This window comes from Phocoena phocoena, chromosome 10, assembly GCF_963924675.1.
Source record: "Phocoena phocoena chromosome 10, mPhoPho1.1, whole genome shotgun sequence".
Classification (NCBI taxonomy): domain Eukaryota; kingdom Metazoa; phylum Chordata; class Mammalia; order Artiodactyla; family Phocoenidae; genus Phocoena; species Phocoena phocoena.
The window spans coordinates 3,810,694-4,097,075 of NC_089228.1; the positions used below are offsets into that span (position 1 = coordinate 3,810,694).

At 47.9% G+C, this 286,382-nt stretch overlaps 5 protein-coding genes and 1 non-coding gene across 9 annotated transcripts in view; 3 read left to right on the top strand and 3 right to left on the bottom strand.

Annotated features, from left to right (window-relative positions):
- Positions 1 to 7,984, top strand: part of C10H3orf20 (chromosome 10 C3orf20 homolog) — an 85,008-nt gene extending 77,024 nt beyond the window's left edge. Inside the window, 5 exon segments of the mRNA XM_065885089.1 lie at positions 3,759 to 3,773; positions 4,107 to 4,243; positions 7,262 to 7,475; positions 7,619 to 7,774; positions 7,876 to 7,984. Of these exon segments, the coding sequence (XP_065741161.1) occupies positions 3,759 to 3,773; positions 4,107 to 4,243; positions 7,262 to 7,475; positions 7,619 to 7,774; positions 7,876 to 7,984 (631 nt within the window).
- A 7,775-nt stretch (positions 7,985 to 15,759) lies between these two features.
- On the top strand, positions 15,760 to 121,908 carry FGD5 (FYVE, RhoGEF and PH domain containing 5). Of its 2 annotated transcripts, XM_065885439.1 has the most exons (20): positions 15,760 to 18,329; positions 56,579 to 56,711; positions 72,394 to 72,452; positions 72,565 to 72,595; positions 90,842 to 91,002; positions 91,274 to 91,430; positions 92,049 to 92,136; positions 93,798 to 93,848; positions 94,433 to 94,491; positions 101,624 to 101,695; positions 103,179 to 103,247; positions 106,990 to 107,073; positions 108,563 to 108,642; positions 110,867 to 110,966; positions 111,283 to 111,420; positions 112,444 to 112,573; positions 113,311 to 113,441; positions 115,975 to 116,103; positions 120,874 to 121,028; positions 121,872 to 121,908. In XM_065885439.1, exons 1-20 carry the CDS (start codon positions 15,760 to 15,762, stop codon positions 121,906 to 121,908), a joined length of 4,434 nt encoding a protein of 1,477 aa, XP_065741511.1. The 2 variants fall into 2 exon arrangements, with proteins under 2 accessions (XP_065741511.1, XP_065741512.1); XM_065885440.1 differs by lacking the exon at positions 115,975 to 116,103.
- On the bottom strand, positions 119,951 to 120,056 carry LOC136130130 (U6 spliceosomal RNA). The gene has a single exon (XR_010656322.1). It is a non-coding gene; the product is annotated as a U6 spliceosomal RNA (small nuclear RNA).
- Positions 121,909 to 149,245: 27,337 nt separating the features above from the next.
- On the top strand, positions 149,246 to 212,255 carry NR2C2 (nuclear receptor subfamily 2 group C member 2). 3 transcript variants are annotated; one of them, XM_065885067.1, is made up of 14 exons: positions 149,246 to 149,305; positions 185,765 to 185,875; positions 193,334 to 193,534; positions 195,607 to 195,709; positions 197,965 to 198,144; positions 199,027 to 199,174; positions 199,926 to 200,019; positions 202,973 to 203,106; positions 204,018 to 204,195; positions 205,289 to 205,410; positions 206,101 to 206,240; positions 207,501 to 207,638; positions 209,017 to 209,122; positions 212,081 to 212,255. In XM_065885067.1, exons 1-14 carry the CDS (start codon positions 149,246 to 149,248, stop codon positions 212,253 to 212,255), a joined length of 1,890 nt encoding a protein of 629 aa, XP_065741139.1. The 3 variants fall into 3 exon arrangements, with proteins under 3 accessions (XP_065741139.1, XP_065741140.1, XP_065741141.1); XM_065885068.1 differs by lacking the exon at positions 149,246 to 149,305 and adding an exon at positions 186,454 to 186,498 and having other exon boundaries at positions 185,804 to 185,875; XM_065885069.1 differs by lacking the exon at positions 149,246 to 149,305 and adding an exon at positions 186,454 to 186,492 and having other exon boundaries at positions 185,804 to 185,875.
- Positions 212,256 to 220,307: 8,052 nt separating this feature from the next.
- MRPS25 (mitochondrial ribosomal protein S25) lies at positions 220,308 to 234,525 on the bottom strand. Its single transcript, XM_065886212.1, has 4 exons — positions 234,259 to 234,525; positions 229,217 to 229,323; positions 221,347 to 221,434; positions 220,308 to 220,682 (listed from the first exon to the last, which is right to left on the bottom strand). The coding sequence occupies exons 1-4, from the start codon at positions 234,390 to 234,392 to the stop codon at positions 220,490 to 220,492; spliced, it is 522 nt and encodes a 173-aa protein (XP_065742284.1). The 5' UTR covers positions 234,393 to 234,525; the 3' UTR covers positions 220,308 to 220,489.
- Positions 234,526 to 241,576: 7,051 nt separating this feature from the next.
- RBSN (rabenosyn, RAB effector) lies at positions 241,577 to 261,950 on the bottom strand. Its single transcript, XM_065885581.1, has 11 exons — positions 261,634 to 261,950; positions 257,826 to 257,966; positions 254,649 to 254,749; positions 253,691 to 253,736; positions 253,411 to 253,572; positions 250,881 to 251,122; positions 248,782 to 248,852; positions 246,044 to 246,130; positions 244,905 to 245,007; positions 243,418 to 243,522; positions 241,577 to 242,725 (listed from the first exon to the last, which is right to left on the bottom strand). Exons 1-11 carry the CDS (start codon positions 261,779 to 261,781, stop codon positions 241,577 to 241,579), a joined length of 2,355 nt encoding a protein of 784 aa, XP_065741653.1. The 5' UTR covers positions 261,782 to 261,950.
- Positions 261,951 to 286,382: the final 24,432 nt, after the last annotated feature.

A 286,382-nucleotide genomic window follows, 5' to 3' on the forward strand; every position in this document is an offset into this window, starting at 1 on the left:
AAGCGAGTACGCGCTGGACGAGCAGTGAACTCAGCGGACGCTCACAACAGCCCCGCGCTGTTTCCTCTTACACAGGTAGCGAAACTGAGGCTGGAAGGTTCAGTCACCTGCCCCAGGTACACCGCCAGCACAGCCAAGATTTCAGCAGAGACAGCTGACCTCAGACCCCACCGTGTGCTCGCGGTGTGGCCACGCCTTTGCCCTCGGAGTTGAACTCCACGTTGACATCCATCCCGATGGGTATGAAGTCCCCGCCCTGCCCTGCCCTCAGAATGGTGGTGAGACTTGGAGGATGTCACCTGTACAGTGCCACACCCACGAGGGGCTGGTAAGAAAGGGCCTCAGCCAGGCCTGACCTCAGAAGGGTTAACATGGCCTCTTTGTCCCATGGTTGCCATGGGGACAGTTCCTGTCCTTCAGGAAGCAGGGAGAGCAGTTTCCTGTTTTGAAGAAGGCCCGAGGGCTGTTTTCCTCCAATCAGCCTGCCCAAAGAGGGACAGGAAGCCTAGCGCCGGGCCACCCCTAATGCTGGGTGTGTGGTGGAGCCATGCCCACGCCCAGCCAGCCAGGAGGGGCCGTTGTGGAAATGCGGCCTCAGGAAAAAGCCAAACGGCCAGCAGAAGGAAAAAAAATGGCTGGCCGGAAGAGGGCGGTCACTTCCTCCACAGACCCTGGATCCCACCCAGTGGTGATAAAAACTCAGAGTGGCCCTGCCCAGCCTCAGACTCCCCTCCCCCAGAGCTCAGCCCTTCCTTGGGGAGTCAAAGGCCTGCTGCACAAAGGCTTTTGAGGCCCCTGCCTGTCCCTCTCACCCATCCCTGCACACTGGACACATCAGCCTAACTGGGCTACTGACCCCCAGTTCCCACTCCCACCCGCTGTGTGGCAGGCCCTTTCCTGCTCCCCTCTGCTTGTGTGATTTTTTTCCAGGGTGCAGAGCAAAGCTTGCCTCCTCCTGGAAGCCTTCCTAGCATGCGTTTGAGCCCTGCGATCGTGGGTCAGGAACATTCATAAATTTAGGCCTAATCTCTCTTGGGGTCCCTGCCCCAGCCTCCTTGGGCCATCCTACCTCCGGACTTGTCCCTCTGGCTCCCCTCCCACTCCGGCTACAACACGGGTCTGGCCATGTCACTCCCTCCCCCAGAAACACTCTAAGGCTCCCCATCACCATCAGGGTAAAGTCCAAACTCTTTGGCCAGCCATTGGAGAGCTTGTCCAGAGCACACTTCTCACCTTGCCCCAATCCTGCCCTCCTCTTCCATCCCCACGGGCTGTACCCTCACCTGGAACGGCAACCCTACCCCTCCACCTGTAAATGACACTTTAAAGCCCAGCCCAATGAGCCCGTTCAATTTTCTGCCTTCACCCCTAGCTCTACTGTGTCACTGTTAGCTGACCCAGGCCCGTTTCTCAGACCAAGCCATGAGCTCTTCAAGGACAGGAAAGGGAAGAGAGAGGGGAAATAACATCCCTTCATCCTCACCATGACCCCGAGAGAAAGGTCTCATTGTTCCCATTTTACAGAGGACAGAATTGAGGTGCACAGTGGCAAAGTGTCCCTGCCCCCAAGGCCACAGAGCCGGTGACTGGTGAAACACCCCCAGCAAGGCCACAGAGCCAGTGACTGGTGAAACCAGGGGCCTTCAGGACCCCCACTTCTCCCTCTGCTCGTGCCTGGCCCGGTGTGTGCAGTGGGGTGGGGGTGAGGGCCCGGTCTTCGGGGCACAGGAAGGGAGGGGCGGCCTTGCTAAGCCGAGTCCACCCCGGCAGGTGTCTGGCTCAGATCTGCCCACCCCTGGAGCCAGGAAGGCAACTCAATTACTTTCCAGGGGGAGATAAGCCCTGAAGCTGATGATGTCGCAGCCGTGGCGTTGTGGGGTGAGCAGTCCAAAAGCACAAAGAGGCTGCAGAGCTGGGGTCATTTCCGTTTTCATAACATGCATTTTATCCCCGGAGACAAAAGGCATAGAGCTGCTCCTCGTGGAAACCGGGAAACCAGGGGGACTCTGCTACAGAGAGGGATGCGAAGGTAGCTGGCCTTGGGCCCCAGCTTTATGGAAGCGCCCCCATCTCAGCGGTAAACAAAACCCCGATCGTTCCCCCACCCCGGGGCCAGGAAGCAGGGTCCAGGCTGCCTCCCCGTGCTCCCGAGGGGCTCCCCTGTTGCCCCCTCTCACCCATCCCAGTATACAGAGGCTGCTCAGTAAATGCTCTCTCCCATCCCTCTCCTGCTCTGATCGTGGGGTGTGCGTGGCCCAGTTCCCGGTGTACTTTGTTTGTAAGCATTTATTGAACACCAACTCTGTACTAGATGTTTAAACGATAATGATCATTTCTTGAGCACCTCCCGTCTTCCCCTCTCCCCTCCTGGATGCTTTAGATAATTCATTTCATTTAATGAGCAGACACTATTATCATATCCTTGGCAGGGCGGCAGCGTGTTGAGGTGGGTAAGAAAGCCAGCCCCAGAGCCAGGGTGGAATCCCCACTGTTCACTAGCTGTGTATCCCTGGGTGAATGCCTCAGCCTCTCTGTGCCTTGGTAGCCTTGTCTGTAACACAGGGGTAATAACATTGCCTACTTCAGGGGCAGGAGGAGTTTGTTTGTTGGGAGGAGTAAATGAGCTAAAATATGCAAAAGACTTACTGAATGCACCAAATAAGCGCTCAGCAAATACTAGCTACCAATGGGGAAGCTGAGGCTGGGACCTGCCCTCCCGCCCAGGTCACACCCAGGTCAGTGTGGCTCCTGACCACTGCACTCTACCGTCTGTCTGGGAGGCTTGGCCGTGGAGCTCACAGAGCCTGGGCGCTCTCTGTTTCTGGAGATCACATCCAGCTTCGGTGCTGGCTCTGCACTTTGCCGAGGCTTCAGGCAGGCGGGAACAGGGAGCTGAATTTCAGTGGTTTTGATCTGAGGTGACTTAAGTTGTATGCAGAGCTCCACATCATTCCGACTTGGGCCTGGATGTCAGGGGGTGTGGATCCCAGCGCTGGAATCCCCTGACTTACCATAGGATCCCAGGCCAGTTATTTTTCCCTCTGGACCTCAGTTTCCGTGTCTGTCAAGTGGGCATAACACCTACCCTGGGTGGCTCACGTCTGCTGAGAGGAGCAAGTAAGATGGTGAGTGATTTGGAAAGCATGAAATCTAGGCAGACTTTGTGCCCATCACAGAGAAATCAGTGTAGCCTGGTAGTTAGGAACATGTTCTCAGAGTGAAGGGGGGGTGAGTCCTGGCTGGGCTGGAAGGGCAAGTCACTTCCCCAGTCTGGGCCTCAGTTTTCCCAAGTGTGAAATGGGAAGATAAGAAACACTTTATAGGGTTCTTGGGAAGAGTATGTGTGTGAAAGGCTCAAAACCAGAGAGATGATGGGTCATCACCCCCCACATGGTTATTGACCGCATCCCTGAGCTCAGTGAGTGGTTATAGCTCAGTTCCACAAGGACTAAGCAAGTCCAGCCACCAGTATCAGCTCCGGATGTTTGGAAAGCCCTCTGGTCTTTCCCATCCATTTTCTCGTATTAGGAAAAGCAAACAAAGGAATAAGCGTTTCAGCTTCATGGCCCATCACTCCACACCACCGTGTGGTTTCAGCTAAACAAGTTCAGACCTGGGTTTTTTTTCCCCAACTGCCCTTGGTGCTATGATCTTTTAAAGTAGACTTTGCTTAGCCTCAAATCCCAAATTCAACAGTCATGGCAAGGTCTTAGCCAAGCACTGAGGTCCCTTCCTGCCCTCCCTGCTTCTTTCCACAGGCCCTACAGCAAAGGGTAAGCTGGCCGTTGATTGAATTATCTGAGCCTCCCTCTCCTGCTCCTGCCTTGGGGGTCCTAGGTTCTTTGGGTTTTATTGCTAATTCCCGGAAATGATCTCAACTCTTACAACATATTTTCTTCTTGCATCAAATATTGAAGTGATTGATCCACTCACTCATTTGTACCCATATTCAAACGGACACCTCCCACCCTCTGTACCTCCACCTCCGTCACCTCCTCCAAGGCCACCATCTCCAGCACATCCATCAAATCCATAACCTGCATCCACCTCGTCCTCCACCACCTCCGACTACATCACGCCTTCCACCCTAACCGTGATGTTCACAGCTACTTCTATCCTGTCACCATCTCCCCCTCCCCCTCGTCCTTCGCCTCCAACACGACCTTTCCTACCTCCTCCATCCCCTCCATCATCTTCTCCACCGCTTCCACGCAGGGATCCATAAAGTTTATGAAGGGCCTAAGTAACACAAATTCTGCCATTGATTTCCTATTTCAGAGGCAAAAGGTTTTCCCCACAAAAGGCTGGACGCTTAAGGTTTTCCCCACAAAAGGCTGGACCTGTAGCGGTTCAGAGACGAATAAGTCCTTTGAAAGGATCAAATTCATTTCTGAATTTGGAGAAACTGAGGTACACCCTAGGCCCTTGCCTGAAATGCACATAATCTGATTCTATACTGTGGGCATTAGAAGATAAAAACAAGACAAAACCTACAAACTTGGTTAGGTATATGGAAGTGCTTGGTGAGTGTGAAAACATAAGATTTTTCATAATGACGGGAAACAAGAGTTTCACCTCCCCAGAGCCTTTCCACATTATCTAACTGAAATGTATTGATTCCTGTCTTCAGTATGTGTGCATTAAACATCCTCTGTGTCAGGCACCAACTGGCTCATGAAACAATTCAAATCAGACCTTCATAAAAGTTTTATAGTTTTAGTGAGCACCTCATATGCACCAGGAGTTCTGCTGGGTGCAGGCCCCCAGATATCCAGAAACCTACCCACCTTCCAATAATGTATTAATAAGGAGACAGAGGTCAGAGGATTAAGTTCTCACCCCAGTGAGAACCTGGGGAAGTCTCTTCTCTACTTCTGTGGACTTTGGCAGCACAGCTGGCCAAAAAGTAATGCGGTGAGTTATCCAGGGCAGTGTTTCCAGATGTATAAACAGATCACCTGGAGGTCTCGTTAAAATGCAGGTTCTAGTTCAGTAGGGCTGGGGTGGGGCCTGGGATTCTGCATTCTTAAGAAGCCTCTGAGTGCTGCTGTTGCTGGGCTCCACAGACGATGCTCAGAGAAGTGTTTCATCCGTGCAATGAAAACATATGGTTGTCTGGGACTGCCTGGACCAAACGCTGGACCGAAGGCATCTAGGTTCAGGGAGGACAGCCAAGGCTGCAAAATGCCTCGTGGCCATTTGGAATTCTGCCTCCTCACAAGCTCCTGGCACATCTGGTCAAAGTCACAAAAATTCTAGCCCCTGCCACCTTCAGTCCCAGAAAACCAAAGTGATCCCAAACAATAGTCTGAACCTCTGTCCCAGGCCTTTATTTTTGTGGACAACACATATTTTTTGAAGACCTACTAAGTGCTGGGTTCTTTATTAGATGCCAGGGCTACAGGGGTAAGCAGAGCAGACATAGCCCCTGCCCTGCAGTCATCACCCTGGCATGGGGCCATTTCTGGGCCTTTCGTCCCCAAATGAGGGACAGGAAGGGATGGTGGTGGTGCGGGGGGATATGTTCCATGTCCCCCCCCACCTACTCCCATGTAGTAGATACATTGGCTGAATCGCCTGAATGAATTGAGATGCCCCAGCCCCACACCCTCCCACAGAGTGCTGGGGTTGCTGCGAGCCTATACCCTGGCACGTAGTGGGCTCACAACCAAACTACTAAATGACCAAGCCACACCTTGAGCTGGGTCCTGGAGATGCAGACATGGGACAGCCAGGGCAAGAACAGTCAGGAAAGCTCATGTGAACTCTTAGTTTACTCGGTTTCCTCAAATGTAAAATGGGAAGAATTTTGATACCAGCTTCATAAAGTCGTGGTGAGGCTTAAACGAGTAAATATGCAGGTACAGAGCTTAACACCTTGCCAGGCACACAGTAGGTGCTCTATAAGTATTGGCTGCCAGTTATAGATGAGAGACATGACCCTTGCCCTCAGCTTTCAATGGCTGATGGAAGGAAGCCCTTGGTATGGCTTTCAAAGCACGCCTCACCCCAAACTTCTGTGCCTCTTATCAGATGTTGCCACCCGCTATCTCCCTGCCTTGCCAAACCCCTCACGGCTCTTCCATCAGGCCATGCCTTTTCACACATCTAAGTCTCTGCCCAAGCTACTCCCTCCATCTGAAAGGCCTTTTTTTTTTTTTTTTTTTTTTTTTGCTGGAACCCTCCCCACTCAGGGGCCACCTCTTGAGTTCCCACAAGCTCCTGTCCCCATCCCAGCACTTGTCCGGGGAAGCAGAACTGCCTATGTTTGAGTGGCCAATCCAACGGGTGCTCAAGGGTGAAGGCTTGAGTCATCCATGTCACCCAGCACCAGGCCTGGTCCCAGCGAGGTGCTGGCTGGTGAGCGATGAGTGGACAAAGGCTCCTCATCTACCAGGTCTCCCTTTCAATGTCACCTCCTCAGGGAGACCTTCCTTGATCACCTGTTCTCTACTCCAGAGGTTCTCAAACTAGCTTGCATCGGAAGGACCCGAAGGATTTGTTAAACACGGGATTTCTGATTCAGTTAAGTCTGGGGCGGGCCCTGAGAATTTGCATTTTTAAAAATTACTCTGCCCCACGACCCTGGTTTATCTCCCTCAAGGCACCCATCACTCTCTGAAACGATGTTTATTGCTTATTTGTCTTGTGTCTCCACTGACATCCCATTTAAGCTCCACCAGGGCAAGAATTTGGGGCTGTCTTGTTCTGCGCTCAGCACGGTGCTGGGCCCAGGACTGAATGAACGCCCGAGGTTGAAAATAAAGTGATAGACGGTCCACTGGGCGAAGGGACCAGGAAGTCCCCAGAAGCCCAACTCGCCAGCTTCACCCCGCCCCTCCCACCCTCGTGCCTTGAACCTCGCGCAGCTCCCCGAGTCCCCACGGCCATGGCCCCTTTAAATGTGCGCAGGGACGCCTCGCCCCTCGGCTCCCTCGATCCCTGACAGAGCAGAAAGGGGAGAGAAAAAAAAAAAAGGCTTCCTCTCCGGGAGCGGGAGGAAACGTCTAGGAGGGGGCGGAGGGGCAGCGGCGGCAGCGGCGGCACGGGCAGCGGCGCGGCGGCCAGAGCGCAGCGCGCGCGGAGCTGGGAGCCAGGAGCGGACGCAACACCGCGCGCTGTCCCGGCCGCTGCCCCCGGCCCCGCCCCCGGAGGCTCGCGCCCTGCGCCCCCCTGGCCCTGCGCGCCGCGCGGAGTCCTGAGTGAACGCGACGCCGCGCGCCCTGCGTTCGCGCCCCTTCCCCTCCCTGCCCCCGCCCAGCCCCGCCCAGCCCCGGAGGCTCGCACCCCCCAAGCCCCCACTTGCCCTGCGCGCTGCGAGAAGTCCGGCGCGCGCCGGGGGCGGGGCAGGCGCCACGGGGTGCGGGCCCCGCGGGGCGGCCATGGAGTGAGGCGGCGCGCGGACTCGTGCTCGGAAGGACGGACGCACCGACGGGCGGCCCCTGGCTCCGCGCGCTGGAAGATGAACAGAGCAGGTAGGAGGCTCCGCGCGACCTCAGGCGCCGAGGGACGCGCGCGAGGGGCCCCCGCCAGGCGCTCCAAGTTGTAGCCCGCGGGGCGCCGGGAGCGAGCTGCCGAGAAACCCCCGACCTTCCCACTCTGCTCTGCCTCGGCCGAGGTATGGGCGGGTTACGAGTGCCCTCGCCGAGGAGGACGAGAACATCGGGGGCCGCTGCCCCTGTCCGAGGCGCCCAGCCTCGGGGACGCACCCTCGGTCTCGGCGAGGCCGCACCCTGGCCACGTACGGCCGTATCGCGCTCCCACCGCAGTCCCGGTATTGAGGGTCCCCTCGCAGCGGGGAATGACGCTCCCTTCGCAAAGGCGACTTGGTCGCGACCCTAAATCCTCACTCCTGCTCCTCGGGGTCCCCGCCAGGCCCTCGCTGCCCCCTCAGAGGCCCTTCCTGGCCCACGGGAACCGTCTGAGGTCTTCCCCACTGCGGGGTCTGTTCCTGGTCCCTCGCTACTCCGAGGCGCGCCCTTAGCGGATTCTTGCTCCCTTCTCTCTTCTAGACGCCCAGACTTGGAGCTCGCTCTCCGAAGGAACTAAAAAGCCCTAGATTATCACACACACACACACACACACACACACCCGCAGCGCACCCCAACCTCCTGCAGTGCCGTGGCCCGGGGCCTTCTTTGTGCCTCCCCCAGGGGACCGAACGCCTAGGGGACGCCAAGGCTGAGCCGCACTCCAGGCGTTCCCTCCCAAGCCCTTGCTTCTCTGCTCTCCAAATCTGCCTTTGCTAGGCCAGGGATTCCGTGAAATCCAGAACGCGTTTGACAGTAGATAATGATCCCTCCAGAGGAGTGCCATTTAACAGGTTTATTAACTGAGAGTCAGAGATGGGCGGTGCCTGGAACCCAGTTCTCGGGTTCCTGACTCCTCCGCGGGGAGGGCAGAAAGTTTCCTCCTAGAGGCGAGTTTGCAAGGCAGCAGCCCCAGCTAACTTCATTTGCCTGACGAGCGATTACTGCTCTTTTAATATTTTTCTCTTAGAATTTAGCAGAAGGCAGCTCTCTCTCCGACCAACACCCTCGTCCGAATCCGTATTCCAAAACACACATCCCTGAAGAAACAGGAAGCCACCATTTTGGCTGTCTTAGAACCATATCCTGCTGCCCTGAGTATGTGTAAAAAGTCTGTGTTTGTGTGTGTGTTGTGGGCTTTTTCTCTGTATAATCTTTTTGATGAAAAAAGTCATTGTCTTAGGAGTGAGGTGCAGATGGGAGACGTTTGGCTGGATTGATCTGACAAAGGAGAGACTTGGGGGCCTGGGAGTGTGGTAGCCGCCTCCCTGTGTCCAGGCCCTGTTTTGCTGGGGGTGTATGCACCTGGACAGTGAATGAGTGTTGGTCTCAGGGTAGGAGGTGGGAGTGGGAGCAGGGATTCCCCTTTTGAGTAGTGGAAAAGGCTGGGGCAGGGTCTCAGCGCCCAGCAAGCCACTCCTTGGAGGAAGGAGGTGGACTGCTGCCTGATCTGGCGCAGCCTGGACAGAGCCAGGCTAGCGCTTTCCTACACTCCTAATAAAACTCGCTTAAAACAATGGTGAGAGCCGATCCGGTATTCCCACGTTTCCCTGCATGAGGCTTGGGCAAGCCCTCCCTTCTCTGAGAATCTGGGGGATGGAGTGAGCCGGAATACACGTAAAGGCAGGTTTGGTCCCAGGAAATCTGCCATCCAGTCATTTGCCTCCAGCATAAACCTGGTTACTTTTGCAGTGTGACGGCAGTCCTAGACCTCACATAATGATTTCTGTGTGCCAGGCTCTGAAGTTCCCGATCATGCAGCGTAGTGGTTCATAGACTCCATGGGACTGAATCTCGTAACCACCATCCTCTTAGTCATTGTGACACAGCCAGTGTGTGGCAGAGCTGGGGTTGGAGTCCAGGTCTGTCTGAGCGGGGGACCCATGCTCTTCCCGCTCGGTCGTGCATCACTGGACTAGCCTAACAGCAGCCTAATTAGAAATCATCAGGCTTCGCTGGGACATTCCAGCAGGCACCCAGCAATGAAAGTTAAATTAAGATGCAATTGGAAGGTGAAATTGGAAGATAATTACTCTTGGAACATACGGTTATGAGAGTTCCAGGGGGAGTATGGTGAACTGCAGTTGAAACAGACAGGGGCTGAAGATGGGAATGTCAGGGGACGTCATCAGAAAAGCCATGAGTTTAAAAGGCTGTCGTCGGCCAGAGCAAGCAGAAGGCACTTACTGACTGGTTGGTGCAGTCCCCTCACTCTGCACATGTGGAAACTGAGGCTCAAAGAGGGGAGGGGACTTGCCCAAGGTCTCCCCTTCAGTTAAAGGCAGAGCCAGGAGTGGAGATCAGAGCTCCGACTCCCAGTCCAGTGCCCCTCTCGGTACCTCTTCTGATTTAAACTCTGCAGAGCCGGCAAGGGAACAGCAACATGGATGTGTGAGTGGCAGATATTTAATTAAAATAGAGAGAGCAAATATAAACTGGTACCAGGGAGCTGGCTGGGGATGATTTCTATCACCAGAAGCTCTTAAAAATCTCTTCCTCCTGTCACTGTGACTCCCCACCCCCAGTTAACTCTTGGCCTCTTGGCTCAAAGGGTATTCTGCATTCGAGTCATCCTCAGGTGTAGCAAATTGCCAGGAGGTTTTGGGAGTTGGTACCTCAGGGTGGGGAGGCTGTGCCCCCCCAGGCTCTGTGTTACAGAGAGAGAGAAGGTTCATGCAGCAGCCAGAGGGTCCAGCAGTTCCGTCCATGCTGGGTTCTGGACAGTCAGAAAGTTAAGCTCAGCCCAGAGGAGGAAAGCCCTGCTCTGCTTTATCCTGTAATTGCCCCGTCCCTGCCATTCTCTAAAGCTCAGCCAAACTGGACTCTTTACTCCCAAAGGGCTTGCATCTAACTGCCTCTGGGCCTCTGCACATTCTGTTCCTTCTGCCTGGAACACCCAACCTCTTGTTTTAAAATGGTTTTAATTTAATTTTTATTTTACATTGGAGTATAGTTGATTTACAGTGTTGTGTTAGTTTCAGGTGTACAGCAAGGCAGTTCAGTTATACAATATATATGTATCGATTCTTTTTCAGATTCTTTTCCCATATAGGTTATTGCAGAATGTTGAGTAGAGTTTCCTGTGCTATACAGTAGGTCCTTGTTGATTATATATTTTATATATAGTAGTGTGTATATGCTAATCCCAAACTCCTAATTTATTTTTTCCCCCACCTTTCCCCTTTAGTAACCTTAAGTTTGTTTTCTGTGAGTCTGTTTCTGTTTTGTAAATAAGTTCATTTGTATCATTTTTTTTGGATTCCACATATAGATGATATCATACAATATTTGTCTTCCCCTGTCCTACTTACTTCACTTGGTATGATCATGTCTAGGTCCATCCATCTTGCTGCAAATGGCATTATTTCATTCTTTTTCGTGGCTGAGTAATAGTCCATTGTATACGTGTACCACATCTTCTTTATCCACTCCTCTGTCGATGGACATTTTGGTTGCTTCCATGTCTTGGCTATTGTAAATAGTGCTGCAGTGAACGTTGGGGTGCATGTATCTTTTCGAATTAGGTTTTCTCTGGATATATGCTGAGGAAGTGGGATTGCTGGATCATATCCAACCTCTTTTTTGATTATTAAAATCCTCCCTGTCCTTCAGCATGCACCCTGGTGTTATCTGTCCCCTGGGTCTTCTCTGGGCAGCACTGGTCTGAGACCCTTGTACTGAGGGCAGGGGCTCTATGTGGTTCCTCTTTGTGAGGGAAGCAGGGAGGGAGCAGACCTGGAAGCTCTCACTCTCTTCATTTTCTCTCCTCCCTCTTCTGTCTCTCTTGCTGGCTCCTTCTCATAACCTTTGGGCCACTGGGGCTCCCTCCTGGGCCCTGCTCTTGTCTCTGCCCCCACTCAGTCACTTGGTGGGCTCACCCGGCTCATGCCTTAATCCTGTCTCTGTGATGGCTGCCTCCAGGCCTCTCCCGGGAACCCAGGCTGGTCCATCCGAGAGCCCACTGACAGTTCCTCCCGGGGCTGTGATAGGCAACTCAGATGTTAACACGTGCCAATCGAAATTCTGGTTTCCTCCCCTGGCACCTGCAGCCTTCCCCAGTTCAGTTGGTAACAAATTCACTTTTCTGGTTGCTGTGACTCAAAACCTTCGTGTTGTCCTTTATTATTCTTTCTCTTACACCCCAAATCCAAACTGTCTGTAAATCCCACCAGCTGTACCTTCATATTTGGAATCTGACCTTTTCTTTCTTTCTTTCTTTTTTTTTTTTTTTTTTTACCACTTCCACTGCTACAGCCTGGTCCAGGCCTCCATCTTCTCTGGCCTGGATTATTGCAGGCGCCTCCTCCCTGCTCTCCCTCCTTCCATCCTCACCACTTCTAGTTTGTTCATCACACTAGCTGGAGTGTGCATGGCCTTCTGCTCAAGACTAAGCAGCATCTACGTGGTGTTTTGTTTATTGATGTATCTAAAGAGTCTAGATGAGTGTCTGGCAAATAGTAGGTGCTCGATAAATACCTATTTAATGGAATTGGATTAAAGAAAAGTGGATAGGAGCAAAGGAAAGCCAGTCATTCACTTTATGGTCACAGTTAGTCCTTCTAACTCAGCCTTATGTGAATTTCTCACCTGGTTAGTGGTCCCTGGTCTCCCTGGCCTCAGTTTTCCTGCGTTTTGCCCTTCTCTGCTGGGAGCCCTGAGTCTGTACTGTAGAAGAAATGCTCAGTGGCAGAAAGGTAAAGGCAGAGGTTCAAGGGAGTGGACCAGGAAGCAAGAAATCCCCAGTTCTGGGACTTGCCTGGCGGTCCAGTGGTTAGGACTCCACGCTCCCAGTGCAGGGGGCCTGGCTTCGACCCCGGGTCGGGAACTAGATCCCACATGCCGCAACTAAAGATCCCACATGCCACAAGGAAGATCTTGCGTGCTGCAACTAAGACCCGGCACAGCCAAATAAATAAGTATATATTTTAAAAATCCTATTATTAAAAAAATAAATAAATAAATCTATTCTACTGGGTCCCTGCTCTGGACTCACTGAGTATTCCAGGCCAGTCACCCGCCCTTTCTGTGCCTCAGTTTCCTCATCTTTCAATGAGGTGTCAGACGAGGCCTTTCTGACTCTGGCATCCTTTGATCTGAGAGGGGGTGTGGATGAAACGCCCTGAGCTCTAGAGCTGGGAGCAGGGCATGGACACTGTGTACCTGTCACTCCTTAGGGGCTCCTGTGGGGAAGGCATTTTCCTTCAGGATCACGCCTCAGACACCCACTGTAGTCTTTTCCGAGGAGATGGTGCCCACAGATCAATAGCTTGATTGGATGAAGGATCGGGGGCGGTGGGAGCGATGCAGCCTAGGTGACGGTCATTTTCCATGACCTCTGTCAGGTCTCGTGGTGCCCATGTGAAATACCACCTGTTAAGGATGAGAAGTGAGAGTCCCCACCCCCAAAGAATAATTTCATGCCAATGCCTGACACCTGATGTTGAGAGCGTGAAGCTCGTATTACATCATATATCTGTGTAGAGCAAGACTTATACCAGGGGAAGATGTGGGGTAGGGAAGGACTGACTTTATTAGAACAATAATAGCTACTGCTTATTGAGAGCACCTGTCTATGCAAAGTCCTGCTAATATATATCTTTTAATCTTCATAACAACCTCTTCATAATAGGTGTTACTGTTGAACCCATTTTACAGATGAGGAATCTGAGAGTCAGTTTCATAGCTTATACGTGGCAACGGCGGAATTTGAACCCAGACCACCAGGCTCCAAAGGCTTATTATTACCCTGTTACTCCACATTGACAGGTAGCTCTTTAAGCTCCAAATATTCGAGTTTGTTTTAAACTAAATTGGACAGAAATTTTTCTGAATTAGGATATATTTGATTGCGTATGGGAACAAAAAGTTGAGAAGTCACTTCTTTTATCTTGAAGACTCCGGGTTATCATCCGGATGCCAGTGGCTGGCCTGGGCGTTGGTGCGGATGAATGTAGGTGTGGGTTAGGGCGTTGATGCAGTGGTTGCTTTAGCCTTTAAAGTCTTGACAGCTGTGCCTCTTCTCTCCGTTTCTTGCTGTTCGCTACCACATCTTACAACTGGCAGTGTTGCTGCTCTCCCTGCACCCCCCCCCCGCCCCCCGCTAATTAGCTGTGTCCTGGGAAACCATACAACTAAGTTCATTAGATTTATGAGGAATGTACAGAGGCTCTGGAATCAGGCCCTTCCAGGACCAGAGTGCATGGGCTTTATAACCCTATATTATTGCTGTCCTGGGCCTTTTTTATTTCCTTCGGGACTCCTCAGCTGAATTTTGCATAGCTGTGCCAGTTTGGGGGGGATGATACTGACTTTGGCCTCAGATATACTGAAGTTGAGGGGCCCGTGGGACAGTCCCCTGGAGATGGGTTAAAATCGGTTAGAGCTGTGCTAGCCGGCCCCATAGCCACCACCCTCGCGTGGCTACTGAGCACCTGCAGTGTGGCTGGTCTGAATCGTGATGTGCTGCAAGTGTGGAATACACCTTAGATTTCGAGGACTTAGGACAGACAAGAGTGTCAGATATCTTGTTAATGACTTTTGTGTATTGATTACATGTTGATCCAAACAGATTCATTGATCACATGATAATGTCCAAAATGATAATATTTGGGATATATTGAGTTGAAAAATGTACTGTTAAAATTAATTTCACCTGTTTCTTTTTGACTCTTTAATGTGGCTCTGAGAAAATTAAAAATTACGTGTGTGATGATAAATGGGGCTCCCATTTATATTTGTCAGACAGCCCTGGATTAGAGATGAGCAGGGTTAGATGCTGCAGGGATTGAGCTGGGAGTCAAATGTGTGGGGAGGAGGAGAGTTTGCTGACAAACCTCCAGGCCCTGTGCTCAGTCTTCCTTCTGTCACAAGCCGGGCTGGCATGCTGAGGCTGCTTTGTATCACACCCAAGGCTTAGTGGGGATGGAACTGGGAGTTGAGACTGGACTGAAGGGGGGACCTGTACATCCTAAACCTGGGCAGTGGACAACCAGGCGGTGCTTTTGAAGCGAAGTTGGCAGGATGGAGTTGCATTTCATGAAAATCTGCATTCCTCACCCTGCCTGCAGTGTGGACAGGGGCTCGGAGGCACGGCAGGAGGTGTGAAGGCATGGGCTGGCTGTGGCAGGAGAGATGCTGAACTTGGAAGTGGGCGACTCCTCCCTCGCTCCTTCCGCTTGGCCAGGTCCCTCCAGTCCTGCAAAAGTGAGCTGAAATTTCACCTTCTCCGAGGGGTCTTCCCTAGCCGTGGCGACTCTTGCTTCCCTAACTCCTGTCACATGTGCATGTTGTGCGACATCTTTTACTCTGCCGTGGCTGATAGATCCTCAGCATCCACAGGGGATAAGGCCTTTTGCAAATATCCCATGTTGGAAAGTACCATATAATTTCTCCTGTGAAATTTGGAGGCAGGGCAGTTAGCTGGAAACCAGGCTTGAAGCATGTAGAATTCAGAGGTGACCCTCAGAAGAATCATATGCCACCATCCCAAGCCTGTGGTGTATCATTCTGGAGGGAGGGAGATATTCAGTCATCATGTTCCAAGGGCCTGTGGCTCAGTCCTCCAATTGTTCTGTTAGTCTTGTCTCCCTAACTCCATTGTGAGTCTTCAGCAGAGGTGTTCTTCTCTTCTTGGTCCTAGAAGCCTCTGCCATCTACCGTGCTGCGTATATAGGTAGAAGAATGAATGAATGGTGGAATGACTGTGGGCTCCACGAGGGCAGCAGGGATCTGACTGTTGGGACCAGCAGTGTCTCATGGGCCGGTGCACATCGAAAGCATTTACTGCGTCGTTGTTGAGTGGATGAGTGCAACGACCTGGACACCTTTATTTGAGGAGCACAGGGTGTCATTCAGTTGGGTTCTGTTAGCTGGCCTGTGCATAGAAGAAAGATCTCTTCACCTTGTTTACAGAATGAATCTTTATTGGAAGGTCGAGGGATTTTAAAGATGTTGGTGGAGGGTGTAAACCTGACAGAACATGGTAGATTGGGTTCATGTGGGTTGGGAAACCATCTGCGGTGTTCTCTTGTGAATGGTAAGTAGGAGACTCTGAGTGGAAGGAAATAATGGTAACTGTACCTTCTCTCTCTCCTTTTCTTATTCTCATCCTTTAGATTCACCCAAACCACCAGTTGCTCCCAAGCCGAAGGCTGCCAGTCCCCTCACGCCAGTGACGGCACCCAAATTCCCCTCGTCACCCCGGCCCGAGTGTCTTCACAGTCCCAACTCCATGTCCAGGGGGCCGAAACCCCCCATCGCCCCGAAGCCCAGGCTGGCTACCCCCAGTGAGTGGAGGGCCAGCATCTACATGATCAACAGCTTGAACAAATGCAGCAATGGGAAGCTGCCCTGCGTAGACAGGGGGCTCTACGACGAGCACCGGTCCACCCCGGAATGCTCCGAGCCCGAGGCACACGAGGATTACATCGTGGCCCCCGGGGCTCCGGCAGCAGAGGACGGACCCAGGGATGGGGGCTCCGTGGAGAATGCAGTCACGGTGCCTCCGGAGGCCAGCGGTGGGGAGGAGTGCCAAGAGAGAGGCAAGGAGTGTGAGCAGGAAGGGGCAGCAGCTGCAGAGGACTGGGCAGCCCCGGCTGAAGCGGTGCTGGGTGGAGAGGACGATGGAGGCGTCACCCCCACTCCTGAGAACATGGAGGTGGAGGACTGTGCCTGTGCCCCGGGGGCGGAGGAGCAGAAGCTCACAAGTGAGGACGAGGAGAAGCAGGTGGAAGAGAACAGCGTGTACAGCCTGGAGGACGGGGGTGCTGGGGATGGAGAGGTGGTCCTTCCAAGCGATATCATTCTAACTCACCTCGATGCAGAGGACCCAGCAGCTCGTGGTGAGGAGCCCGGGCCGCCTGTGACACCCGGGGAGTCAGAGGAGGATGGTGAGGAAGGCCACACCAACACAGAACTGGGGGCATCAGACGAGTGTGTGGGCTCTGACGGGCCCCCTGAGCGGGACGCTGCCGATGGCGGCGAGGAGCCCCCAGAGAATGAGGGGTTGGCCCCCGGTGTCCCGGAGGCGGAGGCGGCCACAGACAGCCCTGACATCTCCCAGGAGGCGTGTGAAGATGCCCCAGGAGGTGGTGGCCAGGATGGTCAGGATGAGCCAGCTGATCAGAAAGAGAAACCTGACCGAGAAGCAACAGCAGTGGGCACCCAGGAGGCGGGATGGGACCCTCAAGAAGGTGAGGACCCTGTGCAGGATGAAGGAGCTGAGGAGAGCTGCCAGATCATTCCTTTCGAGAGGGACTGTGTGGACGACTTTGTGGCTCCACTCTCAGGACGTCCCTACGAGTTCTTCCCAAGCGAGAGCACCTCCTTCTGTAGTGAGAGCTGCTCTCCTTATTCCGAGTCAGCACAAAGCTTAGAGTCCGAGCAGGAGCCGCGGTCAGGGGAGCGCACGCAGCAGGACCCCGCGGCTGGGCCTGGATGCGGCCGGCGTGGCTCCCTGCAGGGTGGCGCCGGGGAGGGACCCTCTGTCCCTGATGTGGTGGTCATGCCAGAGGAGGAGGGTGCCGTGGACGATGCGCTCGCCAACCCCTATGAGATGGGAGTTGGCCTGGCGTGCGGGGTGGACCTTGGGGAGGGGGAGAAGCCTGAGGCACAGGCTGCCTTGGGCACCGCGAATGGCTGTGGATTGAAGGAAGAGGGGAGCTCTGATGCGGAGGGCGGCCTGGTCCCCATTGACAGGAAGAATGTCACCACGAGGGCCAGGCCCCACTCCGGGAAGATGGCTGGCTACGTCCCAGAAACTGTCCCGGAAGAAACGGGACCGGAAGCTGGCTCATCAGCCATTGGCATTGGGGGTGCCACCAAGGAGGCGAGGAAGGCGGTCCTGTCGTTGGAGGGGAAGCCGCTGGATGTCGGCAGGGCCTTGCCAGCAAAGCCCAGAGCCTTCACTCTGTACCCGCGATCGTTCTCCGTGGAAGGCCGAGAGATCCCCATGTCCCTGTGCCGGGAGCCCGAGGCGTGTGGCCTCGACGGCCACGGGATCAAGAGGAAGGACGACAACCTCTCTCTGCCCTGCGTGATTGGCTCCTCTGGCAGCTTCTCTCAGAGGGGCCACCTCCCATCCAGCGGCACCTCCACCCCGTCTTCTGTGGTTGACATCCCGCCCCCTTTTGACCTGGCCTGCATCACCAAAAAGCCCATCACAAAGAGCTCCCCCTCGCTCCTGGTGGAGAGTGAGCCCCCGGACAAGCACACCAAGAAGAAGAAGCCGTCCTTTAAGCGGTTCCTGGCGCTGACGTTTAAGAAGAAGACAGAGAGCAAGGTGCACGTAGACGTCAACGTGTCTTCGTCCAGGTCCTCCTCGGAGTCCAGCTACCATGGGCCGGCCCGGCTCCTGGAGATGGACCGGAGGAGCCTCAGCAACTCCCCGCAGCTCAGAGCGAGGACCGGCAAGCTCCGGGCTTGCGACTCGCCCTCCTCCCTCATCTTCTACAGGGACGGCAAGAGGAAGGGCGTCCCCTTCAGCAGGACGGTGTCCAGGGTGGAGTCCTTCGAGGACCGCTCCCGGCCTCCTTTTCTGCCCCTGCCCCTGACCAAGCCGCGCTCCATCTCGTTCCCCAACGCTGACACTTCGGACTATGAGAACATCCCGGCCATGAACTCGGACTATGAAAATATCCAGATTCCACCTCGGAGGCCCCCAAGGGCCGGGACGTTTACGAAGCTGTTTGAAGATCAGAGCAGAGCCCTGTGCACAGCAAACGAGAATGACGGCTACGTGGACATGAGCAGCTTCAACGCCTTCGAGAGCAAACAGCAGAGTGCAGACCAGGAGGCAGAAAGGTACCGTGAAATGACCTTTCCTTTGCTCTTCGGCAGGTATAACTATCCGAGAGGCAAGCTTAGGCGTAGGGGACAGAACGGACTTGCTTTTTAGCCCCAGGCTCTGTTTCTCTCTAGCTTTGTGACTTGGGGTGAGTGGCTTCAGTTACTTCATCTGGGAAATGGATTTGTGCTACCTCTAGGCAGAGTGTTTGAAAAGATGAGAGTACCTAGTCTGTCTGAAAGTATTTGGCTAAGATGCCAAATATAGTGCCCATGTGAGTGTATGTATTTCTGTTATATGGGGTACATTTCTTATCTCCTAGGTAGATGGCTTTACTAGTCCCTTCTGGGAAAGTCACCAAAAGAGAAGGTTCTGGAATCTTGTCAAACTAAACATCTTTCACCATCAGGAAAATACCCTAAATTGAGATTGAGACCTTTTTATTGTGTCAGTATATACTCTGTTCAAAGGAACTAGAAAAGACAATTTATTTAAATTGTTTAAAGAGCTAAGGGTGCCCTGAGCTAAATTTCTGAATAGAGGTCTTTAAGAGGTAGGTCCAAGCTGATTTTTTTTTTTTTTTTTGGACTCAGTCACCTTGGAAGTGAGCGTGAAACACTGCAATTATTGACAACAGTGGCGGTTTTCTGACCCCACCTTCCCGAGACTGACTGAATGTCCTGTTGACCATCCCAGGTGGATAATTGCCAAATCTTGCTGTTTTTTATGCACCATGGATGCAACTTAAAGGCACTGCGATTCAGCCTCAACCATTTACACGCTTGGGGGCACCTGATCTGAATTAATGGAAAGTCAGAATGGTGGTGATTTTAAAGGAAACCCTGATTCTTTCGCCTCGTGTGCAGTAACTCGTCGCAGCTCGGCACAGCTGTTGCTGCTCGGAATTCCCAGGGGACCTGCAGTAATGAATAGATAAGAATGATTTGCAATTAGCATTAGCTCTCTCTGGAGTGTAGACACTAGAAGTGTTTGTGTGGTTTATTCTCCTGAATTTTTCGCGTGGTTCCCCACACTGTTTCCATCTTCTCCCTGCCCCAAGTCTGGGTAAGGCTATGACTTGGTTCTTCCTAGGTTTGTTTGCCAGAGCAAAGGTAGACATCAGTGCCACCGGAGGGATCGAGTTTAATTTGGAGAATGTGGATGTGTGCGAGCTTTAAGAGGGTGGGAGCGGGAGAGCAGACAAGTTCATTGCGTTAATAGTTATCAGCGGGGTTTGACAAGACCCAACCCTAGCTGAATGCCTCCAGCACTAATGAAAATAGAACCAGGCTTTGAAACCATGAAATCTCCATGCTGGGAAGGACCTCAAAGAGTGTACGGTCAAACCTCCCATGTCTGATAGGTCCCTCTCTTAACTGGGTCTGTGCTTGAATTCCTCAAGCCACAGGGAACTCACCACCTCCCAGAGGTGCCTCGTCTGTTGCTAGGTACTCTGATTAAGTTTTTCTTTCTGCCTGAGGCAAAAGCTATCTCTCCCTCATGTCCCTATCCCACTGAGGCAGAAGCTCTCCTCTCTCTAATATCCCTACACCACTCATGCTGGCTCTTTCCCCTCAAGCCAGGCAGCTGAGCTCATTTCCTCTTTTGTATGACTGTCCTTCAGAAATTGAAACCTGCTTTTGTTGAATCACAGAATTTCATAGCTGGAAGGGAACTTCAGCCAACATTTGGTCCTGTTACAGAGAAGGAAACTGAGGCACAGAGAGGGAAAGAGACTTGCCTAAAATCTCTTAGGCAATTTAGTGGAGAAATCAGTGTCAGGACTCAGATTTCCTGACTCTTGGTTCAGGAATTTGTAGTGCATTATGCCGAAGGATGCCAGGTCTGGTTGTTCAGGCTGCCCACTGCACAACCCCAGGGTCCCACTCACCTTTTAGTCTAATATGCTGCCCCTGGGGTTGTGCAGTGCACAGGCTACTTGGCCATATGCAAAGGCCTTGTTGCCTTGATCTGTACTTAGTCCAAAAAACAAAAAAGCTCCCTTCATCCAAACTATAATGACATTAAGGGAATAAAATACCCAAGAAACTGCTAATACTTACCGTATCCTGACTGCTTACTGTGCCAGGCACCGTGCTAGGTGCTTTCCCTGTATTATCTCACATTTGGTGCTACAGCCTAGGGCCTTGGCCTAGGGTCTGACTCAACCGTCAGACTCTGAATTTCAAAAGCACTGTTGCCCCTCTCTGAATTTCTTTCCCTGAAGGCCAGACTGACTGGGATGAATCTCCCGTGCAGGAACCACATCCTCTTGGACATCAATCAGTGAGCAAAGCTTTCTTCCGCTTCCCTGCATGAAACAGATGGAAGCAGAGGGAGAGAGACATCCCCACCCTGGGCGGGAACACGTCTGGGCAAGGACAGCTTCAGATACACAAAATTGAGAGGCAGGGGGAACTGCCACGGGGTGAGGAGCCACTGTTTCTTCGCCTGAATAAGGGCTTTGAGAACCGAGCGGAGGGGTGCCGCTGACCTGAGACACGTGCCCAGGGGTGCTTGGGGTTGGACAGGACAGGACGAGAGGGTGGGAGACAGTTCCTTCCTCCTTCCGCTGCCTGTCCTGCCCCAGACCTTGCTTCAGTGTGAAGATCAGAGGCAGAAGCCAAAATAAATACTGACAGTCCTGAAAGAGCGCAGGACAGTGCTGCAGGACGTGCGGGTTCAGAGCCCACCCCGTCACTGACTTGCTGTGGGATCCTGGAGGAGGCTGGGCCTGGGTCGCTCCTCTGTAAAACGGTAGGATTGGAGCCCATCTGTACTTCTCAACCACCTGTGCTGTCACTCACTGCTTTTCTTTAAATCAGTCCATGTTTTTTACTTTAAAAATATTTTAAAAGGAAATTTTATGCCACTGTTGGGAAATGGAAAAGCAGTATTAGGTGTCATAAATAGAAGAAGGCAATTGTAAAAGTAGGATACAAAGAGAAATTAAAATAGCACGGTTAAAGTCTAGCTTGAGGTTATTAGTTGCCAAGGCTGTGAGCGGGAGGTTAGTCCCTTTGTTAAACAGGGAGAGGTGTTAAAGGCATCCTGGCACCACACGGAGACTTTCTGCTTGGCATAATCAGAAGGATTCAGGCGGATTGAGAAGGGAATAACTCTCTCGTGGTGTGATTCAATGTTATTTAAATCCAAGTCCTTTTTCCACTGACAGTGCCTCCCTTCAAGAAATGTTTTGAGTATGTAATAGAATTCCGAGAGCCCTTAGAGATCCCTAAATCTGAGCAGCAGCTCCGGGTCTGATGGATGATTATAAAGTTTCTTCTACACAGTTACTTCCTTTGAGATTTGTATACACAGATAATAGCATTTTCGAAGCTACAACAATATTCTTATTAACCGTTTTCTATCTCATAAAATAAAAGTGTATACATTGTTACCTATGTGTAGTCCTCACTCCCCCACCCCCATATGTAAAAGAGGTTTCGTTATCCTTCGGTTTAAAGAGTATCCCCGAAGCATTCTTTTTTTTCCTGAATTGACTCTCATACGCACAAAAAACGTTTTCAGTCCAACACTCATCCTTTTCAAATAGGGTGTTCTATGTCCTCAGTCAGGACTCTTGGTTGGGGAACCCGGTCTTTACTTCGGAATATCCAGCAGGACCTCAGTATGTTGGTTTTGCACCAGGAGCTTAATAAATGCATGTCGGTGAGTTGGTGATTTTGAGCTTCACTGGGGGAAAGAACGATCATTTATTAAGGATACTCTGAAACACAGTTTGGGGTGCTTTGTGTACGCTTATTCAATATCCATTTGATGCAAAACACCACACACTGGTTTGTCCTGAGCGTCTCATTTAAATCCCCATAATTGTAAGTTTGCTTTTTGCGTGATGATGAGTCTCCTTTAATCGCTCAGTGTTGTACCTCAACACAGGTCCCTGAGGCCCCTTTTCCCCATTTCACCATGAAAACTTTCGGACTTACGGGAAAGTAGAAAGAGTTTAACAGTGAATGTCCATACGCCCACCTCCTAGATTTTACATTAACGTACTGCTGCGCTGGCTTTTTCTCATCCCTTTCCAGCTCCCTCTCCAACTCTTGATGCATATTGTTGCTGATGCATTTCTGGTGGCCTTTTATGTTTACAGATGGGGACACGGCAGCCCAGGGAGAGCCTGTGAGAGCACGGTGGCTAAGCGTGCAGGCTCCTGCCAGGCTGCGTGGCTTTCAGTCTGCCCTCCACCACTTACTGCGACTTACCTCTCTGTGCCGCAGTTTCTTTACCTGTGAAAGGCGATGATAGTAGTACTGGCCTCACAATGCCATTAAGACGAAATGAATTAATGCAGCACAGAGTGGAGTGTTCACTAGGCACTAGCTGTTACCGAGTGACATGATCAAGGTCACACAGCAGTGGATGCCCGTGGGGAATCGGGTCCCTTTCACTGAGGGAGGATCTCTCTGTCTCTCTCTCATACGACTGTGCTGCGTGTGTTTGACTCAATGTTCAGGACCTCCCATCCGTAAACCAGGACCAGGCGTGAACTCGTGAGCTTCGGTGGTGGCGTGTGGTGTCAGCGCTGCCTCTGCCTTCTGCGTGAGATGGAGTTGGGGCTGCAGGCAACAGCCTAAGCAGCCCTGATTTGGACCCAGGACCAGGGCTTTGTGATTCCGTAATCTCGCTAGCAGAGGTGCCTACTCTGTGACTCTGACCGTAGCTATTATTTCACTTGTAACTCACGATTAGTTAGGCACCTTAGGAATTTCCAGTTCCTATTTTTCCAGATGAGAAAACTGAGGCCCAGGGAAGTGGTATAAACCATCCTCTGTCACACAGGTAGTAAGTAGCCAAACCAAGGTTCAAACCCCAGTCTTTCTGCCTCTCGACCCAGTGCTCTTTCCACGTCCTATTTTCTTTGGTTGAAAAATGCCACGTTAGCTGGTGGTCTCCATCCAACCGCTGTGAAGTGTCTTTGCTTGCGGGAGTTAGGCTGGGGTAGCCTTGCTTGTTGGTCCAGAGGAGAAGCAGAAGAACACTCTCTTTTCTCGAGGCTGGTGGGTTTACTTCTCTCTTGGCAACTCATCAAGAAGACTGACAGCCTCTCCTGGGACTGGCTAATGCAGTGCTCAGATGTCTTTCCCTCCCTCAGGGCCTCGGGGGGACCCTGGACCTCCTGTGGCCCCTTGTGCCCGAGGAGCAGCCAGGAGGAGCTCTGGGTTAGAGCAGCTGTCTGTACTGCTCATAAGGGGAGCTTCAGACGATTCAGCCCCGAGCAGCAGTGCCTTCCAGAGAGAGCTGTGGATGGGCCGAGGCCCAGCATTTCAGGCTCTCCTCCAGAGCTGTTCCCTGTTGGAATGCAGCTCGAATTACATGCTTTGTGGAGTTTGTGGATTGGCCACGTGGTACAGCGCGAGATGAGGACCCGCAGTGGGTGCATCCAGGGGATTGAATATTTTGGCTTGCCCATGACGACCATTCGAGAAATGAGCAGTTCTGAATAGGAACTGTGCTAAGTGATGTGTGGGAGGAGGTGGAGAGGGGAGCCCAGTACCGTCACCGGCCTCAGCGCAGGTACAGTTGGGTGGTTGGAAGAGGACTTAGACCCAAGTCCCTGAAATGCAAGATGGGAGATGCTCAGAACCCAAAGAGTAGGAGTCTAGACGAGGGTGGGATAGCTTTGTGGAAAAGGGGACATTTGAACAGGCACTGAAGGAAAAGTAGGTTTTCCACATATGGAGGTAGAAGAAGGTATGAGCACAGACAGACACACGCAGGACTGTGGTTTTTAGCAGGTGAAGCTGCAGTGAAAATAACCTAACCTTAGTTCAGCATGTCCTTCGATATCTTTATTCTGGAAAACAGTTCCCATCATCTGCAGACACGGAGACTGCATCGGGGAGACTGGGTTGAAAGCCTCAAGTACTAAACTTGCACCATCTTTTTCTCGTCCCCAGTTGGTGGTAGAAGGTTGCACTGGCTCAGCCGATTCCCTCACCGGCCAACCACTAAACATCGGCTGCTGTTCTTAGCACTGGAGGGTGACGGTTCCTGCCCTCAGGGTGTTTCCGTCTGGCTGGGGAGAAAGGCAGACCAAGGTCCTTAGAACCTAGCGTAATAAAGGTCCTGTTAGAGGTCCATCCAGACAGCTCTGAGGAGGGGCAGCGGGGAGCCCTCACTGTCTGGGCTATCCGCGGTATTGCCAGAGGCACAGCGAGGTGTTCATGATGGAGACACACAGTCGGGGAGGAGCACAAGCCTGGGCAGGAGTCGGGGGTAAGAAAAGACCATGAAGTGTTGAGGTGGAGCTCAGTGTCCACGCCTGCGAGGTGAACTTGGGAAGGCAGCCTGGGGCCCAGCCGGGAAGTGCCTCACATTTCGGCTCCATGAGCCTGTCCGATATCCCAGGGCAGCGGGGAGACCCTGGCTGGTTTTCAGCAGGGCAGGGCCGTGGTGGGGATGCTGCATTGCACTGGACGCCTTGTTGGCAGGATAGAGAGTGGAGGGGATGAAGCAACGGGAAGCAGGGACATTAGCCAGGAGGCCATTGCGCCGGCCCCTGCAGAGGAAACGAAGACCCCGTGGGGCTGTGGCAGGGAGTGGGACGTGTGGTGTTCCGTCTCTAGAATGCTCACAGCAGCCCAGTCCTCCAGTGTCAGTTCACTCCAGGGCTAGCTGTATCTGCCTTTGCCTTTCTCTTCTTAATCTGTTGTTTATCTTTTACCGTCTGTCTGGTCCCAAATAGATGAAAGGCTGGCGCTGGTTTCCAGTCAAAGACACAGCAAGAAATAATAAGAATTTAGTCCCTAAAATAAAAGTTAAAGGATACAAGCCGAGTAACAAAGGTGGGGGAGGTAATGGTACGGACAATCCAGACCAAGGACAGCGGCTGCAATTAAAATTCTGAAATCCAGCACAGACTCGAGCATGAGGGCCCCTCCTTCTTACCTCCCTGGCCCCCAGCATCTTTAGAATGCAGTAGATGTTTCGGTGAAGTGATTCCCTGAGACAGCAAAAGCTGACTTATTTTTTTACAACCGTAGACAGTGCTGCAGCAACAAAAATATGCATCCTTGTAAAACAAAGGTGATTTACGGCCTTAGCTACACATCCCTGAGTGGGTATATGGCAGAGTTGCAACCAGGCCTCCTGCTGGCTGATTGCATTGGTGCTGAGAGCTGCGTCGCTGGGCTTTGGGCACAGCCCAGCAGTGGTGTTCCTTGGTATCTTTCTATTGGTCTGCAAGCCGGGAGCTTTCCTGTTATTATTACGTTTTTGACAAATGAACTCATGCAGAGCTTTCATTAAGTTTCATTGAAAGGACCTGGAAATGCCATAAAAATTATTATAATCTCAAAACCATCACATTCCTATTGCGTGCGGCTGTGCTTCTTGTTGAAGTTGACTGATGAGAATATTCAGTTTTTAATTTTCTGACTTAAAATAAGGCCATCTGCAGCTGTTTCTTTTAGCAATAATTTTTAATTAAACGCAATAAAATTTACATGGAAGGACCCTAATAAGAAAATTGTGTCAGGAACACACTGATTGGAACATTTATTAGCGTGAGATTAAAGCCCCAGCTATTTTTTTTCTCCTCACAGAGCTATAATGCAGATGACATCCTGATTAAGTGTTAATCACAATGTGGTTTTACCTTCATAAAGTCAGGGTTTCCCTCTGTGGGAGGTGTGAGAATAATTCTCACTAATAGCAGACAGCCTTATTGCATGGGTTCTTTGGTGAAATGTCAGCAGCTGGTCTCCTTGACCAGCTGAGCCCCAGAGGAGGCGTGGAGTCTTTGTTCCAGCCTGAGTGTAGATGGTGCTGACATCCGGGGCCTCAGTCTTCCGGCCCGTGGACTGGGGATAAGCGTACCATGCAGAGGATGCAGCCAGAGAGCAAAAGTCATCTCTGTAGTTTGTGCATTTCTTCACTGAATTCACATCAAGTGAGGTTATTCTTTTGTGAAAAAGAAGAAAAAAGAGCAGAGTGATAGAAAGTGACTGGTGGAAGGTACGGTTTAGATAGGGTGGTCAGGGAGGGCTTCTCTGAGGAGGTGACATGGAGTGAAACCTGAATGGTGATCAGGCCTCATCAGGGGGAAGGGTGTTCCAGGCAGAGGAACAGCAGGGACAAAGGCCCTCAGGCTGGAGGCCCTTGGGGGTTTGTGGAGAGGCCAGGAGTCCAGCGTGGCTGGAGAGCAGAACGCAGTGGGGAGAGTGACCAGGGATGGGTGGGCAGGGGCCTTTGTAAAAGATTTGGATTTTACTTTAATAAGACGCCATTGGAAGGAAGTGTTAGGATCCAAAATGTTGGAGTTATCTGAACCCTTTAAGACTTGTATGTTTACAGTCATCAGCAAATAATTTGAAAATGCAGCAAAGAATATTTGCTATTGAGAATGGTTCTGGGAGTATAAGGAGGTTTGAATTTGGGCCCCAGCTCTACCCCTGGCTATGTGATTTTTGAGCATCTGGGTCTTGTCTCTCTCCCACCTGTGATTGCTCTGGACTGGCTTGGAGCCAGTGGTTCTGAGTCCACACCTGAGTGCTCTTTGCAGAAAATGGTGGTGGTCCAGGGAGCCGAGAAGACACGCGCCCAGCAGAGGGAGGCCGAGAGGTGATAAGGCTGGGAAGATTCCTGAAAACGAATGTGCTACATTTGGACCTGTGCTCCCTGCATAAACTGATTTGATCTGTGAGCCATAGGGAGCTATTGAAGGTTTTAGCGTAAGGGAGTGTCATCAGCTAGTTCTCTAGCACAGTTACTGTCAGCCGTGAGGGGTCGAATGGGGGAAGAGAAGCCCCACCAGTAAGGTGTCTAAATATCAAGGGATCGAGGCATGATGACAGGCCTCGCTCTGCAGCCTCTGTAATGTGATGGCCCCCAGTCACGGCGGCTGCACAGTCACTCAGAGCACAGTGACCCAGGGCTCTGGCTGCCTGCATCTCCCCAGCGTGGGGGTGCCAGGGTGCCTGACGGTGTGTAGGCAACACAGCTGACAGGACCAGAGAGGCAGCAGTAGGGCTGGAAGAGAATGAGGTCGAGTCCGGCTCTGCCCCTGTCCCATCTGAGCCTCAGTCTTCTCACCGGTTCCAGAGGTATGATGGTCCCTTCATCACTGAGCTGACCTGAGGAGTCAGAGATAATACTCGCACAAGGGCTTTCTCAGGTATTAAAAAATAATACCACCAGCCTTGGCCTTTGCTGCTGGGAGCTGTGTGCACCACGGCTGATGAGGCTCTGCTGTGTGTTCACTAGATGCCAGACACTGTCTCAGACTCTTTACATGTGTTAACTCAGTTAATCCGGAACACCCACTTGCCACATAGGTACTTTTTAAACAAAAATCTACACTCAGCAGATGAGGAAACTAAGGTACAAAGAAGTTCACTAAGGGGCCCAAGGTCATACAGCTGGTCAGCAGCAAAGCCAGCATTTTAACCCAGGCAGTTTCCAGCAACTGTGCTTTCAACTATGCTGTGAGGTTCCCTCTCACTTTGTGTGCATCACTACATTTAATTTGTTAGATGTCCCTTTGGGAGTAGTTATCCAATTTCACTTTTTTTAATAGAAGAGGAAACTGAGGTTCAGAGTGGTAACATGACTTGTAAGCCAGTAAGTGATGGAGCCAGGACGGGAAGGAAGGTATCTTAGGTATAAATTCTTCCCTTTTTCTGATTCACCCCCTTTGAGAACTTCCCAACTGGAATCGACCCCCCTCCAGATGTCAAAGGTGAGGACACACAATGGGGTATGAATCTTTAGAACGGAAATGTCCTTAGTGTAGGCATTTGGAATGGACAGTATAATGACTGTCCCCTTGCTTAGATCCACATGTCCAGGGGATGATGTAAAAACTATATATAGAGAGTAGCGCACACTGTCGCGTTAGTAGTCAAAGGGATGATATTGTACAGAAGGTTAACACTTCCTTAGATTGCCTAGCTGGGCTCAGGAAGGGCCATTGGGGAATTTATCATCCGTGCTCACAGTACTCCAGGTGAACAGGACAAAAAACTGATAATAATTTCTGAGTGATGAATTGATGTTTCAGCCGGCTCCTTGACAATGTCCCAAGACTGTCCGGCCTCCCAGATATGAAGGCAGCCACTCAGCTGTGTGCAGGGACTTCTGAGCTTGCAGCTGAGAGTTGCAATGTTTCCCTCTCTTGGAGAGGCCTCTGTCTTTGGCTGTTTTCCTGTAAAACGAATGTCTTAGGGTTGAGATTGTTTTGGGGGATGATGTGGCTGGTCTCTATGTAAACAGACCCATTCTCTACGTGCGTGGGGTTGATCTGGAGCCCTGAATAGGGCCCAAGAGAAGTTTCTCTAGGTCATGGCACGATCTGAGAACTTGACATTTCAGGCTTGCTTGCATGATTCTAATAAAGAAGACAAGATACACACATATACGCACCTCCCCCCCCAAAAAACCCAACCAAACAAAAGCAGAATCTGCTCAGAGACCTTAAGGCCTGCTGTACTGTTAGGATGAGAGTTTCCTACACTTAAAGAGGTGTCCAGCAGGGTTGTCCTGTGGGGTCGTGAGCCTTCATCATGGTCAGTAATTAAGCATCAGTGGAAAGGATACAGGAATTGATCATGACTTACACAGGCCAGGAAATCTGAACTCTGGGGGTCATTTTTGGCTGGGCAGGTTGAGTCCCAAGGAAGCAGCTGCTAAAAGGTGTCCAGGCCCCGGGGCTGGAGAGGCCCCAGAAGACTATGGGAAGACTCAGTAGCAGCTCTGAGCCTGGTTCCAGAAGGCACCTCCTGTTACGGAGAAACATGTTTTTCATACCCCCTGCCCACTGCATCCGAACCCTCTGAAATGCTGAAGAGGCAGTACCTGGGGGGTGGTAGCCCTTGGGGTATGGCCTGCCTCAGGGGAAGGCAAAAGGCCCCCTCTTGGAGCCCAGGGCCCAGCTGCATTGAAGCAGATGGGAAGGTTGGTTATTTGGTGCCCCTTGGGGGGCTCCCTCACACACTTCATCTCAGTGGTTTTCAAACTTTCTGTTGCAGCAGGATCCTTTTGTGAATGAAATCTTACTCGGAACCCCAGCATAGAAGGCAAAGCTTTAGTATTATAATTCTCTTTCACAAGTTCAAAATTTTTAATACTTCGTAGGAAGTTAATTTAACAAGATTGTCGTAATGAATAGAAATCTTGGAAATTGGGAATTATGGATTACAGTGCTGCTCTTATGGCCTAACGAGGGGTGTTGTTTGTGCAAAGTGGTGGGTGTGTCATGGGTGTAGAATGTGTTCTCTAGGGCAGATGGCTGGGTTCACATCCCTAATCGACGAGCTACTAGCTGTGTATCCTCGGGCAAATTACTTAGCCTCTCTGTGCTTTAGCAGCCTCATCTGTAAAAGCAGGGAAGGTGGTACTGCCAACCTCAAGTGATTGTCTCAAGGTTTGAGTAAGTTAACACTTGCAAAGACTTCAGCTGGAGTCTGGTCCTTGGAAGTCCTCAGTGCACTCTAGCTGTTGATACTCCAGCAGTGTCTGTACCCATGAAATTCCAAGCAGGTATTTGTGAATCCTTGCCAAAAAGGGCTTAGGGTTTCTGAGCAATGCAGTTTGAAAACCGCACCTCATCCCGGATACTCTGGGCAGGCTTCTTTTAGTAAGTGCTATCTGTTGAATATACATAGTTATAAGTCATATTCACTGAGAATTTGATCAGTGGTTTACAGACCCCTGTGCAGGGGAGGTGGAGAAATGGTGGTTTCTGCCCACCTTTCAAAAGCAGGGCTTTTGTTTTGTTGAAGGGAAGGTGTAGCAGTTTGAGAAGCAGTTTAGGGGTAAATAACTGTTGGATCATAAACTCCTGGATTATAATAACCCCCTCACCATCTGGTTTACAAGAGTGGAAATGAAATTAATGACATGAGTGGGGAAAGGAGGCAACCCCCAGTGGGTTCCACTGTCTGCCAATACTTCACATACCTCTGTGCACCCCACTGCTTTATGCACATTATCTCATTGATTACTGGCCCCATTTTACAGGTAAGAAAACTGAGGTGCCCAGACATCATGTGGCAGAGGAGGCAAACAGACAGGGTCTGAGAATGCAGAGCGCAGAGCTAGGACCCACAGGGTGGGCACACGGAGGGGTCCCAGCTCCACTGAGCAGTGCTTGCTCCTGGCAAGAGTTGCGCCCACGTTAGGAGACTGATTCGCCCTCACTGTGGGTGTGTGCAGAGGGGCTGGCTGAGCCCCTGCCAGAGAGGCTGTCCTGCGGATTCCTTTTGTAGGTCAGAAAGCTGGAGGTTCAGAAAGTCATGAAACCTCCATGTGGCAGCCACATACGTGTGCACTGCGCTTTACAGTTTACAAAGCTTTTCCATGCCTGTTAGCTCCATCGATTCTTCCAACAACCTCTGTCTAGAGTAGGCAAGACACCAATTAAAAGCAAAATTTAAGCAAAGACCTGAAAGAGGACAGAAGGTAGTCAGGCAGAGTTGTTTTCTTTGTGGGACTTGCGGTTAGCCATTTTCCTGGAATGTTTTCCCAGTGTCCTCGACTGAAAACTGGGGACAGTGGAGTGACAGGTATCTGATGGTTAAGAGTAACCCACACCAAGTGCTTGTTGCAGGGCCTGGCATGAAGTTGGTTCTCAGTGAATGTAATTATGGTTATTATTATGATTGTACTGAATATGAAGAAGGGATCTGAGGAGAGGCAGGAGGAGAAGGTCCCTGTAAGACCGAGGGTTTGGAAAATGCCAGGGAAGAGCAGAAAAGGAGCTGGAGGCTGGAAGAGTATTGTACAAGGTCACGTAGCTGGCAAGTGGCAGAGCCCAGCCATAGGGCTCAGGGGTACCTGCTGCGAAGCAGCTGGCCGCGTGTTCCGTGATGAATTGAGCTGAGCAAGGCTGGTCCCGGCACGGACCCAGGACAGGCAGTGTCAGGTCCTGGGCGCACTTGGAGCTGCTCTGGGTGATGACAGGAGGAAGGAGGTGGTGTCACAGGCTAGGGATTGTTCTGGGCCCGCACTCCCCTCCTGGGAAGCTCCTTGCAGACACTACATCTGGTTTCCAGGGAGGTCCCTAGTCCAAACCCAAGTTTCCTTGCCGGCCTGAGGCCAGAGGTCAAGAGCCATGGAGTGAGTCAGTGGCTTAGCAGAGACCAGAATTTAGACAGCTACTCAGCCTCTGGGATAAGGAGCCCCTTCCTCTCCAAACCCAGTCTCAGACCCCAGGAGGTCCTGAGGTCTCATCCAAGGCCGACCAGCAGCACCGTGCTGAAGAGACATTTGTGTGTTGCAGCCTTTGCCCCAATTTCTGGTCTTTCGTTTACCCTCCCCTGTTCCCAGTGTTGGGGAGGGAGGTCTGGGATACCACCTGGCTTTACAGAGGGGGAAGCCGAGGCCCAGAGAGGGGGCTCGGGTCCTCCATTCCTCCTTCCACTGGATCAGCTGCCACCCGCGTAAATGCATAAGGTAGTGATGGAAAGGAGGACGGTGAGGGCGTGCAGGAGGGGCATGACACTCTGATGAGGGAATTTCAGACACTGTATTACGTGCTTGGATAAGATTCTGGAACAGAAAGCCTTCTTGGTGTTCCCCAAACCCCAGCAGGTAAGCACTGCCCTCCGTCTCTCCCCTCCCCAGGGCTGGTCACTTTCTCTGCTGTGCCTCTTTGTAGAGTCTGCCCACCTGTGTTGACTATGGAACTGTCTCCTTTACTAGACTGTGGGCCCCTCCAGGGCATCACCACAGCAGCTCATCCCTGTGTCCCTGGCACTTGGCATAGAGCTTGGTACCCAGATGATGCTCAATAAGTATGTTAAATAAAGGGATGTCTTCTGGAGGTTGCAGGACACTGTTATCTCCGAGGGACACCCCCAGATCCGGCTTCCCGCAGATTCTTCCTGAGCCCCATCAGTGCCCTGGGTGCTGGGGCAGCAGGAGAGACAAGGCCGGCTGACAGTCAGCTTGGGGACTCAGACAGGAAATGCCTGACTGCGCAGTTAATTACTTAAATTCAACTGTTCTGAGTGCTCCAAAGAAGTGCAGGCAATTCTGAGAACTTCTGACAGGTGCCCTGATCTATTTGTGGCTGGAGAAGACCTCTGAGAAAATGAGACTGGGGCTTATGAGTCCTGAACTCTGATGAGGAATTAACTTGATAGAGGGAGAGGGTCGGGGAGGATCCTGTGAGGAAGGTCATCTTGCCCGTTGTACAGATGAGACAACTGTGACTCAGAGCAGGAACCTTACTTGCCTAAGGCCACATGGGTATCAAGAGGAGAAGCTGGGGTTTGCATGCAGGTCCGTCTAACTCCAGAGCCCTTACCCTTTCTCCTGCTGGCCCTGCTCTGAATGAGGATGCTCCAGCTGGCCGTGGTGACGTCACAGTGTGCTGGGCCAAAGCCCTCACTTCCCACGGGAAGGCTGGCCTGTGCGCGCTCACTGCTCTCCTCCCTTCCCGCACCTGGGAACTCACCACCCCGCCCCCCGGCCTCGCCGCTGGATCCTTCCTTTTCTCATTTGTTCTGCATCTCATCTGTCTTGGCATCACCTGTGTGATCCGGGTCTCTATTCCCTCCATTGTACAACGAGAGGATCAGGTAACCAACTTTCTCAGTCTCCTGAGTCTGGGATTTTACTACATATAATTTTAAAAATTAATTAATTAATTTATTTATTTTTGGCTGCATTGGGTCTTCGTTGCTGCGCATGGGCTTTCTCTAGTTGCGGCGAGTGGGGGCTACTCTTCGTTGCGGTGCGTGGGCTTCTCATTGCGGTGGCTTCTTTTGTTGCGGAGCACGGGCTGTAGACGTGCGGTCTTAAGTAGTTGTGGCACGCAGGCTCAGTAGTTGTGGCTGACGGGCTCTAGAGCACAGGCTCAGTAGTTTTGGCGCACGGGCTTAGTTGCTCCGCGGCATGTGGGATCTTTCCCAACCAGGGCATGACCCTGTGTCCCCTGCATTGGAAGGCGGATTCTTAACCACCGCGCCACCAGGGAAGCCCCTAGTACATGTTATTCTGACCTTAGGAACCATTTGTGAGCCTCTCGTCTGGAGAGGAATATTCATCAATTTAAGGAGCATCCACTGGTCATCTACTACGTGCAGCCCCTGCAGGATTGGGAGCTGGGGGTCACAGGTGCAGCTTTGATTGTGGTCTCAGGGTGAGGGGGGGAGCGGGATGCAGATGCATAAACAGCTGGCTGAATGCGATTATAAGTGCAGTGGGAAAATGAACAATGTTCTGGCAGCACAGAAGGAGCAGCCAAGTGCATTGAAGAAAAGGCTTCCCTGAGGAGTTTGCAGGGTTCAAATTGGGCATTTGAGCTGGGCTTGAAGAGTAAGCGTTTGCAAGGTGAGGAAGTGTGGGAAGGGCTTTCCAAAGAAGGCATGGCATGTGCAAAGGCACACAGTCAGAAAGGGCCTGGAGTGTCCAAAGACAGGACACGGGCACGGTGGCCAGACTGTCTGCTCAGGGAGTGACGGAAAGCTTGAGGTTCTGAAGGGCAGCAGGTAGACGCAGAGGCTGAGTGCAGGTTGGGGGTCGGTGGGTCTCCCAGCCTGGGCTCTCCCTGCCCTGACTGCCTTTTCCAGCCTCCATTGAAACCACCTGGGATTATATGAGACTCTCTTCCCCCTGCAGTTGGAGCAGGGAAGGGGATAGACGTAACAATGTCTTTTTGAGGCTGGGTCTGCCTCCCAGTTATGGGCCACTACTCGGCTCACAGGGGCTTCATTCTCAAGTTGCTTCCAATCCATGGTGCCCTGGTGACAGGCATGAGTTAGTGTCCTTTGAATAGGCCACTTAGAGCTAATCACTGTGGGAAAAATATATTTAGGAGGCTTTCCCCTGAGGACTAGCCTTCTCTGGATTGTGGCTTTTCAGAATCCTGGTCTCTGAGTCGACCTCTGCCCTGTCCCATCCCTGTCTCTTTGGCCTGAGGAGCAGGTGGGTCTTGTATAAATGACATCCAGCCTGGGTGGACTCGCCTCCCACAGAGATGGAGGCAGGCTGGGACTACCTGTGGGCTGTCTGTGAATCATCCTGTCAGAAGTGGTTGATCATGGTTATTCACAAAGCTGTTCACATGGTCCACAGTTTGGTTTGGGGCGTGGAGTCCTGCATCTCTCCCTCTGAGAACCAGAGCCAGCCCAGGATATCTGGGCTCTTGGGCTCTCTGCCTCTTGCTGTGTAACCATTTGTTGCTTTCTGCTCTCTGGACCTCACTGTCCCTATTTGCAAAAATGAAGGTAATGGTGAAGTGCCTTCTGAGATGACATATATAGTTTTCTATTTCTAACTGCCATCACAATTTACCACACATCTATTGGCTTAAAACAATGCCCATTTTTTAAATCTCACAGTTCTGTAGGTCAGAAGTCTAGTAGACTGGGCTGGGTACTCCCCTTAGGGTCTCACTAGGCCAAAACCAAGGTGTCAGCTGCCCTGGGCTTTTATTTGGAGGCTGTGGGAGAGAATTTACTTCCAAGGACACTCAGGTTGTTGGCTGACCTCAGATCCACATAGGACCGAGGTCCCTACTCCCTGCTGGCTGTGGGCCAGGGCTTGTTGTTGCTCCTGGAGGTGGTCTGCATTCTTTCTCATGCTTTCCATGGAGCCCCCTCCAGCAGCACTGGGTTGACCCTTTCTCATACTTTGGATCTCTGACTCCAGCACAGAAAGTTTTCTGCTTTAAGGACTGCTGTGATTAGATTGGGCCAGCCAGGTAACCCAGGATAATTTCCTTATGAAAATGTCTGTACTCTTAAATACATCTGCAAAGTCTCTTTTGCCATGTAATGCAAAATATCCGTAGGTCCCAGGATTAGGAGTTGGACATTTTCTTGAGGGCCATTATTCTGCCTATGACAGTCCACCCTCTGACCCCCAAAGATTTGTGTCCATCCCAAATGCAAAGTTCACTCCATCCCAAGGCCCCCAAAGATCTCATCCCATGACAGCATCAGCTCAGCAAATCTCATCTGAATCTCGTCAGCTCAGAAATCCCAGACCTCATCATCTAAATCCTCTCATTGGGTGTGGGTGAGGCTCTGGGTATCATCCATCCTGGGGAATAATTCCTCTCCATTTGTGAACTTAGGAAACTAAAGAAGTTATCTGCTCCCCTAAAACAATGATGGGACCAGTTATAGATATTCCCGTTCAAACAGGGAGAGAATGGAAAATGGAATCATATGACATTCCAGGGAACCGCATATCCGTCTCCGAAAACTATGGGGAAAAACACAACAGCACCAGCCCCCCAGACCCACACCCTCACCTCTGCAGTGGCTGACTATATTTTGGCCCTGTCTTCGGGATGTTGGGAGAATACATTTGCACAGCTTTGTGTCAGTTGGTTAGAAGCAATAGGGAATTTAGTTGAAATACAGCAAAAAGGATTTAGGTAGGACTTGAGTGATGTTTGATATGAGAAGGGTTTGTTAACGTGTTTCCAGCACTCCCCCTTCCCTTCCCTCAACACCAGGAAGTGGGAAACGTACAGATTCTCACGTTAGATCTGCCACCTTCTAGCTGAATAGAATGAGGACATTCATTTCACCTCTGTGCGCCTTAGTTTCCTCCGCTGTGAAGTGGAGCTATTACCATGTACCCCATAGACTTGTTGTGAAGGTCCAGTGGGAATAGTGTGTGAAAAGTGTTTTGTAGACTTGGAACTGTTTGCAAATAGTAGCCGGATTTGTGGTCTGGGCCCTGCTGTGCCCTGGGACCCCTGCCCCAGGGAGGTTAGACTGCCACGGACCTTCTCCTCATTTGGAATACCCCTTCCCCACCACCTGCCAGTCTGATTAATTGACCGGTGGTTAGAGGACAAGAGGTGCAGGATCCCACCTTGGGTGGCTCAGCACAGGGTCACAGAGGTCACTACAATGGCCAGAATTCTGGCCACAAGGAGGAAATTGTGCTCTTGGGGTAGTCCAGTGGGAGAGGAATTTGACCAGTTCATTTTGGTTCAAAAACCATTTTTAAAATGTTTTGTAGAAGGTGACACGCACTTAAAAAAATCAGATCTGCAGCAAAAAATCAAATCTCACACCACTGAACCTGTTCTCCAGCCCCTCCCTAGATGCTTTATGGTGTGCGTTCAGGGGCACGCACACACACACTCCCCCGGTCCTCTTCCCGACCCTGCTTTGTTACTTTAGACATTGTTCCCTATCCAGGCACATACGTCTGCCCCCGTTCTTTTTAATGACTGCAGGGAGCTCCAGTATCTGGTCACCTGTTGGTGGATAGCTAGGTTGTTTCCAGTCTTATACGCCTCTGAAAATACTACAGTTAATAACTTTACATACACATGTGCACACTTTTACAAACATACGTGAAGGTTTAAAAAAAAATTTAAAAAAGACAGTCCCACGGTACTGACATAATCACTCCTAGCATCGGGTTGTACTTTGTCCTTGTCTTACGCGAATATATCTAGCGTTCAGCGAGGATGTGCTCATGAAAATATGCAATAACTGCATATTGTGAGTATTTGCCTACACGATTAAATAACTTACTGACTTACTAAAACTGGCAAGGAGACAGTCTGTTGGGCTTTGCGGATACAGTAGTACCAAGTGATTGCACACATGCCCCATTTGGAGCTCCATTTAGGGCCTTGGTGATATCTTGCTGCGTTGTACCGCACGCTCAGGTGAACGTATTTGTAATGAAAGCTTTTTTGGCGTTTGGGGTCATTTCCATAGGAGAGATGGTCGGGGAACGGGTGTGCTGTGTTGCCTAGGTGCTGTCCAGAGGGCTGGGCCTGCCCCGCTGGTCCCATCTAAGACGGGAACTGAGGGATGATTGTGATGATTGTTAATAAAAGCGAGACAGTGCGAGCTGGGTGGGAGGTGCCGCGTGTGCAGGAGGGGTGGCGGCCTCTGGTACTGAGCGCCCGGGCGGCTGGGTTAAACGCTGCTCTGCCCTGGCTGGGATCAAATTACGGTCGGTGTGAATCGTTCAGGATTCTGAGACTCAGAAGGGGCTGCTGGAGGGAGGAAGGAGATGAACAGGCTTAGTTAAGGAGAAGACGTATTTTTTTAAGATAAGATTTCAGAAAAGATAGAGGAAAAGTCAGGCACCAAAGAGCATGGTTATAACCCACAACTGTCCTTTCTCCCTTATCCAGAGGACAAGGGGCAGGGGGATGGGGGCCCCCAAGTCATCTCCCATGGATCTGGGTGTGAAAGGAAACACTGTCACCAGGCACCAGACAGTGTTGACCTCATGGGTAAGATTAAGGGGTACCTGCCCCCCAAACAGCGGTCTCCTGCCGGCTTCCCACAGTTCTCAGTCACCTGAGTGTGCTTTTCCTGGGGCTTTAGAACCCCTCCCTCACCTACCCCTGCAGTGTGCCAGGGTCCCAGCCATCCCCCCCGCCTACCCCCGCAGTCTGTTAGGGTCCCAGACCCTGGCTTTGCAGTCCTTTTCCCCAAAGAGGACTCTCAGGCGGTTGCTAAACTCTGGGCGTTTGGCTTCCATCTCTGCTTGGCACAGCTCAGCCTGACAAAGTCGGGTGAGCTTTTTTCCTGGAGAGGCATCTGGCTCGGGCAGCTGCAGCTTTCCGAGATCCAGAGAAATATCTCCACATTGTAAACCCACGTTGTCCTCAACCCTGGAGCAGTGTTCGCAGCAGCCCCGCTGCCAGTTTCCCCACAGGGAGCCCCAGGGAGCTTCTCCTTTGACCTCCGGCCTCAGCATCGCAGGCAGCCCTCACCTGTCAGCTGGAGACCTGCTGCTCCCTGGGGCTGGGAAGTGCTTTCCTGGAGGGCCAGGCGTTTCTAGGAGTGGCGTCCTCCCCGTCGCCAGAGCGCGGGTATGGCGGTCACAGAGGCTGGCCACGTGCACCGACCGTGAGGCTTGGGAGGCCCGCCTCTCTTTCTTCGATCCGGCTCTTCCCAGCGGCCCCAGAGCCCCCTCAAGGCCCTGCACACTTGTCAGGACCCATTCCTCCCAACATCTCTCTGCTCCATCCCTCAATCGGAATTCCGTCTTGTCCCATTACATATCCTGAGCCCTTGCCCACGCTGTTGCTTTCTGCCCAGCTGCTCTGTCACTCTTTCTGCAGGTTCACATCCTTCCCAAGGGCACGGTTCAACCTGTTTTAAGTACCACCCTCTGCTTGAAGCCTTCGTTGTATCTTTTGGCAATTAGTGGTATCTCTGATGTCATCTGAATTTTCCCAGTAGCTTCTCCCTCCTTCTCTTATGGCTCCTAGAACTTTCTGCCGCCTTCCCTGTTTTGGAGCTGTGTGCCTGTTACTGGCTGTAGCTCCCCTACAGCACAAACTCCTGGTGAGCAGGCGCTTCTCCTCCTCGTCCCGTGTCTGTCAGGAATCTGGCGTGTGCAGTACCGTGTGTGGACGTGAAGATGGGTGGCTGCTGGGTGGGCAGACAGATGGGTGGGTACTTGGTAGGAGGCTGGGTGTCAAACACTGGTCCCATTGTGCGTGGTGTCACCTTGTCCAAGACAGATTGCCCCCAAGACCTCTGTGCTGTCCTTTCTCCCCACCGTCTTCCTCCCCACTATTAAAATTTTTAAGAAAGCATTCTCTTTTTAAGAGTTAGTTATATTTATCAAATGCAGTCTTGTGTTTCTTATTCTTAATTTAAAAATCCTGAGAATTGAATACTTGATATTTCTTCAAGAAAACAAGAATCTAAACCAAGTTGCCTTTTTCTCATGTTTGACGTTTTGCTTGATTTATTTATTTTCTTTTTAGACTCTGGCTCTCTATGAAAGAGAGGGTCCCTGTCCAGAGCTTAGCACAGCACCTGGCACACAGCAGGGCCTCTGTAAATGTGAACTGCAGAAAAACGAACTGAGTTGTACTATGCTCAACAACCAAGGAACTCTTGGGGTCTCTGCAGCTTAGAGACCGTCCCCTGCATGTGCTACAAGGGAGTTTGAGCTGGGAGGAGAGTGAGGCTGATGTGCTGTGCCAGAATTCCTCCCTGCTGTGGTCTTTTCCTCTTGGCCTTGAAAGCTGGGACTGGGCTCCCCCTTCCCTTTGTAGACGCTCTCTTGAGGGCTGAGTCAGACCTGGCTGCAGACAGCCCTCCACCCCAGGGCTCTGCAGCAGGCATTGCCTGCAGAGCGCCATGTGGATGCCAAGCGGCTTGCCCGCCCTGACTGGGGATGTGCCTGGTCCACCCTGCCACCCCCAGCCTCCCCATTGATGAGGTCACAGCCAGCCCCTCCCCATCAGGACAAAGTACCAGTCGGGTGGCTGGAAGGAGCACAGGTCTCTTGGGGTCCACAGCTGTGCGTACCCAGAAAACTCTTCTAACGTCCTTTGATCCTCACAGCAACCCTGTGGGTTGGAAGGAAGGGATTCCCACCTGACAGATGGAGAAACTGAGGCTCAGGAAACAGAAGTGGCTTGTCCAGGGTCGCACAGCTAAGGGAGCTGGGATTTGAACCAGAGTCTCCTGACCCTTTTAGCTATAGCATGTCTCAACTCTTACTGTGACTTTGAAAAAATAAAAAATAAAAAATGCAGGTTTTCAGGACCTGCACCCTGAGATTCTGATCCACAGGGTATGGGGTGTGGCCAAGGGATCTGCATTTATAAGAGACCCTCCCCCAGGTACCCCAGTGCACCTTAGAGAAACACTCCCCTAACCATCTGACTTCTCCTTAACTAGCTGCACGAAGAAGTCTCCTCTCCCTCCGTTAGGTCCACTCCTGAGGGCGGGCAGGCTTGGGACCTGGCTGACACTCCTGTACTTATGTAAAGGAAGGGACAGGGGAAGGGTCCCTTCGGGAGGGCCGGCCTGGACAGGTAGATACAGGTCGCAGTGCTTGAGCATCTTGCCTTTCCATGAGACAGACTTGGTTTAAAACTCTGGCTACACAGTTTCATAGCCGTGTGGTCTGAGGTTAGTGGTTTCATGTCTCTGTGCCCCAGAGCTGAGAGCCCTGCTGCACTGACTTGCTGAGGGAACTAAGTGACTGTCTCTGAAGGGCTAGCACAGTGTTATGCTTGAACACAAAATCTCCTAAATAGGCCACATGCCTGTCTCCGTGCCTTTGTTTGTGCTGTTTTTCCTTCCTGGAAAGTCCTTCCCTCATCTGTCCTCTTAACTGGATAGTGCTGGTCTGGTCAGATGCAATAGCCCGTGACTGGTGTTTCATTACCTCCTAAGGTGTGCAAGGAAGTCCCTACGCCTGAGTTTTGGAGTAGCTAGGAAAAGACAGGTGTCTGCCTCAGCCCAGGTTCCAACAGAAATTCTGCCTTAGCTCAGAAGATGCCTAGAACTTTTTGTGTGTGTGCGGGGGGGGGGGGGGGTGTTCCTTTTTTGTCACTTGTACATGTCAACAAACCCCTCCTGATTCCCCTCATCCCACCCCAGGTCCTTTCCATGGTAAGTGTTCTGAAGGCAGACATCAACTCTCCTCCTCCACCCTGTGGATTGGGGTGGACTGCAGGAAAGGTTTCATCCAGCTGCGTTCTGAAGTCATCCTCAACTTGCCAGCCACATCAACCCATAACTTATTTTACTCTGGGAAGTTTGAATTGAAACTAATGAAGTTAGTCAGTTTGGGGCTGGAAAGGACTTTCAAGATGCGGACGCCCTGCTGCTCACTGGACACTTCTGTTCTCAACAAGCTGGTGTTTGAGTACCTCCAGGAACAGGGTTCTCATCCCCCACACAAGGCTGTGGCAACATTGCACTTTTATCTGTTAGTTCTCTTCCTGCTCTCAGAGGTTCGGGAAGTTTCTCGGAACCAGGGAGTCTGGGAACAAGCGATGCAGGTGGGATGAAGGTAGCAGGACTCCTGAGGCTGGGATGTGAGAGGGTTTATCACAGTGGGTTCCCAGACCCTGGAGTGGGGTTACAAGGTGGGCTTCGTATCAGAAACAGCATGGTTGAGGAAGACCGTGGAGTGGCGATCACCCAGCCTGCTCTTACAGACTCTACGGTAGGAACACTGCCTTGATGCGCTTTATGTTCAGATCCTGTGGAGCTGAATGAAGTTCCCCAGCGCCTCCCTGACTAGTGGCGGAATGAATCCAGAATCTGGAGAGAGGCTAAGACTGAAGTTGGCAGCCAGGTGGTCCAGCAGGTAGAGAGGAAGGGTGAGGGGATGAGGAGTTGGGCTGCTCGGAGGTTGGGTTTGGGGCTGGGATAGATGCCGAGGACTGTCTATCGAGAACTCAGCCCCCAGGCCCTGTGGTTTCTTTAGGCAAAGGCGACCGACTGTCTTTGGAAAACTCTTCCCTGGTCGATGGTACTTCTAGCTCATTTCACATAAGACTTTTCACCTGGATCACTAACTAGGGGCAAACTCATCATTGAACCTGGGTGTGCAGTTTGACCTTCATGTGGAAGAATATGTTTCAGCTGGCCTGGGAGCTCAGGGCCCCTCACAGAGGACTGAAAGACCGATTCGTGAGGATGGGGCTGAGGGACGAGGGCGCCATGCCATGCCATCCTCAAGGGTTCTGTTTTCCAGTTCATTGCCTCTTTTCCAGCCCTTTCTTTCATCCCGAGCCAGAATGGCCTGTGTGATGGTGGTTTTCCCAGCGTTCCACTGTCGTAGTCTCTGTCCTTGGCGTGTGAGGGCAAGGCTGTGCCAGCTGGCGTCGTAGCACAAATCTCAGAACCCATATTTCAGAGCAGTTACACACACACACACACACACACACACACACACACACACACACACACAGAGCAAGCTTAGCTGCGTGGTTCATAAATACTTCCAGACACCAGGCCACAGGCCTCTAAAACTGCTTACACGGTACCCGGGGTCTATGGGGCTGGTTCAGTGTCAGGAACCACCACTGCCATCTGAGGAACAGGCGTTGTCATGCATGGGGGAGACCTTTCTCAGCCTGGGCCAGGCACACATTCTAGTCTCCATTTCTCCTCTCTACTGTGGGACCCTGGGCAGGTCACTGGGCCTCTCTGGTCCTCATTTTCTCCTCTCTTAGTTGGAGGTGATGATGCCTACCTTACAGGTTTGTGGGGAGAGTCCACTGAGATGAAAGATGCGGAGGTGTTTGTAGACTGTAAAGTGCTATGTGGATCTTAGCTGGGCTGTGAGCGAGTCCTATGCAGCCCATTTTTAGGCATAGGGTGTTAGGTTGAAGCCTCAGTCTTGTCATCTGTGACATGGCATGGTAACACCCACTCAGAGGCCCGTCTTTGGGAGTCAGTGGGAGGTCACGCAGGGTAGGTGCTCGGCCTGGTGCGCAGGAAGCTCTCGCTGTAGCCATTAACGTTAACTCTGCCCCGAAGGAGTTTTCAGAGTTTATCATCAAAGATGAGATTTGGGAGCGATTTGCTTGGGAATGCCGGCTTCTGTCTTATACACCGAACACATGTCAGTTTGGTTTCCTGCCCACTGTCTCATTTGACCTCCCAGCAATCCAGGAGGTGGGCAGAGCAGGGATTTTTAATTTTTAGAGGTGAGAAAACGAAAGCGCAGTGGAGGGAAGTGGCTTTCCCTAGGGTCACAGAGTGAGTTTCTGGCAGAACAAGTGTCTCCTGACTCCCAGAATCGCCCTTCTAACTTCGAACTGTGTTGAAGTTGGAAATCCAACCCCAAAATGCGTCCGTGGTGGGCTGTAGCCTGGAGACGTGGGTCTGCCCTGGATGGAATGTTCAGTAAACACTTAAAAACAGCAACAGTAACATAGCTACTACGTCCCAGGCGCTGTCTTGGGTGCTTTTTATATATATGTCAACTCACTAAATCCTCTTAAAAACTCAATGACATTGGCACTGTTATTCTCCCCCATTTCACAGATGAGAAAACTGAGGCACAGAAAACTTGCTTGAGGTTGCAAGGCTGGTAAGTGGCAGAGAACCAGGTTTTGGAAACCCAGATGGGCTGGCTCCAGAGTCTGTGCTCCTAACCAGCTTCCTCAGTTCTAGAACTGAACACGTGGCAGTGAGGGTAGAAGGTGCTGGTATAGAGATGAGCGAGGTACCCCTGCATTGCCCTGCAGACTTGCTGTGCGGCCAGGGGCAACCACCACCCCTAGCTTTCCTCTGCCCGCCAGTGGCAAGGGAGCGTTGGACTGTCCAGCTCTAGCCATGGATGGCATTTCTCCGGGTCCCAGGGAAGGCCTGGGGTGTGGAGTGGCCAGCCAGAGCCCCGGGCCAGCCATTGTGTGCAGGGGCTGGCAGGCCACCGGGCGTGGCCCCAGCACTGCCAGCACCCCCACCCACCCACCCACCCACCCCCACCCCCCGCCCGCCAGAGGAAGTGCCCGTGTTTACAGGAAATGCAGGACAAGGCCTGGGAGGTGGGTGGAGGAGGAGTGGAAGATGTGTCTTGGCCTGGCAGTGGGGCTGAGGGCGGGTGCCCCTCTTCCCGCCCCAAGGATGAGGCCTTTCGTTGCTGTTGAAGGGAAAGGTCCCACTTCCCAGGCAGTCCTGCCCCTCCCCTGCCTTTTTCCTCCAGGACGCCACACCCTGCAAGCCTCCAAATCCCTGGCCAGCCGACCCCTCCTCCCAAGGGAGGCTCCTGGGAGCCTGAAAAGAGCACTGAGCTGGGCGACTAGGAGATCTGCCCCTAGTCCTTCTGCTCTGGACTCAGTCTCCCCACCTGTTAAATGGGTGACTTGCTGCAGCGTTAACAAAGGCACAGCAACACTCACTGCCCTGGTGTAGCCCGCAGCCCAGCTGTGAGAGGAAGGAAGGGCAGGCCAGCCCCGCTCAGCCCTGTGACCCAAGAAGTGCAGGGTGGCCTCACTTTTGCCACAGAAATGTGCCTGAGAAGTGTGTGTGAAATGAAATTTTGTGAAAATGGGCCCTGGGTTGATTATACTGGAAGCACGGATTATTATTATTATTTTGTGGCTGCGTTGGGTCTTCGTTGCTGTGCACAGGCTTTCTCTGGTTGCGGCGAGCGGGGGCTACTCTTCATTGCGGTGCGTGGGCTTCTCATTGCGGTGGCTTCTCTTGTTGCGGAGCATGGGCTTTAGGCGCGTGGGCTTCAGTAGTTGTGGCTCACGGGCTCAGCAGTTGTGGCTCGCGGGCTTAGTTGCTCTGTGGCATCTTCCTGGACCAGGAATGGAACCTGTGTCCCCTGCGTTGGCAGACGGATTCTTTTTTTTTTTTTGCGGTACGTGGGCCTCTCACTGTTGTGGCCTCTCCCGTTGTGGAGCACAGGCTCTGGAAGCACAGGCTCAGTAGCCATGGCTCACGGGCCCATCCGCCCCGCGGCACGTGGGATCTTCCCGGACCGGGGCACGAACCCGTGTCCCCTGCATCGGCAGGCGGACTCTCAACCACTGCGCCACCAGGGAATCCCCATACGGATTCTTAACCACTGTGCCACCAGAGAAGTCCCACACGGGTTATGTTTAAAAGCCTGAATAAGAACTGGAAAGGAGAGTAGCATTCACTGAGTCCGTGCCAGGTTTCAGGCTCTGTTTTTGTTGCTTTTACATCCCCGATTTCACCCTTTGAGAGACAGGGGTTGAATTTGGGGCAGGAAGACCTGAATTGAAGTCTTGGGACTGCCTCTTGCTCGCTGCGTCACCCTGAGCAAATCCCCCAGCATCTCAGAGCCTCAGTTTTCTCATCTGTGAAATGAGGATAATAGTTTATTGTTTCCCACACCTCCCTGTCGGGCCCACGGACTTGCCCGAGCCCACGCCTCGCCCTCCCCCCGCCCCCAGAGTGTCTCCTCCCGCCGCTCCTCCCAGGTGGCCAGGGTGAACTCTCCAGGGAGCACAACTGCTCGGGTCCTTCCCCTGGCTAGAACCTTCGCTGGCCCCCATCCCGCCCAGGATACACAGTCCAGGGGCATTTGAGAGCCCGCTCCCTGGCCAGCCCCTTGTCCCAGCCCTCCTCACCCCACAGCACGCAGACCCCAACGTCTCTCCCTTCTGTGCCTTTGCACAAACTTTCCCGAGATCTCTCCCCTAACGCTCTTTTTCCTGTCTGTCTCGTGTTCAACCTTCAGACTGTCTCAGGTCTCCCCTGGCCTGGAACCGCCCCCCTACCCCCACACACACACCCACACGCACAAGTTTAGGGCCCCTCTCCTGTGCTCGCAGCCCTCACCACCCTTCTTGTCCGCTGCTTGTCCGTCTGCATTCCCGCTGGGCTGTGGGTGCCTCAGGGGCAGAGAAGGGGTATCTCCTCCCTCTCTGTGTCCCCCGCTCAGGCGTGGGGTGGACGGTCAGCACGTGTGAGGTGTGTCGGGCAAGAGAGTGCAGGCAGCAGGTGCTCCATCTGCAGGAAATTGCTGTGTCTGCGCTTGGGGGCAGCTCTGACCGGGGGATGCCCCACATCCGTGTCTGCTCACAGAAGCACACACAGATGCACGCACGGATCTGGCTGGAGGTGCTTCCCCTGGAGTCCGTTGAAACCAGCAGGTTAGTTGAGCATCTGCTGTGTGCAGAGTTCAGCCCTGGGGGCTGGTGAGGTAGAGGAAACCTGTGCAGAGCTAAGACCACAACCAGGTGAGGGGAGCCCCTGGGTACAGGGCCGTGTAGAGGGGAGCAGGCCCTCTGCAGGGAGGCGTGTCCAAGCAGGGGCAGATTCTGAAGCTTATGTAATCTGGGGAGTCTCTTTAAGATGAAGAATGTACAACGAAGGATAGAGAATAATCTGCAGAGCCTTGAGAGAGACCTATGCAGGTGTGGGGCCTGAAGCTTAAGCCTCACTAGTTGGTGGTAGACCTGCCTCAGTGGTCAGGGAAGGCTTCCTGGAGTAGGAGGTGAGGTCGGAGCTGGGTCTGGGGCGAATCCATCGGCCTGGAGACACTGGGCGTCTCCCAGGCCTCTGTTCTCGGCCGGCAGCCCTGCCCTCGAGAAGCCGGATGGATTCATAGGCTCTTACAGGCCTTTGGCAAAGGATGGCGTTTCTCTGGAAATGTTTCTTCCCTGTTTGGGGGAAAGGAGGCTGGTGGAGTGGGCACGACCACAGATGAGCCATGTGACAAGAGTATGTGTGATGTTGGATGTCTGGGTCCAGGCCTGTTGCCCTTGCCTGTGTCACCTTCCCTTCTGGGTCTCAGCCTTGGGGTGTCCGTCTCTGTCTGGACTCCGTGTCCCCCATCCAGGCGTCCCACTTTGTTCCCATGTGACTCGCTTGGTCACGTGTCAGGAAGGCCCCGCCTCCTACCCGCCTTGTGCCGACTGCACTGCAGACCCCCAGTGTGTCTGGGCACGTCTCGCACGTTTTCACGTCTGTCTCCCCAGCACAGAGGGGGCAACGGTGAACCAGATGAGTGAACATGTCTCGTGAGTGGGCCCAGGTGCGGATCAGCTGTTTGTGGTTCTGTGTGGGAGAAGCTGAGCGAGGGGCAGAGCAGAGTGGGCTTGGGCGACTCCTTCAGCCTCGCAGAGCCTCCGTTTCCCCAGATGCAGGATGGGGATGGCAGTGGGGCTTGTCCCACTAAGCGGCTGAGAGGGTCACAAGGGATGATCCCTGAGGCATGTGCAGCTCCTTGCCTGACACACGTTAGCTGCTCCTGCTGGTGGAAGCAGTGTAGGTGAGCGGTTACAAGGACAGGCTCTGAAGCCGAGGTCCCTGTGTTCGGATCAGATCCCAGCTCTGCACATATCGTGTCCCTGCTTATTTCTTCATCTATAAAATGGGCACCTTAATACCTACAGGATGCAGTGATTGAGAAGCATTTCTCAAGTGCCCGTCACGTCCTCAGCACTCAAGATCACTGGCTTCTGCCTCTCCTCCTGTTGCTGCTGCTGCTGTTGTTATTGGCTGGCTGTGTCCATGTGGCAGGGAAGGGTGGGAGAAGGGGCTTGTTTGTTTCTCAGACCACCACGCACACAAGCCGCAGACACCCTCTCTCATAGCTCCTGGCAGCTTCAGATGTGGTGTGCCATTCTAGAACTATAGCGCCCCTCATGAATCTCCAGCTGCTGGGGGTGCAGCCGTGGTTCTCCTGCCCTTCTCACCTCCCCTGTGCTCTGGCTTCTGAATCTGGAGCAGAGATGACAGGAGAAAGATGTGTCCGAGTTTGCTCTTGCTTTGGGCTGTTGCTCAGGAGTGAGGGCTGTGGAGCCCATCTTACAGATGAGGAAACTGAACGCATAGAATCCGTTGAACCTGTGGGTGAACCACATCCAGCTCATGGGGGTGCCTCTCCCAGCCCCCCTCCTTCAGCCGTATTTGAAGCAATATAAAGTTACGGCCTAACTAGCAAGAAAGCTCATCTATGCATTAAGACTCCACGCCACAGCATCCTCGGTGGTCGCAGTGCCTGCCAGTGCCATTTCCACCAGAGGTGTGAGCACCTGCTGTGCGCCAGGCTCCTGCCGGATGTGCGGAAATGGAGGAGGCCTCACTGACAGGCTGATGGAAGTCAGAAGAATAGCTGCATAGGACGGTCACTCAACACGTGCTCGTCATGTACCTACTATATGCCATTCATGGAATGCACAGAAACGCATAGCAAGCCCACGATTCCTGCCCTCAGAACTGGTGGCTGACAGGGTAGCCGATACAGGGACACAGATTTCTGCAGCCTCAACATGTAAGTGGTGAGGGGAGCCCCATCCGGCTGGAGCTTTGGAAGAGGCACAGAGATGGGCAGGTACAAAGGTGTGTGAGGGTCAGGCAGGTGGTGGTTTGGCCGCATGTGATGGCTGACGGCAGCAGATATGTGGCGGGAATCACTGGGACAGAACTCCTCAGGTTTGCAGGGGACCCCTATGGACACAGACTCACAGAACATCATGGTGGAAGGGGCCTTCAGAAGTCCTCCAACTCCCTGATTTTACAGATGAGGAAACTGAGGCCCACAGAGAGGAGAGGGCCCACACAGGGTCAACGGCAAGCTGGTGGCAGAGGTGGGATTAGAACCCAGCTCTGTGAGACCTCGAGGATCTCTGGCTGATTAATTCGTCTCTGGCCTGTAGCTCACCCTGATTGTAGTAAATCCACCTGCCAGACACTGTGCTAAGCAGTCCACCCGCCTCATTCATGCACACCGTCTTACAAGCGCTGGGCCGGTAAGTGCTGTATCATCTCCATTTGACAGATGGGGAAACTGAGGCAGGTTAAGCAGCTGACCTCGGGTCGTTGGGCTGATGAGCGGAAGAGCTGGGTCCTGACCTTGGGAGGTGGAATTCTGACACTGTGCCCTTTAACATTATCCTCTCCTGTGGCCCCAGAGAGGGCCACAGTTCTGGGGGCAGTGGTCAGAGCAGGGCCAGGGCCGTGTGCCAACAGCATGGCTGCTGCTAAGGGCCAGAAGCTCAGGACTCTTCCTCTGCTGTCCTCGCTGGTGGCCCGAGTTGCATGAGGCAGATACTGTTACTGAAGCCGGGGTCAGAGAGACCATTATACTGGGGAGACTGGGACTGTGGCTTATGGTTTTTCTCTCGTGTGTTACCTCTTTATATTAGTCTGTCATTTCATGAGGCTTCTGCAGATCTCCCAAAAGTATTAATTTTTTCTCCCTGGACCTCCGAACCTCAATTGATTTTCTGAAAAGAAAGCCTTCATAGTCACAGTTATGTTTCTCTCTGAATAGGAAACAGGTAGTGTTTGTTTGGGGCGGGAGGAGGCTGAATTGTAATCAAGGAGAACAAAATTCCTCGATAATCCCTATGGAACCACTTCAGACCCACTAGGAAGGCTAAAATAACAAAGACAGACAATAGCAAGTGTTGGTGAGGATATGGAGAAATCAGAACCCTCAACGCTGCCAGTGGGAATGCAAAATGGTGTGGCTGAAAATGGTCTGGCAGTTCTTCAAAATGTTAAACGTAGAGTTACCACATGGCGCAGCCATTCCACGCCTGGGTATACCAAGAGAAATGAAGATGTATGTCCCCCCAAACACTTCTACATGAATACCCCTAGGAGCACTGTTCATACAAGCCAAAAAGTGGAAACAGTCCAACTGTCCGTCAAGAGATGGATAAACAAAATGTGGCACAGCCATGCAATGCAATATTATTTGGCCGTTAAATGGAATGAAGTACTGATACATGCTAGAACACGGATGGACCTTGAAAACATTGTACTGAGTGAAAGAAGCCAGACACAAAAGGACAAATGGTGTATGATTCCATTAATATGAAATGTCTAGAGTAGGCAAATCCATAGAGATAGAAAGTAATTTAGTGGTTGCCAGGGATTGGGGAGAGGGAGGAATGTGATTGATGGCTAAATGGTACATGGTTTCATTTGGGGGTGACGAAAATGTTCTAAATTAGATAGTGGTGATGGTTGCACAGCTCTGTGACTATACTAGAAAGCTCTGGATTGTACTCTTTGAAAGGGTAAATTTTATGGCATATGAATTGTATATCAGTAAAGCTATTATAACAAAAAAACAAATCCCTGTAAAAAACCATTGAGGCTGTGCTTTAAGCAGAGGGGTGTGGATGTGACAGGACAGAGAGCAGGGATGCACTTCTGTTTTTACTTAGTGAAAAATGGAAATTGAATTTTTTAAAAAGCCTCTCCTTCAGTCATGTTTCTGGGAAGCATTACAAGCACTATCCCTTGGCTGACCCTGGGTGTAAGATGCATTCTCTCCAAGAAGGAATGAAACAGAGAGGAGAAGACTCCAGGCAGCAGCTGCTCTCAGAGCCTGGCCCCCAGGCCGTCGGATGCATGTGGTCCGGTCTCAACGCGCCGTTTCACGTCTGTGGGTGTCTTTTTCTCCATCTCCACTTTACAGGTGTGGAGGCCCACCAGGAGGATCATGCAGTGGGTTAGCAGTGAATGCAGGACTCCCCCGTCTCTGACCCCCGTCTTCTTGGGCAGTTTCCACTGTCTGAGATTGAAAGTTCCCAGTTACAGTGCGGGTGGTATCCAAGAAAATCTCATGTGCCTTTGAAGGAGGGGGACCTGTGAGGGGTCAGTTTTGAGTGACCAGGAAATATCAGGGCAGAAGATGCCACCTGGGGAAGGTCTGGAGGGACGTTTGAGTGACCTCTGCAGGTGCTGAGGGATGGGGGAGGAGACACAGGACAAGATGAAATGTCTGAGGATTTGGAAATCCCTGATTTCGCGCCCAGCCCTCTCCTCCATCCACTTCCATGCTCTTCCAGCTGCCCTGCTAATTAATTAGGATAGTCATATTGACCAAGTCCGTCCTCCTGTCTCCTCCATCTCAAACTTTCCAGCTCCTGGAGATCACAGCCCCGAGGCCCCCCTGCCCCTCCCGCCAAGCTGGCGAGCTCTGGGAAGGCCCCAGCCTATCTCAGAGGAGCCAGAGGACGTTACATCTGCAATCTGGCCTCCTCCATGCGTATGTCACTGCACCGGCAAGGGTGGAGCGAGGGGCCAGAGCACCCACTGAAAGGCTCCCAGTGAGGAAAGCGTTCACTTTTTATGAGTTATGAGGCCATTTTGGCTGTGCTCAGGGTTATGGCTCCCAGTGAGTGTCACATGGGACGGCATTTAATGGGCAGAGCCGGACAGCCCTGGACCAGGTTACAAAGTTCTCTTCCCCCCATGTGGGTGCACATGTCCTTTTATGACTCTAGGCTGCTGGAAAGGACTGTGCTCATTTGGAGGGTCGTTTAAGGTCACGAGCTCTGGGCAGCTGTAATTTATGTTCCCTTTAAAGCACAAGTCAACCCAGAGGGAGGGAGACCGGCTCTGTGAAGACTAGTCTGGGGGTTTAGAACTTGGCCCCTCTGCAGGCTGGCCAAAAAGGACCTACTGTGTTCTAGGCAACGGCTACTTTTACTATCATGTTCTTATTAAAGCCCACAATGAACCTATACAGCCATCCCCACTTGACAGATAAGAAACAGATGGTGGGTGACTTGCCTAAGGTCACCGAGTGACTCTCCTTGATCTGATGCCAAAGTTTTATACCACTTGATCTCTAAACCTACAGTGCTGACCACGTGGCATTTTGTCTGTTTTCCCAGCATGTGTCATTACCCTTGATTTACAGATTAAAAAAAAAAACAACGGAGCCATGGAAAGTTGAAGTAACTTGCTTGAAGTGGTAGAGCTGGGATTCAAACCAAGTGTTCTGACTTCTGAGCTCATCCTCTTAACTAATACTTTGCACTGTGCTTTCTGTGAGGCCAGGAGAGTGCTTTAGTCATCTTTGAGGCCTCCATGTGTTTGCACTTTGAAGTAGGTGCTAATTTGTGTTTGTTGAATGAGTGAGGGAGTGGATGGATGGAAGGAAGGATGATTGCGTAGCTGGATAGTTGAGTGGGTGGGTAGAAGGCTGGCCACATAGGTGCGTGGATGAATGGATGCAGCAATGGATGGCTAAGTAGATGGGTAATTGGATAGATGATGGGTAGAGGAGTGGATGGAGAGGAGGGCGGTAGGGAGGAGTGGCTAAATGGGTGAGTGGATGGACAAGTGTATAGATGGGTGAGTGAGTAGATGGGTAGGTTTTGGGTCAGAGGGCTTTCTCATATGTAATCTATTGGTATATTCAAAGAAGGTGTCTAGACACACCGATGTAGAGAATGGACTTGAGGACACGGGGAGGGTGAATGGTAAGCTGGGATGAAGTGAGAGAGTAGCATGGACATATATACACTACCAAATATAAAATAGATAGCTAGTGGGAAGCAGCCGCATAGCACAGGGAGATCAGCTCGGTGCTTTGTGACCACAGGGAGGGTGGGAGGGTGGGAGGGAGACCCAAGAGGGAGGGGATGTGGGGATATATGTATACATATAGCTGATTCACTTTGTTGTAGAGCAGAAACTAACACACCATTGTAAAGCAATTATACTCCAATAAAGATGTTAAAAAAGAAAAAAAATGTGTCTAGAGACAACACCTCACCTAGTTATGATTATAATGGGCATTTTGACTGGAGAGACCATAGAACAGAAAATGTGTTTGTTCACCACTGTATTACCAGTACCTACAGTACAGAGTCTGAATGACCAAAAAGCAAGCAGATAGGAACCAGATAGCTGAAAATACAGACCTTGCAGCCTTCCTTAGGGCCTACTGTGTAGAGGACCCACCTCACAGGTTTATGTTGACAGACTAGGGCAATGGGTGGGCTATGTGAGGGTTCCCAGTCTGTCCTCCGAGGGAGGAAGTGGTTACTCACCCAGGACACGAGTTCTCCAGGGCCTGTCAGAGCATTTGGGCAGAAGTTATTAAGAAAACATTTGGAGGTGTTTATCTTCCCCTGTATTTGAAGATCAGCCTGGTAGCAAATATCAGGGGTCTGTAGAGGCAGTTCTGTCTTGATTTGCTTATTTAACAAATGACTTTGGTCCAATATAAGGTCTGTCACTACAGCTTCCACTGAATCTGTTAAGGCCTCGGATTATACTTGCTCTTTTATGTTGTGAAAGCATGTTTTTTGTTTGTTTGTTTGTTTTGTGGTACGTGGGCCTCTCACTGTTGTGGCCTCTCCCTTTGTGGAGCACAGGCTCCGGACGCGCAGGCTCAGCGGCCATGGCTCACGGGCCCAGCCGCTCCGCGGCATGTGGGATCTTCCCGGACCGGGGCACGAACCCGTGTCCCCTGCATCGGCAGGCGGACTCCCAACCACGGCGCCACCAGGGAAGCCCTGAAAGCATGTTTTTAATGGCAGTTTGTCCCCGTCTGCTGTGCTCACAATCCCTCAATAGGACAGTGAAATAAATGAGCCAGAATATCATCAGAGAACCCAAACCCTTGTCTCCTGACTTCCCTTTTAGATCTTTCTAGAAAACAGAAGTGAGAGGAAGAAGGAGAATAAAAAGAGCCTGAGCCACATTTCTAGCCAGAAGCTAAGGTTGGATTGAGGACAGATGGTTGGTGGGTCAGCAGTAACCACGTTTGTCTCTAAGGTCTGTGCATCTTCAGTGGAGGGCAAGATCATTTTAGTCAAACGTGTTATAGGTTAATTATTGTATGGTTTATCTTAAAGTGTTAGAAGACTACGTACTGTGACTTCATGGGTATTATCACTCAGGATGAGGTCAGAATAGTTCAGATGTTAAAAATGAGCTGACATTAGACGACAGTCGGTCGATAATGGAACAGCCGTGCACAGCCAGGCCAAGCTGGTAAGGAGGAGAGCTCACATTTATTGAGTTATTAAGTGCTGGGAACTGTTCTGAGTGTCTTGCATTATTTAATTCATTGAATCCTCCCAGCAGCTCAGTGAATTGGGCACTGATGAGGCTTAGGGAGGTTAAACATGGCCATTAAGTGGCCGAGCCAGGGTTTGAACCCAGGCAGTCCCACCCAAGAGTGAGCTCTAATCGCTGCACTCTGCTGCTTCTCAGAAAGGAAATAAAAGAAGAGCACAGACAACAAAAGCAAAGCCTCTTTTGCCCTTGCAACCTGAGACCCAACCCCGCACGTCAGTGCACTGAGGGAACCCGACTGGGCCTCTGTTTTCATGTCTGTAAAGTGGGATCAAGCATAGGCAGAGGCATCTTCAGAAGCGATGGGTGTTGGTCCAGATTTGCCCCGTGACGTTGAGCCAGGCTCTCCGCCTCTCTGGAGGTTTGGTGTCTGTGAGCTCTCTCCCCAGTGTCACCCATGGCTCTGCTCCGAGGAATCCAGCCCTTGCCTGGTTTGAGGCAGAGCCCCCGGATGCCTGGTGGAGTCTGATGCTGGGCAGACTTCATGGCAGCATCAGGGCCCAAGGATGCCCACCTTCCCCAGCCCCAGGTTGAGTGGAGCCTTGCCTGGCAGGCTGGGCTGTTGGTGCCAAATCCCAACAGCACTGGAATATCCCTGAGCAATTTGAGCAAGACGGTGACAAGATCAGATTGGATTTGAGAGGGTCCCTCTGGCCGCTGGGTGAGCAGATCAGAGGGCAGTCGGGGGGAATGGGAACCAATAGGAAGCAAGTGTTACAGACATCCAGGCAAGAGGTGGCTTGGACCACAAGGCTGTCATAGAGATGCCAGTGGAGTCGGGGAAGATTTGAAGGTGAATTTGGGAGAGGTTTAATGTTCAAGCAGCGGCTGGCTGTGCGGAAGATGCTCGGGTTTCCAGCTTGCTGCCTGGGAGGATGGAGACACCCTTTACCCGGCGGGAGGCTTGGCTGGGAATCCTTTCCGCCTTCACAGCACGTTCTAGGAAAGGCCTGCCGTATACTTGCTTTTCCTTGATAAGGAGGAGGAATGGTCCGGGGCACAGTTAACTGCTCCCTGCCTCACCATTCCTGGCCATCCTTCACATGCCTAATGGGCTCCTGCTGGGGCCTAATGTGGCCATTCCTCATGGAGGGAGAGCAGGGCTCGGCTCCCTGTCTGAGGACATGCACAGCTCTGGAGGGAGGGGAGCTGTAGCTCAGTGAGACTGTCCACGCCATCCCTTTCTTGAGCATGGTTCTGAGCTCCCTCAGCAGCTGCAGTGTTCCTGACCTCTGGGCCAGGGGACGGCTCCTTAGAGGAGGGAACTGGTGGCCCCAGCAGGAGGGGAGGCTCTCGCATGCCTTTGTACACCTCCATGGTATATGGCTTGTTGCAGAGTACTTGTTTGCTCTCGTAGTTTGAAAGAAAAGAACAAAGTAAATCTTGAAAAAGAGGACGAAAGAGGAGTGGCCAGAGGGGTGTGCAGTTGGATGGCAGAGCGGGTTGTGGCGCAGCCTGGATCAGGGCTGTGCCTCTGCAGACAAGTGCACAGCTCCAAGCCCTCACCACTCTCATACACACACACACACTCGCACTCACACACACACTCGCACTCTCACACACACACACACTCGTACTCTCACACACTCACACACACACACACTCGCACACACGCAGCAAGAGACCAGGCAGGGACAGGCTGCTGATCTTTCTAGCCTCTTCGCCAGTGTGTGGACCAGGGGACGCCCGTCCTGCTCCAGGCAGACCCTTGTTTCCTGGGCTCCAGGTGTTCTGGAGAGAGGTGTCCATGGTCTGGCTCCTATCATAGTCAGGAAGGAGCTCCAAGAAGGGCCTCTACTTGCACTGCAGCCCAAGGCTCAGTTTCTCCTCTCCTGATGTACCCACCCCGGCCATGCTTCCCCCTGCCCGAACCAGACCTGAGGCAAGGGCCCTGCACCTGCCCGCCAAAGGCCTGGGCTAGAGTTGGCAGGGCCACTCCAGAGGATGGAGGCTCTCTCCTTGCCGCCCCTCCTCCGTCTGTCCATCCATCCATCTATCATTCCCAGAGGGCAGGAATCAGTATTTGATAAGATGCCTTAATTTTTAGCATGAGGAGAAGTTTTGTGAGAAGTTGTCTGGGACCACATTGCCAAAGACAGGAGGGAGCCATTGAAGGTTCTTGAGTAGGAAGGGGATGTGGCCCAATTTCTGTTGTAGAACAATCACTGCTGTGTGGAGAGGGAGGCTGGGAGCAAGGAGCAGAGCAAGGAGGCTGTTGTGATGGGGCCGGAGCATCCTCTGTGAGGAAGGTTTAGAAGGCAGAGAAAGGAGGGTTCCTGTGCTCCAGGTCGGCTTACGTCCCATGCCAGGCTCTCTGCTGCCTCGGTGCCTTTACACATGCTGCTTCCGGCCTGGAACACTTCCCCTCCTATCACAAGGCTCCTTCTCCTCCTTCTGGTCTCAGCCTCAGAGGTGCCTTCCCTGACCTATCTCAACAGCCCCCCTCCTGTTACTGTCTATAAGAGCACATCCTTCTCCTTCACGTGTCACCATGTATGATCATATATTAGCTTTTCCCTTTTTGAGGACAGGGACCATATCTGCTTTATTCACCGGTGTTTTACCCACTGCCTAGCTGTGTGCCGGGCATAAAGCGGGCAATCAATGAATACTTAATCAGTTAATGCCATTGGCTACATAATAGTCATAGTTATGTAGATAGGAGATTATCACACCTCAGTAAGCTTTCTACATATTGATCCTCACAGCATCTGCCAAGAAAATGAGACTAGCAGTCATTATTCCAGAGTAGCCTAGGTGGAAACTGATACCCTGAGCTGTGTCTTGTCCATGATCTGGCTGGCAGCAGGGCTTGGGCAAGGGGCTCGAATGCACATCCCAGACTCTGTCTGCCACATCATTGCATCCCTTCTTCAGGCCCAGAGGACACGGCCACCTTGAAGACTGACCCTGCTGCCCAACCAGGCCAGTCCAGACTGCCAGACTGATCAAAATGAACGTCTCTTGCCCTCATAGTAATTATTTGTACCTTCCTTCAGCATCACAGCCTACCTCGTGTCTAAGGGAGACAAGTCTGTCTTGAACAGCATGTGTAAAGGTAATAAGGCAGCAAAGAGCTTGGAATGTTCAAGGAACTAGTAGGAGAACAGACTGGCTGGAGTGAGGGCAGGAAGGAGGTTCTTATTCACTTCTGGGTCCTCATGGAAGCACAGAGCACTCATTAATGGCTCATGGCATTAGTAGGGCCCCTGGCCTGTTCGCTTTCCCTTTGTTGGACAGGGAGCTCTAACCCTCTCTCTCCTCTGCTCTGACCCCAGCGCCTACACAGAGCCCTATAAGGTCTGTCCCATCTCGGCAGTGGCCCCCAAGGAGGACCTCACGTCGGATGAAGAGCGGGGAAGCTCGGAGGAGGAGGACGGTGCTCCAAGAGACCCCAGCCTCACCCACAAGGTAGGGCTCCCCACCCCAGGCCGGGGGCCGGTGGGAGGTGGGCGTCAGAGATGTGAAGGTGGAGAGAGGGTCCACTCCTTCCCTCCTCCGTGCGGAGGGAGCTGTTTTCAAACAGCTGACGCCAAGGTGGATGCAGAGGCTGAGTCACAGGGCGGCTGGGGCTGCGGCCTGAAGGCACGTGGCAGACACGGGGGCGCTGATGCTGCGGGGGTGACTGCTGACATCCTCCTGGGTCCCAGGAAGCCTGGGGATGAAGCGGAATAGAGCCTCCTGATTTGAATCCGAACAGGGCTGGATTCCAATGACCTTGGTCCCCTGGGCAGCCTCAGTTACCTCATCTGTGACGTGGGAATTGTGAGGGTAAGATGAGTTAAAAGGGTTATGAGCAAGTTTCGTGAAGTGAAAACTTCAGAATGAGAGCTGGTGTCCCCGTTCCCTGCAGTGATGCTGAGGGGGCAGGGCTCAGAGAAGGGCTGTTACTTCTCTGGAGGCAGATGGCGAGTTGGGGCCCAAGTCACAGTGGAGGCCCGGACCTTCGCACTGGGTGTCGGGCATTGCGTGTGACGTGGTTACCTCTGCTCGGCCGATCTCGTCCTTCCCTACCCCTTCCAGGAGGCACGGGCTGTCTCCCGTGTTTCCCGTTTGCAGAAACTGTCAGAGTGGAAGAACTTGCCCAGTGCCACATGGCTGTTACTAGTGTCACCCAGGAGACAACACAAGGTGCTGGGGGCCAGGAATTCAGACCAGGGGGACACCCCAGCTGCACGGAAGGTTGAGGCCAGCCTGAAGTTCTCCCCCTCCCCCATCTCGCCGGCCCGCTCCCGTCTGCCATCTGCCAGGGAGGGGCCGGGGCGGTAGAGGAAGTGCCCTTGGGCCCCTGTTCCTGGCTGTCTCCCACTCTGGGCATCTTCCCCTCCCAGCTTAGGTGAGGCGGGCCCCTCTGATTACAGACTCTTCCTGTGGGAGCACTTGGTACAGGTGCCTGGCCCCTACCAAGCATTTTATAAATGGGTGTGTCTTTGATTTCCTTTCGTACACTCGATTTCTTTTAAAAATTCACTCTCCTGTCTGCCCATGTACCCAGTGCTGTGGGAGCGGTGAAAGGGGCTTTCCCACCGGCTCATCTGCACCCGCTTCCCCTTCCCTCTCTAGATGGCGAGCTGTCTGCTGGGCACTCCCAGCTTCCTCATCTGCTGTTTCACTCCTTACAAACACTTTGAAGCCGGTACCGTTGTCTTGTTTTGCAGTCGAGGACACAGAGGTTCAGAGAGGTTAAGTAACTTGCCCAAGGCCACAGTGCTAGTGGTTGAAGGGGTTGGACTTGAAAACGGGTCTGACTCAAAACCCAGTCTTGTTTGTTTTTCCGCTGCAGTCCGGTAGCCTCCTCTTATCTCTCCACTTCTTCCCTTCACCCAAGAAGAAGCTATTGGCTCCTGGAGTGGGGAGAGGGTGACAAGGGAGGCAAGCTTTGAGTGAGTGGTGCCCGTTTAGAGATGATTTTGGCTTTTCTGGGCATCCCTGGGGTCATGGAGCCTGGGAGCAGAAAGACATAGCTGTCATCGGGGATTTGGTCCTTTCTCTGAAGCTGGGAGCTGGGGCTGGATCCCAGGCCCAGAAGAGTTGAAGAGCTGAGAGGGCAGTGGGGCCCGTGTGCACCTTTCTGTACCTCGTGATGATTTCCGACCAGTCACTGATTTCTCTGTTAAACCTTCCTCTGGGACCACCTGCATCTCCGCCTCCTGCTGGTCACTTCCCATCCTGAGAAGGACGGTCCTGTCATCCTGAGAGCACAGAGGGAGGAGTGTGGGTCCAGACTCCCCACGGCAGGTCAGTCCAGTCTCGGGAGCCCAGCCTCTTCAGCTGCCGAGCGGACTGACTGCCACCCCCCACCCCCCGCCATGCTCTCTTCCTCCTTATGAGGCCTTCGTGATGTAGCAGAGGTAAAATGGTCTTTAGCAATCAGGTTCTCTTTGCCCGAGGCGTGCTGTGCTAGATGGTCCTCATAATGTAAGAAGTCATCACGGGGGAGGGTTACGTGCCCTGGGACACTCATTCCTGGTCCTTGTGCCCTTATGGACGTAACCGGTATGCAGTTTGGTGTGTATCCTTCTAGAACTTTTTCCCTGTATTCACCTACGTATATCATCATTATGCGTGAGAAATGGATGGTATTGTTTGTGGAGTTGTGATTTTTTTTTTTCCATAAACCACATCAAACTATAAGAAACGGGAGTGGAGGGGTAACTCGGCTGGTAGTATCTTAGAGATCTTCCCACATCGGTACAGGGAGCTCTAACTTAATATTTTCCTGCCCTATAGTATTCCAGTGTCTGGATGTGCTGTCATTTACTTTGCTCTCCCCCTGCTGAGGGACATTTACAATGTCTCTTTTTTCTGCTCAGTGGACAGCACTGCAGGGCACCTGTTCATACCCCTCCTTACACACACGTTTTTGCCGAGGGGATCGGAGAGCACTTGCAGTTTCAATCAGTCTTCATACCTGCTGCTAAATCCCCTGCCCCCAGTCTGTTACAGACACTCCCTGGCAGCCCTCAGGGTGGAAGGGCTCCCAGATCGCTGGGAGCTTTCCGGACTGAGCAATCTTTCCTGGCTCCTTTCTGCTGCAGACGGTTTGGTGGGGCAGGGGTGGGGAGGAGGGGCATTTGCTTCTTATTCTTTTGCCTTCCATTCTCTGTGAAAATTCTGTTTCTCAAAAGGCAGACCTCGCCTCCGTCTTGTCCTGGGGGAAGTGGGACCCAGATTACCATCTTGAACCGTCTCAAAGGGGCAGACCTGGACCAAGTGTGCGTGCTCATAGAATTGCCTCCCCGGGGCCTTGGGAGGCGTGTTTGGGGGTGTAGTGGTGAGCCCCACCCTTCTTACAGTGTGATATGGTTTATGTAACAATACATAAAAAGAGCTGAGCCCCACCCTTCCCAGATGTTTTGGGGTGACCGAGTCAGGAGGGGAGAGGATTTTGGAGCAGCACAGGATGCTGGGCCCAGCTGGTCCACCCACCTGTCTGACCTCTCTCTCTCCCACTCGCAGACGTACAAAGGGTGTGGGTTGAAGGAAAGAGGGGGCAAAAAAGGAGAATCAAGAGGGACCTAAAAATAGATCTAGCAATGAAAGGAGACATTCAAAGGCGGGCTGGCGAGTTGCCCCTCCCTGACAATGCGCCCGGTTTTCAGGCTGATGGCGACTTTTCAGGCGAGATACCAGCTCCCCTGAGACCAGCCCAGGAGTTGGCAGCCCCTCCCGGCTACCTCCTCCCTGGCCGGGCTCCCGCTGTCACCATGGACGTTGTTTCCTGGCCGGGTCCACCCCTGAGCCCAGCCCTGTCCCCTGGAGCAGACCCATCCTGCCTTCACGCCCTCCCTGGTCCCCGCCCACTCAGGACATCCCCTCCCTGGCTGCACCCAAGGTCCTGGCGGCCTGGCCCAGGCCTCCTTGCTGACCTCGTGACCCTAGCCTTGCACCTGTGGCCTTGCCTGACCATCTGCCTGGGTTAAAGGATCTGCGTGGGGAATTCCCTGGCGGTCCACTGGTTAGGACTCTGTGCTTTCACTGCCGAGGGTGAAAGTTCAGTCCCTGGTCAGGGAACTGAGATTCCACCAGCTGCGTGGCACAGCCAAAAACCAAACCAAACCAAAAACAAGAATCCACTTGAACCCTGGTCATTTCCACTGGGTGAGTCTCCAGCCTGTGTTAAATGTCACACTGTGCCTTCTCCATGCTGGAGACCCTGAACCCCCGTTCCGGCTGCGCGTTGGCTCCACTGCAGACACGCGCTCCTCCGGGCCCCGGGGAGGCCATTCCAAACCTGCTGCAGCTTCCTCTCCTGCAGCCTGTTCTCCTTCCCAGAAAACACTCTCCTGTCGATGTGAACTCCCCCCCATCTGCACCTCTTCTCTCTGTGTCCTCACCCAGTTTCACCCGTCCCTCCTCTTCTTCAACAGAATTTTATTTATTTACTGAGTACTTACTGAGCACCTACTATGTGCCAGGCACCCTTCTAAGGGCTGAAGATACAGCAGCCACAAGTCAAAAGACTCTGCTAGAGTCTACATTCTAGAAGGGGATGAACAATCATCCAGAAAACTCCCAAGGTGGGTTTAGGTGGTGAAAGTGCTATAAACAACGAACAAACAAAGCAGACCACGGTGGCAGAAGACAGAGCACTGGGGGTGAGGAGAGGGAGGAAACTTAGACAGGGAGGCTGGAGAAGGCTGGGGTTTTTTTTTTTTTCCATTTTTAAAAATTTTGTGAAAATACACATAACATAAAATCTTCCATCTTGACCTTTTTTTTTTTTTTTTTTTTTGGCAATACGGAGGCCTCTCATTGTTGTGGCCTCTTCCATTGCGGAGCCAGGCTCCGGACACGCAGGCTCAGCAGCCATGGCTCATGGGCCCAGCCGCTCCGCGGCATGTGGGGTCTTCCCGGACCGGGGCATGAACCTGTGTCCCCTGCATTGGCAGGCGGACTCTCAACCACTGCGCCACTAGGGAAGCCCCAGCTTGACCATTTTTAAGTATGTGGCCTTAAGAACATTCACGTTGGGACTTCCCTGGTAGTGCAGTGGTTAAGAATCTGCCTGCCAATGCAGGGGATGTGGGTTCGATCCCTGGTCCAGGAAGATCTCACATGCCATGGAGCAACTAAGCCCATGTCCCACAGGTACTGAGCCCGCGTGCCACAACTGCTGAAGCCCTTGCGCCTAGAGCCCGTGCTCCACAACAAGAGAAGCCACCGCAATGAGAAGCCCGCGCGCTACAAAGGAGAGTAGCCCCCGCTCGCCGCAACTAGAGAAAGCCCGTGCGCAGCAACGAAGACCCAACAGATCCAAATAAATAAATAAATAGAAAAAAATGGGAAAGAGAGAGAACAGTAAACTTACATTAAAAAAAAGAAAAACAAAACGTTCACCTTATTGTGCAACCATCCTCACCACCCATCTCCAGAACTTTTTCATCTTCCCAAACTGAAGCTCAGTATCCCTTAGACAGCAACTCCCCACCACAGTCCTCCTGGCACCCACCGCTCTGCTCTCTGCTTCTGTGATTTTGACTACTCTCATGCGTGGAATCATACAGTATTTGTCTTTTTGTGTCTGGCTTATTTCACTTAGCAGCACGTCCTCAAGGTTCATCCATGTTGTTCCAGGTGTCAGGATTTCCTTCCTTTTTAAAGCTGAATAATATTCCATTATGTGTACGTATCACGTGTTGTTTGTCAGTTCATCCATCGATGGATGCTTGGGTTGCCTCCACTTTTCCACTGTTATGAATCAGGCTGCTGTGAACATGGGTGTACAGATATCTCTTTAAGACATTGCTTTCAATTCTTTTGTCTATGTACCCAGTAGTAGAATTGCTAGATCACATAGTCAATCCATTTTTAATTTGGGGGGGAACTGCCATACTATTTTACAGCTGCCCCATTTGACTTTCCCTCCAGAGATGCAGGCGGGTTCCAGTTTCCCAGAGAAGGCCTTTGTGATAAGGAGGCACCCTTCGAGCAGGGAGCTGAACGTTGTGAGGGAGGAGGAAACGGGAAGGTCTAGGGACAGAGCATTCCGGGCCAGGAGCAGCAGCGCAGAGGCAGGGCGGGAGGTGGGAATGAGCCTATACAGCCGAGGTCAGCGTTGGGGCAGCAGAGAAGGGGGTGGGCTGGACGGGTTCTGCAGGACTTGGCTCCACCCACAGACGTGTTCCTCCCTGCTGTCCTGCCCCCCTTGCTGCAGTCATTTGCCCTGCACACTGTCCACCTCAGATCCCAAGCCCCCGCTCTGGTGGTCTCCCTTCCCGAGGAGCTGCCTCGGCTTCTCTGGCTCCGTTCTCTCCTTGTTCTCTCCCTACTCCCCTGACCATCCTCTCTGCCCACGCCTCCATGTGAGGCGTTGACGTCCCAGGGCCTGGGTTCCTCCAACCCCGCTGTCCTCCTGTGTCCTCTGCTTAGGCAGCCCCTTCCGGGCCAGCGGCCAGCCCTTCTCAGGTGTGTTCCCAGAGCCGACCTTCTGCCCCACCGCTCCCTGCGACCCTGCACTCCATCTGCGGACTGCTTTTTGGGGCCCTTCTTGGAAGCCCTGCAGACACCTCAAACCCAACAGATCCCAAGCTGAACTCGCCATTTTCCCATGCCCCCCACCACCCGCCCGCCTGCTTCTCCACTTGAGTTTGCTATTCTGGCGGTTGGCACCAGATTTGAAAGATTTTAAACCCCTGGCATTTCATCTTCTGTTGCCATGTCCTAATTATGGATCAAATGAAATTCAGCCTCGAAGGCTACAGAACGAGTCAGTCTGTTCTGTAAACCCACCCCAGGGCCTTTGCACTTGCACTTGCTTCCACTCTAGATGCTCTTCCTACCCTTTGCACTGCTGGCTGCAGGTCGCAGATGAGATGTCACCTCCTCAAAGAGGCCTCCCCTGCCCACCCTGCTCGTTCCTGTCATTTCCTTCCTCATGCTTATCCCGAGCTGTGATTGTGTTCTTTATTTTTCTGCTTACTTGCATATTGTTTGCCTTCCCCTTTCAGAGTAGCTCCAGGAAGGCAGAGACCATGATTGTCCTATTCACAGTTACGTCCCTGCTGCCTGGCACATAAAATAGTATTGAGTAAATATCCTCCAAAAAACGAATAAGTACGTGAATGCATTAGACTCAGTTCCTGCGTTTAAGTAAGGAAAACAAACTTCGATGAACAACAGTTTAATAAACAAAAACACTCGTTTGGTCCTGTACAATTTACAGTGCACAGCGAGGGACGGAGTGGGGAACCAAGCCTGCCTGTCACCAGCCCCACAGCAGCCATGCAGAGGGCACAGCAGTTCAGCAGAGTAGCGCAGAGACATTTTCAGGCAGTGTTGAGTGGAGGAGGACGAGGGTGCAGACTCTCGGAACCCAAAGGGGAAGGGAGAGAACAGGAGCTCAGAGGTCCGGGAGGCATCCTGGGTACCCGCCTGTCTCACACCCCTTTTTCAGGGCCCTGGAGGGCTTGAGGCTGTCAGGAGCCAAGAAGCTGGGGATGGGGGCCGTTGGGATACCCTGGTCCCGTGAGAGCTTATTCTGTGGCTGGTTTTCCTCTCTGCCAAGTCTCAGATGTGCCCCCCCCTTTTAAAAAATTAATTACTTTATTTATTTTTGGCTGTGTTGGGTCTTCATTTCTGTGCTAGGGCTCTCTCTAGTTGCGGCAAGCGGGGGCCACTCTTCATCGCGGTGCGCGGGCCTCCCACTATCGCGGCCTCTCTTGTTGCGGAGCACAGGCTCCAGACGCGCAGGCTTCAGTAATTGTGGCGCACGGGCCTAGTTGCTCCGCGGCATATGGGATCTTTCCGGACCAGGGCTCAAACCCGTGTCCCCTGCATCGGCAGGCAGATTCTCAACCACTGCGCCACCAGGGAAGCCCTCAAACGTGCCCCTTTGACCAGTTTAGAATTCGGGCCACAGGGTCACACTCGCCCTCACTTTCTCCTTCCCAGCTTCGTGATAGTCGCTCTCTGTGCCTGGTCTACAGCCCTGCTGCTGGGAGTTGGACATGTGGACCAGCAGCACCCCAGGCCCCCCTACATTTGTCCAATCAGGATCTGCATGTTTACAAGATTCCCCCCGCGGTGGCTCCTATGCTCACTCAGGTTTGAACTCTGGTCTGTGGGTCAGCCGTCCAGTCTGTATGGAGCACCCACGGTGCCCCCAGCTCTCTGGGGTGCCTGACCGTGGGGACTTACTGTCAGGCTGGAGACTGAGAAAGCTCCTTATGTGATAATCTCTAAACTTTACATTTTATACACTTTTATGAGGGTTACGTCTGACAGATTTTTACAAGACAAAGGCTGCTCGTGAGATGGAACAATTATGGGGCAGCCATGGCGGCCTCAGCTTTGTGACCTAAACCCTGAGCAGTGTGACTATCCCAAGTCTTAAAAGTCAGGACACAATCAGGGAGGCTTCCAGGAGGAGGTGAGACATAAGTGCTCTGTGAAGGAGAGTAGGATGCGGCTAAGTAGAAAGGAGAGAGAGGGTACATGGGAGGCCAAAGCAGGCAGCACGAAGGCATGCAGCCGAGTCACTGACTGGCTTCTTGACTTGTGGCTGGTCCTCTCCCGAACTGAAGTGAGATGCTGAGGACAGGAAGGCTGTGTCTCGTACGAGCCGTGTGCTGGCCTGTTCAGTGAGAGCTGGCCCAGTCACAGTTACCGCCACACTCAGGCTCCTATAAGCTGAGAGAGCTGACAGAGGCATTTAGAGGTCACTTCATTTTATTTTTTTATTGTGGTAAGAACACTTAACATGAAATCTACCCTCTCAATGTCCATCGAGGGATGGATGGATAAACAAAGTGTGGTCTCCACATACAATGGAATGTTATTCAGCCTTTAAAAGGGAGGAAATCCTGTCACATGGTACAACATGGACAAACCTGGAGGACATGGTGCTCAGTGAAGCAAGGGAGTCACAGAAAGCCAAATACTGCCTGATGCCACTTACAGGAGAGATCTAAGACAGTCAGAGTCATAGAAGCAGAGAGTAGCATGGTGGTTGCCAGGGGCCAGGGGCAGAGGGAATTGGGTGTGGAGTCTGTGATGCACGAGATCCCTTCGTCTCACGGGAGGGAAGACTGCAGCTCCTGGAGAGGCCGCTGCTCGCTCGTGGCTGTTTGGCACGTTGGCGGCAGAGTCAGGAGTAGGCGCCAGGTCTCCTGATGCCTCATGCGGGGTGTTCCAAGATAGCGTGCTGTCCTCTGTTACAAACTGCATCCGGAACCAAAGATTCTTTGCAACTGAAAGTTTTCTAGAGTATCTGGGCCAAGCCCAGACTCACACCAGCCTGTGCTCAGGAACTAGAATAAGGCTGGATGTCAGCAGGAAGCGAAGCCTACCACTTGGTCCTGGGGGAGGAGGGGAGGAGGGGCTGTGTTTGGTCCCTCCTTCTTCCCCCCTTGTCCTGCAGGTGTTGCCTCTCCTTTGCCCTCCTCATCCCTCCTCTGCCACCTGTGGGAACAGAGGCAACAGCTGGGATGAAAGATGAGCCGTCTCTCCCTGAGCACCTGTCTGAATTTTCGAGTGGCCGCTGAAGGCTGTGCTGGGAGCCCCGGTCTGCATTCCAAGGGGGAGGTGGCCACTGTCCGTGCAGGTGGTGCCCCGAGGGGCCTTGGAGACAAGCGTTCTCCTGGGGTCCCTGCCACCCCGTGAGTGTGGCTCCCTGAGCACGTTCCCGGCTCCAGCTGTGGCCTCGGGAGATCCCAGCAAGGCCCCTCGCTGGGACCCTCAAAGTAACAAGAGCTCATTAGGAATATTTCCCCAGACGGCAGCCCCTTCCCTCTTTGCGGATGTGCCCCTCCGCCCCGCCCACGGGATGTGCGGGTGGCAGACGTGGAGCATCGGGGGCCTGCCTTGGTGCTCTGCCTCACTGGGGTGAAGCGTGTAACCTAGAAACACTTACTCGATCACAGAGAAGTTCTGGACACAGGCATCTGTGTGAGCCAAAAAGCCCCGAGGAATGCAGGTACGGTGCCTGGAAAGGGTCTTTAGGTGGAGTCACAGGTGCAGGGTAGGACTTATTTGTGCCTCAGTTTCCCCATCTGTGAAATGGAGGTAATAATAATAGTTCCTCATAGTTTTGGGGGAAGATTCAGTGAGGTAATTCATGTAAAAAGCTCAGAGCCATATTTAGCACATGCTAAGTGGTCAAGGAACACTAGCTGTTATATTATTAAGTACGTATTGTTATTATCCCTCTTTGACCGATGGGGCCCAGAGAAGAGAAGTAACTTGTCCAAGGGCATAGGTTTAGGAAGCGCTGAAGCCCAGGACTTGAACCCAGGTCTTCTGACCCCAGAGCGCAGGTCTCAGCATCAAGCTGGACGACAAGTTCTTTCTGTAAGTCCTGGGGAGCCACTTGGGACTGCAAGTGACAGCAGAAGGCAGTTCCCACGACCTTGTGTGGATTGCAGTAGGTTCAAGGCTGCAGCTCTCGTGAGCTAAGAGGGGAGTTCAGCTGAGGGTGGAGGGGAGCTCGGGAGCTTAGGTCCCCACCACCTCAGAGCAGGGCAGTTCTGAGTGGGGACAAGGCCCAGGTGGGTGGAGCAGACGTAGAAGTAGGTGAAAGTCGTCTGAGAGGGAAGGGAGCCTCAAGGAGGTGAGAGGCTGAGGGTTACGGCGTGGAGGGTGGAGTTCCCAGGTGACCACAGGCCGGGGTACAGGTGTGAACTAGGGAGGGGGCACTGAGCCAGGCACCAAGATGTCAGGACATGGGGCTTGGCCCGGAGCTGGCAGAGATGAGGGTGAAAGGAAAGAGGCAGCTGTTTAAAGGCAGAGCAGGTATCAACCCAGGAGGCCTGCAAGCAGGGAGAGAGGTGACAAAACAGGAGCTTTGGAGGTGGTTTCTTCCTCTTCTACAGGACAGGACGCTGTGGAGAGATGGTGTGACCCCTGGGAGCACATAGGGCCATGCTGAGGGCCAGGCCATACAGCCTGGGGCTCATCACCCTACTTCTCACAGTAACCGTAACGGTGATTGTTATTACGATACAGTGGCAGTGATGCCTCCTCTTCGGATCTTCACTGAGAATGAAGAGCTTTTCCGTCCACAATCCTACGTAATCAGGGTGACAGCCTCTAAAACAGTGGTTCTCAAAACCTTTTGGTCTGAGACCCCTCTAACCTCATAAAAATGATTGAAGACCCCTAAGAATTTTTATTTCTATAAGTTATATCTATCCATAGTTACCACGTGAGAAGGTAACGCTGAGAAAAACTTAAAACATCTATCTTTTAATTCATTTAAAAATAACAATAGACCATTATATGTTAACATAGATAGCACTTATTATGAAAAATAGTTGTCTTGCAAAATATTTAGCGACAAGAGTGACCAGGTTTCACATTTTTGCAAACAGTGTTAACTTCCGGCTTCATAGGGGACGCCTGGATTCTTCTCGGGTTCCGTCTGTTGAAAATGCTGTTTTGGTCAAGTTTAGTGAAAATCCAGGCTCACACAGATAACGTAGTTGGGAAGGGGAGGCAGAACCCTGGGGCTTCTCAGAGCAGACTTGGGGAACCGCTGTTCTAGAAGGGGCCTAGGAACCCCCGTCTTATAGCTGGAGAAACTGAGTCCCAGGCAGAGGACCAGGACTCCCAACTCTTTCTGGGGTCTGTTCAGCCAGGGGGGTCCCTAAGGGAAGACTGTTCCTCCCGCCCTGCGCTGCTCCCAGAATAGCCAGCACTGAGCCGGCAGGTTTGCCTGGGGCCTGGGGAGGAAGTGCGGCTGGGCGGCCCAGGGGAACAGGGGAGATAAGCCGCTTGGGCTTGGACCTCGGACAGAAGGGCGGCTACCTGATGTAACCCTCACAGCGCCAGCCTGAGAAACGCGATAGCGTGGGCCCAGCCCCCACACGCCGGGGAGGAACCCTGTTCCCAGAAGTCTGTCCCTGGACACTGCCGTCAACCGCGGAGTTCATTTCCTGGTTAAACAAACATCTATATTAAATGGCCCGGCTGGGCAACGCCCAGGAGCAGCTTCTGAGGAGAGCCCCAGGCACATGGCCCGCCAGGCCTTCTTCTCTGGCTGGCGAAGACACATCCATCATCAGCAGAGTCACTAAAGCGGGACGGCCTGTGCATCCTGCCCAGAGTCTGCCCGTCTGGCTGGAGGGCCTGGGAGGGACGTGCAGAGTGGCCCGTGCACAGAAGTCCCTCCCGACAGCTTCAAGATTGTGACAGTGGTAATGAGGACAACTCCAGAAGTTCGGAGGGGTGGGGCGGGGACACTCCATCCATCATCTCATCATCTGGTCCTTGCAGTGGGGGAACACTGACCCCATCTTCCCGATGAGAAGACAGGCGTCGGAGGAGGGCTTGCACTCGGTCAGATAGGTGCTCGTGGCCTGGCTGGGGTGTGGATCCGGGCGTCCTTGCTTCCGGCACCGCTCCCGTTGCAGTGTGCCGTGGCGGGTGCTGCTCTGCGGGCTGGGAATCAGAAAGGGCTGTGGCGGGAGGACTAGCCTGGGCGCCCTGGAGTGCTGGACTCCTGCTGCCTCCTTCACAGTGAAGGTGAAGAGCAGTAGGTGTCTCCCAGCTTGAAAGCCCACCTCCTCCAATGAGCAGAGACACGATTTACTGAGCACTTGCCGAGTGCCAGGCACGCTGCCAGGTGCTTCAAGGTTGGAGCTGACGACGTGGCTTTGAATCTTGGCTCTGCCACTTACTAGCAGTGACTCTGGGCCAAGGGTAGAACTTACTTGTTGCTCAGTTTCCTCGTCTGTAAAATGGAGATCATAATAATAGCATCTACCTCCTAGGTTGTTGGGAAGATTCAGTGAGATAATACATGTGAAAATCCTAGAGCCATACTTAGCACAAACTAAGTGTTCAATAAATGCTAGCTTGTATATTATTAGGTAGGTATTATTGTTATTATCATCATCATCCATGTTTTACAGAGGGAGCTCAGAAGAGAAGTAACTTGTCCAAGGGCATAAGCGTAGGAAGGGGTGGAGCCCAGGACTTGAACCCAGGCCTTCCGACCCCAGAGCACAGGTCTCAGCATCAAGCTGGATGACAAACGAGAGTTGACTCACAGGCTCCGGAAGATTGGACGTCATCTTGATTCTCGTCTTCATCTTACAGGGCCAATCTCCTGACCCCAGTCCTTTCTCTACAAAGTAATTCTCTTTACGGGAGCTTGACCACAGGGTTTTCTTAACTGTTGAGGCCTGTCCTGGCAGAATACGTTTCCGTTGTGAGGGTTTTGTTTACGAAGTCTTTTTGCGTGTGGGACTCTGCAGGAGCCCCTGCTTGGGAAGTGAGCTGCTCTTGCCTACAGAGCCCCACGCTAGCCCTGTGGATGCACAAGGCAGACCGGGAGTCGGGATGCGGTACCCATGGGAGGGCGAGAGGCCAGGTGAGGCTGGAGGCCTCTGCAGGCCTCACAAGTTTCCTTCCTGCTCTGTGGATGGTGTAACAGCATCACCCACCATAGAGGTGGCAGTGAGAGGCAGGAGGAAGACTGACCGTAGGCCCAAGTTTTGCTGAATTTGGGTGGCCTTGGAGAGACTGAAATCTCCAAAATACTGTGCTCTTAGCCAAGAAGCTATTAGGGACACACCAGCTAGGGAAGGGAACTCGTTTATTGAGCACCTACTATGTGCTGGGCACTGTATCTCAATTCCATCCGTTTATTCAAACGTCTCTTGAACATCTCCCGTGTACAAGGGTAACATTAGGTCGTGTGACTGCTATAAAGAAAAGCACAGCAAGAAACAGGGTTCGAGCAGAGGTTCTCACTCGAGGTGAGCTCTTGCCCCCCAGGGGACATTTGGCAATGTCTGGAGACACATTCAGTTGTCACAACTTGGAGTGGGTCTAGAGCTGTCATCCAGCAGGTAGAGGCCATAGATGCTGTTAACAGTCGTGCAGCACGTGGGACAGCCCTTGCAGCGAAAGCTGTGTGGCCCAAAATGTCAGTGGTGCCAAGGCTGAGAACCCCGGAGTAAGACTGACTCTGGGAGTTCTCTGGGTCGGGTGGTCATGGATGGCCACATTGAGGATGTGACTTTTGAGCAGAGACCTGAAAAAGTCAGAAAGTAAGAATGAGAAGAAGGGGCTTCCCTGCTGGCGCAGGGGTTGAGAGTCCGCCTGCGGATGCAGGGGACGTGGGTTCGTGCCCTGGTCCGGGAAGATCCCACATGCCACGGAGCGGCTGGGCCCGTGAGCCATGGCTGCTGAGCCTGTGAGTCCGGAGCCTGTGCTCCGCAACGGGAGAGGCCACGGCAGTGAGAGCCCCGCGTACCGCAAAAAAAAAAAAAAAAAAAAAAAAAGAATGAGAAGAAGATCTGGGCAAGGGCATCACAGGCAGAGGGAACAGCAAATGCAAAGCCCGAGTTGAGTGCATCATCCCAAACAGCGGTGTGTGAGACCGGGTTGGTCATTCTCCATGTATTTCAGGTGAAAAAGCTGAGGCTCAGAGGTCATGGTTTGCCAGCCGTGCCACAATTACACGATGCTGGAGCCAGGATTGGTACTTAGGTGTGCTTGATTCCACGGTCCATTTGCTTTCCTCTGCCTCAACTGCTATCAGAGGAGTGGCTCAGCCTCTACTCTGCAGTTGAGGCCTTTCCCTGCTTGAGCCTGTAGATTATTTGTTCTTATTCCATCCCTGGGCACCTGGTTCTGTTCCTCAGGGTACAAAAAGCACAAGCATAATGATAGCGGTTAGCTGGTAGTGTTTACTGTGTGCCAGACACTGTTCCAAGTGTGAGATGCAGATATGGATACAGATACAGAGAGGTCTCTATCTGTATATATACACACTCATTTAATCTTCACAATATGCGTGTGTGTGAGATACCATTATACTGCTGTGCCCATTTTACAGGTAAGGAGATTGAGGTACAGAAAGGTTGAGTGACTTGTTTAACTAGTACAAGGGAGAAGCAGGATTTGAGCCCAGACTGCCTGGTTCCGGAGTCCGTGCTCTTAGCCACAGCCCCGTGCAGCTGCTCCCTCGACAGGCAGTGCGTTTCTGGCCACTGGAGTAGATCATTGCATCTCAAGTTTAATAACACACAGGTTCAGCAGAGAACGGCCTTCAGAGGTCACTCTACTCACACCTGGGAAGCTAAGGCCCGACCTCGGAAAGTGACTTCTGCAGGGTTGCACGGGAAGGTGGCAGGAGACCAGAAACCAGGAGCCATGCGTCCCGTCAGTGCCCTCTTCTCCGCGGCGGCCACCCCGTCCAGCCTCACCTGCACAGGCCCAGTGTCTTTCCCCATCTGTCCTGTCACTGCCCCATAGTGTCTCTGCTCTTCCGGATACACCGCGGTGTGTCTGATATCCGGCAGGTTTGGGGCCACAAGGGTTGCTCGTGGCAGAAGGCCCGGGCCTCTGCCTCGGCCCCCACTCATCCTTCCTGTTTATAGACAAAATCTCAGTTATTGTCGAATCTCACAGGTGCGGAGGCTGGGGTTCAGGTGGGTTAAATGGCTCACCTTCTGAGGTTAGCCAGGAGAGTCAGTGCTTCCCAAGTGGTATGAACATTCGTTCATTCATTCATTCACTCATTCATTCTTTCAGTAACAAAAGAGGACCAACCCCAGGCTGGGCACTGTCCTGCAGAGGTGCACTTCCCGGTGCCTGCCTGCAGGGGGAGATGTAATCGGTGTCCTGAGAGGGGGCTGCCCAGAAAGGACACCTAATCCAGCTGTTCAGGGAGGGGATCAGGAGTGCTCCTCGGAGGAAGTGATGGACATCATGGCTAAGTCTCCAAGGATAACTGGGAGGTGGCCAGGCAGAGAAAGGAAGAGTACACTGAGGTGACAGCATGTAAAAAAGCAAGAAGAGAGAGCTCGCTTGGCACAGAGAACCGCAGGTTGTTCAAAACCTGCCGGGCTGTGGGCAGAGTCTGCGTGGGTGTGAGGGCGGCCGAGCATGCAGGCCGCAGCAGGCACTGGCCTGAGCACTCGATGCTGTTAATGTCCACATTACAGATGAGGCAGCCGGGGTGCGGCGAGGCTGAAGATCACACAGGTAGTGAGTGCCGGGGTGGCCTGAGAAGCCTGTGGAATTCACCTCCGGCAGTGTGACGGTCCTTCTATAAACCTGACTGATGCTTGTGGAGCTGGGATTCCCCTTCTGCTGCCCCCATGGGTACCGTCCCTCCTGATGGCTCTGTTTCCTCCCACAGGTGGATGGACAGTCCAGAGCCCACGTCATAGCACAGGAACTGCTGTCTTCAGAGAAAGCGTGAGTCCCCAAGCAGCTGCCTGTGGCCTTGAGCTTGTTAACAGAACATCACCCCTCCCCGGCTTCTACAGAATGAGAATTAATGCACACTCAAACCTCTTTCCCCCTGCAGATACGTGGAGATGCTCCAGCACCTACATCTGGTGAGTTAATCACTTTAATTGTCCAAAACGAATCGCCCTTTTACAAGGCTGTGATATAAGGGGCAGAAAAGCAATGAGGAGACAGAGGTGCTTTCCACAAGCAGAGGCACCTGTTCACCGAAACTTTTCAGGGAAGTCTGTCTCCTGCTTCGTGTGCTTCAGGGGGCGAAGAGCACACTCTTTCCTTGGAGCTACCCTCTGCCTCGGTGGAGGGTACATAGGGGATGTGCTGAGGTTTCTGGAAGGATGTTTGCGGTCTCCTCGACCCTCTCATTGAAGAAGACAGAAGGAGGACAGGTGTAGTTCTGGGTCGTAGCTGTGTGTGTGCAAGTTCAGGTGTGTGGGGTGGGGACATGCATGTGCGTGTGTGTGTGTACAGGTGTGTGCGCTCATTGTATGTTTAGGTCTATGTGGAGAAGGTGATGTGTTTGCACAAGGACCAGGCAGCTGGGGTATCAAGAGGCTTTCTAAGTCACCTTGGTATTGGGACAGTAACACCTGAGCCGGTGGGGTCAGGGGAATCCTCTGGATTTTCAGAGGAAAAGAGGCCAGACTGGGGACTGCCTGGATTTCTGGCACTGCCACCCTTCACAACCTGCCAGACTGCCTGGAAGGTCTCCCTGTGCAGTCAGTTCAATTCAGTTCAGTGAATGTCTTTTGGACACTTGCTGTGTGACAAGAGCTGGGGATGTAAAGTCGGATCAGACAGGTCCCTTCTGCAGGGGCAATCTGGCCAGCGAAGGAGACAGATTGGTGAATGAGTAATTATCCAGAGCAAAAGGGAGTGACTGACAACCTCAGGGAATCTAGGCAGGCTTCCCGGAGGGGGTGACTTTGGGGCTGAGTCATAAGGAAGGGCAAGGGAAGAGGGTGCAGCAAAGATGTGGGAAGTGAGGGCATCTGTCCCATAAAGGCCCTCGTGACCGCTCCCTGCTCGGCTGGGCTCTCTAAGCCATCTGCAGTCTCCTCGTAGGCTGGCACCTGGTCCCGTGCTGCTTTGATTCGTCTTTGTGTCTTTCCAAGAATGTCAGAGCTGGGAATGTCCATCCTGAGCGTTTTGTCGGTGGTGATGCAAAGGCCAGTGCCCCTCCGTGGCTGAGCCAGGAGGAAGCCCCAGGTCTCCTGACTCCTGCTGCGCTGCCGTCCTGTGTTAGTCACGTGTCCCCTCCGCCTTTGGAGCTCTTCGGGGCAGGGGCCTTCCTGCCGGCAGCGGAGCACCAGCACCAAGCCAGGTCCCTCTCGGTGACATCACCCTGGTGTCGTGTTGCCATGTGAACAGAGGCACCCAGGTCCCCGGGAGGGGGGGGATAGATCACTGCTCTGGCCCTGCACTCCCAGCCCCTCGTTTTTGCCCTTCAGGCTGAGAACTTTGTGTGGGTGATTAAACCCAAAAGCCCTCAGGTGTGAAGCGCGGCGGCCCCAGCACGGCAGGAAGCATCACTCTCCCTTTTGTAATGCTTCTCCCTTGCTTCTGAGCTGGCAGCTTGACAGAGGGGCTGCGCCTTTTTGTTTTATGACTTTGTTAAGAGGGTTCTAACTGGGAAACTTCCATCTCTGTTTGCACTGCTTCCTGCCAGTTGGAAAGATGCTGAAGCCGCTGGTAATCCATAATAATATCCTGAGGAGGGGAAAAAAAGAGCACATAAAAAAAATCACAATTCAGAAGCTAGTTGTGGGAAATTGTGGCCTGGAGCTACATTGTGATGTTAGTGCTTATGGGGATAGAAGTGGCAGAAATGCCCCAATGTGACTCCAAGTCCTAGCCAGGGACACTAGTCCAAAGGAGAGCACAGACTGTGGGACGTTCTCCACCACTCCCCTCCCTGGGTCTGTGTCTGATTGCTAAGGTTGGCAGGTACTCTCAGAATTTCTCTGTGGAGATCCGCTGCTTTTGAAATTCCAAGGCTGCCCGGTGGTGGGAAGGGCCCAACTGTGCATTTCCCACCTCCCCAGCTAGAACAGTCCTCGACTCCATCGTGCTTTTGTTGAGAGGGCGACAGGGATAGCCTCTGGCCTTCTGTGTTAGGGATTCAACTTCGTGTTTGTCGAATGATAGATAGCGCTACCTCAGGGATTCATAAAATTTCTGGTCATCCAGAAGTGCATTCTCATGGCCAAGATCTTGTTTTTCTACAGCCTATTAACTAAGAATGGATTTTACATATTTTAAACACTTGTGAAAAAACAGGCAAAGAAGAGTATATGACTGAGACCATATGTGGCTCACAAAGCCTGAAATACTTATCATGTCTTTACAGGAAATTTTGCTGACTTCTGGTTTAAAGACTTGCTCTATCCTTCCTTGAACCCAGTCATAAATGTATTCATCCACCTGCCCACCTGTGTGTATGATCAATCTCTCATCCACTCATCTAGCCAGGCTTTCACCCACTCATCTGTCCTTCCATCTGTCCATGCACCTAATGATATGTCCAGCCAGCCAACCAGTCATTCATCAGACTCCCTGTCCACCCATTCATCCATTTGTCCGTTCATCCATCCATCCATCCATCCATCCATCCATCCATCCATCTATCTGACTTACCTGTTCCTTCTGGACAGAACATCACAGGATGTTTACAACACCGTAGACACTGAGATAGGCCTTGGATCCCCAAAGAGGGAAAAGGCCCCCAACCTGCCCTTGAGTAGGTCTCCTTTTTCTGTTGAGGGAGAGGTTGGAGGTGGGGAGGAGAACTATATATGTGAACAGTTGTGCTACTCTGTGGTAAGTATAATTTGTGCAAAAGTCTGCATGAGCATGGGGGGCAGAGAGGCTTATTCCCCTTTGGGGTATCCAGGAAAGTTGGCAGAAGAGGTGCCACTGACATGGACTTTGAGGGAGCCACCAGGCCAAGATGGTAGAGGAGGGCAGGTCATCAGCATAAGAACACTCACAGGCCTGAAGGAACGTGATATGTGTGGAGAACAGGGCACCATCACACGTCGTTAGAACATGGATACGTTTGGAAAGGCAGGTTTCCAAGTGGGTCAAGTGATGGGTCCAAAACCAAGGTTAGGACCAAACTGAGATGTACCTAAAATGCCAAGCTAGAAGGCTCCTGCTTTTCCTTGCATATAATGAGTCATTGGAGATTTTAAACTGGTGTGGCCCCTAGACACCTTTAATTCTCTTGTCTTGTCATCTAAAACAAATCCCTCTCCTAGTGTAACCAAAAGTGCGGTCTGGCTGCTCGCCACTCAAAAGCCAATAAAGAGGCCGCGTTGGTGGAAAGTTTGCTTTATTTTGGATGGTGGCAACTGGGGTGGGCAGTGGCACAGTGCGGACGCCTATCCAAAGGCCGACTCCCCACCACTGACAGTCGTGGGCAAGAGCTTTTATAGACACAGGGAGGGGGCTACACGCAGAAACAGCGCAGTCAGCTCTGACAGTCATCTTGAAATTGGGCTTCAGTGGTCTGACCAGCAGCATCTTGATTGTATTAGGTACAGTTAATCTTCAGTTCCAGGTTCGGTTTGTTTCCATCTCTTTGAGGCCAGTTTTTGGAATTGTGGCAGCTTATGTCATGGCTACAGCCTGGTCATGATGTAGTTCACTTCTTCCACCTGGTGGGCGTTTTAGTATCTATAAGACAGCTCACAGGATATGGCTCAGGATATTATCTATAGCCCTTAAGGAACTAAAGGTCCTTGACTATGTTTAATGACTAAACTATTATTATTTGGTCTCCTTTGACTGTTTTCATTTGTTTCTGCATTTTCTCATTTCTCTGATTAAACTTATTCTTTGGCCAAAATTTTTCCACAGACAAAAGGCAGACTGAGGACGTGGGGTAGGGGGTGGGCAAGGACCATAGGGTCCTGCTCCGTGTCACTAGCAGTTGCAGAAAATTCCTACCATGGGTCCCTCCTTTGGGCCGAAGCATTGTAGGCCTGTGCATAAGCCAGTCTGCTGACTGGGAGAGGTGACTGTGGAAGCTGTCACCATCTGAGACCCCAGGAGGAGGTTCCTCACCCAAGAGGCCCTATGTGATCTGATCCTCATCCACGTCTGCGCCCTTTCCTCTGACCACTTTCTCCTTCCTGCACCCCAGCCTCACTGGCCTTCTTGTTGTCCTTCAGGTGCTACAAACGCAGTCACATTGCATGGGTTTTGCACTTGTCCTTCCCTCCACTGGCATGTCCTGCCCCTGCCCTTCTCACAGCCAAGTTCTTCCTTCTCATTCTGGTCTCAGTTCAAGTGTCACCTTCTCAAAGGTGGTGCCCAAAACTTAGTGGCATAAAACAACCATGTTATGATGTTCACAGATTTTCCGGGCCAGGAATTCGGACAGGGCAAGGTGGGGAGAGTGTGTCTGTCCTCCATGATGTCTGGAGAAGACTAAAATCAAGGAGTGACTTGATGACCAGGGGCTGGAATCAACCAGAGGTGCCTTCACACCAGCAGCTGCTGCTCGGTGCTGGCTATTGTCTGGGACCCCAGCTGGGCTGGCGGCCAGAACACTTACTGGTAGTCTCTCTGCCTGGGCAGGTTTTGGCTTCCTCACAGCATGGTGGTTAGATTCCAAGAATGAGTGTCCCAAGAGGGAGCCAGGAGGAAGTACGTGACATTTCTATGATGTAGCCTTCGACAAAGCCAGGTCATAAAAGTAGCACCACTACTACCACACTCTGTTAGTTGAGACGGTCACAAAAGTCCACCTTCGCTCAAGGGGAGGGAACATAGTCTTCACCATTCAGTGGGAGGAGTATCATGAATACAGGATGGCTGCTGTATTCTAGCCATCACATCTGTGTCCCAGGCAGGAAGAAGGAAATGGGGGGAATCAAAAGGTTATGCTCCTGGCTGAGTTAGTCTACTTGAGACCAATTTCCTGAAAGCCTCGCTGGACAACTTCTGCTTTCATCTCATTTGGCACTCCTAGTTGCAAGGGAAACTGGGTCAACTGGGAGTCATTTGGTCAAAGTTGGGTTCAAGTCAGCAGCTGTATTTCTTGTGTGTTTATTCTGGGGCCCAGTCTGAAGGTACAGCAGGTTCCTCGGGGGAGGCTATTCCCAGGGTGATGGTAGGAGAGCAAGTAGAAACACCAGAGGGCTCCTAAAATTCACGCTCACAACTGGCGCATCGTCGCTTTTTCCCACGTGGCTTTGGACAGAGCAAGTGTCATGGCCAGGCCCAGAGGCAAGGGACAGGGATGTGCTCTCCCCTGCGATGAGGCCGTGACAAGGGTGGGGATGCAGAGAGGGCAAGGAACCGCAGCTCTCCTGTCTTCCGTGCTCCCTCCTGCTTCATTTTCTTTTCTTTACTGCACCCTTTACTATCTGAAATGATCGAATTTATCTGTTTGTTTACTTGGTATGTTGTGTTTTTATTTTCATTCAGTTTCACGTACTTTCTAATTCCCTTTGTGCTTTCTTCTTTGACCCATGGGTTATTTAAAATTATTTAGTGTCCACATATTTGTGAATTTCCCCCGTTTCCTTCTGCTTCTGATTTCTAATTCCGTTGTGGTTGGAGAATGTGCTTTGTGTGGTTTCAGCCCTTTTAAATTTATTGAGACTTGTTTTATGGCCTGACATATAGTATATCCTGGAGAATGTTCCGTGTGTACTTGAAAAGGATGTGTGTGGGGGTGTTCTGTAGATGTCACTGAGGTCAGGGTGATGGTGGTGTTCTTCAAGTCTGCTGCCCCCTGTGATTCTCTGTCTCGTCTTCCATCCGTCCCGGAGAGTGGGACGTTGAAGTCTCCACCTGTGGGTGTTGAGTCCTCCATGTCTCCCTTCAGTTCTGTCTGCTTCGCTTCGTGCATTTCAGGGCTTTTAGGTGCTTGCTTATTGTCTGCCTCTCTCACTAGACTTGGAGCTGCTTGAGGGCAAAGGGCTTGTCAGATCTCATCCCCAGTGGTTTGTGATGCCTGGGATGCTGTCGGTGCGCAGTAAATGCCTGATGAATAAATGATGGCGGGGTCAGTTCTTCCAACAGTCTTACCATTTCTTCAATCAAAATTATTTCCGGAGCAACCTCCTGTGGGGTGGGTACGGGGGACTTATGGAGGAATGACAAGCGGGAGGGCCCTGCCCTCCAGAAACTGACAGTCCAGGAGGGAAGTGGGCATGAAGGAAACAGTATTAATACAGTGGTGGGGGGCACCCAAAGGCTGCAGGGGCTCAGGGGAGGTACCCGCCCCAGGCCTCTGGGGGTCCAAGAAGGATTCCCAGAGGAAACGTGTCTAAGCTGAGACTTGAAGGATGGGGATGAGTTAGCTGGGTGGGGAGCAGTGAGGAAGGCTTGCACCTGGCAAAGGGATCAGCATGTGCAAAGGCCCAGAGGCCAGCTGGAGAATGGTGTGATTGGGAACGGAAAGAAGTTCAGCCTGGCTGTAGCGTTGTGAGTAAGAGAGCGGTGAGCGCTGAGGCCAGCACAGCCGGGGCAGAGCCCGGAGAGCCCGCGAGGCATGCTTGGGGTTTGGGTTTGATCCGCTGAAGGTCCGTGGGAGGCCGTTGGGTGATTCTAGCAAGAGTGAGAGTGGGCTGCGGTGCTGCAGGCAGATTTGAGGACTGTGTGCCTGGGACTGATGGGCCGTCGAGTGTGGGAGGGGGAGGGCAGGCTCCAGGCTGACCCCAGATTTCTGGCTTGCTGACTTGCCGACTCGCTAAGACAGCAAGTGCTGGAGGGGGTCAGGTTAGGCTTGGAGGCAGATGATGGGTTAAGTCGAGGGAGGGGGTCTTGGGGAAGGACGTGCTAGTGGTCAGCTGGGTGCGGGATGTGCACCAGAAGTGGTCAAGTGTAGAGAAGTTAACTGAAGCTCTAGGAGAGGCTCAGATTTCCCCAAGGGAGGGTGCAGTGTCAGGAGAGGGCTCTCAGGGACCCTAGGAGGAAGGAGGTGCCCTGGAGTGGGGGAGCCTGCCGACTGGCAGGCTTTTATGAAGGGGCGAAAGGACTTTGGGAGGGGTATTAGGCAGACACGGTACAGAAGGGCAGGGAGAGGCTCATGGATCCTTCCTGTGCCCCTCCCACTGACAGCACCGCCTGCTCTTCTCAGCGGTGGTAACCACTGGAAAGGGTGTCAGGGGCGTAAGGAGCACCCCAGGACACAGCCCGACTTCTCAGACTGCTCGGAGAAAGAGAGTCATTCAGAAGCCCTTCCTTATCAGCACGTAGGAGTTTAATTTGGCTGCGGCCTCGGTGCTGACATGACTGGGGCAAACAGAGGATCTAGAGGGACTTTTCGGCGACTTTCTGAGTTTATTTACCTAAATTGGTGTGCTGTCAGTTTGGCCCCCCTAGTCCCCTCTTTTCTCACCCAGCCATAGAGCATTTGTTGAGCTCCTATGTGTGCTTAGCAATTTACATACGTTAGCTCATTTAGTTGCATATAGTTTGTGCTCAGTAAATATTTCTCACATGGTTGGATGGGTCCAGAACTGAGTCCCAGAGAAGGTGAGTGACTTACCCAAAGTCACACAGCCAGTGAGAAGTGGAGCCGGGGCTGTTTGACTCCAGAGCCCTGAGAAGGGGGAGGAGACAAATGAAATGTGGAACAGTCCAGTAAGATGGCAAGGAGCCCGAGGAGGGAGGAGTCAGTGTGAGCGGGAGGAATGAAGTCAAGGAAGGCTTCCTGGAAGAGGAGGTGTTGAGATGGACATGGATGGACAGGAAGTAGAAACAGGCCTTTTGGCAGGTAGGAGCCACAGAAACAAGTGCACAGATGGGAGGGCTTGGGGAGTGTAGGGTGTACAGGAAGAGTCTGGAGAGCTGGTCTTCAGGCAGGGCCTGAATGCCAGGATGTGTCGTGTTTCAAAAAGGGGACATAGGAATTTGGGAGCCCTGAGGACTCGAGCAGGGCAGATGTAGTGAGGGAGTTGTAGGGAAGGTTGATCTGGTGGGTTTGGTGGGAGGGGGCGATGCTGGAGGACCACAAGTTTAACCCAGACTAAGCCCCCAGATGGCCTCATGCTGGGGAAGTTGATGTATAGCCAGGAAGATTTTCTGTTTTTCAGGGGCAGGAACGAGGCTGTCTCTTACTTATTTTTGCAGCCCCTGCCCACTAAGAAATAATTTTTAATCAAGTTGGCGGGGGTTGGGGGGGTTCTGTTTCTCAGTCTTTGCTGGCAGAGAGCACATTGATCTTTGGGAGAAGCAGAGAGAAGCAGATTTTAGTTGCGTGTGAGAAAATGTGCTCGCTTTCCCCCTGAAGTGCCAGGGGGGTTGGTGAGCTCCCCATTTTGGGAGGTACGAATTTGGTAGCTGTTGGGGGCATCTCTGTAGAGGAGTTTCCTGTGCTAGGCGTGTGGCTCTTCCCTCTGTATTTTCATTCAGTTCAGGAAAAGAAATTGCTGTGTGACCTTGGAAAGTCTCTTTCTCCTTGATGCCTCACCCTGAGATGGCTGATGGAACTCAGACACTTTTAGCCATGGAAGCTTGTTTTCAAAGGAATTTCACTCAGAATGCCAGTATGAAGAGTGGATGAAAGTGGAGGCACCTTTGTTCAGAGGCAGGTGGAGGCCAAAGTCGGCTCTGACTCCACCTTCCTTGGCCCTGGGTCTCCACGGAGTACAGTGTGAGAAAGACTCATCTACATCAGTGGTTCTCAAAGTGTGGTCCCCGAACCAGCAGCATCAGCATCACCTGGGAACTTGTGGGAAATTCATAGTCTTAGATCCCACCTCAGAACCTCAGATCTGCTAAGTCAGAAACTCTGGGGGTGGGGCCTGGCCATCTGTGTTTTCAGAACCCTCCAGGCAGTACTAACATTTGAGACACACAGATAGGTGATCCTGTAAGTTCCCTCAGCACAGGCCCGGCAGCTTTAGAAAAATATGGATGCTTGGGTTCCACCCTTAGAGATTTGTGTTTAATTGGTCTGGAGTGCAGCCTGGTCATGGAAACCAGTGGAAACGCTCCCCAGGTTATTGCAATTTGCACCTGAAATGGAGAACCTAGTGGGAAAGTAGCAAACATTTTGCTTTGTTCAGCACAGTTGTGAACAAAGCCGGGTCAATCCAAGGGTGAAACAAAAATGGGTAGACACAACCTGCTCTCTGCTTAATTGGAGGGAAGATAATAGAAACATGCAGAGCAGGTAAATAGCCTGACAATACAAAACCTTGTAAAGCCATTACTTTTCAGGCTGGGATACAGGTTACACCGCCCTAGGTATGCAGCAGGTGCCTGGGGCATAGTCGAGGCCACGGGATAAACACGGCACATTTATTAAGAGCCTCCGCTTTGCTCTAGATGGGAAATTTTAAAGTAATTAAATTGGGTATATTTTGGAGAATAATGTAAAATATGCATTCATTTTTAAGCTAAAATATGAGACTTCAGAGACATTCTGAGATCGGGGTGACTCCCTTCAGGCTGTGACCCCGGGTTTCTGGAGGCCCTAGGACACTTGAGAGTCCCTTAGACTGATTGCTGAAGTAACCCAGGAAGGCCTCATGATGGAGGTGGCGTTTGAAAGCAGCTTTGTATAACCGAAACTAACACAGTATTGTGAAGGAATTATACTCCAATAAAGGTCTATTAAAGAAAGAAAGAAAGATGAGCAAGATATGGATCAGATGCTGGAGGCACAGAATAAACACACAGAGGCTGGGAAAGAGGATTCTTATAAAGCAGCAGTTCTCAAAGTGTGGCCCCGGGACCAGCAGCAGCAGCGACATCAGGGAACGTGGAAGAAATGTTAAACTATCCAACCCCTCACCCGACCTGCTGAATGGAAACTGGGGCTGGGGTCCAGCAAGCTGGGTTTGAATAAGCCGGGCAGGAGATTTGGATGCACACTCCGCTTGGAGCCCCACTGGTGTAAAGGAATGAGCGTCAGCTGCGAGGACCAGTGCGGCCAGCTCCTGAAGGGCCGTCAGCGACCGGCCAAGCAGACTAACTTGGCTGTGAGGGCAGGAGAGGCCGCGAGGGGTTTGGAGGAGCGTGAAAGCAGTGGGGAGCTCTTGAGTGTCCTCACTCCCCCAGGGGCCTCAGAGAACTGTTCTGCTTTTTAAAAAAATGTCTTGTAACTTACCTACAGGTAAATGCACACATCTCAAGGGTGGGGGTCAAATTTTTAATACATGCCTGTGTGCGCACTTGTAACCACCACCCAGGTAGACCATCCCCATCATCCCAGAAGGTTCCTTGTGCCCTGCCCTAGTCGACGTCATCCCCCCAGAGGGTACCACGATTTTACTTTCCATCACATTCAGTTGGTTTAGCCTGTTCCTGAACCTCATCTGAATGGAATCATAAATTGTGTATTCCTTTTGTCTCTGGCTTTTTTTAGCTCAACGTAATGTGAGATACATGCCAATTTTCCGTGTATCAGTGTTCTTTCGTATGGATCTCCCACAGTTGGTCTATCTATCCTCCTGTTAAAGATCGTTTGGGTTGTTTCCAGTTGAGGCTATTACGAAGCTGCTCTGAATGTTCTAGGGAACTCATTTCTCCTCAGTATTTACCTAGGAGTAAATAGGGTCATAGGGTGAGCATAGATTTGGCTTTATTAGAAGCTGCCAAATAGGTTTACAGCGTGGTCGAAGCAATATATACCCCGACTCCCGATGTGTAGGACTAGCGCTTTCTCGACGCACTGGCCGCCATACCCGCACTGTCTGTCCTTTCACTCATGGCCATTCTGCTGATCATGTAGTGGTTTCTCATGCGATTTCAATTTGCATTTCCCTGATGATTAATGAAATTGAGTATCTTTCCTCTGTTTACTAGCCAGTTGGAAATCCTCTTTTGAAAAATGTCCTAGGCTTATTTTTTTAATTGGGTTGTCTGTCTTTTTCTTTTTGATTTGTAGGAGTTATTTAAGTATCCTGGACACAAGTCCATTTTCAGATATGTGTACTGTGAATAGTCTCCTGGTCTGTGGCTTCCCTATTCAATTTTTTCAACAGCTTAATTCAGATATAAATCTCATAACCATATAATTCATCTGTTTAAAGCGTAAAATTCAATACTTTTCAATATATTCAGAGTTATACAGTCATCACCGCAGTCAATTTTAGCACATTCTCATCACCCCAAAGAAACTCCATACCCCTGAGTTATCACCCCCCTCAGCCCTAGGCACCCACCAGTCCAGTTCTGTCTCTATAGATTTGCCTATTCTGGACATCTTATATAGACGGAATCATACAATTTTTGGTCTTTTTTTTTTTTTTTTTTTTTTTTGTGGTACGTGGGCCTCTCACTATTGTGGCCTCTCCCGTTGTGGAGCACAGGCTCCGGACGCACAGGCTCAGCGGCCATGGCTCACAGGCCCAGCCGCTCCGCAGCATGTGGGATCCTCCCAGACCGGGGCACAAACCCGTGTCTCCTGCATCGGCAGGCGGACTCTCAACCACTGCGCCACCAGGGAAGCCCCAATTTTTGGTCTTTTGACACTGGCTTCTGTCATCTACCATAATGTTTTCAAGGTTCATCCATGTTGTAGTGTGTATCGTTGACTCATTCCTTTTCATGGCTAAGTAAAATTTCATTGAGTGGATATACCATATTTTTGTTTATCCATTCGTCAGTTGATGGACATTTGGGTTCTTTCCACTTTTTGACTGTTATGAAAATGCTGCTGTGAACATCCATGTGCAAACTCCTGCATGAACACGTTTTCCATTCTCTTGGGTATATACTTCGGAGTGTATGCTGGATCATATGGTAACCTTTCTTGAACCTTTTGAGGAACTGCCAGACTGTTTCCCAAAGTTAGCTGCACCATTTTACATTCCCACCATTGTAGTATGACGGTTCCAATTTCTCCCCTTCCTTGCAGCACTTGTTGCTACGTGTCTCTTTAATTATAACCATCCTGGTGGGTGCAAAATGGTATCTCATTGTGGCTTTGATTTTGCATTTCCCTGACGACTAATGATGTTAGGCATCCTTTCATGTGCTTTTTGGTCATTTGTGTATATTGTTCGGAGAAATGTCTTTTCAAATCCTTTGCCCATCTTTCAGTAGGTTGTCTTTTTATTGTAATTCTGTATACAAGTCCCTTATCAGATACATGATTTGCAGATATATCCTCCTATTCTGTAGGTTGTCTTTTCACTCTCTTGATAGTATCCTTTGAAGCGTAAAAGTTTTAAATTTTGATGAACTCTAATTGATCTATTTTTTCTTTCCTTGCTTGTGCTTTTGGTGTCATAGGTAAGAAAGTTTTGCCTAGCCCCAAATCACAAAGATTTACTCTCATGTTTTAAAGAGTTTTATAGTATTATCTCTCTTTTTAAAAGATTTTTTTGATGTGGACCATTTTTAAAGTCTTTATTGAATTTGTTACAGTACTGCTTGTTTTATGTTTTTTGGTTTTTTGGCCACAAGGCATGTGGGATCTTAGCTCCCCGACCAGGGATCGAACCCACCCCCCTTGTACTGGACGGTGAAGTCTTAACAGCTGGACCTCCAGGGAAGTCCCGTATAGTATTAGCTCTTACCTTTAATCTTTGATTTTCAGTTAATTTTTGTGTATGATCTAAAGAAGGAATCCAAATTCATTCTTTTGCATATGGATATTCAAATATCTCAGCACCATTTGTTGAAAAGATTATTTTTCCATGGAATTTTCTTGGCACCCTTGTCAAAAATCAATTGACCGTAAATGTGAGGGTTTATTTCTATTCCTTTAATATAAATGTCTGTCCTTCCATCATTACCACACAGTCTTGATTCTTGTAGGAAGTTTTGAAATCAGGAAGTGTGAGTCTTCCAACTTTGTTCTTTTTTTAAGGTTGTTTGGGCTATTGCATCTCCATATGAATTTTAGGGTCAGCTTGTCAATTTCTGTAAAAAAGGCAACTTGGGTCTTGATAGGGGTTGATGTGAATCTGTCTTTCAACTCGGGAGTGCTGACCTGTTAACAATATTAAGTTGTGAACATGCGACATCTTTCCATTTACTTAGGTCTTCTTTAGTTTCTTTCAGTGATGTTTTGTTGTTTTCAGAGTACATGTTCTATGCCTCTTTTGTTAAATTTATTCCTAAGCATTTTATTCTTTCTCATCTTATTTACTTTTAAAATTATTCTTAGCCTTTTATTTTAAAATAATTCAAGGGACTTCCCTGGCGATCCGGTGATTAAGGTTCTGTGTCTTTCCACTGCCAGGGGCACAGGTCCGATCCCTGGTTGGGGAACTAAGATCCCGCATGCCTCATAGTATGGCAAAAAATAAAATGAAATGAAAAGTAAAATTTATAGAAAAGTAACAAGATTAGGAGTAGTACACAGAACAACCAAATTCCTTTTTTCCATATTCATCTTCTAACGTGAAGTCCAATTTAACAGTTTTTTTCTGTATGGTTAGTACTTTTTGTATATGGTTTAAAAAGTCTTTGCGTGCCCCACAGAAACATTTTCAGGGTTCCAAAGTATCCTCCGGTGATTGGCCAGGTCAAATGAAGTCATGTGCCCTGGACAGCTCACGGCTTCTGCCAGGGCGCAGTTATAACGTAGGTGGGTCAAGGTTGATGTTGGTGTACGTTTGGACTCATGGGATTCCAGTGCGTCCACTTGACTTCTGGCAGCACCATCAGTGGTTTGACCACTTGCAAGGAGTGGGAAATTCTGGCCACCCACTAACTGTTTAGCCCAGAGAATGGAGATGCCATGTCACCCAGAAAATGCAATGAGTGGTTTGGAGAAGGGGAAAGGAGCCAGGGGACCAGGCCCCTGAATGTGAGGTCCCTGCATCCACTGCAGGCATGTCCAGAGCAGGGTCCTGGGAACCCCGTGAGCTCCCAGGAGACTCGTCTGGGCTCCAGAGGCATAGGCTGTCCTTGCCTCTCTCCCAGGCTGCCCCAGGGTCTCTGAGGTTGGGCAGAGCCCTGGCCAGGATTCTGGAGATCTGGGCTCCAGTCTCCCTCCTTGACCTGAGCAAGTCACTTACCTGTCTGGCTGGGCCAGTCATAAGAGGAGGAATTGGCATGAAGCAGCTGGAAGAGCCAGGGTTCTGAAGTCAGGCTGACGTGGGCTCAAATCTCGCCATCTGGTGGCCTTGGGAGAGTTACTTAATCCTTCTGGGCCTAATTCCCTTATTGGTAAAATAGAAGTAATAATAATGCAAGCGTTCAGTAACCATCAGCGTTGCTGTTTGTTGAGCACCTGCCCTGGGCTGGGTGCTCGGGGCACAGAGATAAGTACCACTCAGTCTAGTAGGGGAGAAGCAAGGCCCAGAAACGAATCTTCCTAAAACATGACAGAAGGAGGTCTGCACAAACCCTGTGCAGAGGTACATGTGTCCGCATTTAGCAGAGGGGGAGATTGAGGTCCATGGTGATGAAGTGACTTGCCCCAGGTCACATGGAGGCAACCGTCTAGATAGACAAGGACTCGTTCTCGTTCTCTAGAGCCCTCGAGGGTTGGGACAGGAACTCCACACAGAGCGGAGGAGGCACGTATGTGAGAGGGTAGACCGAGTCAGGAAGGCCTCCGGTGCCCCAGGGGGTTGGACTGGACCCTGCAGGCACGGGGTCCAGTCACTTCATACTCCTTACCGACTCTGGTCCATGCACTCTCTCCCACAATGGCACCATTGGGTCCTGGCCTCTCCCCTGTCCTGGACGACTGGAACGGCCTTCTCACTGGTCTCCCACTCCAGCCATCTCCAGTTTGTTCTCCCAACAAAGTGAACTTTTAAAGACAGGTAACCTGGTCACTTTGCTCCCCTGCTTAGCACCTTCAGTGATTCTCCACCACCCCAGGAGGAAACCCAAGTCCCTTAAGCCTGCTGCAGGGCCCTGTGGGGTGGGTCCTGTCTGACCCTCCAGCTTCATCATGCTCCAATCCTGCATGCGGCCTGGCCTGCGTGCACACACCCACGGCACGCAAACCACACCCAACTCGGTTCCTCCTCCACCTCAGGGCCTTTGCATGTGCTGTCCCCACACCTGGAACGCTCCCCCTCTTGTCTCAGTGTAAGCGTTACCTCCCTGGTGCTAAGCCGGGTCTCCTTCCCGTGGTCTGCACAGCCCCTGTTTTTCCCGTCACAGCAGTTACACCCCTGTGTTGACGTCATTGTTTTGCTCACTGCGTTTCCCCTAGATTGCAAACTCTTTGACGGCAGAACAGCGTCTCTCCTGTTCCCGCTGTCCCCTCAGGGCTTGGGGCAGAGCAGGCGCTCAGGATATTTGTTGAGTGATAAGGAGATGAGGACCACGGATCTTCTACCCCCTTCCTCCCTCTGTGGTGGCTGCCAGGCCCCGAGGTGCGGTGATGGCAGAAACCGTTCAGGGAGCAATGGATGGGGCAGTGGGCCCTCGCGCTTCCAGCCGATGCGAGTTTGCAGAACGGATGTCTGTACGGTTCCGATTGTGCTCCAGTTCAAGGAATGAGTCATGCTGTTGGTGGCCGTCCTGCCCATTGGGACTGAGTCAATTGAGTGAGAATTGATTACAGATGAGAAGCCAGCTTGCAAAGCCGTTAATATTTAAGCTCCCTGGAGTGTGATGCAGATGGAGCCATCAGCCTTGTCTTTGCTTGTCCTTCGTGTTCCCACTCCCTCTCCCTCTCCACCCCCTTCTGTGTACTGTGGTCTGCGTATCAGGGTGACCCTATTCGGGTCTTGGCTCCCCCGTGACTCACTCTCCTTTTCTGGTAAATAAGGGCGCTGCAGTGCATCCATCAGCAAGTGTTATAAGACACCTCTGTGTCGCATGCTTTGCTGGACTTCAGAAGCATGGGAGGAAACCAGCAGATGTGGCCCTGCTCTGAAGATGTCGTATCTAAAATGGAACCATTGCTGCCGCAGGAATAGCACTTTATAGTTTACAAAGCAGTTTCGAACATCAGGATGAGCCTCTCAGGAGCCTCACTTTGTAGATACCTGGTGGTACTGTTATCCCCATTTTCCAGCTGAGGAAACTGGGGCTCAGATAGGTTGACGGCTTGCCCGTGATTGCTTCTGGGGTAGCTGGGCTGGAACCTGGCACTGAGCCGATAAGGGGGTGTGTTAAAGTCCTCTGTCCACCAGCTGCCAGGCAGGAGGGGTTATCAGCCTCATCAAGCACGTTTTCTCTCTTTCTGTGGGATGCCGCGGCTGACAAGACCCTGCAGGGCTGGAGACTGGGTCCCAGTGAACACAGAGACGCCGAAGGGAGGAGTGGGCGGGCCCTCCCGTGGGCCCTCCCATGCCAGGTCAAGGTCAACAGAGAAACCTCCCCTCCAGGTTCAGGATGACCCCAAGTGTCCCAGAGCCAGCTGTGGGCAGAAATAAGAATTCAGTAGCACCACCTGCTGGCTGCCGTCCCCACCTAGCTGCCGTCTCATTGTCATTCATACTTTCTCCATCCTCCTAAATTTGCTTTCAGGAAAGGCTCTGGTAGCTCAGGTACAATGCGATTCGGTTTCTAATTATGGCTCAAGCATGTGGCCTCCACCTAAGGACACACGTTCTCTCCACCCAGTTTCCGACCTGAGTGTTGGGGCTGGTGAGGGCCGACCTCAGACAGGACCAACTCATCCCCCCTCCTTGGGAGTGCAAGCCAGGGTGGCCGCCCTCCCCGTGTCCCCTCTGCCGTTCCCGGACGCAGGACGGGGTGAGGTGTTGAGGAAGTGGGGACCTTTGCAACCTCCACATCTGCTGCCCTTCCTGGAGCACAGTGGCCTCTTTACAGATGTTCCGGGGCAGCCAGAGAGTCTCCCCGGGTCTCTGCCCCTCCCGTTCTATGTCTCGCTCTCTCCATCAGCACCCCTCCCTCTCCTCCTCCCTGCCTCTCAGGCACTTTCCCTTTTCAGATCTCTATGTAAAGAAACTTTTCTAACGGTAAAAACCGTTCAGCAATGGGATTAACTGTCTTGCCCGTAATGAGTTCCCCATCAGGGAGGCAGTTGAACGAGGCAGGGTGGTGGTCCTTCCTGAATGTTGACAGGGTGACGTCACCTTCTGGATTTGGGCCGGACCATGGCTGCTGATGCTGAGATTCACCTGATGTGCATTGCTTCAGGATTCAGGGTGGTTTCAGGATAGTCCATGTATTTAGAACCGTAGTGCTGGGCCTCATGTAAGAGCATGCGTATTTGAAGATCAGACTTTTTTTTTTTTGCGGGCCTCTCACTGTTGTGGCCTCTCCCGTTGTGGAGCACAGGCTCCCGATGCGCAGGCTCAGCGGCCATGGCTCATGGGCCCAGCCGCTCCGCGGCATGTGGGATCTTCCCAGACCGGGGCACAAACCCGTGTCTCCTGCATCGGCAGGCGGACTCTCAACCACTGCGCCACCAGGGAAGCCCAAGATCAGACATTTTTGTTGTGAGAAAGAAGTCGTACATTCTTTATAATCTTAATGTTTATTAAATTTACTTTAATTTTTAAAAAATATTTATTTGGTTGCACTGCGTCTTAGTTGTGGCAGGCAGGCTCCTTAACTGCAGCTCTTGGGCTCCCTAGTTGTGGCTCACCAGCTCCTTAGTTATAACATGTGACGTCCTGAGTTGTGGTAGGCGGGCTTCTTAGTTGCAGCTTGCAGCCTCCTTAGTTGCAGCACATGGGCTCCTTAGTTGTGGCATGCAAATTCTTAATTGCGGCATGCATGTGGGATCTAGTTCCCTGACCAGGGGTCGAACCCAGGCCCCCTGCATTGGGAACGCAGAGTCTTATCCACTGCGCCATCAGGGAACTCCCTAAATTTACTTTAATTGTTAAAGTATGTAATCATGATACAGAAATTTTAGAAAACAGAGGCAACAAGGGAAAATAATCATTCCTAATTCTATACCCCTGACGCTGTAACTGTTTACATTTCATTCCCTTTCAGCTTTTTCCTTTATTCATTTTTTACACAGCTGTGTTAGGGTAGGAAGACAGCTTTGTACCCCTTCCTGATTTCTTAGCACTACACATGAATGTTTTCACAGTCATCATCTTCACCATTTTTACACCAGGGAGCAGATGCCTATAGTTTCTTTAGACTTTGTTTTGAAAGAACAGCCCATGAACCTCTTCAGAGGTGGATAATTGTAAAGCAGGAGCTGTATATTTCTTCAGAGAAGGAATTACCCAACTTCTTATCCATCTTGTAAAAGAGTGTGCACCCAAGGTCCCACAGGGAAGGCGGGAAATGAGCATGCTTTAAACCTACTCCATACTGGGAGCCGTGGGGGGCTCTTTGGGCATCAGTTACCTGTGATCACCAGGTGCGTGTTGTCACCCCCATTTCACAGGGTCTGAGACACAGGTGTGAGGTCCCGTGCCATCAGTATGTACCCAGGGCTCCAAAGCCGCGGAGGAGCTGCCTGGGGGACTGTGCTCAGTCCAGTCGACTCGTGCGTAACAGGCCTCTCGGGGTTTCAGGATTTCCACGGAGTTGTCATGGGGGCCTTGGACGAGATGGACCAAGAGGGCAAGGACACGTTGGCCAGGGAGGAGCTGCGACGTGGCCTGAGTGAGCTCCCACCCATCCGCGACCTTCACCAGGGGATCCTGGAGGAGCTGGAGGAGAGGCTGTCACACTGGTGAGTGGCCCCGGACCCCCGGTCCCCACCTCGTTGCCTTGGGGAATGCAGGAGGTGGGGTAAAAACCCCACCATGTGAAATGGTGTCTCCGTTTGACTGGTGGGGAAGCTGAGACACGGAGGGGTTAGGTCGTTCACCCAAAGTAAAGCAACCGTGGGAGAGTCGACCTGGGATCCCCACCAGAGATGCAATGCCAGCCTTCACCGTCCAACACCGTGTGGTCACAAGGCTGAGTTCTTGCTGTCCTCTCCGCCCCCTCCTTGGCTGCAGGGAGAGCCAGCAGAAGGTGGCTGATGTCTTCCTGGCCCGGGAGCAGGAGTTTGAGCACCATGCCGCTCACATCCAGCAGTTTGATAGGTACCTGAGTCTGCTGGGTGAGAACTGCCTCCATGCCCCCCGGCTAGCAGCTGCTGTCCGAGAATTTGAGGTGGGTTGTCGGTAGTCAAAGAACCCGCTCTAAGGATGCAGGGGTGGGGGTGGGCATGGAAGGGCTTAATGCAAATCAGTGGGGCTTCTTAGTGGGGCAGACGGGCAGACCTGGGGGTAGGGAGGAGAGGGTGACCCAGCAGGAGGGGAAACCCAGAACATCCCCTATTGGGCCATCGATGACAACTCCATGAGCACCAGCCATGGGGAGAGTTTTAGTAGCTGTTTCTCTGTCCAGGAGAGAAGCACAAAGCAAGCTGAGGCCCTAAGCCACTGGAGTGCCCAACGAATGACCACCAACTGGGGATCCAGTTACTGGGCAGCAAAATCAGGGACTTTGTCCTACCACTAACATTAGATGCAAAGCAGGGTCTGGGAGCGATGTATAACTGAGTGTAGCACAGTCTGGGAGCCTGAAAGAATGAACTGTCAGAGTGGGGCGGTGCTAATCTGGGAGGACACCCTGGAGGAGGGGAACCTGGTTTTGGAGATGCTCAGCCTGGCCAGGAGAAGGCATGGAGGGAACATGTGTGGATGGGCTCATGTGGGATGCCGTAAGCCCGGAGACCTCAGGCAGGGGTCTCTGATGGAGTTTTGTTCTCCTGTCTCTTGGGAGCAGCAGAGTCAGCAAGGAGGTGGCCAGAGCGTGAAGCACCGGCTGCTGAGGGTGGTTCAGCGCCTGTTCCAGTACCAAGTGCTCCTCACAGGTGGGCCCCACAGGAGGTCAAGGTGTACCAAGCTGGTGTGGGGAGGGGAAGCACCTACAGAGGGGTGGGGGAGGCCTGGCAAGGTATGCGATGAGACCTCCCCTCCCACTGTAGCAGGAAGGGGTGGGAGGAAGGATGCCGTCACCCCCTGCAGAGGTGCCAGGCCCAGCCACCACCTTCCCTCCGGCTGAGCTTTGGATCCCCTGCTGCCACGTGGAAACTTGCCCGAGTGGCCACCTGCTACGTCTCCCTTAAGCCTCTCCCGTCCTAACACACAGGAACTCACACCTTCCCCTGGGCTGCATTTCCTCCCTGGCTCAGTGGGTCTCATTTCCCTAAAGCTGTCTTATCGCCAGAGCCCTCTTGAATCAGCGGATGTTTTCCCCCTTGGACCTGCTGGCCCTCTCTGTGGCTTTGCCGCTGACCACTTCCTGCTTCTCGAAGCCCTTTCCTCCCGGGGCTTCTGTGGTATACTCTCTCCCTGCCTCCCTCTGACCCCTCTGACCGCTCCCTCTCCATCTCTACTGGCCACTCTCCACGGCCCCGTAAATGTCAGTGATTCCTGGGGCTCTGCCCCAGGTCCTTGTTTCTTCCTTCTGTACAAACTTCCCTCAGGAGTGTCATCCCCTCCCCTACCTCTGCCTGCCAGAAACACCCTTACCTCTGTCCTGAGCAACTGCCTTCTAAATGGACAGAGACCCCTGGCTCAGGAGCTGGTGCTCTGGTGGGGAAGATGGAACTACACACATAGAGATAGGCATGTAACTCCAGGGACCAACCAGGCTGTAAGAAAAGACATTAGGGCCAGGAGATGGAGGATTTTTTTCATCTAATTCAACCAGTATTTATTAATCACCTACTGTGTACCAGGCTCTGTGCTAGATGCTGGAAAGGTAGAAGTGAATTAAACAGTCAAACTCTGTGATGCTATGGAGCTTATACTCGAACAAACAAATAAGGAAATAAAAGTATAATATGTCCGTGATAAGAGCTTTACAGAAAAATGAAACAGGTTAAGGACATTCAGGGGAACAGGGATGCTGTATTAGATCCATCCCTCAGGGAAGACCTGTCTGAGGAGGTAACATTGAACAGAGATATCAGTGAAGTGAGGACATGAGCGATATGAAGATCTGGAAGAAGAGAGTACCAGGTGGAGGAAATAGTAAGTGCAAAGGCCCTGGGGTCTGAGCAAGCTTGGCATGTTCAAGAAGTAGCAAGAATGCCTACATTGCCCCACTAAACGAGAGGCATGGAGAGGTAGCTGGAGCAAGACCAGCCCGTGTCGAGCCTTACGGGTGTAAATATGTTAAGGGTCTGACACATCCCGCTCTACCATGTTGGTGGCCACATCTGTCTCCCCCGGCTGACTGTGTGCCTCTTTGGCATAGCACAGTGCCAGCCACACAGCAGGTGCTGAATAGATATTTGGGGAATGAGTGAACGAATGAGTAGCGGTGGTGGGCATGATGCTGGTGGTGATGCTGGGGGCCCAGTTTTGTGCCAGTGTGTTCTTGTGATGGGCTAACAGAAGAGAGGGTGGGCACCTCATGCTTCTGGAAGTCTCATTCCGTCTCTGGAGGCAGAGGGGCTCCTGTTGTGGACACGAGGGGCTGGCCTCCCCAGGGCAAACTGACTCCTGGCTCTTGTTCTGTCTGCAGACTATTTAAATAACCTTTGCCCGGACTCGGCTGAGTACGATAACACGCAGGGTAAGTCCGGTGTGAACCCAGAGGAAGGGGATACATTCCTGTTTTGGTCCCTCTCCCCAACTCTGGACTCTACACCAGATCCCAGGCACACAACACAGCACCCTCCCCCCAGCTGGGTGTGCAGGGGACGTGAGGCCTCCGGGGCTGCCAAGTGACTCCCCTTCACCTCAACCATGGGGACTCCCTGGGATGGGCTGACGTCCAGTCAGAGGAGGAGAAGGAGGTGATCAGAATTCAGTGATAGGAGGTAGTGCCAGGTCTAAAAATCTCACCCAGACTCCCTGTTTCCTCCCAGTTCTGTGTGGCTGTCCCTGCATACGACCTGCCGGGGCAGTCCCTATTTTAACATATTCTAGTTACAGCCGAGGAAACTGAGGCATGGGGTGGTCACGTGACTGTCAAGGTCACTTAGGCGGTAGTGGCCAAGCTGGGATTGGGCCAGTGACCTGACCCGGCCATGGGAAGAATTGGTGCCACCCATACACAAGGCCCTGCAGGGGTCCTGCCTGGGGAGAGGCGAGGAGGTGGCAGCTAGCCCGGCCCGCCCCAGGAGGCCCAGCCCTCGGCTCTGCTTCTTTCTGTAGGTTCGCTGACCCTCATCTCCAAGGTCACAGACCGCGCCAATGACAGCATGGAGCAAGGGGTAAGTCCAGCCCTGGGCAGCTTCCGTTGGCTGCAGGTTCCAGGAGCCCCTCCACCCTGCACAGGTCTGCCTTGTGATACCCCACTTCTTGGTGAGGGGCACAGGCAACCATTTATCTCATGGGATCTTGCAACGAGCCATGGGTTCTGGCGCTGACATGTGCTGTGTGACCTCAGGTACTGTGTGTCCCTCTCTGGGTCTGCAGTTCACCATTTATTTGAATAGTGAGGGAGGCTGCAGACTTGCACAGACCTGATAAGTAGTGCCCAGACTGTAGTTTGAGAACATTTGCGTTAGCACCTGGAGTGGTCTGTAAACTACAGATTCCTAGGCACGCCTTAGCTCTTCCCAGTTGGAACTTCTGGGATAGGGTCCAGAGATAGGCATTTTTAACAAACACCCCAAATAAATGGCCCACAAAAGTTTGAGAGCCGTTCATCCACGAGAACATGTGAGCTCTAAAGCATGCCTGGTTCTGACAGTGTATAACTCTGCATTCGGGAGATACTGATCAGATGCTTACTGCGTTTCTGTCCAAGATGGCCAGTTTTATCCCACCTCCCAACTCTGTTCCAGTGGTTGCCACAGTTACTTGTGTCCACATATTTTCTGCTCCTCTAAGCAGTAAATATGCTAGAGCTGTGTGTTAAGAACGATTCTGAGGCCGAGTCCTAGACCATTGGGAAAGAGTTCAGTGATCGGTTAGTGATGTCTTCCACAGGCAGAGGTGGGAGTGATGGTGGTGTGTATGCCGAGCTGTTGCTCAGCTTTGCTGTGGCAGGTATGTAGAGCATCCATATAGTCAGTCATCAGCAGATAGAAATAGGGGAAAGGAAATAACGTCTCTTGGACCCCTGCTGCATGTCACGTCTTGTATTGGGGTCTGGAGATGCAGAGCTAAGACGTGAATCCCAGCCCTTGAGAAAATCACAGCTTAGTGGAGCAGTAAATACGTGGACATGAAGAACCATGATAAACATCGTGAGGGAGAGAGAGAAAGTGCTACAAGGTTCAGGGAAGGTATTCATCTCTCCAGCAGGGAGATCACTGAGAAGCAATGATACAGGAGGAGCCCACACAGGGAGGAATGTGCGTGTGCCATGAAGGCAGAGGGAGCAAGGGTGGTCCAGGAAGAGGGCCTGGCCTGGGCACAGGCGTGGAGATGGGAAAGTGCCGGACATGTCAGAGTTCAGAGGGTCACCCAGCGTGGCTGGAAGATGGGAACAGCGTAGGTGCGGTCGGAAAAGAGTCTGAGGGGAGAAGTCAAGGTGGCTGGTGGAGACGTGTACAAGTGTGGAGGCTGAAGACAGCTGGGTGCGAAATCCAGGGGGTCAGACACGCTGTTGTCATCAGCACCGCCCCCCCCCCGGTGTCCGTGGGCTCCCTGCTCTTTGGCATTTTGTACATACAGTGAGATTTCCCTCACTGTAGCCAGAAAACAGAGGTGCTTTGGAGTCGGCGCCCTGTCGTGACGTAGCAGCAGATGGGCTGGGCTGCCTACACTTCCCTTTAGGAGGGATATGCCTCTGCTTCCAAAAGGGAAAATCTAGGTCAGGAAGGGCTGTGTCTTCCCTCCTGTGGTGAGCTCCTGCACATGGCCCCTGCCTGGAGGAGCAACTGGAGGAGCCCACGGCCAAATGCCCTCCTGGCTTTCTCCAAGGGCCAGGCTTGATGCTACGCCAAGATGCAGGCTGGCTGTTGTCTCTCCAGCTGCCTGTGGACACTGCACCAGGCCTGCTCTGGACTAGTGGCCTCCACCTCACGCCTGCTGGGACCGGGCTAGGACTCTGCCTGAGCCATGGACAGGCAGGTCCAGATAACCCAACCCCGACGCAGAGCTCGGTGGCTGTGAGTGTTCCTGAAAGATGGACTGGGGCTCTGCCTCTCCCTCCCCCCTGGTCCCCCTCCAGCTCAGGCCTCATCACCTCCCAGCTCTGCCGTTCCATTCTCCATCTGGCAGCCAGAGTGATCCTATTAAAATATGTTTGATGGTGCCAGAACCCCTTTTTGCAAAGTCTTCCATGAATCTAGGTGGCCTTCAGTAGAATCTGGAAAGTACTTATTGGTTGTGAGGACCAGCAAAGGCTACTTGGAGGAGGGCAGTCCCATGTAATTAATTTCTTTTTCATTCTTGATCTTTTGTTAGCACTTTTATGAATTCATCAGTTTTCCATTAGAGTTCGTTTGGGGTTTATGCTCACATCAAACCATTACCACAGTTCCTCACACAGGTCATAGCTGGAGGTACGGTTTCCAGGAAAAGCCAGATCCCACCACCCCGCCAATCCAAAATGGGACCCACATACCATCCAACACACAGTGTGAAACACCACCATCCCCACCTCTCCCCAGCCCCTGGCTACCACCGTTCTGCTTTCTGAATAGAGCTTTTTCGGGAACAGTTTTAAATGTATAGAAAACATTGAGAAAATTATACAGAAAGTTCGCACGCACGCCACAGTTTCCCCTGTTACGAACATCTTATATTAGCGTGGTATGTTGGTTACAGTAAAGAACCAATATTGATGTAGTATTATTAACTAAAGACCATAGTCCATTCAGATTTGCTTAATTTTTGCCTAATGTTTTCTCCAGGTTGTCATCCAGGATATCGCATCACTTTTATTTTTTTTTGTTTGTTTGTTTCGTTTTTTTTTTTCACACACACACACACACACACTGTATTTTATTTTTACAAGAGATAAATAAACTGACACCAAGTATTGTAAATGGGTGACCACAACAAAAGCAACAATGATTGCAATTACCGAACATGAAACCCACTCACACTGTGTCATAATAGTGACGTTCAGTCCAGGAATCCTCCACTGTAACAGCTCCTTTACTTTGCAGTGAAAATTGATTGGTATATTTTTTGCCTCTGATTGGTATATTTTTTGCCGCCTTTGCGGGATTTTTTTTTAATTCAAACAAAGTCACAAAAATTATAATCATCCTCATCAGTTCACTCAGTCCCATGTAATTAATTTCTTTTTCATTCTTGATCTTTTGTTAGCCCTTTTATGAATTCATCAGTTTTCCATTAGAGTTCTGAAAATGCTTATTCATTCAGTTCAGCAGTACGGTCAGTTACCAGAAACCTGTACTTGTCAGAGTCTTTTCCATGAATTCCTTGAAGATGAAACCCTTTTATAGGAACATTTTTGCAAAAGCATCAGAGTATACCCAGAACTGTCTGTAAATGACAAAAGACTTAAAAATGACCACGGTTAAAGATTTGATGAAAGTTCGTAATAATGCAATTGACAAGGAAATTTAGTTGTTTCTGAGATATACACTTTAAAGTAATAACTAGAATTATGACTTAAACATTATACCAGAACATATAAGATTTTTAGATATTTATCACATCACTTTTAGATGTCATGTTTCCTTAGGCTCCTTTGACTGTGACAGTTTCTCAGGCTTCCTTTGTTTTTGATAACTTTGACAGTTTTGAAGAATACCGATCAGTTATAGTGTAGGATGCCCTCTGTTGGGATTTGTCTGATGTTTTTCTCACGATTGGACTTGGTTTGTAGTTTAGGCGGAAGATCACAGAAAGTACTATTCTCATCATAGCATATGAAGGGTACATACTGGCAACCTGTTGTATGACTGTTGATGTTGACCGTGATCACCTGGCCAAGGTTGTGTTTGTCGGATCTCTCCGTGTAAAGTTCCACCCCCACCTGCCCTGTCCGTATTCTTCGGAGGAAAGTCACTTATGCACAGCCCACATTTAAGGAGTGAGGAATAATGCTCCCTCTCCTTGAGAGCAGAGTATCTACCTAAATTATTTGGAATTCTTCTGCAAGGGAGATTTGTCTCTTCTCTCTCATTTATTAGTGTATTCACTAATTCTAAATAAATTATTTATATCAGTAAGAATTCACGTATATTTATTTTATGTTTGAGTTCTAATCCCATCTACTTTATTTTATTTCTCAAATTGTTCCATCTTTGGCCATTGAGAACCTGGCCAGTTGGTTCCTGTGCCTCTTTCACATACCCCCGTTGGTGTGGGATTGGGTGGGGATTTTTATTTTGTTTATTTATTTTTTGAGCACTTCCTTACTTTCTGGCACTACAGGATGCTCCAGGTTCATGTTGTATATTTCCTGCTCCAGTCCTAGAATCAGCTCTTTCTCCAAGGAGGCTTGGTTCCTTTAATTGGTTAATGGTATTAGAAACCAAGATCTGGGCACCAGGTTTGCTCACTGCTATTGGGGTATCATTTCTTCTAGATTCTCTTAGCTATAGAGCAAAGTAATAAATGTGTATATACCAACCTGTGTATATACTCGTATCTATAGCTATTTCTATATATAACCACCTGTATTAAGCTAGATATGAGTTCTTACTGATGTCTTCAACTCTGATTCTTACCAAATGGATCATTCCAGCCTCCTTCCCTGGCTTATCTGTAAATTTCCACTCCAACAGGGAGAAACCTGGCTCCTGCCATCCAACATCCATTTATTTAATTGATCAGTTTACCTTCCTTCTTGAAAAATATTTTTCCTGGGTATAGAAATATGGGTTGACCAATATTTTCTTTCAGTACTTTAAAGATGCCATGCCACTGTCTTATGGCCTGCCTAGTTTCTGATAAGAAATCTGCTGCAATGTTTATATTTATCCTCTTTATGTAGTGTCCCTTTTTTACTAGCTGCCTTCAAGATCTTCCCTTTACATTTGACTTTCAGAAGTTTGACTATGATATCTAAGTATGTGTGTTTTGGAGGGGTGTGGCATTTATCCTGTTGTGATTCTTAAATTTCCTGGACCTGTGGTTTGTTGTTCATTAATTTTGGAAAATTCTCTTGGATGCCCTGTTCTTCCTCCCCACCCCCACACTCTATTTTCTCTTTGTGTTTCAGTTTGGTGAATCTCAACTTGCCTATCTCCAAGTTCATTCATTCTTTCCTCAGCTGTGTTCAGTTTGCTGTTAATCCTGTCAAAGGAATTCTTCATTTCTGATACCACATTTCTTATTTTTCACATTTCCGTCTGTTCATGCATGCTGTCTACCTTTTCCACTAGCTCCTTTAACATATGAATCATAGTCATTCTAATGTCCCTGTTTGATGGCTCCAACATCTGTGTCACCTCACATTCTGGTTTTCTTGAATGCTTTATCTCTTGAAAATGAGTTGGGGTTTGTTCTTGTTTTTTTGTGTTTCCCATAATGTTTAATCAAATGCCAGACGTTATGTGTAGAAGAACTGTAGAGACTGGGGGAAATAGTGTCTACCTCCAGAAGTGGACATGCTTCTTTTGTACTCATGCCATTCATGTCGAGGGTGGGAGTTGCATCAATCCAGTCAGTAGTTGAGCTGGGTTTAGGTTTTGTTGTCACCATCCTCGCCTTCAGAGCCCCACAGACTTCATGCTCCTCCAGGAGGGGGCTGCCGTTACCTGATGCTGTGTGTTGCGCCTGAGGTGCTGGAGAGTTCTTCTCATGTTCCTGCTCATCTTTGGAGATCTCTTTGTTCTTGCCCCTTCCCCTTCTCAGGGGTAGACCACTGTTTCCTGTTACTCAGTGCTAGGCTCATAGGTCACAGCTCTCCTGGACAAGCCTCAGTCTTGAGTAGGGCCTGTGAGCCAGGCTCTCTCAGCATTCCTGCCCCTCCTCTGCATGGTGGCAAAACTCAGCTGTGTGTCTGTGGCGGGTCTTTGACAGGTTTCTGCTTTGTGTTGGTGCACAATCCTGGGCCTGAGAGGTTACCCACCTCTTCTTGGAACAGGTATCTTTTGCTTCTGCCCTTTCCCCAGAAGCAGTGGGCGGCTCTTTGCCTGGGCTCTGGGAGTGGGAGGGTTGCCCCACCTCCCCCAGTGGCTGAAGGGTTTTGTACCAGAGAGGGGCCTGTGGAAGTGGGCAGGGTTTTATTCCAGCCCCCAGTGGTAGCCTGCTTGCCTTCACCACCAAGAGGGGGTTCTCTCTGGCCCCAGTCTTCCTAGTAAGTACCTGGCAGAAACTCCTGGAAAAGAGCTTGCAAGTGACTGCAGATGCCCCTTGTGTCTGGGGCTCCCTCTTATTCTGAGCTGTTCCACCAGCCCACACCTGACCTTTAAGAATCTATCAACATTTTAGCTGCTTTCTTCTCACCTTTTTTATGCCGACCACCTCCTCCCCATGTGTTGCCAAAGGCAGAATAGCTCATTCCTCTTGTGTTTGCATGGTGGGGCTGTGGTCCGTCTTTGGGACTCAGTTCACCCAGTGGCCTTGGGACCCCGCCTCTCGCATAGGCATAAGAAGAGTTATGCTTTTGCAGACGATATGGCTTTTTCTCCCTGTTAGGTTGGGGACATGGTTTCCTTGCAGCTCCTACATGATAAGCAGAAGTGGAACAACTTATATATATTTCTAATGGGTAGGATTTTATGCCCTAAACTGGGGACAGTGTCAAGGCCTGAAATTCAAGACAGTTTCTCTACACACAATTTTCACCTTGTTCATTGGCTTTAGAAACAACCCTGCAAAAGTTTAAGGGGCATGTGCCCCATGGGTTAGGTGCTTGTCATTTCTAATTTTACGGGATGCTGTGCATAGGCCTGGGGGCATGTCACCTTACATATTGTGGATTCCCAGTGAGGGACCGACAGGGAGCTCCCGGCACACTTGTTTTTCTTGAGGGAGTACAGAGCATTTCCTCCACAGGTGCTACGGTTTTTCGGTTATTCTCTCTCAGGCCCTGCCCAGCCCCCGCCCCACCAAAGGGCGCAAGCCCACAGAGCCAGTCCGGCCTTGGGCATCTGGCACCTCTGGGTATTGAGGTCTGGATGCTCCAGGCGTTACGGGGGACACAGGCTAGAGTAGGAGCAGAGGCCGGGAGACAAACAGGTATCGGATGGCACAGCGAGGCCACGTGACCATCTCCATGGCGTGCAGAAAGACGGCAGTGTCAGACCCCAGGCCCAGAGAGACTAGCCTGCTTGTAGGCAGTCCACACAGGTGGCATCCTGCAGACCCAGTCTCAACTCCTGGTCCTGCCACCGACAGGAGGTCAGATTGGGATCAAGTCCCTTCTGGGCTGCATTTCCTCCTTTGAAGTGGAAACAATGCCACTCCTTACAGAGGAGATGAGGCGTCCTGACCATCTCCCCCTCGCCCTGCTCCCGCCCGCAGGAAAACCTACAGAAGCTGGTCCACATTGAGCACAGCGTTCGGGGCCAAGGGGATCTCCTCCAGCCAGGAAGGGTGAGTGCCACCACTGCTGCCAAGGGCAAGGGCAAGGGCAGCCAGGCAGGCAGGCGAGGCCTTGATAAGCCCCATTGTTCAGCTGGGCTGGCCCCGGGCAGGCCTGGCTGGAGGTGCCTTTCACCCAGGAGGGTGGGGGGGGAGGGCAAGGGCTCTGCTGGGCTCCCCAGGCCCCCCAGCCGCCTCCCCTGGGGTTTTCCGCTTTCAGGGCCTTTAAAGAAACAGTGCCATTTGGGTTCCGTGTCCCTCTGAGAAAAAGAGACACCAGTATTCTTAGTTTAGTCCAGTTGCTGGGAAATCAGGGAGACCATCTCTCAGGAACCCCAACAAAGCATTTTAAAAGTAACATTTTTGGGGATTCCCCTGGTGGCGCAGTGGTTAAGAATCCGCCTGCCAATGCAGGGGACACGGGTTCAAACGCGGGTCTGGGAAGATGCCACGTGCCACGGAGCAACTAAGCCTGTGCGCCACAACTACTGAGCCTGCGTGCTGCAACTACTGAAGCCCGTGCACCTAGAGCCCATGCTCTGCAACAACAGAAGCCACTGCAGTGAGAAGCCCGTGCACCACAACAAAGAGTAGCCCCCGCTCGCCGCAACTAGAGAAAGCCCGTGCACAGCAGAGAAGACCCAGTGCAGATAAATATAAATAAATAAATTTAGAAATAACATTTTTTAAGAGACAAATTTACCCACTTTTAAGCTTCCAAATGGAAAACGTAAAACTCAGCTCAAGGGTTTCCCTGGTGGCGCAGTGATTGAGAGTCTGCCTGCCGATGCAGGGGAGGCGGGTTCGTGCCCCGGTCCGGGAAGATCCCACATGCCGCGGAGCGGCTGGGCCCGTGAGCCATGGCCGCTGAGCCTGCGCGTCCGGAGCCTGTGCTCCGCAAGGAGAGGCCACAACAGTGAGAGGCCCGCGTACCGCAAAAAAAAAAAAAAAAATCCTCAGCTAAAGAATAGTCAAAAATGTGTTTATTACCTATTCCAGTCCATGAAGGACAAGGAACAAAGGAATGAGAGATTGCACTTAGGTGTAAAATCACACCTAATGTTTTGGCCCGAGTCATCAGTTCAGTGAATATTTATTAAACATCTATTTGTATCCTCCAGAATTGAGGGGGCTGTAGCAACTGTTCACAGGTCTTCAGCCATTTTATCAAACTTTCAAAGGCTCTGTTCCAACTGGACCCCTTGTGGTAGCGAACCAGCAAGCGAGTCATTGTCTGGACCACTCTGTGGCCAGAACGGTGTCTGGGGTTGGTGTAATTCAAGGTGGATGCTCCCGAAAGGCCAGGTGCCTGTCCCCAGAGCTGCTCCACCAAACACGGAGCATGTCTCCTAAGCTGGGAATTCTCCCACGAGTTGCTCTCTGGTACTCTGGGAGGCACCGTAATTTGTTTCCCACTAAAGGGCCTCCCCTCACCCTTCTCCAGGACATAGGGGGGTGTCAGCCTGACCACGGAGGTCTGCTTCTCTCCCCACAGGAGTTTCTGAAAGAAGGGACACTGATGAAAGTAACAGGGAAAAACAGACGCCCCCGACACCTGTTTCTGGTAAGTACCTGGCCCCCATCCAGGCCCCAGGACTGTCAAGTTCTGTAAAGTGTTCTGGGGCAGTACTCAAGGACAGCTGCAAGCAAAGGGGAGACTAGACCAGAGCCTACTCCTTAGGGTGTGGATCATTCTGAATAGCCAAGCTTTCCAGAACGCTGAGGGCTTTACAACCCATCCCTAATGTATTACTTGAACGATTTTGAGGGGAATGTTGCCAAAATTTAATTACCCAGGTGCCCATCCTAAAACCAAGAAGTTCTTAAACTGGGAATAGCTGTTCAACTGCCTTATCTAACAAGCGAGAAAACTGAGATCCAGAAAGGAGGGTTGACTTGGCCGGATCTACCCGCAGGTCGGTGGCAGAGGTCCAGAAGGGAACCAGGGTTCTGACCCAAGCCCAGCCCTTTCTCCACTGTGCACAGGATGGGATATACGTAACGTTTTTGATGATTTACCGCCACAGTCTGGAACACCAGGGAATGTCCAGGCCTGGGGTATAGTAACATCAACCTCAGTGGCTACTGAGCTACAAGCAGCTCTTTGCCCCAGTCCTGAGACCCGGCCCACGCCCCCCCGCCCCGCAAGTAGTTTTGCCTTTTAAGTTCTTCTCTCTGCTGGATGTAATTTTTCTCTCTGCTCCTTCGCCGTTAGCTGTCATCTCGTTACTGTCAGTTGTGGCTGCCCTAACAGCCTCCTTACACTTTGTCACAGTCGTGTGCAGAGTAAAAGGAGAGAGGCTCTGAGTCAGTGTGTAGGAACAGGCTGGCAAAGAAAGGGCATTGGAGGAGTGGGAACAGCATGGGCAAACGTAGAGGCGGGAGGAGCGTGGTGTGTCTGGAGGACCTCTGTGAGTCTCGTGGAGTCATTGGCTGCAGATGGGGTCTTCCACTCATGAGCTGGGTCTACATCAGGCCTCAGATAGACCCTCTGCCACTTGGGGACTGAATTCCAGAGAGGGCTCACGGTCCGGAGCAGGGGAATCCTGAGCCTGACCGGAGCGGCACGTCTGCGGCTGCCCATCAGGGTTTTGGGAGCCTCTGTGGCACGTGTCCCGAGGCCCCAGCCCAACCTCAGTGGGTCACTCCACTCCTCATAGAGCACAAGGGGCGCCGAGCTTAGAGGCTCTTCTCCCTCTGTTCCCTACTCGCAGCCACCTGTCACCTCCCATGAGAACCCCTCCCTCTGGCTGGCCGGTGCTGCAGTGTAAGGCAGGCAGCGTGGTCCTGGACCACTCATAGAGCCCTGGGTGCTCGTGGCGTTGCCATGGCAGCAGGGGCTCCAGGGGCAGCCGCAGGAAGGCTGGAACTGCTGTGGTAGTGACACAGGAGGGTTCCCCAGGGTGGGCGGGGTGTGGCCACCACCAACACACTACCCTGCACACACTTGGAGGCACCCGCATTTACTCGTGACCCTGGCTCTGCCACTGATGAGCTTTGTGATCCTGGGAGGTTGTCTAGCCAGTGTGTGCCTCGGTTTCTCCCTCTGTGAAATGGGGATGATAGTAACAGCACCCGCCTGAGGGAATTGCTGGGGGATGAATTGAGATCATTCCGGGGGCTTAGCCCAGCACCTGGCCTGCCCAGGAGTGCATGTGGAATGGCCAGTAGTTCTTGTCAGTGTTAGAAGAACAGAGCCAGAAGGGGCTTTGAAGGTTCCTGTGACCCAGGGGTTGGCCTGCTGCCTGTTTTGTTCAGAAAGCTCTGTTGGAACGCAGCCTCACGCATTCTTTTATGATTGTCGGCGGCTGCTTTTAGGCTGTAGCAGCTGAGTTGAGCAGTTGCGACAGAGACCATCTGGCCCACAAAAACTGAAATATTTACTATCTGGCCTTTTACGAAAAAATTGCCAACCCTGGTCTATTCCAACTCTGTTTAGACAGTGAGGCCCAGAGAGGAAGGGTTTGCCTGAGGTCACACAGCAGCTCAGTGCCCAGGCCGGGTCTCCCGCACCACCCTGGCCAGAAGCGCCAGGAGAGCTGGTGGCAGGAAAACTTACCCTTTCTGTCCCCTCAGCAGACTGTCTGCAGGGAGAGGAGTGTAAATCCTGAGTTCTTGCTCCATTTCAGACCCTGAGATGCCTTGTCCTGTTCTATCCTCAGGACACCCCTAGTCTGCCTTGGCTCCCACGCATAGGGGCTCACTGGGGGCCACTCTCAATGTTTGTAGTGATGTGGGGGTGGGGATATCCTCCGCTTGGCAGGTGAGGAGGCTGAGGCTCAGAGAGGGCAACGGCTTGTCCAAGTTCACAGAGCTGCTGCAGAGCAGGGTCAGGACTGATGGCCCACAGCCCCACCCAGAGCGTGACATCGGCTCTTCAAGCTGTAAACTTTTAGCCAAACAGAAGCACTCTCTCCGGAGGAGAAGTGACTTTCCTTATGTTTCTTCATCTCTGCCCTTCTTCGGGGCAGGAAGCTTCAGTTGTTCATTCAACAGATATTAATTGAGCACCTACTACGTTGCTGGAGGTACGGCGGTGAATAGAACACACCAGCTCCCTGTCCCCAAGGAGCTTCCCCCTTCCCTCCCTTCCTTCCTTCACTTTGCTTGGTAGAGGCTTAATTAATTAATTTTAAATATTTATTTTTTTGGCTGTGTTGGGTCTTAGTTGCGACACGTGGGATCTTTGTTGCGGCATGCGTGATCTTCCATTGTGGCGTGCGGGCTTCTCTCTAGTTGTGCGGGCTTCTCTCTAGTTGAGGCGCGTGGGCTCAGTAGTTGTGGCGCACGGGCTTAGTTGCCCCACGGCATGTGGGATCTTAGTTCCCCGAACAGCGGTTGAACCTGTGTCCCCTGCGTTGGAAGGTGGATTCTTTACCACTGGACCACCAGGGAAGTCCCTGAGGCTTAATTTATATAGAGTTAAATGCATCCGTTTTAAGTGTACATGTTAGTATGTGTTGACAATTGTATATCATCGTGTGACCACCACCTGGGTCAAGGTACAGAACATATCCAGCCCCCAGAAAGTTGCCCTGTGCCCCTTGTCAGGCACCTTCCCCCACCCCCACCCCCACCCCAGGCAACCCCTGGCCTTGTTTCCATCAGTATAGATTAGTTTTGCCTGCTCTGGAGCTTCATATAAATGTTATGAAGCAGCGTGTACTCCAGAGACTGGCTTCTTTCCCTGGCATGTGTTGGAGGTTGAGCCCTGTCATCAGGCATGTATCTGTCTGCTCTGTGGTTACTGTGTGGCTGTGAGGTGTGGATGAATCACAGTTTCTGTGTCTAGTCACCTGCTGATGGACGTTTGGGTTGTTTTCCTTTGGGGCTGTTATGAATAAGCCTCTAGGAACATTCCCATACCTGACATTTTTTTTTTTTTTTTTTTTTGCTGTACACGGTCCTCTCACCGCCGCGGCCTCTCCCGCTGCGGAGCACAGGCTCCGGACGTGCAGGCTCAGCAGCCACGGCCCACGGGCCCAGCCGCTCCGCGGCATGTGGGATCCTCCTGGACCGGGGCACTTACCCGTGTCCCCTGCATCGGCAGGCGGACCCCCAACCGCTGCGCCACCAGGGAAGCCCCCCATACCTGACTTTTTGTGGGCATCTGCATTTGTTCTTCCTGGGTGTCTATGTCAACGTGGAATTGCGGGGAAGGGTGTCCCGTTTCAGCCCAGAGTGGTTTTGCTCTCCTGTGTGGGTGACGGGGAATGCAAGATGCCTCTGCTCAGTGATGCTCCAGGACACACCCAGCACAGCTTTCTGAGGCCAAGGCATGTCTGATGGGGTTCCCCTCCCCCCAGATGAGTGATGTGCTCCTGTACACGTATCCCCAGAAGGATGGGAAGTACCGGCTGAAGGACGCATTGGCGGTGGCCAGCATGAAGGTAGATACCTGGGGTGGGTGCCCTGGGGTGGGCGGGGGGACCCCAGGGGAGGCGGAGACACAGCCCTGCTTGTGGAGCTCACAGACCAGCGGAGGTGAGGGAGCCTGGGTTGTGAGTTACAGCAGGATTCTGTTGTAGGTAGTCCAGGGAGAGTGAGGGTGAGGGAGGCCTCCTGGGCGGGGGAGCTGAGTCCCTTAGAGTGGATAATATTTGGACAAATAGGGAAGGGAGAGAAGGAAGGGGTCCTAGGAGGAGGGAAATGCATAAGGAAAGGCTTGGAGGGAGGAAACAAGCAGGTGTTTTTTTTCAATTGTGGTAAAATATGCGTAATATAAATTCACCATTTTTAAGTGTACAATTTGACAGCATCAAGTACATCCACGTTGTTGTACTGCCACTGCCACCATCCACCCCAGAACTCTTTTCATCTTTCCAGTGTGAAGCTCTGTCCCCATTAAACACTAATTCCCCATCCCCCCTCCCCTAGGTGCTGGGAGCCACCATTCTACTCTCTTGTCTCTGTGAATTTAGCTACTCTGGGGACCTCATATAAGTGGAATCATATGCGATGTTTGTCCTTTTGTGACTGGCCTGCTTCTCTGAGCATAATGTCCTCAAGGCTCATCCATGTGGTAGCAAGTGTCAGAATCTCCTTCCTTTTTAAGGCTGAACAATACTCCATCGTATGTGTAGGCCACACTTTGTGTACCCATCATCCATCCATGGACACTTGGGTTGCCTGCACCTTTTGGCTGCTGTGAATAATGTACATGGGAGTGCAAATAACCTATTTGAGTGGCAGGTATTTCTTAAATGTGAGAGAGATGCCAGCCCAGCTGGACATTCTCATGGGTGAGCTTGGAGAGAAGGGAAGGTGACACAGCTGTGACCTCACTTGCTGTAACTTAGGTCCCGAATACGGGGCTGCTTGGGAGCTGATGGGGATTCTCAATGAGCAGGAAGTTTTAGGAAGTTAATTCCAGCCCAGCGTGGGGACAGGGTCAGAGAGGCGAGCACTCAAGTGGGGGAATTGGGTGTGGGCTGTCATTTGGGAGGGCGGAGGGACGGGAGGGAACGTGCTGTAGGGGCCCTGCAGGGGCTTTCCCGCTCCTGAGGCTCCTAACCTGGAGAAGGGGAAGGGAAGCACCTCGTTCAGCTGGGAGGCGGCTTCCCTTTTTGAACCAAAGCTTCTGCTCAGGCGTCTGTGACAGAGGCCGTGAGGGAGGGTGGCCACTGGACAGGTACTTGTCCAGAACGATGGGTTCTAAGAGGGATGCTCGTAGCCTTCCTGGGTGTGGGCTGGTGGCCACAGAGTTGGAGTCGGCAGCCGAGCCCTCAGTGCACGCGTGCGCGCACACACAAACACACACACACCCCATCTTCCACGTAAGAAAGGTTTGCCCTTTACAATGAGGAAACTCAGGCTCAGAGTGGGGCAGTGGCAGGACCCCTCCCGCCCCCATCCTGAGGGGCCGCTTTTGGTTTCCAGGTCAGCCGCCCTGTGATGGAGAAAGTGCCCTATGCCCTGAAGATCGAGACTTCCGAGTCCTGCCTGACCCTGTCTGCAAGGTAGGAGGAGGGGAGAGGAGGGACGGTCTGGGGCAGAAGGGGCAGGATTTTGCTGGTGGGAACATTTGGAATAACAGGTGCTGGAAGTGTTGTCATTTTTATTTCGGTATCCTTTTGGGTAAAGGACTTTTGTCTTTTCATTATTTCTTGTCCTTTTTGGGATCACAGATCTCTTGAAGAATCTGGTAAAACTATGGCTTCTCTCCCCAGAAAAAAAAATGAGCATACGCATAAAACTTTACATAGAATCTCAGAGCCCGTTGCTTAAATATAAAAATATCTCATCGTTGTAAAACCCTAAGGATTATTGGGTCTTTGCAGCAGTAAGAAAAGTTACAGCCAATGAAAAGTGCGTAGTGCACCTTAGCTCACAAAATGGTCTGCGTTTAGGCTTCCAGGTCTGGAGAGCAAGAGAAAAATAAGGAGTGAGCATTCATCATTTTACTTTCCCTGTTTGGGGGTAAGGCCTTTCTATCAGAGATGGCTGTTTTCTTTAGGCCCTCGAGCTCTGCCCCGGGGACCCCTCCTCACTGGCTTCTGGCAGAGAAAGGGCTCCCCCCTCCCTCTTTAGGGGCAACGCCAGGTCAAGCCAGGGTGCAGAGGGGGGGCTCAGAAACCGGGGAGCGGGGGCTCCTGCCAGGGGCCTCTCTGGGCAGAGTAGGGGTACAGAGTTCCCCAGGTTGGAGTGTCTTCCCTCCCAGCCAGCGTGTGACCCGGGCGGCAGCAGGTCCCTTTGTGGGCGTGGTTCTGGGTGTGGGATGGGACTTCCGGCCTGACGCGCACGCTCTGTCATAGATGCGCTTTCCCGTCCTCAGTGCCCGGTCCTGTGCTGAGGATACAAACTGTCTAAGCCTTGATTTGCTCAGAAGAGCCCACTTTACGAGTTGGAAAGTTATGACCTAGCAGAGCATAACTGCTGTAATAGTAGTGATGACAAAGGTGACATACACTGGGCACCTGCCAGGTGTCAGGCGCTTCCTTGGATCCTCAGCACCACCCTTGGAGGTGGGGCCTGCAGCTCCTCCCATGTGCAGGGAGTTGAGGCCTAGAGAGGGGTTCCACATCCATGTGAGGCAGAACTGGTGTTCAAACGCAGGACTGTGTGAGCCAGAGCACTTCTCCACTACTATCTACTGCCTGAGGGGGAAAAAGTAGCCTTGGAAATTCTAAGGAGTGACCCCTCCATCTGGGGAAGTGAGGGAAGGCTTCCTGGAGGAGGTGATGCCTGGGTGGGTTTCCATGGCCTCTTCTCTCCTTATCTCTAGGTAAAATCAGGGGCATGAGGAGGCCCAGGGTGTGGTTTCATTTTGCCCAACCGTGAAGTGAGGGTAGTGACAGGCCACGCTTAAGCCCTTCAGGTGGGGCTGCCTGTCTCTCCTAGGCAGAGGCACTGCCCTTTGGCCAGTGGCCTCAAGGAGCCACTGTCACTGTCAGGCCGGTCACCTTCCTGCTAGCCCCAGATACTTCATGCTGAAGCTTCCAGGGGACTCATGCATCTCCTTTTAGGGATGTGGCATCTGGCTGCCCACCACCCTCCCTCCCAGGCCAAACTGGTCCCTTCTTCTAGTTTGAGTCCGCACACTTAGTACGGGGTGGGAATAACGTCTAGGGGGCTCTGTGAGAATTTCCACCCTGAAGCTGCTCTGGGGCAGCTCAGGCCAGGTGTGGCTCTCACCACTCAGGAGACCCCGCCAGGCTCGGAGCGGGGATGGGAAGTCTTCGTTTTGGATGAGTGAGTGGGAAGTTATGTGGGAAACTGAGGAGGAAGATGGAGAGAGTGGGACGGTGACCGTTGCCAGCATTTATCCACCCACCCTCGCGGTGGTACCCGGCCCTCAGCCCCCAGCCAGCCTGCCCCCCTAAAGTGTGGGACCCCTTGCTTTTGCACGGTGCTGTGTCCTCGACAGAGTCCTCCACTCCACACGTGTCATTTGGTCCCTACAACAGCCCTGGGAGTTAGAGGAGCAGTGTTGGATGTTCCCTTGTTACGGGCAGAGCCCGAATACAAGTAACGTTTGGGGCCGCCTGCTCGGAAGCAGAGGTGCCGCGGTGCAAGCCTTGGCCCGTCTGGCAGGCGGCTGGGCTGGCCAGTGGGGTTTCAGGCATGGCGGAGAGAGGCTCTGGTGTGGGGGAGGGGCGGGGGCCACCAGGACGTGGTCCACCCCCAGAGGGCGGAAGGCAGAGCCCTCGTGCACCCCTCGCTCACTCCAGCTCATGCCCACAGCTCCTGTGCAGAGAGGGACGAGTGGCACAGCTGTCTGAGCAGAGCCCTCCCTGAGGACTCCAAGGCCCAGGCTCTGGCTGCCTTCCAGCATAGCGTGGAGGTGAGCGGGGTTTCTGGGGCACCCGTCTCACAGACCTGGGTTTCCCTGGGGCCCCTGCACACCCACGAGGCCTCGCATCTCCTTGCATCAGGGCCCTGGGTCCTCCCAGTGCCCAGCTCCGGATAATCACTGTACAGCCCAGAGCCTGGCATCTACGGCTCCGTTTGTAACCGAGGTCAGCTCCCTGGGGGTTGCGGGGGAGCCTGCAGAAGAGGACTCCACCCCGCCCACTCATGTGCACACCCCGTACGGGGTAGGGGGGCGCCCATCCAGTTGGTCTCCTGACCCCATCGCTTGCCCGATTCCGCTGTTCCAGATACGGGAGAGGCTGGGGGTCAGCCTGGGGGAGAGGCCCCCGACCCTAGTGCCTGTCACACACGTGATGATGTGCATGAACTGTGGCTGTGACTTCTCCCTCACCCTGAGGCGCCACCACTGCCACGCCTGCGGCAAGGTGAGTCCCCGTCGGGGGGCCGTGGGCGTGGCGGCGGCGTCGGGTGGGGACCGGTGGGCGTCCAGCAGCTGCTGCGTGTCGGGCCCAGAGTGGGGCATGTTCACACCAACCCTGTGAAGTTAATTCCCCTCTTACTGATACCCTCCCACCAGGACTCCAGATCCCAGGCCCATCCCACTACACCAGCAAGCTCTCAAAAGGAAGTCGTAGCGGATGTGGTGGTTTTCCTGGGATGAAAAGCATCCTGTCACGGTTAAGGGCACGGGCTCATCAGAAAAACAGATCAGCTTACAGCACGGTGATGATAGTTAGCAAAAGTGTAGTGTATATTTGAAAGTTGCTAAGAGAGTAGATCTTAAAAGTTCTCATGCAAGAAAAGAAAATTGTAACTGTATGTGGTAGATGGATGCTAGCTGGACATTGTGGTGAGCATTTCATCATACAGTCTCCCTTGATACCCACAGGGGGTTGGTTCTAGGATCCTAGGATCCCCGTGGCTACCGAAATCCGAGGATGCTCAAGCCCCTTATGTAAAATGGTGTAGTAGTTGCATGTAACCTACGCACATCCTCCCGTATACTTTAAATCATCTCTAGATCGCTTATAAAATGCCTAATACAGTGTAAATGCTATGTGAATAGTTATAAACATAGCATGAATTCCGTGTAAACGGTGGCCAGCACACGGCAAATTCACATTTTGCTTTTGAAATTTTCTGGAATATTTCTAATATTTTTGACCCGCAGTTGGTTGAATCTGTGGATATGGAACCCACAGACATGGAGGGCCCACTGTATATATGTATATTGAATCATTACATTGTACACCTGAAACTAAAATAATGTTACGTATTTTAGAAATTTTTAGAAAAGAAAAACAGATAAGCACCTGCACAGAAACATAATTACTGTGCTCAGAGCACGGGGCCCTGGAGGAGGTGGGAGCGAGCAGGCAGGGGGTGCGGACGCGTCACTGCGCGCGTGCTGGGAGGGTGAGACCCTCTGACACGCATCACCCCACCAGATCGTCTGCCGGAACTGCTCAAGGAACAAGTACCCTCTGAAGTACCTCAAGGACCGCATGGCCAAGGTGTGTGACGGCTGCTACGGGGAGCTGAAGAAGAGGGGCGGGGACATCCCAGGCCTGATGAGAGGTACCGGGGACCACCCTCCCTTTCTTCCCCACGTGGCTTCTCCCAACCACCTTCCTGGGGAGGCTCTGAACAAAAGCAGCCCTCAAGGAGGAAACCATTTCCGCAAACGTTGGTTCTGTAGAAAGTGCATAGGTGCACCCAGAGGAAGGGTTCCATGGACAGCTAAGTTTGGGAAATGCTGGGTCCACGCGTCTGTGGCGAGGACGGTTGGCCGGCGCTCACGTCTGCGTAGCGGCCCTCTCTGCAGGCCTGTGTTCCGTGGGGCCTTTTTGCAATAAGGATGACGAGATGGAGAGCAGAGGCGTCATGGTCGCGGAGGGGCTGAGGGTCCTCCAGTAAAGGAGCCCGAGGCAGCTGAGCTGGCCCGTGAGAGCCCGTGCGCAGGGGACAGGCTTCAGCAGAGCAGGGTCAGCTGGAAGGTCAAGTGGATCCTGGGCCTAAAACCAGACTCCCCCCTCCCCCACCCCCCGGGGCCACCTGAGGCCATCGGAGAGGACAGCCCAGCCTCATGGAGACTTGGAGAAGAGGGGCTAGCCAGCACTCAGGGAAGGCCTGCCCCCAGCCCCGCCTTTGTGTTAGCAGAGGGGGCTGTGCCCGTCTTTCTGGTCACACTGAACCGCCCCAGTGAGGCTGGGTCCCATCTTGGGAGGGACGGGAGCTCAGATTTCACAGACACGTGGCTTCTGTGCCCATCCGCGTGGACTCTCACCTCCCTTCCGGCGCTTGTCTTGATGTAGGGCGGCCCGTGAGCATGAGCTTCCCCCTGTCCTCCACCCGCTTCTCGAGTAGCGCCTTCTCATCCGTCTTCCAGAGCATCAACCCCTCAGCCTTCAAGAAGCAGAAGAAAGTCCCTTCGGCCCTGACCGAGGTGAGGCAGGTGGGGCTACCTGCATGGGAGGCTGGGGATTGAGACGTTTCTCGGTCCTTCTCAGTGGACAGGGATGGACCCCCCGCCCAAGCTGGACCAGGCTCTTCAGGACAAAGAGGATCCCTAATGGGAGTTGTCCTGACTCACGCTAACAAAGGCAGCCCTGAAGCACAGGCCCGTCTCCTGGGTGACGGAGAAGACACCTGTTGGTTGCAGAGGACAGGAGCCCAAGTGGTTGTAGGTGGTGCTAGGAGACATCTCTCCCATCCTTCTCTGCACCTGTCCCCCCAGCCTAGACCTAGTGCCCAGGGTTACTGCACAGATCGCCCGGGCACTTGGGTCTAAAGCCGTTTGTCCTGGCTCAGGTCTCCCATGTCAGCCCTTCCCTGCCCCCTCCCCCCGCCCCCGAGCTTTGCACCATTCTCTCACCCTGGGGGTCCCACACGGGCTCAGGTGGTGAGCCTCCTAAGGGTCGTGGGGCTCTTTGCAGGAAACCTCAGAATTAGCTAAACTAAATTCCATTCTGGAAACACGACCAGATTACATGTCTGTATTCTAATCACAACCACAAACAAATGTGTGCCATGAATATACATGCTGTCAAAAGAAGAGTGATCAGCTGTTTCCCAGTTTTCTCATTAATATTCATTATTGAGTAGCAGGTGGTAATAAAAAGTGTTAGGGATGCAAATTTTAAATGAGGACAGTTCTGTCCGTTAACTTAATTCCTTTTGCATTTTAAAAATCTTGTAAATAACACGTGATAAAGATTTTTTCACAACACAGAAGACTATATGATAAAAAGTGAGTTTCTCTCCCTCCCCAGACTCCTTCAGTCCCACCCCTCAAAGGTAACCACCATCAAGTTTCTTACGGACCCTTCCAGAAATTTTTGTGCATATACATAATAAAGATAGACGATCATAGGTCCTTTTTTTTTACCCAAAAGATGATATACTGGGTCCTCTGTACATTTCTTCCAGTTAATTTATCTTCGATATTATTATTTCACAGTAGTTCATACACATAAATCTCACACTTCTTGCATTGTGTGGCTGTCTCATCATTTATTTAACTAGTCCCTTTCCACAAATTGAGAAAAGATCACCCTCTCACTCACACTGTGGTGTCTGCATGAGCTGAGCTCATAGAACCTGAGTGTTCTGTGGGTGCAGAGTTCGAGAACCGTTCTCACTCTTTGGGCATCCGGGCACTATGATCCTGGTGCTGTGTGGATCTGCCCCAGCCAGGTTGGCAGTTTTTGCCCAAAGTGACAACCTTTTTGTTATTCAGCGAAGACTACACCGTGGGCTCTGCAGCAGCCCCAGAAGAAATGGGCGCCCGTCCCTCTCCACCCTCTCCTCTTCCCCCAGGAGCTCCACCTCAGCAGTGAGATCTGCTTCCCATGGGAAGGTCTGCAGGAATGCTGCCTCTGGAGCATCTGTCAGGGAGGGAGACTGCAGAGTCGGTTTCCCTGATGTGTTCTATACATTCTACCTTTCTCACTCTGGAGCTGCTCCAGCAGGTCAAGTGTGGGGAGAGAAGTCGAGTCTGGTGTTAGAAGTCCTGGCACCCGGAGAGGGGCAGGTTCCTTTCCTGGTACTTCTCAAAACACGCGGCTGGTTGTAGCTTCCTCTCCCTACACTGAAGTTAGCTGACCTTCAGAACATTTGCTGAGAGATCTGAGTTCTTACCCTCTCTTCAACTAAGTCAGGATTTGACCTTTGGTAGATCCCTCCATTCCTCTGGGCCTCAGTTTCCCCACCTGTAAAATGAGAAAGATGAAATGATTTCAAAACCTGGCTTTATTGCTCTCGTAGTAGGGTGAATATTTATGGAGCACTTACTGTGGGTCAGGCACTGTACCTGACAGGTACCTGTCTTATGTCACTTAATTCCAGTTTTACTAGTAAGGACACTGAGTCTTTGAGGACGTAAGTGGCCTGACATTACCCTTCTAGTAGCTGGTAGAGCCTGTGCTGGAGCCCTAGATTGGTCCTACTCCAAGCCTGTGTTCTTAGCCCCCATATGAAGCCTGTTCAACAGACCACAACCACTACTACTGCTACTTAGAGGAGTTAACAAACTCATTAGGCAGGAGATCATAAAACCTTTCAGATAAACAGTACAAAAGGGATCCCCTCTTAAATATAAGAAAGAAATAAGCTGAAAAGTATAAGAATCAATTTTAGAAGGAAGAAACTTTCCCCCAAATATCTGCAGTTTTGTAATTTGGGGGCTTGGGGGTTGAGGGCAGGGAACCAGGAATCTGAATCTCCACCAGGGGGCAGCACTCCTGCAGGCAGTTTTTGATTCCTGTGTCTAGGATCCGCAAATCCTGTCAGTAAATCCTGTCTCTCAGACATGGTACAGTTTTGCTGCCTTTGAGGTGCTGGGTGGATCCCGAGATCATCCAAGTCTCAGATTCCAAAGCAGTATAAACACCCTGCCAGCGGGTTCGCAGTGTCATTTTGGCTGTGTGTAAACCGTGTCTACTACCTGGTGCCCTGACCGCCCTGCTTCCGTCTGCCAGGTGGCCGCCTCCGGAGAGGGCTCCGCCATCAGCGGTTATCTCAGCCGTTGTAAGAAAGGGAAGAGGCACTGGAAGAAGCTCTGGTTTGTCATCAAAGGCAAAGTGCTCTACACCTACATGGCCAGTGAGGTAGTGTGGCTCCTGCTTTCTCTCCTCTCCCGTGAGGGCCTGTGGGTTAAGCTCGTGCCTCAGACTGTCTGTGTGGGGTGTGCACTGCACCTCACCAGAGGGCGGTGTGAGTCTAGCATCTGGTTCCCACGTCAGTTCCCACGTCGGTCAGGTGTTTACTGAGGGACGCCATGTGGATATGCAGCCATGCGTCCATTTCCTATCTGAGTAATTTACTGTTTCCTTGTGGGGCTGAGACGGTACAGCAGGCAGGCCTGTGCGGCATAGCATTTGGGTATCACAGCCCCAGCATCCAGGACAAGCTGGCACTCCCTAAAAGAGAGCGCCTTTGTGTTCTCCGCTTCAGTTGTTTGAGACAAAATTCAGCAGCTTGGAGGAAGCTACCATACTTACTTACTTATTTATTTATGGTTGCATCAGGTCTTAGTTGCGGCATGCTGGATCTTCATTGCAGCACATGGGCTTCTCTCTAGTTGAGGCGCATGGGCTCAGTAGTTGTGGCGCGCGGGCTTAGTTGCCCCATGGCATGTGGGATCTTAGTTCCCCAACCAGGGATCGAACCCGCGTCCCCTGCATTGGAAGGCGGATTCTTAACCCCTGGACCACCAGGGAAGTCCCACTTCTTTACTTTTTGTCTGTGCATTTGTCAGGGAACTATATTGCCTCGTGGTAACTCTTCTGCTAAGTAAAACTCAAGTTTATATCTTACATTTATGTCTACTAAAATATCGGAGAGAGGCCCTTGGTCAAGCCTGCTTCTGGAGTAGATAGGTGTGAGCTTGGCTGTACAGCAGGGGGCTCTCTGGTCCTGGCCCAGGCTGAACCTGTGGGATGATGTGAAAGATTTCCGTGTCCAGGCCCCACCATCTGATGGTTTCCACAGGCGAAATCTGCTTTGAAAATGGGACTTAAATGCATTCTGCCCAGCTGCACAGGGTAGGTGCTTTACCCACAAGGATGTGCACATCAGCACAGGGCTGGCCTTTCTCCCCTGACCGCAGATGCTGGCATCCGGGCAGAAGGCACTGCCTTCTTCCGGGCATAAAGCTTCCCTCATGAGGGGCCTGCAGCTGTGCCGGCTGCAGTCAGCCGCATCTTCAGGGATCCCAGAGGCCAGGAGGGATGCAGACACACAGAGGGGACCCACTGTGGGCCTGAGTGACTCGGGCACTGTGTGAGGCAAGCCCTCCCCTGAGGGGGCCTTTCACTTACGGGTCCACAGGTGGGGCTCTCCGTGCTGAGGAGAATATGGATCTTTCTGGAACAATCTGAAGTGTGCTGCAACCCAGAGCGGCATCTTCCTAAGGAGGCATTGCACAGGACACTCGCAGGGGCCCTCTGAGAACTGGGTTCTGAGAGGACCCTGAGTAGACAGTTTGTGGGACTTCCTCACAGTAGTGCTTTTGAGTCTCTAACGAACAACGGCGTGTTGTGGGTCCCCAGGATGTGGAGAGCCCCCAAGGTGGCCTGACAGCAGGCCCTTCCTCACAGAGCATCTCATGGAAAGCACACTTGGGGAAGAAATACTGGCTTAGACAGATGAACAAAGGCTAGTGATAATTAACCAACCACCAAAGAGAGTGGATCCTGTTTAAGAATGGAAAACCCAGAGGCCCCGGGTCCTGAGCAACAGTTGTCATGGAAGTGAGAGTGTGGGTTAATTTTAAAAGATGGATTTAAGTATGCTTCCAAAGCCACTTCTTCAGAGAGAGGAACTTGTACAATTTCTCAATAAGCCTAAACCAATGACAGGACCAAGCTTTCAAATTCCATCAAAGAAAAAAATTTGATAAAATGGATAGCCAGTTTTCACTGTCTACACTACCATGAGCCCCATCATGTACCCTGAGGTAACCCAAACCAGATATAACTTGCTGTCAGTAACAGTCCTGGGAGAGAGTGACTATCAGAAATACATAGGAATCTTTTAAATTTTTTCCAATATTTTATTATTTAGTTAATATATTTATTATTATTATGTTTAAAAAATTTCAAACATAAAGAAATGTTGAAGGAATTTTACAGTGAACTGTCTTATAACCATCAACTAGATTATACAATTAACATTTTATTATACTTCCTTGAACAAATATCTATCTATTCATCTCTCATCCGTCTTACTTTTTGATGCTTTTCAAGTATACTTCCCCCTAAGAGTTCAATATTTCTGTATCTTTTTTTTCTTTTGAGGTACAATTTATATATAATGAAGTACACAAATCTTAAGGATACTATCTGTTGAGTTTTGACTAATGAATATCCCTGTAAATCCCCACCTCATCCCTATCCCCAGAGGCAACACACTGTTTTGATTTTTTTCCTACCGTATATTAGTTATCTCTTTTAGATCTTCATACAGATGGAATCATGTGTGACTTTTTCCACTCAGCATGTTTTTGAGATTCATTCATGTTGTTGCATTCAGTAGTAGGTCATTTCTTTTATGACTGAGTAGTACTCCGTTTTGTGAATATACCAGTTTGTCCATTCACCAGTTGAAGGACATTTGAGTTGTTTCCAATTTGAGGCGGTTATGAGTAAAGCCAATTTAAACTTTTGCATACAGGTTTTTGTGTGAAAATAGGTTTTTATTTCACCTTGGGTGAATACCTAGGATTGGAATTTCTGGATCACAGAAGGGTATATATTTGGCTTCTAAGAAATTAGCAGACATTTTTCCAGAATGGTGTAGCATTTAACAGTCCCTGCAACAGTGTCGGTAAATTTGGGAGTTCTGGTTGTTCCATGTGTTTGTCGGCACTTGGTATTGTCAGTCTTTAATTTAGCCATTCTGGTGAGGGTGTAGTAGTATCTTAATGTGGTTTTAGTTTAGATTTCCCTAGTGACTAATGATATTTTTCGTGTGTCTGTTGGCTATATATATTTTTTTCTTTGAGAAGTGTCTGTTCGGATCTCTTGCCCATTTTTTAGAGTAGATTGCTTGTTATTGAGTTACAGGAATTCTTTCTGTACCTTGGCTACCAGTCTTTTACCAGATAGATGTTTTGTGAATATTCTTTCCCAGTCTGTGGCTTGTCTGTTCATTTTTTTAAATGAATGAATGAATCAATCGATCTTTTGGTGAACAGAAGTTTATAACTTTAATGAGGTCAATTAATGTTTTCTTTTTTGGCTATTGCTTTCATGTCCTAAGAAACTTCCGACTACTGTAAGTCACAAAGTTATTTTCCCCATATTTTCTTTTGAAAACTTTAATGTTTTAGCTTTTACATTTAGGCCTATCTCAAATTAATTTTTGTGTATGGTGTGAGATAGGGGTCAAGGCTCAGTTTTTCCCCTGTGGATATCCAGTTGTTCCAGCACCATTTGTTGAAAAGACTTCCCTTTTCTTATTGGATTATTTTGGTGTCTTTATTAAATATTAAATGACGAAGTGTGGGTCTATTTCTGGGCTCCCTATTCTTTTTTACTGATATATTTACCAAACCTTATGCCAATACCATCCTGTCTGTCTTATTACTATAACTTTATATAGTAAGCCTTAAGTCAGGTCATGTAAGTCCTCCAACTTTGTTCTTTTTAGAGGTTTCAGTACAATTTTGAATTTAATTGGTAAGGGTGAGCGTCCTCTTGCTTTGTCTCAATCTTAAGAGAAAAGGATTCCCTATTTCGCTCTTAAGTATGATGTTACTGGTAGGTATTTTATAGATGCCCTTGGTCAGATTAAGGAAGTTCCCTTCTATTCCTAGTTTGCTATGAGTTTTTATCATGAATGGGTGTTGAATTTTGTCAAAAGTTCTTTCTGATCTAGCAGTCTTTTTTTTTTTAAACATCTTTATTGGAGTATAGTTGCTTTACAATGATGTGTTAGTTTCTGCTGTGTAATAAAAATATGGAACGTTTCACAAATTTGTGTGTCATCCTGGCTCGGGGGCCATGCTAATCTTCTCTGTATCGTTTCAATTTTAGTATACATGCTGCCAAAGGAGCACTGATCTAGCAGTCTTTGAAAATTGATTCCCTTTTAGACACAAACTCTACTCCCCCCCCGCTCCTCCCACAATCATTCTAATGTGCTTAACTAATTATATCTCTTTGTTTATGTGTGATTTTATAAAGCTGTATTCTTTATGAACATGTATTTTTACATAAGTATTTGTGTATAAAAATATCTTTATCTATATATAAAAAGCTCTTTCTTTTTCCACTAAGCACTGTGATTTTAAGATTCATCTGTGTTCTCTGGGTGCATCTCACTAAATTGTAAGCAGCTCTATAGCACGGACACCCTGAGTGCTCCATATTGAAGCGCTGTGAAAGAGGACCTGGGGGGATGAGTACAGAATACGTTAACGAGGGTAACACTAGAAATCTGAGTCACTGATAAATCGAGTCAGTGGAAAGAATGTGCGGTTTTAGAAAGTGGTCTCGAGTCCAAACACTGGCTCTGCCCCTTACTCGCTGTGTGATCTTGGGGAGTTATTTACCTTCTTTGAGCCTCAGTTTCTTCTTAGAATGGGGGTGACACCTTCTGTGATTGGTACGAAGATTAAACAAGATAATGTGAAAGTGAAAGTGCCTGGACCCTAAATGCTGTCACAAAATGTTAAGTTTCTTTTCCTCCTCGTGACTGGTGCTGGCGGGGAAGTGGGAGTGAAGAGTATGTGTGTGATAATTGCACCGTTGCCAGAGATGCCCCACACAGAGGGGCTCGTCATGCATGTTACATTGGAAGCATCAGTGATTGCTAAGCTGCTGACTGGGTATCTTGCCGTGTTTAACATCAGTTTTCCCTTTGCCTCTCTGCAGGACACAGTGGCCTTGGAGAGCATGCCCCTCCTAGGTTTCACCATTGCGCCAGAAAAGGAGGAGGGCAGCAGCGAAGTAGGACCTATTTTTCACCTTTACCACAAGAAAACCGTATTTTATAGCTTCAAAGCAGAGGATACCAATTCGGCTCAGAGGTACCAAAATAACTAGTCGTGCGTTTCCTTGCCTCTCTCTCAGAAGGGAATGCGCTGTCGCCCTGGGCTTTGGCTTCTGTTCTTCTCCATCCTTCCTGTCCTTTCAAGTCCCCTCGGGCCACAGCAGAACAGCAGATTTAAATTCACAGGCAGACCTCAGACATGTTGCGGGTTCGGTTCCAGACCACCGCAGTGAAGCGAATGTTGAAGCAAAGCGAGTCACAAACTTTTTGGTTGGCCAGTGCGTAAAAAGTTATGTTTATACTGTAGTCTGCTACCTCTGCAATAGCATTACGTCTAAAAAAAATGTACATACCTTGATTTGAAAAAACTTTACTGCTAAAATATGCTAACCATCATCCGAGCCTTCAACAAGTCATGATGTTTTTCTAATAGTGACATCAGAGATCACTGGTCACAGGTCACCATAACAAATACAGTAACAATGGAAAAGTTTGGAATATTGTGAGAACTGCCAAAATATGGTACAGAGACACAGACTGAGCAAATACTGTTGGAAAAATGGTGCTGCTAGACTTGCTGGACATAGGGTTTCCACAAACCTTCAATTTATAGAAAATGCAGTATCTCCGAGCACAGTAAAGCAAAGCACAATCAAACGAGGTCTGCCTGTATCATGACTCATTCATACAGGTGTGCATTGATTCAGCAACCTTTGCGCTGTACTCTAGGCGTTTTGCTAAATGCTAGGGAAACAAATATAGTAGGACACGGTTGCTGACTTCAGGCTAATAATAACATAGTCTCATCATTCATGGGTTCCGTGACCAGGGTTCCAGGCAGAGCCTCAACACCAAGTGTCCCCTCTCTTCTGTGTTGCAGGTGGATCGAAGCCATGGAAGATGCGAGTGTGTTATAGCAGTTATCAAGCACGTGGACTCAGAGTACACTCTTAGGTTGATGCGTGGACCCTTCCAGAAGCCAATCTGTGTCTCCACTCATCTGGACACACATCTCGATTCAGCATGGGGCCTGACCTTGTTTGCTGTAACCCTTCTCTCACACCTTCACAAGTGCAACCCTTAAGGGATATTTATGGACCTTTCCTGTCTTCGTGTTTTCCACCCCCGCCCCAGGCATAAACTATTTCCTTTTCCAGTAGTGAGTTAAAATTTAGTAACATGAAGACGTGGAAACCAATAGAGAAGTACATTTTAGAAATGCAAGCTTTTTAGTAGAAACAAGCTTTTGCAATTTTTACTCCTGGTAAACATGATGACCTTTCACGTTGTTGATGTCAGTGCCTCAGGTGAAATGAGAAACAACCAGCAAATAACAGCTACTCTCATCAAAAGCACTTTATTGTTTTACTGAGCAACAACCTCCAGTTTTATTTTTTCCAAGGGATTTACTTAAGTAAATGGTAGATGGAGTCCTGTGGACTAATTTGCCACCAGTACTGGCTGTGGCGCAAGGAGGCGACACCAGGAGGGTCTCCCTTACCACGGAGGGTGCAGGGCCACGTGGCACTGGAGCACAAGGGGAGGACTCTCTCCTCCAAGTGCCCGCCCACTCGACCTGCAGACCGACAGGGCTTCCGAAAGGAGATATTCCGTCCTCCCCACGGCGGTCCCAACACCAGAGTAGTGCGGGAAACTCCGCTGCTGGCAGATCCGGCCCCCGCCCCCGGAGGTCACTGCAGACCCTCCGAAGAGACAGGGGTCTGCTTTAATTTATTGTGTGCCTTCCTGAGTTTACCCCGCACAAGCTGACGTCGTTACGCTTGTGAGAACTGTTCTTGTTTTCGACACGGTGATCCTTCTGCTGTATTCCTGAAGCCTTGAAAGAGACAAAAGGAGAGAAAACAAGATGCAATCAGAAGGTGAATTCGTGGTCTTGGCCAGTGGCTCTGGACACAGTGAGGGAGCACAGAAATAGTGGCTTGAAGGTCCTCTCTGGGCGCCTGGGGCTCAGTCACCTCCCCGCTGATGACTGCTGCTCACGATGCTGGACGTGTTTTTACATAAAGCAGAGTGGTGGGGGGACTCCTTGTTACTCTCATCGAAATAAAAAACCATCATCACACTTTCTGATGTCCTGTCCCCATCTTCCTGCTGCCCTGTCCCCTAAAACAGGCATTTGCTGACAAACATTTTGTAAAAAGCACCATCTCCAGGAGTTATTTACATTAAATATTTTTAGGGGAATTTTTTTTTCTAGTTTGCAGTTCTTTTAAAATGTTTGGTTAAACATTTAATTAATGATTCAAACTAAGTGATTAGAGAGGCCTTCTTATTAATTTTTGAGGACTTTCATTTTCATCATCAGACATATTGAAATGGGCCTTCTAGACCCTTTGAGCCTTTAGAAAGCACAACAAGACTTCAGCACAAGGAAGTGGGCGCTTCTCCAACCTGCCCGTGCCACTGCCCATTGTCAGTTTCTGAGCTCCGGGTAGAATTATGTCTGGAAGTCATCTGGAAGGCCTCTTTTACTGTATAACATCCTACTTCTGATACTCTGTAAAGAAGATGTGATAGGGCTTTTATTCTCAGTGAATAGTTAACCCTGAGAAAAACACCCGGGTTGTAGCTAAAACATACTGGTTGGGTTTTGTCAAAGGAAGTAGCCACAGAGGTCCTGCACAGCTCGCGTGTGACTGGGCGAGGATCTGCCTGGTTACCTGGGCCTTGTTTTCACCTGGCCTCCCCATGGTTCTGCGTGGACTCATTTCATCCGATTTCTACTGGTTGATTTGGTTCATTGTCCCTCCCCTGCCCTTCTCTCTGGCCAGCTCGTCTTACGTGTTCATGTCACCGTCTGTCCACTGGGTGAGCCCAGAGTAACTCGGGCCCAGAGGCTGGAGGAGTGGCTGCCCAAGGCCCCAGGATACCTGCTCTCCCCAGGCACAGGGAAGCCCCTGGGCACATCCCCAGCAGAGGCTGTGTTTCTAGAGAAGAAGCTGTGCTGTGGCTTAGAAACCAGAACACACTCCAGGAGCCCTGAGCCCCGGTGCCTTCACCTGTCGCCCGGAGACCCTTCCAGCTTCCCAAAGAGATCAGGGGACACAGCGCACACTGGGCGTTTGTAGAAGTGGACCGAAGGCTGTGACACTGGAAAGCAGGTAGCACTTACTTTACACTCTGGTGGTTTCACAGCTTTCCTGAGACTGGATGTGTCTCTCCAGTCTGGACTGGTCCTCATAAGCAGGAAGAACTCTGTTCGTTGTCACTAACGCAGAGCACACTGGAACATGGTAGTGACCCGGGACACTGATTGAGCTCCTGGGTCCTAATAAGTCTTCTATTAATACATGTCAGAAATATACTCTGAGTTGTTCTGCTGAGGCTGACAGATTCCCTGACCACTCGTTCTCTTTTGGATGCAGCCTGGGCAGGTGAGGCGTGAGGGGCTGATGCACAGGTGGTGTGCTGGTGTGCACCGACCCTGACGGCCCTGCTGTAGCCCCAGAATCAGGTCAGAGTCCTTCTCCCATCTAGTCCAGCCTCTCGTTTGATTGACAGTATAAATGGCATCACTGAACACTGAGGCCCTACGTGGGGACTGAGGCCACCTGGGGTGGGAGTGGTAGGAGCTGATGGAACCCGAGTTTCTTTCTTTTATTTTCCTTTTTTAAAAAAATTAATTTATTTTTATTTTTGGCTGCGTTGGGTCTTTGCTGTTGTGCGCGGGCTTTTCTCTAGTTGTGGCGAATGGGGGCTACTCTTTGTTGCGGTGCGTGGGCTTCTCATTGGGTGGCTTCTCTTGTTGCAGAGCACGGGCTCTAGGCGCGTGGGTCAGTAGTTGTGGCATGAGGGCTCAGTAGTTGTGGCTCGCAGGCTCTAGAGTGCAGGCTCGGTAGTTGTGGCGCACGGGCTTAGATGTTCCGTGGCATGTGGGATCTTCCCAGACCAGGGCTCAAATCCGTGTCCCGTGCATTGGCAGGCGGATTCTTAACCATTGCGCCACCAGGGAAGCCCCCGAGTTTCTTTCTGCTGTGGGGCAAAGTCAACCACATGCTGGAACGTTCTTCCCTTCACGGATTCAGCCTGTGATATGCGGCTGCTGTGAGCAGGGAAACTTCTGTGCTTCCACGTATTAAGTGTCAGTCAAGAGGACAAATGTATCCACACTAAGACGTCTGTTTCCAATAGCAAGTAAAGGGAAACCAACCTCACACTGGTTTAGACAGTTAGGAAATCAGCTCAACAAGAAGTGGGAAAGCAGGGCAGGTTCAGGGCTAGACAGTATCCCCCAAGCTCCAAGCTCTTTGGGTTACTGACCTGTCGTCCATTGTCAGCTTGATTCCAGGGCTGGTTCCCAAGAGGCTGACCGGTGACCGCCCCCAGTGATGGGAGCTACCGCTGGCCTATCCGCAGCCCCCAAGGAGGGGGCCCAGCTCCCTGTAGCTTCTTCTTAGAAGCACCCAGAAGACCCTCCACACGGCTCCAGGACCACACTTACTGAGCTGTCACTGCCAAGGGCACCACTATGACTGGCAGAGACCAGTCAGCTGGGGGAGAGGGAGCTGGTGGAGGCGGCTGGGGGATTCACCCACGGAGGCCACTCTCTGGACCACGTCTTCTGGAAGGAAGACTATGGTTTGGGTTAGTGTAGTGCACGGGCCGCACCTTGCCATGGATTTGGGGGATGTTCCGCGATAGAGTAACTTACATAGCCATCATTGGGGCATCTGTTATATATTTGCTGAATATTACTGTAAGTGGCACTGGGGAGGGTGGTTTGACGTTATTGGCATTTTAAGCCCCTAATAAACACAATTATTAAATCAGCAGCCAAACAGCACTGATCTCTCATGGGCTCGTAGAAGACCTTTGTGTGATTAACAACAAATGATAGCAAACATCTCGGCACGAAGGGCTCTAAGCACCTTAACCCCGCTCCTCCATTTAATTCTCCCAAGGACCTGTTGAGGTGAGTTGTTTTTCTATTATTATCCCCATTTTGCAGATGAGGAAACTGGGGAATAGAAATGTTAGGTCGCTTGCCCGGGGTCACACACTCACAATTGGCAAACCCATGCTTGTAACTGCTCCCCTGTGGTGCCTCCCTCGCATGTGTGTGAGCTGATACTCAGGGCAATTTTCTGACACTTGCAACATGAAGTCCCTCCTAAAATCAACAGAAATCTCTAACTGCCCAGGACCAATCAGTAGGACCTTTTTTCCAACGGTATAACAAACACAATGTTGAGTCAGAGAAAAATTGTGCATTTTTTTCTCCAAGCAGAATCCTTAGATGTTGTCACATAAGGTACCGTCCATGCACATAATCCAGTGTTTTCGATATACTGATTGCAACAATGAATACACTTCTGTTTTTCTGCAATCATTTGCACAAGATTTACCTCAACTTAGAATGGGGATCTGGGTATTTAAAACCCAAAGCACACATGCTTTAAAAATAATTTAACATCTCACATTTCTAGGGTTATTCAATAATTGACATGTTAGAATGCATACTCAAATATGAGGGATTTTTAAGGTAAGTAACCTTGGGGATTCAGCACATTTCTCTCACTTACATAATGGAATAGCTTAGAATTCCTATGATGGATTTATAAATAATAACCTAAAAATGGATCAATTACTTGCTATTCTCAAACCCTTTATGAATTTACGTCCTGTGGTGAAAAGACAAGCCCGAAGGTTATAGTTAACACGTGTCCTGTAAGAATGGACAAGAAGTCTTATTTTGGGAAGGAAGCCATCATATCCTTGCCACACCAGTTCCAAGGGGAAGAGAGCATGTGTTCACAGAACACTTCTGTGTCCTGGGGGGTTGCACCCCCGAGGGAAGGGGGCTATTTCCAGAAGTGAAATCAAGCCAGTGCAAGCAATGCACAGCCCGGGGTGTGTTGGTCATGTGAATCCAGAGCAGTGTGTCGGGGTGACAGACCAAATGTACAACTTGCTGCAGCCAGAACCTGGGCCACTTTACCAAGGCTGCCCCCTTGGGGTGCAGCGGGGAACAGCAGAGGGAGAGCTGGCCCTGGGGACAGCTGCATAGGTTCTGTGGTCTGAGACGGCTGCCCCACTATGCATGTGTGGGTGGCTTCAGGCTCTTCCCGCGGCCCACCCCTCTCCTCTGGGGTGCCCCTCTCTAGGTCTACAAGTGCCCTCAGGAAACTGTGGACAGGCAAGTTGGGGAGCCAGGGTTGGGAGGGTCTGGGAAGGTTTTCAGAGTAAAAACTTAACTTAGTCCGTGGGCAGTGACCTCAGCTTGTGGCCAGGCTTGGAGTCTGTGGTACCAGTGTACAGGGTCTATCTGCAGTGTATAGTCAGATCCTGAGCTGAAGAAAATGAGACCCGAGAGTGTCTGAAATGATGTTTTAGGCACAAGGGCTGTTACTAGTATCGTCAGACAGGACTGCAAGGGCGCCCTTTTAGAATTCCACAGTGCCAAACGTTATCAGGAGGAATACACAACTGAGGTAGTGAACATCTGAAGGGAAACCAGCCTAACCGAGCCAGACGCCGGACTACAGAGGCAGTGCCCAGGATCACAACATCCCCTTCCACCAGAACTCTCTCTGGAGAAGCTTAAGGCCCCGTGGCCACCCTCACAATGTCCTGGTGATCTTGGAGTGATTTTGCAGACGAGTTCTCTACATGGTCTGGGTCTTTTCGGTGCACAGATAATTGATGATGTCTTACAGGGAAGGGCATTCTGTGCTGACAGAGCAGAATGATGGCGGGCCTCTTCTCTACTTTGATCATCTTTCAAGGGTGCCGTTAAACTAGAGCCAGTGTAGACAGCAAAAGAGAGGCTTGGACAAGAGAAACTCTGTATTAAGAAAGCACAAGACAAAAGAGAAAAGGAAGAAAAAGAAAAAAGGAAGAAATCACCATAAATGAGTTTCTTTTATTCTTGTTTTTCAAACTGGACAGTATCCCCCAAGTTCCAAGTGAGTTATGGAATCAATGTAATGGGTCACAACCAGGACCCGACCCCTGCCCCACACACCAAAGAGCAGAGCAGAAGGCAGCAGAATAGTCCATCATCCTTAAGGACCATTTTATGACATTTTTGTTTCAATCATACGTGTATGTATATACTATATGTGATATGCTGCTTGTTGATAAAAATGTATTTATACTTATAGATCATGGTCAAAAAATTTTTAAACCACTAGCCTAAGAGTAGCAGGTAAGGAAAAAAAAATAAAGAGCACAAAGTTGCAGTCAGACACATAATGAGCCAAAACAGAAGAATTAAAGACACATATTCAAATGTAATGACACTTCCAGTTTTATTTTTTGAATGCTTCAAAATATTACAAAGAGGAAAACATATAAAATTCATGGAAAAGCTACCCAGATTCTTTCAGTTATTCTGGAAACTGACTTTACATCCTGTGGTAAAAAGACAGACTTTGCTGATTGAAACTCTGATACGCTCATAAACAATGACTTTCCTAATACAGAGAAATGCTGATTTACCTAAGTCATTTCTGAAACGTCTGTGAACAAGTCAAATTTCACGTTGAAACCTGAGTCTCAAGAAACACCTAGATAATCGCGAAACATGCATTTCTTGGCTCCTCCCAAAACCTACTAAAAGGACAGTAAATGAATAAAGAGATATAACCTAAAGGACAAAGAAAATCCAAGAGGCATAGGGTATGGAAATGGTCAGCTCATTTTTGGAAGATGTAACATGCGTGGACAGTGGCAGCTAACTTGGCAGAGGAGAAAGCTAATAAATACCATAGTGACCCCTGGGAGAGATGCCAGTGAGACATATCAGCCCCTGCCTCCGGAGAGGCTTGGAAGCCGGAGGCACCGTATCTGGGAAGGCCATGGTGGGACTCAAGGCCATGGTGGGACTCAACAGGAGCACCAGTGAAGTCTCTGTAAGGAGTCATGAGACCCTCATCCCCTGACCCCACCCTATAGACAAGTGACTGCCCTGGAAGGAGACAGGAAACACACACACACTTTGGATTCAACTTTTTTAAATTTATTTATTTTATTCTTGGCTGCACTGGGTCTTTGTTGCTGCGCTTGGGCTTTCTCTAGTTGGCAGTGAGTGGGGGCTACTCTTCGTTGAGGTACACTGGCTCTAGGCGCGTGGGCTTCAGTAGTTGTGGCTTGTGGTCTCTAGAGCGCAGGCTCAGTAGTTGTGGCGCACGGGCTTAGTTGCTCCGTGGCATGTGGGATCTTCCTGGACCAGGGATCGAACCCGTGTCCCCTGCACTGGCAGGCGAATTCTTAACCACTGTGCCACCAGGGAAGTCCCTGGATTCAACTTCTAAACGGGGGGCTTCTGTTTCCTGCCTGCCAAGTTCCCTCTCCTTGAGATGAAAATGTATGCTCAATAGAAGGAATCAAAATTCTTGAGTTCAACAGTTTTTTTGTTGGGAGACTACCCCTGAATGACGCTCTAATCTGAAGGTGGCTGAAAAGACCCATTATGAAGGACTTTCATTTGCCCTGACTGAGGAGTCTGGATTTTATCTGATTAGTCCAAGGTCCTAAACTGGTTCTGAGGCCCAGAACCATGCTTAAGAGACGCTGCTTGGCCTGCACAGTTTAAAAACCATTTGCAAATTGCTAACATTTTAAAGTTAAGAAATTTTTATGTTTACAAATCTGGATTTCTGGTTTCTCTTGAGAAATCTGAGATGTGTCATCTCTGGACCACATTCCAGGAGCTGATGAGGGGCTCTACCCCTTTAAGTGGGTACTGAGCTCTCCAGGTGTCACTACCACCATTTAACATACTAATTGTGTTTGTATCAGTTTATTAACCTCCCTTAGATTGTCTGCCAGACTCCTACACCCTCCCCCAAGGCCCCACCTGAGGCATCTGAGGTTTTACTTCAGCCCTAAGCAATGCATAACTATCAAAGACCTTCATAAATAGAACAGGGCTAGGAGAGGCTCTGTTTCAGCCGCAGCACAAAGGGAGCAAGGAAGGATGAATGAATGAGGAAGGCAGCTAGTTAAGACTGGTTAGGAAGGCTAGGAAACTACACAGCGGAACTACACAGCGGCATAGAGATGAAGATAAGACCTAAACTAGGGATCAGTAGAGGAGGGGCCAAACTTGAGGGTAAAACCAAGGGGATTTGTTGTTTAGACCCTCAGTCTTAACAGTGTACCCAGAGGCTCCTGAGAGCCAGAAGCCTCAGGCAGCATCCCATCTCTCCCCAAGGGAAAGGGCAGGATCCAAAGCAAAGCACTTAAGGGAGAAGCTTTTCCAAGGAACTTCTGCTTCGAGGTGCATTCCCTGGCCTGCAGTGAACAGGCTGTGGGGTGGAAATAATTTCTTTAAGAAACTCAAGGAATGCTACTATTTAACTTCTAGACTTCATCAGTGAAAGGCTGGTAGTCCCAAGTGGGTTAGCTCTTGAGGTGGTGCTGGGTTAGTAAAGAACTCCAGGCCTGAGCTTCCCTGGTGGCGCAGTGGTTGAGAGTCCGCCTGCTGATGCAGGGGACACGGGTTCGTGCCCCGGTCCGGGAAGATCCCACATGCCACGGAGCGTCTGGGCCCGTGAGCCATGGCCGCTGAGCCTGCGCGTCCGGAGCACCCGCAACGGGAGAGGCCACAGCCTGAACACTGATAGTCCCAATTATATGACATTTAAAAACAAGACATTCTCCTGAGCATATTCTAAAATGGGACTAAGGGCAGGTGCATTTTTCTGATAATCTGATTTTCCATCATGTTTCCAAGATACCTGAGTCAAGTACAACTTATTAAGGCATGGGAAGCCCCAGGTCAGAAACCAAATGGTCATAACTCTCAATAAAAGCCATTCTGGAGGGGCTCAGGACTCACTCTGGCAGTGTTCCTGTGTTCCAGAACCATCCATCCACCGCAGGGTCGGTCTTTCTCTTCCTGGGAAGAACAAGGGCCATTGATACAGAGGTTGAGACCTCCGCAAGTAACCTTCTACTGTGACAGAGCTTGACTGTGACAGAATCACAGAGGTGGGCAGAAGAGGGTTTTCTTCCTTTCGAAGTCCTCAAGGACAAAAGAGAAGAAATAAGCAGAAATAACTATTAATAAACGTTCCACCACCTGCTAGCCACGTGACTTTTTGGAGAAGTTATTCTTACTCTGTTAAAGGCCTCTGCCTCTTCAGTTGTAAAAAAGAGAAAAAAGATAACACCATCTACTGCACAGGGTTATTATGAAGATTAAACAGGATAATGTGTAAGTGTAAGGAATGTGCAATCTGGTATTCAATGATTACGTCTCTTCAGATACCAAATTCATAAAAAAAAAGGCTAGCAACAATTACGTGAGGTTTAAAAGTTTATTTTATAAACATGTCAATTATACAAATGAGAAACAAGTTTCAGAAATTGATTGCTGTATATAGTAATAAAGCATAAGCTATTATAGAAAAATTGACATATAGATGTACGTAAGTACTTACAAAGGTAATTATTGTCTTCCTAGTCTATGAAGATAAAAAAAAATATTACTTATGCTATCACAAAAGACATACCCTTACAGGTAAAAAAAAAAAAATCTCTACTAGATAACAGTAATTTAAAAAATTTAGCACATCTACAACTATTTAGTCAAAACTTGATTTTCATTGACTCAACATTTATCATTTAAATGCAAATTCAAAATAAGCTTGGATGGCAAAAAACATTTACTCTGTTAGGTACAAAATGAAACCGCATGATCTAGTTCCTGCTCTCAGTTAATGACTGCAGAACAGACTGCTTAAGTGTTGTGGGAAAAAAGACCTGCCCGAGGACCAGAGGAGAGAACACCTCGATCTCATTCACAAGTACTGTGTAGGAAGCGAGAAGCCCCAGGCTCATATCTCAGCTCCAGGAAGTCACCAAAACCTTTAGAGTTCATCTGTAAAAATGGGATGATGATATGAACACTGTTTACCATACACTGTTGCTGTGAAAAGCATTCATTCAATAAATGCCCACTGCAGGACTTCCCTGGTGGTCCAGTGGTTAAGACTCCACCTTCCAACACAGGGGGTGCGGGTTTGATCCCTGGTTGGGGAACTAAGATCCCACATGTTGCACAGTGCGGCCGAAAAAAAAAAAAAAGGAAATGCCCACTTCATGCCCATTCTGTACTTCTGTACTAGGTAGTGTGTTAAGGGCTGAGATAGAGCAGGACAAGGCACATTTCGATACAGGGCTCAGTATGGGTAGGTGCTGAGGCTGTGCACACACAAGGGCTGGGTACTGCTGGATATATCATTCCCACTGAGCCACTGGCCCTCTCAATGAGTAATCTTCAGGCATAGTTAAGGAGTTAAAAAAGATTCTTTTAAAAGGCTAAACAAAAAGTTTTGTCTCGGACTTCCCTGGTGGCGCAGTGGTTGAGAGTCCGCCTGCCGATGCAGGGGACGTGGGTTCGTGCCCCGGTCCGGGAGGATCCCACGTGCCGCGGAGCGGCTGGGCCCGTGAGCCATGGCCGCTGAGCCTGTGCGTCCGGAGCCTGTGCTCCGCAACGGGAGAGGCCACAACAGTGAGAGGCCCGCGAAAAAAAAAAAAGTTTTGTCTCTTTTCTGCCACACATTTTTGGAATTAGATCAGTGATTTGGGCCTGTGGTGTGCATCAGAATGATCTGTGATGCTCAGTACAAGTGCTGATGCCAGGCCCCACCCAAAGCTTACAGTTTCAGACCCAACGGGGGGCCTGGCAGTTCTGAAGTACACTCTTCAATTAAGAACACTCTATTTTTTTTTTTTTTAAATAAATTTATTTATTTTATTATTTATTTATTTATTTAGGCTGTGTTGGGTCTTTTGTTGCTGTGCACGGGCTTTCTCTAGTTGCGGTGAGCGGGGGCTACTCTTCGTTGCAGTGCACGGGCTTCTCATTGCGATGGCTTCTCTCGTTGCAGAGCACGGGCTCTAGGCACATGGGCTTCAGTAGCTGTGGCACACGGGCTCTAGAGCACAGGCTCAGTAGTTGTTGCGTACTGGCTTAGCTGCTCCGCAGCATGTGGGATCTTCCCAGACCAGGGCTTGAACCCGTGTCTCCTGGATTGGCAGGCGGATTCTTAACCACTGCGCCACCAGGGAAGCCCAAGAACACTCTATTTTAAAGTCTGATAAAACGTTAAAAGCACTGTGAATGCAAATGTGGATACATCGTATTAACAGTCAAAAAGTATAGCTAGTATAACACAAAATGTATAATATTTTTGTGATTATAAAGTCCATCAAGTGTTACAAAGCCATTTGAGAGTTCTCACTAAAAGCTTCTACCAAAAACACAATGGAACAAAAAATAGCACTATGGCAGTGGTGCCCTCAGCTTGCAGAAGCCTTTTACCTGCTGATATTGTTTGCAACCTGTGTGTGTATGTACATGTGCTTCTGTCCTTCAGGGGACGAAAAGAGCTCAAGCTCATCAAGATTGTGAACTTTGCTATTACTTTTAATATTGAACAACTAACCTTTTAACCCAGTGGTCCCCAACCTTTTTGGCACCAGGGACCGGTTTCATGGAAGACAATTTTTCCACAGAAGGAGGGGTGCGGGGTGGTTCAGGCGGTAACGTGAGCGACGGAGAGCGGTGGAGAGCGGCAGACGAAGCTTCGCTTGCTTACCCACCACTCACCTCCTGCTGTGCACCCGGTTCCTAACAGGCCATGGACTGCTACTGGTCCATGGCCCAGGGGTTGAGGACCCCTGTTTTAACTGGAAATTTTACTGAATACTACTACAAACAAAGCAAACTGACGCAACATGGTTTACAACATAAACCTTAAGGTGAAAAGGACTAGATTAGAGCCCTGGCTTCACTTTCTGCACCTGTAGCACTGGGAAGGTTGCTTAACTTATCTGGGTGTCAGTTCCTGCACCTTAGTAAAATGGAGAAAATTAAGAAAACTATAAGCCATCATAGAAACATTAACTATTTTTAGTATTCATTTAAAAATCTAGTACAATTATAATTTGCCCAAAAAACCCTTAAAACTCATTTAAGTGTGTATTTTAAAGCTATATCTGTATTATATAACATTAAAAACAATTTTTGGGAAAAAAAGTACACAATTACAAAGCAGTCCATGTTTACAAGGATTTACCATCAAAGCACTGTGTTCCCTTAGGCATATCATTTGACCTCTCTGGTCTCATCTGCCTCTCCTGTAAAATCTTTCTGCCAGAAGAGGATTCAACCATATCATCTCTGAGACCCCTTCCAGCTTCAGGATCTGTGGTTCACCACGACATTATAAATTTAACTCTTTTCTCCACTTAATTCCTTGCAAGGTGAAAACAAGGAAGAAAAATGGGTGTGTTTAAAGCATCTCCTATCAAATAAAAATTTTACAAGATTATGGACAAAATACTCAAATTTGGGGTCACACTGATAAAAGCCCAAATGGCCACTGTTTAAGAAAGAAGCTTAAACGATCCACCTTGGAGTCAGTAATTCATAATAAAGATGAAAAGTGCAGGAAAAAAATCAATTAGCAGAGGATCTTCGGCCTACAGAGAAAGCATGGTGATCAAGGAGTCTGGCCTAAGCACTTCAGGGCATCCCTGATAAAACAGTGGTCCACACCTTCCAAAGCAAGTCAAAACCACTTAAAAGAGAGAAGTAGCTAATGAAAACCTACAACCCAAGATTCATAGGCTCAAGAGAAGCAATTGTATTTATATAATTTAAGCAATTCTGCAAAGAGTTTTTTAATACACATTTAAGCATGGTTTACTTGTTTCAAATCGCGATACTCTTTATGCACTTGACCTGATACTCTCAGAAACTGGTGCCTCCTCGGACCATCTATACCGAGTAGGGCACAAACAGTTCAATACCCACCCACCCAACCACTCGCTTCCGACCTACAGGCTCTCCGCTCTGTCATTGCTTCCTCAATCAACACAGAGGTTTCAGCTCGGCGGGGGCCGGGGTGGAGGACGTCACAGCGAGAACACAGCCCCTACCCGGCCTCGAGGAGCTCGCGGGCCCCCGGGAGGGGCGGGCTGGCCCCCGAATAACGGTACCCGGCGTTCCTGGCCTTCGAAAACGACCAACCAACCCCTTACCCCGACGACCTCGGCATTTAACCTACATGGTGGCCCTGCAGCGGTGCGGACCCAGTCGGGGCAGACACCCCGGCGAACTGCGCGAAACCCTGCAACCTGCACCCTGCGCCCGCCGCCGCCGCCGCCGCCGGGCCGCCAAGGGGCCGGACGGAGCAGCGCGACCGCCGCGTTCCGTTGCGCGCGCGCGCTTCAGCCAATCGCGTGCTCGCCCGCCCCCCGCGGCCGCGGCGAGGCTGGCTCTGGGAAGAGGAAGAAGAACATTCGCCCTCCTCCTACCAGCGCGCGGGCGGCGGCGGCGGCGGCACCGGGGTCACGAACTCTGACCTTTCACTGACAAAAACAATAACAAACCCCTCCTTCCCCGCGACCCCGGCGGCGCCTCCGGGCCCGCCCTCGCCGCCCCACTCCCACCTGGGCGTCTCGTCTCTCGCCCGCTGACCTGCGAGCCCGCGGCCCGGGGCTCCCGCCATCCGCCGACGCCGGGAAGCCGGCCTCCCCGCGCCCTGCCCTCCGCGCCGGGGGCCGCCCGCCGCAGACACGGGACCTGCTTCGAGGTCGCTTTGGCGCCAAATCCTGAGGTAAAATTGAAAAAAGGCCGGGGCGGGCTCGGGCCGGCGGCGGAGGGGGCGGTCCTGGCGCGCGGACATGGAGGCGCCGCGGCGGCGGCTGAACCCGACCCTTTTACCTTTGCCACGGGGCGGCGGCGCCGGCGCCAACCGCTTTGCATAGTGGGCCGGGCCGCTCCCCTCCCCTCCCCGCCCGCGGCCGGCGGAGCGAGCGGTCTACCCCTGTCCGGCCTGGCCGGCACGAGGGTGGGGGCGGAGGGGGACGGCCGCGGCCCCGCCTCACAGTTGGCCCTCCGCCAACGCCGCCATTTTGTTCTCGGCGGAGATGGCTCCTGCTGGGCCACGCTCCCCTCCTCCTCCTCTATCGCCTCCTCCTTTCTGCAGTCCCTCCTTCTCTCGCTCCCCGGCTCCTGTACCCTCCGCTTCCCGCCCGCAGTTGGCGGCCGCTGCGGCCCAACCGCCGTTTTTTCCTGAAGGGGAGGGTGGAGGAAAGGGAGGAAGGCGGGTGCGGGCGCGAGCTTGTGAGCGACAGCTGGGCGGGCCAGTTGGCGCCCAGATAGGAGGGCCGGGGCCCCGCGGCGCCGCCCCCCGAGGCTTTGCTGACTGGATCTGTCGGCAGGGGGCGGTCCCCGCGCGTCGCGGGAGCCCTGGCGGGGTGGGAGCAGAAGCCGGGGCGCGACGTGGGGCCAGGGCGCCGGGGGCGGGGCGGGGGCGCGGCCGGGTGAGCGTGGCCCGGGCGCGTCCTCCGCGTGGAACGCGTCCAGAATGAGTGCTGTGGAACAATAGTAATAAGGGTGTTGAAGCATCCTGAACCCAGGGCGCTGGCTCGTGGGAAGGGCTTTTTGGAATCCGGACACCTTAGGGCTCCTGCCCGTATGAGGCTCAATTTCATCGACTGTGAAATGGGAGGATGGGCGTTCTTGCCAGGCCGGACCTCCCTTCTCAGATCGTTTGAGGGGCTCAACTCAGAAAATGGAGTCCAGGCTACTTTCCGAACCTCAGAGTAATGCAAAAATGGTGTTGTTGTTGAAAATGGAGTGTGGATCCTCCCGGAGTGGAAAGCCTAAGGGTATTGAGGGCTTGAGAGAACAGAGGAGAATCTGGAGTGTTCTCTCATCATTCGTTGATTACATACGTATTTGCTTAGTCTGGGGCACTGGGGATACATCCAGAGAACCAGCTAGACCAGGCCCCTGCCCTCCTATAATTGGGGGTAGGGTGAATAGACAATTAAAGAGGTGATTTCGGAGAGTGGTAAATCCTGTGGAGGAAGTGAAGTGAAACTGGATGTGTTGAAAGCCTGACGCAACTGCGATTGAATGGTCGGGGAAGGCCTCCGTGAGGACGTGATGTTTGAATGGAGGAACCCAAGGAAGGAATAGCGTGAGAGAGAAAACAGCAAATGCAAAGCCCCAGGAGGGAAGGCGTTTGGTGTGAGTGAGGCTGGAGAACTCGTTCGTTGTCCCGTCCATTATTCCCCTCTACCTCCAGGCTGAGGTATGTGAAATACGACAAAGGTGGTGGAGAATAAATCTCTAATTTAATAATCAACGAGAGAGTCAAGGAAAATATAGCCGTGAAATGAATAGCTGTTGAATACGTGACTTGGTGGAAAGCCTCAGAAAATCACTTTACTTCCAGATTCAAATCCTTTGTCATTCCCTTGTGTTCATCCTTAATTCCTCAAATATCTCCTGAGCCCCCTATTACCCAGGCGCTAGTTGACTAAGACATTGGTGGGTGTCAAGTATGTGAATATAGTTCTATACACCTGAGTTCTGTTCTCTCCCTCTTTCCCTAATACATCTGCATACATACACATACCCACACAAATGTTGTAGGCAGAAGCTAAATAGTGTTGTGGGTAACAGTGCCAATATTTACTAGCCTTGTGATTCTGAGTAAGTTATTTAACTTTTTTGAGGCTCATTGTCCTCATCTGGACAGTAAATAGAACCTTCCTTCTAGAATTGAGGATTAAATGAGTTTAATGTAAATAAGGAGCTTAGAAAAGTGACGTATAGTAAATGCTCACAATTGGAGTTTTTGTTGTCATGAAGCACTAGCTGTCTGGTAAAGACATTGGACTGGTTAAGTGATGCAAACAATGAGATTTTTAGGCAGTGTGGTGTAGGGGCAAAACACTGCATTAGAACACTGGGGTACTAGTTTTGGCTCTTCTGCTTTCAGCTAGTCACTTGGCATCCAGACCAAAAGTTTATTTAGAAAAAAAAGTAGTGTAACTAATACTATTAACAAAAGTGTGGGGTGCTTTACAATTTACAGAATTCTCTTACAGGCATTATAGTGTTAAAGCCCTAGCAGGATATAATGGTAGAGGTCCTTTGCCTGCTCCCGATTTTAAAACCTTTCTAAGACTTTACGTCATTTTCTTATCCCTGTATCCCTAGCTCCCTGTGCATGAAACACACTGGCCTGCCTTCAGTTTTCTTGAAAGTGTGGCTTACCTTTACCCCAGGCCCTTTCAGATGATGTTCCCTCAGCCTGCAGTCCTCATTTGCCCCCTGCCCCCCCCACCCCCCATACACCTTAGTCCTGCAGATGTCAGCTTAAGCATCTCTTCCTCAGGGAATCGCTCTCTGATGCCCAGTGCCAGTCTAGATCAGATTCTTTTACTTTACATTGTGTTCTTTTCCTTTTTTTTTTTTTTTTTTTTTTTTTTGCGGTACACGGGCCTCTCACTGTTGTGGCCTCTCCCGATGCAGAGCACAGGCTCCGGACGCGCAGGCTCAGCGGCCATGGCTCACAGGCTCAGCGGCCATGGCTCACGGGCCCAGCCGCTCTGCGGCATGTGGGATCCTCCCGGACCGGGGCACGAACCTGTGTCCCCTGCATCGGCAGGCGGACTCTCAACCACTGCGCCACCAGGGAAGCCCTTCTTTTCCTTTTTAACGTTTATCTCATTTCATAGTTACACTCCATAATGTGATTGTTTGATTGATACCTGTTCCCCTTACCTTATGAGAGCAGGAATCATTCTGGGCACCATTATATTTCCAGCACTTAGCAGAGTGCCTCGCACTACTTGTTGAGTGAATGAATAGTTTATAATTTATGATATCACTGCTAACTAAGTTGCTGCTCATTGATGGTGCCTTTTTATGTGGGCTTGTTAGCAATTCAGAAGCAGTGCCAGCAATAAAATAAATATCTGTTATGGTATTTGGATGAATTCAGGAAGTGGTTCCTCACAGATATGGCACTGCCTGCAAACTTGAATATGGGTAAGATAACCCACATAAATCCTTTTTTACACACTTAATATGTTGGTTTATGGGCGGTCTTTTTGAGACAAGAAATAGATAATTTAATAATTAGTTGTATTACAAGGTAAATTACATGAAAGTTAATGAGTTTGCATGGAACTCATTAATAAACAGCCAGAAATAATCATGCCATTTACTTTAACTGAAAAATCAAAGCACCAGTGTGATTTTCTTGAAATAAAAAATGCTGGTCTTATTCTACCACAGGAGATCAAAGAACAGAGAAGACTTAATGGGTTTGCAGAGAGTTGGGAGTTCAGCCTCTGTAGCCATTAATTTAAAATGGTTATCTTGGGCTTCCCTGGTGGCGCAGTGGTTGAGAGTCTGCCTGCTGATGCAGGGGACATGGGTTCGTGCCCCGGTCCGGGAAGATCCCACATGCCACGGAGCGGCTGGGCCCGTGAGCCATGGCCGCTGAGCCTGCGCGTCTGGAGCCTGTGCTCCGCAACGGGAGAGGCCACAACAGTGAGAGGCCCACGTACCGCAAAAAAAAAAAAAAATCTTTCCAAAGATAAATTGATTCATGCAATGGAATTATTGAAAATCACCTTGTAATTGCTTTACCAAGTTTAAAAGCACATTTTGCCAGGTATATATCAAGCTTCTGCTTAAAAGCATGATAAGTAGAAAAGTTTTGTTGACTTATATAATACAGATTTTACAAATAAAGTGTTGTGGTATTTTTAAAACAACAGCCACCCTTTTATTTATTTATTTTTGGATGTTTCTTTTCTATCCTGTTCAAGGATTTTTTGGTATCACTTGTTCAATCCAACACTTCTGATTCCTTGAACTACCTAATTCAGGGTAACCAAAGAACTGATAGTTTAATGAAAAAGCTAAATATATATATTTATATGTATGTGTATATTATCTTATAACATTAAATTACTTATTTATTGCTTTCAACAGTTGTATTTATGGTGACCTTGAAGTTTTGTTTTCATGCACATGCCTTTACAGAAAGAAGGAAAACCCCATGTGTAATAACGTCACTTCATGAGGACTTCTGGGAAGTTGTAGCATGTGTCTCCAAGGAGTCAAGTGACAGTGTATCGCCTGTCTCTGGAACCTTGAGTGGGTAGCCTCTCTGAGGCTTATACATTCCCCAGTTGTAAAATGGGGAGGCGGGGAGCCAACACTGAGATTTGGGTCAGAAACAGGGACCAGTTGTTATCCAGATGGCATAGAGAGCAAGGCAGGTGGGCCTGTGTGGATCAGCCCACCTTCAACGTTGGCCCTGAACACTGGCCTCATGTGTCTAGCTGCCTGACTGTCTCCACGTATTAGGGGCTTTCATTTGGGATTTTTATCCCTGAGTTTGCTTACCTATGTGCCATGTGCTCCTTTAGTCCCAAAGCACCTCCTAGAGCAGATACTAGTCCCCCTTAATCAATACTGCATAGGGGGAATTTGGGAAGGAATCAGTCTTAAGGCTCATCAAGTCTAGCCTCACACCTGATGCAAAACTCACCTGTCAGAGGTTAGTTTATCTCTTTTCACTTTATTGCTGGTTATGAGCAGCTTAGATGTAGACTTTTTCCCTCCATGTATTATTATCATCTTTAACCTAATCTGTCACACGTTGTAAAAGATATGCTCTTACCTGTTGGAGTTTCACTTGCCTCAACCTAATAGGCCTGGGGGCTGAGATTCTCTTTGTGACTCTGTCCCATCCTGCCATTCCTTCCCCATATCCCTTGTCACGCACTGCTGCTACTTGCTTCCCATCCTTTCTTCAGGTGCCCTGAGTGCTAGAGCTTTAAGCGGCAGGGGCTCTGTACAAAAAGGCAAGACTCCCTGGGAACAGTCAACTAGCATAGCTCACAGTGATGGTGGGGGGAGTGGATAGAAGACATTAAAGTCCAGATCAGGGCATTGGCATAGGGTACTGCTAGGGGGACAGAAAGAGCAGATTCATACCCCAGCATCTGGGAGTCTTAGAGCAGAGGGATGGGAAGGGAATTGTTAAGGATGGGAAAGGAACAGGCTAGCTCAGATGCTCAGCTATCTTTCTGATTACCCCTGGGCTCCAGGTAGCCTATAATCATGAAACCCAGCCTCAGGGACAGAGTGTGATACCTCTTCCACTCTAATAAGAGGCCTGAAGTCCATAATAGGAGGTGAAACCTTTCATTCCAAAATTATCGACAGTAACCCTGATGATTCTAATCCCTGGAAGTGTTAACATGTTGATAGGGGGGAATTTCTGCCAATGATAGAAGAGCATATCATTCTCTCACTGGATTAGTGGAAGGTATGAGAGAAGGTGTTGGGGCCTGGAAAATGAAGTGAATGCTATTCAAAGAGTGGGGAGAGAAATGAGAGGCTGGCAGGGCCAGACACAAACTTGAAGGTTTTATGGTTTTACTGGGAGCCACCTTACTTACCTTTATTGTTCATGTTTGAATAGAAGCTACACCAAAAAAAGAGAAAAGTTTCTTACCTGGCTGCCCACACATGCACCTCCAATAAAAACTCCAATAACTGCCTACCTCTATGTGGCAGGCAGGTCTCCACTGAGAAAGATAGACAGCTGAGATTGGATGGCCTTTAAGAAGTTAAACAATGCCAGCAGGCTTCAGGATGCAGTTCCCCTGGTGGTATTTATTGTACAGTGAATCTGATTATGTATTATTTGTAGAACATTACAGAAATTTCATTTATACTGCCCTCATTCTCTTTCTCTCCACTCATCTATTGCTTCTGCAATAATGCTTCCTTCTACTAGGTGGATGAGGTGAATAAGCCTGGAATTACTGAAAAGTCACCTTTTACCAAGATTAAAAGCACAAATCTCAAAGTGCATGTCAGCCTTTGGCTGAAAAGAGTGGTAATTAGGATATGTTTGATGACATAATTAATACAGTACAGATTTTTTTTAAGAAATTTTAAATTTATAACATACGTCTCTTTTCTGAAGAGGTAAAAGAGTCAGTTTTTTAAAGTAGGAAAATTTTCAAAAGGCATGTACAGATCTTCCTTGACTTATGATGGGGTTATTTGTAAGTTGAAAATATATGTCGAGGGGACTTCCCTGGTGGCGCAGTGGTTAGGAGTCCGCCTGCCAGTGAAGGGGACACGGGTTTGAGCCCTGGTCCAGGAGGATCCCACATGCTGCGGAGCACCTGGGCCTGTGCGCCACAACTACTGAGCATGCTCTCTGGAGCCCACAAGCCACAACTGCTGAAGCCTGTGCTCCACAACAAGAGAAGCCACCGCAAGGACAAGCCTACGTACCGCAACGAAGAGTAGCCCCCACTCGCCGCGACTAGAGAAAGACCACGCGCAGCAACAAGACCCAACGCAGCCATTAATTAATTAAAAAAGAAAATATATTCGAAAATGCATTTGATACACCTAACCTACCAAACATCGTAACTTAGCCTTGTCTACCTTAAACATGCTCAGAACACTTACATTAGCCTGCAGTTGGGCAAAATCATCTAACAGAAAGTCTATCTTATAATTAAGTATTGAATATCTCCAGTAATTTATATTGAAAGTGAAAAACAGAACAGTTGTAAGTGTAGTGGTTGTTTGATCACGTGGCTGACTGGGAGCTGTAGCTGGCAATGCCCAGCATCATGAGAGAGGATCGTAACTTTATACTGCTAGCCCGGGAAGAGATCAAAAATCAAAGTACAATTTCTACTGAATGCATATCACTTTCACACCATGATAAAGTTGAAAAATCGTAAGTCAAGCCACCCTAAGTCAGGGACCATCGGTACAGGAGTGTTCATAGGAACACCAGTCTTAAGAGCTCCAGACTAGAAACAGTCTAAATGTTCATCAGCTATAGAATGGATAAGTAAATTGTGGCATAGTCATATGTTGGAATACTATACAGGGATGAAAATGCACTGACTACTCGTGGTTATCACAACAATGAGGAAAAGAATCCAGACACACAAAAAATATATTAACATACAGCCCAAAAACAAGCAAAACGAATCCATGATAGTGAAAGTCAGGAGAGAAGGGAAGTAAGGGACTCTGAGGGCGTACAAGGGAGCCTTTTAAGGTGCTAGTAATGTTCTATTTTCTGATGTGAGTGGTGTTCTCTGAATGAAAATTCATTGGGCTGTTTCATTTATGATTTGTACACTTTTGTATTTGCATGTTATACTTCAGTAAAAAATTTTACTTTAAAAATCATGATAAAATTATCCTCACTGTTTGAATCAATATGATTATTATGTAGGTAAAATTGTAAGGGAAAGGTGTGTTCAAGTTCTAAAGGAACTGTCATGTTACTGTCCTGGTGGAGCTAGGTCAGAAATTTCTGTGAGTAATACTGAAACATCAATCACATATTTAGGAATTAGTGGTTATATAAATGAGTTATTAAATCATCAAGCTTATTGATGGAAGCAGCTTGTTCCTTTGGATAACTAATTGGTCTCCTGTCACTCTTTAAAATTCTCTTCTCTTGACTTCCTCTTCTGGGAAACTATTTTGAAGGGCACTGTGGTGCAGAGGTTTTATTTTTTATTTTATTTTTTAAAATATTCATTCATTCATTCATTCATTCATTTGACTGCGCCGGGTCTTATTTGCAGCATGGGGGTTCTTCATTGCGACATGCGAGATCTTTTAGGTGCCATGTACGGGATCTTTAGTTGCAGCATGCAGGATCTAGTTCCCTGACCAAGGATCGAACCTGGGTCGCCTGCAATGGGAGCACAGACTCTTAACCACTGGACCACCAGGGAAGTCCCTGGTGCAGAGGTTTTAGAGTCAAAGAGACCTGAGTTAGAATCCCAGGTTTACCTCTTTCCAGCTGGATGACTTGGAACAAGTTGATTAAACTTCTGAGTCTCCGTTTTTTTCTGTCTGCATTGGTGCAGCTAATAATACCTACTCAGAAGGTATGTTAAGGATTAAACGATGCCTAGTTTGATATAAGGCACGTTGTAGGTTCTCAGAAAATCTGTCCTGCTTTCCTTCCATCCGTCTACCCCTGGGTCACACTAATAGAAACAAAGAAGGTGCGTTTCACCCTTACACTTGGGCCCTTGGTGAAACGAGGAAAGCTACCCACACTGTACAATGATGTTTTAGGAAAGGTCTCCACACACAGACCTGTAGCACTGCTCTGGTAGCTAGGAACTCCATGTAGATGAGAGCCACTTCTCTTCCCTGCAAGTCACTGCTCACCCATCTCCCCAGCCCCCACATACCATCGCTGCCCCTTTCTCGTAGCCCAGACTTGTAATATGGAAGAAACAAGTTTCCTGTGGGGGCAGGAAATCACCTTACCCAAAAGGTAAGTAATCTTTGAGTCTAACTAGTGTCAGGGTTTCTGACAGACAGGATGTATATCTCAACTTGACCTTAGAGACATCCCCGTAAGCATCTTTTATGTTGATGAACATCTACTAAATTATACTAAATCTGTCACATTATTTCCATTTCCTGTTTTCAAGTCTTGATCTATGATTTCAAGTCTTGAGCTATGTATTTCTCATTTTTTAATTCTTAGGCTATTTATATTTTTGTTTTTATTTTCCCATGAGTATAAAGAGAATTCTGACAATCTTAGCATAGTAAAACTTACACTGAATACCTTGTGCCTATCAAGAAGTTCTGTACCCAGTAGTATTTTGCAAATAGTTATTCGGTATTGGTTTATTTTTAAATATTTGTGAGATTTATCCTGATTCAGCCATTTCATTGCACTCAGTTGTGCAGTTTAATAGAATCAGTTATAAATGCTGTATGAGCATATAATGCATATACATATGTAGTTAAATTTCATGTGGATCTTTTGTCAAAATGAGAGACATATTCCTAATTATAATATGCATTTTACAGTTTGTTGTTGCTTTCAAATGTCTTTGAAATTTGTGCTAGTAGTAGCTCCCATGCATTGCATGCCTGCTGTGTGCCAGGCACAGTGTTAGGCCCTTTACATTGTATTAAGATCTATTCTGGGCTTCCCTGGTGGCGCAGTGGTTGAGTGTCCGCCTGCCGATGCAGGGGACACGGGTTCGTACCCTGGTCCGGGAAGATCCCACGTGCCGCAGAGCGGCTAGGCCCGTGAGCCATGGCCACTGAGCCTGTGCGTCCGGAGCCTGTGCTCCGCAATGGGAGAGGCCACAACAGTGAGAGGCCTGCATACCACAAAAAAGAAAGATCTATTCTTTTTTTTTTCCTTATTAATTTATTTTATTTATCTACTTTTGGCTGCATTGGGTCTTTGTTGCTGCGCACAGGCGAGCAGGGACTACTGTTCATTGAGGTGCGTGGACTTATTGCAGTGGCTTCTCTTGTTGCGGAGCATGGGCTCCAGGCGCTCGGGCTTCAGTAGTTGTGGCGTGTGGACTCTAGAGCACAGGCTCAGTAGTTGTGGCGCACGGGCTTAGTTGCTCTGCGGCATGTGGGATCTTCCTGGACCAGGGCTCGAACCCGTGTCCCTTGCATTGGCAGGCGGATTCTTAACCACTGCGCCACCAGGGAAGCCCCATGTATTAAGATCTATTCTTAATGATAACTTCATGCAGTTCAGCATCAGAGGAATTAACTTAGTGCCTGCCAGAGCCTCTAAACCCAGTATATTTGTTCAGAAGAGAAACTACCAAGCCAGTAAATATTTTGAATGTTATATGATTATGGGCCACGTAATACATAAATAAGGATGATGTGAATCAGTTGATTGTGAAGGGAAAGGTAGGCTCACCCATTCCTGTCAGTGAAGACAGAGTTTCCTTGTCCCAGGATTTGTTTATTGTTATTTGAGACATTGGCCTCTCAGCCTGCCCCTGTGGAGAGCATAGCTGGGCTGTTCTCTAACTCACTGGGATTCAGGTTCCCCCCGGGCCGAGCCTAGCTTTCACTGCAGTGGGGTTTGTAGCCCTCCGCTGAAACCAAAGACACTCTGGTTGCAAAGTTCGGTCAGCTGTACACTTTTCGTAAGTCTGGAAGAGTTGATTAAAGTCACCATTGTGTTCTCTGTATCTTTGCTGTTAAGAGTGACATTGATCTACTTGTATTTGAAAGAATTTATGTTATAAAACCTACTGCCACATGAGGCCAAGCATAATAGTTTTACTTGCGCCATTCTGTGGTCTGTATGACAGTTTTTATATACTGTGCCCTGTTGTCATTTCTGTGCTATACAGCAAGGACTCACTAGTTCAGGTTAAGTTTAAGAGTCTGCCTGCATCCATAGTCTTTGTTGCCACCACTTTCTAACTGGCCTCCCATAGACCGTCCTTTTCTATCATCTCCACACTGTCGCTCAAAGGATTTTTTTTTTTTTTGAAGATCCAGATGTGATCACTACATTTCCCTACCAAACTTCTGATAGTTCTCATTGCCTACAGTGTCAGCCTTTCTCCTCCCATGACCTCTCCAACAATCCCCACCAGATTGCCTGCTGTTCCTCTACTGTGCCATTCTCATAACCTGCAGTTTGAGCTCTGCTTAGAATTCTCTCCCATCCGCCCTCTGTTTGCTTGCTAAATTCCCACTTGCCTTCAAGACCAGTCTAAATGGCTCCTGTCCTGTGAAGCTGTCATTGCTCTCAGAGGTGCTTCTTCCTTCGGACACTCTGTAGCATCTACATGGCACAGCTCTTAGTAGTTTCCTTCTTAAGTTCTTCAAGGACAAGTACTTTCTCCTCCTCTTCCTCCTCTTTTCCTTCTTGTTGTTGTTACTAATTCTCAGCGGCCAACTTATTGCTTAGTTATTTTTAAAGGGTTGATGGTGGTTGAACTTGATTAGTTTAAAACCACCATAGGAAAATATTCTGTAGTGTTTGTTGTTGTTGTTGTTTTAACTTAAGGTACTTGGTTTTATAGCTCTTTGGTTAATGAATTGGGAAACATTGTGGTCGTTGGGGGCAGTCCTTCAGGGTTAGGAGCTGAGTGGATCAAGCGCCAGCCTTTGAAGACTCAGGTTTCTGTTCCAAGAGCTGCTTTAGTGTTCAGTCCAGAGTACTTATGAATACAGTGCCTGGGGTATAGTAACCACTCAGTAAGTGTTAGTTACTCTACATTAGCCTGCTCAGCTCTACCAGCAAGGCTGTTTTGAAGTGCTTTGTCTAGTTTGTACTGGCAAAACAATAGGATTTTTTTGTTTTTCAAATTTCAAATGCAAAATTATATTGTGCTAGTGAATATGTAGACACGACCCACTGTTCCCTGGAGCTTTTCATTCTTGAAGGACACCCCCTCATTGATAACCACCTCCCAGTACCCTTTCCAAAGCTTTACCCTTCCTTCTCACTGTGTGTCTCAGCCTATGGCTGCGGTAGCCAGTAAAACAGGCTCTCAGGTGAATCTTACTCCTTGATATCCTGACATCCAGACACCCATAGTCTTTGTTAAATGTTTTCCCTCCCTTCTTAACATCACCAGAGGATGTTGTTTTACTTACTTCTTACATTGTGATACCTTAAAACTTGGAGGATCAAGCACCTCTTCTGGGAAACCCAATAGAAAGATATGCCTTTCTAATACTTAGTTATTTCTGTACTCTAATACTCACTAATATTTCCCTAACAATATTTTTGTAATACTCAAGTTCATGTATTTCTTGCATAAAACTGCAGTTAACAGCAATAGAAATGCTAATAACACCTAAAAGTGATAAAATTAATAGTCACAGCTGCATATTTGGGTTTTATTTCTTAATCTATTTGCTATCTTCATCCATTTGATTCTTTAGAGAGCTCTTATTTACTGTTTTGAGAAAAAAAGATTAGAACTCTGGACTTTTCACATGCAATAGTTGTGTTTTTAACAACAGTTGATTGACTTTTCTGGTACATGTGAAGTGATGCTTTTTTCCTCTATGCCTTATTAGTTGGAATCAAACTGTGAGTAGGGGAAAAGACCAGTGTTTCTCTGTGCTTTTTGTTCTAGAAACAAAGAAAAGTAAACAAAAGTTAAAAGTCTTGAATACTTATTAAAAGAATAAATAGCCAGAAACACTGCCTCCCCAGTCTTGGTCCTAATCCTGTTCTTAGAAGATGATTCACTGGCACTGGTGACCTGGTATCGTTATAGCAGTTGATGCAGTATGTACTCTTAGAGTATATTGATCCTTGCAGGCAGGGCCGATTTCTTTTATATTTGTCACTCGGGGTTTCATGCTCCCATTTCTCTGTCATTACCATTTTGCCAATAAAATAATCTGAAGGGGAATTATGATAATAGAAGTGGCTGTCTAATACTGGATAGAATAACGTAGAAAGTTACCAGAGAGTGAAAAAGTTTATAGACATCAGTGCTTATAAATATACTTTAGGTGAGAACTATAGGAAAGTGTTTTGTAAAGTTGCATTGCAGAATAGTCCAGTTTGTGATTGAGGAGGGGCCAAGCAAATGAACTGTGTGTGCATTTTATGTGTTACACACTTGGAAGGACTATACAGATTTTTTGTATACATGCTGAAAATAAATTATACAAGAGCTTTAAACTCCTATTAACCATAGGATCTGTGCAGTCAATAATGAAGTCTTTGCTTTGTCCAGGAATTAGGTCCAAAGTGGAATCCCTTTATCCTGAATTCTTTGTGGTAGAGTTAATTGGAAAAGGTTTAGGGACTATTCAGGGGATCTTTATGTCATGACCTGAAGAGACCAGGGGGTCTGTTTCATCAACACTGCTTGCACTCAAGTGATTCTGACCCAGGAGACTAGCATGCTTTTTGGACTTTAGATGAACTTCCTCAATTTAAGGCAAATGATGGCATAATTTTTCTAATAATATAAAGCTGAATTATCTGGGTTTCTAATTTAATGAGGACTTAAAAATATAAATTGATAAATTTATGAGTACCGTGTTCTTAGCCCACTTTAGTAATGCAGTCTCCTTCTTTTCTGACTTTGTTGGTGATAGTGTTTGCCTTTAAACCCATGAGTGAGGTGTGTTAGCACCTGGGCAGGGTTTTGCTCCTTGCTTGGTCACTAGTAACAGAAGTACAGTTGCTGATAGCAATCTAATGCTCTGTATTGAAGTTGATCTTACACCTTTCTCAGATAGCCACCTTCTTATTCAGCACACTGTGACAAGGAGCTATCCAAAAAGGTGCGATTCCCACCTGCCTGAGAGGTGAACTGAGCTGTTACAACCCAAGAGAACTGATAAAGTTCCAGATTCACCTTGTCTGTATTTACCAGGGCAAGTCTTGTTTCCCAATTGAAATGTTACTACTGATTAATATTAGTACCTGTAATTGAAGAAGCTGGTACAGCCTATCCAGATATGCTTAGTCTGCTAGCTCGTTGTCTGTGGAGGGCAAAATCTGCACCAGATGGTACCAAAAAAGGATTTTGATTACTGATGTTTTTCAAGTAGGCTGGTTTCTCTCCACCTGATAGAAGTTGCTACATCTTTCCAAACAGGTTCTCTAATGGTCTTGCTTCACCATGGCTACAAATATGGAGGGGCTGGTTCAGCACAGAGTGGGGACCCAGCAGGTGGCTGAGGTGAGTGACAGGGGCTAGCAAAATAGCTGGCACCCTTGCTTTTAAAAGGAAAAGTACATCAGTGTGTGCTGTTCTTTCAAAACAGTCCCAATGAAGTCAGCATGTGAGCCAGATCCAAAGCAGGATGCTGCCATTGAAGAAAAATGAAAATGACAGGAACATTTGCTCCTAAAGTGTCTTTGCGTGAATAGGGTGGCCTAGCTGCATACGATGAGGTGACTTTAAACATTTTACTTTGAACAAAAACTAAGAGTCTAATGATGCTTGTCAAGCTTGTGAGTATAGTTTTAAGTCAAAGGCTCTTAGTTTCTTGCATAGTTGATACTCTGTTAATACTGTGTATGGTGGAAAGCAGATTCTGTGCATTCTGCAGTCATTTTTGACCTTCTTCCATGTACTGGGGATTTTGTTACGTGCTAAGAAATATGGAGGTGAATGAGCCATTGGTCCTTCCTTTAGTGTTCTCTGGGCCTGGTTAAGGAGCAATTATAAAATGGTAAGACGTGAAACTCCATGTGAAGAAGGTAATCCTGGAGGTGGGTCTTGCATTGCAAGTAATCATTTGTTAGGCAGACCTAAGGAAGCAGGGTTGGAAACTGGCAGATGCTGAGGAGGGCATCCTAAGCCAGAAACCTATGCAAAGACAGGACAGAGACATGAAGTAGCTTGGAATGTTCAGGCAACTCGAGGTGTAAAGGAGGGAAGTAGGGCCAGATCTTTTCAGTCTGTACCAGGCCCTCTGCAAGGGCTTCAGTCCTCAACAACCTTTTGAGGTTTGGTGTGATCGCTAATTCCCATTTAATAGGTGAGGAAACCAAGGCTCAAGGACAAGTAACTGGCCAAGGGCACACTGACCCAGTTCTGTTTCACTTCTTCCAGAGCTCCTCCAATAAACCATGCATCATGCTGCAAACAGGAGCCATTAGAAGGATTCAGATTTGTGTTTTTGAACCAATAATCATATTTCTAAGGTGAAGACACAGATTTATCAAAGGATAGACATTTAAAGAAAGGATTTTTTAAAATAAAAAATAAGTACACGAATGCCAGTTTATACCAGTAAAATTGGTGAGCAGACTTTTCAGATTTTAGATCAACCATTGACTTTAAGGCAACAGTATAATAATCATCCCTTTCACCCGGCAAATAAGGGTTAGTGTTAACTGAAGATGAAAGCAGATAGATTTTACAAATTTTTAAATATTATATTTTTGGAAGAGCTAAAGAGCTGTGAAAGTATTGGGGTTAAAATGCTTGTGTTTATAGTTTGTCTTAGGAACAATTACCTTGAAAATCACTGTTGGCTTTTCAAATATTTAGGGTTATTTTGCATTTAATACAGTTTCCAGTTGAGACTGACTTGGAGTCTAGTATGTGGATCACTGCCTTAAGAAGTCATCACTAATTCTTTAGGAGAAGAGGTTAGTATAGTAAGTAACCTATAGTACTGACCTATAGTAATTTATAGGATAATACAAGTTTTGTGTATGTATTCAGAAATTTTCCTAGGTAAAATTTTCTGTCAGATGCCTTACTTCCATCAAGAAATGGAATTTCATGTATTAATTTAGTGCAACTATTGTTTCCCATGGCGAAAAGCACATTTTGAGGAGACATCCAAAATAGTAGGAGGCATTATTAATTTGGAGAACAAAAGCAATCTTCCTATTTAAAATATTCCCTAGATTTCCATGCTGTTATTTTGAAATTTCAAGCTTGATGACTTCAAACTACATGTGGTAGCTGTATATAATATTAAATCAGCGAAATGAGTAAGAGAGCCTACAGTTCATCATGTTGGTGCTAAACAATAATTGAGTGGGAATGAAGTTTTTAAATTAGGGGTTATTAGCAGTCATTTGGGGACAGTTGTTTATTCAGTCAGCAGACAGTGAAGAAACATACCTCTTCCCTGCCTGTTTGCCAGAAGCACACGCAGGTGAGTAGTAGGACTGGGGATCTGCTCACCAGAGCTCAGTGTTGCAGGGATCAGGCATGAGACAGGCTACATCAGAGGACAGGCTCTCCATAGTGGAAAGGGGGCTCTCTAGGGATCAGACAGATTGGGGTTTAAATCCAGGTCCTGCCATTTGCTATCTGGGTGACTGCCTTGTTCCTCAGTTTTCTCATCTAGAAAATGGGAGTAGTAGTAGAACCTATTATCTCATGGGATTGTTGTGAGAAGTCATTGAAATAAAAACATATAAGGAGGGCTTCCCTGGTGGCGCAGTGGTTGAGAGTCCACCTGCCGATGCAGGGGACACGGGTTCGTGCCCTGGTCCAGGAAGATCCCACATGCCGCGGAGCGGCTGGGCCCGTGAGCCATGGCCGCTGAGCCAGCGCGTCCGGAGCCTGTGGTCTGCAACGGGAGAGGCCACAGCAGTGAGAGGCCTGCGTACCGCAAAAACAGAAAACAAAAAACAAAAAAAAAACGTATAAGGAGCTTTAGCAGGTCCCACGCTTTTGCTCCATAAATGAGATAGAGCAACATTGTCAGTAGTGTAAATGATTTTCTCTCAAGTCCCCAGGACAACCTTTTCCCCTATGGACCAGATAAGTCACATTACCAAAATAAACTACAAAAGTTGGATCATACAAATGAACAATTTGATGTCCTATAATGCGCTCTGATTTATTCAGTTATTCACAGAGACAGTTTAATATAGTGGTCAAGAGTATACACTCTGGAGCCAGATTGCCTGGTTTAAATCCTGATCCTGTCACTTGCAAACTGTGTGACCTCTCTGTTTTTTGGAATTGTTTATGAAGAGCTAATATTAATTCTTCTTTAAATGTCTGGTAAAATTCAGCAGTGAAGCCATGTGGGCTTGGGCTTTTCTTTGCAGGTAGTTTTTTAGTTCCAAATATAGTCTCATCGCTTGTTATAGGTCTGTTCATGTTGTCTTTTTCTTCTTGAGTCAGTTTCAGTGTCTTTTTGAGAATTTGTTTGTTTCATCTAAGTCATCTAATTTATTGTCACAACAGTTGTTCACGGTATTCTTTTATCCTTTTTATTTCTATTAAGGTCAGTACCAATTTCTCCTCATTCATTTCTGATTCTATTTAGTAATTTGAATCTTTTTCTTGGTCAGTCTAGCTAAAGATTTGTCAGTTTGTTGACCTTTTCAAAGAACCGCCTTTTGATTTCATTGATTTTTTCTCTATTGTTTTTGTATTCTCTGTTTCATTAATTTCCACTCTCGGCAAAACCACAAGGAGATAACCATTTTACATCCACTAGAATGGCAGGCTGTGGGGTGGGGGGAAGGTCAGATAACAAGTGTTGGTGAGGATGTGGAGAAATTGGAAACTTCCTATATTACTGGTAATAATGTAAAATGGTGTAGCCACTTTGGAAAACAGTCTGGCAGTTCTTCAGAAAGTTATATATGAAGTTACCACATGACCCAGCAATTCCATTCCAAGCTATATTCCCAAAAGAAATGAAAACATACGTCCACACAAAAACTTGTGCACCAATGTTTATAGTAGTATTATTCAAAATAGCCAAAAGGTAGAAATAAGTCAAATGTCCATCAACTGACAAATGAATAACAAAATGTGGTATATCCAGACAGTAGAATAGTAATCAGCTATAAAAAGGAATGAATTACTGATGCATGCTACAGCATGGATGAACCTTGACAGCATTATACTAAGTGAAAGAAACTAGTCACAAAAGACAACATATTATATTATTCCATTCATATGAAATGTCCAGAACAGGGAACTCTATAGAGATAGAAAATAGGTTATAGTGGTTGCCTAGGGCTGGATTTTGGAAGTGATACCTAAAGAGTACAGGGTTTCTTTTTGAGGGGATGAGATTTTTCTAAAATTTACTGTGGTGATGGTTGCACATATGTTTGTATATACTAAAAACCATTGAATTATACACTTCAAATGGGTAGAATGTATGGTAGGTGAATTAGAGCTCAATAAAAGTGTTTTTTAAAAACAATACATACATAACAGCAACCAGTTGCCACTACCAAAATTAGGAGGTATTTTCCAAAATAAAAGAACAAGAAGAAATGGAGAAAAAAAAACTAGAGGGATTTGTGACTTCTACTTTTTAATTAGAATTATATACTTTCTAAAACAGTAAAGCATAATTACATATGCAGTATATACAGTTTGATTCCAGTTTTGTAAGGTATTTATTTCTCAGATGTATCTGTAGCTACATAATACAGTGTGCCAGGTGTTATGCTCAGCTCATCACCTCATTTAATACTTCAGTTAACACTATAAGGAAAGTATTATTATTTTCCCCACTTTAAGTGGGGGAAACTGAGAGGTAGAGAGATTGCTTTGCCATATCTGAGTGACTTAAGAGCCTAGACTTTTACACTACACAGTAAGTTCATTTTTTATTTTATTAAAAACATTTTTTCTTCCAATTTTTTTTTTAATCAGTGTTAGACATTGCCCTTTTTTGGTAGAGAGGTGTTTTTTTAGTTTTAATTGCGGTAAAATATAAATTTTACCATTATAACCATTTTTAAGTATATAGTTCTATGGCATTAACTACATTATTCTGTAACCATCACCACTGCCCATCATCAGAACTTTTCATCTCCCCAAACTGAAACTCTCTACCCTTTAAACACTAACATCCATTCCCTCCTCCCCTCTACCCCTGCAGTATTTTACTCTTTTTGAGGCTATTGTAAATGGAATTGTTTACTTAATTTTTTTTGAGCATCATTGTTAACGGTGTAGAAATGCAACTGATTTTTGTGTTGATTCTGTATCCTGCAACTTCGCTGAATTTGTTTATTCTAGTGTGTGTGTGTGTGTGTGTGTGTGTGTGTGTGTGTGTGTGTGACATCTTTAGATTTTCCTATGTGGAAGATCATGTCATCTGTGAATAAAGATAATTTTACTTCTTCTTTCCCAATTTGGATGCCTTGTACTTATTTTTCTTGCCTAATCATTCTGGTTGGAACTTCTAGTATATTGAGTAGAAGAGGTGAAAGCAGTCATTCTTGGCTTCCTGATCTTAAAGGAAAAATTTTCAGTCTTTCATCACAAAATGTGATGTTAGCCATGGGTTTTTCACAAATGACCTTTATTATGTTGAGATACTTTCCTTCTATTCCTAGTTTGTTGGATGTTTTTATCATGAAAGGATGTTGAATTTTGTCAGGAATAAACCCCACTTGGTCATGTGTATAATCTTTTTTTTTCTTTTTTGCGGTACGCAGGCCTCTCACTGTTGTGGCCTCTCCCGCTGCGGAGCACAGGCTCCGGACGCGCAGGCTCAGCGGCCATGGCTCACGGACCCAGCCGTTCCGCGGCATGTGGGATCTTCCCGGACCTGGGCACGAACCCGTGTCCCCTGCATCGGCAGGCGGACTCTCAACCACTGCGCCACCAGGGAAGCCCAGTATAATCTTTTTAATATGCTGCTGATAACAGTTTGCTCGTATTTTGTTGAGGAATGTTGCATTGGTATTCGTAAGGGATATTGATCTGCAGTATTCTTTTCTTGCAGTGTCTTTGCCTGACTGGTATCAGGGCAATGCTAGCTTCATAGAATGAGTTTGGGAGTGTTCCTTCTTCCTCAGTCTTTCGGAAGAGTTTGAGATGGATGGTGTTAATTCTACTTTAAATGTTCGGTATAATTCACTAGGGCTGCTCCAGGGCTTTTTGAGGGGTGGGGAGGCTTCATTACTGATTCAATCTTCTTACTAGTTATAGGTCTACTCAGATTTTCTATTTCTTCATGATTCAGTCTTGGTAGGTTGTATGTTTCTAGGAGTTTGTCCATTTCATCTCAGTTATCCAGTTTGTTGGTATACAGTTGTTCATAGTACTCTTTTAAAATCCTCTTTATTTCTGCAAAATCAGTAATAAGTTCATTTCTGGTATTAGACATTTTTTTACTTAGTATATAAATAAACTTTAGTTTTCATTCAGTTCCTCACACGCCCATATCTTCCCTTCATTCTCCCAATAAAAGTGTATCCTCTTTGCATAAACTAATGTTCTGTTACCTAACTATGACATTATCACATACACTTCCTAGTATCTCCAATATAGTTGTAGAACCCTCTGAATACTATTCTTCATACAAATACATCAGAGGAATTTTCAGTTTCCTCTATTTTCCTGTGAAAACATTCCTCCTAAAGTCCTCTGACCTGCTCCAGTCCCTACTGATTGCTTTTTAAGCCTGCTGCACAGCTGTCATCCTTTATTTGTCTCTTGTTTGGGATTCTTTCCTTGAATTCATGTTCTTTTTTTCCTTTTTTTAAAAAAATGTAAATAACATGGTCCAAAAACGTCCTAAGAAAGAGTGCATCAGAGATGAATTGTTTTTAGATCTTGCATATCTAAACGTGTCTTTATTTACACCCACATGCTTGAGTGATAGTTTGACTGGGGATAGAAATCTAAGTTGAAAATAATAATTTTACCTCAGAATTTCAAGGCATCATTTTATTGTCTTCCAGCTTTGAGAAAGCCATTTACATTCTTGATTCTCTTTAAGTATCTCTCTCCCTCTTTCTCTCTTGCCTTTTCTGTCCCCTACCTCCATCGTTAAGATCTTTTCGGGGCTTCCCTGGTGGCGCAGTGGTTGAGAACCTGCCTGCCAATGCAGGGGACACGGGTTCGAGCCCTGGTCTGGGAAGATCCCACATGCCGCGGAGCAACTAGGCCCGTGAGCCACAACTACTGAGCCTGCACGTCTGGAGCTTGTACTCCACAACAAGGGAGGCCGCGCCAGTGAGAGGCCCGCGCACCGCGATGAAGAGTGGCCCCCGCTCGCCGCAACTAGAGAAAGCCCTCGCACAGAAATGAAGACCCAACACAGCCAAAATAAATAAATTAATTAATAGAAAAAGATCTTCTCCTCATCCCTTTTGTTCTGAAATTTCATAGTAATGTCTCTTAGTGTTGTTTTTCTTTTATACATTATACTGAGCACTCAGAGGGTCCTTTCAATCTAGTAACTCACGACCTCCTGTTCTATGAAATTGTTTTACAGTAGTTCTCTGATAATATATTCCCTCAGTATTTTTCTAGTCTCTTTCCAGAACTCCTAATTAATTGGATACTGGAGCTCTTGAACTAATCATTTCTTCATTTTTTCTCTTCTGTTTCTAGCTCTTTCTGCTGCTTCTACTTTCAGGGAGATTTCCAACTTAGGTCTGTCTTCAGGTCTTACCAGTTGCTTGAGCATATTATTTAACCTTGCTGTGCCAGTGTCCCCACCTATCAAATGGGGTTAATGATTATACTTATTGTAGAGGATTATTGTGAGAATTCAGTTAGTGTGTCTAAAGCATGTCACATAGTAATAATACAGTGTGGCGAGTAGTCACTGCCCAGCTCCTGCTGCTGCTGGTGCTGCTGCTGCTGTTTCTTCAACATTGTTTTCTTCTTTGCTATCTTATTTTTCATTTTAGAAACTTTTTTCTGTTTTTCTTTTATAGCAACTTTTTTTTCTTTTATTTTCCTTTCTTAATTGAAATTTTATTGGTTGTTTTGAGCATCAGTACACAGACATTTCGGTTTGTACACAATTTGTAACATGTACCGAACATCTAAAAAACCATGTAGTTGTCTTTCTTAAAGTTATTGCAGCTTAAAATTTGGCAGCAAAGTTTTCTGTAAGAGGATATCAAGTACCAGTATCTTCAAGTGTTGATAAACTGTTACATTTTAAGTCCCATTAATTCACAATTTTTAATATCATATACATACTCCAATTTTCAGTCTTTCACAGCACATTAACAAAGTTACTAGGAAGATGGGCTAGCATGACGAAAGATGTTACAGAGAGCAGGCAGTTCTAACAGGCAGGGCCAAGATCAAGGGGTGGTTTTCTTTAGGAAACAATTTTACTGGAAACAACATGAGAACAGAAGTAATTTTAAATGTTCAAGGTGTATTAAATGCACGACTAGGACTGCAAGTTGTCATTTAGTATGATTTATGTAATAGGAAATGAAAAGTACCCCCATCCATGGCATGTTAAACTGAACATCCAAGACAATCAAAGCCTCCTGCACTCAATTACCCTACTATTTTCTGGTTGTATCGAAAAATAAGCAACAGCAAATGACTCACCTCTCAAAAAAAAAAAAAAAAATTGAGTCTTGAAAAATTGGATGTGGTGGGATTTCCTCCTTCTTAGAAATGTTTCTAGATATACTTTAAAAAAACCTTGTGTTTACGAAATAGTTGATAACGTTATACCTCCACGTTGTACAAGAAGTGAGACAGGGACCACTGATAAGACAGTGTGTGATATTCATCAGATTTGGCTTCTTTCTCTCCTGCTTCATCAGAGGCTGGACTCTCCCCCTTTCAGTTCTGTTTTCTGCAAGTAAATTTTCTTTAGTTTCTTGGTTCTTGAGCCACTTTGGCCTGTTTTCCCTTTGCTCCCCTGTTCTTGTTTACCTTTTTGGCTTTGTTTCCACTTTTGCAGGAGCAGGTTTAGCTGATAACCTTGCCCATCTCTTGGGTACCTCCATCCCTGCCCCTTGGGGAGAGCTGCCCTTCCTTTGGGTGGAGCCTGGGCCGCTCCAGAACCCCGAGGAACTGGGCCCCCTGCGCTGTCCCTTCCTGCCCTCTTCCGCCCAGGCCTTGCAACCCGACGTGGAGCGGTGGGAGAACCAGACCAAACCGTGTGGCAACTTTTTGTCGTCTCATGTATGCAGTAGTTTGTCCTCTTTTTGTGAGGGTGATAATTGCAGTTTTTTGCTGTTTTTTTTGCTGCTTCCATCGGTGCTGTTTTATCCAAGTTCCTTCTTGTTTCTTTTAGTTCCTTTACTTCATAAGGAAGCTTTTCTCAAGTGGCTAATGATCCTTATTGTTGGTTCACATTTTAAAATGAAGCACTTAAAACTGAAAACAAAAACAAACAAATGTTTTTTGTACAGGAGTAAGGCTTGTCAACTTTTGGGTTGATTTTACTTTGGGGTGATTAGATAGGCACCCACACATTTTGTTTGGAGGGTGCTCCAGGTGTCAATATCCGTAGGTTTCTTTTCTGGGGCCATTCAGGTTTTGGAGGCAAGAATTCTTTGGGGGTGGGTGTGATTTATGCCTTTTCTCCAGTATTTTTATTGTTGTTGATTTTAAAGTTATGGCACAAAGTGAGGGTTTGAGGTTCAATATTTAATCTACTCTGCAAACTGAAGAAGGGTGGCTCCCTCCTCGCTGTGAAGATGTTTTGATGTCTCTGGTCTGGGGCCTGGTAGCTGCACTTTCCCTGCAGGGGAATGAGGAAGTGGTGGTCATGTGATGAGTCACATGGCTGCACCACAGGTATTCAGCCAGCTTCTGGTTTTCAGCCTATTTCTAAACCCAGCTTTCTGTGGAACTGAGGGATCTTACTGAACCCTTCCAGGGTTGGGGGGGGGGGATTAGCTTGTTTCTCATTAGTATTCCCCTCTATAGTCATTTGGAGTTCAGCTTTATTCATCCTGCTGAGTCAGTTTCCACTCCACCAACTACTTTCCCCCTTCCTAGCGTTTGTTAGTATTTGTGATCCACTGTCATCTCCTTGACTATTCTTTTTGTCCTTGTGGATCTGTACATTTTCTTAATCCTTTACTCATGCTTAAATGTGATTTGTTAAAGGAATAGAGATAATAAATGCATGTGTTTGCTATGTTTAACTGGAAGTAAGGGAAAGTATTACTAGTAAAGCAAATTAAAATTGTTCACTGATCGACTTCAAGGTACTTCATAAGTATGCATTTATCCATTCAACGAGTATTTAAGGAGGGCTTACTGTGTGCGGTGTGCTAGACATTGTTCTAGTTTTTAAGATACTCGGCTCTCATGAAGCTTCTATCCTATTGGGAAACAACCAACGTCTAAACAAATGAAAAATGTCAAGAGAGCAGTAAGTGCTATAAAGAAAAGTGAAGAGATAGAAAGTGATAAGAGTATTATCTAAGCACATTCAGGGAAGACTTCTTAGAAAGTGACATAAATTTTTAAAAAAATGATCATTTTTAAAAATTTTTGGCTGTGTCAGCTCTTATTTGTGGCACGTGGGATCTTCGTTGAGGCATGCGGGATATTTTGTTGAGGCACATGGGCTTCTCTCTAGTTGTGGTGTGCAGGTTTTCTCTTCGCTAGTTGTGGCACGCAGGCTCCAGGGCATGTGGGCTCTGTAGTTGTGGTGCGCGGGTTTCAGAGTGCATGCGCTTTGTAGTTTGCGGCACGCAGGCTCTCTAGTTGAGGTGCACGAGCTCAGTAGTTGTCACGCATGGGCTTAGTTGCCCCGTGGCATGTGGAATGTTAGTTCCCTGACCAGGGATTGAACCCACGTACCCTGCGTTGTAAGGCGGATTCTTTACCACTGGACCACCAGGGAAGTCCCAGAAGGTGACATTTAAATGGAGACCTGAATGAAGTAAGAGAAGTGATTCAGATATGAGTACCAGGGCGTGGGGTAACATTCCAGGTAGGGGAGAGGGGAGCGTGCTTGGCACAGTAGAGGAACCATGAAGAGACCTGTGTGGCAGGAGTGCAGGGGGCAAGGGAGAACGTGGTGGGAGATGAGGTCAGGGGGGTAGGTAGGGCCAGGTCTTCTTGGATTATATAGGCTATGGTCAGGAATTTGTATTTTATTCTATGTACATTGGAGAGTTAGAGCAGGAGATTGGCAAACTGCTGCACTCAGACCCTGACCTGACAGACCATACTCTCTTCATTGAAGGTGGGCAGTTTGAGGTACTCCCTGGTTTTAAACCATGGCTACCCATAGTCCCTGCTGTGGAATTTACCTGCGTGGCCATGTCCATAGCACATTACCCCTGGTCTCCTTGGTCTACAGCTGATTCAGCCAACCTGTATCCCTGATGGACTGATTGAGCTGATAAGATTCCTACTCTTAAGAATTGGAAAACAAGCATTTTTGTTTTTACACGAAATATGCATTTCTGGAAAACCTTGTGTTCTACACACTAAAAATAACAGAGCTGGGCTTCCCTGGTGGCGCAGTGAATCTGCCTGCCAACGCAGGGGACACGGGTTCAAGCCCTGGTCTGGGAAGATCCCACATGCTGTGGAGCAGCTAAGCCCGTGCACCACAACTACTGAGCCTGTGCTTTAGAGTCCACGAGCCACAACTACTGAGCCCGCCCGCCTAGAGCCCGTGCTCCACAACAAGAGAAGCCACCGCAATGGGAAGCCCGCGCACCACAATGAAGAGTAGCCCCGGCTCGTCGCAACTAGAGAAAGCCTGCGCACAGCAACAAAGACACAGCAAAGCCAAAAATAAAAATAAATAAATAAATAGCAGAGCTTATGGAAAAATAGCATTCAGGGTGGCCCAGAGCACTAACAAAAATAATAACAATCCTAATAAAAATGCTAGTATAATTAAAAAGACATGTTAAATTCCTAATAATCAAACATTAGAGTAAGTATAGGATTTTGTCTTAAAAACAAGGTGAAAGTTTTATGGAAGAGGATATAAGGAGGAAGGGTTAAAGATGGTGAATTATTGAATAAATGCTTAAAGATTAGGGAGGACCATGCAATGAGCTTTTCCAAGACACAGAACACGTGGCCAGAATGAGACAAGAGGATGAACCTGGTATGAATAGGCATCGTGCGTGACACTGAATTCCTGTTAGCTTAGATGCCGATGTGCTTTGCATTCTGGGGCTCTACACTGTGATACAAAGCATTAAGGAATTGGGAGCAGTCACTTGTAAATCAGTGTGATTTCAAGTGTTATACTGCCATCATTTCTCTGTTTACAATTTTGTAGAATCAGAATCGCATTACAGAAATAACATTGCAACAGAACATACTTTGCTAACAATGATACCTGTTGAACCCTTACTATGTGCCAGGTACTGCACATAAGCTCTGTATCATCTTGCTTAATGTTAACATAATGCCTGTGAAATGGTGCTCTCACTTTTCATAGTTAAGGAAGCTAAGGCACAGGAGAGGGTTAAATAACGTGTCTACTGGCATATGGTCAGTAAAAGGTGACATTAGACCCTGGAATTAAAAGAGCATACAGTGTCAGGGCTTGAGGTGATGCCATGTGTAAGCCCAAGTTGTTGGCAGAACGTAGAAGCAGAGAAAGGTGGTCCTCAGAGAGAAGCCGGAGAGTGACTCTCAGACTCAGAAAAAAGCAAAGGGGGAGTGAGCAGGTGGCCTGAGAAAGAGATAGAGAAGCTGCCTCACAGCTCTCCCCTTCCCAAATAGCACAGTCGTACATCCTGAGACTGGGTTCTGTGAGTGTCCTTCCAACAAATTTCCCCTTTCATTTGAGTAAGTTTGAGTGTCATTTGTAACTAGTCACTGACAAAAGCACCCAAACCCTCCCAATTCTATTTAATATGTATCTGGCATGTCCCATTTGGGGGATATAAACTTCAGTTTTCAGTAAGTAGATTAATTTGACTCATTATCCCTATGAAATTGAATAAGTTATCTCTTGGGGTTCAAGCCCATGGCTCTCAGATACGCACATGGATTGGTTTTGGGTGGGGAAGGTGCTGTGGAGAGGGGGAAAGTCAGGAACAGAGGGAGAGGGCTTGAATTAGCTCCAGTGTTTTGTCTTAGTTTCTCTTTGAAGGGTCAAGTGAAATCTACTCTGAAGTAAGTGTGTAGCTATCGTCCTGAATTTTATGGAGCCATTTCCTTTTGTCTGTGACTTCACCACCTATGTATATATTGCTACATTCTTTTTCATTTTTAATTAATTTTATTTTTGGCTGCATTGGGTCTTTGTTGCTGCATGCGGGCTTTTCTCTAGTTGCGGCACGCGCGGGCTACTCTTCGTTGTGGTGCTTGGGCTTCTCATTGCGGTAGCTTCTCTTGTTGTGGAGCACAGGTTCTAGGCGTGTGGGCTTCAGTAGTTGCGGCGCACAGGCTATAGGCGTGCAGGCTCAGTAGTTGTGGCTCACGGGCTGTAGAGCGCAGGCTCAGTAGTTGTGACGCATGGACTTAGTTGCTCCGTGGCATGTGGGATCTTCCCAGACCAGGGCTCAAACCCATGTCCCCTGCATTGGCAGGCGGATTCTTTTTGTTTGTTTATTTGTTTTTGCGGTACGTGGGCCTCTCACTGCTGTGGCCTCTCCCGTTGCGGAGCACAGGCTCCAGACGCGCAGGCTCAGCGGCCATGGCTCACGGGCCCAGCCGCTCCACGGCATGTGGGATCTTCCTGGACCGGGGCACGAACCCGTGTCCCCTGCATCAGCAGGTGGACTCTCAACCACTGCGCCACCAGGGAAGCCCAACCTTTCTTTATTACATGAATAAACATGTTCTTTTTTGGTCTTTTTTTTCACATGCATGTCATCCAGTTGTAATCATCCTGTGCATACAACTTTGTATCTTTTGATTTCACAGAATGTTAATTTCACAGACTAAATGTCATCATCCTTTCCACAGGTTACTGCATAGCCTACGTGACCATCATTTTTCATAGCTACATAATTTTGTATCAAGGGAGCATAGCATAATTTACTAACCCATCTCCTAGTTTAGGACATTTAAGTTGCTTTTGACCTTTCTGTATTATAAATTAACACCGATAAATATATCCATGCTTTACCAGTCAAGGAATCTAATAGCAAATAACATCAGAAACCAACTGTTGCTGATGTAAAGAGAAATGAGATTTTTAAAAAACATTGACTTAAAATATATGTGAGGATGGATGGATGGATGGATGGATAGATAACTTACTTGACAGAGTTACCAGGAGAGCTGGAGAACTAGCTTTGCATCTAGGAACTGCACCCAGATCTCACTGAAGAGCTGGTCTGAAGCTGTGGCTGCACACCACACCCCAAGGCCAGACATGGGGCTCCTGCTGCTAGTGCAAAGTCTCCGCATCTGATCAAACCCCTGCCCTCCTCCAAGGGAGGCCAGACCTGCAAGTATCTGGCATTTTCTGCCTCTACAGTTGGAGATGGGCTCTGCCTTATCTGAACCCCTGAGAGAGGAAATTCCATATTCCTGAGAAAAATAATTGAGGATTACACACTGATAAAGCCATTTCTGTATTTAGGATAGTTTGTGTAAGGTGGTTTCCTGAAAGTAGAATTACCAAGCCAGAGGGCATGAACAAATTTTTTTGATGAGAGGAGCAGACCTGTTGACCTTGACAGTTGGGCCTCGGAGCTTTTTGCTTCCTTGGATTAATCTTTCCATTAACATGTCATTTACTGGCTGTACTTAGTGAATAGAGTGTTATGTTTCTTAGGACTTTAAATAGTTGTTGAGGTGGAAGGACTTTTAGTCACTGCTTTAAAAAAGGATAATCATCTTTTTTACTCTTGATTAATTTTTCCCCTTTCAGTTGGGGTGCCTAGGTTTGTGCTAGAATCTGAAAAATGGATGGCATATTATTTTAACTTAGATTGTTTTAAGTTTCCACTCCACAAAGTTGTGGAGTGAAAATTCATTACTTATGGCAGTGTGAACTTATTTCTTTTTAATTTCCTTCCTCTTTCAATCCCCTCCTCCCATCCTACATAAAAGTAAATATCCATATATTTCTTCCTACTCTTCCCCCAGGCTTTGATTTGTTTTGTTTGGTTTAGGGTGATTGACCGGCATTCACTCCATGTCAAACAGGAGGCAAGTGCTCTTATCTCCCAGCCCCACCTCTCTGTGACCCTCCCCCGGGAGCTCCCTTTCCTCTGTGGCCTTGGGGAAAGGGGGAGGCTTAGATTTGAAGCCATTCCACAGTCTCTCATTTGCCCTGACTACACGTGTTCATCTTCTCACCAGAATAGGAGGCTTTGGAGGCTAGAGTTCTGACCTGTATTCACATGCCTGTTACGTGTTGGGTGGATGTAGTAAAATGTTAAAGGAGCCCGGTGCTGTTATTCTTATGAGTGTTTTTATATGTAATGCAGATGGTTATGATGTTGCCTTCCCTTTCAATGAAGGAGGAACTTGTGAAGACCCCATGTCTTTAAAAATAATTGACTTAATGTACTGTGAAGTTGAAAATGCTATATGCAGAATGTGGTATTTCTGAGTTCTCCAAATCTTCCCTTTACTCCTTATAGTTTTAAAACTGTCTTGAGTTGGTTGTACTCCAAGATAACGTTCTCCTGAGCTCTCAGTTCAGGAAAGGTGGTCTGGGGTGGGGGCCAGCATTTAGTAAAGGCAACAATCTAGGTGAAGGGAGAACTTGGTAAAGCAAAGTTACATCTTCCCTGGAAACAATTAATCATATTATTAGACAAACTGCCTCAGCAGCTGGTGAAACAGCAAGAACATGACAATTTTGCTTCCTTAGTTACAGGGAGTGATAGTGTACTTGACCTTCAGCAGAGCAGGGTCATAGAGAGGGCATCTTTAAACAGCTCTGTCTGGTTTTGGTGAATGGAATCTGCACTGGCAGTTTGAAAGCACATGCCGATGAGTTCCCCCACCAACCCTGGCTGTTTTGGTTGGACTCTGGCTGGGCAAGTTGCTGAGAAAAAATGTAAATAAAGCTGCAGAGAGCCATTGGCGTGGTAAGTGCAGTATTCTGCAGAAAAATAAGACTAATTTTGAAGGCTTTTCTCGTTCTCTCTGTTTCTGGAGGCAAGTCTCCTTGTAATGCAGTATATTTCATAGGCAGTTATTTTTATAGCAGGTGGTAAAAAGCAGTGGATTTAGATGCCTAATACGTATTTGAAGGAAATCAATTGAGTGTCTATTGCTATGCTTAGCACCTAGCAAATTATTTCTTCATGGGAACTTGTATTTGAGTGTGCTGGGTAGACCCAAGTGGAGCAAGAGCTGTTTGTTTGTGGTGGTTGTTGTTGTTTTCAGTAGGTTAACCTGCCTCTGAACAGAGTATGTGAACCTGTTCTTAAATACCTCTCTGTTTTATATAATTGGGGGTAGAAGTCATTGATTTTGGATCTTTGTTTTTGTGCCAAGAAATTTAAGGCTGTAGTTTTATCTTTTTAAACATACTATCAACTTGAAAATTTTCAAACTGGTTAATCAATTCTGATTTAAGTGAGGTGGATTTATTAATATTGAGGTTTGATTCTTCCACTGGCTTTAGTATAACGAAGAGCTGCCCTTGCCACTCAACAGGAGTAATTCTTTAGGAACATGGACACTGGCAGTATAAGGTTCTGGTCCTTTGTATGAGGTGAGCGGCGGAGCACTTTCAAGACCAGCAGCCTCCTCTGGCTTCCTTCCTCTGTGGTACAAGTTGCTGCACAAAGAGAGGTTAACTCTTTGCCCATTGACCCTTCACCACACTTATTATTTGGTGGTCCTTTGAAATAAAAATAAAAGGAGGATGTGGTACATTTCAGTTCAGGCTGGAGGTGTCCCCTGCCTGAAGCCCTTTACCCACTTAGGCAGTTGTTTACATTGTTCATTATTTCACTAGGAATATTAAGGAGAAGTGGAAGTTCCTGATTGAGATCGTAACATGTTGAGTCTGCAGGATCTGTTATTTCCCCCCACACAGGGTGTGAACTTTGTTGCCCTATTAATAACCCATGGGAATGTTGCAGCCAAAAATCAGAATCAGAATAAATTATAGATTTAGAAACTTAATTTTTGCTTATTAGCTGAATGCTTTGGGGCATTCTGTTCAACCTAGATGTTCATCCTTTACCGAATGATTGCATGTTAACACAGAAATTTTTCCTAAAAATTATTCCCCCCAAAATGCTGCCAAGGCAGTGGCATGTTATGGTGAAATAGAGAAGGTTCTCACTCCAGGTTAAAAAGGTATGTACTTTCCCATCAGCCACATATACTCGTGTGTCAGTGGAGGCAATATGCCTTGGTTTATTTATATGATAAACTGCCAAGGCAGGTGTTGTGCATACCTGCAGGATGTTTAACTAGCAGATAGTTACAAGAGTGGAGTAAAACAAAAAGAGGTCTAGGCAGAGTCCCAGCATCAGGACTGTAAAAAAGACGACTTCTTTATTCTTGAAGCTAAAAAGTACTCATTCTCTAACCAGTCATTTTGGGCCTGATATGTGCCTGGCCTTAGGAGTAAAAGGAACTGTTCCTTCCTGCCCTCTGAGGTAGACTTGAGCAGGTACTATGAGGGCCCTGTGGAGAGTGCTAAGATACAGGCACTCTGGGAGCCCAAAGCAGGACTCATGCACCAATCCGGGGGGTCAGAGACAGCTGACCAGACGAGCTGGTCTTTCATGAACTCTTTAGACAGTAAACATTTGTGTGTTGGGTAAAGCATGGTTAACTTTAGAAAGGATGTGAAATGGAAGTGCCGATTTTACCCTTTAGTGTGAGTCAGACACCATGCCCTGGAAGACCTGTATCCAAATGTACTTTCACACCCTGCTTGCTCATGGTTTAATTGAGTCCTTTGGACTAGCTGTTTCCGTGTCAAAGTGCAAGCGCTCTGGCCAGGTATAATACACACCTGGGTATTGCTGGGTGTTTACACTTCACTGTGAACTAAATGAGTGTGTCCTTTGCAGCTGGAGCAAATTGAAAGGGTAGAAAGTAAGCTAAGGCAGAGGGCCAAGACCTACTTCAGGCACTGAAAAGAAGGTAGGCAGGAAAGGATGGAAAGGAGATGCTTCTACCGGTCAGAAATGCATCTAATATTTTTATGTCATTGACTTTTTTTTTTTTTTGCGGTACGCGGGCCTCTCACTGTTGCGGCCTCTCCCGTTGCGGAGCACAGGCTCCGGACGCGCAGGCTCAGCGGCTATGGCTCACGGGCCCAGCCGCTCTGCGGCATGTGGAAACTTCCTGGACCAGGGCATGAACCCTTGTCCCCTGCCTCGGCAGGCGGACTCCCAACCACTGCACCACCAGGGAAGCCCCTGTCGTTGACTTTTTATCATTGTGCTAAATGATATTCAACAGAATGCTTCGGGAAAAAAAGTGGACTTCCTGCTTTGATGTCTGTTCATAGTATTAGGCTCAAAGTTCACACAGCTGCAAGAATTTCTGGGCGATCGCATCAAGACATCACTTTGCCTTCAAGCCAGATCATATCTAAACTGCCCGTGGTGCCAGTAGAACACACCTTCTTTCTAAAGGCCACAGGAGTAGGGGATCCCAGGTATTTTCCCATTTACCTGTCACTTCCGGAGTTAAGCATCCTTCCCTTGAATCCCAGGGATATTTAAGACTGTTCACCCAATCTAAATTTATTACTGAGGGACTTCCCTGGTGGTCCAGTGGGTGAGACTCCGCGCTCCCACTGCAGGGGGCCCGGGTTCCGTCCCTGGTTGAGGAACTAGATCCGGCATGCATGCCGCAACTAAGAGTTCACATGCCACAACTAAGAAGACTGCGTGCCTCAACTAAGACCCGGTGCAGCCTAAATAAATAAATAAATATTTTAAAAATAAATAAATTTATTACTGAGCCCATCGCCAGCATGACCCTTGCCCCCTCTCAGCAAATCTGTGGAGGTCTTTGGGATTCTCATATAAAAGTAATCATAAAATTTGCAAGCGTATTCCTTAACGTGGGGCAACCAGAGTCCAGGGGGTTTAAACCGGAGCTCAGGCAGGGTAAGAAAGCTGGCAAATAGTCTTGGCACCGAACCCGCACTTCCTCCCCTGTAGCTGTCCACCCACCGCCACAGTTGCTGGAAGGCAGGGCCACTTCTGGTTGCTGTGCACACCCAGTGCACAGCCCCAGGGCGGCACAGGGTCAGTGCTTAGCAGGTTCCAGTGAAGCGTGGACAAGGGTCACTTTGGCCTACTGACTTAGAAAGCTTCTCTGAGTCCCTGTGAAATACTTTTTGAATACTGTTATTCTTTTAAATAAAGTTTTTATTGTATAACATACATATGGTCACAATTCATAAGTGTGTAACACAGTAAATTATCATAGAGGGAACATTCCCATGTAACCACCACACAGGTTAAGAACAGAATAGAATTTCCTGTCCTCTCCCAATCACTGCCCCCACTCTGCTCCCTAAAAATGACCTTTTTTTTTTTTAATTAATTAATTAATTTGTATTGGCTGCACCAGGTCTTAGTTGCGGCATGTGGGATCTAGTTCCCCGACCAGAGATCAAACCCGGGTCCGCTGCATTGGGAGTGCGGAGTCTTACCCACTGGACCACCAGGGAAGTCCCAAAAGTTTTTAATTTTGACAAAGTTCGTTTTATCTTTGGTTTCTTTATTTTGCTTTAAGTGTAATAGCTAAGAAATCATTGCCTAAGGCAAGGTCATGAAGATTTACACCTATGTTTTCTAATTTTTGTGTATAATGTGAAGTATATTTTCTTATAAAAAGAAAATAAGAATTTTCCATTCAAGAAGCATCTCACTAGTACAATTAATCATGTGTAACAAAGATATTTATACACTGTTTATAACTCAGGCTTTAGAAAAATTTTTCAGAAGTTTGTGATAGTATTAATAGTAACTATGTGGTGAATAGAATTAATACTTAACATATTATTTACTAACCCTCTCATCAGTCCCATAAAGTAGTAACAATATGTCTATGTTGAATTTGAGGAAACCGAAGTTTAGAGGGTTTAAATGACTTTCTCAGGGTGACAGTATGTGTTTCAGAGCCTAGGTCTATCTGATTCCATAGCCTATGGGTACTCAAATAATGTTGATTGCTTTAAAACTTCTAAAAAATAAAGTGAGTCAGAAAGGCAGAATATTATTCTATCAGTTAAGAATTCAGAATATCTGAAATGGGTGGAATTAACTTGCAGAGTTAATAATAGACTCAACCAGAATTCTAAACGTTCATTACTAAAGAAGGATTTAATGCCTATGCACTGATAAAATGACTGGCCAGCCTTTTCTTCTTAATTACAAATAAACAGAGCTAAGAAATATATGTACATGGATGCTGGGAGATATATTCTGCAAGATTTGAGCCTCATCACACCCTCTCTAAAATGGTTTGTGCCTATTCTGCCTATCTCTTAACCAAGAGAAAACTAATATATACAAAGTATTTTGTAAACTAAAAGTCACTATGAGAATATTGCATTCTGTTGTCTTTTTTTTTGAGGTACGCGGGCCTCTCACTGTCGTGGCCTCTCCCGCTGAGGGACACACAGGCTCAGCGGCCATGGCTCACAGGCCCAGCCGCTCCGCGGCACGTGGGATCTTCCTGGATCGGGGCACGAACCCGTGTCCCCTGCATCAGCGGGCGGACTCTCAACCACTGCGCCACCAGGGAAGCCCTCATGCTGTGCTTTATAAAATTGAGATATAATTCACTTACCGTAAAATTCACCCTTTTAAAGTGTACAGTTTAGTAGTTTCACAAGGTTGTACAGCCATCACCACTGTCTAATTCTAGAACATTTTCATCATTTCAGAAAGAAACTCCAGAGAATTCCCTGGCTGTCCTGTGGTTAGGACTCCACGCTTTCACTGTGAGGGCGTGGGTTCGATCCCTAGTCAGGGAACTAAGATCCCACAAGCCACGTGGTACGGCTAAAAAAAAAAAGAAAGCAACTCCATATCTATTAGCAGTTATCTCCCCTTTCCCCCATCCCTTCAGTCCCTGGCACCCACTAATCTACCTTCTATCCCTATGGATTGCCTATTCTGGGTATGTTATAGAAATGAAATCATACAATATATGGTCTTTTGTGACTGATTTCATCCATATTGTAGCATGTATTGGTACTTCATTCCTTTTTATTGCCAAATAATATTCCATTGCATAGACATACCACATTTTCTTTATTCATTCATCAGTCTATAGATATTTGATTGTTTTTACTTTGAGGCTATTACAAATAATACTGATGTGAACATTTCTACACGAGATTTTTGTAGACATATGTTTGTCCTTCTCTTGGGTGTATACCTAGGAGTGGAATTGTTGGTTTTTATGGCAACTGTGTGTAACCTTTGAGAATTGACCACACTGTTTTCCAAAGATGCTGTACCATTCTGTATTCCCTCCAGCAGTGGATTAGAGTTCGTTTTCCCACATCCTTGCCAACACTTGTTATAGTCTCATCTTTTTGATTGTAGCCATCCTAGTGGGTGTGAAGTGGTATCTCATTGTGGGCTTAAATTGAATTTCCTTAATAACTAATGATGTTGAGCATCTCCTATGCTACTGGTCATTTGTATATCTTCTTGGGAGAAATTTCTACTTAATTTCTTTGCCTCTTTGTTTTTTTTTTAAATATTATAATAGTTCTTTATAGTCTATATGTGCATGTCCATGTATCAGATACATGATTTGCAAAATTTTTCTCCCATTTTGTAGGTGTCTTTCCACTTTCTAAATGATGTCCTTTGAACCACAAAACTTTTTAATTTTGATGATGGCTACTTCATCTAATTTTTCTTTTGTTACTTACGCTTTGATATCATATCTAGGAAACCATCACCTAATCCAAGTTCACGAAGAGTTATACCTATATTTTCTTCTAAGAGTTTTATAGTTTTAGCTGTTACATTTAAATCTTTGATCCATTTTAAGTTAAATTTTTCCCATTTTTTAATTGTAATAAAATACATATAAAATTTACCATTTTAACTATTTTTAAGTATACAGGTCAGTGGTATTAAATACACTCATAATGTTGTGCAACTTTCACCACTATCCATCTCCATAACTTTTCATCTTGTAAAACTGAAACTCTATACCCAGTAAACACTAATTCCCATTGCCCACTTTTCCTAGTACCTAGGAACCACCACTCTACTTTCTATCTCTATGAATTTGACTACTCTCAGTACTTCATATAAGTGAAATCATACAATAGTCGTCTTTTTGTGACTGGCTTATTTCACTTAGCATAATGTCCTCAGAGTTCATCTGTGTTGTAGCATGTGCCAAAATTTCCTCATTTTAAAAAGCTGAATAATATTCCATTGAACGCATATACCACATTTTGCTTATCCATTCATCTGTACATGGACACTTGGGTTGCTTCCACCCCTTGAGTATTATGATCAATGCTGCTGTAAATGTGTGTACTAATCTCTCTTTGAGGCACTGCTTTCAACTCTTTTGTGTATATCCCCAGAAGTGGAATTGCTGGATCATATGGTAATTCTAGTTTAATTTTTTAAGGAACCACAATCCTGTTTTTCATAGCAGCTGTGCCATTTTATATTCCCACCAGCAGTGCACAAGGGTTCCAATTTCTCTGCATCCTCACCAACACTTGTTATTTTCTGGGGTGTGTTTTTTTGTTTTTGTTTGTTTGTTTTTTGATAGTAGCCATCCTAATGGGTATGAGATGGTATCTCGTAGTTTTGATTTTTATTTCCCCAGTGATTAGTGATGTTGAACAGGCTTTCATGTGCTTATTGGCCATTTGTGTATTTTCTTTGGAGAAATGTCTGTTCAAATCTTTTGCCCATTTTTTAGTCAGGTTGAGTGTTTTTTTAATGTTGAGTTTTAGAAGTTCTTTATATAATCTGGAAATTAATGCCTTATGAGATAAATGATTTGCAAATGTTTTCTCTCATTCTGTAGGTTGCCTTTTTACTCTGTTGATACTGTCTTTTGATGCGCAAATTTTAAAAGTTTTTCTGAAGTTCATGTTGTGTGTGGTTTTTTTTTCTTCTGTTGCCTGTGCCTTTTGTGTCATATTCATGAAATTATTGCCAAATCCAGTGTGTGAGACTTTTCTCCTATGTTTTCTTCTGAGAGTTTTATAGTTTTAGGTCTTTGATCCATTTTGAGTTAAATTTTGTGTATGGTGTGAGGTAAGAGTCCAGCTTCATTCTTAGGCATGTGAATATCCAGCTTTCCTAGTACCATTTGTTGAAAAGAATGTCTTTTCCACATTGAATGGTCTTGGCTCCCTTGTCAAAAAATCATAACCTTATATGCAATGATTTATTTCTGGAATCTTTTTTCCTTTGGTCTGTATGTTTGTCTTTATGCCAGTACCACAGTTTTGTGACTATAGCTTTGTAGCACGTCTTGAAATCAGGAAGTGATCCAGCTTTGTTCTTTATCAAGGTAGTTTTGTCTATTTGGGATTCCCTTGAGATTCCATATGAAGTTCAGGGTGGATTTTTCTATTTCTGCAAAAAAAAAAACATTGAAATTTTGATAGGAATTGCATTGAATCTATAAATCACTTTGGGAAATATTGACATCCTAGCAATATTAAGTCTTCCAATCCCATGAGCATGGAAAAGGTTTCCATTTATTCTTTAATTCCTCTCAGCAATGTTTTGTAGTTTTTAAGGTACAGATCTTTTACCTTTTACTTCTTCTTTTCCAATTTGGATGCCTTTTCTTTCTTTTGCTTGCCTAATTCCTCTGGCTAGAACTTCTAGTACAATGTTGAGTAGAGGTGGTGAAAGCAGGCATCCTTGCTTTTGTTCCTTATCTTAGAGGAAAAGCTTTCAGTCTTTCACCATTGACTGTGATGTTCACTGTGGGTTTTTCATACATGGCTTTTATTATGTTGAGATAGTCTACTATCCTAATTCCTTGAGTGTTTTTATCATGAAAGGGTGATAAATTTTGTCAAATGCCTTTTCTCCTTCTATTGAGATGATATTGTGGGTTTTTTTCCTTCATTCTGTTAATGCAGTGTATTGCAGTGATAGATTTTTATGTGTTGATTCATCCTTGCATTTCAGGAATATGTTCCACTTGGTCATGGAGTATAGTCTTTTTAATATGCTGCTGATACAAGTTTGCTTGTATTTTGCTGAGGATTCTTGTATCAGAGTTCATGAGGGATATTGGTCTGTAGTTTTCTTGTAGTGTGTTTGCCTGGCTTTGGTATCAGGGTAATGCTGGCCTCAAATGAGTTTGGAAGTGTTCCTTACTCTTCAGTATTTTGGAATAATTTGAGAATGCTTCTTTAAATGTTTGGAAGAAATGACCAGTGAAGCCTTCGGGTCCAGGGGTTTTCTTTATGGGAAAATTTTTTTTTTAATTATTGATTCAGTCTCCTTAGTAGTTATAGGTCTCTTCATGTTTTCTATTTCTTCATGATTTACTCATGGTATGTTTTGTTTCTAGGAGTTTGTTCATTTTGTCTAGGTTATCCAATTTATTGGCATACAATTAATCTTTCTTATAATGTTTTATATTTCTGTAGAATTGTTAATAATGTCCTCACTTTGATTTCTGATTTCAGTAATTTGAGTCTTCTCTTTTTTTTCCTTAGTCTATCTAGCTAAAGATTTGTCAATTTTGTTGATGTTTTCAAAGAACCAATTTTTAGTTTCATTGATTTTCTGTTTTCTATATTTCTTTTTTCTCTTCTCCTGCCAGCTTTGGATTCAGTTTGTTCTTTTTTTATTCTAGTTGTAAAAGTTAGGTTGCTCATTTGAGATTTTTTTTTTTTAATGTAAGTACTTAGAGCTCATAAGTTTCCCACTTAACACCACTTTTGCAGTGTCCCCTAAGTTTTGGTATGTCGTGTTTTCGTTTCCATTCATCTCTAAGTTTTTTATAATTACCCTCGTGATTTCCTCTTTGATCCATTGGCTGTTTAAGAATGTATTATTTAATTTCCACAGATTTGCAGTTTTTTGCAGTTTCCTTCTGTTGGTGATTTCTAACTTCATCCTGTTATGGTTGGAGAAGACACTTTGTATGGTATCTGTCTTTTAAAATTTGTTGAGATTTAATTTGTGGCTGAACTTATGGCCTGTCCTGGAGAGTATCCCATGTGTACTAGAGAAGAATGTGTCTTTGTTGTTTCTGAGTAGAGTGTTCTGTATAGTGTGTTCAATCTTGTTAGTTTTTATTGTGTTAAGTCTTCTATTTCCTCATATATCTTCGGTCTAGTGGTTCTGTCCATTACTGAGATTGGGCTATTGAAGTCTCCAATTATTATTGCAGAACTGTCCGTTTCTTCCTTAAGTTCTATCAGTTTGGGCTTCACATATTTTTCTGGTTATTAGGTGTGTAAATGTTTGTGACTGTTATATCTTCTTGCTGTGTTGATCCTCTTATTAGTATCCTTCTTTGTCTCTTACAACCTTTTGAAATGTAAAGTCTATTTCGTTTGATTTTAGTACAGCTACCTCTGCTGTCTTTTGGTTTCTATTCGCATGGTCTTTTTCCTTTCATTTTCAGTCTATTTGTATCTTTGGCTCTAAAGTGAGTCTCTTATAGGCAGCATACAGTTGGAACACAGTTTCTCTATAATATTCTGCCGTTATCTCTTGATTAGAGAGTTTAATCCATTTGCATTTAAATATTTACTGATGAGGAGGGACTTCTGTCATTTTGCTCTTCGTTTTATATATGCCTTACAGCTTTTTCTGTCCTTCATTTCCTGCATTCCTGTCTTTTATGTTTAGTTGATTTTTTTGGTATTGAAATGTTTAAATCATTTCTCATTTTTTGGTATATATTCTATAGCTGTTTTCTTCATGGTTACCATGGGGATTACATATAACATCCTAAAGTTACAGATTTACTCTAGTTTGAATTTATACCAACTTAACTTCAATCACACAGAAAAACATTCTTGCTTTACAGCTCTGTCCCCACCCCTTTCAGTTGTTGTTGTCACAGATTACATCTTTATGCATTGTGTGCCCAAAAACATAAGCTAATAATTCTTTTAAATACATTAGTCTCCTATGTAGAAAACAAGAGTTAAAGTCACGACAATACTAGCTTTTACACTGATAATTGAGGGGTTTTTTTTCTTTAAATGTATTTGTAGAAAATAAAAAGTATAGTTGTAAACCATCACTACAATAATACTAGCTTTTATAATTGCCCACGTATTTACCTGTATTGAAATCTTTATTTCTCCAATGTCCTAGTGTTTATTCCTTTCACCTTGCAGGACTCCCTTGAGCATTTCTTGCAGGGCAAAGCTAGTGATCACAAATTCCCTTACCTTTTGTTTATCTGGGAATGTCTTGGTTTCTCCCTCTGTTTTAAAAATATGTATTTATTTATCTGTTTATTTTAATTGAGGTATAGTTGATTTACAATGTTGTGTTTCTGGCGTACAGCAGAGTGATTCAGTTTTTTATATATATATTCTTTTTCATATTCTTTTCCATTATGGTTTATTACAGGATATTGAATATAGTTCCCTGTACTATACAAAAGGACCTTGTTGTGTATCTATTTTATATATGTAAATATATGTAGTATATATGTGTGTGTGTGTGTGTGTGTGTATATAGTTTGCGATAAAAGAAATTTTCACGTATTGAGATACAGGGAAGTCATTCTGGCTTATGCATGAGTTAACCTGAATTTTATGCTAACTAAAATAGCCTGTTTGTGGCGTATCAGACATACATTGTACATCTGCTTTAATTATTAAAGAAAAGGGCACACTGACCAGAAGTAAAGAATGTCCATGTCAAAAATAAAGATTCCTCTCTTCCTTAGGTGCCAATGCTGGGCCTTCTTTGATAAAATTCCTTTCCCATGTGCCAAGGCCATGCTGACTTACTGATCACTGATCTTTGTGGGGTTTTTTGTTTTTAAACCTTGAAGAAATGTAATGTTCTTTGTTCTGACAAGATATAAAACTGTGCTGGAAACCATGCTTCTCCAGAGGAGCTTCTCAGACTAATCTGGGAAGCTGGCTTCTGGGCTCGTCCTTAGTTTGGCTCAAATAAAACTCTTCTTACGGGCTTCCCTGGTGGCGCAGTGGTTGGGAGTCCGCCTGCTGATGCAGGGGACGTGGGTTCGTGCCCCGGTCCGGGAAGATCCCGCATGCCGCGGAGCGGCTGGGCCCGTGAGCCATGGCGGCTGGGCCTGCGCGTCCGGAGCCTGTGCTCCGCAGTGGGAGAGGCCACAGTAGTGAGAGGCCCGCGTACCGCAAAAAAAAAAAAAAAAAAAAAAAAAAAAAAAAAAAAAAACTCTTCTTACTATAGATTCTTTTCATTGACACTTGTATCTGCTAATCCCAAACTCCTAATTTATCCCCTTCCCCTTTGGTAACCATAAGTCTGTTTTCTACGTCTGTGAGTCTGCTTCTGTTTTGTAAATAAGTTCATTTGTATCATTTTTTTTTTAAAGATTCCACATATAAGTGATATCATATGCTGTTTCTCTTTCTCACTTACTTCACTTAGTATGATAATCTCTAGGTCCATCCATGTTGCTGCAAATGGCATTATTTCATTCTTTTTTATGGCTGAGTTGTATTCCACTATACACACACACACACACACACACACACACACACACACCCCGCATCTTCTTTATCCATTCATCTGTCGATGGACATTTAGGTTGCTTCCATGTCTTGGCTATTGTAAATAGTGTTGCTGTGAACATTGGGGTGATGTTTCTTTTTGAATTAGAGTTTTCACCAGATACATGCCTAGGAGTGCGGTTGCTGGATCACATGGCAACTCTTTCTTTTAGTTTTTTAGCAAACCTCCATGCTGTTTTCCACAGAAGCTGCACCAATTTACATTCCTACCAACAGTGTAGGAGGGTTCTCTTTTCTCCACACCCTCTCCAGCATTTATTATTTGTAGACTTTAAAAAAAATTTTTATTTATTTTTGGTTGTGTTGGGTCTTTGTTGCTGCACAGGGACTTTCTTTAGTTGCAGCGAGCGGGGGCTACTCTTCATTGCGGTGCACGGGCTTCTCATTGTGGTGGCTTCTCTTGTGGAGCATAGGCTCTAGGCATGTGGGCTCAGCAGTTGTGGCTTGCAGACTCTAGAGCGCAGGCTCAGTAGTTGTGGCGCACAGGCTTAGTTGCTCCAAGGCATGTGGGATCTTCCGGGATCAGGCCTCGAACCCATGTCCCCTGCATTGGCAGGCGGATTCTTAACCAGTGTGCCACCAGGGCTTCTATTTGTAGACTTTTTAATGATGACCATTCTGACTAGTGTGAGGTGATGCCTCATTATAGTTTTGATTTGCATTTCTCTAATAATTAGCAATGTTGAGCATCTTTTCATGTGCCTATTGGCCAACTGTATGGTCTTCTTTGGAGAAATATCTATTTAGGTCTTCTGCCCAGTTTTTGACTGGGTTGTTTGCCTTTTTCTGTTACTGAGTTGTATGAGCTGTTTGTATATTTTGGAAATTAAGCCCTTGTCAGTCACATCATTTGCAAGTATTTTCTCACAGTCCGCAGGTTGTCTTTTTGTTTTGTTTATGGTATACTTTGCTGCACAAAAGCTTGTAAGTTTTATTTTTGTTTTTATTTCTATTGTCTTGGGAGACTGACCTCAGAAAACATTGCTACGATTTATGTCAGAGAATGTTTTGCCTATGTTCTTTTCTAGGAGTTTTATGGTGTCATGTTTTATATATGTCTTTAAGCCATTTTGAGTTTATTTTTGTGTAGGGTGTGAGGGAGTGTTCTAACTTTGTTGAGTTACATGCGGCTGCCCAGCTTTCCCAACACCACTTGCTGAAGAGAGTCCTTTCTTCATCGTGTATTCTTGCCTCCTTTGTCGAAGATTAATTGACCATAGGTGTGTGGGTTTATTTCTGGTTGATCCATATGTCTGCATTTGTGCCAATATCATGAGATTTTGATTACTGTAGCTTTGTAGTATTGGCTGAAATCTGGGAGGATTATGCTTCCAGCTTTATTCTTTTTTCCTCAGGATTGCTTTGGCAGTTCTGGGTCTTTTTTTTCTTTTTTTGTGGTACGCAGGCCTCTCACTGTTGTGGCCTCTCCCGTTGCGGAGCTCAGGCTCCGGATGCGCAGGCTCGGCAGCCATGGCTCACGGGCCCAGCCGCTCCGTGGCATGTGGGATCTCCTGGACCAGGGCACGGACCCGTGTCCCCTGAGTCAGCAGGTGGACCCAACTACTGTGCCACCAGGGAAGCCCTCTGGGTCTTTTATGGTTCCATAAAATTTATAGGGGTATTCGTTCTAGTTCTGTGAAAAATGTCATGGGTAATTTGATAAGCATTGCATTAAATCTGTAGATTGCTTTGGGTAGTGTGGCCACTTTAACAATATTAATTCTTCCAATCCAAGAACATGGGATATCTTTCCATTTCTTTGTATTATCTTCAAATTCCTTTATCAGTGTTTTATAGTTCTCAGCATGTAAGTCTTTCACCTCCTTGGTCAGGTTTATTCCTAAGTATTTTACTTTTTAATGCGATTTTTAAAGGGTTTTTTTTTTTTTACGTTCTAATATTTCATTGCTAGTGTAAAGAAATACAACTGATTTATGAATGTTAACCTTGTATCCCTGCTACCTTGCTGAATTCACTTATGACTTCTAGTAGTTTTTATGTGGAGTCTTGAGGGTCTTCTGCATCTTAGTATCATGTCATCTGCGTATAATGACAGTTTTACCTCTTCCTTCCCGTTTGGATACCTTTTATTTCTTTTTCTTGTCTGATTGTTGTGGCTAGGACTTCCAAAACTTGTTGAATAGAAGTGGTAAGAGTGGGCATCCTTGCCTTATTCCAGATTTTAGCAGGAAGGCTTTCAGCTTTTCACCATTGAGTATTATGTTGGCTGTGGGTTTGTCATAAATAGCTTTTATTATGTTGAGATATGTTCCCTCTATACCTACTTGGCAAGAGTTTATATTATGAATGGATGTTGAATTTTATCAAATGCCTTTTCTGCGTCTGTTGAGATGATCATGTGGTTTTGTCTTTTCTTTTGTTGATGTGTTGTATCACACTGATTCATTTATGTGTGTTGAACCATTCTTGTGACCCTGGGATGAATCCAAGTTGGTTGTGGTGTATGATCTTTTTTATGTATGTTGGGTTCAGTTTGCTAATATTTTGTTGAGAATTTTTGCATCTGTACTCATCAAAGATATTGGCCTGTAATTTTCTTTTTTGGTGGTGTCTTTGTCTGGTTTTGGCATCAGGGTGAGGTGGCTTTCTAGAACGACTTTGGGAGTGTACCCTCCTCTTCACTCTTTTGGAAGAGTTTGAGAATGATTGGTGTAAGTTCTTTTAATGTTTTGTAGAATTCCCCAGTGAAGCCATCTGGTCTTGGACTTTTGTTTGCAGGGAGCTGTTTAAATTACGGATTCTATTTCACGTCTAGTAATCAGTCTGTTCAAATTATTTCTTCTCGATTCAGTTTTGGTGGGCTGTATGTTTCTAGAAACTTGTCCATTTCTTCTACGTTGTCCAATTTGTTGGCATATAGTTGTATTCTTTTATGGTTTTTTTTGTATTTCTATGGTATCAGTGTTTACTTCTCCTCTTTCATTTATTTTGTTTATTGGGTCCTCTCTTTTCTTTATGGTGAGCCTGGCTAGAGGTTTGTAGATTTTGTTTACCCTTTCAAAAACCCAGCTCTTGGTTTGATTGTTCTTTTTCTGTTGTTTTTTAAATCTCTGTTTATTTCCTCTCTGGTCTTTATTATTTTCTTCCTTCTGCTGACTTAAGGTTTTGTTTGTTCTCCTTTTTCTAATTCTTTTAGATGGCAGGTTAGGATGCTTATTTGAGATTTTTCTTGTTTTTTGAGGAAAGCCTGTATTGCTATGAACTTTCTTCTAAGGACAGTTTTTGCTGCATCCCATAGATTTTGTATGGTTGTGTTATCATTGTCATTTATTTCAACATATGTTCTGATTTCATCGTTGACCTATTGATTTTTTAGTACCATGTTGTCTAGTCTCCATGTAATCGTTTTTTTTTTTTTTTTCTCATTTCTCTTTCTGTGGTTGATTTCTAGTTTCATGCTGCCATTGTGGTCAGAAAAGATGCTTGAAATGATTTCTATCCTCTTAAATTTGTTGAGACTTGTTACGTGTCCTAGTGTGTGGTCTATCCTAGAGAAAGTTCCATGTGCACTTGAAAAGAATACGTATTCTGGGTTTTTTTGATGTAGTGTCCTGAAAATATCAATTAAGTCTAACTGTTCCATTGTGTCACTTAGGATCTCTGTTGCTTTATTGATTTTTCTGTCTGGACGATCTGTCCATTGATGTCAGTGAGGTGTTAAAATTTCCTACTATTACTGTGTTCTCATCAGTTTCTCCATTTATATCTGTTAGTATTTGTTTTATCTATATAGGTGCTCCTATATTGGGTGCATATGTTAATGAGTATAATAGCCTCTTCTTGTATTGATCCTTTTATCATTATATAGTGTCCTTCTTTGTCTTTCTTTATGGATTTTGTTTTAAAGTCTGTTTTGTCTCATGAGTATTGCTGCCTCTGCTTTCTTCTCATTTCCGTTTGCATGAAATATCTTTTTCCATCCCTTCACTTTCAATCTATGTGTGTTCTTTGCTCTAAAGGGTTCCTTGTAGGAAGCATATTGTAGGCTCTTATTATATTTTCCAGTCTACCACTCTGTGTCATTTGATGGGGGCATATAATTTAAGGTAAATATTAATAGATATATATTTATTGCCATTGTAAATGTTTTCCAGTTGATTTTATATTTCTTCTTCGTTCCATTTTTTTGTTTTTCCTTTTGTGGTTTGATGGTATTCTTTTATATTATGCTTGTGTTTTCTTATTTTTAGTTTTTGTGAATAATGTTTTTGATTTGTGGTTACCCTGTTTTTCAGGTATGCTAACCTATTACTGTTATCTACTTGCTTTAGACTGGTTGTCATATAGGCTCCAAATACATTCTAAAAAAAAAAAATCTACAATTTCTTACTCCCGTCCCCACATTTTTTTTTTTTTTTCCGTCCCCACATTTTATGATTTTTATGTCCTCTTTTTTTTTTTTTTTTTTGCGGTACACAGAGCTCTCACTGTTGTGGACTCTCCCGTTACGGAGCATAGTCTCTGGACACGCAGGCTCAGCGGCCATGGCTCATGGGCCCAGCCGCTCCACGGCATGTGGGATCTTCCCAGACCGGGGCACGAACCCATGTACCCTGCATCGGCAGGCGGACTCTCAACCACTGTGCCGCCAGGGAAGCCCCTGTGTCCTCTTTATATCTTCATGTTTATGCTTTTGCTGTTCATTGTAGTTATCACTTTCACCCCCCAAATTTTTTTAAAAATTTTTAATCTGCATACTGGCTCATATAAGTGATATACTTTTCGATTATGTTTTTTTTAAGTAATTTATTTATCTGTCTATTTATTTATTTTTGACAGTGTTGGGTCTTCATTGCTGTAGATGGGCTTTCTCTAGTTGCAGCAAGTGGGGAGTACTCTTCGTTGCGGTGTGTGGGCTTATTGCGGTGGCTTCTCTTGTTAAGGAGCATGGGCTCTAGGCACGTGGGCTTTGGTAGTTGTGGCATGCAGACTCTAGAGCACAGGCTCAGTAGTTGTGGCACACGGGCTTAGTTGCTCTGCGGCATATGGTATCTTCCTGGACCAGGCTCGAACCTCTGTTCTCTGCATTGGCAAGCGGATTCTTAACCACTGTGCCACCAGGGAAGGCCCCAATTGTGGGGTTTTTTTCTTCTTTCCTATAGATTCTTGCTGCTGCTGCTTTTTTTTTTTTTTTTGCTTCTTATTTAGAGAAGACTTTTTAATATTTCTTTTAGGTTAAAAGTTTAGTATTGCCGTATTCTTTTAGTTTTTGCTTGTCTGAGAAATTCTTTGACTCTCCTATTCTAATGATAATCTTGCTGTGTAGAGTATCCTACGTTGCAGGTTTTTCCCTTTTAGGACTTTGAATTTATCTTGCCACTCTCTCCTGACCCACAGCATTTCTGTAGAGAAATCACCAGATAGCCTTATGGGGGTTCCCTTATAAAATTAACTCTTTGTTTTTCTCTTGCTGCGTTTAGAATCCTCTCTTTATCTTTTGCATTTTAATTATAATCTCCCTCACTTTTGAAGGATAGTTTTGCTGGGTATGGTATTTTGGGTTGACAGGTTTCTTTTTGAGCACTTTGACTGTATTGGCCAACTGCCTTCTGGCCTCCAAAGTTTCTCATGAGAAATCTGCAAATAATCTACTTGCAGGTCCTTTGTATGTGATAGTTTGCTTCTCTCCTACTGTTTTCAAGATGTTCTCTTCTTGTCTTTTGAAAGTTTGATTATAATGTCTTGATTTCGGTCTCTTTGAGTTCCTATTACTTGGAGTTTGGTGAGCCTGGATGTTTATGTTCATGTCTTTGATCAAATTTGGGAAGTTTTCAGACATTATTTCTTCATATATTCTTTGCTCACCCCCTTTTTGTCCTCCAGACTCCCACAATGCTATGTTGGTCTACTTTTTGGTATCCTGTAGGCCTCATAGGCACTGGTCAGTTTTCTTCAATCTTTTTTCTTTCTGTTCCTCAGATTCACTACTTTCTATCAAGGTAACTGATTCTTCTGCTTGTTCAAATCTTCCTTTGAATCCTTCTAGTGAATTTTTCATTTCAGTTATTGTAGTTTTCAGCTCCAAAAAATTTTTTTTGGTTTCTTTCTAGGTTTTTATCTGTTTATTGGTATTTCCATATTGTTCTTACATCGTTTGTTGAGTTTTCCACGTCTCCCTTTAGTTCAGTCTTTGTCTAATACATTTGACATGAGATCTTTTTCAGGGATAACTTAATGTTGATTTTTTTTTCCTTTGAATGGATCATAATTTCTTGTTTCTTTGTATGCCATGTGGTTTTGTTGTTGTTGTTGAAACAACATTTGAATCTGGACATTTAAATCTAATAATGTGGTAACTCTGGAAATCAGATTCTCTCCCTTTCCAAATATTTACTGTTTTTTTTACTTTACTGTTTTTGTTGTAAGCTGTTTCTCTTCCAAGGAGCATCCTGACATGTAAACTTAAGGTCTTTTCTAGGGTCTTTTCTGAACCTGTGCCTTTCTCTGAGCATGTGTATTTACTTTCTAATTGTCCCTGTATATGCAGTTAGTTTTGAATGTCCTTGTCTTTAATGTCTGGTTCCCAATAGAGGATAAAGAGAAAAATGGGGAGGCGGGGGAAGCAATCCAGTCTTTTAATTCCCCTGGAAATCACTTCAGCAGAAATGGAGGGGCTTGCAACAGTAGGAAGAAGTACAAAGACAATGGATACCCCTTCTTTGTCTGTACCTGTGGGATCAGAGGAAGCAATCATTGATTGGAGCACAGATCCCCAGTATTTGGAGGACAAGGGCCCTTTTTGCCCACCCTGGCTCCCACAAGCTGTGTGCAAGCTGCTTCTGGAACATGTGCACAGGTGCCTGTTATAGGGTAGATGTGGGGAATGGGTAGCTGCTGCTACTGTGCTAGGAGCTGGAGTTGACCAAAAGTAACTGCAATTTATGGTCCAAGGCTTCCCCTGGAAATTGCAAGCCTCCAGTAGACTCCTGAGTTCCAAAATAGTTACATCAGACAGATTCTACCAGTGCAATTGTGGTCTAGGTAGGTAAAGAGATTCCTGGTGCTTCCTACTCCACCATCTTCCCAGAATTCTCTCTCTTGAGTTAATTGTTTTCCATATAGTAGGAGAGAGGGGTCCAGTTTCATTCTTCTATGTTGTGTCCAGTTGTTCCATTACCATTTGTTGAAAACACTGTTCTTTCCCCATTGATTTGGCACGCCACTTTTGTCAAAAATCATCTGACCACATATGGGAGGGTTTATTTCTGGGCTCTTTGTTCTGTTTTGTTGGTCATTATGTCTGTTTTTATGCCATTGCCAACAGTTTTGATTACTGTAGCTTTATAATAAGTTTTGAAGCCAGGAAGTGTGAGTCCTCCAACTTTGTTCTTTTTCAAGATTGTTTGGCTCTTCTGGGTCCCTTTCATTTCCATGAGTTTTAGGATGAGCTTGTCAATTTATGCAATGTAGACAGCTAGAATTTTGATAGCAACTATATTAAATCTGTTGATCAATTTGTGTAATATTGTCATCTTAACAATATTAAATCTTCTGATCCATGAACACAGATGTCATCTAGGTCTTCTTTAATTTCTTTCAACAGTGTTTTGTAGTTTTCAGTATACAAATACTACACTTTTGTTAAATTTCTTCCTAACTATTGTCTTGTGTTTGATGCTATGGTCAGTGGGATTGTTCCTTTAATTTTATTTTCTGATTGCTCTTTGCTAACTTATAGAAAGATAACTTATTTTTATATGTTGGTCTTGTATTCTGCAACCTTGAAACTCATTTACTAGCGCTGATAGTTTTTCTGTGGATTCTTTCAGATTTTCTGTGTACAAGATCGTATCATCTGCAAAAAGAGATAGTTTTCCTTCTTTCCAAATCTGGCTTTTTCTTTCCTAATTGCCCTGTCTAGAACTTCCAGTACAGTGTCAAGTAGACATGGTGAAAGCAGACATCTTTTTCTTGTTCCTGATCTTAGGAGAAAGCTTTCAGTCTTCCATCACTAAGTATTATGTTAGCTGTATTTTATAGATACTCGTTATCAGATTGATGGAATATCAGTACTTCTATTCTTTTTTTAAATATTTGCTTTATTTTATTTTTGGTTGCATTGGGTCTTTGCTACTGCAAGCAGGCTTTCTCTAGTTGCAGTGAGCAGGGGCTACTCTTCATTGCCGTGCACAGGCTTCTCATTTCAGTGGCTCCTCTTGTTGCAGAGCACGGGCTCTAGGCACGCGGGCTTCAGTAGTTGTGGTGCGCAGGCTCAGTAGTTGTGGTGCACAGGCTTAGTTGCTCCTCAGCATGTGGGATCTTCCCAGACCAGGGCTCGAACCCCTGTCCCCTGCATTGGCAGGCGGATTCTTAACTACTGCGCCACCAGGGAAGCCCAGTACTTCTTATTTTCGTGAGTGTTTTTATTATGAAAGAGTGTTGAATTTTGTCAGATGCTTCCTCTGTACATTGAGATGATCATTTGGCTTTCGTCCTCTGTTCTTGGGTGTGTTATATTGTTTGATTCATATGCTTAACCAACCTTGCATTCCTGGGATAAATCCCACTTAGTCATAGTGTATGATTCTTTATATGCTTCTGGATTCATTTTGCTAGGGTTTTGTTGCAGATTGTTGCATCTATATTCATAAGGAATATTGATCTGTAGTTTTCTTGTGATGTCTGTCTGGTTTTGGTATCAGGTGATCCTGGCCTCATAGAATGAATTGGGAAGTGTTGCGTCCTCCTCCTCCTCTTCTTCTCCTTCTTTTTCCTTTTTTTGTTTTTTGTTTTTTTTTGAAGTTTGAAAAGCATTGGTTCATGATATACTTTTATTCAAGGAAAAATAATATCTGCTCACTTCAGGTGCCCAAGTGACCATTCAGAACCTTGAACCTTGACTTTAGTGGGTATTGACCTTGTGTTATTGATGAGCTTTTTCCGATTTTATCCCAGTGAGGATGGGAGGTTGCCAGACTCTTTCACAAGTATTAATCCTAGTAGTTTCCAGTGTAATTCTGGTTGTTTGCCATCCTCAACAGTATTGTGAGAGCCTGTCTTCTGGAACCTGTCATCTTAAAGGAGTGCTTTATAGCTGGCCTTAGAGACAGTGAAAAAAATTCAAAGATGATCTCTAAGAAGTTATTTTGGTAGCTTTTTATTTTATTGATGCTGCGCAGAGCAGACCTGAAAATACCTTTCATTTTTTCTTGCATTTTCAACATTAGAAACAGCTATTGTAGCTGTTTCTTAGGATCATTCTGTGGAAATATCTCATTGATTCCTTTGTCATCGAAAACTATACAATTTTATCACTCATAGCCACAGTGAAAGCAAGAGGCATGGTCCTCAAACCACCACTGGGCATCTTTCTAAGCCCCCTTGTGATGCAGCCCTCTTCTCACCCACAGGTACCACGTACACAGACTTCTCGGCCGGAATCTCCAGGGATGACCAGCCCCTCCCCGCGCATCCAGATAATCTCCACTGATTCTGCGGTAGCCTCACCTCAGCGCATTCAGGTACCTGCACCAGTCCCACTTGGTTCCAGCCACCTGCCTGAGGGCAGACCTGCCTTCCCTGAATCGTTTCTGAAAACAAACCTGCCTAAGGGTTTCACTAAGGAGCTGTGCTTCTTAGGTATCAAGTGTAGTACAATCTCACTTATTTTTTAAAAAATAAAAGAAGAAAGATTTTACATTTACTAAGCTGACTTACTTTCAGTCTAAAAGTCTGAACTGTCACTTCAAACTATTGGAATGAAGTACCATTTATTACTTATGTGCTTCAAAATTGAGAGGTAGTATGTCTTAGTCGTTAAGAGTGTGGACCTCCACTTGAAGTCAAGTCCAGTGCCCCATTTTATAGCTTTTCTAATGTCTCACTTTTTTCATTTAGAAAATGTACATAATAGTAGTACTTATCTCATAAGGTTATTAGGAAGAATCAGTGAATATTGCTTGTAAAATGCTTGAAACGGTGCTTGGCACATAATAACATTCGGTATGTACTAATTATCTATAATAACTATTATTGCTAGTATTATTGTTACTGTTGACTAATTGATGATATTCACTTATGGGAGGTTTAGTCTTCCCAGGGCTCTGAACCTGCCTCTTTCCCACTGAACAAAGAGAAGGTACACGTATCATGATCAACAAGCAAGAAGAAGGGAAAATTATTGATGACACACATACATTAAAGATTCATATACACTACCAAACGTAAAATAGATAGCTAGTGGGAAGCAGCCGCATAGCACAGGGAGATCAGCTCGGTGCTTTGTGACCACCTAGAGGGGTGGGATAGGGAGGGTGGGAGGGAGGGAGACGCAAGAGGGAAGAGATTTGGGAACATTTGTATATGTATAACTGATTCACTTTGTTATAAAGCAGAAACTAACACACCATTGTAAAACAATTATACTCCAATAAAGATGTAAAAAAAAAAGAAGAGATTCATAGTTATCTCAAAAGGCCAAACCAAAACACATGCACGGAAATGAACGGCAGAAAAAACTCTAGTTATGTAACGTAAGTTTGAGAGAATAGCAGGTGGACAGGTATTTGAGTGAATAAGTAAAGGATTGCTTTCATTTACAGTTTCTTTATTTTAAAACTCGGTATTAAGTGAGTAGTATGCTGTAATAAGTAGATGACTTCCATAGTGTTCACCCATTCTTAAAAGTGATTTTATGGATTATTATAAACTAAGCATAGAAGAGTTCTAATAAGTAAAGTAAAATGAGTTGTTAAAAATTATATTTCCATCATGTCTGTATTACATAATATTTTATCATAAATACCAAAGTTCATACACTTCTTTTCTTCACACCAAGTAGGAAACACATATCTGAGTGTCTAGAAATTCAGAAGTAATTGGTCCAACGTTAATGAGATTTTACTATTCCTCAGAATTAGAAACTTTATATAGCTAAGTTATTTTTTTCTCTTTTGCTTTGTTCTTATTTGCTGATTGTGACTTGAAAATGAGTCCTTTATAGTTTTATGTAGCAGGTGTTAGGATCCTGCCTACATAACTCTCCCAACTCTAACTAACTAGGAACTAACTTTGTACATTTAACCATGGATGTTATATTGTGGTTTCACAACCATCTGAGGGCAGATGAGAACATAGAAAGTTCTTCCAGAAAACTCCATCGGTAGCTAGTTTGTGTTTCAAGAGAGGGTATACAGCTCCCTGTATTGGTATAAGAAGGATCTTTCTGTTTTCCCGAGGGGTATTCAGGCATCCCATTCCATACAGTGGGGCTGTTCCCATGCCCTGGTGCTTGGCCCATGGTTCCACCACTGTCCTGGCTAGAATGCAGTAAGATTCTTGAGCAGCAGTCTTGTAGAATAGATCTTTGGCGTTGAGCTTTCGGTTTCTCTAGGGAAGATAACCCATTAGCATGAGTTTTATGTAAAGTAAGTATAGTTGAAAATCTTTTCATTGTGCACTGTCAATAAAATTAGACATACCTTGGGACTTCCCTGGCGGTCCAATGGTTAAGACTCCATGCTTCCACTGCAGGGGACACGAGTTCGATCCTTGGTTGGGGAACTAAGATCCCACATGCTGTGCTGTGGGGCAAAAAAAAAAAAAGGGGACCTACCTCGGTGCAACAGAACTGACTGTTTTTCAAGGTTTGGTTTTTTTGAAGGAAAGTTATAGGTCATAGGTTGGTTTCTGGGTTCTTGATGTTGGTGCTATGGCTTTGATGAAGTTTTCATTTCTAGTCCTGACTTCAGTAATGGATCTCTGATCCCCTGAAGTCTAGGGGAAAGAATACATTTTCTGATATTGTAATGAATAACAATGCTTTGAACTCAAATAGTGGCTTGTGTGATAAGGTTGGGAGGGAAAGATTATTCAGTAAGGATGGCAAGCTATGCAACATTTAGGAGCTTTGGCTCTGAATGGAACAGATTTTAGGGTCAAATCTTGCTTCCACTCCGCACTGTGACCCTGGGAAACGTTTCTGTAACATCTATAATTGTAAAGTGACAGCAGTAATAGTACCTGTTTTATAGGACTGTAAAAGGATAAGAGATACTGCCTATAAAGCTGTAGGAAGTAGATGTCAATAAATGTTAGCATCTGTGTTATACAATTTTTTAATGTTTTATTTTCATATAAGTTCAAACTTAAGGAAAATAATACATATAAACCCTGTGTCCCCTTTACATGGATTCACCAGTTGTTTGCTGTAACATTCTGGATGTATGTATAATGTGTTTTTTCTGAATCATTTGAGAATAAAGTGGAGACATCATGCCTCTTTGCCCTGGATACTTCAGCATGTATTTTCTCTTACATAATTACAATGCAGTTATCAAAATCAGTAAATTTAATATTGAAACGTGCCATTATCTAGTCCATAGTCCATATTCTAAAATTTCATCAGTTTTCCCAGTTAAATCCTTCATAACTATTTTTCCCATTCCAGGATTTATTTTTGTTTTTAATAATGATAGCAAAAATTAAGGTGTCAGTCAACACAAGCCCAACATATCTAGTTGTGCAGACCAACAGAGGGCTGATCTGATGATGGACTTGTGTTCATCAGTATGTCATCCTAATGGCTGCAAAAGGGCTTTTGGGGCCAAGTGCGAAGGGTGGTGGTCCTCAGAGCAAGAGAGGTAGCCTTGTGACTGGGGTTGAGAGCTGTTGTTTTTGGGGGTACAGAGGTCTAGGGCAGAAGCTATGGGAGGAAGGAGATGGAGATAAGAAAAGCTGTAGGAGAACACCTGCTTGTCTGAAAATGAAGCTTAGTCAGAGCCATGCCATCACAAAATCTAGCTTCTCAGTAAATTTCATGGGTTTTCATCATATGTAGTCTTTTTAGGCCAGTGGTTTTCAAACTGTGTTCTTTACTGTTTCCCAGATTACACAAACATTACGTTCAAATTTCATTTTTTAGTCCAGCTTTCAAAGCAATTTAAGTAGATTAAAAGAAAAATACACTTGAACATGTCATATACCAAATTTGACATGCTGGAGGTCACTGGTGCGCGCTCACTTGTAATCTGTGTTCATTCTTTTGGGGGTAGATCTTGGCTTAAACCTTCTTTTGCCATCTCCGTGGATTTTAAGGTTTTCCAGAGCTATTCCTCCACACTCCCCATTTCACATTTATGTTTTCAGGAGAGCATAATTATACTCATTGTTTGACTGAAAGAAATGTTTAAATTTGAGCTTATAAAATACATTTATATAATACAGTGCTTTTTTATCTACTTTATTTTCTGAGGTTTCACATGTTACTAGAAAAGACTTCTGCTGTTTATATGTTTTTTAAAAGTTTGAAATCCTTACTACATTCCCCAGGGGACTGCATCTTGGGCTCTTGTAGCATCCTCCTTCCCTAGGTCTCTCTTCCACCAGCTCTTTACTTCTGCACATCCTTATTGAGCAGCCAGTACCTGTTCTCTGTCCTTTCTCCATCTGCAACCATCTGATATTTCCTTTCTGGTCTGATATTCTAGTGGCCCCTCTCAGGTACTCGTAGGAGTTGTCTGTTTCTATGTGCTGACTGGGTAGTAGTTGCACACTGTAACAAAGTCACACCATACAGAGTAAAAGACGAGTCTCCCTCCCTCCCTCTTCGTGGAGTCACTCACGTCTCTCCCAAGAAAAGCCACTGTTACCATATTGCATATTCATTCTTTCAGAGATGGGCTATGCATCTACACCTGCAAGCATACATGTAAACAATACAGCATATTTTTACACTCCTGTCGACATTCTGCCCACACTGCTCTGGACTTCACTCTCTTTTGGAGGTATTTCCCTGTGGTACAAATAAGCTGCCTCTTTCTCTTGAGTGGCGGTTTGATATCCCATTTTTTGGATGCTGCAATAAATAACCTTTTACCTGCTTAATTTAAGACATGTGAGAGTATTTCTGTAGGATCAGTTCCTCAAAGTAGGATTGCTGGAAGGGTGTGTCGTGTGTAGTTTGTTTATTTTGTTTGTTTGTTTAAGAAGGAATGTTATCTTTTATTTATTTAGTTAGATTTGGCTGCATTGGGTCTTCTTTGCTGCACGGGCTCCCCTCCAGCTGCAGCGAGCAGGGGCCACTCTTCACCGCAGTGTGCGGGCCTCTCATCGCAGTGGCCTGTTGTTGTGGAGCATGGGCTCTAAGCGCGCCGGCTCAGTAGTTGTGGCTCACGGGCTGTAGAGCGCAGGCTCGGTAGTTGTGACGCACGGGCTCAGCTGCTCCGTGGCATGTGGGATCTTCCCAGAAGAGGGATCAAACCCATGTCCCTTGCATTGGCATGTGGACTCAGAACCACTGCGCCACCAGGGAAGTCCCTTATGTGTAGTTTTGACAGTAGTTGCCAGACTGCCTTCCAAAGAGGTTCCACCAACTTATACTCCCACCAGCCTGGTATGAGAGTGCCCGTTTCCTTACACACTCAGCTATATATTTTGATATATATATGTGTGTTTGATACATATATTTGTGGCCCAGAATGTGGTCTGTCTTAGTGAATGTTCCATGCAAGCTTGAGAAGAATGTATATTCTGCTGTTGCTAGATGGATGAGTTTACACGTCAGCTATATCAAGGGGGTTGCTGGTGCTCCTCAGGTCAACTATATCCTTATTGATTTTCTGCCTGCTTGATCTGTCAGTTGCTGACAGAGGAGTGATGATAACTCCAACTATAATGGTTGATTACTCTATTTCTTTTCGGCAGTCCTATCACGTCTTTTTTTTTTTCAATTTTATTTATTTATTTATGGCTGGGTCTTCTTTGCTGCTCACAGGCTTTCTCTTGTTGCGGTGAGCGGGGGCTACTCTTCGTTGCCGTGTGCAGGCTTCTCATTGTGGTGGCTTCTCCTGTTGCAGAGCACAGGCTCTAGGCGCACAGGCTTCAGTAGTTGTGGTGCGCAGGCTCAGTAGTTGTGGTGCACGGGCTTAGTTGCTCTGTGGCATGTGGGATCTTCCTGAACCAGGGCTCGAACCTGTGTCCCCTGCATTGGCAGGCAGGTTCTTAACCACTGCGCCACCAGGGAATCCCCTTAAAGGTCTTTTGGGCATTCACTTGGAAGTGATGATGTGCTGGGACTCGTGTCCAGCCTGTGGCTCTCTGGTCTTGCATTCACTGGGCCCTCAGCCTGCAACCCACTCTGTCACAGCTCTGCACGGCTTCCTCTCTTGCCTCATTTGGGTCTTTGTCCACCGTCATTCCCTCAGAGAGGTCTTTGCTCTTGAAGCTGCCCGCCTACCTCCTTCCCCATGTCGTGTTCTGTCCATTACCCTGCTTTTTTGTTTCCTCTATGTTTCCTTCCTGCCTCTTCATGTCAGGGTGCACAGTCTGTCTTTCCTCTAGCAGGCGAGCTCCCCGCCGTGTTCACACTTCCATCTCTAGTACCGAGAATAGTGCTGGTCACCTAGTGGGTGCCCAGTAAACACGTGTTAAGTAATTGACTCTTTCCTTGCTTGTGTCATTTTCTTTTGAACCTACCAGCATCGTTGGATTTTCCGTATTGGACTGTTGGCAAAGCTGTAGGACTCTGTGTGAGTTTGCTGTCTGAACCTTGGGATGCCATGACCCAAAGCAGTTCTATCAAGAGGTGGCGCAGATTCCAGATATGTTGTCCGTAAATGTGCCGTAGGGAGCTGGGGTACAACCAGAGACACAGTATGTCTCCCCTTCCCAAGGCCCAGCGCACGCACCGCAAGAGTCCTGTCTGCAGTGAGGGCCTGCTGGGGGTTCTCAGGGAAAAGGTGGCCCCATGCTCCAAGTTGGGCACTTGGCCTGGAAGAGAGACAGGAACGGGCTAGAACAGCTTCAAAGAACTTCACGAGCAGGAATAAGAGAAGTCGCTCTAACGTAGCAGCTGTCTTAATTGTGACTGATGCACTTAGGCAGGGACGCAGGGAAAAGGTGAGCTATGGCAGTGGGGCTCATGACTGGTGGCCGTTCCTGGAGAAATGAGGCTCAGGGCTTCTCCGGAGTCAGCGCCCACTGCCTCCAGGGCTTCCACAGTCTTTTATTCACATCTTCTCTCCATGTGCCAGGCCCTGTGCTGGCCCTGGGGATGCAGCCCTGAAACAGGTGTTATCTCTATGCTTAGAGACCTCAGAGTCAAGAGGTGGGAGAAGTTGGATGTGTGTCAGCAAGGGACTCCCTGCATTCTGTCACTGCAAGGCAGCATTATTATTTTTTTTTAAGGCAGAATTATTTATAGGACCTTCCCTTCAGAAATAGCCCTTTAAAACAGCCATTCTCAGGTTTTGGGGTTTCAAAAAGTTAGGGTAGGGAATTCCCTGGCGGTCCAGTGGTTAGGGCTCCACGCTTCCACTGCAGCGGGCCTGGATTCGGTCCCTGGTCAGGGTACTAAGATCCCGCGTGCTGTGCAGCACGGCCCAAAAACAAAAAAAGTTAGGGTTGCCCACATTTCTTATTATGCCTAGGGCAAGAATTTTTTTTCCTTTTTTTGTTTAGTTAAACCTATCATCTACTATTTATTACTGTCTTCATTTCATAACAGAAAGGGCCTTTCTTTGTCCAGGTTTATTGAACTGTAATTGACATGCAGCACTAAGTTTCAGGTATAGAACATAATAACTTGATTTACATATATTGTGAAATGATTGCCACAAGTTTAGTTAACATTCACCATCTCATATACATGTAGAAAAAAGAAAAAGGAAAAAAGTGTTTTTTTCCTTGTGATGAGATCTCTGAGGATTTACTCTCCGGACACCTTCAAGTTGACCACCTTCATACAGTTTCCCTTCCCTCCACTTCCAAAGGGCATTTTAATTCTAAAAGTAGGAGGGATGATATCATCCTAGAATAAAATTAGCTGTATGAAAACCAGTTTCTGAAAAGCTCCCTGTTGTTTTCTCTTCCCCATTTCACCGGCACTGGTGAAACTGTCCTGGACCAGCACTGACTCCGGGCCGGCGTTGGCAGCCACTGCACGTGCTCCGTGAGAGCAGCCTCCGTGTTGTGTCTTGTAGATCGTGACAGACCAGCAGACAGGACAGAAGATCCAGATAGTCACCGCAGTGGACGCCTCCGGATCCCCCAAGCAGCAGTTCATCCTGACCAGCCCAGATGGAGCTGGAACTGGGAAGGTGATCCTGGCTTCCCCGGAGACCTCCAGTGCCAAGCAGCTCATATTCACCACCTCGGACAACCTCGTCCCTGGCAGGATCCAAGTAAGACCTGTTGACAGGTGTTTGTTTCAGCACTTCTGCTACTGCACTTGTTCTTGACTCTTACCTCTACCGTGGAGGCCAAATCCATCTCTAGTGGGTCCTTTGGGGACCTGCAAACATGGTGGGTTGCTGCCTCGGCTAAAGTAAAAATCCAGCAAATGAGTGGCGAGGCCCAGAAGGCAGCCGCTGCAGTGCTCAGATGGATGGAATTTGAGCCGGCAAATCAGCGGTCCCACAGGAGACTCACCTGAGCAGTTGGCGTGAGCCACTGGAGAATGGTTCTCAACCAGGGCCATGTGGTGGCAGCCCTTGGCCTGTGATGCTTTTGGGCCACCACCAAGGGCTGACCACAGTCAGATGAGGACCGATTTGTTCTAACTCTTACCTCGGACTGGCCCAGCTCTTTATTCTGATCTTGTTCCTGTGAACTGCTGCCTGTGGGCCCCTCCGTTCTGCCCTGGTTCTCCCCCCTCTGGCAGGCGGGATGGGGTTGGGGCAGGTACAGGAAAGAGGAGAGCAAGGGCTGGAAGAAGAGCAGGGTTATTGGGAAGCATTGAACTTCCAAGTCCCAACACTCAGAGAAGCAGGGACTCAAGGCCAGTGTCCCATGGTGGCCAAGCATGGAGCATGTTTAGTCCAGGTCAGGGTGCAATCCATGGTCTTGTTTGGTTCTGGTTTTTAAGTTTTTTAAAAATTTGTGGTAACATATAAAATTTACTATCTTAATAGTTTTTAGGTGTCCAGTTCAGGGGCATTAAGGACATGCACACTGTTGTGTAGCCGTCACCACCACCCATCCCCAGAACTCTTCATCTTCCCAAACTGAAACCGTCCCCACTGAACAACTCCCGTTCCCCACCCCTCAGCCCCTGGCTACCACTATTCCACTTCCTATGGGTCTGACTACTCTAGGGACCTCACATAAGTCAAATCCTGTAATATTTGCCCTTTTGTGACTGGCTAATTTCACTGAGCACAATGTCCTCAAGGTTCATCTGTGTTTTGTCTTATGTGTCAGAATTTCCTTCATTTTAAAGGCTGAATAATATTCCAATGTATGTATAGACCATGCTTGGTTTTTCCATTCATCTGTCAGTGGATACTTGGGTTGCTTCTACCTTTACTGTGAATAATGCTGCTAAGAATCCATGTGTTTTGCAGGGAGATTTCTACCATGGAGAAAATTCAGGAAGGAAAGGGTTTTTTTCCTTCCGCTGGAGCTGGGTTCAGAACACCAATATGTTCAGCTTCCAGAGCTGTACTTTTGAGACACCTCATAATGCCATTAGTAAATACTTCCTAGTGTACATTCTGATCATCTGGAATCAGAGTTCCTCCCTGCTTGCTTCGACTCCTTGTTTTTGAAAGGATGGCTGGTGATTCTCTTGCATGTCTTATAAGAGGTCATTGCACATAATGATGTCTGTATATATTCTCACTGTACATAAATCATTTTAAGGCTTATTGTTAGTACATGATTTAATAACAGCTATTTTTCACTTTTTCATGTTGAAACCAGTTACATTACTCTTCAGATGAGCAGCACTGTGGGTCACCTAGAAAGTCACCTACAAATGAAGAATAGCAGGTTTCAGAGGCCACCTATCCTAGTCCCTCCACTGCCAGCTGCCTCACGAGAGAGCTAGTTATTTAGTCAGTAAAGCTTAATTACTTTTCTGCCAAGTAAACCTCTCTGTGTACTTTCAAGCTGTTTCATGAGAATAGAGAAGCAACCAAAACGACCTTGAGTATCTTCATGGTGGAGCATCCGTCTGTGAGTCCCCACACGGCCCCTAGTCCTAGGTGGTTGAGGTGGCCAGATAGGAGGGTAGGTCCCTGAAAACCAGTGTCCGACCCTGGACAAGCCCACCGCCACCCACCACCGCTCAAGGGGCTTGGTCCAGATGAGCGGCCACGCCATTCCTGGTGGCAGATTTAGTTGTCACATGACATTTTCCCAGTTCTGCCCAGAGTTCTTAGAAACCCGAGATTAGGACTTCACAGTTCAACATGACTTTGCTTAGGGCTCTGGTTTTTCATCAGCACTCTGCTTATTTCCTGATTCTTCTTAGATCGTCACGGACTCTGCTTCTGTGGAGCGTCTTCTGGGGAAGGCCGACGTCCAGCGGCCCCAGGTGGTAGAGTACTGTGTGGTGTGTGGCGACAAAGCCTCAGGTGAGTAACCAAAGGCCATGCTGGGTGCACATCAGGGGCCAACATCATGCACCAACTGGGGCGGGGGAGGGTTGTAGGTTTCAAAACATGAACTCCACTCTTCTTATTGGGGTGGTGATGTAAATAAGCAAATCAGTTTGTCAGATTATAAGAATCAAAAGCAAAAATCAAGAAATTATTTCTGTGATTTGTAAATGTTGGTCGGGTGTCAATTATTTTTGTACTAGTAAGAAAGAAATTGGGACTTCCCTGGTGGTCCAGTAGTTAAGACTCCGCACTTCCACTGCAGGGGGTGAGGGTTCAATCCCTGGTCGGGGAACCAAGATCCCACATGCCACGCACCCGCCCCCCCCCCCCAAAAAGAGCAATCATTTCATTAGTCTGGTTAATATCTGCTCAGTTCTTTGCTGTTTCACAAGATGTGTTTGTTGTCTCTCCCTCCCTCGTCCTAACTGTAGCTGCCTCAGTCATGCCCCCACTATAACCCAATGTGATAAACAGGAGGGGGCATGTGATTCTGGCTGGAGTCCCAGGGTCAGGAAAGGCCTGAAGTCACATTGGTGACCTTGATGGTTGAGTGTATGCTGTCAGGTAAAGCAGAAGGGTGTTCCAGCTGGCGGGACCAGGGCCTGGAGAGTTTAGTGTTCCAGCTGGCGGGACCAGGGCCTGGAGAGTTTAACATCCATACCCACCATGTCTCTGGGGAAGCACTCCTGGGCTTCCATGGTTAGGAGGTGGGTACAAGGAGACTAAAGAAGATGTCTGGCCCCAAAGCTCAGACTTCAGCCTGCTAACACTGGGAGCCATAGAGGGTAAGTGATGCTAGGGACACTGACCTGAGTTCTGAGATGACCACTTGGTTCTGCTTTATTCTGTGGTCACTACATTCGTAGGAACTTTGGATACTTTGTGGTCCTGGTTTTAAAAAAAAGAGAAAAAGTGCTGAGCCAAGCCTCTTAAGAGGAAGACAACCCCAGGCAAGCACCAGCTGAAGGCCGGAAGCTCCAGTCCCGCCCGCTGATGCCTCAGGTGCTGTGCTCTCGCCCCTTCTCTGAAGCCCTCATCTGCCCCAGCAGGCAGGGGCCAGTGCTGCCTCTGTCCTCATCACCCTTTTGTTCAGATCTCTGGGCACTGGATGTGTTCTTTTCTAGTTGCTTCCTTACAGGCCTGTCTTCCCCTCCAGAATGTGCTCTTTTTTTTTAGAGCAGGAACCGTGTCTGACCCCTTCATCTCTATATCCCCATCTTGTTGCTCAGCAAGGAGAGACATTCTGCAGACTTTCGAACAAGCGAATGAAGCAAGAGCGTAGCAGAGGCCACAGAATCTGCTTGGCTTTCCCTTCTGCGCGTAAAGCTCGTGACAGGCTTGCAGTGCCGTTGCCTCCAGATATTAGAGATCACTCTAAGGTCTAGAGAGCCCAAGGAAATCCACTGCAAGCAAGGAAGAATGATGTCCACAGAGTCATTTCAGCATGACTCTTCTTAAAGGCACACAATTGAGACCCTCTAAGTGTAGAGTTGGAGAACGGCTCCACGCGCCAAAGCTTAGGGCTTAGGGCCATGGGTTGCTCTGCAGCCGCCGTCCACAGTGACCCTGTGAACCCTGACCCTTCAGTGTAGTTATGACCCTGGGTTACATGAGACCAAACCAGGAGAGCATACACGAGGATGGTCCCAGCTGGGAATGTGAGGAAGGGTAAACTCACGTGCAGCTCTTTTTAATGTGGGAGGGAATTAGAACTTAGAGACCCCCAAAGTAAACAAGCTTAGAAAAAAGAACTGGCGGCCTTCCTTTGGCCTGGGCTCACACAGTCACGCCCCCCACCCCGGGTCAGTCTGGGGCCCAGGACGTGACGCACACAGAGGGAGTAAATGCAGGATGAGACTCTTTGGGCTAACAAACACAAGCTTGTGTTTGCTCTTTGACACTCTTGACGGGACAGGGGAGCTGAGGGCCTTCACCAGGCAGGTCTGCAGAGCTGGGCCCGGTGAGTACAATGGATGGCGCAGCCCAGCCATCATCCGCGAGCTCCTGCTGTGCACTCGGAGCACCGAGGTCATGCCGTTTACCAGCGGCCACATAACCTGTCTGAGCTTCCGTTTGTCCATCATGACCTCACAGGGCTACCTTAAAGATGGTAGAAAAATGTGAAGGCCCTGGGTGCCATGCTTAGCACTCAGGCCTGTGGTTGGCCCATGGCTGCTGGCATCTGGCCCTGCACACCAGTCCCCGATAGACTTACCTTTCTGTTTCAGGCCGTCACTATGGGGCTGTCAGTTGTGAAGGCTGCAAAGGTTTCTTCAAAAGGAGCGTAAGGAAAAATCTGACCTACAGCTGCCGGAGCAATCAAGACTGCATCATCAATAAACACCACCGGAACCGCTGTCAGTTTTGCCGGCTGAAAAAATGCTTAGAGATGGGCATGAAGATGGAATGTGAGTAACTATTAAAATAGCACGTGAGTTAAGAAGGAGGGCGAGAGTGAGGTTTCCATGCCTGGCCTTAAAATACTCTTAACAGTATCTGCTGAGGCTTCATTTTGGTTCACCTTCACGGTCAGCTCAGTGATGCGGCACTGATACCACTAGGATTGGTTGGTTTCCACAGTGGAAACCTAGTCCAGATAATTTGGGAGGCAGCATGTGGAGTGGGATGAACGCAGGCTTTGGAGTAAAGCTGATACCACGTCAGCTCCAGCCCTGCCCCCAGGAGCTGGGAGGCCTTGGGAAGTCATGTGGCCTCTGAGCCACAGGTCCCCATCCATGAAATAGCACCCTTGCCTTCCTTACATGATGTGTCTGGGGTCCTCTTTTCTTCTGCAAAGGTCTGTTTTCTTCATTTGTTTCTGGCATGTGTTCTTGCTCTTGTACCAGATGCTGAAGGAAGAGGTCCCTGGTGTCACGTAAAATGGAGCCCCACTGACAGTTAGCAGAAGCTGTCCATCTCGAGTTGGGCATTAGGATGCTTCCTTTTCCACGTGGGGCATGGGCAGCTCTCTGTTAAGGGCCCACCTGAGGGGGTGTTTCTCCTCCTGGAGAGAGTCCTGTGAGCAGCAGGGAGTGACAGAATGATACCCACACAAACGCCACTCGGTCCTTTCTTGGCCATGGCACCCGCCATCTTGAGCTCCTTTAGATTTGACGACACTTTGGCTTTGAGCCTTTCTCTCCTTTGGCTGCGAAGTCCACTGTGGAAGTTGAGCCAGGCGTGTCTAGCACCGAGCTTATCCCGACAGCAGTGGGCTTAGTTAAGAGGACTCCTACCTCTCCCGTGAAGGATGTGGTTTTTAAACATGGGTATTTCTGTTGTGATTTAAGCTGTGCAGAGTGAACGGAAGCCCTTTGATGTGCAGCGGGAGAAACCAAGCAATTGTGCTGCTTCAACGGAGAAAATCTATATCCGGAAGGACCTGAGAAGTCCTCTGATAGCCACACCAACATTTGTGGCAGATAAAGATGGAGCAAGGTCAGTCCCTGTGTTGACAAAGGGCGACACTGTAATCAGCCTTTGGAGCTGATTAGGGGAAGCACAGATATTCCTTGGAAAGGGGGCTTATGTGGCTCCCCACCTGAGGGCCACAGCCTTGAGTCTTGTCTTGCCTTATCCCACCCTTTTTTGAGCCACTCTAGTCACACCTCTGTCCAGGCCTGAGGATGGTTGATTTAGGATGGGGTCAGAATTTCTCCTCTCCCAGGTGCTGGGATTATGTGCTGTAGTTCAGGCATCATTCTTGCAGGAAAACAGTTGTTCCATCACTCAGGAATGGGGGTTTTTTGCAGTAGAGATAAAAGGCCTAAGACCCAGGTGTGGTCTAGATGGTGCCACAAGTCATTTTATATGTTTTTTTTTTAATGTAATCTGTCAAACTTAAAGGAACAGAAAGAGGGAAACAAGAAATCCAAAATGTATCATGGCAAGCGCTAGAGTTGGGAATGCCCTGGTGATACTCTGAGATCAGGTTAGCATTACTGGCACAGCAGTGGACGTGGAAGCCTGGGGGGATGTGCGGTCTGTGTCATCCTGTCTCAGGCTGCAGACCTGGCTCTGCACATCTCATTGTAGAGAGAAGGGGGTTGGTGAGTCACTCTGTGGCTGAGTCTAGTTAGCTTTTCTATTGCTCAGCCTTGCAGATGTAGACGGGACAGGTAAACGCAGCCTGATCACACTGTGCATTAAATGTTGGAAGCTACTCTGGGTTTCTTTATGTCTTAAATAGACAAACAGGTCTTCTTGATCCAGGGATGCTTGTGAACATCCAGCAGCCTTTGATACGTGAGGATGGTACGGTTCTCCTGGCCACAGATTCCAAGGTGATGTTCTCTCCTCATGCCTTCTCCACTTTTATGTCTCAGTGCAGGCCGCTTCTCTGAATGTGTGCACCCACCTTCTTCTTGGCCTTCAGACTAAGTCGAGGCCATGGCCTTCTGCATCTCCATTTACTTCTGATACAGCCGTGCTGTGATTCGTTTAAGGGATGCCAATGACTTTTTGGCAACTCAGTCAGAGCTGGCTGGTCATGGTCACTTAACATGTCAGGGTCTAGAGTTCAATTTGGTGAAAATTCTGTGGTTCACTTCTAAGATTTTCCCCCCTAGTGATGCACATTGGCAAACTACGGGCAGGCTGAGGAAGAGCTCCTTATCCTAAGATGGCCTTTTGCAGGAGTCCCTGGTTCCTTTTTATTAGATGACCTGCAGGAAGAAGTCCAGCCAGGATTCTGGCAGCTCCAACCCGGACAGAGTAGGTCAGCTACAGGGAATCCAACTTGCGGACAGAGATGTTTGTCACCCCAAGAAAGAGACAGCTGGCTGCCTCCCGTGGAGATTCCTGAGGAGAGGGGGTTTTATCCAGGCAAGGGAGCCCATTGCTTCTCTCACCTTATTGTCCCTGATATAACTCGAGCAACGGTGAAGCGGCGGTAGCCCCACTGAGCCCCAAAGTCTCTGCTCTGGAAGGAGCGACTTAGAACAGCGCTGGCGTTGCTGCCGCCCTCAGAGCCAGAGCTGGGCCTGCAGGCTCCCCTCTCATCTGCTCTCATGCACATGTGGTGCGTTAAGGAACGTCCTCTTCTGGGAAAGGAAAGGCAAAAATGAGAGCCGATGGACAGCTGCCCTCCACCCATTGGTCCCTGGCTGGGCTTTGAGCCTGTTGTCCTCGGGCGGTGGTGATGAATCATGCCTGGCTCGTTGCCTTAACCCGGCAGACGTGCAGGACAGTGACTGACCACCTGGTCGGGTAGACACACCATAAGCCCGAAAGTAAGGCCTGAGCACCCTGAACTCCTGATGGCAGGGGGTTGCGCAGCCCCTGTCCCGTGTGCCACCCGCACAGAGGCTGGTACTGAGCCGGCCACCCCATGCCCTCCCGTCCCCACCCCAGCGCCCACCAGGCAGGGGTGTTGGGAAACCTGAGTAAGTTAATTTGGTAAAGCATGCAGTGCCCACTGCGTAAACGCTGGCTGCTAGGAGTTGTGGTCGCTGCACCGAGGAGAAGGAGCACTAAGCTGTGCGGTGATGAGTGAGCTGTAGTGAAGGCAGCAGCTGCGGGTCATAGCCAGGCCCTGCCCGCCGCTCCTCCAGGACGTGGAAGTGACAGGACCCACCCCAGAAGCTTGTCATGAATAATAGAACATATGCAGAGCCCCTTAAAGGTAGCTATTTTCAGAAGCTGATTTTTAAACTTTTTACTACGAAACAATCATACATTCAAAATCATTTACTTTGAATAAATACAAAGATACCACAGTGCTGCATGCTCCCTTCACCCAGTCTCTCCCGGAGGCCGTGTCTTGCAGAGCCATAGCACAGGATCAGGACCAGGGCAGGATATGGGGACAGGGGTGGGTATCGTTCTTTTTCTTTTTTTCACCCTTCAACTTTTTCCCTTCAACATATCTATCATGACGACCTACATCTTTCACCAACTGCATGATATTCTGCTGTGTGGTGGTTCTGTGATTTATTAACCACATCTCTGTTTATGATCTTTTCTACTGATTCTAGTTTTTCATTTTTATGATCAAGATACAGCAGACATGTTTGTATACGTATCTTGGTTTATTTGTTTGAGTATATCTTTGGCTTTCTTTTTTTTTTAGTTGAGATGTAATTCCCATACCAAAAAATTTACCCTTTTAGTGTACAATTCAGTGGTTTTCAGTATATTCACAAGATTGTTACAACCATCCCCACTATCTAATTCCACTATCTAATTCCAGAGCATTTTCATCACCCCAAAAAGAAACCCTGAATCCATTAAGCAGTCACTGCCTCTTCTTCCCACTCACGACACCTGCCAGCCACTCACTTTCTGACTATGGTTTTGTCAATTCTGGACATTTCATATAAGGGGAAATCATACAATATGTAGCCTTTTGTGACTGGCTTCTTTCTCTTATCATAATGTTTTCAAGGTTCATCCATGTTGTGGCCTGTATCAGTACTTCATTCATTTTTATTGCCAAATATGCCATTGAATGGCTATATCATGTGTTATTTATCCATTTGTCAGCTGATGAGCATTTGAGTTGTTTCTACTTTTTCCCTATTAGGAATAATGCTGCTGTGAACATTGTGTACAAGGTTTTCTGTGCACATATGTTTTAATTTCTCTTACATATGTACCTAGGAATGGAATTGCTGTTGTCATATAACAGCCCTACGTTTAAACTTTTGAAGAATGTTTTCCATAGCACTTGCACCATTTTACTTTCCTTCCAGTAGTGTATGAGAGTTCCAATTTTTCCACATCCTCGTCAACACTTGTAGTTATCTGTCTTGACTGTGACCATCCTAGTGGGTATAAAGTGATATCTCATTGTGGTTTTTATTTGCATTTTTAACTAGCTTATTTGTCTTTTTCTTACTAAGCTGTAAGAGTTCTTTAGATATTCTGGCTACTAAACCATTATCAGGTGTATAATTTGCAAAAATTTCCTCCCATTCTCTGGGTTGTGTTTTGTGTGTGGGGAGAGAGAGATTGTCTTTTTACTTTCTTGATAATGTCTTTTGAAGCACAAAAGTTTAAATTTTGGTGATATCCAGCTTATCTGTTTTTGTTCTGTCATTTTATCGCATGCGTAGGTTTGTGTAACTACCATCACAATCAAGATACAGAACTGCTTCATCACCAAAAAGCTCTTCCTCTCACTGCCCCATCATAGCCGTACCCCCATAGAAGCTGTTTTTAAAGCAACATTAAACCTTCATTGCCCTGAGAGTCTTGTATGTGTGTTCATCTTTAATATTATTTTCTGATTAACAGGCTGAAACAAGCCAGGGAGCCCTGGGCACACTGGCAAATGTAGTAACTTCCCTTGCCAACCTAAGTGAATCCCTTAACAATGGTGACACTTCAGAAATGCAGCCAGAGGACCAGTCTGCAAGTGAGATTACTCGGTACGAACCCATGAGGGTGGGTGGCAGCATTTTGACACCCACCCTGTATTTAATCAAGGATTGCAAAATTGTCCCAGTGCCCCTGCATGTCTGTCTTCTTTCAAATTTTAACTATGGGAATGTGGATGCATTTTATTACACGATATAAAACAGTCTAAAAACTCTTTTCATTCCAGATAATAAACTAAATTGAGTAACTCAGTGGAAGCAGGGGAAGAGATGTTACTTGTATTGGTCACTGCTTATGGTGCCTAAACATCAGTAGTGCATCCCCTCTCCCACTTCTGTTTATCTTATGTATCTTTTTTCCAAGTATTGAGTTTAGAGCTTAAATCGATTCATCAGGGTAGACAGAGATGAGCTGTTAGATGGCACCAGCTGGTCCAGACACCTGTTCCCGCTGCCAAGGGTGTGTTCTCTTGGCAGCTGGGCCGCTAGGTTTGCTCCTTTCCTATTGGGCCGGCCACTCCTGCCCCTCTTGCCAGACCAGGCAGGTGCATGGCCGGGGCCACTCAGGTGCACCAGTCCTCATGTTCACTTGTGGTCTGGTAGAAAATTAAAATCTGGATCCAGTGGAAAGAGGATGGGATTTGAGTTAGGTCGAATTCTGGTTCTACCACTTACTAGTTGGGTGGTCTTGGAAAAGTTAGCTTTCACATCTGTAAGATGGAGAGAATTCTACCTTGGAGAGTAGTTGTGAAAAACAAATGACATGTGAAAATAAATATATAGCTTAGCACCCAAGGCGCCATGGAGACAGCATGTGGAAGCCGCCGCCCCTCCTCTCAGCATGTCAGAGTTAATTATCTTTTCCCCAGTGTGTTGCTCCTTAAATTACATCTCAGCTAGAGTTCTTCTCCTCATAGAAGCTGTGGACTCACAACACTTGCTTGCTACGTTTTTGCTCGCAGGGCATTCGACACCTTAGCTAAAGCACTTAACACCACAGACAGCTCCTCACCTCCAAGCCTGGCGGACGGGATAGACGGCAGTGGAGGAGGGAGCATCCACGTCATCAGCAGAGACCAGTCCACACCCATCATTGAGGTCGAAGGCCCCCTCCTTTCAGACACTCACGTCACATTTAAGGTGAGTGTGTGTAGCTGGGAGAGGAGCTCTGTGCCCAGGCTGGTCTCAGTTAAAAAAATGAAACCTTGAAGTGAGCTCATTTTTCATACGGTTGTGTTTGATCAGGATCTTGTGTTCCAGAACAATGTTCCCATTATGAAGCATTTTCACTGTCTTTTGCTCACTTGGCTGTTTGGCTCTGCCGGTAACCCTGAAGCAGGCGTGGCCACCTGTCACAGCCAAGACAGGCTGATGCGGGCTGCTCTGCCGTCTGCCTTCCCATGATGACCTGGCTTCAGTATAGGCTCAGGCAGGCCCTTTGTCTGTTCCAGCAGGCGTTCCCAGCCATTGGGCCTGACCTCTCGCCCTCTAGAGCCACAGAAAGTAGATCTCAGATATACTTGAAGACTGGGTCAGGTCCCCACGGTCTTCCCTGCACTCCCCTCCCCGGCCTCACTTCTCCAGGACACTGCCAGGCTCCCTGAGCCCCTGGTCTCTAGGTCTGCAGATTGAGTCTTCAGTTCCCCTCGTATTCTCCACTAGAGAGACCTGGCCAATCACTTAGGAAGACTGAGTCCCTGCCATAGTTGTCCAAGGGTGCCAAGAACACAGGTCACCAGTGGGATTCCAGCTTCAGAGGCATTCAAGCCTCTTCTAGACAGTGGGGCTCCCGGAACCCAGCCCGACATCCTGGTGGTGGTGTGTCCTCCTCCTGCCATCTGGGCTCCTGCTCAGCTCTCATTCACTGTTCCCTGAGGCCACCTGCCAAATCCCTGCTAGCCTGTGGAGCTGACCCATCCCCGCTTTTGAGTTAGACTTGAAGCTATGGCTCAAAATGGAATTGCCTTAGAACAAGTACCAGTGTAGTTGAAGCAGAGTTGAGATGTATGTCTTTGTGTGGATAAGTTGGGAGGTCCCCGTCCTCCCACATTCTAGGGGCCATCAGACCCTAGTTCACTGGGCAGGACCCCACAGGGAGTCAGTGCCGGCCCCCCTGCAGAGGGACGTATGTTTCACAAGGATGCTCTGCACGGGGGCTTCAGTGTCAGAGACTGGTGTTGACGAGCTGCCCCCGTCACTTGGTCACCCCCGTGCTGTGTGCTCTCACTCGCAGCTCACGATGCCCAGCCCGATGCCCGAGTACCTCAACGTGCACTACATCTGCGAGTCCGCGTCCCGCCTGCTCTTCCTCTCCATGCACTGGGCCAGGTCCATCCCGGCCTTTCAGGCACTTGGGTAAGTGGCTTTTTTCTCCGCGTGTATCCTTGGGCAGGGCCTTTCCTGCTAGAGCTAGAGCAGGAATGGACTGGAAGATCTCTGAGCCCTTCCAGTTTGTTCCTTTGGCCCGGTTTGCTTGTTAAATACAGTTGGTGGACTGGTAGCAAGGGGACAACCTTGGTGGCCAAGGCTGCAGTGTTCCTCAGACCTTTATTGTGCCTTCTCCATGTGCCTTGGACTTGGTGCTAGGAGCAGGGGATGGACTGGAATGGAAGGCAGGAGTTGTCCTGTGATCTTGAGATAAATACAGGGTACTATGTCTGGGGGCTTCTGAGATGAAGACAGATTGTCTCGAGGTACATCAGCTGTGCTGTCCTGAGCGTAGATTCCCCCCTCCTCCCTGCTGCAGCCCCAGCTCCTCCCTGGCAGGCTGGGTGTGTCTCTACCTTTCGGAGCCCTCCCTCAGGCTCTCAGTCCTTTGATCGCTGCAGCCTCTTGTGACAGAACCACACCAGGGCTGTTAAGGGAATAGTTTCTCCTCAGAGGGACTTCAGTTAAGGCAGTCACAGACAGTGGTGTTTGTGAAGAACAGTCCTGGGCATTCCATAGGCCTTCAGCAAATACATGGTGACACAACTTGTTTGGGACACGCGGGGGCTTGGAGGAGTGCCACCGGCCCCCGCACCCACCACGCCTCTGTGTCCCCAGGCAGGACTGCAACACCAGCCTGGTGCGGGCCTGCTGGAACGAGCTCTTCACCCTCGGCCTGGCCCAGTGCGCCCAGGTCATGAGCCTCTCCACCATCCTGGCCGCCATCGTCAACCACCTGCAGAACAGCATCCAGGAAGGTAGGGCAGGGGCTGCGGGTGAGGACGGCTCGGTCTCGGCTGGCCCGCCGCATAGCCAACCTGTGTCCCACAGCGTCCCTTACCCGTCAGAATGTTTAAATTTCTACCTGACTGCCTTCTTTTCATATAATGAAGAGGAAAGGAAAAAAATAATTGGGAAAAGGTGCTGATTTCCGACATACAGACATTGAGTGATGTTTGCAGAACAGTCACAGCTTCTGTTTTCAGCTTCATTGACAGGTTGCCCTTTCATGTATCTCACAAATCCTCACAACCCTGTAAAGTAGAAACTGTTATGTCAGGGTTACATATGGGAAGACCAGGTCCCAGTAAGGTCCCTGGCTTGCCCGGGATAAAGCAGCAAGTGGGAGAGATGGGGACTGGGGCACAGACCTGGGTCGTGTGACCCCCTAGTCCAGGGCGTGAATGAACAAGTGAGTCTCTTATTAAGAGATCTGTGCAACCACCTGACATCGGGTGGTCAGGTCCCAGCCGTATCAGGACTGGGGAGTAGCTGGGGTGGTCTCCACAAGCTGCACATCCACAGCACGCTGAAGACACTGTCAAGGGAGCCCACGCTGCCCAGTGTCTAGACTATCCCTGCAGATCACACTTGCATCTGAGGTGGAGTTGAATTGCTTTTTCAATCAGGCATCCCAGTGGTTGAGACCTAGGAGTGTGAGTCACCTAGTCACACCTTCGTTTTTCTAGTTATTCCTTTGGAATAGTTATATAATGGTGATTTTTAAAACCCTGTAACATTTTATTGAATTTTAGGTTTGTTCACAAACGAGCTTTAGTTTTATTTGTAACTGAATATAATAATATTGCCTTCAGCAAGATACTGTCATGAAGACTAAATCAGACAACGGATAAAATTATTTTGACAACTAAAAAATGCCAACGTGTTCAGGTTGGCAAATATTTATTCAGTGCCTGCAGAGACTTGGAAAGAATTGACCTTGATAAGAACTGGCATGTGGGCCTTCAGCACCTTTGGCCTGCAGGTGCTGCCCACGGCGGGGCCAGGGAGAATCACTGGTCTTGGATGTCGTTACTGAGGCAGAATATTAACAGAGTGGAATCTGGGTGCCTGTTGTCACTTCACCTATAACTGGAAAATGAGGCTCTTGAGATGACTGGTTTTTCATTTAAAAGTGAAATTATTCTCTCATTTTTTTCAATATGTGGCCCCTCAAAGAAGCTCATGTTATTGCTCTCATTAGCCTTTCTCAGAGGATCTGTGATGTTGATTTCTAGATAAACTTTCTGGCGACCGGATAAAGCAAGTCATGGAGCACATCTGGAAGCTTCAGGAGTTCTGTAACAGTATGGCGAAGCTGGATATAGACGGCTATGAGTATGCATACCTTAAAGCTATAGTTCTCTTTAGCCCCGGTAAGATATGCAGTGGTCACGGTCACTCAACGACGGTTTTCCACCTGTGTCTACTGATATTTCTGAACATGAGCACGTTTGTCAGGTTGTCAGCAGTGTAGAGAACCCTGCCACACTGTGTGTGACTGAATGTTCCCGTAATGTGTGCTTTGCTAGCTAACATAAATACATACGTTCTTTTAAAGTCCTGTCTTTATATTCCCAAAGAAATATGCTGTAGTGCCGGGTAACTTCATATGCTAAATACATATCATCTGTATCCTAACTAAGCCATTGGCTAAATAAGACTACAGCAAACAAAACTGAGTACACATTTGGCCCTCTGTATCCACGGGTTCCGTATCAGTGGATTCAACCAACTGTGAATCAAAAATATTCAAGGAAAAATATATTCCAGGAGTTCCAAAAAGCAAAATTTATTTTGCCACGCACCAGCAACTAGGTACAACTATTTACATAGCATTTATAATGTATTAGGTATTAGAAGTAATCTAGAGGTGATTTAAAAGTATACGGAAAGATATGTGTAGGTTATATGCAAATACTATACCATTTAACGTAAAGGACATGAGCATCAGTGGATTTGGTATCCATGAGGGGTTCCTGGAACCAATCCCCTGTAGATACCGAGGGATGACTATACTACCACCCAGTGTCCTTTTTTTGTTTTGATTTGTTCTGTTTTGCTCTTTGCTAATTTTTAGGTATGTTAGCACTTATAATCCAGTACAGGTGGAAACTGCACAAGTTTACCCACAGTCTCTGTAGGGCAGTAGCAGCAGCAGCTTCAGGGCATGCCAAAAGGTGTGGTCACAGCAGATGAAGAAGAGGCAGCGGGACTGTTGGTGGAAAGTAAGAGTCGACCGGGCTGGCCTCACTCCCCGTCAGCTCTTCTCTCTGAGCCACCTGAGAGGCCACTTGGTGACTGTTGTCCTTGACAGCAGGGGTGGACCCAGCTTAACCTCTCTGTCCCACTGCCCTGGCCCCCCTACTCATGAATAACAAAATAGCTAATAAAAGTGGGAGATACTATGTGATTAAATATCTAGAGAGCAGATGATAATTTCTAATTTCATGTGGTATATGTTGTCTGGAGTAAGGAAGGAAGCCACAGGTGTAGAACCAGCCCCAGTGGGGCTGCTGAGGCTGGTGTGAGCACCCAGGGGCCGCACCTCTCCTGGGAACCTTCAGGTCGTGGCAGAGCACAGAGGAAGAGCCAGTGTTCTAGCAAGAGTATCCAAACTAGACCAGCCTTCAGAGCTCAATCTATTGCACTTGAGAAATTTGTCAGAAGTTTTACTAAAAATAAGTACTGAGAAGTCTGCAAATGAGGCTTTCCAAATACAGAAGACAGTTTGGGGTACTTTTATTTTTTCAGATCATCCAGGTTTGACCAGCACAAGCCAGATTGAAAAATTCCAAGAAAAGGCACAGATGGAGTTGCAGGACTATGTTCAGAAAACCTACTCGGAAGACACCTACCGGTGAGGCACACGGGCACGATGGGGGCGAGGCTGGATCTGTAGCTGCAGATATCAGTTACATTGGCCGTCCCATTGCTGGCACTGGTAGAGCCTCCATTTGATCACACTTTAATTCTAGCATTTTACGGCTGAAAATGGAGTGGGGAGGGTCATGAGTCCTAGGCCATCCCAGCGTTGCTGGGTGACTGGGTGAGACCTTGGGTTACTGCTCTTTAATTTGAGGGGTTGGGAGCCGTGATCTCCTTTGGGGCTGATGTTGTGAGATGAGTTCTTACGGAGACTCCGCTTGTCCAGAACAGTCAGCAGCTCTGCCCTCCTGCCCCGCATTCATGAGGAGACGGTGCTAGACAAAAGGCTTTCCTTGATAGAAGCCAAATCTGACCCCTAGAAAGAGTGACTGGGTTGGACAAAGTAGTAATTTAATCCTCACATAAACTGATTTTTTTAAGTTCCTTTATTTGGGTGAAAATTTATGTTTGGGCAGCAGGAAAAAAATGTTATGTGTATGCCTTTCTCATGCAGCTTTGACCAGGAAAGTTGTTCTGAAATAAGGCCGAATGTGCTGGCAGGCTTTCCCTCCAGCTGAGGAGTGGAAGAGCTCTTTCCTCGTGACCTCTTCTAACCCACTGGAGGCTATGTGAACTTCTGGGGCCTGTCAAGCATAGTGTTTCCCTCTCCACCTTCCCCCGATCTTATCCTCTGCAGACAGACAGACCTCAGTCAATAGGTGCCCTGTGGGCCTGAGTGCCCCAGCCCCAGGGGGACAGTTTCTCTGGTGTGACTGGGGGCCTGTGGTGGGCCTGGCTGGCAGAGAGCCTGCCTCTGCTTTAGGCATGCCACCATGGCCAGACACAGCTTTTGCCAAAGCAGGATCCATTTTCTACTGGAGTCACTGAAGACCTCACAATGAATCTAGAATGGCTTCAGCCTCATTGCATACAAAGTGGTAACACACCCACACCAGAGCACATACAGCCAGGCGTGTGGGCGTGCTGTCCCCTGAGGAGGCTCTGGGCCCAATCCACACAGAGCCTGTGGCCAGAAGAGGCTGAAAAGGCTCCTCTGGGGCTGCTGGCAGAGCCCCAGCACACAAGAATTGCCTTGACGATGGCAGCTCTCTGGCCTTTGAAAGTACATGTTTCTGAAAAATTCCTGAATCACTACTCCTGGTCCAGTCAGGGACCCTGGGGGAGAAGAGGGCAAGCCAGGTAGGTGATTTGGGGCCAGAAATGAGAGCAGGGGGGCTCTCTCATAGCACTCGGGAACACTCAGTTCCCAAAGAAAAGGCCCTAGAATGGTTGCATCCTGTTTATATAGTCATTGCTTTAGTCTGTCCCATCCTTAGGCCTTTTCTCATGCTGTTTGTTCCTCCTGAAATCCTCTCCCATCCTTTGCATCTCTGCTGATAGGAACCTTAGCCAGCATCTAAGGCCCAGCTAGATATCCTCCCTGACTGGCCTTTGCTGACTTCCCGAGACCCTTCAGCCTGTCGGCCCCTTGGCACCTTTGGGTGCCCTGCCAGACACCATGGCTGGGCAAATGGATGATGGTGCTGGAATACTGCTTTCATAATACAAACATATTTTCCCCTTTTAAAAATAACATTCACTGTAGAAAAACTTAGAACATTCTGGAAAGCAAAAAGAAAACTTTTAGCTCTTTGTAAATACCACTTCCCTGTTAACGTTTTATGTATTTACTTCCAGTAATTTCTTAGTATGTGCAACTGGAATCAGAAAATAAGGTTTCGTGACCTTTTTTTCACTTAATATTTCAGTGAGCATGTATACATTCTTCTAAATCATTTTCCATGGCTAAGGAGATGCCATAATTTCATCATTTCCCTACTTATGAAAATATCAGTCGTTTCAAGACTGGGCTGGCCCTGCAGTTTGCGTCCTGGTGCCCACCGCTCTGGGTGCTGGCTATGGAAATGGCCCATCCACGAGATGCTTCAGATAGTGTCCAGTGACCTGCCAGGACACGGTCATGGTGTGCCCTCCCGGGGTTCCTTCCAAATAAAAATCTTATTGCTTTATTTTTAATTACAATGCTAAAAGAACACTGGAAATTAGAGCAATATAGAAAAAGTTTTAATTGACATAATCACTTCAAATCCCAATACCCAGAGGTCAACCATTAGCATTCTGGTGACCATCCTTCCAAGTACTTTATTTACACACATATATACAAAGGAATATACGCAAGTGAGGTCACGCTTGCTGAGGTTACTTGCTGTTTTACATCCTCTTTTTTTTTTTTTTTTTTTGGCTGCCTTCGGTCTTCGTTGCTGCGCGCCGGCTTTCTCTAGTTGCGGTGAGCGGAGGCTACCCTTCGTGGCAGTGCGCAGGCTTCTTGTAGCGGTGACTTCTCTTGTCGCAGAGCACAGACTCTAGGCGCGCGGGCTTCAGTAGTTGTGGCACGTGGGCTCAAGTTGTGGCACACGGGCTTAGTTGCTCTGCAGCATGTGGGATCTTCCTGGACCAGGGCTTGAACCCATGTCCCCTGCATTGGCAGGCGAATTCTTAACCGCTGAGCCACCCGGGAAGCCCTCACATCCTTCTTTTAAGTTTTTATTCAGCTGTATGTCATGGAATTCTTATCAATGGATATAGACCTTTATTATCCTCTTTAATGAATATGTAGTGATTCATTATATGGAGACACCATACTTTATTTTAACCTACCCTCCACTGACAGGTTTTCAGATTTTTCATTTTGGTGGGGCTGAGGAGAGTTGTTATAAACAATGAAGGGAACATATCTGTATATAATCTTTGCACTCATGATAAACTACTACAAGAGGAACTGTTGAAATCAGAAAAGCAAGGGTGGGACAGTGAATTTGTTTGTTTGGTTCAGTTCCGAGCAGTGCAGACAGGGCCCCTGGGAGCCTATCCAGGGTGAAGTCTGAAGTGCAGCGAACCCCCCTTTCTCTAATGACCCTTCCTCTTACAGGTTGGCCCGGATTCTCGTCCGCCTGCCAGCACTCAGGCTGATGAGCTCCAACATAACAGAAGAACTTTTTTTTACTGGTCTCATCGGCAATGTTTCAATAGACAGCATAATCCCCTACATCCTCAAGATGGAGACAGCAGAGTATAACGGCCAGATCACCGGAGCCAGCCTATAGCGCACACCTCACACGTGCCGAGGAGCACAGGATCCGCCCAGGACCGCTCAAATACAAAGAAAATAAGTAGTGGTATTTTGGTATGTGCAAATATTTCCAGTATCTTAGCTATTTCCTACCTGGTTTCTTCTTATCTGTTAATCCCAGACAGTAGCAACTAAAAGACTAGTAGGATCCTTTCCTGCCATAAGAAATGTTTTAATGCCTTTTGATGAAGCAGATTTTGGAACAATCTTTTAACTCCGTTTTTATTTAGAAATTCTCAAAGGGCAAAAAACAAAAGCAAAGTTTTATAATGTCAGAGACTAGTTAAAGAAAACTAAAAGAACCTAAGAGAACAACAGTATGTGTGTATATATTAAAAATGTCCTTGGAATTAATAGCTACTAATTACCAGGGTAATGATATTAGCACTTTCTAAGCACTTCTTATCAATGTGTAATGTTAGCAACATCTTGCCTATGTGCAGGGCAAATGGAAAACTGTATGTCTTTTGCCGAAATACTAACGATTTCTGTGAAAATGCAATAGGGTTACAGGAGACAATCATTTATGCTTAAGGAAGGAAGGTGTCATTCCTAACTGTACGCACATGTTGCTGGTGTAGAGCTAAATTCCCGGGAATGAATGAAGATGCAGCTTATCTGTACGTGCAGTCAGGGGCAGTGTGGTGGCACAATCGTGGTGACCTGAATTCGAAGCTTCCTCAGCCAGAGCTGATGCTTGTCGGGTTCCCTGACCTCTGGTCCTGGTCTGTGATGGGCATCTGCAGGCTCCTCTGAACTTGGGCCTCTTCTGGTGACTGGTTCTCAGAATTGGATTAAACCAGTCAGATGTTAACTGCCAATTCCTGCAGCAACTGAAAACATCCGCGAATCACCTCCACCACTCACAGCAGTTGGAGCGTTCTGACCAAAAAGCGCAAGGTGAGCATTCTGAACCCTTGCCGGGACCTCCCGACTACGGTGTGGGGGTGGTTGCATGTTTTTCAGGTGGAGGAGTGCGAGGGCTCCCTTCTCAGCAGTTTCCATCCCAAATGCCCCTTGGGAAGGGCCCTGTGTTCCTGCACTTCGGTCCGAACTGGGAGGTGGACTGTGGTACGGGTCTTGCTGCCTGCCCAGGCAGCAGGTGTGGTGGAGCTGAGTGGCATGTTTCTCAGTGTCTCCAGGCTCAGCACCTCTGTCAGCAGGTCTCTCAATGATCCTGGCGTACCACGCACTTGGGTTCCCCCGGTTGTGCCAGCAGACAAACTCTGGAGCGTTTTACATGATGGATGTAGAAGCAGGCTGCATGCTCCTTAAAAACAACCTTTAATCCCCAAAGTTATCATCTTCTTTCTCCTTGTAAGTGATAGCGACCATTGTTTACAAGAACAGAATGCGGTTATTGGGAAGTTTAGTCGGAGAAAAGCGCCCATAGCTCCCCTGGTTGTGAAGCAGCAGCACACATTTCCATTTGGGAAAAGTAGCAAGGCTGCCTCAGGTACCTGTACTTTCTTTCTGTGTAGCCCAGATTAAGGAAATACAGTGTGAGGCTAAACTTGTACTTCTGGAACCTTTTGATCAGATGATACCCCAAAAGACCCCAGTGCACTCACTCCCCTGCCTCCAGGCATCCACGGCCGTGTAAAGCTGAGGAGAGCAAGGTCGGGTGCCGGGCTGCCGCCACGGGCTTATGGCAAGACGGAACTCTATTCCGCAGTTGTCGGCGGCACTTATGGAAGTCATTAGTGGGAATCAGTGGGAACAGTGTCTCCAACTTGGAAATTCCTGTTTGGATCTGATTATGTCATTTATCATTCATGCCTTGGGAGCAAATTTTGGAGAATAGTGGGGGCACCCGTTATAAAATAATGGGAAGGATTTAATTTTGACAGCTTAAATTTTTGGTTTTCTAACTTTGAAGTGATTTAAGTTTCAAAATTAAGGCAAAAAGTGGCTAAGGATTTTCGCAGAGGGCATTTTGTAGCACTTGTGTGCATCTTACATAGCGAGTTGCCTATTTTTCTTTCTTTTGACTTTGGATGTAAGCATGTCTGTTGATCCTGTAGCAGCTCCCTGGGAACATGTATTGTGTCACACATCTTTCAGGTCTGAGCTCTCGGTGATGGTGAAAAGGTCCGCGCTGGCCGGCTGCCCTGGGCCCTGGGCGTCCTGTGTCTGTGAGGCTTTTACACTCAGGTTGCTAAGGTATGAGGGCAGCTTAGCCAAGACCTAGACTGAAGTCTCTGCTGGGAACAGAAGGTGGTACCAGCAGGGAGACAGTGAACACCTGGATAAGCACATGCCCCACTCCAGCAGGACAGCTCGGGAGAAAAGCTGATTCTAAGCTGGTCCTGCTCCCTGAGTCCCTTCGCTGCTGATGGCTGATTCTAGTGGACCATTTTGGGCTTTGAACACTCCTCATTAGTTTCCTAGATCCCCTTGGCCTTACTTTGAAGTGGACTTTTCCTTAAAAATCAGCTCCACACTACCTGAATTCTCGCCACTCCAGATCATCTCAAGCCTTTGACAGCAGGTCCATTCTCTCTTGTCAAACTGGTTAAAAGAAACCCAGAGTCAAGAATTATTTAAAGAGATTGCAAGTAAATATTTGGGCTCAACTTTGACCAGGCTTTTAACCCTTGTTAGTAGTTTGTGAAACTCTGATTTAGTGCAGTGAGACCAGCCCTGAGTAGTCTGCATCTGAGTGAAATAAGCCAGGATCAGGATTCTTTGCCACGAGAATCCTGGCCCAGCCACCCCTCCCTCCGTGAGGAAAGTACCTAAGGGAGGTGGGGACAGATGTACACCACTGCTTCTTGACAAAGTGGGCTCTTTTCCGCCGGTATTTCAGATAATGTTGGACAGTTATGTATTGAAATTTGTGGAGTTCATTACATATAATCATAAAACAGGACCGGAAGAGATGTAGAAAAAGACCAAATTACTCAAGCAAATATTTTCCATGTTATTCCTTGAAAGTATTTTTAAGGAAGTATGTTACCACCCTTCTGATTTGTATTTGTGTGTGTGTGTGTGTGTGTGTGTGTGTGTGTGTGTGTGTGTGTGTGTTTGGGGTGGGGCGGGGAGGCTACCTTATTTATTGTCTAACCTCTGCCATGAGGCTGTGGTCAGGGTTCTTTTGTTGTTTGGGTTTTTATATTTAATTTCAGGTGTAGTCACTTGTAAGATGTTATGTAATCACCCTCAAGAGGGATTGTTTTCTAGCCTGTCGGCGTCAGTATTAAATGCAGACTGTCTCCCAAGGTGGTGGCAATGGACACGGCTACCAATGGCTCCCTGATCGATGTGGCTGCAGCAGCCTCGCTGGGGCACAGGGCTGTAGCCACACTGCATACCGGCTCTCTAGCTTTTAGGGGGTAGCCACGGCAGGGAGCCAAGAACTAGAAGGGCTCTCGTTGTACCTAGTGCTCTTTATCCTGATCCTTTGAGGGAACACCAAGCAGAGCAGTCTTGCTCCCAGCCCTGCCCTCTGCCTGACAAGCAGCCTTTGGATGGGGATCCAAGTTCCAGGGCCTGATCAGATTAAAGCCTGGAAACGCGTTGCCCACTTTCCAGTGAAAGTGGCCTTATGTGCAATGGGGCTGAAGGTGACATTACAACTCTTCTGAGTCCAGGTCATGAAAGGCGGCATCTTCTGATGCTCACCTTTATTTTGGAGGATGGTGCCCTTCAAAGCCTGGAAAGGCCGGAGAAAGCAGAGCATACACTCACATCCTTCACTGTCCCACTTCCATTCTCCATAGGTTGTGCGGCTCTTGGAAAATGTCTTAACTTTGATGTAAATTTGCAAAGCTAGCCCCTCATCATGACCGAGTGGGATGAGTCTTTTGTACACAGAGTCCTGGGCCTCCTCACCTGTGCCTCCCACCAGCAGGCACTTCTGTGTGTTCAGCCCTGGGGTCCCTTCGGCGGCATTGTGTGTGTACAGATTTATAGGCTTGTGTGACTGACTGAATGTACATGTGTTTATACCTTCTCTATATGTACAGTGTATATAGCGTATGTGTACATAGATGTATATATTATGTATACAGACATGTAGCCACGTATCCAGACTTTCCTTTTGTTTTACAGAGAATCTATGATAGAGTTTCTACAGTAAATTGATGTGGGTGTTCCATGGTCCCCTCAGCAGGATGGATTTGCTGAGACTTTAACTCCATTTTCCTTTGGGTGAGCCTGGCTGGGAAAGGCCCTGAGGTCAATGTCCACTCTGCACCAGGGCAAGTTCCAGACAGAAAGGCCCTGGCAGGATAACATTGTTTTCTATTCTCTAGGAAGCATGAATGTTGATGGCTGATTTCTATGGTATACAAATTACAAATCTTAAATTATCTAACTGTATATAGCATGTGAATGAAATCCACTGACCTTATTCCTTTCTATGAATTATGATTCTAAAATTTTTAAATTTCAGATAAAAATTGCATTTTTATACAGATGTATACCCTTAAAGCTACAAATGCCAAATTTTCCTTGTCCAGGTCTATTCTGAGGAATTTTCCCATTAATCGGGCTTTAACTGAGATACAGCACTCAGGAGCCAGGGCCCAGCCAGCAATAGTTGCTCATGCACCTGGTAAGCAGAGACCTGAATGGTGGGAAGGTTGAAAGCTGGCCTGCGGAAAGAAATCACTGGATAACTGCAAACACTCACGTAATCCACAGGTTACTTTTTTTAAAAAAATAAGCTTACTGAAATGTTTGAAAATACTTCATTGAGACCACAGTACTCGGTGCCTTTTGTGAGATGGTGGGTCGTTTAGCCTTCAGCTTCCCATAGCTTTGATGTGACGAAAGCTCCTGCTACTTCACTGGCCTCATCCCATCCCACAGTGATTGTTCGACCTTTCCCGTGTCCTTGCCTGTCGTGACAATCACACTATTTGAACGTGGCTCTCCAGTTAAAACAAGTGGAAGCCTGACAGTCTCTAAATGAATCTTTAAAAGTGTTCCTTTGGGGCTATTTACCTTAACTGTAATCTAAGAATAATTAAACTGTGAGTTTAAAAATGTATCTTGGGGGTGAGGAATGTCTGAGATATTTTTAATGCCCAGCTATACTTTCAGTTAAGAAGCCAATAATAATTCTGAAATGCTGGGAAAAAAGGCTCAGCAATATTTATCGATTGTCAATTGACAGACTGTGATAAAGCTTAACACTTGGATAACAATTAGAAATGGTAGTCTTTACATTAAAAATGGCTTTTCTTTAGGAAAGTGTAGTCAATTATCATTTTAACCAGAGCACTCATGGATTCAAATGCTGCTGCCACACACAACTCAAGTGCTGGAGTATTTTTCTACACTCTCTCCGTTCTCCCAATTATCTTGTAAACCAGTGTTCAACTAGTTTTATAACTGAAAACTGCACATTTTTTCATAGTACAAACCATAGTTTTTACCTGTAGTTTGGAGCTGTCTGTTAAAATGTAGCTGTACTACCAGCCCTTTCAAAAGAAGTGTGTTAAAGGAAAATTTGGGTGTTAGATTTTTGGGACCGTTTCTGTAACCTCTGCCCTTCACAATATAGAAAATATTGTTTATGCCATCACATTTTAATTCCAGGTTTAAAATCTGTCGAAAGCTGTGTATAGCTTGAAATCAGCTTTGTTTATGCGATGGCATTTAAAACACAGCATGTTCTTTTTAAACTGAGTTTTATATCTAATCAATGTCTTCAGTCTCGAAGAATTTGCATTGTTGTGTTTGTATATAGAGTATTGCAGTGCATGAATTAGCTTTATGCATTTTATTAAATGCTGTTTCAATGTGGCATTATTGTTGTGGCTTAATACTACTACCTAAAAGAGGTTTATACTATTAAAGTGAATTAAAAACTAATAATGTGCATCCTGCTCCTCATTTCTCCTCGTAATAGTAACATCGGTAACGCCTGACCCCCAGAGGCACCCAGAATGCTCTGCCTGAACCCCAGGTAGGTGGCAAGGAGGCACTCTGGTCCTCAGACCCCTACAGCTTGCACCCCACCTTAGCCTTGCCCAAAAGCGACTTAGCCCTTGATGGTCCATTTGATTGGTCCACTGGATTGTAAATACCTTTAACGAAAATGCTGGCGGGACCATCCCCTCTGCGTCCTCCCAGTGGAGCCACTCCTTGGTGTGGTGTCCAGAAGCCACGCAGACTTTCCTGGAGCAGAGCAGAGCACAGCTTGGGCCTCCGGACACACAGATACGCTGGCACAGACAGACGTGCACAGAGCCAAGCCTCAAACCGGCAGACGCTTCCTGTAAGGATATTTGCTATCCAGGGTAAAAACGTCTTCTTAAAGTTTCAGAAGTTTAGAACTTGCTCATTATGTCATCTGACCTCTCATTTTACAGATGAGGATTCTAAGGTCCAAAGTCAGATTCATGGCAGAACCCACAGGCAGCCAAATAGCTTTAAGTGGCTTTGCCAGGTAGAACTCAAGATGAGAAGAAAACTGGTCACTTCAGTAGAACAAGGCCAAAAACCATCTGGTGAACACTGCTTATGCAGACAGAATTAAGAAAATGTGTCAATTACAAGATCCTCATATGAGAGGACTGGGATTGACATATACACTTATATAAAATGGTAACTAATAACCTGCTGTATAAAAAAATAAAATTCAAAAAAAAGATCCTCATAGCAATCTTCTCTACTAATTTCTTCCCATTTTTGTAAATTTAAACCCATCTTTCTTTTTACCACTAATAAAGTAGGAAATAGATGACAAAGGAATAATGCCCCCCAGTGGTGTTTATCTCCATGCATGTTACCTGCTACCTATAAAATAGTCCACGCAAACAGTAACAGCAGCACCATCGTGTCAGGCACTGGACATTTATTCTCTCTCTAAAGAGGGGTCAAAAACTAGCTTAGTTCAGGGCGATCCTCCTATTTAGCAACCCTGGGGGCGCCCTGTGGACCATGGAGGGAAGGGCCATTTCTGTAAGTCCTTCTGTCTCACTAGCTCTGGAGACAAGGCCAAGAGGAACCAACTCTTTCTGAAAAGCCCAGTCAGCCACTGTGAAGGCCATGGCTGCCACCAGCTGGGAGCAGTATCAGAAACATGGCAGGAACTGAGACCAGCACCCAGGGAGGGATTAGGATGGGGGACAGGTTTTTCTAGCCGCCCTCGGAAATGGTGACGGGGGAGAGAGCACCAAAGTGTTGAATTTCAGTTAAACAACCCTCATAAGCCTGTGGTCATTCAGGACAGCTACCCATTATACATCAGACCCACATGACCACCTCCCCCCAACCCCGACGTTTACACCATCACCCCGAACACAGGTCTGGTACAAAATCACATAACCTGAGCACTGTATGTGAAAGGAGCCAAACTTCCCCCAATTTAATGAGGTAGCCTGCAACACTTAATATAAAACATCCCAGTCGCACACTGGGACAAGGACTACCTTTCTTCCCATCTCACAGGGAGCTTTCGGCTTCAGCCCAAGTCCTTCACTCCTGACCAAGTAAACCTAATCTTAAGGTGACCCTAGAGGGCCCTGGTGTCTCCTGAGGAATGAAACCAACACAACTGAAGTGACAGCAACATCAGTGTCCTGTAAAGAAAGAACTCCCAGGCAGACCCCCAGTGACACCTCACACCCTCTTCCAAACCTCAGTAAATGAAGGCTGACCAAGCCAGACGGTAGCGCCCTCCACCAGGGGGCGCCCTCTCCTTGCCAGGGAGGCAGGTCTGAGCCTCCACTGGGACCTCTTGGCCTCTGGCACAGCCTCGCCCCAGTGGTCAGTTGGCTTTAGTTTAAAAAGCGAGCGCTGCACACAGGCTTGCCCTGGGATTTCTGAAAAATTCCAAAGAGCCTGACTGGAGATGACGTCTATACCACCAGCCAGACAGCTCCGGCCAGATCCCGACGCGGCAGTTCTTCATTATTCTCCAGAGCAAGGCCTGGAAGAAGAGTCGAAGCCAGTAGAGACCAGGAAAGGGCTGCAGGACTGAGACGAGATGTCACCAGGCTGCGGCCTTACACCTTCCCGACCCCAAAGCCCTGTCCCTACAAAGGCCTATCAGACCGGATTCATGCCACACTGCTCAGTGATCCTGAAGCATTTATTGCCCTGATGGCGCAGGGTGTTCACTGGGCAGCTTGGCTACAGCCCAACTCCTCCCCTCCCCCCATACACTTTTACACAAGTGTGTAAAGGAGACCCTTTTATTGCAAAGAGATTTTCAGTCTTTCGGGGAATAGGACCAGGGGCTTTTCTGGGGCCTCAGTCTTGGGCACTGGCTTTCAGAGCTGCTTTGTACTTCCCTGTCATTTCCCTGGGCAATGGCACCAGGCCCGGGCAGGGCACCTGCCCCTCCACCTCACAGATGCACTCCCGCAGGCAATACTTTCGGGGGCCAAAGTGGGCTGGGTGAGAAAGCTGTTTTTTCTCCTGCTCCTCTCTCTCGAGGGTTTCCCTGCCAAAGAACACAGACAGCAACAAGGCGTGGGTGACACAGCTCCAAGCTGCTGGGAAGTGGGGGACTTCTCAGCCGAGTGAGCCCCAGCATCTGCCAGGGAGACCTCCTACGCTGCTCCCTACTCCCCCCGGGCCTCCGGGGCTTGGGGATGCGCAGGAAGGCCTGCAGCCCGGTGAAGGGTAGCAAGGGGTGACCCCAGCTCTGAGGACAGGCAATCAGGACCAAGGGGCCTGGAAGTGCCTTCGTGTGCTTTCTCAAGACAGACTTTCCCATCTTCCCTCCCTCCCCTCCCTCCCTCCATTCATGGGAAGAAAAGGAATGTGTCACAGCAGGCCCTGGGGTTGGTCACCCACTTGCTCCAAGCTGAGATTCCCCAAGAGGGACATGGTCACAGCCACAAGGGCGCGCATTTCAGATGCCTCTCAGCTTCCCGTGGACCCGGGAGGAAAGGACCATCTTTATCTTCACGGTGCAGGGAGCTGCAGCTCAGAGGTTCAGGCGCACAGACTCCGGCCCGCTCTCTGGCCCGCTCTCTGGTCAGCATCCGAGGCTCCCGCCAGAGTCCGCCCTCTCAACACCCCTCCCAGTGCGCCCATCTCCTCCCTCTCAAATCTCTGGGCCGAGACGTTTGCACCTCTCCAGGTCAAGCCCAACAACTCACTCATTCTTCCCCAGTATCTTTTTGATGTGCTCCATGATCTCCTTATTGCTCTTGGTCTCCACGTCCACAAGGACTTGCTCCCCGGAATCTGGAAACAGGAGGAAAAGGGGGGGAAGAAAGCTGAGAACACAGCAAGGCACTCCCTGGCCTCAAATGGTGGTGACTTGGGATTTGCTTTTAGAGGAAAAACATTTTAACGGTCAAACAAGTGTTTATGTAACCAATTATGCTGCCCTTTTCCCGTATTTCTTTAGATGTGAGCACACATAAACTTCAGGTATGTACAAAAGCATACATACTATTTTAAATAGAAACTCCATGTTCATGGATAGAAAGATTTAATATTGTTAAGACGGCCATCCTCCCCAAATCAGTCTATGGATTCAGTCAATCCCTATCAAAAATCCTAGCAGGTGTTTTTGTAGAAAACTGAAAAATTGAGCCTAAAATTCATGCAGAGGACGCAAAACAGCCAAAACAACCTTGACAAACAAGAAAATGGGAGAACATTCACTTCCCAATTTCAATTTTACCACAGGCTACAGTAATCAAGTCTGTGTGGTACTGAGCAAAAGGAACAGCCTAGAGCAATGGAACTGAACTGAGTCTAGAAATAAACTTATTAAATTTATGGGCAACTTATTTTCAGCAAAGATGACAAGACAACTCAGTGAGGAAGAAGAGCATATATCTGATAAAGGACTTGTAGCCTGACTAAAGAACTCTCACAATTCAATGTCAAAAAGACAATCCAAAGAAAAACATGGGCAAAATATCTGAATAAACATTTAACAACAACAAAAATGGATAACAATAAGCACATGAAAAGATACTCAATATCATCAGTCATTAGGAAAATACAAAATAAAACTACAGTGAGATATTAAGGTGGCCAAAATTTTTTTAAACACAATACCAAGTGCTAGTGAGGATGCAGAGTAACTGGAACTTTCCTAAATTACTGGTAAAAATGCAAAATTTTACAGCCACATCAGCTAGTGAATTAAGACACACACAAAAATAATTAAATGATTGGAAAGGAAGAATTTTATTTGCAGATGTAATGACTGTGTATGTAGAAAATCCTAAGGAATTTAGAAAATAAAAACTTCTAGAAATATGAATTACCAAGATTGCAAGACACAAGGCCCATGTACAAAATCAGCTGTACTTCTACAAAGTTGTTTGGTGCTAACCAAAGAACTGAAAAATGAAAATTTAAAAATACCATTTACAGTAGTCACAAAACATACTCAATATTATTAAAATGTCCAGGGACTTCCCTGGCAGCACAGTGATTAAGAATCCGCCTGCCAATGCAGGGGACACAGGTTCGAGCCCTGGTCCAGGAAGATCCCACATGCCTCGGAGCAACTAAGCCTGTGCACCATAACTACTGAGCCCGCGCGCCTAGATCCCATGCTCCGCAACAAGAGAAGCCACTGCAATGAGAAGCCCACGCACCACAACAAAGAGTAGCCCCCGCTCGCCACAACTAGAGAAAGTCAGTGCACAGCAACGAAGACCCAGTGCAGCCAAAAATAAATTTTTTTTTAATGTTCATTATCCTCAGTGATCTATAATATAATTACGAACAAAATCCCAGCAAGCTTTTTTTCTAGAAACTGGCAAGCAGATTTTAAAGTCAGAATGGAAATACAAAGAACCTACAAGGGCCAAATTAATCTTGGGAAAAAAAAGGGGGGTGGGGAACAAAGTCGGATTTACACTTCCTGATCTTAAGACATATTATGAAATACAAAAACCAAGACAGTGTGCTATTAGCATAAGGACAGACGTATACCTCAGTTAAAGAGGATGAAGAGTTCAGAAATAAACTCGAATAGCCAAAACAATCTTAAGAAAGAAGAACAGAGCTGGAGGAATCATGCTCTCTGACTTCAGGCTACACCAGAAAGCTACAGTATTCAAAACTGTAAGGTACTGGCACACAAAAAAACAGACACATAGACCAGTGGAACAGAATAGGGAGCCTAGAAATAAACCCACGCATTTATGGTCAATTAATCTACCAGAAAGGAGGCAAGAACATACAATGGAGAAAAGACACTCTCTTCAATAAGTGGCGCTGAGAAAACTGGACACCTACATGTAAAAGAATGAAATTAAAACATTTTCTAACACCATCTACAAAAATAAACAATATGGATTAAAGACCTAAATATAAACACTAGCTACCATAAAATTCCTAGAAAAAAACATAGAACACTCTTTGAAATAAATCGCAGCAATATTTTGGGGGGATCTGTCTCCTAAAACAAAGGAAATAAACGCAAAAATAAACAAATGGGACCTAATTAAATTTAAAAGCTTCTGTACAGGGGCTTCCCTGGTGGCGCAGTGGTTGAGAGTCCGCCTGCCGATGCAGGGGACATGGGTTCGTGCCCTGGTCCGGGAAGATCCCACATGCTGCGGAGCAGCTGGGCCCGTGAGCCATGGCCACTGGGCTTACGCGTCCGGAGCCTGTGCTCCGCAATGGGAGAGGCCACAACAGTGAGAGGCCTGCGTACCGCCAAAAAAAAAAAAAAAAAGCTTCTGTACAGCAAAGGAAAACATAAAACAAAATGAGGGACTTCTCTGGTGGTCCAGTGATTAAGACTGTGCTCCCAATGCAAGGGGCCCAGGTTCGATCCCTAGTCAGGGAACTAGATCCCACATGCTGCAACTAAGAGTTCGCATGCCGCAACTAAAAGTTTGTGGCAACAAACACCTGGCACAGCCAAGTAAATAAATAAATACTTCACCTGATTAAAAGATGGGCAGGAGAACTGCATAGACATTTTTCCAAAAGGAAATGCAGATGGCCAACAAGCACATTAAAAGATGCTCAAGATACCTAATCATCAGGGAAATGCAACTCAAAAAACCACAATGACATATATCACCTCACACCTGTCAGAATGGCATTCATCAAAAAGACCACAAATAACAAAGGTTGGTGAGGATGTGGAGAAAAGGGGACCCTTGTACACAGTTGGTGGGACTGTATATCGGTGCAGCTACTATGGAAAACAGTATGGAGGTTTCTCAAAAAACTAAAAATAGAACCACCACATGACCCAGCAATTCCACTCCTGAGTATATACCCAAAAAAACCACACTAATTCAAAAAGATACATGCACCCCAATATTTAAAGCAGCATTATTTATAATTGCCAAGATATGGAAGCATCCTAAATGCCCATCAACAGATGAATGGATAAAGCTGTACTATACACACACACACAATGGGATATTAGCCATAAAAAAGAATGAAATTTTGCCATCTGCAGCAACATAGATGGACTTGGAGGGCATCATGCTAAGTGAAATTAAGTCAGAGGAAGACAAATACTGTATGATAGCACTTATTTGTGGAATCTAAAAAATACAACAGACTTGTGAATATAACAAAAAAGAAGCAGACTCACAGACAGAACAAACTAGTGGTTACCAGTGGGGAGAGGGAAGGAGGGAGGGGAAACATAGGGGTAGGGGAGTAAGAGGTACAAACTATTATATATATATTTATTATATATAAAATAAGCTACAAAGATATACTGTACAATATGGGGAATATAGCCAATATTTTATAACAACTATAAATGGAGTATAACCTTTAAAAATTGTGAATCACTATATTGTACACCTGTAACTTACATAATATTACTGTACATCAATTACACTTCTGTTTTTTTTTTTTTTTGCTGTGCCATGCAGCTTGCAGGATCTCAGTTCCCTGACCAGGGATTAAACCCGCTCCCTCGGCAGTGAAAGCACGGAGTCCTAACCACTGGACCTCCAGGGAATTCTCCCATTTTAACCAGCTTAAAGTGTAAAATTTGGTGGGTTTTAATGCCTTCACAATGTTGTGCATCCATCACTACTATCTACGTTCCAGCACTTTCTCATGACTCCAAACAGAAACCCTGTACCTATTAAGCAGTCACTTCCTATTCCCCACACCACCCCAGCCCCAGCCCCTGACAACCACTTCCTATCCCTATGGCTTTGTCTGTTCTGGACACCCCACACAAATGGAATCATACACTATATGGCCTTTTGCATCTGCCTTCTTTCCGTTGGCATGTTTTCAAGGTTCATCCGTGTTGTAGCATGTGCCAGTACTTCATTCCTTTTCATGGCTGAATAATATTCCACTGAATGAATATACGGATTTTGTTTATCCATTCATGGTCAATTTTTCTGACAAAGATGCCAAGGAAATTAAATAAGGTGCTATAACAGCTGAATATCCCAAATCTAAAACACCTAAAATGAACCTCAATCCTTATCTCACTTAATACACAAATAACGAGATCATAGACCTAAATGTAAATCTAGGACTCTCCCAGTTTTGAAACACAGGAGAAAAATCTTTGTGACTTCGGGGTAGGCAGAGATTTCTTGGACAGGACACAAAAAGTACTAAACATAACATACTAAACATAAAAGAAAACAACTGATAAGCTGGAACTCATCAAAATTAAAATTTCTGCTCTTCAAAAGACACCATTAAGAAAATGAAAAGGCAGCCACAGACAGAAAATATTCACAATACATCTGACAAAGGAACTGAATACAGAATATATAAACAACTCAACAAGAAAAGAGCCCCCACTTTTTTTTTTTTTTTGCGGTACGCAGGCCTCTCACCGTTGTGGCCTCTCCCGTTGCGGAGCACAGGCTCCGGACGCGTAGGCTCAGTGGCCATGGCTCACGGGCCTAGCCGCTCCGCGGCATGTGGGATCTTCCCAGACCCAGGCACGAACCCATGTCCCCTGCATTGGCAGGTGAACTCTCAACCACTGCGCCACCAGGGAAGCCCCCCACTATTTTTTTTTAATGGACGAAAGATCCAAACAGACTCTTTACAAAAGAAATAAATGAATGGCCAATAAGCACATGGAAAGATACAGGGAAATGCAAATTAAAATGTCAAGGAGATATACAGGCACTGGAATGGCTGAAAAGACTTATGTGATGACAAGAATGGCCCCCAAAGATACCCCAACCTAGTCCCCCAGAACTTGTGAATATGACACCTGACGTGGCCAAGGGGCCTCTACAGATGAAATTAAACCTAAGGACCCAGAAATGGGGAGATTCTCCTGGATAATCTGACAGCCCCATTAATCACAAGGTCCTTAAAGTTGGAGACCCTCCTGGGCTGTGGTCAGAGGGACGTGTGACTGTTGGAGAGGGCCAGACACGAACGCAGCTGGCTTCGAGGATGGAGGAAGGGACCACGAGCCAAAGCATGTAGGGGTCTCGGGCTTCCCTCGTGGCGCAGTGGTTAAGGATCCGCCTGCCAGTGCAGGGGACACAAGTTCAAGCCCTGGTCTGGGAAGATCCCACACGCTGCAGAGCAACCAAGCCCATGCACCACAACTACTGAGCCTGTGCTCTACAGCCCGCGAGCCACAACTACGGAAGCCCGCACGCCTAGAGCCCGTCCTCCGCAACAAGAAAAGCCACCGCAATGAGAAGCCCACGCACCCCAAAGAAAAGCAGCCCCCACTCGCCGGAACTAGAGAAAGCCCACGCGCAGCAACTTAGACCCAACACAGCCAAAAATAAGACAGACAGAAAGAAAGAAAGAATTTAAAAATAAATAAATTAAGAATGTGGGGGCCTCTAGAAGCTGGAAAAGGCATGGAAATGGATTCATCCCTAGCGCCTCCAGGAAGGAAGGCTCTGCGAACACTTTGATTTTGGCCCATGTTGGACTTCAAACCTACAAAACTAAGAAAAGAAATCTGTATTGCTTTAAGCCACCAACCTCGTGGTGATCTTACAGCGGCCACAGGAAATGCAGATGAGCAACAGGACCAGTTTGGGTGAGGATGGGGGGCCAGCAGGACCCCTCACCCTGCGGACTGCAGGGACAAATGGCATAACCATTTTGGAGGCCTGTCTGGGTGGTTTCTAAGAAGGTCACGTGCCTATTCTGTGGCCCAGCAAGCCCATCCTGAGCCTGTGCCCAGGAGAACCGAACACCTAGGTCCACAGCGACATGCACCTTCCCAAAACCACCCTCGGCAGGCAGCCGCTAACACCCACCTCGAGCAAGACCCTCCTTGCAGGAGTCTCTGAGACCCGCTGCAGCAGCAGCAGAGCCAAGCCCACCCGGCTCTCCCAGGTCCACGTCCAGGACCTGCCGCTTCTGCCCAGCACGCAGCCAGAGCTTCCTACCGACCGGCCCCGACTTTCTCATCTGAGGCGTCTCCTGGCCAGACCTCCTTCCAGAGATGTCAGACGTGCTTTGCCATCTGAAGACTCCCTGCCTGCCCCCCATCTCCAATAAACCTCATACTTGTAGCTCTGTCTTGGCATCTATAGAAAACGCAAATGTTCATCAACAAATGAATGGATAAACTGTGGTATGTTCTGATAATGGAGCACTACGTAGCAATAAAAATGAGTAAGCTACTGATACACATAACGTGGATGAATCTCAAAAAGACAAGTGAAAACCAGACACGAAAGAACGTATACTGTGAGATTCTATATTAGGTTCTGAAACAAAACTAGCTAGTCTATGGTGAAAGAACTGCTAACAGAGGGAATTCCCTGGCGGCCCCGGTGGTTAGGACTGTGCTCACTGCTGAGGGCCTGGGTTCAATCCCTGGTCGGGGAACTGAGATTCCACAAGCTGTACAGTGCAGCCAAAAAAAAAAGAACTGCTGACAGTCCCCTCTTGGGACTGGGAACTGGAAAGCAGTACTGGGAGACTTTTTGGGTCTTCACTGGGAAACAGTGACACAGGCCCATCACATCTATCAGAACTCATCACTCCATGCACGTGAGAACTGTCCATTTTATTATGGGTAAATTATACCTCAATAAAGTTAATTTTTTAAAACGCCAACACGAAATATATACACGAAATTGCCAACCACCACCATTCTCCTCGCCTCCACCTTGCTCTATTTTTCTTTTCTCCATAGCACTCATCTTCTAACAAACCATGTTATTGAGTTTCTTGTTCATTCTATCTCCTCCTGCTGGAATATCATCTCTACAAGGCTAGAGATCTTTGTTTGTATGGCTCCCTGACACCCCAAGCACCTAGAACAGTGCCTGGGTCCTAACAGGAACTCGATACATATTTGCTGAACGAATGAAAGAACATCATCATTTTCTTTCCTGACGAATTTCCCAGTCTATACTTCATTTGATTCTCGTAACCGTGTAAGGAAGATGTTTTGCCTTCCCCTAGAAATATGTAAGCGGGAACATTACTCGCTCAGGATCAGAATGACTGAGTAGAGAGTTGGGCTAGAATATATGGTCTTCTGACTTCCAGGCACTGAGCCCAATTTAACTGAATATATCTTCATGTTTGCTCCTCACAGGGACAGGAGAGCATCATGTAAATGCATAAGGTCCACAGAGGACACACGCAGACACATACACTGTTCAAGAAAATGTGGCCAGCACTGAGAGACGTGCCCTGAGAGAAGGGAGAGTCCAATCTAAGGTGTAGGTAAGGTTTCCTGAGTGAAATGGTGCCCAAGCTGAGTCCCAAAGGATTTATTTTTTAATTAAGCAAAGAAAAGTAGAAAGGGGATTTCCAGCAAAGGAACCGACATGAGCAAAGGCAACAAAGCACAGTGCGGCAAGGGAATTTGGAAAGACTAGCCCATATGACATGAGGCATATGTAGGAGATGTGGCAGCAACAGGAGATGCGGCTGGAGAGGGACAGACCAGATCTGTGCAGTCACTGTGTGCCAGGTATAAGAGCCAAGGTGACAGGACCAACGTAGGTTTACAAGTGCTCCCATCTCAGCCCCCGCTGACTGCCACACAGGGGGAACATGGGAGGCAAGTCAGGCCTGGGCCATGGCAGAGGGCCCTGCACTCACCTAAATAGAACCGCAGGAAGGGTGTTGGCGTCATGTTCTTAAACATCATGATCTGTACCCAGGGGTTCTTATACTGGATCTGAGGTATGTTGAAAAACACGAATCTCCTGCAAAACAGAAGAAATTAAACCCATGAGAGTTTTTAACCTAAAATTGTATGCACCTGTATTTTCTTCTAAAGAGAAAGTCCAGAACTCTCATCAGATTCTAAGAGGACCCTGCCCCACCGCGAAAAGGTGGAGGTAGGAAAAGCAGGTCTCAGGAATCCACTAACGTGTTGTCTGAATGTGGGTGTTGGGACTCTTGGTTTGTCATTTTAGGGAAAAGAAATCTATATTCCTACCTCATGCTGCATATTAGCCTAAAACTCACCAAAACAGAAGTATAAATATAAAAATGAAACCATGAAATGTCCTCGGTCTTGACTGGTGTGACAGCTGCAGTGTACTCATATGAGAAGCTGTGTATCTACAGGTGAGCACTTTATGTAAATTATACCACAATTTAAAAATAAATGAAACCATGAAAACAAACATGGGGAATACTTTTACAATCTAGGAGTGGAGAAACCTCTAAACTCAGAAGGTTTAAAACACAGATAAATTTGATTACATTAAAACCTTTGCAAGGGATTTCCCTGGTGGCACAGTGGTTAAGATTCTGCCTGCACCTTTGCAATTAGTCTCTTGATTAAAGCCTCCCCAATGACCTGAATTTAAATGCATTCTCTGCTTCCTGCTGCCACCCTGCTCCCCATACCAGACGATGGAAAGGTGCGAGTGGTACACGGGTAGAAGCGTGGCTGCCTGGCTTCACCACTTACCAGCTGTATATAACCCAGAGCAAGTTACTACTGTGTGCCTCAGTGTTTATGCCAACATGATGGCAACGCAGGACAACCAGTCCAGATAGCAGCTTGTAGTTTATTCTCAAGAAGAAAAAGATAGGATCAACAGAAGGCCTGACTGTGTGACATTTGCTTGGGGAGGTGTCCATAATTGGGGCAGAATCTGCAGTTAAAACAAAAGCAATGACAATAACCCCAGGGAAAACAAAAAACTGCAAAAACAAAAAGGAAAAATAATGAAAGTATTTGACTCAACTGTGTACAGTGTTTACAAAGTCATAATAATTTAACAGTGAATACTGATTTATCCAAAATTCTTAAATGACTATATTGGGAGGATGGGGCGGGGGGTCGAGTAGTATGCATGTGCTGGGGTAGGGAACAGCAATGCTTCTTGAAGAGCTAAATCCTTGCCTTCCACAGTGACAAGTCAACAGATAAAGCCTAAAGCTAAGAAAGTAAGGAGGAGCTCTCTAAGTATGGTATTTAACTATACGGGAGTAAAACTCTAATTAAATGGTTAGAGTTGAAAGTTGTTGCCTCTGGAGGATATACAATGGAGAAAAGACAGCCTCTTCAATAAGTGGTGCTGGGAAAACTGGACAACATGTAAAGGAATGAAATTAGGGCTTGCCAGGTGGCGCAGTGGTTAAGAATCTGTCTGCCAATGCAGGGGACACGGGTTCGAGCCCTGACGCGGGAAGATTCCCGCATGCCGTGGAGCAACTGAGCCCGTGCACCACAACTACTGAGCCTGCGCTCTAGAGCCCGTGAGCCACAACTACTGAGCCTGCGCTCTAGAGCTCATGTACCACAACTACTGAGCCCGCGTGCCACAAATACTGAAGCCCTGTGCCTAAAGCCCGTGCTCCACAACAAGAGAAGCCACTGCAACGAGAAGCCTGTGCACCGCAGCCGAGAGTAGCCCCCGCTCACCACAACCAGAGAAAGCCCACGTGTGGCAACGAAGACCCAACGCAACCAAAAATTTAAAAATTCAAAATAAATAAATTTATATATAAAAAGAAGAATGAAATTAGAACACTCCCTAACACCATACACAAAAATAAACTCCAAATGGAGTAAATACCTAAATGTAAGACTAGGCACTATAAAACTCTTAGAGGAAAACATAGGAAGAACACTCTTGGACATAAAACACAGCAAGATCTTTTTTGACCCACCTCCTAGAGTAATGGAAATAAAAACAAAAATAAACAAATGGGACCTAATGAAACTTAAAAGCTTTTGCACAGCAAAGGAAACCATAAACAAGACGAAAAGACAACCCTCAGAATGGGAGAAAATATTTGCAAACGAATCAATGGACAAAGGATTAATCTCCAAAACAGACAAACAGCTCATGCAGCTCAATATAAAAAAAAAAAAACCCAATCAAAGAATGGGCAGAAGACCTAAGTAGACACTTCTCCAAAGAAGACATACAGATAGCCAAGAAGCATATGAAAAGATACTCAACATCACTAATTATTAAAGAAATGCAAATCAAAACTACAATGAGGGGGCTTCCCTGGCGGCACAGTGGTTAAGAATCTGCCTGCCAAAGCAGGGGACACGGATTCGAGCCCAGGAAGATCCCACATGCCGCAGAGCAACTAAGCCCGTGCACCACAACTACTAAGCCTGCGCGCCTAGAGCCCGTGCTCCACAACGAGAAGCCACCACAGTGAGAAGCACACACACCGCAACCAAGAGTAGCCCCCACTCCCCAGAACTAGAGAAAGCTCACGCACAGCAACGAAGACCCAACGTAGCCAAAAATAAATAAATAGATAAATAAATTTTAAAAAAACAATGAGGGGGCTTCCCTGGTGGCGCAGTGGTTGAGAGTCCGCCTGCCGATGCAGGGGACGCGGGTTCGTGCCCCGGTCCGGGAGGATCCCGCATGCCGCGGGGGGGCTGGGCCCGTGGGCCATGGCCGCTGGGCCTGCGCGTCCGGAGCCTGTGCTCCGCGATGGGAGAGGCCGCGGCGGTGGGAGGCCCGCGTACCGCAAAAAAAAAAAAAAAAAAAAAAAAACAATGAGGTATCACCTACAATGAGTATCACCTCACACGGGTTAGAATGGGCATCATCAGAAAATCTACAAACAATAAATGCTGGTGTGGAGAAAAGGGAACCCTCTTGCACTGTTGGTGAGAATGTAAATTGATACAGCCAATATGGAGAACAGTATGCAGGTTCCTTAAAAAACTAAAAATAATTACCATATGACCCAGCAATCCCACTACTGGCATATACCAAGAGAAAACCATAATTCAAAAAGACACACGCAGGGCTTCACAACTAGAGAAAGCCCGCGTGCAGCAATGAAGACCCAACGCAGCCAAAAATTAATTAATTAATTAATTTTTAAAAAACGGCCAGAAAAGTAAACTGCCCTGGGTCACATGACCAGTAAGTCAAACAATCAGGGCTGTGAGCATTGGGCTCCATCACTATCAAATTCACCTGGATCCTGAGGCACAAGGCTGCACGCAGAACTCAATAAATTCCATCAGCTGTTACTTCTCCCATTGCATCTTAAGGGCAAGAACACCTGGCAGAGGTGAGGAGGAACTTAGCTCCCAGACTCTGAATAAGGCAGCTCCCCACACACCCAGCAAATACCCTAAGACTTGCTAGCCCGGTGCTGTACTGGCCACTGGCACTTGGAATGGAGGGCCAGATGAAGTGCCGGAGGCACATGAACAAGCAAAGAAAGGCCGGTGGGGCTACAAAGAGCACGTCTGACAGGCTCAAACCTGAAGGGCACCAGTGGGACAGCCAAGCCCTTATCACTAGGAACAGTGAAACGCAGAATGGCTGTTTGGCTCCTATTTACCCAGAGAGTATTCAAATACTTGAGCATGCGAGTATGTGCAGGCCTATTTTGATTGGCTGACCATTTAAAAACCAAAGATTTACATAAAAATCTGAATTTCTGGCTCCTTGATAAGTCAGAAATTCTCCCTGGAGCCCAAAGAGCTAAGATGTAGCCAAGCAGTGAATGGCCCCGTGAGGCAGGGCACGTTTTCAGTTTACTGCAGGCCCATCCAGACTGTCTCCCTCCTTTGTTTGTACCTGCCTGGCCTCTGCCCTGTGACTCCTGGTGCGGATAGATGGATGGATGGATGCAAAGTTGGTTATGCAGGAGTATCTGGGTGCCTATTCAGCCCTAAGACTGAGTCTTCTAGGAAGTCCTCATCCCAGCTGACCCCACGCAAGTAGGTTCAAGTTCTTGCGCTGACCTGTGGAAAGCAAACGGCTAGGGGGTAGCTGCTGGCTCTCCTGAACAGCCCTGCACTGAAGGCCGCGCCATGGCGGGACCACCCTCCACAGGGAGTTGCTCTCCAGGCTCACTCTGATCCATCCCACACACCCAATCCCAAAGTTTCTGAAAGACAGGACTCGAATTCCCAGCAACAGCACGAGGCACTCAGTAAATTTACGCCTAACACCTGAAAAGCCCAAAGCACTGCTGCTGCCTCAAGGTTCAGTTCAAACCTTTCACTTGCAAGATCCATTCAATGAGTCCCGACTCTGCTGCGGGCTGAAAAGCGTTAAGGAGTTGGGGCGGGGGCCGCTGCGCAGCTCACAGACAGTCACTTCACTCTAAGGGTCACGAGCCCTTCGAGAACGAAGCCCCCTTTCAGAACCGCCCCCTCACCAGCTGACTATGGTACCCTGGACAAGCCAGTTCCTTAACCTCCTGCGTTCCTTCAACCCTGGAGTGAAGAGAACAGCGAGGTTTCTGTAGAAATCAAACGAGCTAGTGCACGAGAAGCATTCAGAAACGCGCTGCACGTACGAGGACTCAATAAATGCCAGCAGCTGTTACCCCTGCCACTGCACCCCCAAATCGGCCCTGGGACATAGGTATCACCTCGGTCGCAACACTGAGGAAAAGCAACTCTCCCAAAGCCAGCAGGTGGAAGAGCCCGGACCCCAGCGGGTCGGTCGCCCCGGGCTGGGCTCCACCCGGACCGCGTGCCGCCCGCGGGGCACGGGTGGCTGAGGAGGCTTCGGCCTCCCCGTCAGCGCTGCCCCCACCCAGCGCGACGCGGCCCTGAGGTCCTCTTCTGCTGTGGAACCCGGGGCAGCTGCCCGTCCGTGCAATGTGGGCCCTGGCGCCAGCGCAGCGCCAGGTCTCAATGACTCGCAAGTTATTGGTGGGACCCGGCGGCTCGGACTGACCTGGCGCCCTCGCCCAACTCCCCGTGCGTATTGTAGTTCACCGTCATGACCTTCACCGACTCCTTGAACACTATGTCTCCCTGGCCAAGGTACTGCAGGGTGCGGAGTATCGGGAAGCGGCCCTTCATGGACATGGCGGCTGCGGCGGAGGGGCCGGACCGCCGGCCGCGAGCCCAGCAGCGAGTAGAGACGAGCTAAGCTGACGCCGCCCGGGCGGCCCTCTCGCCGCTTCTCCTCCGCGCCGATTTCCACTTCCCGCGCAGACTCACAGGAGACGCCTCCCGGCGGGCAGCGCGCACGCCGCGGAGCGGCCTGGGACTTGTAGTACTGGTTGGCAGAGTTTTCCTTAGGCGGGCGGTGGGAGCCGGCACTTACGCCTAAGCGTTAAAGCTCCTGTTGGAACGTTAAGGTTTTCACGATTTGTGAATCAAGTCTTTCTCCCCTCCGCCAAGGGAAAATATTTTATATAGGCTCAAACTCAATCATTCAGACAACAAACTTACAGTAGGAAATAATTCAGGAGAGCTGAGTTTGAACACCAAGTCGGCTAGTAACTTTCTGTTCAACCTCAAATATGTCAGTTTTGCTCTCTCAACTTCTCCAGTTTTAAAGTGAAGGGTTAGAACTAAGCAATTTCTAACATTGACTTAAAAAAAAAAACCAAAATTAAAAACCTGACTTGCAAAAAGGAAAAAAAAAAAAGATTTTGGGATCCACTCCTTTCTAGTTTAGCCACTTGAGAGCTCTGGACCTCAATTTCTTGAAAAGCAAAAGCTGGATGAGATGCATTTCCTACTGATCTGAGAACGTTCTCCTTCACTTTTGAAGGATAATTTTGCCAGACACAGAATTCTAGGTTGGGGGTTGGGAGGCATCTTTCAACACTTTATTTCACTCCACTCTCCTCTTGCATGGTTTCTGATGAGTAGTCAGCTCTCTTTTTTCCACTATAGGTAAGATGGTTTTTTCTTCTGGTTTCTTTCAAGATTTTCTTTGTCTTTGGTTTATAGAGTTTGAATAAGATATACCTAGGTGTATATTTTTGGTATTTATACTGCTTGGTGTTCTCTGAGCTTCCTGGACCTGTGGTGTAGTGACTGTCATTAATTTTGGAAAGTTCTTGACATTACTTTAATATTTTTCTTTATTCTCTCATTTTTGTTCTCCTTCTGGTATTCCAATTATGCATGTTTTACCTCTTCTGAAATTGTCCCATAGTTCTTGGATGTTCTATTTGGTGTTTTTGTTGTTTTTCATTCTTTTTTCCCTCTGCTTTGCAGTAGGGAAGTTTCTATTGACCTATCTCCAGACTCACTGATTCTTTCCTTGGCTGTGTCACCTGATGAGCTCATCAGAGGCATTGTTTGTTAGTCTTTTTCATTTCTAGCATTTCCTTTCAATCTTTCTTAGTTTCCTTATCTCTGCTGACATTACCCATCTGTTCTTGCATACTTTTACCACTGGACTCTAACATATTAATCATTTTTCTATCTGGTAACACCAACATCTGTGTAATATCTGAATCTGGTTCTGATATGTGCTTTGTCTTATCAGACTGTGGGGTTTTCCCTTACCTTTTTTAGCACACTTAAAATTTTTTGTTGAAAGTGAGACATTATTGGCTGTATTAGGTAATAGGAACTGAGGTAAATAAGCCTCTACTATGAGGGGTTATGTTATTCTGGCTAGAAGTAGAGCTGTGTTTGTTTGCTGTAGCTGTAGGCCCCAGAGGCTTCAAATTCCTCTAGTGTCTGTTTTTGTCTCTCTTGACTTTGGGCTTCCCTAGAGTCTGTGTTTTGTAGCTCTTTTAGCTGTAATGCATCCTTATACTGGAGTTCTGTTGGTGTGGTAGTAAGGTGTGGTAGCAGGGAAGCATTCTGTAATTTTATGGTGAAATTTCAGTATTTTAGTGGGTCTGTGTCCTTGGGCTGTGACCTTCCTGCCTCTGAATCCCCCTCTGTGATAAAGAATAAGAAATATGTTTGGTCTTTGTTCCCAGCTCCTGGCCAGAGCTCCTAAAACTCTTATAATTTCCTTAATGATAAGAGTGATAGGAGCTTCTTTTGTCATATCTAATTTTTGTCCCTGTTCCTGAAACAGCTCTGGAAAGATGAAGGTGAAAGGAGTGGCTTTTGTTATTCATAACAAGCCCCTTTCAACCTCTGACCTCCAGGAAGGTAACGGGTTAAGGGTTGAGTTAATCGCTAATGGCCAAAATATTCACTCAATCACGCCTATGTAATAAAGCCTTCATTATAAAAACCCTAATTTAGGGAGTTGGAGAGCTTTCAAGTTGGTGAACACACCATGGTGCTGGAGAGTGATGTGCCCAGAGGGGGGCATGGGAGCTCCACACCCCTTCCTATACCTTGCCCTATGCATCTCTTCCGTCTGGCTGTTCCTAAGTTGTCTTCTTTTACAATAAACCAATAATCTAGTAAGTGAACTGTTTCCCTGAGTTCTGTGAGCCATTATAGCAAATTATCGAAACCAAGGAGTTGTAGAAACCCCTGATTCATAGGTCAGAAGTACCCGAGGCCCGCACTTGTGATTGGCATCTGAAGTGGAGGGGCAGTCTTGGTGGACTGAGCCCTTAACGTGTGGGATCTGATGGTAACTCCAGGTAGACAGTGTCAGAATTGAACTGAATTGTTGGACACCCAGCTGGTGTTGGAGAATTGGTCATTGTGGAAACCCCACCCCGTCCCGTATTGGGCTTCCCTGGTGGCGCAGTGGTTGAGAGTCCACCTGCCGATGCAGGGGACACGGGTTTGTGCCCCGGTCCGGGAAGATCCCGTGTGCCACAGAGCGGCTGGGCCTTCACGTCCGGAGCCTGTGCTCCGCAGCGGGAGAGGCCACAACAGTGAGGCCCGCGTACCGCAAAAAACAAAAACAAAAACCCCGTATTTAGTGTCACAAGAGTGTGTGAGTAGAATGTACAGAAAAACATGAGTTTTCAACTTTACCCTCCCCACACTTGGATGAGACAGGAAGGCTAGAGGGGACTAGTATGAAATGCTCTTCCCCACGTGGGGTTAGACTCTGGTAAACCTCCCAGCCCCCCAACAGGCCTTTGTTATGCAGAATGCTCTGAGTTTACTTCACAAAGGTAACTCTTCCCCCTTTCCCTGCCAAAGCAATTAGCTATGAAAACCAGGTGGGGTTCCAGGATGTAAAACCCCTGAGAGTGTGGGGTGTCCTTAGGCTGACCCCCAGGGGTTTCTTACTCCCATGCTAGTCCACACTCAGCCTCCAGCAATTCAGCGAGTATTCCTAGTGGCTCTGGCTCCAGTGGCTTCTGCTTCAGGTAAGCAGATCTTGGCTGCGATTCTGCATTCACCTCTCCACATTTCTAGGTGGCAGTAGGCCCTGCAAACTCAGTTCTCTGATGGATCCAAAGAGTCACTGACTTTCAGTTTGCCCAGCTTTTCCTTGTGGTAAGGACAGGAGTGACAACTGCCAAACTCTTTGTATGCCTGAGCTGAAGCCAGAAGTCCTTTCTGAAGTATTTTTTAAAACCAGAAGAGCTTTTGACCTTAAAGTTCAGAGGAGGTGCTTCCTATGGATGAAATATCCTACCCCATGTGAGAAACCTGAGTGTCCATACACGAAGCAGGCCAGGGCAGCTTGGGTTTTGGAGGCAGACAGACCTGGGCTGGAATCCCAGCGGTGTAACCCTGAGCAGGCTTAACCTCACCACACTCATTTTTTCATCTGTAAACTGGAGCTGTTTTGAGGATTAAATGAGGTACGCATACATAATACTTGGCATTCTGTCTGACCCAGGGTGAGCGCTAAATATTACCTCCTCCTGGTTTAGTCCTGGGAGGTCTCAAAGGTCCAAGTGATGGCAATATCAGAGATCCACTCAGCAGCTTCCAATCTCTTTCCCCGTCGCCCACTTCCACTACCTTTGGGCCACAAACCTTGCTTGAGCACTCCCCTGTACTTGACCCACGTGGAACCCTCCTTGCTACATAGGGCAAGCGAGTGAGGCAGACTGGGCTTTAAATCCTCCTTCCACCACTGACTGGCTTTTTGACCCCAGCCAGGCTCATCTCTCTCAACCAGTTTCTTCATCTGTCAGCCAAACACCTGATTAACCACCTCAAAGGGTTTTGCACAACACCTGCCTAAGACAGTTCATTTAATCAACACTGCAGGAATAACTAAAGATGAGGACAGAACTTGAACCCATACTTAACCCCTGTTAAGAGCCCAGTGACCTTGATTTTGTCCGGAGGCCTTAACCACACAGGTAACACAGGAGCTGGGCTGTCTTTTGATACTCAGAAGTTATTAAGAAAGGAGGGGAGAGATGTTATCTGGTAATTCTTACTCGCAACATGTGTGCACATACTCACACACACCCCCAACCACTAACATGTTATTTTATTTTTTTAAAAAAGGTTCCAATACAAGGCCTCAGAGTAGTGCATGCAAATCAATGACCTTCAAACTGTCTGTCACTGTCAGATGACCAGCACAATCTACTACCACAGTCTGTGACATGGTAAAGAGACCAGCTTCTCACCCTGAGTCCCATCACCTATGCCAACGTCCAACCTACCACGTGGCTCTTGATTGATTCAGGTACATTTTAGTATCTGAACAGAAGAGACACATTGAGCAGCAAGCATAATGAGTAAGCGTCCTTAGTGTATTAGACAAGGGAAAATACAGACAAGGCATAAAAGGTAAAAGCCAGCTTCACTTGATGCCTGAATCCCCAAAGTCTCTTGCATACATGATCTGTGTCTAGGGACATCTGCCAACGCCGTATCAAGGACTTGCCCATTTTCCGATGAGATGGAGCTGTTTGCGATGAAGGACTGCAGGACGGGGAACTATTCACACGAGGTAAAAACCTGAAGTTGTGGTTGCAATTCATAGGTCATCTCTTCCCTGACATTAACCCATCCCTGTAAATCCAACTTTGTGCCCGTGTGAATTCCGAGGGATAGAGAATTCTAACTCCGGTCATATCTGTGATTACGGGAGAATATAGCCATGGAAGAATTAAATGGAAAAATACAGCCGTGGAAGAATTCAATCACATCAGAGGGTTTTAGTTTGATTTAGTATATTCAGTTAAAAAATTTCTTTTTTTTAGCTTAAAAACATGTTTCTTATATTAGTGGCTCTCAATGCTCTTAGTTACTTATACATTGCCACCTGCAATTGATTTCAGAGAAAGGGTATGTTTGGTAAACTAGTCTTAATTGAAACCACCAGCTAACTAAAGGAGATATATTCTCATTAGAAAAGTAATCATGAGGGAGACCAGCATTTAGCTTTTGGAACTACCTGCTTTTCGGCACAGAGAGCTTCCTTCTCTTCAGTCAAAGATAAAAGACAGACTGAGCAGGGAGGAGCATGCAGCCATCCATAAATCCCTCCAGAGTAACAGCATGAAGGGCAATGACCCTGAGGAAGAAAAAATGCCTGTACCGGGCAACATTTTATATGCCTGACGGCCAACTTCCCAAAACCATGACAATCAGCAAGGTTGGTAACTGGCTGACCTCAAACCCACTCACATTCCTTTGTGAAGAGAACCCAAACTCAAGGGGTCCTCCACACACCCTCCACCCACCCACTCCCCATTCCCACATCCCCATACAGGACCCCCTCATTCAGCCCAAAGATCCAGCAGGCGCTAAAGAAATGTGAATAGTGTCAATACAAAAACAGATTACCTTTACACCACAATGTTTTTCAGACCTTCCCAAGATCAAGAGAGGTCGTCCCAGATGTAACAAAGTGAATTTCAACTCTCACACCATTAACCATTGAGAGTATGACCCAGAGTTAGTTAAGGGGTATAAAGTGACTAGTGGTCAGTTACTGTTCAGTAGTTAACAAGCATAATTGCAGGAACTCTACCCAGAGCTGAGCACACTCGGGTATCACGATGGCAGATGTCAGTTAAGGGTTATGTTCCTGTAAACCTAAGCACCAGAGCTAAATTAACAATTTCCCTTTTTGCCCTTAATTGGTGAAGAGTTCAAGTACTGCGATTCTACCAAAATGATCCTGGGTTGTGCCTCTTTGAAACATTTCAGTTTCTTTTTTTTTTTTCCCCCAGCCACGCAGTGCACTGTGCAGGATCTTAGTTCCTTGATCAGGGATTGAACCCGTGCCGTCAGCAGTGAAAGCGCCGAGTCCTAACCACTGAACCATAGGGAATTCCCCATTTCAGTTTCTTAATACTAAACATTGGTAAAAAAATATCTCACCAGTGTCCACGGTCAGCACAAGATGAACCAAAAGGGAAGAAGGCTCATCAACTAGCCTTGGAAGTTATTTTAATTGACCTTCTGACTCAGGGGAGCTTTAACTCTTCTGACAATGTTCCACAACAGCTTCCTGGTCACCAATTCCTAAACTATGAAAAAGTCTGAAAAAGCCCAGCTCAGAGTTATTTTGCCAAAGCTCTAGAGGAAGCTTTCTCTGGGGACAGACAATTGTCCCAGCGGTCATTCAGTTCCACAGAGCCACACTTGGATAGAGACTCTTCTCCCAAATTATACCACCTCCATCAACCAAAAAGTTACCCACTCCTGTTTTGTAAACAGTTCATGATCAGACTCACAGTGATACCCCTGCACTGGGAGTTTAACTTCCTGAAAGAGACAAACAAGAAGTCAAAGAGGGAAACAGACCCCGGTGAAACCTCATCACCATTACCCACTCTTAAGAAGAGGTGCTGGGCTTTCCTGGGTCTTAACTACTGCCTTCATAGCAAGACCTCTCCCTTCCATTGTACAGACAGAATGTGCCCAGTAGGGCAGTGGAAGTCCCAGGTAAAAGCAACATAATACCCTAATGGGGACAGACTTCCTCCAGAGCCGAGCAAAATTTACAGGACTCTGTCTTGTCTGTCTTGGCTAAAGGAAGGGCCCTATATAAGGCTGCCCTATAATACTGCATAATGACCAAACACTAGGCAGGAGCAAATGGCCGCAAGAGGTACACAGTAGCCATTTCTGCCCAGGGCCCAACAGAACTGCGCTTAGTTATATCTCGGCAGTGAAGTTTTAAATTCCCTTCTAAAGGGAAAAACCAATTATTAAAAAAAAAAAAAAAACAGGAAAAACAGCAAATGCATGCTGATTCTTCCTGTTCTAGTTCCCATTTTATTATTCAACTATCATGGAAAAAGCTCCAAGTGCACAGCACGAAACAGCAGATTCCTCCCCCACTGACCTGCATGCAGCTTAAATCTCGCCCTTCCTCCTTCTCCATCAACTCCAGCAGCCCTCCCTCCTGCTCCCCTGGCTCCTGCCAGGCCCCAGAGGCACCCTGCCCATCACGGTCAGTCGGCGCCCCTCTTCTGTTTGGCCAGGGTGTGCTTCAGCTCCCTCAGGTTCTCCGTCAGCACCTCCACCTCGTCCAGGCGGCCGCACTGCTTGGCATCGAAGATGTACGCCTTGATGTTGTCGATCTGCTGGAGGAGGAGCTCCTCCTCTATGGGCTCCTCGTCCTCCTGCCCGCTGTCACTGTCCACCTCGAACGGGTTAGTACAGGGGGCCTCCTCGAAGGGGCTGCCAGGAACAGGAGGTCCTGAGGGTCTCTGAGGGGGATGCCCCTCTTCCTCGTCAAAGGGGCTGGGGGCTGGGCTGTCTGGGCTAGTGAAGGGATTCCCTGCCACTGCCTCCTCTTCCTCCTCCTCCTCAAAAGGATTGTACTCCTTGAGGACACAGGCTGGAGGGCTGAGAGGAGGCTCTGCAGCAGGAGGGCTGGCCGTGCCCTCTGCTGCAGGGCTGGAGAGGTCTTCCTCATCAAAGGGATTTAGGGAGGGCACCTCATTGTGCTGCGACGTGGTGCTCTGGGGGAAGAATTCCTGGCCAAGGGCTGGGGGCCCAGACCACAGTCTGATGGGCTCGAGAGCCGAGCTGGGTGAAGGGGTCTTGGGTGCCGCACTGCTCTGAGCTGGGGAACAGCCCAGATCCAAGGCATGAGCAAGATGGTCGCGAGGCTCTCTGCCTGGCTCCAGCTGAAAAGGCCTGATTTCTCGGAAGTCCAGGGACCGAGTCCGCGTGTGCAGAGATGCCACCTGGAACTGCTCCCGTTCTCGTTCCCGCTCGCGTTCCCTCAGCATCTGCAGCTGTTCCCGCTGCAGGTCCTCCTCCTCGGCCTGCCTCCGGGACAACTCAATGGCCTTCTCTGTCTGCTGCTGGTCATACTCGTCCTGCAGTTGGCGCAGGTTCTCCTGCAGCGTACGCACTTCATCCATCCGGCCCGCGGCCTTAGCCTGCCTGATAAAGGATGTGATGTTGTGGATCTGCTGGAGGAGTGGGTCCGAGTCTTCGACCTGCCCTTGACCTCCAGAGAGCGGGAGCCAGCCCTCAGCCTTTCTCAACGGGGCAGGGCCCCCGCGAAGGGACACCACCTCCCCGTTGGTCGCATGAGACACCAGGTCACTGCGCCTTTCCTCAAGCCTTCGCTGGGATTCCAGGGCAGCCTGGGGAGACACCAAAGCCAAAGAGAAGTAACACGGTCACCAGGCCAACAGCCACACCGCCAGCCACCCTCTGCGGTCCCGCTATCCCTGTATCAGTGAGACTCCAATTCTCCACCTCAGGACTACGATATCCAACTGCTAAAATCAAATCAGGCTTTTTTATCAGAAGGGAAGGAGGGACAAACCCTGATTTTCAAAATTAAAATACCAAATAACAGTAAGTTAAGGGATAAGGTTTTCTCAATCTTAGATTCACTGGCCATGTACTTGTCTTAAATCTCTGAGGTCTATTACCGCTCATCTACACTAGAACCTCACACAATCTTAAATACACATATTATTCTGTTTAATACTGCATATTCCAAAGTGTTCTAGAAAGAACTCCCTGGTGTCTGGGTCCTCTGCAGCTTGTACCAGGGGGAGGATTGCCAGTCTCTATGGTATTCTGGACAGGAGAAAATCAGTAGAACCTCTGAAAGAAAAATAGGACCTGGAGAGAAAAATAATTACTCTGACCTCTGAAGATGAGAGAGGCCAGAAAAAGAACAGAAGGAGAATGCAAAGTAGAGAGAGTGAGAGGTTCTGACTTAACAACAACCTCACAGGACCTCCTGGGAGCCTGAGGAAGCCTCTGCGCTCAAGGGAGCCGCAGGGAAGAAGCCAGGACGCCAGCATCCCTGAGCTTCACTCACCCGTCTCTCCAGGATCTTCTTCCTCTCCAATTCCTGCTTCCTTTTCTTTTTCAGTTCCTCAAACTGTTCTTTGGTTGGCAGTGACATCAAACCAAGCAACTTTTCCTGTAGGGGGTCACAGGCAATTTTACACTTAAACCCTTTTAGGAGAAAAAGTGAACCTGAAGCCCTCTAGGGAGAGCCCACTTAAGCTAAGCTACCCCACTCTCGGACAGTCACGTTAGTGAGCAGAGCAGGGAAGGACCTAACGCTGAAATCGGACCAGAGCCAACTTCCGAATAGGCCAGCCTTTTCCTGATGAAATGATCAACACCAGACATTCCAGTTATTTGCCCTCTCAGTGGGGGCCTTTTCCTGCCCTCCCTGTCTACATCCGTAAGCCTCCTTCAAAGCCCCAACCCCACGCTCTTTACGTTTCTCCACAGCACTCTCTACCCTCTTAAGCTATACTTTTTAGTTGTTTCTTTTCGATTCCCCTCTCTAGAATACAAGCTTTATGAGAACAGGAATGTCTGTCTTTACTCATGGCAGGATACCCAGCACCTAGAACACTGCCTGGGACTCAGCAGGCACTCATCAAATGACTGTGGAATACAGCCACTAATCAAAAGCAGGAAGGGCCTCATTCTCTGCATTATGATGTTGGGAAACTAACCCAACAGGACGCTTAGATCCCTGTCAGGAGCACCACAGGGGATTGACTGTGACTCTCACAAGGGCTTTCTGAGGTAGAAACAACTTAGATCCAACCACTTACGTCTAGTGCGCCCTTGAATAATCAACTGTTTCCTCCAAACCAATGGCCCAGGAAGAGTCCCGTAGGAGCTTATCCCAAGGAGGAAATGCTATGTGCAAGTATGTCCATCAGGCAATCCTCAACAGCAAAAAATGGGAATCTATCAAATGCCCAGTGAAAGGGGAATAGTTAAAGGATAGTGTACACAGAGCGCTATTCTGTAGTCATTGAAACAAGAGCTGTTTGAGGACCACATAAAAAAGTTCTTATGGGACTTCCCTGGCACTCCAGTCATTAAGACCTGGTGTTTCCACTGCAGAGGGCATGGGTTCGATCCCTGGTCGGGGAACTAGAAATCCTGCATGCCGTGTGGTGCCGCCAAAAAAAAAAATGGCTTATGATATAAAATTCAGCAATAAGAAGGCCTAAACTTGCAAATATACTACTTATATAACTATAAGTTACTATAAGTAACATATGTAACTACATTATATAACCAGTGCAAATGGAATAAAAAAGAAAATATATCAGAATGAGGCAGGATGGTGTTAAGGACATAGGACTAAAAGGAATATTTACTTTTCTTTGACATCCAGATTTTTCTCTAGATGTGACTGACACATTTATAACCTTAAAAAGTAATAAATGTACAAACAAAAAATAAACAAGCCATTGGCCCAGTCTCCCTTCAGAGTGGTAGAAGAGCAGGGGAGGCGAGTGCAGTGTTTCTGCCACCCCTGGATGGCTTTACCTGCACAAAAAGCGTAGCTGAGTATCTGATCATCCTCTGTAGCCGTAAAGTGTTTGGATGTGGTGGAGGGTCCTGCTTCAAGTCTAAGGTTAAGATCTTCTTACTGAATTGGAACAAATACATCACTGTAACAGGCACTGCCAGCCTCAGAAACATAGGTGAAAAGTCCCGAGTCACCAGCCTTGCATGCCAGCAACATGTGTAGAGAAATGGGTTAGAGACTCCACTGAAATGTCCTTGCAGGCAAAGCCCATTTCTTACCCTTTGGCTGTACCCAAGTCCCCAAACAAGCACAGGGTGAACGACAAACACTCAGCCATCGAGGCACTGACCACTGGTGCAGGGCCAGTGTCGTGGGTGAGTGACCAGCACAGCAGAAGGGCCCTGTGTTTGGTTTCATATTCTGCTATCACTGTCTTACAATCCTTAATTTTGAACAAGGGACCTGAATTTTCATTTTGCAGCAGACCCTAAAACCACGTAGCTAGCCCTGCACGTACGGATGGACAACGGTTCCGCATCTCTGTTCTGAGTCACAGTACTTCCTACACTGCTAAGGGCTGATGTAACCCCAACAGCCAATCCACAGTTAAAAAGCAGCGACTGGGACTCCCCTGGTGGTCCAGTGGTTAAGACTCGGTGCTTTCACTGCCATGGGCCTCAGTTCGATCCCTGGTCGGGGAATTAAGATCCCACAAGCTGCACAGCGCGGCCAAAAAAAACCAAGGCAGCGGTCAACTTGAAGAAAAGGATCTGTGTTTCCATCTGGGCTCCAGCACTTCTTCTAGCTGTGGTGCATTCTCTCACCTATAAAATGGGGATGTTAATCTCTACCTCACAGGGTAACCATGGTATAATAAAGGAGCTACTCTGTGTGGAAGTAGTCAGTGACTGGCACACAGCTGGTGTCAATCAACTCCTATTCCTTTAATAATAATGAACAATAGAAATCCTTAACCGAAAGTTACTGAGATGCACGGAGTGCCAGAGCTGGCAACTCCCTCACTCAGCCTCCTCCTCACACACTCCCACTATCACCAGGACTGGGTAAGCTCAGGTCTGCTGGCCGCCCACCACTCATTAACAAAGCACCTCCTCCACTCAAGGCAGCACGTAAGACATCACCTAACAGACCTTACCTTAAAGCGTCTATTAGCTCATACACTTTTTGCACTTCCACTCGAAGGTCATTGGCATGTTCCAGACTGTAGGTTGTCTCTCCAGCACTAGGGAGAAATCACAGAGATGTTTGATCTAAATGTCATCGCACTGAACGGACAGTGTGGTGTAAAAGGACTCACAGAGGGGTAGACAGTTAATTCTCTCCAAATGGCATTTCAGACTCTTGCATATATTGCAGTGCTCATTCCTTTTCAAAATATAAGTGCTAATCAACTAGAAACTGCTTTTAATTTGCAGACACCATAGGGACACGCTAGTGCCGAGGTCTTTGAGGACCAGCTCCTAAGCTCATTGCCAAAATAAATGTGACTGAATCTACTTCAGCCTACTTTCCCTGAACAATTTCAGTGCATCTAGTAAGACGGATGAAGTGGTTTACTAAATGAGTTGGTCAGACCACGTAAGAGAAGGCACTTTCTTTTCTCACTCAAAGACTACCCAGGGAGCGGAGGAATGATAGGAAAGCTGACCAAGGAATCCAAGCCACAGCCCATGTGGCACTGTCAGTTGCTCCATGCTCCCGGGTCTCACGAACAATTGCTCCCTGTGTGAGAAAATCACTTGGACGCCAACTCAAGAAAGGAGGTGAGAGGGAGTAACTCTGCCCAGGGTGGAGGATGGGACATCAGGGAAGGCCAGAGGTGAGGTGGCTTAACCCCAGTCTCAGAGGAACAGCAACAGTTATCATGTGGTCTTAGAATTGTTCCTTTACTAGTCTGCCATTCCCACCAGACTGCTGAACTCCAAGTGCAGTGATTATGGCTTTTCATTTTTATACCCGTAGTAAGTAGCACATGCGACAAGCTTAAACAATGTTTACTGTGAAGAGAAACATTTCAAATGATCTCCAAGCTATTAATCCAGCCTCAGCAATGGCCACTCAACTCTCTTCCTGAGGCAACAGCAATTTAAGTTAAATAAGCAGAAAGAACTGCTGTGTTTACCTGTTTTCCATCTATAAGGCAGGCCTAGCTGGAAAAATCTTGGTGTGTGCTGTAATCTGCAGATTCAATAAAGTTGTTTCATCATCTCTAACTGCACAGTTTGCAAAAAGAACATCAGATCAGAACTAAGAAGACTTGCACTTTGTCTTGATAACGCCAAGTCATGTGGAAAATAACAGGGTTGGCCCAAATCTGAAATCACTGCCCTGGTCTCAGTCACATCAACCAACTATATTCTCCTCGGAGCACCTATCATGCCTGGCATTATTATCATGTGCGTTACTTGTTCACTTGGTTACAGTCTGCACTCCCATGATAATGAAGCTGTCTCCACTGTCCATTGCTGCAGCCCCAGCACCCAGAACAGCACTTGGCACGTAACTCGTGCTTGATAAATATCCACTGAGTGAATGAGTGACAGACTGAAAGGCACTTACTTAAAGCACTTCAGAACTGGTCTTTGGAGGCATAAGGGTTAGACACCTGGAAACACGCTCAGCAACAGTAGCTCCCCCCTGGCTATGGAGGCCCATACAGTCTCTGTTGCAACTATTCAACTCTGCTGCTGTAGTGCAAAATCAGCTACAGTAATCAAACAAACAGGCATGGCTGTGTCCCAATAACATTGTATTTATAATGCTGAAGTAAGTGTGGGCAAGAATGTGGAGAAATTCAAAGTCTCATACACTGCTGATGGGAATGTAAAATGGTGCAGTCATTTTGGAAAACTGTCTGGCAATTCCTCAAAAAGTTAAACACAGAGTTACCATATGACCCAAGAACTCCACTCCTAGGTATATACCCAAGAGAAATAAAAGTATATGTCCACAAAACACCTATACATGAATATTGATAGAAGCATTATTCCCAATAGCCAAAAGTGGAAAAACTCGAATGTTCACCAAGGGACTAATGGATAAACGAAATGTGGTCTACCCACACAGTGCCTTCATACAAAAGGAATGATGCACTGACACATGCTACAACAGGGATGAATCTTGAAAACTTTACATTATGTGAAAAAAGCCAGACACAAAAGATCATATATCTATGATTCTATTTACATGAAATATCCAAACTAGGCAAATCCATAGACAGAAAGCAGACTAGTGGCTGCCAGAGAAAGGGAGATGGCGCAGGGGCTGCTAACGGGTACGGGGTTTCTAACCAGCATGATGCAAGTGTTTCAGAATTCAGCAGTGCTGATGGGTGTACAATTTTGTGAATGTTGTACTAAATGTGATGTGATGGTTGCACCAAAACCACTGAACTTACACTTTAAAAGGGTGAATTTTATGGTGTGTGAATTAAATCTTAATTTTAAAAGAAGAGATGGCACACTAGATGTGGCCCAAGGGCCAAAGTCTGCCAACCCCTGACCTAAAGGAAATGTCTGCTCTCAGCCCTGACACCTCAGTGTCACCCTGAAGTGGCATCTACCCAGGCACAAGCATGAGGCACAGTGCCCTTGCTCACCTCTGGATGCTGCACTTGGCAGTGGTGCTTATCGTCCAAGGCCCTTCCTAAACCCGCTCAATCAGAAAAGCTGGGGTCACATGACTGAACATGAATACACAGGACTGTAACATGCACCCCAAAGAAATACAGATATGACGAAGATTCTCTGCAGTCAGTGGCAGAATAAAAGCCTGGGCAGAGTTAGGAATTTCATTTTCACCTACTAAAGAATTGACCTAAAATGCCAGAAAACAGCCACCACTAAATTAGTAAAACAGAGAGGAATAGCTTACTTTAATGATGCTGCCATCCTGATGTATTCAGGAGCTTTTTGGTCAACTTTCTCCATGCAAAGTCGTAATTTCTACGAACAAAAAAGAAGAGGTGAGTTGTGCTCTCAAGGTACAGAAAAGCCTACCCAGAGGTTATGTTGAATCAACAGATGTATTTAAAATGTGCAGTTTTATAAAATGAAAAAAGTGCAGAGAGTGGTTTTTAGCTCTGTTTTGTTTTGTTTGTTGTTATCAATTTCCTGATTTAGACCTACTCTACAAGAAAACTTTGCAGGAAGGAAAGAAAGCGAGGGTGAACTTTTTTTTTTTTTAATAAATTTATTTATTTTTGGCTGCGTTGGGTCTTTGTTGCTATGCGCGGGCTTTCTCTAGTTGTGGCGAGCGGGGGCTACTCTTCGTTGCGGTGTGCGGGCTTCTACATTGTGGTGGCTTCTCTTGTTGCGTAGCATGGGCTCTAGGCACACAGGCTTCAGTAGTTGTGGCACGCGGGCTCAGTAGTTGTGGCTCGCAGGCTCTAGAGCCCAGGCTCAGTAGTTGTGGAGCACGAGCTTAGTTGCTCCGCGGCATGTGCGATCTTCCCGGACCAGGGCTCGAACCCGTGTTCCCTGCACTGGCAGGCAGATTCTTAACCACTGTGCCACCAGGGAAGCCCGGATGTTTGACCAGATGTTTCTGAGAGGAGCAAGGCCTTCCAGGACACAAGTCATCTGAGTTTACCAAGGTAGAGAAAAGAAATTAGTTGCTATGTCCTTTATCTGCCAGGTGATGCCAGATACCAGCACAAGGCACTGCCAGGGCTCACTTCAAAAAAGAAGGAAGCCAAAAGCACGGCAGCTATTTACAAAAATGAGTTGTCAGATCATGAGCTCCACATAAAGGATAGACAATGGCTACATCTGCAGCTCAGCAAGGGTTTAATTAACACCATTTCTAGTAGCCTGAGTATTTTCATGGTGGTTTCAGAAATACAGCCACTGTGACCTGCAGAACTGCTACCAGTGACCATACAGTGATCATCAGACAAACACACATCCCTCCTTGGGGCTTCCCTGGTGGCGCAGTGGTTAAAAATCCGCCTGCCAATACAGGGGACATGGGTTCGAGCCCTGGCCCAGGAAGATCCCACATGCCACGGAGCAACTAAGCCCGTGCTCCACAACTACTTAGCCTGAGCTCAGAGCCTGTGAGCCACAACTACTGAAGCCCATGTGCCACAACTACTGAAGCCCACGTGCCACAACTACTGAAAACCGCGCACCTAGAACCCGTGCTCTGCAACAAAAGAAGCCACCACAATGAGAAGCCCACGCACCACAACGAAGAGTAACCCCTGCTAGCCGCAACTAGAGAAAGCCCACGCACAGCAATGAGGCCCAACGCAGCCAAAAATAAATAATCTATTAAAAAAAAAAAAAAAAGATACACCCCTCCTCTGCTCAGTTTTGCACAAACTGCTTACGATGCCCGGGCTGGTTTCCTCCTCCCCGTTTCCTACCACCTCCCTGCCCAACCCCCACCTGGCTCATCCTTCTCATCTTGCAGGCCTCACCTGGCCATTAGGAGGCCGAGCCAGGCTCACACCCAGTCTGACTCTAAATCCCAGCTTCTGGCACCACACTCTGCTCCTTTAAAGCAGCATCTACTGAAGGCATTCCAGGGTTGCTGGTGGTAATGAGAGCTGAAGCATTTGAATGGACTTAAAAGAGGAAGCTCTAAGCCTCTGGGCAGTTTCTCAAACTCCAAGTGAGTGTGGCAGGACTCTTGCAGCCCACTTTTCACCACCAGCTCCAGCTCCTGCCCACCCACAGAACTTGTCCACACCGCATGGCAACCACCCTTCCTCCTGCCCCTGGGCCACAGAAGCCCCTAACCACCCCCCCATCCCGCTGTCAAGTGGGCATGAAAGGGCGAGGGAACAAGTTTGTTGCAACATACCCAGTGACTCTGTGACTCACCCAGGGCCCTAGCTAGTGCCCTTTGGCAAAAACTAAAAATGATTCAAGGGAATGACTTCCCAAAGCATTCTCCAAAATCTGCAGGCATGTATATAACCAACAGCCAGATCTCTCGAATCAGACTCAAGGCCACACACGAATCACCTCGTAGAGCTTCACGATGTCAGGGGTGTGCTCCTTCTCGTCGATCTGCTGCTCTCTCTTGAGTAATGTGTCCTTGCAGTGTGTACAGCAGCGGATCCGGTCGTCATCCTTCTCGTCCAGGACAGAGCTCACGCTGCTCACGCTGCTGATACTGGCCCGGCGGGAGCCGTGGACACTGTTGGGTGACTGGCTGGGGCTGGTATGAGTGCTCAGGGAGTCCTTGCTGGCACTGGTGAGCTTGTCTGTAAAGCACAACACAGGACAGGCAGCAGTGAGCCCACAGCCTCCAATCACCCCACCAGCCACAACAGCAGTGGAGTCCAACGGCGGGGGTGGCACGAGAGCAGGCTCTGCCCACAGGCGAGAAGCACCCACACCTCTGCCTTCCGGGCTCAGGCTCTGAGGTGGGATGGACGCCCAGTGCAGCTGCCAAAGAGCCAGGCAGCCTAGGACAGTCTGTCTCTGAAGCTCTGAAGCCCACCCCTAACCTGGCCTTACCACCTACTGCCCTGCTCCATCTGCCCCGTGCCTGAGACACAACCCAGGCTCTCCCTGGGCTACCCTCCACGGCCTTCCCCCACACCCGACTCCTACCCCTTCCAAAGCTCAGCTCAAATGGCACATCCTCCCAGAAGCCCCCCCCCCACCCCCGCAATTCCTTGAGGCAAAAACAATCTGCCTTTCTATCAGTTTCTACTACATCGCCCCTTGTGGAGCACTTCCCACTTTTCCCTGTAGTGATAGCTCTATGTACACCCCAGAGCTGCCCTAGGAATCTGTGATTCTGAGGGTAGAAACTGTCTTATTCATAGCTGCAGCCCTATATTTTTTCCAAAAGGGCCACCTCATAGCAGCTGCCCAGTAAATGTCAGTTAATTAACTCAAAAGAAGGAAGGTGAAGAGTGTCCCCAAAACATAGCTTATAAAGTCTCGGTAAGACAGGGGGTCGCCTCAGGGAGAAAGGGGAAGTATCAAGGTAATGCGAGCCCGCTGGACATCAGAGCTCGACAGAGGAAGCATCTATTTCTGTCCCATGTTATCCAGACATCCTGCAGCCAACGTTACATGCAGAGTCAGCAGAACTCTCCAGGGTTGCAAAATCACCCCAAAAGTCCCAGAATTAGCCAAAACCCCATGAGATCATCTTTAGCAACCTTTAACCAGCTGAGGTTCAAAGTTCTGGACCACTGGGACACTGTGTTCCACCTAACCTTTACAGCCTCATTCCCATATTCCCAAGCAGTGTTTCATACCCCCAACTACTGTACCTGCTCATCTACTAACCTTCCCCAGGCCTTTCCACATCCCACGCCTGCGCACCAGCTCTTCACTCTCCCCACGATGCCTGCCTGCCCCACCTCTCTGCAGTCCCAGTTGTGTTTCAAGGCTGCTCTCAAACGTCACCTCCTGACCCTGAGCACCCACACTCTCACTCTTCTTCAGCCTCTGCAGCGGCCTCAGCAGCACTCAGTGGCTCTCATATTACGACATTACAGCCTGTTCTATATGACGGTGAGCTGTCTGTGACTCTCTGCTCAAAGGAAAGGACTAGCCCGCTGCTCATTTTAAGACCACCTCCTACAGTCTCCTCTCAAAGCCTCACCTGCCACTTCAAGCAGAGCTGACAAAGATTCCATCAACTCGGGACTTCCCTGGTGGCACAGTGGTTAAGAATCCACCTGCCAATGCAGGAGATACGGGTTCGAGCCCTAGTCCAGGAAGATCCCACATGCCGCGGAGCAACTAAGCCCGTGCGCCACCACTACTGAGCCTGCACTCTAGAGCCCACGAGCCACAACTACTGAGCCCGCTCACCAGAACTACTGAAGCCCACACGCCTAGAGCCCATGCTCCCTAACAAGAGAAGCCACCACAATGAAAAAAGCCTGCGCACCACAACGAAGAGTAGCCCCTGCTCACCGCAATTGGAGAAAGCCCGCTGGCAGCAATGAAGACCCAACACAGCCAAAAATAAATAAATAAATAAATTTATTTTTAAAAAAAAGATTCCGTCAACTCTCCCACGTGCCTGACACAACTTCTCTCATCATACTTGCCTCTTTATAAAGCACTTGTTTGTCAGTGTGTCTCCCCTGCTGGATGCTGGACTCCCTGAAGGAGTGGATGATGCTTATAGACCAGACGTGGGCAAACAACAACCTGCAAGCCAAGCCCAGCCTGTTTTTGTGTGACCCTCAAGCTACATATGGTTTCTACACTTCAAAAAGGTTGTTTAAAGCAGAAGAAGAAATGTGACAGAGACCGTATGTGGCCCACAAAGCCTGAAATATTTACTACCTGATCTTTTATGGGAAAAGTTTGCCAACCTCTGTTACAGACCATTGAATCACTGGTCCCTAACACAGGGCCTAGGCTGTAATGGGCTTCAAGGAATAAACAAGTAAATGAATGAAGATCACATGGACCATTAATTTTTTTAAAACGTCCCCCAAATCACCCAGTGGTAATTAGTAAACAAGTTAGTCTCAAAAGGAGATCAGGGTCCAGGGCCCGCCTCCCCATCACCTACTTGCCAAGGGAAGGCTGATGAGCTCCATACACTTCTTGCACATAATAGACCCACAGAGGCGGCAGTGGTGGCGGCGGTTGCGGATGCTGAACTTATTCCCACAGTCTGGACAGAAGGGGACATCCTGGTCGTTGACCCAAGGCACCACGGACTTTTCTATTGCTTTGGGAAGAACAAAACAAAAACCAAACAAACATAAATGTAGGCCATTTTAAAAAGGAGATCTGGTCAAGAAGAAAGATAAAGAATAGAAGGAATGTGAGCAAAGTTCTAGAGTTACCTCGGATCTTCGCAGACTCAGTATTTGTTCTGTCAAATGCAGTGAGCTGACAAGGAGAAAAAAGTGCCAGAAGGAATTAATCTGGTGGTGTATACACTTTCTACAGGCAGAAGCATCAAGTGGGAATGAGCACACCAGCATTGCTCAAGTCTTATCTGTCGTCTCCAAACCCAAAATGTCACAAAACAACTTTGTGGGGGATAGAGTATTAGCTTTGCATCCAGAAGGTACCTCCCTTCGCATGACCCATTCCAATCTCTTTATTGTCAGTTACCCGCTTAAGCAATAACCACGGGTAGGCAAGGGCACGGTGGGGTGGCTACTGAAAGCAATGGGAACCCCCCGATTCGCCACAGTCCTCCTGGACAATGAAAGCGGTCACATATTTCTGCCCTACGAAGTACACATAAAGAATTGAACCCGTGTGGCTGCTGCCATGCCCACCACACAACCCAGCTTACACACAACAAGCATTTCCAGGATTAAAGTAAACAGAGCGATCGTGGTATTGAAGACACACTCTTAAACCAACCACAGGACGAGAGGTTCCCACACTGCACACTGGCCCTGGCAGGGTACTCCTCACACGCCTGGTTACTAGCCTCTCTGTTTGCCATCACATGGTATCACACACTATGCCTCACTGCGTGATTGTCCCTGGGACACCCAAACGAGGAAAGGATCTAAAGGCAGAAAGGCTGTCCAGCAGCCAAGTGGCCTTCATAGGAAGAAAAAGGGAAGCGGGATATGTGGCCAGTCATCAACCTGGGCCACTACCTTCAGTAAAGCCAGCCCAGGCTAGAACCATCCACCACGTCCTCAGCACAGCTCTAGGTGGGGCGCTTCCTTGCCAGCATTGGATATACACAATATACAAGACACATGCTACAGAAATGCAATTCTCCCCCCAGAAGATTTATACTTGCAGAAAAAAAGTGTTTTAAAACAAAAGATTTACCTTCTCTAACCTGATTATTAATTTATTGACTTCAACGACATAGTGGTCAATTCTGGCAGCTCGGTGTTTTTTGAAGTCGGAAAGATGGCTTCTCACAGCACCTAGGAGGGGAGGTGGTGACATAAACGACTTGTCGTTTCCCTGAGGGAGCCTCTCTACCTTGAATTTCAAACATTCTAGGATTTTATTATATTTATCTATTTATTTATCTATCTATCTATCTATCTATCGGCCACACCATGCAGCATGTGGGATCTTAGTTCCCCAACCAGGTATTGAACCTGGGCCCCCTACGTTGGGAGCGCAGAGTCTTAACCACTGGACTGCCAGGGAAGTCCATTAGAGTCTTACTAAAAATTAAAAAACTAGAAAAGCAAATGGAAGGAAATTTGCTAAAATGTTAACTGTGGTCACCTTGGGGCCACAAAGTATGATAGGAAAGACCTTAAGGACAGAGGTTGAACTCTGGAGCCAGCCTGTGCTCAAGTTTCAATTCTGCCACACACTGTGTGACCTTGGACAAGTTCCTCAACCTCTCTGTAACTTGGAGTACTCAGCTATAAAATGGGGAAAACAGTAGTACCTACTCCACAGGGCTGTTATCAGGACTACAGAAGTTAAAATTTATAAAATCCTTAGAATACTGCCTGGCACATGAATTTTTGTTAAATAAAAAGGCAGTAACATTATCGGCGATTTTTAAACATCTCATACTTTTCTGTACTTTTCAAAGCTGGTACAATATGGTTTTTCATCAGAATAAAAACAATCCTTCACAAAATAGCCCCCCAAATGTAAACACTAATAGATGCCCTTGGAGGGGGCTAGTTAAACTGGTAACTTCTCAGTCCAGCAGCCAAGACCCAGGACAAACCTCCTCACACAAATGGAACCAAGTAGCCTGTTGTCTCAGTGCATCTGAAATATAACCTGCTCAATCTCACCTCTTCTGAAAGCCGGCCCTGCCCCCTCAACCCTCCCAGCACTCATTTCATTTCTTCTACCCAATGACGGCCTATTCATTTAGGCACTTTACCACAGGGGTCCCCAACCCATGCCATACAGCAGGAGGTGAGTGGAAGGCAAGAGAGCGAGCAAAGCTTCATCTGCAGCTCGCCATCACTCCCCATCGCTCACATTACCACCTGAACCATCCACCCTCCACCATCATCCACGGAAAAACTGTCTTCCTTGAAACTGGTCCCTGGTGCCAAAAAGGCTGGGGACCGCTGCTTTACCATATCTAGATCTTTATGCTACACTCTTTAGCATCCACGCTTTCCTTCTTCCTAATCAACTTTAACACCTAATTAAATTTTAGTTTCGAATTTTTAGGAGTGACAATACACATTAACTTTTAAAATTTGCCATTCACGTGACCTTTTGTAATTTGTGACTTCCTTCAGTTGCTGAAACAGGCAAGTTAATCAGTAAATCACCTTGATAATTTAACACTGGCAATCATGAAATAAGCTATCAAAAAGCTAATAATTCATATGCTTGAAAAGTCTCCTTCATGTTTCTGTCTTTCATATGTAACTAATAAATATATACGTATAATCTTATTTTTAAGCCATTTTTCTCCTGCCATAATGAAAATAAAATGTTTCCACTCTCCAACAGGGTAGCCCCTAGCCACACATGGAGACTGAGCACTTAAAATGTGGTTAATGTGTGGTTGTGCAACTGACTTTTAATTTTATTTAACTTTAATTTATTTAAATTTAAATAGCCACATACAGTTAGTAGCTATCATATTGGATAGTGTAATTCTAGGACTTTCCTCTTCCAAAAAGACACATTCTGGAATTCCCTGGTGGTGCAGTGGTTAAGAATCGGCCTGCCAAGGCAGGGGACACGGGTTTGATCCCTGGTCTGGGAAGATCCCACAGTCTGCAGAGCAACTAAGCCCATGCGCCACAACTACTGAGGCTGCGGTCTAGAGCCCGTGAGCCACAGCTACTGAGCCCGCACGCCTAGAACCCGTGCTCCGCAACGAGAGAAGCCACCGCAATGAGAAGCCCGTGCACCACAGGAAGAGTAGCCCTGCTCGCTGCGACTAGAGAAAGCCTGTGCGTGGCAATGAAGACCCAACACAGCCAAAAATAAAAGTAAATAAAATAAATAAATTTATTTAAAAAATAAAATAAAAGACACATCCTGCAGCAGCACTATTTGGTAGACGACCCCAGGGTAAATATCACTTCCCTTCTTAGAGCCTGTGTTCTCATCTATAAATGGAATGAGCATCACTACCCTTTCTACCTCACAAGGCTTTTGTGAAAGGTGAACAAGATAATGAGTATCAAAGTATAATAAAGTACTATGGGACTTCCCTGGCAGTCCAATGGTTAAGACTCCACACTTCCAATGCAAGGGGCATGGGTTCGATCCCTGGTTGGGGAACTAAGATCCCACGTGCCATGCAGAGAGGCCCCAAAACAAAACAAAGTATAATAAACTACTACGAAAGAATCATTATTTACCCATCACATGGATAGAAAATACTATATTAATGATCACTATCATTCAACAGTTAAAGGACATGTAAGATTAGCTAGTTCAACTCCATGTGGCATGATCTTTTTGGTAAAAGCTTTACTGAGTTATCATTCAAATACATACAATTCACCATTTAAAGTATACAAATTCAATGGTTTTTAGTATATTGACAGGGTTGTACAACCATCACCAAAATAAATTTTATAACATTTTCATCATCCCGAAAAGATGGTAATTTTGAAAGTAAGCAGATGATAACACAATTACATGCTTCAGAAAATTAAGTTGCATGAACCAGTGCTTCTCAGTAGGGAGGTAATCAATGTCTACACAAGAAGAGACAGCCCAGTCAATGGACTGCACCTGGGCTGATGTCAAAGACCTGGATTCCTACCCCAGTTCTGCAGTTTCCTAGCTGTCTGACCCTGGGAGGTCCCCATGGAGTTCAGTAAGGATTAAACGCGAGTCCACAAGTAAAGCATTTAATGCAGTGCCTAACACAAAGCAGAGGCCCAGCTCATTCTTGTCCATTTTCTCCCCCCACTAGAACACAAGGTTCAGAAGCTTACAACCATTCTGATTTACTGGTGTCTCTTCAGCCAACTCTTAAAACATATAGATGTTCAATAAACATTTGCTGAATGAATGAATGAACAAATGAAAAGAATTTCTTACCAAGCTCCTGGGGTTCCCACATGTAAGGATCAACCCCTCCATAGCTGAAAGACTCATATCCTTGGGTCCCTGATTCAGCTCGGTCATCTCCTTCTCGTTTCAACAGCCTGTTCTTTGCTTTCCTAGCCTTCTGGACAAGACCTTGAAAAATGGAACAAACACCATATGAAACCACGAAGATAACCCAGAAGAGAGTCATGGTCCTATAGGAAAAGCACTTAGATTTCACCTATCAACAGGGTCCCAATGCATTTCATGACTTCTCCTGTATCAGGGTTCTTTCATTTTCTGAGGACATAAGTAGTATGGGGGAAGGAGGAAAACTTCTAGAATCACTGTCACAATCCCATTTACTGGTCCAATTCCATCCTCCAGCCCATATACATCACAGGGATCTTGTTGCTTAAATCAATTATACAGTTAAGGAGAGACTCAACTGCAAGCTGAGGAACATCAGCAAACCATACCAGTAAGTTGGTTCTGAACTAGAGATTCTTGAATTCAAAGATCTGTACTTTAGATATGTAGTACGGAAGGGAACTCTTGGGTCTGGGGTCCCATAAGAAAGCTGCAGACTGTGATTTCAGCAGTATTATTATGATTAACTCTAGTCTAAAATCCTAGGGCCATAAAAGATAAAAGAGACTACTTCACACAAAATTAAAGAAATTCAAGGACTGTAACAGCTCGGGGCCAAGGAAGTACACAAGAGGAACTATGTGCTTCTATGAGGACAAAAACGCGAAGTCAAGAGCTCGAAAGGTAAAGAGAGAGAGCTAAATAGCAGGAATATGAGGACATTATGTTTTTATTTATTTATTTGTTATTTGGCTGCAGTGGGTCTTCGTTGCTGTGCTCGGGCCTCCTCTAGTTGCGGCGAGCTAGGGCTACTCTTCATTGCGGTGCGCGGGCTTCTCATTGTGGTGGCTTCTCTTGTTGCGGAGCACCGACTCTAGGCACGTAGGCTCAGTAGTTGTGGCACGCAGGCTCAGTAGTTGTGGCATGCAGGCTCAGTAGTTGTGGCTTGCAGGCTCCAGGGCTCAGTCTCAGTAATTGTGGCGCTCGGGCTTAGTTGCTCCACCGCATGTGGGATCTTCCCGGACCAGGGCTCGTACCCGTGTCCCCTGCATTGGCAGGTGGATTCTTAAACACTGCGCCACCAGGGGAGTCCCGAGGACATTATGGATAGTACAGTCTATCCCCCTGTAAGTCATTCCCTAGCCTTGGGTCTTGCCTCCCAAATTCCAGCAAGACAAATGGAATCAGAATCTTAATGAACACCAGAGTGTCTCCCAGATTTCAAGCTTCCTAAAAAAGAGGCTGATTAAGAGGAACAGAGAAAATGAGGAAAGTTAAATTCAACTGACAGCGCTTGTGTCCTGAAAAGGCTTTGTTAAAAAAAAAAATGCATCTCAGATAAGGCAAATGTCCTAGACACAAAATGGACTAGACACTGAATCCTTCCTGAAAGGTTTGGATGGCTTTTTTATAGCAGAAGGTAGCTATAAATAAGCCTAATGAAGGCACCAGGAAGACAATGGGCTATATACATAGTTTCCCTCTGATGTGAGATACTGTGAGTTAGGAGAGAAAGTAGCCCATAACCTGCCCTTGTCAGAGATGGTGAGGCTAGTTTTAAGAGATTATGCTAGAGTTAGAACCAAAGCTTGAGCCAACCAAAAAAGGTCCTTCTTGCAGCCTTCCATTGTAACGGACACTAAACAGAGAATTAGAAATGCCCTTCCTAATAAAAGCAGGCTTTACTGCTTGCAGCCCGGCCCCTTAGCTAACATCTTTGAGAGTTATTTCCAGTCCCAGGTTTTCCAAGAGCCCAAAACAAGCCAAGTAAAGGAAGCAGAGGTAGGAGGAAAGAACTCCACCTGAAGAGGTAGTTTCCAGTATCTGATCGGCCCAAAGCATTTCTTCAACTCAGTACCAAGTTTCTCCTTTTCATTAGTGAAAAGAAAGCCCAAGTCTTGACTTCTTGACTTTGTGATTATGAGCTACATGAAAGAAAAGGGGACTAAAATCTAGGTGCCTTATTCATTTTGCCTGTCTTCCCCTCACAGCCAAAGGAGCAGGAAATTCACTGTTTCTCAAAGGAGGCAGAAACAGAAAAGCAGAGAGAAACAGACACTGACAGAAAAGAGAAACTAAATTTGATAACTCCCAGTCTCTCTCCAGCTAGTACTCAGGATCAATCCTCACTTCAATTCAGTCAGCAGCAGAAGGCCCTATATCTATTATTCCCTCGATAATCTTACACATTTTTCCCCTAATACAAGGGCAGTCATCACAGGAATGTGAGGACGTTCTCTAATCTCTCCACCCACCGGCATCAAGGTTTTAGTGATATCACGGTATATGACTCAGTTGAGCTGGCACTAAGACTAGATGCTCACTGAAAATCATGGAGGCCCTTCAGTTATCCAAAGGACCCTTAGACAATCAGTTCCTTCGTTTGCTAGTTTTCCAGCTGCAGTGCATGCTGTGACTGGAATACAGGGCCTCACCTCATCAGTGATGCCACGCGCAAAGAGGAGCATTAGGCTTAGAGGTGATGGAAGACATGGGGTCAAGGCCTACTTCCGTCAATTCCTATCTGACCTTGGATAAGTCACTCCACATCTCTGGGCCTCACTTTTTCTCTATAAAACGAGACCAACACCTTCCTGCAGGGTTGTTGGGAGAGTCAAATGAAATAACAATGTATGTGAAAGAACATACATTTCTTTTTTCTTTTGGGTCTCCTCAGAGTTATGACTCTGCTCCAGCCTCTATAGCCAGAAGCCACCTAGTCCATTGCAGCCTTCAGGATTTTGAAAATGTTTGACTTTGTCATATTTTTGACAGAAGTTATAAATGTTAATACTTTCAACAACTCTTTTTTTCTGAACTGAAAAGTGAGACATGGAGTGAGACTTTGATTACAAGGGGCATGTGACTCACACATGTGGAGACCAGAGTCCGCTTAGGAATACATGGATCATTCCTTTCTCTCCCACCCAACAAAGAATTGTGAATACAGCAATAGACCTTTTTAATCTCATTGCCTTCAGAAATGTGGCCAGCTATTAACTGAATCACCAGGAAAGTGAATTCCAGAGCACCAGCATCATATTTAGGGGTTAGAATCTAAAGTTCGGGAAATGAATAATCTGTACAGCAAGAATTTGAAAAAGTCTTTCTGCAAACCTCCAGGACCTGAGGGTCCTTGGAAGTTCAAAAACCAAGTTTTAACTTTTTGGGTTTAACTCCTTATATTTCAACCATAATCTTCCTTTTCCTGTGCTGCAGAGGACAAGGTCTAGTTGAAGAAGTAAGGATGGCAGGAAGGCCTGAATTTGTGACAGGTAAACGGGTGTACAATGTGCCTCCACTTACAGAGCAAAGGAAAGGAATTCCACCCCAAATCCTCTTAGGCTGGCAGTTAGGTAATTCAAACATCCTAGCAAGAGACAGCAGAGGACAGTAATTACACTTACTAGGTTCAAAGCCAGGCTCTACCTCACTTTGCAGCTTCAGGCAAGTTATCTCTGTGTCTAATCTCTCCGTGTCTGGTATCCTCATCAGTAAGATGGGCTCATAGTCACATAGTTATCGTGAGAATTAAATGAAGTTAATACACTGGAAGATTTTGAATAATGCCTGGCACATGGAAAGCACTAGAAATATGTTCTCTATGATTATTATTAATTTCGTATTGTTTATCATATTACGGTGGCAACATGGTAGCTGATGAAAACCATCCCACGAGTTAAAGCTCCCAGTGACAGAATGAGATAAGCAGAAAGTCCCTGTCTCTTACTTTTAATTTGCCCTTTGACATCACGGTCTTCCCCAGAATGCTCTTCCTCATAATGTGACTGCAGCTGATAGAAAGACTGCAGGTCCTTCAGGCACAAAGGGCAGAGGAAGCCCTCCCTCACTTCCCCTGGGTCATCCAGAGAAGCCATGGCAGTGTCACTCTCAACCCCCGCAAGGCAGGGTCCTCATGCCAAGAGTCAGCTTGATTCCTCCACAAAAGACGAGGGATCCGCAGCATTAGCTTAACCAAGCAGCACACAGGTGATGGGGAAGTGGCATCACGGCCCTAGATGAGGTATCCTCTCTGGAGTAGGAGTCCTAAGAAAGGAAAGAAGCTGGGGGGAAACCAGTTCAGGCAAATTAGCAGCAATTGAGAATTTTCCTTGTCCTTTTCACAGTTCAGGAAGGGTACTTAACATTTTTCAGTGCAAGTTTGAGAACACAAACTGCTTTCTCGAATCCTTAGACGAAAACACAAAACTTTCTAAGATATGAGAACATCACTGGACAATGGCAACTCAGTGAAAGGGAAAGCACAGATTCTTGAAGATAAGAAAGGAAAATACAACTTCAACAGTAAACACAATACCAAGGCAATTCACTAACATTCATTCCAATGATCCAGCTTCATAATCTGTATTCCACTTTAGCCGCTGGGGAAATGTCTGAAATAGTTATCAACAAGCACAAATTTTAATTTGACTCTCTTTACCTTGACAATTTATTCAACTACATATATGGAGCTCTTGCACCTCTGTCAAAAAGGCACTGATATAAAAGGGATAGCACCTGCGCTAAAAATCAAACCAAACCAAATCAAACAAAATTCCAGCTTCAGTCTAAGGAGGAGCATTAGAAACCTAGTGATCAAAAAGAAAAATCTATTCTGTGTCTTAACGTTTGTAGGGTACTTTTTCTCCAATAAACTTACTAGACTTTATAAACCAGCAAGCTTAACGTTCTCACTGCTTCAAAAATAAAAGAAGCTGATGCTTATACAATTCAGGGCTTAATAAGTTACATTTTCAGTTTTATCAGGCCACGGCAAAGTCACTTCCAATGTCACCTCAGAAAGATGCACAGCCATAGGGAAATGCAGACAAAACCAATCCACAAAAGCAGAGAAATTTCTCCCCAAGAACCTGAGGCCACAAACCACAGTACAGAGTGAGGGGGAATGTATGACCGTCATCTTTGAGCTGTGGATGGACCTGCTAACAGGGCCACGGAGGAGGACCTGCCTAAGCCCTCAAAGCTGAAGAGTGGCAGTGACCCAGAAAATAAACAAATGAAACACGAGGTCCCTGTTTTCTTCCTCTAGCTAAAAAGCCCAATGGTTATATACATTCAGATCTCAGCCCCTTTTCCAGACGGTCGCTGAAAAAGCAGCTTCCGGCGCCTCCCAGCCAGGGGTTCACCCGAGCCCCCTTCCTTCCCACGCACTCACGCTACCAACACACACTCCCCATATCTCAGGACACCCTCACTTCCTCGAGAATTTCTTGCTTGACGCATTCTCCCATCGGGCAGCCCTGCACCTCTCCTCATAGCATTTATCTCAATTTGTAATCACAGGTACACAAAGCGACTTAATCCAACAGCCTGTAAGCTGTTTGAGAGCAGAAGCCACGTCCTCGTTCCCAACACCACACTCCCCGGGTCAGTGCCCGGCACAAAGCACCGAGAATCTCAACAACGCTCCAAGGGTGAATAAATGAATGAACGGACGAGCCCTACAATCATATAACCAAATACCCACCACAAACCACCAAGCCAGGCCCCACGTCCACAACATATGCGAGACCCTCACACCCTAAATCACGTCCAAAGTCCAAAGAAAACCCACATATCCTGCAACTCCACGTCCAGCGTGAGCGCTGCCGGCCACACGCCTCAGCCACCACACATCCCCCGGCCGCCCGACCACCCTCCACGTAACTCAACGTGACGTGCACGCGCCGCATCACCACACCCACAGTGCGGTGGGTGAAAAGGCTCATCCCCACAAAGCACACACGACAACTTCACATAGGCACCACACAAACCCCGAAGCCAAACGCCTAAACCTCCACAGAAGACCCAGAAAACGCTCCTGGGAGACAGCCCCCCGCCGCCCCAGCCGCGTAACGCTACAGAGCTCACACAACCCCAAGCAACCACGGAGTAAAAACACCCCGGGCACACGAGCGAGGCGCGCGGCCCGAGAGCCCCAGCGCCCACCACGCACGTCACACCCACCACACACGGATCCCACGCCCGCACGGCCCGCCCGCCCGGTTTCTGACAAGAGCCCCGCAGGCACGCCCAGCCCCGTGTACCTCTCCCGGTCCCACAGCCGCGAAGGCCTGCCCAGTTCTCCGACCCGAGCTCGGGGCCTCCACGACCCCTCAAGCGGTCGAGGCCACCATCTCCATCGACTGCTCGGCGCTCGACAGCCGCGCCTGCGTCGACGCCTAAAACGAAAGAAAAGCAGACGGACCACGGAGGAGCGCCAAGTCTTCGAGGGCACGGAAGGGAATCCCGAAGCGCAGGACAGCGGCGGATTCTGCGCAGGCGCAGGAAAAACCGGCCAGGCGAGGCTGGGTAATTTTGCGACGTTTTGACGACTCTGGTAGTTCCGCCAGCGAAGTTGAACCACGCCCCTTGCTCTCCACCCTACTGTAAGTATGGGAAAACTGAAGCCTGTGATTTTTTGCTCCTTGACCGAGGGGCGCAGTGAATGAGGCAACGAACACTTCTAAATTAATTAGAATCAATTAAACTACCTGAGCGCTAGACAGTAAAGGAATTATTTGAGAGGCTCGGAGGATGTGGAGAGTCTGGAATATAACAGCATGAGAGTGGGCTTATAATGACAGGAAGTATACATCCAAAACACGTACAGAGTGCTCAGGAAAATCTGTGAAGTTTTCCAATACAAACAAGACAGTAATGAGATATCACTTTACAACTGTTATAGTGGCCGTTAACAAAAGAAATGTGTTGGGGAGGATGGGAATGGAACACATGTAGACTATTGCTGGGAATGTAAATTTCTGCACCCACTACGGAGAACACAGAGGTTCCTCAAAACATTTAAAAACAGAGCTAACATAGGACTCACTAAATCCGCTTCCGGGTGTTTATCTGCAGGACAGAAAAATACTAATTCAAAGAGGTATCTACATCCTCTTATCTACTGCAGCATCACTTACAGTACCCAAGATATGTAAACAACCTAAGTGTCCACCAACGGATGAATGGATAAAGAACAATGTGTGGGGAAAACACACACACACACACACACACACACACACACAAAATAAACCCCAACCATATTCCCCACAGGCCTCGGTGACTTGGGCTGGTGTCACATCCCTGCAGCCTGAGCAGCCTTGTGTCCCAAGGCTGGACTGTGGCGGAGCTGAGGGACCTAGGGAGGATGGGCCAGCAAATCAGCCCCCCTTGCACCTGCAGAGCCAGGTTACCTGGGGATGGGACCACCATCCCCAGATCCAGGCGGGCCATCATACAGCTCAACCAAGCCGAGTGCACCCAAAGCCCGGTGGACCTTACAGCTGTAAGAGCTTTGATAAGTCACCAGGTCTCCAAGTCTCCTGGTGCTGGGTTCCCAGAGGCAGCATCCTTCCTCGGAATCCCCCCACCTACATACGACAGTACCCTCAGCATTGCCGTGTGGGCAGGGGTTGGATTTTCCTGGGGCTGAAGGGTAAGGGGGAAGCAGCAATGAGACGCCAGCCCTTAGCTGTTTCTTCTGGCACATTCCACTGTAAAATCTAACCCAGAAACAGGACTTTTTCTATGGCTCTGATTGCCCAGTAACCAGACTTGGGCCTGAAGAAGTGCTGCCGCCTAGTGTACAACTCCTTGAACAACAACTTAAAAACCAGTACTTGAGGGAGATCAGCTCTATGCTCTGTGAAAACCTAGAGGGGTGGGTTGGAGGGGGTCGAAGGGAGACGCAAGAGGGAGGGGGTATGGGGATATAGGTATACGTATAACTGATTCACTTTGTGATACAGCAGAAACTAACACAATTGTAAAGCAATTATACTCCAATAAAGATGTTAAAAAAAAACAAAACTGTGCTTACCGGCACTTAATATTCAAAGGGCTTGCAGGGGCTGTAAATGACAGCAACCCTCAAGGAACATTCTAGGGTAGGTAATCGAAAAAGATTTAAAACTATGGAGGACTTGCCATAAGCCATTTCAAGAGGGAAATTTGACGGACACCGTTTTGTTTACTTTCGTTTTGTAACCACATGGAAAGAGGTCCCCATTTCCAATGATTACAGAAAGTAAGATCAAAATCAAAACGAAGTATCACCTCACACCCATCAGAAGGGCCATTATCAAAAAGTCTACAAACAAGAAAGGCGAGACAGGGCATGGAGAAAAGGGAACCCTCCTGCGCTGGTTTTGGGAAGGTAACTTGGTACCAGGCACGGGGGAGAACAGTATGGAGGTTTGTTAAAAAACTTAAAATAAAGCTACCACATCACCGGGCAACCCCACTCTTGGACCTCTATGTGGAGAAACACCAAAATTCAAAAAGACACATCGACCCCCTGTTCACTGTGACAGTATTTACGGGAGTCAAGACGTGGAGGTAACCAAAGGTCCCACAGCAGATGGATGAATGAAGAGGATGTGGTACATATACCCAATGGAATATGACTCCGCCACAACAGCAATGAAACCATGCCTTCTGCAGCCACATGCATGCACTGGAGATGATCACCCGAAGTGGAGAACGTCAGCGAGGAAAGGACAAATAGCATAGGACACCACAGAGGGGTGGAATCTAGCAATCGACAAAAATGAACATATTAACAAATGAGAAACAGACTCACAAACTTAAAAAACAACTGTTTACAAGACAGGGAAGGTGGGCGGGGAAGGGAGGAAGAAAGGGAGCAATGAATATATACACACGAATATATGTAAACTCGATAATTACCAAGGACCTAAGGCTTAGCACAGGGAACTCAAGTCACCAATCAGTTATAACCTATATGGGGAAAGAATCGGAAGAAGAATAGATATCTGTATACATATAACTGAATCAGGTTGCTGTACAGCCAACACAAGCACAACACTGTAAATCCACTCTGTTTCAATATAAAATAAAATAAAACTTAAAAAGAAAGGAAATCGGAACGATATTCTCCACAGGGCTCCGTGACTTCTATTACTATCAAATCCCTGGAGCCCGAGCAGCCTTGTGTCCCAAGTCTGGATTGTGGCGGAGCTGAGGGACCTCGGTAGGATGGGCCAGGAAAGGAGCCCCCCTTGCACCTGCAGGGCCAGGTTCCCTGAGGATGGGACCACAACCTACAGATACAGGTGGACCGAGCTGAAGCTCAGCCAAGCCGAGTGCACCCAAAGGTCGGGGGACCTTTCGGCTGGAAGAGATCTGAAAAGTCACCTGGTCTCGAAGTCTCCTGATTCTGGGTTTCCACCAGCAGCCTCCTTCCTCGGAATCGCCCACCTATGAACGACAGCATGCTCAGCACTGCCGTGTGGGCAGGGCTTGGGTTTTGCCTGAGGGTTGAAGGGGAAGAAGGAAGCAGCAATGAGGCACCAGCCCTTAGCTGTTTCTTCTGGCATATTCCACCCTAATCTACAACCCAGGAAAGCGACTTTCTCTATGGCTCTGGTTGCCCGAGTAACGAGTTGGGCCTGAAGAAGTGCTGCCCCCTTGTGGGCGTCCCACATAAAAACAACTTGAAAACGCGTGCTCAAGAGAACTTCATATTCAAAAGGCCTGCGGGGGCTGTAAATGACACCTGCCCCAAAAAGAGATGCTCGCAGAGGTAATGCAAAAAGAATTCAAGAGAGAGCCGACCGTCACGCAGCGAATTCAGGAGGGAAACTGTACCCACACCATTTAAAACAAAACCACTTGAAATGAAGATCAAACTGCTGGTTACCCAAAGGACAGGTGTGTGGGGAGGAATCAGTTAGGATGCTGGGATTCACATATACACAACATGTATAAAATAGATAACCAACGAGGACCTAGTGTACAGCAGAGGGAAATCTACTCAACACTCTGATATACCCTATAACAGAATAGCATCCACAAAAGTATACATGTGTGTATATGTATAACTGTATCAGGTTGCTGGACACCTAAAAAAAACACGACATAATTGTACATCAACTATACATCGACAGAAAATAAAAATTAAATTAAGGAAAAAAAAAAAAAGAAAGGCCCACTCTATGCCCTGCAGGTCTATGTGCCCAGGGCTGGGCTCATATCCTTAAGCTTGAGCTGACCTGGGTCCCAAGGCAGACTGTCCTAGGGTTGAGGGATCTGGAGAGGATGTCGTAGCAAAGCAGCCCCATTGCATCTGTAGTGACGGGTCCACTCTGAATGAACCACAATCTCCAGATCCTGGCAGGCCCTCCTACACATCACCCAAGCCTAGTGCACCAAAAGAATGGTGGGCCCTCTGGGATGGAAGAACTTCGAAACGTCACCTGGTCTGCACGTGCCCCAGTCGTCGGGTTCCCATGTGCAGCCTCCTTCCTTAGAGTCGTTCTCCATGTACATACGACAGCACCCTAGGCACGGCAGTTTGAAAGGGGTTGGGGATTATCTGAAGTTGGGGGGAGAGCAAGGGGGAAAAGAAATGGAACACAAGCCCTTGGGTGATTCTTCTGGCACCTTCCACTGTAATTCACAACCCAGGAACAGAAGTTTCTAAGGCTCCTGTAGCCTTAGCAACTAGAGTTGGGCAGGAGGAAATGCTGCCGCCTTGTGGCCGTTTCCCATAACAACTTTAAACCCACTGCTTCACAAAACCGGCTGGGCTAGAAATGACACCTGCCCTCAGGAAACATCCTCGGGGAGGTTATCAAAAAAGAACTCAAGACAGGGCCGACCTTCACGCAGCCAATTTCGAGAGGGAAACTGTACTCACACCGTTTAAAACAAAACCACCTGCAACGATGCGCAACATCGCTAATTCTTAAAGAAACACAATTGAAACCTGCAACGAGGTTTCACCTTCCAGCGGTTAGTACGGCCATTACCAAAAAGACTACAGCCAGTAAGTGCGGGAGAGGCCGTGGAAGTAACAGAACCCTCCTCTGCTGTTGGTGGAAATGTAAGTTGCTAACAGGCGCTATGCACAGCAGTATGGAGGTTTTTGAAGAAAAAAAACGTAAAACTACAGAGAACAAGTCACCCGGCAATTCCACTCCTCGGCCTATATCTGGAGAAACTCATCATGCGAAACGGCACATGCACACCAACATTGCTCGCAGCACGACATACAATAGCCAAGACTTGGAAGCAACCAAAATGTCCTTCGACAGATGAGTGGCTAACGAAGATGCGGTACGTATATACAACGGGATATCAGTCAGCCATATAACAGGATGAAATCATGCCAATTACAGCAACATGGATGCACTGGAGATGATCACACTTAGCGGAGGACGTCAGACAGAGAAGGACAGAGAGCCTAGGAGACCAATTAGAGGTGGGATCAAACCAGCGATAAAAATGAATTCATTTAGCAAAGAGAAACAGACTCACAAACTGAGAAAACGACTTATGGTTACCTGTGGGGAAAGGGAGGTGGGGGTGAGGGAGGGAGAAATTAGATTATTGAGATTAACAATACACAATAATATATGTAAACTCGACAATTACCAAGCACCTACTGCTTAGCACAGGGAACTCTAGTCACCAATCAGTTATAACCTATATGGGGAAAGAATCGGAAATAAATGGATATCTGTATACCTGAATCAGGATGCTGTAAGGAAAACACAAACACAACACTGGAAATCCACTGTGTTCCAATATAAAATCAAACTAAGCTTAAAAAGAAAAGAAAAGCAATCCCAGCGATATTCCCCACAGGCCTCGGTGACCTGGGCTGGTATCACATCCCTGCAGCCTGAGCAGCCTTCTGTCCCAAGGCTGGACTGTGGCGGAGCTGAGGGACCTAGGGAGGACGGAGCTGCAAATGAAGGCCCCTTGCACCTGCAAAGCCAGGTTCCCTGGGGATGGGACGACCATCTAAGGATCCAGGTGGGCCGTCGTACAGCTCAACCAAGCCGAGTGCACCCAAAGCCCGGTGGACTTTTCGGCTGGAAGAGCTTGGATAAGTCACCAGGTCTCCAAGTCTCCTGACTGTGCGTTCCCAGCGGCAGCCTCCTTCCTCGGAATCCCCTCCCCTCATACGAGAGCACCCTGAGCATTGCCATGTGGACAGCGGTTGGGATTCTCCTGGGGCTGAAGGGTAAGGAGGAAGCAGCAATGAGACCCCAGACCTGAGCGGTATCTTCTGGCACATTCCACCCTAACCTGCAACCCGGCAACAGGCCTTTCTCTCTGGCTCTGGTTGCCCGAGTAACCACAGTTGAGCCTGAAGATGTGCCGCCCCCTTGTGCACGTTTCCCTTAACAACAACTTGATAACCGGTGCTCAAGGGCACTTCATAGCCCCAGCGGGCCTGCGGGAGCTGTAAATGACACCTGCTCTCAAGAAACGTCCTGGGGTAAATAATCGAAAAAGAATTCAAACCAGCGTCGACTTGCCAGAAACCGTTTCAAGAGGGCAATTTGACGGACAGCGTTTTGTTAATTTTGTTTTGGTTTGTAACCACATGGAAAGAGATCCACATTGCCAGTGATTACAGAAAGTAAGATCAAAATCAAAACGAGGTATCACCTCACTCCTGGCAGAAGGGCCATCATCAAAAAGTCTACAAATAACAGAGGATGGAGCGGGCATGGACAAAAGGGAACCCTCTTGCACTGCTTTTGTCAAGGTAAATTGGTACCAGGCACGGGGGAGAACAGTATGGAGGTTTGTGAAAACACTTAAAGCTACCACACGAGCAGGCAATCCCAATCTTGGGCCTCTCGGCGGAGAAAAACTAAAATTCGAAAAGACACATCAACCCCAAGTTCATTGCGGCAGTATTACGAGGAGCCAAGGCGTGGAGGTAACCAAAGGTCCCACAGCAGATGGATGAATGCAGAGGCTGTGCTACATATACCCGAGGGAATAGGACTCCGCCACAATAGCAATGAAATCATGCCTTCTGCAGCCACATGCATGCACTGGAGATGGTCAACCGAAGTGGAGGCCGTCAGAGAGGAAACGACAAATAGCATACGAGACCACAGAAGGGTGGAATCTAGCAATCGACACAAATGAACTCATTAACAAAAGAGAAACAGACTCACAAACGTAGAAAGCAACTTCTGGTTACCAGAGGGGAAAGGTGGGCACGGGAAGGCAGGGAGATAGGGAGGGATGAATATATACACACGAATATATGTAAACTCGATAATTACCAAGGACCTACTGCTTAGCCCAGGAAACTCTAGTCACCAATCAGTTATAACCTATATGGGGGAAGAATCGGAAAAAGAATAGATATCTGTATACACATAAGTCAATCAGGTTGCTGTACAGCCAACACAAGCACAACACTGGAAATCCACTCTGTTCCAATATAAAATAAAATTAAACTTCAAAAGAAAAGAAATCCGAACGATATTCTCCACGGGGCTTGGTGACTTGTGCTACTGTCACATCCTTGGAACCCGAACGGCCTTGTGTCCCAGGTCTGCACTGTGGCGGAGCTGAGGGACCTGGGTAGGATGTGCCGGCAAAGGAGCCCCCCTTGCACCTGCAGTACCAGCTTCCCTGGGGATGGGACCACGACCTACACATCCAGGTGGGCCGTGCTGCAGCTCAACCAAGCCGAGTGCACCCAAAGGCCGGCGGACCTTCCGGCTGGAAGAGCTCTGAAAAGTCACCAGGTCTCGAAGTCTTCTGATTGTGGGTTCCGACCGGCAGCCTCCTTCCTCGGAATCCCCCCACCTACGAAGGACAGCACCCTCGGCACTGCCGTGTGGGCAGGGGTTGGGATTAGCCTGGGGACTGAAGGTTAAGAGGGAAGCAGCAATGGGGCACCAGCCCTTAGCTGTTTTTTCTGGCACATTCCACCCTAATCTACAACCCTGAAACAAGACTTTCTCTATGGCTCTGGTTGCCCGAGTAACCAGCTGGGCCCGAAGAAGTGCTGCCCCCTTGTGGACGTCCCCCTTAACAACAACTTGAAAACCGGTGCTCAAGGGCACTTCCTATTCAAAAGGCCTGCGGGGGCTGTAAATGACACCTGCCCTCACGTGAGATCCTCGGGGAGGTAATGGAAAAAGAATTCAAGACACAGGCGACCTTCACGCAGCCACTTCGAGAGGGAAACTCTACTCATCACACCGTTTAAAACAAAACCACGTGCAACGAGGCGCAAACTGCCGGTTACCCAAGGGACAGGTGTGGGGGGAGGAATCAGTTAGGACGTTGGGATTCTTATACACACTACAACATGTATAACATAGATAACCAACCAGGACCTACTGTACAGCGGAGGGAAACCTACTCAATACTCTGATATACCCTAGAACAGAATAGCCTCCACAAAGTATACATGTGTGTATATGTATAACTGTATCAGGTTGCTGGACACCTAAAACAAGCACGAGATAATTGTAAGTCAACTATACATCAACAGAAAATTAAATTAAATTAAAGAAACACAATATAAAAGCAAGGCCCACTCTAATCCCCTCAGGCTTAAGTGACCGGGGCTGGGCTCACATCCCTAAAGCTTGAGCTGACCTGGGTCCCAAGGCGGATGGTCATAGGGTTGAGGGAGCTGCGGAGGGTGTGGTAACAAAGCAGCCCCCTCGCACCTGTAGTGACGGGTCCTCTCTCCATCGACCACAACCTCCAGATCTTGGCGGGCCCTCCTACACGTCAGCCAAGTCTAGTGCACCCAAAGAATGGTGGGCCCTCTGGGCTGGAAGAACTTCGAAACGTCACCTGGTCTGCACGTGTCCCGGTCGTGGGGTTCCCACATGCAGCCTCCTTCCTTAGAGTCGTTCTCCATGTACATACGACAGCACCCTCAGCACGGCAGTTTGACAGGGGTTGGGAATTGTCTGAAGTTGGGGGGAGGGCAAGGGGGAAAAGAAATGGAACACAAGCCCTTGGGTGATTCTTCTGGCACCTTCCACTCTAATTCACAACCCAGGAACAGAAGTTTCTAAGGCTCCCGTAGCCTTAGCAACTAGAGTTGGGCAGGAGGAAATGCTGCCGCCTTGTGGCCGTTTCCCGTAACAACAACTTTAAACCCACTGCTTTACAAAACCGGCTGGGCTGGAAATGACACCTGCCCTCAGGAAACATCCTCGGGGAGGTTATCGAAAAAGAACTCAAGACAGGGCCGACCTTTACGCAGCCAATTTCGAGAGGGAAACTGTACTCACACCGTTTAAAACAAAACCACCTGCAACGATGCGCAACATCGCTAATTCATAGAGAAACGGAATTCAAACCCGCAACGCGGTGTCACCTTCCAGCGGTTAGTACGGCCATTACCAAAAAGTCTACAAACAGTAAGTGCGGGAGAGGCCGTGGAAGTAACAGAACCCTCCTCTGCTGTTGGTGGAAATGTAAGTTGCTAACAGGCGCTATGCACAGCAGTATGGAGGTTTTTGAAGAAAAAAAACGTAAAACTACAGAGAACAAGTCATCCGGCAATTCCACTCCTCGGCCTATATCTGGAGAAACTCATCATGCGAAACGGCACATGCACACCAACATTGCTCGCAGCACGACATACAATAGCCAAGACTTGGAAGCAACCAAAATGTCCTTCGACAGATGAGTGGCTAACGAAGATGCGGTACGTATATACAACGGGATATCAGTCAGCCATATAACAGGATGAAATCATGCCAATTACAGCAACATGGATGCACTGGAGATGATCACACTTAGCGGAGGACGTCAGACAGAGAAGGACAGAGAGCCTAGGAGACCAATTAGAGGTGGGATCAAACCAGCGATAAAAATGAATTCATTTAGCAAAGAGAAACAGACTCACAAACTGAGAAAACGACTTATGGTTACCTGTGGGGAAAGGGAGGTGGGGGTGAGGGAGGGAGAAATTAGATTATTGAGATTAACAATACACAATAATATATGTAAACTCGACAATTTCCAAGCACCTACTGCTTAGCACAGGGAACTCTAGTCACCAATCAGTTATAATCTATATGGGAAAAGAATCGGAAATAAATGGATATCTGTATACCTGAATCAGGATGCTGTAAGGAAAACACAAACACAATACTGGAAATCCACTGTGTTCCAATATAAAATCAAACTAAGCTTAAAAAGAAAAGAAAAGCAATCCCAGCGATATTCCCCACAGGCCTCGGTGACCTGGGCTGGTATCACATCCCTGCAGCCTGAGCAGCCTTCTGTCCCAAGGCTGGACTGTGGCGGAGCTGAGGGACCTAGGGAGGACGGAGCTGCAAATGAAGGCCCCTTGCACCTGCAAAGCCAGGTTCCCTGGGGATGGGACGACCATCTAAGGATCCAGGTGGGCCGTCGTACAGCTCAACCAAGCCGAGTGCACCCAAAGCCCGGTGGACTTTTCGGCTGGAAGAGCTTGGATAAGTCACCAGGTCTCCAAGTCTCCTGACTGTGCGTTCCCAGCGGCAGCCCCCTTCCTCGGAATCCCCTCCCCTCATACGAGAGCACCCTGAGCATTGCCATGTGGACAGCGGTTGGGATTCTCCTGGGGCTGAAGGGTAAGGAGGAAGCAGCAATGAGACCCCAGACCTGAGCGGTTTCTTCTGGCACATTCCACCCTAACCTGCAACCCGGCAACAGGCCTTTCTCTCTGGCTCTGGTTGCCCGAGTAACCACAGTTGAGCCTGAAGATGTGCCGCCCCCTTGTGCACGTTTCCCTTAACAACAACTTGATAACCGGTGCTCAAGGGCACTTCATAGCCCCAGCGGGCCTGCGGGAGCTGTAAATGACACCTGCTCTCAAGAAACGTCCTGGGGTAAATAATCGAAAAAGAATTCAAACCAGCGTCGACTTGCCAGAAACCGTTTCAAGAGGGCAATTTGACGGACAGCGTTTTGTTAATTTTGTTTTGGTTTGTAACCACATGGAAAGAGAGCCACATTGCCAGTGATTACAGAAAGTAAGATCAAAATCAAAACGAGGTATCACCTCACTCCTGGCAGAAGGGCCATCATCAAAAAGTCTACAAATAACAGAGGATGGAGCGGGCATGGACAAAAGGGAACCCTCTTGCACTGCTTTTGTCAAGGTAAATTGGTACCAGGCACGGGGGAGAACAGTATGGAGGTTTGTGAAAACACTTAAAGCTACCACACGAGCAGGCAATCCCAATCTTGGGCCTCTCGGCGGAGAAAAACTAAAATTCGAAAAGACACATCAACCCCAAGTTCATTGCGGCAGTATTACGAGGAGCCAAGGCGTGGAGGTAACCAAAGGTCCCACAGCAGATGGATGAATGCAGAGGCTGTGCTACATATACCCGAGGGAATAGGACTCCGCCACAATAGCAATGAAATCATGCCTTCTGCAGCCACATGCATGCACTGGAGATGGTCAACCGAAGTGGAGGCCGTCAGAGAGGAAACGACAAATAGCATACGAGACCACAGAAGGGTGGAATCTAGCAATCGACACAAATGAACTCATTAACAAAAGAGAAACAGACTCACAAACGTAGAAAGCAACTTCTGGTTACCAGAGGGGAAAGGTGGGCACGGGAAGGCAGGGAGATAGGGAGGGATGAATATATACACACGAATATATGTAAACTCGATAATTACCAAGGACCTACTGCTTAGCCCAGGAAACTCTAGTCACCAATCAGTTATAACCTATATGGGGGAAGAATCGGAAAAAGAATAGATATCTGTATACACATAAGTCAATCAGGTTGCTGTACAGCCAACACAAGCACAACACTGGAAATCCACTCTGTTCCAATATAAAATAAAATTAAACTTCAAAAGAAAAGAAATCCGAACGATATTCTCCACGGGGCTTGGTGACTTGTGCTACTGTCACATCCTTGGAACCCGAACAGCCTTGTGTCCCAGGTCTGCACTGTGGCGGAGCTGAGGGACCTGGGTAGGATGTGCCGGCAAAGGAGCCCCCCTTGCACCTGCAGTACCAGCTTCCCTGGGGATGGGACCACGACCTACACATCCAGGTGGGCCGTGCTGCAGCTCAACCAAGCCGAGTGCACCCAAAGGCCGGCGGACCTTCCGGCTGGAAGAGCTCTGAAAAGTCACCAGGTCTCGAAGTCTTCTGATTGTGGGTTCCGACCGGCAGCCTCCTTCCTCGGAATCCCCCCACCTACGAAGGACAGCACCCTCGGCACTGCCGTGTGGGCAGGGGTTGGGATTAGCCTGGGGACTGAAGGTTAAGAGGGAAGCAGCAATGGGGCACCAGCCCTTAGCTGTTTTTTCTGGCACATTCCACCCTAATCTACAACCCTGAAACAAGACTTTCTCTATGGCTCTGGTTGCCCGAGTAACCAGCTGGGCCCGAAGAAGTGCTGCCCCCTTGTGGACGTCCCCCTTAACAACAACTTGAAAACCGGTGCTCAAGGGCACTTCCTATTCAAAAGGCCTGCGGGGGCTGTAAATGACACCTGCCCTCACGTGAGATCCTCGGGGAGGTAATGGAAAAAGAATTCAAGACACAGGCGACCTTCACGCAGCCACTTCGAGAGGGAAACTCTACTCATCACACCGTTTAAAACAAAACCACGTGCAACGAGGCGCAAACTGCCGGTTACCCAAGGGACAGGTGTGGGGGGAGGAATCAGTTAGGACGTTGGGATTCTTATACACACTACAACATGTATAACATAGATAACCAACCAGGACCTACTGTACAGCAGAGGGAAATCTACTCAATACTCTGATATACCCTAGAACAGAATAGCCTCCACAAAGTATACATGTGTGTATATGTATAACTGTATCAGGTTGCTGGACACCTAAAACAAGCACGAGATAATTGTAAGTCAACTATACATCAACAGAAAATTAAATTAAATTAAAGAAACACAATATAAAAGCAAGGCCCACTCTAATCCCCTCAGGCTTAAGTGACCGGGGCTGGGCTCACATCCCTAAAGCTTGAGCTGACCTGGGTCCCAAGGCGGATGGTCATAGGGTTGAGGGAGCTGCGGAGGGTGTGGTAACAAAGCAGCCCCCTCGCACCTGTAGTGACGGGTCCTCTCTCCATCGACCACAACCTCCAGATCTTGGCGGGCCCTCCTACACGTCAGCCAAGTCTAGTGCACCCAAAGAATGGTGGGCCCTCTGGGCTGGAAGAACTTCGAAACGTCACCTGGTCTGCACGTGTCCCGGTCATGGGGTTCTCACGTGCAGCCTCCTTCCTTAGAGTCGTTCTCCATGTACATACGACAGCACCGTCAGCACGGCAGTTTGACAGGGGTTGGGAATTGTCTGAAGTTGGGGGGAGGGCAAGGGGGAAAAGAAATGGAACACAAGCCCTTGGGTGATTCTTCTGGCACCTTCCACTCTAATTCACAACCCAGGAACAGAAGTTTCTAAGGCTCCTGTAGCCTTAGCAACTAGAGTTGGGCAGGAGGAAATGCTGCCGCCTTGTGGCCGTTTCCCGTAACAACAACTTTAAACCCACTGCTTTACAAAACCGGCTGGGCTGGAAATGACACCTGCCCTCAGGAAACATCCTCGGGGAGGTTATCGAAAAAGAACTCAGGACAGGGCCGACCTTCACGCAGCCAATTTCGAGAGAGAAACTGTACTCACACCGTTTAAAACAAAACCACCTGCAACGATGCACAACATCGCTAATTCTTAGAGAAACGCAATTCAAACTTACCACGAGGTGTCACATCGCAGCGGTCAGAAAGACCATCACCAAAATGTCTAGAAACAGTAAGTGTGGGAGAGGCCGTGGAAGACAGGGAACCCTCCTGGGCTGTTGATGGGAATGTAAATTGCTAACAGGCACTATGCACAAGAGTACGGAGGGTCCTGAAGAGAAAAAATAAAACTAGAGTTATCACGTGATCCGGCAATTCCACTCCTCGGTCTATATCCGGAGAAAATCATCGTGCAAAAAGGCACATGCACACCAACATGCTCACAGCACGGTATACAATAGCCAAGACTTGGAAGCAACCAAAATGTCCATCGACAGATGAGTGGCTAACGAAGACGCGGTACGTGTATACCGTGGGATATAATTTAGCCATATAAAGGGATGAAATCATGCCAATTGCAGTAACATGGATGGACCTAGAGGTAATCAGACTAAGTCAAATACCTCAGACAAAGAAAGGCAGATCACATACGATATCCCGTACAGATGGAATGGAACGCCGATGCAAACGTACTAATTTACAAAAGGGAAACTGACTCACAGGGTTACAGCACAAAGTGCTGGTTGCCAAAGGGAAAGATGTGGGGGTAGGAATCCGTTAGGACGTTGGGATTCACATACACACTACAAGATGTATAAAATAGATAAGCAACCAGGACCTACACTACGGCAGGGTGAAATCTACTCAACACCCTGATACACCCTATACGGGAAAAGCATCCGCTAACGTATATATGTGTGTATATGTGTAACTGTATCAGGCTGCTGGACACTTAAAACAAGCATGATATAATTGTAAATCAACTATACGTCGACAGATAATAGAAACTAAATTAAAGAAAAAGAAAGAAAGGCCCACTCTCTTCCCCTCAGGCCTCTGTGACCGGGGCTGGGCTGACATCCTTAAAGCTTGAGCTGACCTGGGTCCCAAGTCTGGACTGTCCTGGGGCTGAGGGAGCCTGGGAGGATGTGGTAGCAAAGCAGCCCCCTTGGACCTGTAGTGACGGGTCCTCTCTCCATCGACCACAACCTCCAGATCCTGGCGGGCCCTCCTACACGTCAGTCAAGCCTAGTGCACCCAAAGAATGGTGGGCCCTCTGGGCTGGAAGAACTTCGAAACGTCACCTGGTCTGCACGTGTCCCGGTCGTGGGGTTCCCACATGCAGCCTCCTTCCTTAGAGTCGTTCTCCATGTACATACGACAGCACCGTCAGCACGGCAGTTTGACAGGGGTTGGGAATTGTCTGAAGTTGGGGGGAGGGCAAGGGGGAAAAGAAATGGAACACAAGCCCTTGGGTGATTCTTCTGGCACCTTCCACTCTAATTCACAACCCAGGAACAGAAGTTTCTAAGGCTCCTGTAGCCTTAGCAACTAGAGTTGGGCAGGAGGAAATGCTGCCGCCTTGTGGCCGTTTCCCGTAACAACAACTTTAAACCCACTGCTTTACAAAACCGGCTGGGCTGGAAATGACACCTGCCCTCAGGAAACATCCTCGGGGAGGTTATCGAAAAAGAACTCAAGACAGGGCCGACCTTTACGCAGCCAATTTCGAGAGGGAAACTGTACTCACACCGTTTAAAACAAAACCACCTGCAACGATGCGCAACATCGCTAATTCATAGAGAAACGCAATTCAAACCCGCAACGCGGTGTCACCTTCCAGCGGTTAGTACGGCCATTACCAAAAAGTCTACAAACAGTAAGTGCGGGAGAGGCCGTGGAAGTAACAGAACCCTCCTCTGCTGTTGGTGGAAATGTAAGTTGCTAACAGGCGCTATGCACAGCAGTATGGAGGTTTTTGAAGAAAAAAAACGTAAAACTACAGAGAACAAGTCATCCGGCAATTCCACTCCTCGGCCTATATCTGGAGAAACTCATCATGCGAAACGGCACATGCACACCAACATTGCTCACAGCACGACATACAATAGCCAAGACTTGGAAGCAACCAAAATGTCCTTCGACAGATGAGTGGCTAACGAAGATGCGGTACGTATATACAACGGGATATCACTCAGCCATATAACAGGATGAAATCATGCCAATTACAGCAACATGGATGCACTGGAGATGATCACACTTAGCGGAGGACGTCAGACAGAGAAGGACAGAGAGCCTAGGAGACCAATTAGAGGTGGGATCAAACCAGCGATAAAAATGAATTCATTTACCAAAGAGAAACAGACTCACAAACTGAGAAAACGACTTATGGTTACCTGTGGGGAAAGGGAGGTGGGGGTGAGGGAGGGAGAAATTAGATTATTGAGATTAACAATACACAATAATATATGTAAACTCGACAATTACCAAGCACCTACTGCTTAGCACAGGGAACTCTAGTCACCAATCAGTTATAATCTATATGGGAAAAGAATCGGAAATAAATGGATATCTGTATACCTGAATCAGGATGCTGTAAGGAAAACACAAACACAACACTGGAAATCCACTGTGTTCCAATATAAAATCAAACTAAGCTTAAAAAGAAAAGAAAAGCAATCCCAGCGATATTCCCCACAGGCCTCGGTGACCTGGGCTGGTATCACATCCCTGCAGCCTGAGCAGCCTTCTGTCCCAAGGCTGGACTGTGGCGGAGCTGAGGGACCTAGGGAGGACGGAGCTGCAAATGAAGGCCCCTTGCACCTGCAAAGCCAGGTTCCCTGGGGATGGGACGACCATCTAAGGATCCAGGTGGGCCGTCGTACAGCTCAACCAAGCCGAGTGCACCCAAAGCCCGGTGGACTTTTCGGCTGGAAGAGCTTGGATAAGTCACCAGGTCTCCAAGTCTCCTGACTGTGCGTTCCCAGCGGCAGCCTCCTTCCTCGGAATCCCCTCCCCTCATACGAGAGCACCCTGAGCATTGCCATGTGGACAGCGGTTGGGATTCTCCTGGGGCTGAAGGGTAAGGAGGAAGCAGCAATGAGACCCCAGCCCTGAGCGGTTTCTTCTGGCACATTCCACCCTAACCTGCAACCCGGCAACAGGCCTTTCTCTCTGGCTCTGGTTGCCCGAGTAACCACAGTTGAGCCTGAAGATGTGCCGCCCCCTTGTGCACGTTTCCCTTAACAACAACTTGATAACCGGTGCTCAAGGGCACTTCATAGCCCCAGCGGGCCTGCGGGAGCTGTAAATGACACCTGCTCTCAAGAAACGTCCTGGGGTAAATAATCGAAAAAGAATTCAAACCAGTGTCGACTTGCCAGAAACCGTTTCAAGAGGGCAATTTGACGGACAGCGTTTTGTTAATTTTGTTTTGGTTTGTAACCACATGGAAAGAGAGCCACATTGCCAGTGATTACAGAAAGTAAGATCAAAATCAAAACGAGGTATCACCTCACTCCTGGCAGAAGGGCCATCATCAAAAAGTCTACAAATAACAGAGGATGGAGCGGGCATGGACAAAAGGGAACCCTCTTGCACTGCTTTTGTCAAGGTAAATTGGTACCAGGCACGGGGGAGAACAGTATGGAGGTTTGTGAAAACACTTAAAGCTACCACACGAGCAGGCAATCCCAATCTTGGGCCTCTCGGCGGAGAAAAACTAAAATTCGAAAAGACACATCAACCCCAAGTTCATTGCGGCAGTATTACGAGGAGCCAAGGCGTGGAGGTAACCAAAGGTCCCACAGCAGATGGATGAATGCAGAGGCTGTGCTACATATACCCGAGGGAATAGGACTCCGCCACAATAGCAATGAAATCATGCCTTCTGCAGCCACATGCATGCACTGGAGATGGTCAACCGAAGTGGAGGCCGTCAGAGAGGAAACGACAAATAGCATACGAGACCACAGAAGGGTGGAATCTAGCAATCGACACAAATGAACTCATTAACAAAAGAGAAACAGACTCACAAACGTAGAAAGCAACTTCTGGTTACCAGAGGGGAAAGGTGGGCACGGGAAGGCAGGGAGATAGGGAGGGATGAATATATACACACGAATATATGTAAACTCGATAATTACCAAGGACCTACTGCTTAGCCCAGGAAACTCTAGTCACCAATCAGTTATAACCTATATGGGGGAAGAATCAGAAAAAGAATAGATATCTGTATACACATAAGTGAATCAGGTTGCCGTACAGCCAACACAAGCACAACACTGGAAATCCACTCTGTTCCAATATAAAATAAAATTAAACTTCAAAAGAAAAGAAATCCGAACGATATTCTCCACGGGGCTTGGTGACTTGTGCTACTGTCACATCCTTGGAACCCGAACAGCCTTGTGTCCCAGGTCTGCACTGTGGCGGAGCTGAGGGACCTGGGTAGGATGTGCCGGCAAAGGAGCCCCCCTTGCACCTGCAGTACCAGCTTCCCTGGGGATGGGACCACGACCTACACATCCAGGTGGGCCGTGCTGCAGCTCAACCAAGCCGAGTGCACCCAAAGGCCGGCGGACCTTCCGGCTGGAAGAGCTCTGAAAAGTCACCAGGTCTCGAAGTCTTCTGATTGTGGGTTCCGACCGGCAGCCTCCTTCCTCGGAATCCCCCCACCTACGAAGGACAGCACCCTCGGCACTGCCGTGTGGGCAGGGGTTGGGATTAGCCTGGGGACTGAAGGTTAAGAGGGAAGCAGCAATGGGGCACCAGCCCTTAGCTGTTTTTTCTGGCACATTCCACCCTAATCTACAACCCTGAAACAAGACTTTCTCTATGGCTCTGGTTGCCCGAGTAACCAGCTGGGCCCGAAGAAGTGCTGCCCCCTTGTGGACGTCCCCCTTAACAACAACTTGAAAACCGGTGCTCAAGGGCACTTCCTATTCAAAAGGCCTGCGGGGGCTGTAAATGACACCTGCCCTCACGTGAGATCCTCGGGGAGGTAATGGAAAAAGAATTCAAGACACAGCCGACCTTCACGCAGCCACTTCGAGAGGGAAACTCTACTCATCACACCGTTTAAAACAAAACCACGTGCAACGAGGCGCAAACTGCCGGTTACCCAAGGGACAGGTGTGGGGGGAAGAATCAGTTAGGACGTTGGGATTCTTATACACACTACAACATGTATAACATAGATAACCAACCAGGACCTACTGTACAGCAGAGGGAAATCTACTCAATACTCTGATATACCCTAGAACAGAATAGCCTCCACAAAGTATACATGTGTGTATATGTATAACTGTATCAGGTTGCTGGACACCTAAAACAAGCACGAGATAATTGTAAGTCAACTATACATCAACAGAAAATTAAATTAAATTAAAGAAACACAATATAAAAGCAAGGCCCACTCTAATCCCCTCAGGCTTAAGTGACCGGGGCTGGGCTCACATCCCTAAAGCTTGAGCTGACCTGGGTCCCAAGGCGGATGGTCATAGGGTTGAGGGAGCTGCGGAGGGTGTGGTAACAAAGCAGCCCCCTCGCACCTGTAGTGACGGGTCCTCTCTCCATCGACCACAACCTCCAGATCCTGGCGGGCCCTCCTACACGTCAGCCAAGTCTAGTGCACCCAAAGAATGGTGGGCCCTCTGGGCTGGAAGAACTTCGAAACGTCACCTGGTCTGCACGTGTCCCGGTCATGGGGTTCTCACGTGCAGCCTCCTTCCTTAGAGTCGTTCTCCATGTACATACGACAGCACCGTCAGCACGGCAGTTTGACAGGGGTTGGGAATTGTCTGAAGTTGGGGGGAGGGCAAGGGGGAAAAGAAATGGAACACAAGCCCTTGGGTGATTCTTCTGGCACCTTCCACTCTAATTCACAACCCAGGAACAGAAGTTTCTAAGGCTCCTGTAGCCTTAGCAACTAGAGTTGGGCAGGAGGAAATGCTGCCGCCTTGTGGCCGTTTCCCGTAACAACAACTTTAAACCCACTGCTTTACAAAACCGGCTGGGCTGGAAATGACACCTGCCCTCAGGAAACATCCTCGGGGAGGTTATCGAAAAAGAACTCAGGACAGGGCCGACCTTCACGCAGCCAATTTCGAGAGAGAAACTGTACTCACACCGTTTAAAACAAAACCACCTGCAACGATGCGCAACATCGCTAATTCTTAGAGAAACGCAATTCAAACTTACCACGAGGTGTCACATCGCAGCGGTCAGAAAGACCATCACCAAAATGTCTAGAAACAGTAAGTGTGGGAGAGGCCGTGGAAGACAGGGAACCCTCCTGGGCTGTTGATGGGAATGTAAATTGCTAACAGGCACTATGCACAAGAGTACGGAGGGTCCTGAAGAGAAAAAATAAAACTAGAGTTATCACGTGATCCGGCAATTCCACTCCTCGGTCTATATCCGGAGAAAATCATCGTGCAAAAAGGCACATGCACACCAACATGCTCACAGCACGGTATACAATAGCCAAGACTTGGAAGCAACCAAAATGTCCATCGACAGATGAGTGGCTAACGAAGACGCGGTACGTGTATACCGTGGGATATAATTTAGCCATATAAAGGGATGAAATCATGCCAATTGCAGTAACATGGATGGACCTAGAGGTAATCAGACTAAGTCAAATACCTCAGACAAAGAAAGGCAGATCACATACGATATCCCGTACAGATGGAATGGAACGCCGATGCAAACGTACTAATTTACAAAAGGGAAACTGACTCACAGGGTTACAGCACAAAGTGCTGGTTGCCAAAGGGAAAGATGTGGGGGTAGGAATCCGTTAGGACGTTGGGATTCACATACACACTACAAGATGTATAAAATAGATAAGCAACCAGGACCTACACTACGGCAGGGTGAAATCTACTCAACACCCTGATACACCCTATACGGGAAAAGCATCCGCTAACGTATATATGTGTGTATATGTGTAACTGTATCAGGCTGCTGGACACTTAAAACAAGCATGATATAATTGTAAATCAACTATACGTCGACAGATAATAGAAACTAAATTAAAGAAAAAGAAAGAAAGGCCCACTCTCTTCCCCTCAGGCCTCTGTGACCGGGGCTGGGCTGACATCCTTAAAGCTTGAGCTGACCTGGGTCCCAAGTCTGGACTGTCCTGGGGCTGAGGGAGCCTGGGAGGATGTGGTAGCAAAGCAGCCCCCGTGGACCTGTAGTGACGGGTCCTCTCTGCATGGACCACAACCTCCAGATCCTGGCGGGCCCTCCTACACGTCAGTCAAGCCTAGTGCACCCAAAGAATGGTGGGCCCTCTGGGCTGGAAGAACTTCGAAACGTCACCTGGTCTGCACGTGTCCCGGTCGTGGGGTTCCCACATGAAGCCTCCTTCCTTAGAGTCGTTCTCCATGTACATACGACAGCACCGTCAGCACGGCAGTTTGACACGGGATGGGAATTGTCTGAAGTTGGGGGGAGGGCAAGGGGGAAAAGAAATGGAACACAAGCCCTTGGGTGATTCTTCTGGCACCTTCCACTCTAATTCACAACCCAGGAACAGAAGTTTCTAAGGCTCCCGTAGCCTTAGCAACTAGAGTTGGGCAGGAGGAAATGCTGCCGCCTTGTGGCCGTTTCCCGTAACAACAACTTTAAACCCACTGCTTTACAAAACCGGCTGGGCTGGAAATGACACCTGCCCTCAGGAAACATCCTCGGGGAGGTTATCGAAAAAGAACTCAAGACAGGGCCGACCTTTACGCAGCCAATTTCGAGAGGGAAACTGTACTCACACCGTTTAAAACAAAACCACCTGCAACGATGCGCAACATCGCTAATTCATAGAGAAACGCAATTCAAACCCGCAACGCGGTGTCACCTTCCAGCGGTTAGTACGGCCATTACCAAAAAGTCTACAAACAGTAAGTGCGGGAGAGGCCGTGGAAGTAACAGAACCCTCCTCTGCTGTTGGTGGAAATGTAAGTTGCTAACAGGCGCTATGCACAGCAGTATGGAGGTTTTTGAAGAAAAAAAACGTAAAACTACAGAGAACAAGTCATCCGGCAATTCCACTCCTCGGCCTATATCTGGAGAAACTCATCATGCGAAACGGCACATGCACACCAACATTGCTCACAGCACGACATACAATAGCCAAGACTTGGAAGCAACCAAAATGTCCTTCGACAGATGAGTGGCTAACGAAGATGCGGTACGTATATACAACGGGATATCACTCAGCCATATAACAGGATGAAATCATGCCAATTACAGCAACATGGATGCACTGGAGATGATCACACTTAGCGGAGGACGTCAGACAGAGAAGGACAGAGAGCCTAGGAGACCAATTAGAGGTGGGATCAAACCAGCGATAAAAATGAATTCATTTACCAAAGAGAAACAGACTCACAAACTGAGAAAACGACTTATGGTTACCTGTGGGGAAAGGGAGGTGGGGGTGAGGGAGGGAGAAATTAGATTATTGAGATTAACAATACACAATAATATATGTAAACTCGACAATTACCAAGCACCTACTGCTTAGCACAGGGAACTCTAGTCACCAATCAGTTATAATCTATATGGGAAAAGAATCGGAAATAAATGGATATCTGTATACCTGAATCAGGATGCTGTAAGGAAAACACAAACACAACACTGGAAATCCACTGTGTTCCAATATAAAATCAAACTAAGCTTAAAAAGAAAAGAAAAGCAATCCCAGCGATATTCCCCACAGGCCTCGGTGACCTGGGCTGGTATCACATCCCTGCAGCCTGAGCAGCCTTCTGTCCCAAGGCTGGACTGTGGCGGAGCTGAGGGACCTAGGGAGGACGGAGCTGCAAATGAAGGCCCCTTGCACCTGCAAAGCCAGGTTCCCTGGGGATGGGACGACCATCTAAGGATCCAGGTGGGCCGTCGTACAGCTCAACCAAGCCGAGTGCACCCAAAGCCCGGTGGACTTTTCGGCTGGAAGAGCTTGGATAAGTCACCAGGTCTCCAAGTCTCCTGACTGTGCGTTCCCAGCGGCAGCCTCCTTCCTCGGAATCCCCTCCCCTCATACGAGAGCACCCTGAGCATTGCCATGTGGACAGCGGTTGGGATTCTCCTGGGGCTGAAGGGTAAGGAGGAAGCAGCAATGAGACCCCAGCCCTGAGCGGTTTCTTCTGGCACATTC

Bases quoted from the DNA above. Each gene is read 5' to 3' on its own strand.
- FGD5 (XM_065885439.1), top strand. From the start codon at position 15,760: ATGTCCAGGGGGCCGAAACCCCCCATCGCCCCGAAGCCCAGGCTGGCT. The intron at 72,596-90,841 runs GTGAGTTAATCA...TCGGGGTTTCAG, and splicing joins TGCTCCAGCACCTACATCTG to GATTTCCACGGAGTTGTCAT. The intron at 94,492-101,623 runs GTAAGTCCAGCC...TCCCGCCCGCAG, and splicing joins ATGACAGCATGGAGCAAGGG to GAAAACCTACAGAAGCTGGT.
- NR2C2 (XM_065885067.1), top strand. From the start codon at position 149,246: ATGGCTACAAATATGGAGGGGCTGGTTCAGCACAGAGTGGGGACCCAG. The intron at 193,535-195,606 runs GTAAGACCTGTT...GATTCTTCTTAG, and splicing joins TCGTCCCTGGCAGGATCCAA to ATCGTCACGGACTCTGCTTC. The intron at 207,639-209,016 runs GTAAGATATGCA...TTATTTTTTCAG, and splicing joins TATAGTTCTCTTTAGCCCCG to ATCATCCAGGTTTGACCAGC.
- MRPS25 (XM_065886212.1), bottom strand. From the start codon at position 234,392: ATGTCCATGAAGGGCCGCTTCCCGATACTCCGCACCCTGCAGTACCTT. The intron at 221,435-229,216 runs GTGAGTGCAGGG...TCCTGTTTCCAG, and splicing joins CTTCCTGCGGTTCTATTTAG to ATTCCGGGGAGCAAGTCCTT. The intron at 220,683-221,346 runs GTGAGTTGTTGG...GTTCTTTGGCAG, and splicing joins AAGATACTGGGGAAGAATGA to GGAAACCCTCGAGAGAGAGG.
- RBSN (XM_065885581.1), bottom strand. From the start codon at position 261,781: ATGGCTTCTCTGGATGACCCAGGGGAAGTGAGGGAGGGCTTCCTCTGC. The intron at 254,750-257,825 runs GTAAGAAATTCT...CTCCCCTCCTAG, and splicing joins GTGGGAACCCCAGGAGCTTG to GTGCTGTGAGAAGCCATCTT. The intron at 248,853-250,880 runs GTGATTCGTGTG...TTTTGTTCGTAG, and splicing joins ACATCGTGAAGCTCTACGAG to AAATTACGACTTTGCATGGA.